Source organism: Grampus griseus, assembly GCF_964374135.1.
Source record: "Grampus griseus genome assembly, chromosome: 10".
Classification (NCBI taxonomy): Eukaryota; Metazoa; Chordata; class Mammalia; order Artiodactyla; family Delphinidae; genus Grampus; species Grampus griseus.
Window position 1 is genome coordinate 31,586,569 of NC_139004.1, and position 261,506 is coordinate 31,848,074.

General features: G+C 51.7%; 15 protein-coding genes and 1 pseudogene across 39 annotated transcripts; 5 read left to right on the forward strand and 11 right to left on the reverse strand.

The window, feature by feature from the left end:
- Positions 1 to 2,235: 2,235 nt before the first annotated feature.
- On the reverse strand, positions 2,236 to 40,410 carry CUL9 (cullin 9). Of its 2 annotated transcripts, XM_082663715.1 has the most exons (41): positions 40,301 to 40,410; positions 37,974 to 38,577; positions 37,266 to 37,420; positions 36,431 to 36,943; positions 35,775 to 35,910; positions 35,428 to 35,621; positions 34,743 to 35,142; positions 34,133 to 34,325; positions 30,604 to 30,811; positions 28,553 to 28,749; positions 27,952 to 28,169; positions 26,869 to 27,118; positions 26,674 to 26,779; positions 25,915 to 26,142; positions 25,566 to 25,656; positions 25,271 to 25,442; positions 23,722 to 23,827; positions 23,334 to 23,429; positions 22,955 to 23,130; positions 22,576 to 22,709; positions 22,015 to 22,194; positions 21,723 to 21,832; positions 21,460 to 21,642; positions 21,174 to 21,334; positions 20,680 to 20,908; positions 20,402 to 20,591; positions 11,816 to 11,961; positions 11,536 to 11,665; positions 11,186 to 11,385; positions 10,480 to 10,730; positions 9,160 to 9,505; positions 5,966 to 6,106; positions 5,664 to 5,828; positions 5,333 to 5,496; positions 4,875 to 4,968; positions 4,274 to 4,348; positions 4,015 to 4,125; positions 3,780 to 3,897; positions 3,317 to 3,450; positions 2,629 to 2,702; positions 2,236 to 2,548 (listed from the first exon to the last, which is right to left on the reverse strand). In XM_082663715.1, the coding sequence occupies exons 2-41, from the start codon at positions 38,566 to 38,568 to the stop codon at positions 2,350 to 2,352; spliced, it is 7,569 nt and encodes a 2,522-aa protein (XP_082519841.1). In that variant the 5' UTR covers positions 38,569 to 38,577; positions 40,301 to 40,410; the 3' UTR covers positions 2,236 to 2,349. The 2 variants fall into 2 exon arrangements, with proteins under 2 accessions (XP_082519841.1, XP_082519842.1); XM_082663716.1 differs by lacking the exons at positions 2,236 to 2,548; positions 2,629 to 2,702; positions 3,317 to 3,450; ... (2 more) ...; positions 4,274 to 4,348; positions 4,875 to 4,968 and having other exon boundaries at positions 5,368 to 5,496; positions 5,664 to 5,732; positions 5,792 to 5,828.
- Positions 40,411 to 41,077: 667 nt separating this feature from the next.
- Positions 41,078 to 50,558, reverse strand: SRF (serum response factor). 2 transcript variants are annotated; one of them, XM_082662588.1, is made up of 8 exons: positions 49,708 to 50,558; positions 48,721 to 48,795; positions 47,816 to 48,082; positions 46,083 to 46,344; positions 45,404 to 45,523; positions 44,161 to 44,352; positions 43,689 to 43,765; positions 41,078 to 43,463 (listed from the first exon to the last, which is right to left on the reverse strand). In XM_082662588.1, exons 1-8 carry the CDS (start codon positions 50,224 to 50,226, stop codon positions 43,368 to 43,370), a joined length of 1,608 nt encoding a protein of 535 aa, XP_082518714.1. In that variant the 5' UTR covers positions 50,227 to 50,558; the 3' UTR covers positions 41,078 to 43,367. The 2 variants fall into 2 exon arrangements, with proteins under 2 accessions (XP_082518714.1, XP_082518713.1); XM_082662587.1 differs by lacking the exon at positions 48,721 to 48,795.
- A 7,236-nt stretch (positions 50,559 to 57,794) lies between these two features.
- On the reverse strand, positions 57,795 to 117,649 carry PTK7 (protein tyrosine kinase 7 (inactive); the record flags this gene model as incomplete). Of its 4 annotated transcripts, XM_082664233.1 has the most annotated exons (20): positions 57,795 to 58,796; positions 59,290 to 59,468; positions 60,277 to 60,428; positions 68,025 to 68,105; positions 68,984 to 69,216; positions 69,842 to 69,997; positions 70,856 to 71,059; positions 72,398 to 72,525; positions 72,623 to 72,773; positions 72,891 to 73,040; positions 74,333 to 74,452; positions 74,564 to 74,699; positions 74,860 to 74,993; positions 78,558 to 78,824; positions 79,074 to 79,222; positions 80,222 to 80,372; positions 80,468 to 80,658; positions 81,026 to 81,128; positions 81,514 to 81,801; positions 117,571 to 117,649. In XM_082664233.1, 20 exons carry the CDS (start codon positions 117,647 to 117,649, stop codon positions 58,636 to 58,638), a joined length of 3,213 nt encoding a protein of 1,070 aa, XP_082520359.1. In that variant the 3' UTR covers positions 57,795 to 58,635. The 4 variants fall into 4 exon arrangements, with proteins under 4 accessions (XP_082520359.1, XP_082520360.1, XP_082520361.1 ...); XM_082664234.1 differs by lacking the exon at positions 74,333 to 74,452; XM_082664235.1 differs by lacking the exon at positions 72,398 to 72,525 and having other exon boundaries at positions 72,654 to 72,773.
- On the reverse strand, positions 94,512 to 95,527 carry LOC309829012 (large ribosomal subunit protein uL10-like; annotated as a pseudogene). The gene has a single exon. The product of its transcript is annotated as a large ribosomal subunit protein uL10-like (transcript).
- Positions 117,650 to 119,065: 1,416 nt separating the features above from the next.
- Positions 119,066 to 131,014, reverse strand: KLC4 (kinesin light chain 4). Of its 4 annotated transcripts, XM_082663881.1 has the most exons (18): positions 130,977 to 131,014; positions 130,497 to 130,644; positions 130,068 to 130,152; positions 129,090 to 129,371; positions 127,857 to 128,087; positions 126,145 to 126,226; positions 125,350 to 125,560; positions 124,811 to 124,898; positions 123,617 to 123,718; positions 123,198 to 123,371; positions 122,784 to 122,883; positions 122,532 to 122,584; positions 122,248 to 122,318; positions 121,958 to 122,066; positions 121,227 to 121,367; positions 120,810 to 120,925; positions 120,392 to 120,455; positions 119,066 to 119,519 (listed from the first exon to the last, which is right to left on the reverse strand). In XM_082663881.1, exons 4-18 carry the CDS (start codon positions 129,345 to 129,347, stop codon positions 119,469 to 119,471), a joined length of 1,851 nt encoding a protein of 616 aa, XP_082520007.1. In that variant the 5' UTR covers positions 129,348 to 129,371; positions 130,068 to 130,152; positions 130,497 to 130,644; positions 130,977 to 131,014; the 3' UTR covers positions 119,066 to 119,468. The 4 variants fall into 4 exon arrangements, with proteins under 4 accessions (XP_082520007.1, XP_082520008.1, XP_082520009.1 ...); XM_082663882.1 differs by lacking the exon at positions 130,977 to 131,014 and having other exon boundaries at positions 130,497 to 130,742; XM_082663883.1 differs by lacking the exons at positions 130,068 to 130,152; positions 130,497 to 130,644 and having other exon boundaries at positions 130,977 to 131,006.
- Positions 131,015 to 131,204: 190 nt separating this feature from the next.
- Positions 131,205 to 134,768, forward strand: MRPL2 (mitochondrial ribosomal protein L2). The gene is made up of 7 exons (XM_082663885.1): positions 131,205 to 131,401; positions 132,528 to 132,696; positions 133,256 to 133,397; positions 133,507 to 133,622; positions 133,699 to 133,809; positions 134,088 to 134,161; positions 134,520 to 134,768. Exons 1-7 carry the CDS (start codon positions 131,306 to 131,308, stop codon positions 134,730 to 134,732), a joined length of 921 nt encoding a protein of 306 aa, XP_082520011.1. The 5' UTR covers positions 131,205 to 131,305; the 3' UTR covers positions 134,733 to 134,768.
- A 592-nt stretch (positions 134,769 to 135,360) lies between these two features.
- Positions 135,361 to 149,635, forward strand: CUL7 (cullin 7). Its single transcript, XM_082663575.1, has 26 exons — positions 135,361 to 135,487; positions 136,330 to 136,917; positions 137,351 to 137,502; positions 137,643 to 138,140; positions 138,676 to 138,814; positions 138,912 to 139,108; positions 139,380 to 139,608; positions 140,384 to 140,621; positions 140,708 to 140,813; positions 141,816 to 142,043; positions 142,320 to 142,410; positions 142,514 to 142,685; positions 142,860 to 142,965; positions 143,262 to 143,357; positions 143,492 to 143,667; positions 143,800 to 143,933; positions 144,273 to 144,455; positions 144,716 to 144,822; positions 144,921 to 145,103; positions 146,709 to 146,869; positions 147,033 to 147,249; positions 147,364 to 147,652; positions 148,329 to 148,474; positions 148,590 to 148,716; positions 148,807 to 149,012; positions 149,238 to 149,635. The coding sequence occupies exons 2-26, from the start codon at positions 136,338 to 136,340 to the stop codon at positions 149,559 to 149,561; spliced, it is 5,085 nt and encodes a 1,694-aa protein (XP_082519701.1). The 5' UTR covers positions 135,361 to 135,487; positions 136,330 to 136,337; the 3' UTR covers positions 149,562 to 149,635.
- Positions 149,636 to 153,758: 4,123 nt separating this feature from the next.
- On the reverse strand, positions 153,759 to 158,182 carry RRP36 (ribosomal RNA processing 36). 2 transcript variants are annotated; one of them, XM_082663831.1, is made up of 8 exons: positions 158,067 to 158,158; positions 156,195 to 156,301; positions 155,701 to 155,848; positions 155,503 to 155,569; positions 155,319 to 155,423; positions 154,959 to 155,033; positions 154,733 to 154,850; positions 153,759 to 154,294 (listed from the first exon to the last, which is right to left on the reverse strand). In XM_082663831.1, the coding sequence occupies exons 3-8, from the start codon at positions 155,835 to 155,837 to the stop codon at positions 154,158 to 154,160; spliced, it is 639 nt and encodes a 212-aa protein (XP_082519957.1). In that variant the 5' UTR covers positions 155,838 to 155,848; positions 156,195 to 156,301; positions 158,067 to 158,158; the 3' UTR covers positions 153,759 to 154,157. The 2 variants fall into 2 exon arrangements, with proteins under 2 accessions (XP_082519957.1, XP_082519956.1); XM_082663830.1 differs by lacking the exon at positions 156,195 to 156,301 and having other exon boundaries at positions 158,067 to 158,182.
- A 370-nt stretch (positions 158,183 to 158,552) lies between these two features.
- Positions 158,553 to 164,966, reverse strand: KLHDC3 (kelch domain containing 3). 8 transcript variants are annotated; one of them, XM_082662916.1, is made up of 13 exons: positions 164,806 to 164,966; positions 163,842 to 163,966; positions 163,489 to 163,605; positions 162,326 to 162,538; positions 161,971 to 162,147; positions 161,703 to 161,818; positions 161,443 to 161,514; positions 161,120 to 161,333; positions 160,955 to 161,041; positions 160,700 to 160,808; positions 160,499 to 160,572; positions 160,297 to 160,375; positions 158,553 to 159,102 (listed from the first exon to the last, which is right to left on the reverse strand). In XM_082662916.1, exons 4-13 carry the CDS (start codon positions 162,477 to 162,479, stop codon positions 158,958 to 158,960), a joined length of 1,227 nt encoding a protein of 408 aa, XP_082519042.1. In that variant the 5' UTR covers positions 162,480 to 162,538; positions 163,489 to 163,605; positions 163,842 to 163,966; positions 164,806 to 164,966; the 3' UTR covers positions 158,553 to 158,957. The 8 variants fall into 8 exon arrangements, with proteins under 8 accessions (XP_082519042.1, XP_082519043.1, XP_082519045.1 ...); XM_082662917.1 differs by having other exon boundaries at positions 163,811 to 163,966; XM_082662919.1 differs by lacking the exon at positions 163,489 to 163,605.
- Positions 163,117 to 167,142, forward strand: MEA1 (male-enhanced antigen 1). 4 transcript variants are annotated; one of them, XM_082662926.1, is made up of 4 exons: positions 163,117 to 163,250; positions 166,000 to 166,279; positions 166,363 to 166,465; positions 166,771 to 167,141. In XM_082662926.1, the coding sequence occupies exons 2-4, from the start codon at positions 166,010 to 166,012 to the stop codon at positions 166,920 to 166,922; spliced, it is 525 nt and encodes a 174-aa protein (XP_082519052.1). In that variant the 5' UTR covers positions 163,117 to 163,250; positions 166,000 to 166,009; the 3' UTR covers positions 166,923 to 167,141. The 4 variants fall into 4 exon arrangements, with proteins under 4 accessions (XP_082519052.1, XP_082519051.1, XP_082519050.1 ...); XM_082662925.1 differs by lacking the exon at positions 163,117 to 163,250 and adding an exon at positions 165,416 to 165,516; XM_082662924.1 differs by lacking the exon at positions 163,117 to 163,250 and adding an exon at positions 165,488 to 165,625 and having other exon boundaries at positions 166,771 to 167,138.
- Positions 167,143 to 168,001: 859 nt separating this feature from the next.
- On the reverse strand, positions 168,002 to 186,696 carry PPP2R5D (protein phosphatase 2 regulatory subunit B'delta). The gene is made up of 16 exons (XM_082662914.1): positions 186,546 to 186,696; positions 181,575 to 181,652; positions 172,400 to 172,610; positions 171,945 to 172,144; positions 171,736 to 171,846; positions 171,522 to 171,614; positions 170,963 to 171,093; positions 170,766 to 170,825; positions 170,551 to 170,659; positions 170,283 to 170,336; positions 169,805 to 169,975; positions 169,571 to 169,698; positions 168,824 to 168,925; positions 168,657 to 168,729; positions 168,398 to 168,514; positions 168,002 to 168,251 (listed from the first exon to the last, which is right to left on the reverse strand). The coding sequence occupies exons 1-16, from the start codon at positions 186,570 to 186,572 to the stop codon at positions 168,114 to 168,116; spliced, it is 1,803 nt and encodes a 600-aa protein (XP_082519040.1). The 5' UTR covers positions 186,573 to 186,696; the 3' UTR covers positions 168,002 to 168,113.
- A 5,718-nt stretch (positions 186,697 to 192,414) lies between these two features.
- PEX6 (peroxisomal biogenesis factor 6) lies at positions 192,415 to 203,995 on the forward strand (the record flags this gene model as incomplete). Its single annotated transcript, XM_082662589.1, has 17 exons — positions 192,415 to 193,296; positions 194,826 to 194,989; positions 195,464 to 195,547; positions 198,607 to 198,709; positions 199,077 to 199,210; positions 199,851 to 199,962; positions 200,328 to 200,536; positions 200,911 to 201,106; positions 201,304 to 201,380; positions 201,530 to 201,662; positions 201,744 to 201,949; positions 202,068 to 202,129; positions 202,353 to 202,461; positions 202,762 to 202,878; positions 203,002 to 203,079; positions 203,232 to 203,371; positions 203,566 to 203,995. The coding sequence occupies 17 exons, from the start codon at positions 192,415 to 192,417 to the stop codon at positions 203,700 to 203,702; spliced, it is 2,943 nt and encodes a 980-aa protein (XP_082518715.1). The 3' UTR covers positions 203,703 to 203,995.
- A 121-nt stretch (positions 203,996 to 204,116) lies between these two features.
- Positions 204,117 to 207,087, reverse strand: LOC309827782 (glycine N-methyltransferase). The gene is made up of 6 exons (XM_082662593.1): positions 206,853 to 207,087; positions 205,664 to 205,791; positions 205,098 to 205,214; positions 204,810 to 204,952; positions 204,584 to 204,705; positions 204,117 to 204,492 (listed from the first exon to the last, which is right to left on the reverse strand). The coding sequence occupies exons 1-6, from the start codon at positions 207,056 to 207,058 to the stop codon at positions 204,321 to 204,323; spliced, it is 888 nt and encodes a 295-aa protein (XP_082518719.1). The 5' UTR covers positions 207,059 to 207,087; the 3' UTR covers positions 204,117 to 204,320.
- Positions 207,088 to 214,039: 6,952 nt separating this feature from the next.
- Positions 214,040 to 222,552, reverse strand: CNPY3 (canopy FGF signaling regulator 3). Of its 5 annotated transcripts, none has more exons than XM_082662590.1 (7): positions 222,322 to 222,552; positions 218,403 to 218,526; positions 217,705 to 217,759; positions 217,505 to 217,627; positions 215,406 to 215,528; positions 215,053 to 215,170; positions 214,040 to 214,728 (listed from the first exon to the last, which is right to left on the reverse strand). In XM_082662590.1, the coding sequence occupies exons 1-7, from the start codon at positions 222,494 to 222,496 to the stop codon at positions 214,505 to 214,507; spliced, it is 942 nt and encodes a 313-aa protein (XP_082518716.1). In that variant the 5' UTR covers positions 222,497 to 222,552; the 3' UTR covers positions 214,040 to 214,504. The 5 variants fall into 5 exon arrangements, 3 of the variants coding, with proteins under 3 accessions (XP_082518716.1, XP_082518717.1, XP_082518718.1); XR_014297246.1 differs by having other exon boundaries at positions 214,589 to 214,728; positions 215,053 to 215,277; XM_082662591.1 differs by lacking the exon at positions 217,705 to 217,759 and having other exon boundaries at positions 217,505 to 217,601.
- Positions 222,553 to 225,852: 3,300 nt separating this feature from the next.
- PTCRA (pre T cell antigen receptor alpha) lies at positions 225,853 to 231,959 on the reverse strand (the record flags this gene model as incomplete). The annotated part of the gene is made up of 5 exons (XM_082663962.1): positions 225,853 to 226,322; positions 226,899 to 226,943; positions 227,795 to 228,115; positions 228,973 to 229,002; positions 231,902 to 231,959. The coding sequence occupies 5 exons, from the start codon at positions 231,957 to 231,959 to the stop codon at positions 225,853 to 225,855; spliced, it is 924 nt and encodes a 307-aa protein (XP_082520088.1).
- Positions 231,960 to 247,354: 15,395 nt separating this feature from the next.
- Positions 247,355 to 248,180, forward strand: PEX39 (peroxisomal biogenesis factor 39). Its single transcript, XM_082664041.1, has one exon. It carries the CDS (start codon positions 247,366 to 247,368, stop codon positions 247,696 to 247,698), a length of 333 nt encoding a protein of 110 aa, XP_082520167.1. The 5' UTR covers positions 247,355 to 247,365; the 3' UTR covers positions 247,699 to 248,180.
- The last annotated feature ends 13,326 nt before the right edge of the window (positions 248,181 to 261,506 follow it).

Here is a 261,506-nt window from a genome sequence, read left to right on the forward strand (position 1 = left end):
TCTCTCAGGCTCTCTGATCAGACTGTTACCAGTATGTGCTGCTCCTGTGGCGTGATTGGCCCGGAATCTGGCTGACTTTCTAGAAATGGTGCCAGAACTCTTGTACTTCTCAGAAAACCTTAAGTGTTTTCCCCTTTCCCCACCAGGGGCAGATCTAGGATCTGAGGGACCCAATGCAATTCTGGGCAACCTCTTTAAAGAGACGAAATGACAAATCACAATTGCTGGGGCTTTTGGAAGGGCCTGTGCAAGCCAGGGACCCTGAAGCTTAAGTCTTTTTGGTTTCAGGGTCTGTGCCCCCCTGCCTGGTGGCTCTCCAACTTTACTGTGCTCAACAATCATCTGCAGGAGCATGGTGAAAATGCAGATTCTGGGATAAAGCCTTAGAGTCTATTTTGAAGAAGTTCTCCAGTTATTCTGCTCTGATCTGGGGGGCTGTGAGCCTCGTGCTCCTGGTGGATTTTAATCAAGCTGGAAAGCTGGGCTCCTTGCCCTGTGATCCCAGCGCCTCTCCTGCCTTGCTTGCCAACACCCCTACTGGTTACACTCTGCATTCCAGCACTGGTTCTCAAACTTACCTGGCTATGAGAATCACCTGGAGATCGGCCTGGGCTCATCGACACCTGGGTCTTTGTAGTTTGGTCAGGTTCTTGGGTGGTTCTCATACCCAGCACAGTTTGAGAGCCTATGAGGCCCTAGTTTCCCTGCACGGGGCCAGCCTCTTGCTACTGCCTGCCTTTCCCCCACCTGGGATGCGATTCCTCCTTCTCTCCACCCCAATCACGGACCCACGGTGAATTAGTCCTTCCTTCCCTTCATCTCATCTGTATCACTCCCCTGGCCCTAATCACACATCCCCCTGCACAGGAGTAAATTTTTCTTTCGGGCTGTTTCATTTCCTCACTCATTTTCATGGAATCTTAGTGTTGGGTGGGCCCTTGGAGCTCATCTCTTCTGTCTCCCCGCTTCCATGAGCAGGGTGTGGCTGGGCAGGGGGTCGACATCAGAGGAGAGGAACTGAGGACCAGGGCGGGCCCTTGACCAGCTTTCCCTCAACCACAGGAGAAGAGGCTGCTGGGGGCGACAGGCTCATCCATGAGCAGGACCCGGCCTGGCTGCAGCAGGCAGAGGGTGAGTGGCGCCCCCCTCTGCCTGCAAACTCCCCTGGGGTCTTAGATCCCCTGGACACGCCTGGCCTCCCCACTACAGCCAGACTCTCATGTCTCCCTTACAAACCCAAGTGAGCCTTGGTCTCCTCTTTCTTCTCAGTGGTTGTGTAGAAGTGGCCCAGCCCTCTCTGGGTATAGGCTACGAGCTGGACCGGGCCGTGGCCCGCAGTAAACCAGTCCTGTGCCTGTTCCGCCCGCAGTCTGACCGAAGTGAGCACCCCCAGCCCTGGGTGGCCGCCCCTGCCTCCCTCCCCAGCTCTCTGAGGACCCCACCCTCCGCTCCTTCCCACCCAAAAAGGGACAGGAAAGGGAGGGGAGGGGGGAGTGTGGGAGGCAGCCACCTTCACCTCCCTCCTCCTTCCCAGTGCTCTCGGACACGATCCGGGGAGTAGCCGAAGGCTCGCAGGTCCAGGTGTGGGGCTACGAGGCGGCAGAGGCGGCGGATCCTCCTGAGCGGTGGCTGCTCCCCTGACCCCACCACTTGACTTCACCCCAGCTTATTAAATTCTCCTGACCCCAGACTTGCTCTAGTACCATTCCTACCCCTTAGCCCCAGTACCAGATTCATGGCACGTTTACAATTCTAACTTTCCGTCTGTGTGAGAGTGGGGTGGGGGCAGGTCCCCCATAATATCCTCTTAACACCCCACTTCACTTCAAGATGTAGAGACCCTTTAAAGATCTACAGACCCCCAAGACGAGGATACTTCCTAACGCCCTCAAGCTCCCCCCAGGAACACTCAGGAGTGTGGAGGAAGCTGATCGATCATGGGAGTGGCCATTCCTCTCTGTCTCTGATGCAGGGCTGGGTCTGGGGCAAGTGGGCCAGCCTGTACCTGGCCCTGTTATCACGTGGACCTTTATTCCCCTTTATCGGTGTAAGTCACACAGGTCCGCCGTGGGCTTTCTCTGAGGATGGAAGTCTGGACGCCTGAAGAAAACAGTAAGGGAGGAGGAGGGCTGGGTGTGTGCGATGGAGGGGGAAGTTGAAGTGGCCCATTGAGGAAGCTGTCTGGTCTGCTTCCAGAGAAGTATATGAAAAAAAGAAGTTTATTCAGTGACCAGAAGACGGTGCCACAGACACTGGTAACCGCCTACCCTCACGACAGGGGGAAGGGTGCACTCCTGAGCCCGTGGCCCCAGGACTCTGGCGGCTCCAGCGCTCCCTGCATCCTACCCCTCAATCGTAGCCCTCGTCGTCTTCCTCCTCGTCGCCAAAGAAGAAAGTCTCTCGGTCCAGGTTCTCAGACTCCTCATCATAGGAGAAGCTGTCATTGTCCAGCTCCTCTTCAAACTCATCCTGCTGCCACTCAGGCACATCGTCCTCGTCGTCGTCCTCCTCCTCCTCCTCCACCTGCAGCCCCGAGGAGCCCTGGGGCCTGGGAGAGCGCCACGCTCAGCCCCAGAGGATGCCTGGCGCCTCCCACGCCCCCTCCGTGGCTCTGCCCCCTCCACTCACTGACTGCCGGGCACGTTGGATCCTTTCGCCTCCCGGGCCTCTGATGATGGGCTCTGGAGACCAACCCGGAAATCCTGGAAAGGAAACGGGAGGATGCGGGGAGCAGGAGAGTAGAGGACACAGGGCCTCTGTGCCCAGGCTCGCTTCACCCAGCATCCTCTGAGGGCCAAGGGGGGCCCGGCCCCTGCCAGGAATGCCCCCCGCTCAGCACCGCCCTCCACAAGCCACTGCCTCTGTGTAATGTGACTCAGAGGTGGTCTCCAGGGACCCAGGATACTGCGGTGAGGCACCACCCCCACTTCCCATGTATGTTCATGCCTTTTCTGCCCAAGTTACTACCAGTCCGCAAGCTCCCTGAGGGTGGGATTCCTAGTTTAGACTCGACAGCAGAGTGTTAGAGCAGAAAGAACCTCAGATCCCCTATTCTAGTGGATGCCAGTCCCTTGCCCCAAGTCCCAGGATTCTAAATCCCCATCTGCGAAGAATCTTCTGAAGAAGCTCCCCAAGTGATTCTGGGGAGCAAGCAACTGGCCAAATACTCTTGATCTGGGATAACCAACTCCATTTTCCAGGAAACGCCTGGTGGCTAAGGGGCAGGCCTGGGAGCTGGGATGAACGCCAGGTCCATTTGCCCTTGACGCCTTTCCTTCAGGATCCCCCAGGGCGGCCGGGCTGGGTGGGCGGCTACCTGGGTGGAGTGCTGCAGGATGGCCAGCAGCCGCTCCTGGATCCGCCGCAGCAGCTCCAGGCCCGTGCTGAGGTGCTCCGCCCGCAGGAGGCGCAGTGAGGAGCCCAGGTCTCTGCAGCGCAGCAGGGTCTCTTCTGCAGAGGGGGCAGGGCACGGGGGCTCCCTCCCTTCTTCCCGTCCTTCCACAGATGCATACTGGACGCCCACTATGTGCCACCCACGTCTACTGGGGCCTAGCGCCTAGAGGTGGGGACAGGTCGTAACCAAAGCAAAGGTCGGGTGAAGGGCTGTGTACTGTGTACCTGAGGACCGGAACTTTGTAACAGTGATAAGGCTATGAAGGACAGGAAGGGGACAGAATAAAGGTGGGCAGCTGGCTCTGGTCACCCACCCGTTTGTGTGTCGGGGATGGGTGCTGGGGGAGAGGGGGCAGGAGAGAGCACTGAGTGGGCAGGGGGCTCACCCAGGAGGATCTGCAGGGCGTTGGTGTGCAGCTCCAGGGCCTCGGTCTGCTGTTCCACCACGTCCATGTGCTCTGTGTCCTGGTTGTAGAAGCTGTACACGCAGGCGTAGGCCAGCACCTGCGGAGCCCAGGCCGCCGATCCCGCTGAGGCCGCCTCCCGCCAGCTTCTTCCTCCCTCTCCCAGCCCACCAGACTCCTGGGCACATCGTCCCCCCCGCCCCGCCCCGCCCCACACCTTTCGAGCTTGCTCGAGACCCCGGCAGGCGTCGCTGAGGAAGGTGAAGGATCTGGGCGGGGGCACCTCGTGGATGGCAGACACGCGGTTCTGCAAGTTCACAGCAAAGTCCTGCGCAGGGAAGGTGGTCAGTGCCAGCACGCGCAGCCCCACCCAGTCAGGAGAGCACTCGTCCCGTTGGGACCTCTAGCCTCTGCCCGGCCGTCTGGCCCAGCCCTCTGACCTCCTCACCGACCCAGCCGTCTCCCCCGCTGCTCACCCGGGCCTGGTGATGGAAAGTACACCTCTCGTTATAGTCCTGGAACCGCTTCTCCTGGCGAGCTGCTTTGCTCACCTGGTAAAGACAGGTCGAGATGGCTGTCGGGTACTTGGCAGGACAGGATGAGGTTAATAATCAGACCAACTGCCATTCATGGAGGCCTTCTGATGCTTTACCCAGGTTTTCTCACTCAATTCTCATAACTGTGACGTAGGTCAGACTACCATCCCCTTTTACAGATAAGGGCGCTGAGGCCTGGACAGGTTAACTGAGTACACAGTGGGGCCAGGCTCTGACAGAGTCCTTGCTCTGCTCTGGGCTGGTGCTTCCTGGGAGCGCCCAGCCCGCCCCAGCCTCCTGTAGCCACCTCGGTGTGAGACGTCTGACTCCGGAGCTGAAGGTCTTCATGCACAGACCTCCCAAGATAGAACTCTCAGCACCCGTAGGCCCAGGTGGCTTCTGTCTTCTCCCCACTGAGCCTTCGCCCCAACAGCTGTTCGGCTGCTTGGGACACAGAGATGTCTGTGCCCAGGCCCTGCAGCAGCATCTCGTCCTCACTGCCCTTGGGCCTCTGCCCCTCCTTCCGGCGCCGGCCCCTTACCATGGCAGAGCAGTTGTAATAGTCTTTGTGATTTGGCTTCCAGGACTTGAGGCAGCGCCAGCAGAATCCATGGTTGCATTTGGCACAAGTCATGCTGTGGAGGAAGCTAGCTGGTCAGAGGGCTCCTGCCTCTGGCCAGGGCCACACCAGGAATGCCCAGGGCCTGGACTCACCACTGAAGATGCCCTGGTCCCCCTCATGCCCTCTTAGTCTCAACCTTACCAATCCTTACTGACCACACCCTGGCTTCTGAATTCCCCTATACAGCGTGGGCTTCAAAGTGGGGGAAGGAACACTCAGATCCAGGGAACACTCTGGAGGGTGCAGCGAAGGTGGCTGAGTAACTGCCCTTGTTTGCTGAGCTTTCGGGTAGGCCCACTGCCCCTTCCTTCCGCCAGGCCTCCCACCCTCTCCCATGCTCCCCGACCCTGCCGGTGCCCACAGTACCCCCTTCTTACTGCAGACACCCCTCGTTCTTCTCGATGGGAGCCTGACAGCTGGGACAGCGCTTGGAGATGAGCTTGGCCAGATGCTTGCTCTGGGCCTCCACGCTCATGCCATCGTAGTAGCCACCATCGTCCACCCACTGAGACATGTGGCCACAGCTGGCAGGGTAGTGTGCCTAGAGCAGGAGGGGCAGTGAGGACGCAGCCCACCCCTTACTGCAGGGAGGGAGGGGGAGGTCAGGTCTGGAGGACGGCAGTGTGGGGAAGACAGGGAAGAGTCCTTGTGGGTGGCAGGGAGAGGTGCGGATCCCGGCTCCAGGGCAGAGCCAGGGTGGGCACCCACCTCAGGGAAGCTACAGTTGAAGCAGGAGGCCCAGCCGCACTTGGAGCAGCTGGTCCCACAGCCCAGGCCCTGGCGGCACAGGATGCGGTCGCAGCCCTGGGGGTTGGTGCACCAGGTCAGGTTGGCACAGCTCTCCACGTAGCCACGCAGGAGGGCCTTCTCGTACTGTGGGGACGCAGGTGCCACGAGGTGAGGGCCTGGCTCTCCGGATGCCACACCTCCGGGCCCCCCCCCACCCGGCACACTGCATGTCAGCCCACTCCCTGGGGCTGTGCACTGGAGCCTCTCCGAGGAGGCGGTACCTTGGAGATGACCTCTGGCGAGGAGATGATGGTGCGGATGAAGGCCCCCGTGGGCTGGGCGGGGCAGTCGGCAATGGGGCAGGTGCAGTTCAGCACAAGGTTCTGCTCAATTCGAGTTGTCAGGTACTCCTTCCAGCAAGACTGGGTGGGACACAGGAGCAGCCGCTCAGGGGCAGCGCGGGAGCAGCACAAGTGTGACTCACCTAGCACCCCTCCCCGACGGCGCACGAGGCCAGAGACAAGCCTGCTTCTACGTCAACCCGGAAACTGACCCTAAGCTTTCCGGCCTCCATGAGTCTTCCTGAGATTGGCCCAAATTACAGTTCACTTTGAGGATGTGCAGGCCATGGTAATGTAATTATAATTATTGTTGGGATGGATGTGAAGGGAATGGGAAAAGAGAATCAGGAAAAAGGAGAAGATTCAAGTTCTAAGAAAGATTTGGAGACAGCAAGAAGGTCAGAGAGAAAGGAGGCCTGGGGGGCTGGCCAGGGTCACTGCGCCGCAGCTGCAGCCTCGCCTCCCGGCTCCACTGCTCACCTCAGTGCCTGTCTCGATGATCCCGCTTCCCCAGACTCAGCCTCCTCCACAAAGCAGCCTTGCCAGCTGCACCCCCAAATCCTAATCAGCCACCCCACCGCTCCCCCAGTCCTCAGTGCTGGAACTGTCACAACTCCTGAAATTTTTTCTTGCTTCCACGTCACTGCCCCCGCCAACCCAGGCCATCATCCCCTCACCCCTCAACTGCCGCGGGAGCCCGTCCCATCAGTGCGCTTCCTTCCCCTATCGCTCCTGAAACCATGAGCACCCGAGCCTCCAGAAGACTCCATTAACGACCCTTTCCCTCACACAGCCAATGGCCGAGCTTCCCCAAATGACGCGTCCAACCCCTGGAGAGTCCCCCGGGTGGTTTCAAAGCTCCAGGATAAGTAAGAAACACTTCACCGGACTATTTTCACTCAAAGTACTAAACAAAACCAACCCCTTCTATAGTGAAACAAGCCCAGATAAACTGGGAAGTTGAATGCAAAATTCTTGCATTTTTGAGATCATACAGGGGAAATTTCTCCAAATTCAGACCCCCACGCTTGCAAGCACACAGGCCATGAGGGCCCCTCACCACCATGGGGTGGGAGCCCTGCCCTGTAGGACGAAGGCCAGCATCTCAGTTCAGAGCCCACTCCACTCCCACAAGGGGTGGACTGGACTCCCCCTCCCGCCCTCTGCCACTCAAGCCTCACCCCGGGGAGCCACCTCCGACTGCTCCAGACCCCAGGATTTCCCGTCTGATCGCTCCTGCACTGCCACTGGCTCCCCTTTGGCTGGGACCTCTGCCATCAGCCTGCTTTTCCTCAGTCCCATTTTCCGGCTCCCCGTCTCTTCACCTCTACAGGGTCGGGGTACAGCTTGGGCCTGCTCTTCTCTCCCTGGGTGTTGCCAGCCAGGCCTCTCCACTTAATTCCAAATCCAAAGATCCACTGTCTGCTTCCCAGTCCCACTCAGGTGTCCAACAAAGCAAAAGCAGCTGACTTCACTTGGCCCAAACAGATGGAATTTCCCCTCAAAAACCTGCCCTTCAGCCCAAACATCTTCCCCAGCTCCGTAGAAGATGACACATCCCCTCCTCCCAGATGCTCAGGTAAAAAACCCAGAACTGCCTTGATTCCCTTGTCCTAAGCCACCAAAACCTGTCAGCTCCATCTCCACATGCGTCCCAATCCGTCCACTCCCCTCTTCACTGTCCATAGGCCCAGCTGCCACCCACTCTTGCCTCTTTGTACAACAGTCTCCAAACCAGTGTCCCTACTTCCACTCTTGTTCCATCCAAGTCTTTTCTCCACAAAAAGTGATCTTTTCAAAAATGGAAATCACATCATATCATCTCCCTGCTTAAAACCCACCAGGGCTTCCCATAAATTAAAGGCCACTGTCCACCAACCCAACCCATCTGGGACCCTGTCCACCTCCCAAATCGCCTCTCCTTCCGCTGTCCCACCAGTTGGCTCACCTACCTCACAGAACTATTTTGGGAATTAAGCAAGATGATGTGTGTAAAACAGCACAATGGCCCAGAGTGAGTCCCCCATAAATATTAGCTGTGGTTAGTATTAGCTCTCGGGTCCTTGCCAGTTGGGGTTTCCCCACTCCCTCACGCAGCACCCAGAGCTGTGCACGTAGTAAGTCCATGACAAGTATTAGTTGAATGAAAAAGTGAAAGTGTGAAGGAAATAATTAAGAACCTGGAAAAAGGGAGCAGAGGCAACTATGTGAGAAGAGTAACCTGAAGCCGAGCAAAAGGGAAGGAGAAAAAAGTACAAGTACACACGCATGCAAACGCACACAGCCCCGGTCACCCACCACTGGGGCAGCGCTGCTGAGAGAGGCGACTAGAATTCAGGGCAACAAGGGAGCTCATCCCGCTAAGTAGATGGGTTTGGACACCGTTCCCACAAGCTGTGAGGCAGGGAAGATGAGGCACTCAGTACCCGGCTTCCTGCCTCAGCCCCTCCCCCTCTGAGGACTACTCCCTCTCCTTCTACAGCCTTCTCTGCCTCAGCTTTCCAGCAGCCTGACTTCTCATGCTGCCCTCTGCTTTTGTGCTATTTTTTGGTTTAAACCATTCCTTCTTATTTTTATATTAAATGAGAGTATATATGGTAAAAATAAGTGATGATGTTCTGGGATAAAGAGCCTTGAATGGTGATAAGGAAACCACAAACTACAGTCATCACCAATTTCATAACACTTTTCATTTAGAAAGTACCTTGATTCTGTATATGTGTGTGTATATCTACCTACCTACCTACCTACCTACCTACCTACCTACAGTTCTCAAATTTGGCTGAACACTGGAATCACCTGAGGACCTCTTAAAACTCCAGATGCCTGGGTTTCACCTTCAGAGATTCTAATTGGTCTGGGCCATAGTTTGAGCATCGGGATTTTTCAAAGCTCCCAGTGATTACAATATGCAGCAAAGAGAGAACCACTGACACGTACCGCCAGATCCTAACAACCTGCAGGGTGTCAAGGCGCCACTTACGATGACAAAACCAGTTTAAGTGAGACTAAGAGACTCGTTCAACATTGCCCAGGATGGGAAATGGCAGTGCTGGGGCCGAAGCCCAGAAGTTCCCAAGGAGTTGTGCTGTCGGGCGAGAGCCGGGGCAGGAGAGCAGCTGGCAGGGCCTTACCTTACAGCAGTAGTGCATGCAGCACAGAGAGGGCAAGTCGTCGTCGGGCTCCAGGGGGCTGACACACACAGGGCAGTGGTCCGGGCGTGCAGGGGCAGCCTGGGCCTGGGGGACGCACAGCCCGGCCGCCAGCAGCAGTGGCTCGGGGTCATCGCTGTAGCGCTGCAGCAGCTGTTCGGCGCCCCAATGGGAATGAGCCAGAAGGTGCTGAGCCACGTCTGGCTCTAGGTTCAGCGTCTCCTGCACCTGCCTCACCGTGTGCTCCATCAACCCTTCCACCTCCTGGGGGCTCATGGTGCGGCCCGCAGGCAGCTGTAGGGATGCCAGGGCAGCCACAACTTCCGGGCTTGAGGGACAGAAGAGTCAGCGGTCAGTCTCGCTGCCCTGCTTATCCAACCTGCTAGCTGAACCCCACCCTGGTCCCCCAGTCCCCGCTTGCACATCTCCATCCACACTTGCTTAACCAACCTGAGGATAACCATCCAACCGTCGGAGCACAGCCTCCACAGGAGCATTTGTAAGGGGGGGGGCTGGCAGTTGCAATGACTGGGGGCACTACAGGAATCTAGTGGGCAGGGGTCACGATGCTAATTGACCTACAGTGGATGGGACAATCCTACTGCAGGTCCCGCCCAAAACACTACCAGGGTGTCTGGTGAGAAACAATCTACAGCTTTATGCCTCCAGGTGCGGTCTGTGGACCAGCAGCCTAAGTGTCGCTGGGAGCTCAACTGAATTTGAACGTGTGTGCATGTGAAAGCTGGAGAAAGATTACTCTAGAGAACTTGTTTGACACACAGTGTGAACAGCAGGCATAAAAATAGAGCCGTAACAACTCCTGGTGAACTGGAGTTGATGTAAAAAGCTTTAGGGGTGCCAGCTACTTAGGGGAATCCTACGGCAAATTCCTCTGTAGAACAGACTTCCTGAAAGCTAGAATTTGTATATTTCACTGAGCAACGTGCATGGTTAGGACTCAATACATATCTGCGTAATATTTCAATTTTGCTTAGAATGAAAGACACCCAGAAAGGAGTTTACATGTCTGGGTCCCTTGCCTAAGGGCTGGCTTTAGGAGGCTGAGGAGAGCAAGGCCCCTGCTTGGGAAGGAGGCAAAGAAGGGGAAGACAGTGCTGGGAGGGGGAATGAAGACTAGCAAAATGGGGGAGATAACAGAGACAGGGAAAATGGGGTTAGACAAAGAAAGAAATGAAATATTTTTCCACTGGGAGCCTGACTTTGGCACTACGACCCCTCCCATGTCACTGCAGTGCCGTCCGTCCTGCGTGGCAGTAAGGGGACAGAGCTAGGGGTGGCTACCTAGGCTTGGAGGTCTCGGAGGTCTGGCTGCCACATAAGGGGACCTCTGCCTGACCTCGGCAGGGCCCCATGGGCTCTGGGCTGGCATACATCAGGATCTGGGGGCGGTCATCCCGCCGTTCCACGTAGCCCTGGCCCAGGAGGTGCAGGATGCAAGAGAGGACATCGGTGCTGGTACAGGCCACGCCCCCGGCAACAGCACGGCCCAGGCTTCCAGGCGGATTTGGACCCTTCTGCCAGGCCTCCAGCACCTGGACGGGAGGAGAGGAAACAGGCGGGACGCTTTTACCCAGAGAAGCCAGCTTGCCTGGGTTCAAGGCCTGGCTCTGCCCTTACCAGCTGGGTGACTATGGATCAGTGCCTAATTCATGCCTCATTTTCCTTATCTGTCAAATGAGAATAGTAATAATAATAGTAATAATAATAATAACTCCACCACCACCTAGCTCATAGTATTTTTGTGTGGATTAAATGACTTAATCACGTAAACTCTTAGAATACAGCCTGGCACATGGTCAGCACTCATGTCTGGTCTCTACCTTCTATCTAACTGCCTGTCGGGAATACAAAACCCAGATGGAAATGTCACCCTACCAGGTCTCGGGCTGAGACAGTTCACCTTCCCTGTGATGACCCCTGCCTTTAACCCCACCCCCAAGCACGACTCCCTCCCTCTCCCACCACCATCATGGTCTCCTCTGCCTACCAGACAAACCAGCTGGTCGATGTGGAGGCCCTTCTCTCCGTGGGCTTTGAGAATACGGACAAGAAGACAGCTCAAGAGGTTCCTCTTCTGCTCCAGGGTTTGGCCCTCATCCTCCTCTACGTTCAGGTACGTCTGGGGAGGTAGCAGCCACAGGGCCTCCCCGTGGGGCCAGAGCCCAGGCTCACGGAGCTGCAGCACACCTGGAACCCGCTCCCAGTCAGTGCCCGAGGAGGGGAAGGGACAGAGAAGTGGGGGCAGAAGGGACCCCATTCTCATTCCCTACACCACCCCCACCCGGAGAGCCCCGCCCCCTCGGAGCAGAGGCTCAGCCCAGCCCCCCTCAGACCTACCCCCACGTGGGAAGTCCTGACCCTCCTGCAGGGTCAAAGGGCCGCTATCAGCGGTGAGGGGCAGGAGTGCCTGGAGCAGCAGCTTGGGGCTGAGGTCAGAATTCTTCAGCAAAGCCTCTACTGACACCTCCTGGTCAGGAGAAACAGGGCTAGTCAGGAGAAGACAGTCAAGGGAAGGGAAAATAAGAGGGAAGACAGAAAGAAGGAGGGAGACACTTGAGAAGAACAGTGACAGACAAAGAAGAGAAGAAGATAGCGAGAGGCCAAGGAGCTGAGGCACCTCCGTCTGATTGAAATTCAGCAGCAGCCACATCTGCACGGTAGACACATGGAGGGTCTGGTCCCCAAACTGCAGCTCAGCCCGGCCCAGCCATGTCCACTGCAGTCGCCGATGTGGTCCCATATCCAGGACTGGATGGTTCTGACCTGGGAAAGTGTTGAGGGAAAATGTGGAGACAGAGTAGGGGAAACAAGGGGTCAGCGTTGAGGTGAGGGTGCACCATTTACCAAACTTTGCTAGTCTCTGTGGGGAGCAGGGCTCAGCATTCACAGACACAGAGATGCCTCGTCCAGCATCCAGGGCTCAGCCTCCTCTGTGTCTGCCACAGGGACCTGGGAGCCCACCCTGAGCCTAGCCCTGCGCCAGGCGAGCTCCACAGCAGAAACACCAGAGAGGAGAGCTGGGTTTTGCTCCCAGGGAGCTGACAGTTTTAAAGACCCGCTGGGCTGGGTCTCTTCCTTCTCCTGTGAGCCTGGGCTGTCTGCTCAGACTAGAAAACAAGGATGCTGTCAAAGGGAGAGGGTATCAAAAGGAGCCAGCCTGAGAGGTGCTCTCTGGCCAAAGATGGGACAATGTGAAGATCAAAAAAAAAATAACACCTGCGATGAACTGAAACACATGAAATGTTTTAAAAGCCATGAGTTCAAAATGATATATTTTTTTAAAAAGACCTCACCAGTCATCTTTGGAGGAAGCTAGAGAACCAACACATTATTTTGAAAACTGGTTAAAAATAAGGGGGAGAAGAGAATCAAGCCTTTCCTGTATAAACAGTACTTCAGGGCAACCAAAAAGCTGATGAGAGGAAGTTTCTCTTTATAGAGGAAGCATTCTGGCTAACACATGGAGAGGGAATGACAAAAGCAGAATGTCACTAGTTCCTAACCCTAATGGCAATGAGAATGAATGAGTGTCTAGCAAACGGCTAATGGGAAATTATATATAAGGTATAAATTGGACAGACAACAGTGAAATCCACTGATCCACTTTAACATCACAGAGAGAGACAGCCTCCAGGAGGAAGTACACGATACTACCCATGAAGTGCCCTTGCCCGAGAAATCAACTCTGAATCTGAATAAGCTCCTACGTCTAAATATCGGTCTTCGGGAAAGCAGACAGAATACGGTGCCTAGAGGACACCGTGTAGACACAATCAGCAAAATTCAGCCAGTGGACAACTACCCAGTTTATTCTACAAACAACTGCAGGGGGAAGAAAACAGAGGCAGGAACCTATACGTTAAGGGCGACAGGAGATAGAACTCATCAAATGTAATGCGTGGGCTTTGCTTGGATCCTCAAGAGGCAAAAAAAAAAAACAACCTAATTTTAAAAGCTCGAGAAAATTTGGGAAATATGAATATTGACTGTATATCTGATAATATTAGGAAATGTTACTAATTTTTGTAAGTTTGATAATTGTAGTGTCCTTGCTTTTAAAAAGAGAGTCCTTACCTTAAATTTGAGGGCTAGGGAAAGCGGGTGGGGTACAAATGAAGCAAAATCAGCCATGAATTGATAGATGTTGGTATACCGAAGTTTATCTATTCTGTCTACTTTTGTGTATGTCTAAAGTTTCTCATAGGGCTTCCCTGGTGGTGCAGTGGTTAAGAATCCACCTGCCGGGCTTCCCTGGTGGCGCAGTGGTTGAGGGTCCGCCTGCCGATGGCAGGGGACGCAGGTTCGTGCCCCGGTCAGGGAGGATCACACATGCCACGGAGCGGCTGGGCCTGTGAGCCATGGCCGCTGGGCCTGCGCGTCCGGAGCCTGTGCTCCGCAACGGGAGGGGCGGCAGCAGTGAGAGGCCCGCGTACCACAAAAAAAAAAGAATCCACCTGCCAAGGCAGGGGTCACGGGTTCAAGCCCTGGTCCAGAAGATCCTACATGCCGCGGAACAACTAAGCCCGTGTACCACTACTGAGCTTGCGCTCTAGAGACCGCGAGCCACAACTACTGAGGCCCTCGTGCCTAGAGCCCGTGCTCCGCAACAAGAGAAGCCACCAGAATGAGAAGCCCACGTACCACCACGAAGAGTAGCCCCCTCTCGCCGCAACTAGAGAAAGTCCACGTGCAGCAACGAAGACCCAATGCAGCCAAAAAGAAATTAATTAAATAAAAGTTCTCACAATAAAATGATTTTTTAAATGACGGTAAAAATAAGCCATTCTGAAATAAAAACTGATAAAAGTCTTCCAACAATATTCCATCAATTAAGAGACTTCTTCATAAACGAAGCGACAAAGGATTAATCTCCAAAATATACAAAAAATGAGCAGAACGATGCTTTGTGACCACCTAGAAGGGTGCGATAGGGAGGGTGGGAGGGGGACGTAAGAGGGAGGGGATATGGGGATATGTGTATATGTATGGCTGATTCATTTTGTTATATGGCAGAAGCTAACGCACCATTGTAGAGCAATTATACTCCAATAAAGATGCTGAAAAAAAAATCATTATGCTGTGACAGCCACCATCATCCACTTAAAAAGTACAAGACAAGCTCTTTAACAATCAGACATTTTACATCATTCCTTTTACTCCTTGAAATTATATTTCCATTTCACTTCCCCCACAGAATTTTATCCTGATGTAATACATTGATATTTTTATGCTTGTCAGTCTTTTACTGATCAGTGTCTCATATATCACAGCAACAAAACATGTATGCAAATTTGTTTAAAATTTGTTTCCTATAACCGTAAATAATAAATAATTATTACATTTTAAAAAATGAGTGGAAGATCTAAATAGACCTTTCTCCAAAGAAGACATACAGATGGCCAAAAAGCACATGAAAAGATGCTCAACATCACTAATTATTACAGAAATGCAAATCAAAACTACAATGAGGTATCACCTCACACCGGTCAGAATGGCCATCATCAAAAAATCTACAAACAGGGCTTCCCTGGTGGCACAGTGTTTTAAGAGTCTGCCTACCAATGCAGGGGTCACAGGTTCAAGACCCGGTTCGGGAAGATCCCACATGCCATGGAGCAACTAAGCCTGTGCACCACAACTACCGAGCCTGTGCTCTAGAGCCCGCAAGCCACAACTACTGAAGCCTGCGTGCCTAGAGCCCGTGCTCTGCAACAAGAAAAGCCACCGCAATTAGAAGCCTGCAAATCGCAACGAAGAGTAGCCCCCGCCTGCTGCAACTAGAGAAAGTCCACACGTGGCAATGAAGACCCAACGCAGCCAAAAATAAAATAAATAAATTTTTTTTAAAATCTACAAACAATAAATGCTGGAGAGGGTGTGGAGAAAAGGGAACCCCTTCTACAGTGTTGGTGGGAATGTAAATTGGTACTGCCACTATGGAGAAGAGCACGGAGGTTCCTTAAAAAACTAAAAACAGAGCTACCATATGATCCAGCAATCCCACTCCTGGGTATATACCCAGAGAAAACCATAATTCGAAAAGATACATGCACCCCAGTGTTCACTGCAGCACTATTTACAATAGCCAGGACCTGGAAGCAACCTAAATGTCCACTGACAGAGGAATGGATAAAGAAGATGTGGTACATATATACAATGGAATATTACTCAGCCATAAACAAGAACGAAATAATGCCATTTGCAGCAACATGAATAGACCTAGCGATTGTCATACTGAGTGAAGTAAGTCAGACAGAGAAGGACAAATACCGTATAATATCACTTATATGCGGAATCTAAAAAACTGGTACAAATGAACTTACTTACAAAACAGAAATAGAGTCACAGATGTAGAAAACAAACTTATGGTTACCAGGAGGGAAGGGGGGTAGGGATAAATTGGGTGATTGGGATTGACATTTACATACTCCTTATATATAAAATAGATAACTAACAAGGACCTACTATACAGCACAGAGAACTCTACTCAATACTCTGTTATGACCTATGTGGGAAAAGAGTCTAAAAAAGAGTGGATATATGTGTATGTATAACTGATTCATGTGCTGTACAGCAGAAAGTAACATGACACTGTAAATCAACTATACTCCAATAAAAATTTAAAAAAAAAGCAAAACTTGGGCTTCCCTGGTGGCGCAGTGGTTGAGAGTCCGCCTGCCAATGCAGGGGACACGGGTTCGTGCCCCGGTCCGGGAAGATCCCACATGCCACGGAGCGGCTGGGCCCGTGAGCCATGGCCGCTGAGCCTGCACATCGGAGCCTGTGCTCTGCAACGGGAGAGGCCACAACAGTGAGAGGCCCGCGTACCACAAAAAAACAAACAAACAAAAAAAAACTTCTAAAGGATGTACTTTAGGAATAAAATTGATCTCAGAAAGAAGGATCAAGATGCAAAAGGAGGGACTTCCCTGGTGGTGCAGTGGTACAGAACCTGCTTTCCAAAACAGGGGACATGGGTTCAATCCCTGGTTGGGGAACTAAGATCCCACACGCCACAGGGCAACTAAGCCAGTGCGCCACAACTACTGAGCTCGCACGCCTCAATGAGAAAGTCCGCGCACCACAACTACAGAGCCCATGTGCCACAACTACGGAGTCCTCACGCCGCAACTACAGAAAAGCCCGTGCACTGCAACGAAGAGCCTGCATGCCACAACAAAAAAATCCTGCATGCCACAACTAAGACCTGACGTAGCCAAAAAAATAAATAAAATAAATATTTTTCAAAAATGCAAGAGGAATGGTGACTAAAGCAATTGTTATGATGGCAAATCCAAACTGAATAAAACAATAATAATGATGACTAGCTGGAAGGTAAAAAAAGATACAAGATGGGAGTTAGAACTGGAATTAAGATTTTCTATGGTCCTTTTATTGTTCAGGAAGATGCAAAGTGATAGTAACAAGTTAAGTTCACATTAAAAATATAAGGGCAATCAACTATAGAAATAGAATGCATAACTTCCAAAAGTGATAGAGACAAAAAAGGAATTTTTAAAATCCAAAATAATAAAATGCATAAAACCTCAGGGCAGAATCACATCAATAAAGGTGTTCCTTTTTTTTTTTTTTTTTTTGCTTTACCTGTACATTTTATATACTCTTTTGTGTATATGAAATAACTAAAATTTAAAATTAATAAGAAGGGTGAACTAAGAGGTTAAAAATAAAAGCCAAATACGTCATTACTCATAATAATTATAAATAGGCAAAAACTGACAATTCAAAAAGAGATTATTAGGTTGATTAAAAAAACAAATTCTAGGTATTTATAAGGCACATTCCTAAAATATAAGAGTATGGTAAAGTTAAAAGTTAAATGAGGGAATTCCCTGGCAGTCCAGTTAGGACTCCATGCTCTCAGTGCGGGGGTCCGGGCTCAATCCCTGGTTGGGGACCTAAGATCTGCAAGCCACAGAGGCAGCCAAAAAAAAAAGTAAAATGCTACTGGGGGAAATTCTGATGAGAGTAGAATATTGGCATGTTTTAAAGTATACTGCCAACAGATTGCTTATTTTTTTTTACCTTTTTATTTTATATTGGAGTAGAGCCGATTAACAATGTTGTGAATAGTTTCAGGTGCACAGCAAAGGGATTCAGCCATACATATACATGTATCCATTCTCCGCCAAACTCCTCTCCCATCCAGGCTGCCACATAACATTGAGTTCCCTGTGCTATATAGCAGGACCTTCAGATTGCTCATTAATAGTAGCAAGGGAAAAAATATTAACTATACAGTGGAGAAATCAAACAACCTCTTGACCAGGTTGTCAAAATTAACATCACAAACAAGGGGCAGATGGTAATCCTGTGCTTCCAGATGTAATACCCTAAGAAGTATATAATATCAGTTAGTACTCTGGCCAGGAATACATAACTTGAATCTAATCATGAGGAAATATACCAACTTAAGATAGGAACTACTTAGAAAATTTTAAAGGACTATATTCTCCCAAAATGTCAACGTCACAAAAGACAAAGAACGGCCAAGGAATTGTTCCAGACTAAAGGAGACTAGAGACATGACAACTAAACATAACGGGTGATCCTAGACTGGATCCTCTCTTGGACTGGGAAAAAAAAAAAAAAAAGATTTTGGAGTAATTGACAAAATTGGAATATGGAAAGTAGATTAAAAGTATTATATGAACGTTAAATATTTGAAAGTAATAAATGTACTGCGATTTTATAAGAGAATATTTTATTCTGAGGAAATGTGTATTATTTAGGGGCAAAGAGCCAGCATATATGCAGCAGTTCATGAGAAAAAAGTATACACACACACATACCACATATACATACATATACACATTTATAGATATGTATATGTACACAAAGAGCAAACGATAAAAGCAAATGAGTGAAAAGTTAACAAAAAGTAAACTTGGATAAAGAATATATGAGTGCTCTTTGTATTATTCTTATAATTTTTCTGTAAATTTGAATTTCCAAATAAAAAAATTTTCAAGTAAAGGAACAACTGAATTTTATACTTAAAATGGTTAAAATGGCAAACTTTGCTATTCATATTTTACCACAATAAAAGACACCTAAAAGAATGATGAATTCAAAAAAAAAAGTAAAAGGATAGAAAAAGATATACTAGAAAGATACTAATCAAAGAAAGCTGGTACAGGGACTTCCCTGGCGGTCCAGGGGTTAAGACTCCGCGTTTCCACTGCAGGGGGCACGGGTTCCATCCCTGGTCGGTGAACTAAGATCCTGCATGCCGTGTGGCGTGCCCAAAAAAATTAAAAAGAAAAAGAAAGCTGGTATACTATTAGTACCAGATAAAAGTAGATCTTAAGAGAAAAAACTTTACTAGAAAGAAAGATGGTCATTTCACAATAATGAGGCTTAACTGACCATGAAGATTCTAAACCTGCATAGTCCATTATGGTAGCCACTAGCCATATGTGGCTCTTTAACTTTAAACTGGTTAAAGTACATAAAATTAAATATCGAGCTCCTCAGTCACACTAGTCCCATTTCAAGTGCTCAACAGACACAATTGGCTGTCATACTGAACAGCACAGAAAAGAACTTTTCCATCATGGCAGAAAGCTCTATTGGACAGCACTGTTAAATGATTTTAAGCTTGTATCTGATAATACAGTCAAAAAATATATAAAGCAAAACTGACATGATTAGAAGTTTAAAAATTCACTATTATAATGGTAGATTTTAGCATACTTCTCTAAGTAACAGAGCAAACAGACAAAAATGAGTAAGGTTACAGATTTGAACAACATAAGGTCAATTTAGTGGAACATACCGAAATCTATATCCAACAGTTGAAGAATACACATTTTTCTTAATCACACATAGAACACTTATAAAATCTGACCATTACTAGGCCATAAAGGAAGTCTCAATAAATTGCAAAGATTCAGAATCATAGAAATCGTGTTCTTTGGCCACAAGGGAATGAAGGTTAAAATCTAAACCAGATAGATAACTAAGCAAAATAAAAGTTTGGAAACTTAAAAATATATTTCCGGGACTTCCTTGGTGGTCCAGTGGTTGAGAATCCACCTTCCAATGCAGGGGACACAGGTTCGATCCCTGGTCGGGGAACTAAGATCCCACATGCCACGGGGCAACTAAACCCACGCACCACAACTAAAGAGCCCACGTGCCGCAACTACGAAGTCCACACACTCTGGAGCCTGCGTGCCACAACTAGAGATGCCACACGCTGCAACTACTGAGCCCGTGCGCCACAACTAAAGCCCACGTGCCTCAAGGAAAGATCCCGCATGCCGCAACTAAGACCCAACACAGCCAAATAAATAAATAAATAAATAAATATTTTAAAATATACTTCAAAGAAACTAATAAATCAAAGAAATAAAAATGGAAATTAGAAAATTCTTAGAACTAAACAATAATAAAGTACTACATGATAAAAACTTATGCAACATCCCAAATGTCCATCATTCATGCAGTGGAATATGACTAAGCAATACAAAAGAACAACGTAATGACATAACTGACAACCTGAATAACTCCCACAGACGTTATGTTGAGTGAAAGATATCAGACACAGCAGAATACATACTCTATGATTCCACTTACCTGATGCTTAAAGGCAAAAATCTATGATGATAAAGGGAAAAAGAATAATTTCTCTTGGAAGAAGATGCTGACTAGAAAGGGGACATGAAGGAGGAAGCCTTTTGGGGTGCTGGAAATGTTCTGTATCTTGATCTGGGGAGTGGTTATGGGAGGGCATATGGACATTAAATTCATTAAGCTATAATTAAGATTTGTGCACTTCACTGAATATTAATTATACATCAAAAAAAAAACTCTAAAAGAAAATAAAACCAAAAAACTTACTGAATGCAGCTAAAGTAATGTTGCGAGGGAAATGAATAGCCTTAAATAGTTTCATTTGAAAATCAGAAGCCTGAAAGGACTAAAAATTAAGTAAGCATGCAACTTGAAGTTAAAAAAAGAAAAATAAAACAAATTCATACAAAGGTGAAGAAAATAAGAGAGAAATTAATGAAGATCTAATCCACGCTTTTCCACCCTTCCTTAGGAGATGGTTCTCTCTAGAGGCTATTTTTCTTCATATCTACACATTCCTGTCCAAAGATCCTCTCCTCTTCCTCTCTGAGATGCCACCCCAAATCTCACCCCAGTCTCCAAATGCCTGCCCCTATCTCCTCACTCTGGTTGTAGAAATTGGAGAAGCGGTCAAGGGCATCACAGAATTCTGTGGGAAGGCACTTTCTGGGATGGTACAGGTAGCAGAGTGGAGAGACCGGCCAGCAGCGTGGTGACAGGACCAGTACAGAAACTGTTGGACTTGGATCTTCGATAAATAGTTCTTTCTCAGCCTTCTCTTCCTCCTCTTCCTCCTGAGAGACAGAAGGATTTCAAGGGCTCTTGGGCCCCCTTCTTTGGTCTAGTCTTCCCCTGCTCTCCCACTCTTTCCCTTGCTCTCACCTCCTCTTCTTCCAGGCCCTGTTCCTCCTCATCTTCCTGCTCCAAGAGCAGCTTGTCCAGCTGTTGGAGCTGGTACACATGGAACTGGCGCTGCAGCTCCTCCGAGGTGCTCAGGCTCCGCAACATCTGCTGGGGGAGGCGGTTGGGGAAGCAGGGGCCGATCTGCTCCAGCACGGCCCCCTCCAGCCAGCTCGAGCCCACGCTCAGGAGACGGTCCGCCATGTAGTGCCTGCAGCACACACAGCCCAGGCTGAGCCTCAGTGTGGGGGCTCGGCATGGCCCCCCCACTCCAGAACGTAGGTACTACCTCTGTTGTAGCCTGCCTGGGTCACAGGCCATCCCTCACCTTGTCCTTCCCACCAGTGCCACGGCCATCTCTGCATCTTAATCTCTCCTCCCTACTGCTCCTCCCTCACCTTCCCTCTAAGACTCAAGTCTCCCCCTTCTCTAGACTCTATGCCTCCCATGCCCTACTTCTCCAGCCCTGCACTCACTGGTAGAAGTGCTCAAAAGTCGTGGCCAGCTCCAGGCCAGAGAGGACCATGATGGGCTCCAGGTGCCACTGGAGCCGTCCCAGCATTTCCACTCCAGGAGTTCCACCCATCAGGCCACCCTGGATCTGCTGGTCGATGTGCCTGGCAAACTGCTCACTCATCTGCGGGCAACAGGAAGGGCAGCAGCAAACCATGAAGAGGGAGTGGAGTAGAAGGGTGGCGGGTGGAAGGAGGTGAAAACGCAGAGCAGAAATGGTCTGGGAAGCCGGCGGTCCCCAGCACTCACGTGGGCAGCGGTGAGGAAGGATTGCTGTAGCAAGGCGCCCGAGAAGCCGCTGCGCAGGGCCAGCATGAAGGCTGCTCGGGGCCCGAAGAGCTCCGAGCCTGCTCTCTGCAAGCGCCCATAGAGTTTACAGTAGCGGGGCACGAAGTCTGGCGCCCTCCAGGCCGCAGCCAGGAACCTGCTGACCTGAGGAGAAAGGGGAAACTGCATCCAAAGGGCAGCCCAGCAGCCTCGGTCCCGCCCAGACCTCAGCTCCCTCTGCCCACCTGCTCCTGCACCACACTCAGCCAGCACTGGGTTATGTTCCTCAGGCTGCTGCTTGGAAGAACTGGTGAAGGCCCAGGGCTCCGGTCCTGACCCTTACTGTTCTTGCTGACTGTGGACACAGAGGTCAAAGAACGGGGTTCATCTCAGTCCCTGGGCGAGTCCCAGCATCCTGGGAACTGACCCCTTGGAAGGCCCATGGCAAAGCAGAAAGGATGAGTAAAACCCAGGAGAGAGGAGTCAGATATCACCGCTGCCCAGATTCTTAGTTCAACTGGCCAGACTGGGACTCACAGGGCCGAGTGGACGGTTCAGGAGAAGGCCCAGGAGGAGGCTCCACGTGCACCAGCAAGTGGCAAAGGCGACGGACTCGAGAGGCAAAGGCTGCTGCTCGACTCAGGGGGTTCCGAGAGCTCTCTCTTTGCTCTAAGTACTGATCCAGCAGCCACCCCAGGGAGCTCACACCTTCCACATCTAAAAGGAGGTGGGTCAGGAACAGGTCTCCATGGGTGATGGGGAAGGGACAGCCCAGGAGAAGGACAGAGAAGGAGTGATTGTACAAAAAGGATTTGGGGGCAGCAGGGCCTTCGTCCTCCCCTCACCAAGGTTTGCTTCAGCTGGAGTCTGGGGACATGGGAACAGGTTGGGGGTGGGGGTGGGGGTGGGGGTGGGGGTGAGAATTCAAATACCAGAGTTTCAGGGAGCAGTCCCTGGGGCAGGAAGGAGAGGAACACTGAGGTGACAAGCCTTCAGGGATAAAGACAGGAACCAAAAGAACCAAGAGCATTAACTCAGGTCAGCCCTGGGAATAATTACAAGGAGCGGGTTAGTTGGGCCAGGGGTGGGGACGGTTACCCGGGGAGGTGATGTTCTGCACCAGGGGGCTGACCAGGGCCTCCCAGCAGGTCTTGCCCAGTGCTTGGGCGGCCTCGTCGTCAGGGAGGAATCGATCGGCAAAATTCTGCTCGTGACGCAAAACCCTGTTCAGTCTGGGAACAAAGAGTGTCTGGTCAAGGATTAAAGACTTCCCTGAGGCCTCCACTCAAGCCCGCTCAACTCCCAATCCCCCCGAGCTGAGCCAGTCCCTTACCCTGCTCCCCGCCTCAGCACACACTTCTCACCTCTGCTCTGTCCCCGATCCCGGCTGCTGCTTTACCCTTCAGACTCCCCTGAAGCACATCTCCTGCTCCCTTAACCATCCCCTCTCCTCCCTGCCTGCCTCCCGCCCACTCACCTGGGGCAGAGCTGGAGGAGGCGCTTGCGGTCCTCTGCAATGTCCCGGCTCCAGGCTTGCGCCCGAATTGTGTAGAAGAGACATGTACGGCGACACAGCTGCTCTCGGAATAGTGGCCAGAAAGTGGGCTTGGGGCCCAGGACCTCCACGCCCCGAACCCGGGTGTCAATGCCGCCCTGCAATGTGCACATGTCTCATACCCTCGGCTCCCTGGAGACATTCCCGCATCTCTGGAACTCAACAGGTTCCTGGGCCATCCACGAGCAGACCAAGGGGGACCCTTGGCCTAAGCCTGGCCTGAATGCTGGAGAATCCAGGCACTGCGGAGACCCTGCGCTTCCTCCTGGTCCCCAGCCCCCAGCCTTTGCCCTCGCCCCACCTGCTGGCAGCGCTTTATGCGGATCTGGATGACAGGCCAGAAGCGGTTCAGGTTCTCCAGGAGGACCACCCGGCTGGCGGAGGGCATCACGTTCACCTGGTGGGGCAGGGGAGAAGAGTAAAGAGAGAGCTGTCACCTGCAGAAGTGGAACGGGAAGGGCTGTTGACAGCAACCACGTCTGTGACAGCGTGTGCCCTCACCTCTCCCGCCCTGCGCCCGTGGACCTACACGCCTCCACAGTCCTAATGCTATTCTCGCTGCTTACGAGGCAGTTGCCTGCCTGGGAGGAAGGGATGTGGGAGCTCCCCACGGACTGGGTCCTTCTGATAAGGCCCCGGGACCAACAGAAGGATGGAGAGTAAGGGGAAGCAGGGCACAGGGTCCCCACCGTGTTGAGCTCCGTGCTGATGCAGCTGACACTGTCACCCCCAAACACCACCACCCTGGCCGGCATGTAACTTGAGTCCTCGCTGGCCACCAGAAGAGTCAGCTGCCTGGCAGGGGAGAAAGGAATCAGTCAGAACCAGGGCCCTGGTCTTGGTTCAGAACTTCAGCCCACCACTTCCTCTTCAGACTCCTGTCCTCTGCTTAAGCGTCAGTTTTCCCCAGACCCCTGCTCTTACATTTATCCTCTCCCAAAGTGGCTTCATTTAAACCCATAGTTTCAGCTGAAAGTTCACACCCTAATGACTCCAAATCCACACCTCTACCCTAGACGGCTCTCCTGAGCTTTCACGCCATGCCTCCAACAGACGTTTCTATGTCGCGCCCACAGGCACCTCCAAGCCTACATGCCCATACAGACCGGTCATTTGTCTGTAGAAACCTGCTCCTCTTCCTATTTCTCTCTCCTGGGAAAGAAAACTGCCATCCACCTAGTTCTCCAACTAGAACACGTGGCTTCTCCCTCGCGGCCGCCCTCATCCAGTCAGTGGCAGGCGCTGCAGATGCCACCTCTCAAGCTCCCCCAGTCCACCGCCCCCTCGCCATCTATTCCCGTCCCCTCTGCCTCACTGAACGTTCATCATTCAGTATGCCTTCCAACTCTCTCCCAGCCTGCCACCCGAACTCGCATAGTTGCCAGAGTTCTCTAAATTAAAAAGCCTACTTTTGTCTCTTTCCCTCTTAAAATCCTTCAGTGGCTCCTCGAGTTTCAGAATAAAGCTCAGAGTTGTTAGATCAGAACTCTGTGGTCCAGCTCTGCCTCCGTTTCTGGCTTCCTCTCCTGCCACTTCACTACACATACCCTTCGTTCCAGCCAGACACAATTACTTAAGGTTCCCCCAAATACATCATTGTTTCTTGCTTCCATTTTGCACATACGTTGTCCCTCGACCTGGAGTATCTGTCGCCCTCTCTTTACTACATCAATTTCTACTGCAAACTTAACCCAGTCAGCCCCTCCTTCCGGCAGCCTCCTCTGAGCTCTCAGCTGGCATCAGGATCCAGTACACACATCAACCGTAACTTTTTTCTTACTCTATTTCTTACTGATTTTCCAGCCTGGCTCCCCAACAAGACTGTAAGTTCCCTGAAGACAGGTCCCTTATCTTACTGTCCGCGCAGCTCCAGACCCTTGCAGGGTGCCTGGCACAGAGTACACAATAAACAAATGCCCATGGGAGGAGTGGATAAGTGAGTCATTGCTCTCCCTCGACCAAAACCACAGGGCAGTGACATGTGACCTGTAAGGGGACTGCGGCACAGGCTTGGGGAGTGAGGGGAGGTCTACACTTAGCTCAGGGAGATGAGGCCAACGTGTCTATGTTCACTGCACAAAATGGGTTTCAGCGTGTCCCTCAGGCATAGGGGTTCAGTCGGGGTTGTGTGTATGTGGGCAATCCGCTGAGGATGTGTACTGCGGCATATCAGAATATTCGTGTGTGTGCACATTCGTGAGGGCACACATGCACACATGGACATGGGCACGCTCACACCTAACAAGAACACCGCGGTGCATGTGTAGGGTGATGTAGTGGGAGCCGGTGCTGCCGTTGGACTCCCAGTAGGTCTTGGGGTTGCGGTCCGTCAGCTTGCTGGCCCGGTGCGGGTTGGAGGACACCTCCACCTTCTCCCAGCACTTGTCCTCCTTCACCTCCACGCTGGAGCCTGCGGGCAGGCGGGAAGCCTGGTTAGTTGAGAGAGAAGAAAGGAAGGGGACTAGGGAGCACGAAGGGAAGGGGGGAACAGATGCTGGGGTGGCAGCAGGAGAAAGTAGATGGGGGCACGAACCCTGGCAGAGATGCCTAAGGAACACGTCAAAGAAGGGGATGTTGATGGGGCGGTAGGTTCGTCTGTGGTCTTCGATCTGGCCCAGCACCATCTGCAGCCCGGACATCAGAGAGAAGGGGTGCGGGGAGGGGGCAGAGACACGGAAACACATGTGGAGGAAGAATCAAGGGGCAACAGAACACTCAAGCCCTTTCTTCCCAAAGTTTGGCAGAACAGAACCATGTGGGGTAAAGGCTGGGGAACAAGTGCCCTAGATTTGCTACTACTTATGCCAAACAGGGACAAGCACTGAACCACCTTCCCCTGCTTCTGGCTTACTTCTCAGCTCCGGACCCACACACCTCCTCACCTGAATGCAGCCAGCCAGGATGCTGGAGGTGAGGTTACTATAGAGCTGGGCGTGTTTCTCACACTCTGTCACCAGGTCCCGCAGCTCACAGGCCAGCAGCAGCTGAGCCGGGTGTTTGACCAGGACTTTGGCCAGGGCCTCTTTGGCTCCCAGGCAGCAGAGCACCACTGCATAGTCTTTGTGCATGGAGGCCAGGCGATACAGGAAGCAGAGCAGCTCCTGAACAATCTGGCCCAGAGCCACAGAGATTAACGTAGGGAAACAAAGGGCAGGCTGTACAGGCTGAGGGGTGGGTTTAGAAATGGGGATGTGGTGGCTGAGATTTTGGAGAACTTGAAAGCAGAGTACCAAAGCCAGGCTGGCACAGAACACTGGGGTGCCAGGACTCCAGAATGAGGTGGCAGGGGCAGAGCTCAGGCGCAGCTCCCCAGGCTTCTTCCTGCCAGGACCAAGCTATCTCAGGAGCCAACCTCGGTGTCTGAGCCTTGTTCCACAAGGCACAAACCCCAAAGGCAGAGCACAAGGACTGCGTGGACTGGTGAACGTGGGCTTCTCCTAAACCCAGAATCTTAAAATTCAGGTGCAGCCAGAAGGCCTCAGTTCTGGAGACGCTCAGATGACGCTGGCCTCCTTCCTACACACCCCTCCCAGTTTTCAGACTCATCCAGGAAGGCTGTGCTGTGCCCTCCAGAGCCTCACTAGGTAGCTGGTGTCCAGAAGCTGCCTTTCCCTCCCCCACCCTTGCCAGGGCTCTGGTACCTCAAAGTCACTGCTAGGGCCACTCAGACAGTTGAGGCAGGGCTCCAAGACCTCGTGCCAGGGAAGGACCATGGCCTCCGGATGATCCAGCAGCCGGGTCATGACCCTGGCGAGGGATGGAAACAAGTGAAGTCCCTGCAGTCTGCCAGCTGCCCTTGCCCCCGACACACAGGTGCCCCCAAGCTGGCCTCTCACCTCAGCGCCGTCAGCAGCAGAGTTTTGTTGGGCCCGGGGGCGTCCAGAGTCCGCAGAAACAGGAGGAAGGGCTGGCTCTCCTGCTGGAGGCGCCTGAGGAGAGGTCTCACGGCACCCCCTGGGCTGCCCTCTCGGCACAGCACACGCTCCAAGTCCAGGAGGAGCTCTGCAGACGGGCGCCCCACCAGGGATCGGATCAGCAGCTCAGGGGACCCATCCTGGCCCTGGGCGCCAGGCGTTTCCAGTGCTGCTGCTCAGACACACAGGAGGCAAAAATGGGAAGGAAGGAGAGTCATACAAATTGGTCAAACTGAGAAACTGGCAGATGCAGAAAATAACCGCCGCCCCCCACTTTTCCTCCCGTTGTGAGGATGTCTGAAGTTTCTACTCAACTGTGGGGGATTTTCTTTTCTGGCACCAAATATATACCTAACTACATCTGTAAAAAAAATTAGTATGGCAAAAACTGTCAAGTTAAACACACAGTTTTAATCTCATACAGTCACACAACTACCTTTTATTATTAACTATCAGCTTTGTTATTACACAAGTTAATAACTATTAGCTACTGCAGTCACATCCCTATACTACCTAGCATGGTGGCTTCAGATGTACAGACTAAAAGACACACAGTGCTTATTCTGATTTGCCCCCATACTTCCAGGTTTCACTTGTTTGTTAAATACAAAAGGTTTCTTCCCTATGGCATCAGTAGGTTCACATTCTAGTCACCAACTTTCTGTACCATAAGCTACAATTCCTCTACAGAAGGCCCCTCTAGAAGTTATTTCAACCAACCTTCCAGTGTCCAATAAGAGCGGACCAAACCCAGCCCAGAGAGATGGAACCCTTTTACGTTTAAAGCCATTTAGAGAAGGCAATTTCCTTGTACCTATCCTACAGTCCCCCTCTCCTCTTGGTCAGGAAGTTCTACTTGAGACCTAACTTGAGCACCAAAACCCTCACTTATTTCCTGAATGTTCATCGTGTCTCTCCAGCACGGTACTAGGATGTAAACCTGAGCCCTCCTGGCCGCGGGCGGGGACCGATTCCTCAGCACAACCACCGCCTCCCCGATGGTACCTGCACGCTCGGGACTGCCCGGTGGCTCCGAGTAGCGATTGAGAAGCATCATGAGGATGGTGCGTGTGGTGGGCATGGCTTCTGTCCCCGGTGCTATCCCTGAGTGTCTAAACAAGGTGTCTCTCAGCTCTCTGGTTATGATCTGGTCTCCCAGAGTGTGGTGGTTACACAAAAGCAGGTTGAGGAGGAGCAGGCCGTTTCTCACCGCGGAGGAGCACCTGGGAGGAGGGAGGTGACCCAGAAAGAAGTTGAAAGAGAGTGAATGCAATGGAAGCAGGAAGCCAGCCTCCTGGAGGGAGGAGCCCTGCAGCTGGGGAAGGAGGGGCTCCCGGGGTCCCCCTGAGGCTAGACATCTGGCCTCTTGACCTCAGGTCACTCCTCCCAACTCCAGGAAGGAAGATCAGGTGTCTCTGATCTCTCTGGAATCTCCCTACCCTCAACCACTGGCCTCTCTTCTAACAACAGCCAGAGAGGGCCATCACATTTCATCCAGAGGCAACGACGTGAGGGGAATTTCTGTGGAATGCATGAGACCTGGGCAGGGGAGCAGCAGGGCTTGGGGCTTAGCAGGAGTTTGGAGTTTGGAAGGGGAGGTCCTGACCCCTCCGTGTTCAGCATCAGGATCACGGCAGCAGGGACGGCGAGGAGCAGGCTCTCAGAGCCCGGGCGTGTGGCCGAGTCAATGCTGGCAAAGATCTCCCTGGTCATCTGGGCATCAAACAAAGGGTGGATGGAATCTCGGCCGGCAACAAGAGTGGGGATCTCCGAGGAGCTGGCAATGGCCAGCATCTTCAGCGCCTGCGAGGGGATGTGAAGGCAGAGTCAGGGGTGGGAAAAGCCATCGTGCAGAGGAGGGGAGAGCCGGGCCATCATTCTAGGCCTCAAACTTTGGGGCAGCTGAGCTGTTTGCAAATAGAAATGAAAGAGGTAGTGATGGGACATCAAAAAGAAAGGAAAGAAAAGAAAGCCAACCAAAACACCTAAGGCTCCACGGTAATGTGAGCCTGTAACTTCTCTCTGCCAGCACCGGGGCTCGCCGAGTGCTGGGGTGGCCACCCCTCCGCAGCTTCCCCTCAGGACGGAGCCCTTTCACAGCCTCTACTTGCCTTCAAGGCTTTCCTTTAAGCTGTCTTCCATCTCGCTTGGCCACTCCTCCCTTTGAAAAACCTCTCTTCCCTTGAGTTCCATAATTTCTTGTCCTCCTGGTCGTCCTACCTCTCTGGAATTTCTCTGCTGCCAGGTCCCAAATACGGAAGTTCCTTGTCCCCCTTCTCCTCGATCCCCGCACCCCCTCCCCACGCAACCTTGGCCATTCCCACAACTGCCGCTAGCACCTGTGTGCCAACACTCCCACCCCTATGTCCCCTGGCCTCCAAAGGCAGTATCCAGCCTGCCTGGACGAGGCTACTTGTGCTGACTCACAGGCAGAGCAACTGGAATTATAGGAAAAAATACTGGTAATATGCCAACTTGTTTGCTGGTACTAAAGAGAATCTTAAATTTGGATGAACACTAAACCATCAGGGTGGAGAATGTCTTGGCTGGTGAAAGGGTTGACTCTTGAGAAGAAACCTTCTAAGGATGAAGTAAATTAGAAATAATTCTCAGGACGATCCCCCTTGTGAGGGCTGGACCCTTCAAGCAAATGCTACCTCATAATGAGGCTTTTTCCCTTTAGCTACCTCCCCCTCCCCCAAGCTGAATTCTGTAGACTTTAAGTTATATACAAAAAGATGCAATTCTGTTATAGGGCAAGAGTTCAAATTTAGAGGCAAATGTCGTATTTTGGTCATGCGGTTTGAAAGGATCAGGGAATTTTTTGAGCAGACGCGGCCTCAACTAGGAATGCTTGGCTGCTCTTGGGAGGAGCAGCACCAGGCTGGCCCCATAAAGGACGAGCCTCCCGGCCTCTCCCTGGGAAGGCTGCCCTAAGAGCACCTGTGTTCCAGTCCATGCTGCTGCCGTTACACTGCTGGAATCCATTCTCAGAACTGCTCTGGACGAGGTCTACCTGTCCCCTGCCCATACCTCCCTACCAGCCAGCCCTTCTGTCTGGAGTACTCAGGAAGCCAATTCTTCCTCCCTGAACGAGGGCCTCCTTTCACCATTCTCTGGGCCCGGGGAGGGGGCGGGGGATGGGGGTGGGGGGGCGGGGCAAGGCAATGGCAATGCTGGCTGGGCTTTACCCACATCTGGTGAGGAGGTAATTTCTGTGTACCGGTACCACTCAGACAAAAGGGTTAAAAAATACTCTGTCACATCTAGAAATTTAGTCTTTAATCAGACACCAAGTTGTAACTAAAAAGCCATGGGAAAGTCAGCATACCTAGAAACTCAACCTGACCTTCTCTCCACACCTCTTCCCCCTCTAACATTCTCCCCCTTGGCAAGTGACCACCTCATCCATCCCTGCTGCTCAATTTTCAACCTGGGAGTCATTCTCAAAAACATCCTTCTCCCTTGCTCCAAATACACACATTCAACCTCCAAGACTGTCCAGCTGGATCTCTTCCATCCACCTGCATCTTTCCATCCCAATGTCTCCTCCTTGTCCGAATCACCAGAGAACCTCCTTGAGATCAGCCACGCCCCCAACCTGCCCACCCGCCCACCCTGCCCATCACTGTCTACCCCCAGGCCCGGTCCACTCACCGCCAGCCCTGCCTGCTGCACCAGGACAGAAGTCTTATATTCTTGCATGCAAACCAGCACAGCGTAGATGCCACCCTCCCTGGCGAAGAGTGGACGCCACTCGTGCTTGGTCATGAGCAGGTAGAGGAGGCGCAGGGCCAGCACCACCACCATCTTCTCTCCCACCTGGTTGGTCAGCAGCTCCACCAGCGTCTTCACTAGCTTCTCTCTGAGAGAGAAGAGACATCGGGGTCCCCCATCCCAAGAGTCATGTCTGACTGCCCGCCCAACCCTGTCCACCAAGATCCAGTCCATCCAGTCCCCCACCCCCCTCCATCCTACTCTCCCTGCCTCAGTCCCAGTCCTGCTGCCCTCTCCTCTGCAGTCTGTCTCAGGCTCTTCACCTCATCAAGTAGCGAGTACTGCAAAAGGGTTATGAACTCTGGTTCATCTTTTCAAATAAATCTATAAATTTAGTATAATGCTAATCAAAATGCCCAAAAGGTTTAAAAAAAAAAAATGACAGGCAGGTTTAGGTATAGGAAGAGAAAATGCAAGAATTGTCAAGAAATGTTTGGAAAGAAATAATTGTAGACTTGCCTACTACTTATCAAAATATAAACTTACAATAATTAAAACTCTGGAAACAATACAGGGTAGCCAAACAGATGAATAGATGAGAAGAGAGATAAGGGTAGCATCTCAGACAGTGAGGACAGGAAGGACCATACAAAACGTGAGACAGAGACATGTGGCTATCTATCTGAAAAAACGAAGGCTGGAGCTCTGCTTCGCTCCATTTGCAAAAATAAACCGCAAACAGATTTTAAAATAAACATGAAAAGTAAAATCATAAATATTTTTAGAAAGTAAAAGGAAATATTTTTATAATCCTAGAATGGAATAGACCCTCTTAAAACCCAGAAGCCATTTTTTTAAAGTTGAAAATATAGCAACATGAAAATCTGAAACTTCAGCATAATGAAAGATACTACCCACAAAATTAAGAGCCCAGCCACATAAGCTAGAGAAAGGGTCCAGTGGAAATGCTGATCTGAAGGGAAGGAAGAAGTGTCTCCAGAGTTCCTAGATCACAGTGAGCATCACAAGAGGAAAAAAGCCGGGACTGACATTTTTCTCCACAGTGACAGAGATGTATATTGAGGAGGTGGCCTGGGAAATAGGAAGGAAAGGAGGACAAAAAGAGAAATTCTGGGAAATAAGGCAAATAAAAGCACTGAGAAAGTTCTGTGTTTATCTCTGTCTTTTTTGTTGTCATTGTACTGGGGTCTCGAGGTCCAGAGGTCCTGGGGTCCATAGAGCCCTAACTCGACCAGGTGCTGATGGGGACCAGCGGCCAGAGTGCTAACAGCCCCTCCCCATGTAGAGATGCTTTCTGTCTTCTCTCATGAGCTTTATGATGACTACAACGTGAATCGAAAAGTGCTTTAGATATATATCCCTCTCTGTAGCCATGATTTACTATAAACAAGTTAACATACATATGAATGCATCTGAACATGAATAAATAAGGACGTTTACTAAAATGTTAACAGTGACTATCTCTGCATAAAGGGTTTTCAGATGATTGTTATCCTCACAATTTTCTATTTTTCTTACAGTGAGCATGTATTTTATATTCAGAAAATTAAGTTAATATGATTTTGAAAGAAAAAGACAAGCAAAATATTTGAAACAGAAGTAATGGATTAATATCCAAAATGTCTGTAAATTAAAAAAAAGGTTAAGGCCAGGGACTTCCCTGGTGTCACAGTGGTTAAGAATCCGCCTGCCGATGCAGGGGACACAGGTTCGTGCCCCGGTCCAGGAAGATCCCACATGCCGCGGAGAGGCTAGGCCTGTGAGCCATGGCCGCTGAGTCTGCGAGTCCAGAGCCTGTGCTCCGCAACGGGAGAGGCCACAACAGTGAGAGGCCCGCGTACCACAAAAAAAAAAAAGAAAAAAAAGAATCCGCCTGCCAGTGCAGGGGACACAGGTTCGATCCCTGGTCCAGGAAGGTCCCAAATACCGAGGAGCAAGCCCGTGCACCACAACTGCTGAGCCTGCGCGCCACAACTACTGAGGCCCGTGCACCTAGAGCCCGTGCTCCGCAACAAGAGAAGCCACGGCAATGAGAAGCCCACGCACTGCAACAAAGACTAGCCCCCGCTTGCCGCAACTAGAGAAAGCCCACAAGCAGCAACAAAGACATAACGCAGCCAAAAATAAATTAACTAATTAAAAAAATACATTAAAAAAAAAAGACTAAGACCCAATAAGAAAGTGGGCAAAAGATAAGAATATTTATAGAAGAAGAAATACAATACATGCAAATATGACTAACTTCTCTAGAACTAAGAAATTAAAACAAGGAGGTACCAATCACTTCAAATTTTCCCAACCTGATAGATTTAAAAAATGATTAATATCCAGTACTGGCAGATGTGAGGAAAAACAGATCGATCAGAACACTATTTGAGAGAACAGACTTGTGGTTGCCAAGTGGAGGAGGAGAATGGGGGGGGAAGGATTGGGAGTTTGGGATTAACAGAGGCAAACTATTATATATAGAATGGATAAACAACAAGGTCCTACTGTATAGCACGGGAACTATATTCAATATCCTATAATAAAACATAATAGAAAAGAGTATGAAAAAGTACATATATATGCATAACTGAATCATTTTGCTGTACAGCAGAAATTAACACAACATTGTAAATCAACTATACTTCAGTAAAATAAAATTTTTAAAAAGAACGCTATATTTGAACTTGGGTACAATCATGCTGCAGAGTCCGAGGCAGTAGTGAAGAATGAGGTAGCACCATGCGGACTGACATACTGAGTGTAGACATACTGAGTGTAGACCTACTGCGTGCAGGGGGAAAGCTGCAGAAACAGGAAGAGTGAGATCACATATACGAAAACACAAACTCAGAAAACACACTAACAAATGTCAATCTCTATAAGGTCTGAAGGATATGTGCTGGGACATGACAACAGTGGTAAAAACGGACCTTGCCTTTTCATTCTGTTCTTTCATATGCTTTAGATCTTTTAAAATAAGAATGCAGTTGTGTATTATGTGTATAACTAAGAAGTATTTAAAATTTTTTAATAGATAGAAAGCAGGGAGGGGGGAAAAAGAGGGGAGAAAAAAGAAAACTCAAGCTCAAAAGCCAAAAGGACCTAGATTTGAATCCTGGCTCTGTTATCTGTGAAACTGGGCAAGTTACTTAAATTCTCTAAGCCTCAGTTCCTGACCCACACAATGGATAAGAACAGCATCAAGTTCTCCTCTGGAGATAGAAGGATTTAATGAGAGAATGCTTATAAAATTTTAAGCACAAGGCCTGGCACTGAACAAATGCTCCAAGAATATTAACCATCGTTAATATTCCACCCTTCTGCTCAGCTACCCCTCAGGCTGACCCTTCTTTCCTCCTAGCCTTTCTAACTCTTGATCTCATAGCTCCTTCCCTCCCCAACCATCCTCCCCCACTGACAGCTTAAACCATAACCCCCTCCACCTCTCCACGGTTCTAACCTTAGGGATCTGTCGGGACTGACCAGAGGGTGGTCCCGTTCAGTGACTTCCTCCACGGCCTGAGAGAGGGCATAGAGTCCCGAAAGCTGCAGATTTGTGTCCAAGCTGGATACCTGCACGGTGGCCACGACCGCTGCCACATGCTGATCCAGGGAACTGCGTGGCCCAGGACCCCGCAAGGCTCTAGCCATTTCTGAAAGCGGTGAGGGAAAGGCAGTGCCTTCAAAAAACTGTGGCACCTTCACGTTGGAAGTCTTTAAAGGTCAAGTCCAGTTATCCTACTGACATTTTAACACACTGTTCACTACTGTAGCTTGCACCTAGAACTTTCCCAATTCTGTGTGAGGGATTTAATAGTCAAGCAATGAAGATGACAGTACTCTGGAATATGGACCCTCCTTTTCCAGGGATACTGAAGAAAGGGAGCAGTGATCAATTACCGATAATCAAGGTCGAAGGAAGGAAAATGGATGCACGCTTCCAAAGCATTTTCCCATACAAAAGTGACCTCCCTCCACGGCTTGCCCTCTGCCCTGACTACCCACTTCTCTGGGGACCACCCGGGACTTGCTCCAACCTCTTTGCGCTCACCTCCCAGCACCTGACTCACCACTGGCTGCCTCCTTCATCTCGGCGGGCAAAGCTATCCCCTCAGTCACCAGAAGCTGGTTAAACAGCTGCGAATCACTCTGTGCCATGGGGGGCTCAGTTTTTCCCCTGGCAGGCTCTGCCTCTAACTTAAGGGGCTTTGCTTTGGGGGACTCAGCCTCTTCCTCTGAGAAGTTGGCCTCTGACTTGGACTCCTCTTCCAGAACTGGAGAACTGGAGTGACTTCGTGAAGACGACGAGCTGCTCAGTGCCTTGGGTGGCAGCCCGTACTTGGTGTAGATCTGAGAGTTGAGCAGGTCGCTGAGGGCGCTGCCCTCAAACCGATTACTGAGAACCTGCAGCAGACCCTCAGCCATCGCTATGGGCACGGAGATTTCACCTAGGGCCTTCTCACCCAGGGTCTGGCAACAGAATGGTATGTATTTTTTAGGAAGGAGCAGACGCAAAGGCCTTGGGGACAGAAACAGAAGGGCGGCCACCTCCCACCGTGCCTTGCACACCTGCTACATACTAGACCCTCCCAGCATTTGCCTCCTCCCCCAGCAGGACCCCCCCCCCCCACCGCGCCGGGCTCTCTAACCTCTCGCTTCAGCCTTCCCCTAGGCAGTCCCATATGGCAAACTACCTTAGAGGATCCCGCCTCCAATGCCATTGCAAACCCCCCAGGTATCGCAGGCCTGTAATACCTCATCCAGGTTCTCCCGAAGATTCTGGAAAATTGGCTGCTGCTCACATACATCCAACTTCTTGATGAAGAAGAGGAGCTCCCACCACTCAGCCTGGGTCAGGTATCCCAGTTCCTCGTTCTTCTGAGGCTCGGGCTGGAGGTAGGGCAAAGAGTAGAGCCCATCCACCGGCTTCCAGTCCCAGGAGGGAAGCGCTGAGGAGACAGGCAGGAGGGGCCTCAGCTCCGCCAGGAACAGACTGAATTTCTGAATCTGTGAGGCAGTTCCTGGTCGGGAAGGGCTTCATTCCAGCCACTCCTCCTCTGTTCAGAGACACGACGTCCATGTCCCCTCCCTCCATGGCTCACCTGTGCCCAACACAGCGGTCCCCGCCCCCTTGGCCACAGCTGCTGAAGCCATATCCTCAGCAGTTTCCTCGGGGCCCAGGATCTCCAGCATGTGCCAGTGCACCCAGTAGGTACGGCCCGTTGACTGCCAAAAGACCTAGCGTGGAGGGAGAAAGAAAGAGAGAAGACAAGAGGGCTCAGCCCTGTGAACCCTGAGCTGTGCAGGCTGGAGAAGACATGGCTGGACCCAGACCTGGGCACACAGTCCTCAGGGGCACACCTGGCTAGGCTTGGGAAACCTCCGTTCAGCAAAAGGCTCCCTTCCCTTACCAGGCAGGCCCTGCCTCTCATCTCTTCCTAATCCGGATGGCCTCCGCGCCCACACTCCCTCCTAGCTAGCTCCACTGGTGGGGGTCAGGGTGTGTGAACATGTCAGCTCTGCTTCCTGGGTGGGAAGGAAGAACTGTTTCCTTGACCTCACAGCCCACCCACTCCTGCCAGATTTTCTCAGTCCTTCAAACAGCCCCCATCTCCATCACTGACCCCCTTTAAACCATTCCAATTTTCTTGGGGTTTTCTCCTTGGGTGTCCTGCAGGAGTCCCCTGTGTGGATGCCCCAGCTATGCCCCACCCAACACAGACCCCCAACGGTGGACCGCCACCGCACTCTTGCTCACCTGCACAGGGGGCACGCCATTGTTGCTCTGCCGGAACTCGCCCTCGTCCCCGGCACTGATCTCCTCGTAATCGTCCAGCATCCGCACTCGCATGCCCGGCTGCAGGGTCTGCTGCACGTACTCGCCGTAGCCACTACGGCTGGAGAATTCAGCGCGCTGGCGGAAGGCCCGCCCTTGCCTCCTGGGGGTGGCGACGTTGGTGGGGAGTAAAAGGCTGGGGCCTGAAATGCCGGGCTGAAAGATGGACCGGGTTGGCCGGGGTGGCGATGCGGCCTGTTCACTGAGGTTCCGGGCCCAGCCCATGTTCCGCATGAGCTCTGAGATGAGGTTGCCCACAGCCATACTGAACTCCAGCTCCCGCTGCCCCCGGCTTTTCTCCCGGCCAAAATCCTCCCTTGAGGGTCGGGAGCCTCGGTCTCCAGTCCCTGGCTCTGGACTGTTATTCAGCTGATCCAGCAGGGAAGTGACACATAGGTATCGTTTCACCAGGGAGAAGAGCAGCTTTCCTGGGATCTAGAGGACACAGTCCATGGTGTAGGCTCCTCTTCTCCCGGCTTTAGCCCCTCTCCTTTCCCCTCAATATCACCCTCTCCAGAAAAAGATAAAGGCCTCATCCCCACACCTGTAGTTCTCAAACTGTGATTTATAGAAGAAATACACAAGGAGTGCCCTAAAACAGAGATTCCTGATTCTCATCTCAGAGATTCTGAGTGGGGAGGGTAGCACGAACCTTCATTTTAATAAGCTCCCCAGGCTGACGCAGTCCTGAACCACATTTTCAGAAATGATGCCATAGGCCTTGTACACAGCATTTCCCCCACAGCTGCCAGGGTACCTGAGGCAGATGAATGCCCTCAAAGGCCATGCAGTGCTCCTCAGAAGACGTGGTCTCTGCAAACAGCTCCAGCAAAGTATAGCGGCTGTCAAAATCCATGTGCTGCTCGATGCCATCTTGCTGGCTCAGTGACAGAAGGACGTGAGCCCGACTCCCTGCAATCCACACCCAATCTGTATCTTCTCCTCAGTCCCCACTACTTACCCACTGCCTTCCCCCAGACTCTATCCCCTACTCCCAGAGGCTTTCAAACTTCTCTCTGACTGAGACTCACAGGAACACACACATTTTACATGGTAACCTAATGCAAGTGTACACATATGAAACTGAAACATATACTTCAGGTTACAAAACCTACACTACCAAGTGCCATGTACTGATATGTTACATTTTAAAAAATGTTGGTTACAACCCACCAAACTGATTTCATAACCAACTAACAAATCTCAAACCAGTTTAAAAATATAAATTTATTCCCTTCTCTTCTCTGCCACTGCACTGAGAATGGACAGATAAACCAGGTGCTATCATTTTATCCTGTTTACGCACCTGTGATAGCTTAGTTTATATTTTTCCCTTTGCAATGAAACTGATGTCCACCAAATACTAGGTATTCTTACAGAGCTGGGAAATCCCTCCTCTTCCTGTTCTTACTCCTGTAGCCTCATTCTCCCCAGTGTTTACCTTCTTCCCCTGGCTGTCTCTTACCAGCATCATGGGCTGCCAGCGCCTGCAGCATCTTGCCCGCACTCCGACGGATCTGAGGCTCAGGGTTGCACAACATGTGCATGAGCAGGTCTAGGGCGCCTGTCTCCCTGAAGACACCAGTGAGGGGCCCGATGCTGGCGTAGGCGCTGAGCACATGGATGGTGTGGAGCACAGCGGCCGTGAGGCTCGAGGTCCCACCTTCTGCCAGCTGCCTGGCAGCCCTGCGCACCAGCGCCCGCACATCAGCCTCCATCTCTCCCATTGCCACATCATCCAGGCCTCCCGGATCTCGGGGAAAGCTTCCGGAACCCCCAGCTGTTTCATGCTGAGGTCCCTTAGGTAATGCCCGCTCACCTAACAACATGGGGCAGTTGGCGTAGACCTCGGGGGCTGACAGCCACATGAGGATGTGCTCTGCCTTGCCCTCTTCCACACCCACTCTTCCCACTTCCTCACACTTCAGGACACTCCATCGGATCAGGTATTCAGGACGCCCATCATGCCCAGGCCGCTGTCGAAGAAGTTCTTCAGGATATGCTTGCAGCCGGGGCCCCAAGGGCACCATGAGGTCCCCAGGGCGCCGTTCCCCCACCATCCTGACTTCCTGGGACACACAAGGAGAAAGACAGAGGCTGTGTTGGAAAGGGAAAAGGCTACATGAAGGGGGTGGAATCTTGAGGCGTAGACAGGGTGGGTGGTGATTGGTAGGTTGCATGGAATTTAGAGGCCAAAGAGAAAAGGCCAAGAATAGGATGGAATGAATCACTTGAACACACTTTGGGATTTATAAGAGAAGGAGAATGGAGTGAAAAACGGCGATAGAAGGAAATGAAAAGATTTAAGAAATACAAGAAATTACAAAAGAGGATGAGAAGGATAAAAGGCAAGGTGACAAGAAGAGGTGACAGTTAATCAGGACAATTTGGGCAGAACAGCAGGGTGGCTGAGGGGTACAGATCAGGACTTAGAAGGATGACACGGGTGAGCAGGTAGGACAGCAGCCTGTGAGACAGTGGGGCCAGAACAAGCCAGGAAAGTCAGGATGGGGAAGTGGCAGGACAAGGAGTATAAATGACAGGGTAAAACTGGACTGTGGATATAAGAGGGTGGGCCACAGCAGACACAGAGAACAGAGATGAAAGGAGGCCCCCAGGTGCAGATGGCTGAATGGGAAAGGGGTATGAGAATATTGTGAAAGGGGGAGGGGACTAGGGGGCCAAGTAAAATCATGGGAGAAAAAAACCAGGTCCCACCCTGCACTTACGCAATAGGTACGGTGAGGCTCTAAGTCAGGTAGTTATAGACAGAGATGGTAATCGTGGAGTTGAAGGCTAGGGAATGAGGTCAGGAGACAGTAGAGATTCTAGAGAGGCAATATATCAACAGTACAGATTCAGAGTCAGATAAATGGGACTCTGAATTCTGGCTCTTTCACTTACTGTGTGCATGCTTTTGGACAAGTTACTTAACTTCTACGCCACAGTTCCCTCCTCTGAAAGATGGTAATAATATTCATACCCAACTCACGAAGTTGTTGTAAAAACTAAAATCGCTACATAAAGCATTTAGAACAGCCTCTAACATACAGTGAGCGCTTAGTAAACAGAATCTAATATTATTATTCTTAGAGAAGGAGAAGGTAGGATCAGTCCCCAGATAAACGGAACGCTGTTAAGCCAGAAAGGATTATAAATACGTGTGGGGTGATGGCTATGCTAGTGGTCAGGGAACACTATGAAGCAGTGGGGGACAACAGGGAATGATGAGGATAAGAACGGAGGATAAACCAAGATGAAGAAATGGTGATCAGGGCAGGGGTCATGTTGGGGTACAGGGATAGAAGATGAGAACAGAAGGCGTGAAGAGGAGGGGAAACATGGGATGTGGACCTCGATGGGGGTAGGGGTCCAGTTAGCATGGGGGGCAGGACAGGGAGGTAACCAGAGATGTGCGATGGACAACTGACGAGCAGGGTGAAGTAACACCATCGGAAAGGCCTAAATGGGGGGAGAGGGAGGGCTTAGAACAGGAGCAATAAACTGAGGTGTGGAGTCGAGGTCTGGATGCGGGGATGAGACAGCAGGTAGGCGTAGGTGGCAAGATCAGGCCCGAGCTTGCAGGCCCAGGGGCCGTAGAGGAGGCCCGTATCGCCACAGGAACGGGCTTGGGGGGCGGGGTGAGGATGGAGAGGCGCGGTCGCAGGAGGCTGTTTGGTCCGAACGAATCTCAGCAAGACTTGGCTCCTGTCGTCAGCCCCACGGAGAGTGGGCAAGGGACCGGGGAGGGAACGAGGCAGGGACCGGGTCGTCGCAGAACTCTCCTCTCACCTCCCACCGCCCGGCTCGGCCCTGCTGGGACACAGCGCTGGTCCTGCCGTCCTGGCCCCGCCGTCCTGGCCCTGCCGTCCCGGTCCCTCCGTCCTGGCCCCGCCGTCCTGGCCCCGCCTCCTCAGCAGCTCCCTTCCGGGTCACGTCGCGAGTGCACGCACTGCCCGGCGGCTACGGGTCCCACCGCGGCCCACAGCCGAGCGCGGCAGCAGCGCAGCGCGCAAGCGGAGCATGCGTAGTACTCGGGGGCTGCTGCGCTGGGGCGAGCGGCCGGGGGAGGGGTGAGTGGGCGGTTGCCCGCGGAGCCCGGGGTAGTGGTCACATTGCTCCTTTCTCAGCAGCCGTAGGCAGCCCTTTCCATCCAATATCAACTTTGAAGCCCTCCCTCCCCTTCACTAGGTCTGCCTTCCTCATCTCCCACTGAAACTCACACTCCCACCCTAGGGCTTTCCTCTTATTTTGCACTAGGTCATGTGGCCCTGAGTTTCCCAAACCCGATACTTTGGATTGGTTGCGTCACTTTTCCTATTAATTAAAATTGCTCCTCTCTGTGTTGACCTAAGCACCTAGCACAGCTGGGGCCAAAGATAAATGCCCGAGCCCCCCCCCCGAAATGTTCCTCAAGTATAATCCTAGAATTTCAACAGCCCAAAGCACCCCTTAGCATTTCATCAAACAGACAGGCTTGCTTCTCAGAGCAGCAACTTTTGGGGTTTGATTCATGTTCACACCTCCCTCCCTCCAATATGGGAAAACAAAGGCAAAGACCCCACAGTCTGTGCACAAAAATGATACATTTATTGAAAGAGTATTTTTTCTTAATACAAAAGAAAGCTCTGTACATAGGACTGTGACCATGTCCACTATTCCTGGGTCAGCATCCCAGGGAAGTAGAAACCACTAACATACACACCCCACATTCACACACACACATTCACTCAGGCACACACACACACCCCAGAGCCACCAAGGAAGGGAAACACCAAGGGTCGCTGCACATATAAATGCCACCTCATCCCTGACGCACACATGTTCTCCCAAGGCCACGCTCACACAACACACATTATAAGCACTTTGCCTGATTCACTCACTGGGTCTGTCTTTTGTGGGAAGGAGAGGAGGAATTCATCAAGGTCTCCTCCCCTGGGTGAGAGGGGGAAGTGAGTGAGTGATGGTGGAGTGAAAACAAGAGCAGAGAAAAGGGGCTGGGCAGTTACAGACCTGAGTCCCAAGCTCCCCCACTCTCTAGCCCCTGATTTGCCATGCCCCAATCTTGTAAGCCACCCATAAGCCCCCAGCTACCTCCAGGAGAAAGCCAGAAAGATGACTTCCATCTTGGCACCCCAAACTGGGGCAAGACAGCAACGGGGGTTAGAGGTTCGGAGGTTCTCAAACATGTCGGCAAATCACCCCCTTGATAACTAGGCTGTGCGTAAAAATTTCCCCCACCCCTTCACCTAATCACAGAAGCAGGCTTGTTCCTACTGAAGGCAGTCCTAAGGGGTTAATAAAACTCCACTCCACCGCTGCCCTGTTCTGAAAAAGCTCCCTCTCTGGATACAGGTGGTAAAGGTAGGCTCTGACACAGGGTAAAAGACCCTCCCCCTATGTTGGCCCACCCTCAAGGTCTACCCCGAAGCAGGTAGAGGGGGTGGGGCACGGCCCCTGTACAAATTACATAAATACTGAGGTTACACTTAGAAAAATAAAGTCATTTTCTTCAAGGCTTTTTGTCTTAATTTTAAAAAGTTACAGTAGCTGCTCACTCCCTGGGAGAGCTGCCATTTCTGGCTCCCCTATCCCCACACTCAGCCCAAGAGCTGCTCCCATTTCTTCTGCCCCCCCATTCCTGCCTTCCGCCCCCTCCCAGACCCCACCCTGCTCACTGCAACTTGGGCCCCAGGCAGCTGCAGGCCTGGGGGCACACAAGGCTGCAATGCCCATGCGTGTGGCACAAATGAAGTCGGTTGCCTCTGACACCCTCCCACCCCCATCCCCACATTTGGTCTCCCTTTTCCCTCTCCCTAGCAACAGCCCTGAAGGACAAAAAGAGGCCCAGAGCTGTGGGTCACCCTCCCCACCCCGTTGGGGCATGGCCTGAGGGCCCCTCCCCCGGTTTTCTCCTGGAAACAACCCAGGACCGGGTGATCCCAGCATCTCCCCCATACACTGGCGGGCCCCAAGCTCATGGGGCAGCTCTGTCCACAGAAGCCCAGCCAGCTCCAGGGAGCCCCAGGGCTCCCCAGGGAAGGGGAGCTTGGGCAGGGAGGGGGACGAGAAAAACGCCATAAAAAAAAGTTAAATATTTTAAAAATATATATTTATAGATTTGTTTTCACTTCGTCTCCTCAAATAAAAAGTTCAAAATCAACTTTAAGTAAAGCAGCTGGGAGGACGAGGGGGAAGACGGGGAGAGGGAACACCGGTGGTTCCCTCCAACCCAGTAGCCCCCGGAGTTCCGAGGGGAGCGGCTGGGCAGGGCAGGTCACCCAAGGAATCTGCTCCGCGCACAGGCCCCGCTACTCAGGAGCTGCAGGGGCCACAGGCACGGGCAAGTCTTGAGGGAAGAAGCCCCATCTCCCCAGCTGGCTCCCTGAGGGGCAGGGTTAGGGCTCTTTTGACCCAGCCTGTGGCAGACGCAGAGCTGACGTGGGGTCAGCAAGGAGGCTGGGGAGAGGACCCCGACCGCTTCCTCAGGGGGACACAGTGCCTCGTCCCACAGAGACCTGTGTGTGGGAGGGGGAGCACGGTCCCATTGGGTAAGCTAATACTCATGGCAAACACGGAGCCAAGCTGGCAAGGGGAGTCTGAGGAGGCAGGACAGCCCCACCATCAACAGAGATGGGAGGTGGAGCTAGAAGGAGGGGAGGGTGAGGGAGGATGGGGTGGAGGGCAGGCTGGCCCATTTCTTTGGCTGGAGTGAGAGGGCTCAGTCCTGTGGCTGCCCACTGCTCCTCCCCGCCTCCCTCCTGCGGCCCGTCAACATGTGTGTAAAGAAAACGTGAAAAGGCAACAATAAATAAGTGGTGCCGTCCCTTGGGCCATCTGTCCAGGGCGGCAGGGCGGATCAGTCACTCTTGGTGCTGTGGGCGGCATCCAGGTTCACCACCTGTAATTCGGTGAGGTTGCTGCTGCTCCCAGCCTGCTGCCCTATCACAGCCATCTGGAGGGAAGGGGATGTGTGAGGAGGACGTAGGGGGCTGGACCTGACCAGCCAGCTCAGGCTGCCCCCTGCTCACCTGCCTGCCTGCCCACCACACAGGCCTGACCAGGCAAATGGAGAGGCCTCTCGGCTAAGGATCTTGGCTTGGACCACCCAGTAATGGAACCCCTGAGGTCAAGATAAAGAAGGGGCTGGCTGACTGGGGTGAAAGGTGCCCCCACCTACCTGGTGAAGCTGAACTGCAGAAACAGGGATCTGCACTGTCCCAGATGGCGCTGTCAGGAACACCTGGGGGACGCCACCTGCATTAAAAAGCCACAGGAGAAACTCAAATCACTTGCTCAAGAGAAACTTCCAGATCTTGGAGGTGTGGTGATAAACGCACAAGTGACTGGGTGAGTCTCAGATGTAAGTGCCCAAAGGTAAGTGTCCAAATGTGTCTAAGTATGTATGTGGGTGTGGGTGTTCAAGTGTGCATGAGTGTCCAAGTGGACAGCCTGGGTGCTGGAGTATGTGTGCAAGCATCTGTGTGTGTAAATGTCTAGGTATATGTGTGAGCACCTGGTTTGGGTTACGTGTGAGTGTGTGCATCTGAGTTGGGGGAGGCATTTGAGTGTCAGTGTGTGTGTGTGTGTGTGTGTGTGTGTAAGGGAGGAAATGGCCCTCCTTTCGGCAGCCCTGCCCCCCCAAAACTCACCTTGCTCCTGGACCTGGCTGTGGGACACCTGCATGGTGGATGGTGCCTGGGAGAAGGCATTGAGCACGGTGAGGCTGCCATCAGCCAGGCCCGAGGTGGGTGCATACATCACTGCATGGGGGCTGGGGTACATCATGTGGCCTCCCACAGTTGTGGGCACAGATGACGTCATGATGGTGGCGGGCAACGTCACTGGCAAACACAAACACCCGTCAGGGAGGTCGGCACTGGTCCATATTAACATCCCCCATCCCACCCCCGGGAACCCCAGGCCTCCGAAGCCCTCTTGCCATTTCCCAGGTCAAAAGCTAGATAAAACTTATTCCTCGGTTCCCTGTCATCAACTAAGAATATCCTTATTTTTTCTTGAACACAACCACACCAACCTTTAAGTGTATCCTATCACATTGTTCTATTCCATTATCTATCTGCTCTGTTCCAAGACCCCAAGGCCCTGGGAAAAGCAAAGATTACAATGACTGACCCAACCCAAGGAAACTCAGATACTCTTCTTTTAGAGAGCTCCCTCATCCCGTTTTTCACTTGTTCTCACTCCTCTTCCCTCTTCTTCAACATGTGGCTAACAGATTCAGCTTTTAAATAAGCACTTCTCCAATGTTAACGTGCATACAGTCACCGGGGGAACTTGTTAAAAGTGTGGATTCTGATTCAGTAGGTTTGGGGTGAGGCTAAAGAGTCTGCATTTCTATCAAGCTCCCAGGTGATGCTGTGATACTGGTCCTCTTTCCACAGACCAAACTTCGTGTAACAAGGTTGCAAATAACTTAAAGTACTTAAAAGTACTTTTATTTTTAAAGTGTCTCGTCATTTCTGAAATGACTAGAGACACAGAGGGGAATTATGGTTACTCAAAACCTAGAACACCCTCCCACAAGGAGATAACTACTCTAGAAGTCCTTCCTGGTAACTGAGCAAACGTGTGTCTTTGGGCAAGTAACTTCTCCTTTCTGGGCCTCAGGCTTCTCACCTAAGTAAGGAGTGTAGCTTCAATGGTCCCTAATTTCTTCCTGAAATCCACAGCCCTACTGCAGGGCAGGAGTCAAAACCCAACCATCCTCACCTGACTTTCTCATAACGATTAGGGTAAGGGTTAACCCCAAAGCCTCAGTCTCCACATGAAGAAATTCTCTGACCTTAGTTATGGGATGGATACTGCTGGGCACCTGCTGCTAGGCCTCATGAAGGAGGCAGAGCAGGGAGGTGACAGAGCTTCGAGCTATACCTGTCCCGCTGGAGGAGGTCTGCGTGAGGTCTGTGCTGCTGTCGCGAGAGGGAGACGCTTGCTGTGGGGCCTGGTGCACCTGAATGGCCTGCACTGGGACCTGCTGGGCCACTGCCCCACCTATGAGACACAGAGACTTACTCGTGCTCTGTCCTACCCAGCCACCACCTGCACCAAGCACCCTCAAACACCCCCAGGCCCAAGGTCTGGCATTCTATCCCCGACTCCCATCACTATCTTTCCTGGGAGCCAAAGAGGCCCTTCATGACCAGAATCTTGTCTCCAGGGGCTTCCACACTCTGCTCTTGCCCTTCCCTCCTCCTCCTGCCCTAGGCCCTGACTCTACCCTCTTCAGTTGACACAGGAGCAGGCACTGACCCATCAAGGACATGACCTGCCTTCCAGTCAAGGTAAGGAAGTGGTAGAATGTCTGCTGTCCTTGTGGCAATGGAGGCACAGGGCTGGCTTGCTAGACAAGGCCAGAGCATATGGCTGAAACTTACTGACAAGGATAGTTCAAGTCCCAGTGGGGAGGGACCCAGTGCCTACCAATGGGACATAAGAGGCTTCTCTCAGGCTCTGGCCCCTGTTTACCCTCCTTCTGAGTGAGGAAAGTCATTCTCCTTGTGCCAGCCCTAAACCCACTCTTAGCATGCTCAGTTTGCCCCTTGTGACTCACCAGGCATCAGGGTGAAGCTGGTAGGCAGCTGCATGAGGCCCCCAGAGGAAACAGGGCCACTGCCTGTACTCTTCAGCACAGTCCCGTTGGCACTGCTGACAGCGCTGGGGCTGACGCTAGCAGACACTGGTGCCAGGTAGTTGGTGATGGGAAAGGAGGGGCCGCTGCTGACTTGCATGGTGGTAGAGGTGCTGGGTGCTGTCTGGATGGTGGAGGTGGTACCCGGCAGGTTGGTGACAGTAAAGGCCGGTTTCAGTGTATCCTACACCCAGAGTAAAGATGGAGTGGTGAGCCTCTACCAGACCCTGCCCCTTCAAGAAACTGTGTGGATTGACAGCCCAGAATGGAACCAGTGTGCTTGCGTTCAAATCCCAAGTCCACCATTTACCTGCAGCCTGACTCTTAGACAAGTTATTGAGCTGCTGAGCTTTTTTCTTTAGTCTTCTGTCTGTAAAAGAAGGATAATACCTACCCCATAGGTGTTGTGAAGATTAAAGAGGTTAACATATGTAAAACACTTAGAATAGTGCCTGGCTGATAAAAAAGCAGTATTTGCTGCTCTTATAATGATGACAATGATAATGTCACCTGAGGTCTGTTCCCAGCTCTGGCAATGATATCCTGTGTGACCCTTGGAAAATCTCTTCTTTCTGAGCCTCAGTTTTCTTCTTCTGTAAACATGAGGGGGCTGGGCTACTATGTCATCCTTAAAAGGGTCCTTCCAGATCTGAATTGCCAGGCTTCTGAGATAGGGACCGACAGTTTTTCAGGGAATTTAGGGTTTGAGAGCGATCTTGGGGGTTCGGCAAGGAAGCACCAAAAGAATTTATTCATTCGGCGAAATTTCATGCGAATAAATTAGCCCTACTGCTAAAAGAGTGGGGAGCCTAGAGCACTGACTCGCCCCTCAGGGAGGCTTTGTTCTTAGAAGAGGGAAGAGGAAGCCACGAGCTGAGAACCAGGCCCAGAGAACTGAGGGGGCTCCGATACTGGAGCTGGGTCAGCGCGGGATGTTTGCTAAGCAGTGGAGCTTGAAGCCCCTGATTGGCGGAGACGTTGCTAAGGCAAACAGTGCTGCTTCCTCCGATTGGCCAGTTAGTGAAGGGCCACACAGAAGGTGGAGCTCCCCAGAGCAGCAAGGGAGGAAGCTCCGCCCCCTCTCCTTACCGGGAAAAGGAAGGGGGAGGCGTAACCACGGCTGGCATCCCTAGCAGCCGGGCGAATACACTCCCTAACGTGCGCAGACCCGGACATCCTGAAGAGGCAGGCGGCTGGCTAGCAAGGTAGTCTCCAGCCTAGTCAGCCAGCCTGCCTGCTGACAGTGCTGGCTTCCCAGGACCCTGGAACCCATGAGCACTCCCTTCCTACTCCCCGGCCACCCAGCCGGCCAGGAGGGCAGGGCTAAGCGACGCCCCCGCCCCCAGCAGGGAGACAGCTGGCGGGAGGAATGCAAGGGCCCTGCCAGGCAGGCGGGCTGCAGGCGGGAGGCCGGCGTGGAGCCGGAGCCGGCCTTATATGGGCACGGAGGCCGCCCGCTTATCTAGGGGGCCAGCCTCCTGTCAGAATAGAGAGGATGGACACCTGTACCCTAAGATGCGGGGCACTAACCCGGCTCCACTCCACATCAGTAGGCACCTATCCACCTGTCCTGGGCGAGGGAGAGAGACCCCTTCCCCTCTCTGCCGGTCAAGTCCCTCCCCTTCCTTCCCCTCAGACAGGGGACCCAAACACACCTTGGTCTCCCCACTGCTGTCGGACTCCGACACCTGGTAGGTGAGATCTGTTTCTTCAAAGCCCGTGGCACTCATTCTCTGGTCTGTGGTGGGGTCTGAGCGGGGTGGAGAGTCTGGCGAGTTGAGGCAGGTCTGAATCAGTGCCTTGCCAGTCTCACTGGTGATCATGGGCTGCAGTTTGCGGGTGGCAAAGGTATACACATGGCCTGTCTCACTGGCCACCAGCAACAGCACCTGTGTCCCTGTCAGCGTGGACAGCTCATAGGCCTGGGGGTAGGGGGGGAGATGGGTAGGTCAGCAAAACTTTTAATCTCTACCTTCCTTGGGTAGTGGGAAAGAGAGGGAAGTACACAGTGATCTCAAGCCCCCACTCCCATAATTACCTTCCTCTCCAGTGACTCTATAGGGGTCTTATCTGAAGGATATCTGAAGGTGAGCTGAAGAGTAGAAAAACCCCATGCTTCTCTTTTGAGGAACAGCCTCACTGACCTGCAGATACCCCAAGCAAATAGCCACAGCTCCCGGTGACAGAACATATAACACCTCAGCAGACATGGAGGGGCCCAGGTAGCTGCTCCTCATTACAGCTTGGTGCCCAGAGCCTCACAAAGAGATGGCTCCCACTACCTCTTCACTGTCACAGGGATCAGGATGAAGTCGCTACTACACTGGAAGTCACATAGATATTAGGGATAAGGGGCCACCTAAGCTCTAAAATGTCCCATGTTTCTTCCCAGAAACTGCACAGGCACTAACCTGTTGCCATTTTGCCCTGCTCTATAATACTCTGCTCCCCCTTTTCTCTTTCTTTGTCTTGATTCAACAGTGTCTGGAATGAGGGGAGATGGCAGCTAGATTAGCAGCTACTACCCTGCCATAAACCCAGGAAGGGGACCTTCACAGACCTTCAAGGATGGCCCCATAGGTAGCATCCTCACTCCCAACAAAGTTCCACAACCCACTGGAAGCAGCCTTGGTTTCTATATGGGATAAATATAAACACCGGCCAATGTTCCCAGAGTTCTAGCTTCTTGTTTCCCAGTTCCTCTGCTTTCATCCCTTCCCATGTCTTCTATACCCCAAGACAACTCCTTTCCTCATCCTTTTCACTGGATAATCAGCCAGAAGAGGAGGCATTTCTAGGTACCTCTGCAAACCTTCTCCCCAAACTCCGTGCACAGATTTTTCCCTAGGGCTGGAAATCCCACTTGTTCCAAGGGCAAATTGTTCTGAAGCCTGTCCTGCAGGGAGTGTGCCAGCTTCCAGTGGATGCACGGAAGACACATGGCCATCTCAGGACTTGGTTTCTGATGCTCAGGGCAGCATCAGGTCTCCTGCCCTGCTCCCTTACCTGGGGCTCTTAAGCCCCATTCGGTCATCAGCCCTGCCCATCCTTCCAGCCTGCACTACTCTAGTGATGCCCACCTTCCTCCCACACATGTTCGCTCATTGTTGTTATGCAGCTCCAACCTCCTCACCCCCATACCTTCTCTTCTCCCTGCTTTTCCGGCGCCTTCCCCCCAACACCAGAGCGCACTGGACCTACTGATCCCCGGGTCTCATTAACCACCTCCCGGGCAGCCCCGCAGCCTCCCATTACCACTCCTCACTCCTCCGCTCTACGAGGGCCCCGTTCCTCTCTGGCGCCCGTCACTCCCACCTCGGCGCCTTTCCTCTCTTTTCCGGACGTTCCCGGCATCTCCCCTCTCCCCACATTTCCCTGGCGGCCCCTCCCCTTTCACCCTCCTGGGGCAACAGCCATCCCCTCCCACACACCTCCTGCGGACTCGCCGCCTCTCACCTCCGCCTCGGCTCTGCCTCCTTCCCGGGCTCCCCTTGCGCGTCCCCACCCTCCCGGTCTCCCGTGGCCAGCCAGCCTCCCGGCCCGGTACCTTCTTCATGATGCCCGTCTTCCTCTTGCTGAAGGTCGTGTAGCGCCGCAGCTTGTTGTCGATGAACTCCATCTTGATCTTCACGCGGCCCCGAGTCTTCTTACCCGGCTTGGCGCCGCTCACTGCGCCGCTCACCGGCCCGTAGCCCCCAGTGGCCGCCGCCGCCGCCTCGGGCCCACCGACCACCACGCCGAGCTCCATCTCGCTCAGGCTCCGCTTCAGGCCGCGCCGCTCCGCGCCCAGCTCCTCCTCCTCGCCCGACTCCGAGTCACCCTCGCTGCCGCTGTAGAGGGCCCCCGCGGTGGGCGCCGGGGTGGTTGTCGCTGCTGCTGCAGCCTCCCGCTCAAGGCGGCCCGGGCCGAGCCCCGCGCCGTTCCCGGGGACCCGGCCCCCGTTAGCCCCGCGAGTCCCGCCGCCGCCTCCACCGCCTGGCCGCCCCGTCGGGGTCCGGTTCAGGCTGCCCCCCAGGGCCGAGCCCCGGCCCAGCGCCGCCGCGGCCCCAGCTTGGCTCGGTAACATGGCGCTCAAAGTAGGAGGGCGGACGGGCAGTCAGCGAGGAATCGGAGCCGCCGCCGCCGCCGCCATCGGCTTCCCGGCTCAACCCGGCGCTCCCGCTGCTGCTTAGTGCCGCTATCGCTGCCGCCGCTGCCGCTGCGAACCCGGGGCCCCTGCACGCCCGGGCCGACCTGGGCCCTCACTTTCGTGCCCCTGTGGCCCGGGTTGCCCCAGGCCGCGCGGAGCGCCCCCTGTCCGTACTCTAGGGCGGCGCGCCCGGCGGCCGTCAGCGTCCCCCGGGGGGCAGGGGCTGCTGGCCGCGGCCGAGACGGCGGGTGGAGGGGGCCGGGACCACGCGCTGGTGGCGAGGGATCCCCCGACCCTTCCCCCCATATAAAGAGATACAATGTTTCCTTTTATGGCGAGGCCGCTCCTTATATGGTGAGCCCCTGCACCCCCGCCCCATTGGTCCGCGGTTCCAGCACCTCCGCTCCCCATTGGCCCACAGGGAGCGCTTATTTGCATAGACATACCGAACTCGCTGCTGTCATCACGCGTCAGACGGCTACTCCGAAAGGGGAGGAGCCGACGCCTCTTAAAGGAACAGGAGAGGAGATACGACTCCGCCCCCCTGACCAGAGAATGGTAGAGAATTGGAAGGAACCTGCGGTAGAGGAAGCCTGGCAGAGCACTGGAATGCAGTCTTGCGGAGGAGAGGGAGCGGTACTGGGAACCCGGAGCTGGAAGGGCTGGAAGCTAACACTGGGATAGTCCCTGAGTGGATTGTGCGGATTGCAGTAAATGATATGCAGCCCAAATTCCCAGGGACTGCAGGGATTAGAGCATTTCCCCACGCCTTCCCGAGGGAGTCAACGTTACTGGCGGAGCAAAGGGGGCTTGTGTCCCCGCTGTCTACACTCTTCGCCCTGCGGCCTCTCTGCTCCACCGCTTCCCCTCCCCCCCACCACTTCCTTTCCCTTTCCCTCTCTTTTCAAGGCGACGACACTTTCCCACCAGGCCAGCTCCCCGGTCCTCATTCATCATTCTCTATACTGGTTTTGGGGGGGGCGGGGATCTTTGGCAGACGTACATCTGGAAAAGACCGGGGGAGACAGTCGGCCTCCCGGTCCCCAATGGGGGCAGGGAGGAGAGATGATGATCTGTAAAGACTTCCAGCTGCGGCCTGGGCTGGGGGAGGGGGTGGTCGCGGGGATAAAGCCCACCCCTCAACCAGTGCAAAGGCCTGGGAAAAAGTGTAGCCGGATAGAAAGTTTAAGCAAGCAAGCAAGTGCATGCGTCACACACACACACACACACACACACACACGCACACACACACGCCCTTCTTTTGAAAGCCAAGCAAAGCCCATAGGAGGAAAAAAAAAAAAGAGTGGAGTGCTGCAAAACCCAGGTTCAGGGTCTGGGTCTGGTTCTTAGCTCCAAGGCAGTGAAAATAGCTTGAGCTTTACTATTACAGAAATTATTAAAATCTGGAAGCTGCCTCTTCCCAGCCCTGTGCCTGGAAACAAGTTTTTGACCTCTCCAAACTCCACATTGCTCATTGTCGGTATGAGGTCCTTAAAAAGATTAGATGAGATATAAAGTGCAGTGGTGGTCTAAGTAAGTGGTTAGGGAGTTAATCACCTTGTCCCTAGGATAAACAGCCTCTTGTGTTTAAGGGGATGGCATAGGGTGATGATTCCCGCCTTAAAAATTGTTATGAAGATTAAATAAAGCAGTCAGTTGTGAATAAAGTGGTAGTGATAGTGAAATCAATTTAGTATACTGCAACCAGCATTTAAATTAATAAAGTAATGGGTCTCACAAAAAAAAGAGACAAGAGTAAATATTGTTGCATAAAACTTTTCTTTGCATTATTTTTAGTTTGAACCATAAAAAATTGCCATTTTATAGGTCAAGAGGGTAGGATACTGTCAGTTTCATATGATTCAATGTGTGTATACGGGATGACAACGTCAAATGCATTTCTTACTGTGAATCGCAATCCAAAGACTGAAAAATACTGAAATAAAGTATGTTCAAGTGATTTGTGAGATATCATGTGTGTATATATACATACATATACACATACATACTAAAAACATGGCTTGTTCATCAAACCCCTAAATACAGGAATTAAGAGCCCTCCTCTCCCCCCCCCCTTTCCCAATGGTTTTCTAAAGAGGTTTTTTTTTTCTCTTTTCCTAATTTACTCTGCACAACAGGTAGTTAAACATATGGAATGTGTTAGCTCAAGAGGAAGAACAGGTCAAATAGATAAATAGGTTCCAGACGGGCTTCAGGGGCCACAAACATTTGCTTGGGATTTGTCTAAGCCGCACAGTCAAAATCACAGCCGTTGGGGTTCATTCTTGCCTGGCTTCTAAAGACTTTTCCATTTGAAAAACCTACTTTAGACACGCAGGGTGGACAGCCCTAAGTGGTGGCACTCCACTCAGCAGAGGTCGACAGCCGTCTGCCACGTCCGCAGGGAAGGGGGTCCAGGATGACAAAAGTACTCAGCTTCCCTTTACAGAGGCTGCCGTCTCTCCCAGTTCACCGAACCCCAGGGCAATTGCACAGCAGCATTAGTGCCACAGCTCCTTCACAGCCCTTTATCACCGGCGGGGGAGGGGGGCACCACTCCACCCACACCACATTACTGCAGGTTCAGGAAACAAAACTGCTGACGTGGATAGTTACAATCAAAAACTGGCTCATAGGTGTGTCTTCTTTGGACCATAGAATATTTTAAAATCAGGAGATTTTACATAGAAATCTGATTATCTGGCCTCTCTCAAAAAATTGGAATTTTTAGCAACCCCGGGCCTATGCGCCTGCAGGAGCCCAATATTATGGAGCAGAGTTGAATGGTGGCCAGAGAAGAGGCATCTGCTCCCAGGTTCACTATAGACTCTGCACAGCCCACTGAACTCAGATAAGTCCCCTGCCTGGCCTCTCTGGAATGTGAGTTTGGTGCTTCTCCGATAAGGCCTCGATCGCAGTAGCCCCCTGTCCATCCAGACCATGAAGGACCTCCAGAAGGGCATCAGAATTTCAGCCAGATCCTCTCATTCTACACCATTCCAACCCTGAACTTTCTTTCTCCTGATTTTTATCACCCAAATAAAATTGGAACAAAAATTTATTACTTTTTTAAAAAATTAATTTATTTTTTGGCTGTGTTGGGTCTTTGTGGCTGCATGTGGGCTTTCTCTAGTTGCAGCGAGCGGGGGCTAATCTTCGTTGCGGTGCGCAGGCCTCTCATTGCGGTGGCTTCTTTTGTTGTGGAGCACAGGCTCTAGGCCGCGGGCTTCAGTAGTTGTGGCACATGGGCTTCAGTAGTTGTGGCTCTCGGGCTCTAGAGTGCAGACTCAGTAGCTGTGGTGCACGGGCTTAGGTGCTCTGTGGCATGTGGGATCTTCCCGGACCAGGGCTCGAACCCTCGTCCCCTGCATTGGCAGGTGCATTCTTAACCACTGCGACACCAGGAAAGTCCAAGATTGCTTTTAAAAAAATTGCTATCACCAAAAAAAAAAAAAAAAATTTGTAACACTCTAAAACTGTTTTCATTGGGAAATAACCAATTAACAACGTTGTGATAGTTTCAGGTGCACAGCAAAACGACTCAGCCGTACATATACACATATCCATTCTCCCCCAGACTCCCCTCCCATCCAGGCTGCCACATAAGATTGAGCAGAATTCTACACAGGAATTCTTAACTTCATATAGAAGAAAAGAGGTCTCAATGGTGATGGCAGCATTAGGGGGAATGGAAAGGTCATGAGTCAGTGTGCCCAGGAAATTTCAGGAAAAGCCACACTGCAAACACTCATCGTGCTTTCCATCAGACAAGAGGAATGTGTTTAATTTTTACTGGCGTATAGTTGCTTTACGATGTCGTGTTAATTTCTGCTGTACAGTAATGTGAATCAGTTATACGTAAAAATATATCCCTTCTTTTTTTTTTTTTGCGGTATGCCGGCCTCTCACTGTTGTGGCCTCTCCCGTTGCAGAGCACAGGCTCCGGACGCGCAGGCCCAGCGGCCATGGCCCACGGGCCCAGCCACTCCGCGGCACGCGGGATGCTCCCAGACCGGGGCACGAACCTGCGTCCCCTGCATCGGCAGGCGGACCCTCAACCACTGCGCCACCAGGGAAGACCTATCCCTTCTTTTTTAAGAGTTCTTTCCCATTTAGGTTACCAGAGAGCATTGAGTAGAATTCCCTGTGCTATACAGTAGGTTCTCATTAGTTATCTATTTTATACATAGTAGTGTATATATGTCAATCCCAATCTCCAAATTCATCCCACCCCCCTCTTCCGCCCTTAGTATCCATGAGTTTGTTCTCTACATCTGTGTCTCTATTTCTGCTTTGCAGATAAGTTCATTTTTTGGATTCCTTTTATTTCTTTTTCTTCTCTGTTTGCCATGGCTAGGACTTCCAGAACTATGTGGAATAATAGTGGCGAGAGTGGACATTCTTGTCTTGTTCCTGATCTTAGAGGAAATGCTTTCAGTTTTTCACCTTTGAGAATGATGTTTGCTGTGGGTTTGTCATATATGGCCTTTATTATGTTGAGGTAGTTTCCCTCTGTGTCCACTATCTGGAGAGTTTTTAATCATAAAACGGTGTTAAATTTTGTCAAAAGCTTTTTCTGCATCTATTGAGATGATCACATGGTTTTTATTCTTCAATTTGTTAATATGGTGTATCACATTGATTGATTTGCGTATATTGAAGAATCCTTGCATCCCTTGGATAAATCCCACTTGATCATGGTGTATGATCCTTTTAATGTGTTGCTGGATTCTGTTTGCTAGTATTTTGTTGAGGATTTTTGTGTCTATGTTCATCAGTGATGTTGGCCTGTAATTTTCTTTTTTTGTGAAATCTTCGTCTGGTTTTGGTATCAGGGTGATAGTGGTCTTGTAGAATGAGCTTGGGTGTGTTCCTTCTAGAGGAATGTATTTTTTGCTTTATGCAAGTCTATACCACTTGACTTCTTCCATGATCAGTATTACTTCTATGCGAAAATTTTTCTCTTAAAATTAAGCAAAGGGCTTCCCTGGTGGCACAGTGGTTGAGAATCTGCCTGCCAATGCAGGGAACACGGGTTCGGGCCCTGGTCTGGGAGGATCCCACATGCTGCAGAGCAACTAGGCCCGTGAGCCACAACTACTGAGCCTGTGCGTCTGGAGCTTGTGCTCCGCAACAAGAGAGGCCACGACAGTGAGAGGCCCGCACACTGCGATGAAGAGTGGCCCCTGCTTGCCACAACTAGAGAAAGCCCTCGCACAGAAACGAAGACCCAACACAGCCAAAAATAATTAATTAATTAATTAACCAAAGATAGAAACAGGGCAGAGGTAGAATAAATGGATCTTGGTGATGGCCTGCATGGGAAGGGGGTGCACAGAGAAGAGGGCTCATGATGGGTTGAGATTCTAAGTAAGGGTAACTATTCTCCACCAATAATGGGAACAGGGAACTTGGCTTAAAGAACAGGTTTGGGAGAGAGGTAAGTTCAGTTTGGGCCCAGGGAAACAGGTAGAGAGAAATGTCCTGTAGAAAAAGGGGAGCGTGAGTCTGAAGCTTGAGGTAGAGGCTGGAACTGGAGCTAATGCTTTGGGAACTGTCCACACTGAAGGGCCAGTTAGAGTCACATGAGGTAAGATGAGATTCCTGAGGGTGAGAATGTCGAGAGAGGAAGGCCAAGGACAGAAGCCAGTGGAACAGCCATCTCTGGGGCAGGCAGAAGAAGGAAGCCACAACCAGGGATGGAGAAGGCCTGGTCAGAGAAGGTGGATACGGCGTACCATCACCAAAGGCAAGAGAGGAGAATTTGAAAAGGCAGATGTGGCCAGCAGTGTTAGCCACTGCAGAGCGGTCAAGGAAGACCAGGCATCTTCCTTGATGCCTCTAAGAAGAGGCTTAGTGATAAATGACCTTCTACAGTACTGCCTTCCCAGTACTTCTGAGTGCATCCCACAGGAGGAAATAATTTTTACATCACAACATCGAGTGAATTCAATTATTGTATCCCATTTTTACACCCTGTGTTGGAATAAGATATCCACATCCTTTGCAGTCACATCCTACTAGTGCTGATGTTGGGTTTTGACATGTGACTTGCTTTGGCTGATAAAATGTTAATAGACTGACGCTTTTAAATGTGCTGGCATGATCTGGCGGGACTTCTTGTGCTCCTGCTACTGCATGGGAGCATGCTCTGGGGGCCAGCAGAGTAGACCCAAACCAGACCTACCACCTGGTGCCAAGCCCGCCTGAACTCAGCTAAGTCCAGCCAAGATCAGCCAAACCTCACCAACTTGCAGATCTGTGAGAAAAATAAATTGTTGTTGTGAGATTTGGGGTTTTTATGCTGCAGCACCACCCCCATAGTTGACATAAGCTAACATACCCAAACACATATCAAATATAATAAACAAAATTTTGTAAAACAATACTTACCCATGAGGTATACAATGTACTCAGATAGTTTTTTATTGTTTCATATTTTTAAAATGATGGTTACAACCCACAATTTGAAAAGCACTGCTCTAGAGATATTGTTCTTATGGGTTTTTCTTGTTTTTGTTTTTGTTTTTTTACACTCCAACACACCTGAGGGATGTACCACACTGTATATCTACAACAGTGGCTCACTTACCATTTAACCTTAGGGAAACTACCTGACCTCCCTGAGCCTTGGTTTCCTAATCTGTGAAATGGGAACAATAATATCTGGCTAACAGAGTGATCACAGAAGTTCAATAAGATAATGCATGCTAAGTGCTTAGCAAAGAGACTGGTACAGAGCAAGTATTTAATAAAAGCTGTTCTTTTCATTACTGAGAAATTTGGTGAGGAAAAGAAGGAACTAGGGCTATTCCAGAGGTCAGGACTTATCTCTTTAGGATGGGGAACCATGCTGAAGTTACGATATGGTAGAGTGTAACTGATGACACAAGGTCTAGGTAATGAAGAGGCAGGAATCAAACCAGCTGAGGGCTGAAAGCCCTGGAGCAGTGAGGCATTAAGCGCATCTCTGCTCAGCCTTATCTCCTCCATCACCTTCCTAGAGTCTTAAAAGGGATTCAGAGACCTGAATCTGTCACTAACTCCTTCTCCAATCCCACTCTAACTAGTTCCCTCCTCACACTTCTACGCTCAATACCTGAGTGTGAGTACCAGGCCAGCCAGCAGAGAATAATTAGTTGGCATCAAAGAGCAACACAGGGTCACATGAACAAGAGGTAGCTTCACCTCCTCTGAGCCCACATTCTCAACTTCCCCAGGAGGAAACTCCCTGTCAGTCCAGTGGTTAGGACTCCGTGTTTTCACTGCTGTGGCCCGGATTCAATCCCTGGTTGGGGAACTAAGACCCCGCAAGCCACGCAGTGTGGCCAAAAAAAAAAAAAAGTATTCAACTGCTCCACAAACCAGAGAGAAGGACCAGTGTCTGCCAGTTATCCCTGCCCAAGCACCCCCCAAGACTCCGGGAAGGCACATGGCTCCTTCCGATAAGCGAGGGAAGAAGGCACATCATTTATGGGCAAAAAGTAGGGAATGAGCATCAGAAGCAGGTTGTAAAAAAGGCTTCTTTATTGAGAGCAGCGAGTGTAAAAAAAAAACCAAAACAAACAAACAAACAACAACAACAACAATAAAGGTGTGAGGCAGGGGTGGCCCACTGTCCCATCTCCTCCAGGACCCACCCCTACGTCCCATGCCCTCCCACCCCACACTGCAATTACATACAAAAGCCGCCCACGGTGCATACAAAAAGGGCGGGTTATATAGTGTCAAAAGCTCCTGAAAACTCCTTCATCTGCCAGGCACTTAGGATGAGAAAAGGAGAGAAGGGTGGGTAGGAGGCGCAGGTCTGGGTCAGCGTGCACATGTCCATGGCGGGGGTGGGGGTGGGGGGGACTCGCTGGCTGGGTCCTCCATGATCCTAGTGCAGACCCCACAGTGGTCCCCAGAGGCCAGAACAATCCAGGACTTGAGTATATTAAGGAAATCCCCTTGAAGCCAGCTCACCTCCAGCCTAGCCCTCCCCCGATGAAGTTGGCAGGTGAGTGGCAGAACTGGACCTGGTGGAGGGGAGGAGACCCAGGCCAGAAATTGGGTTTACCTGAGGCACCCACACTGCCCCTGATGGGGGAAGGGGTGGTAGAGAAAGCTGCCCAGCCCAAAGCCCCAGTCACCCAGTCTGGGTCCAAATCAGCCTCCCCAAGGGCTGAGAGTGAGGAAGAGGAAGAAAGCCCAGGCCCTGCCTGACCTCAGCAGTGCCTGTGGTGCCCGGGCGGGGCCCCTAGGGCCCGAGAGGACCAGGATCTTGCCCATCATGCTGTGGGCACCCCTCAGGAGGTCCTCCCCTGCCCACGCCATCCTGAGGCACAGCCTGCCTGGGCTCCCTCCTCACGGCTTGTTATCCGCGGGGTTGTCTCCCAGGGTGCTGGCGATCTCGCTGAAGGAGGGTCGGTCCTTGGGGCTGAGGGCCCAGCAGCGCTGCATCAGCCGGCAGAGCTTGGAAGGGCAGCCCTCAGGCTGCGGGAGTCTGGCCTTCCCAGCCTGCAAGTCTGCAGAAAGACGGTGGGAAGAGGGTTAGTCAAAATATTTAACCACCTGTCCAATACTCTGTGCAGCCTGCAGTTCCCACAGGCAGCCACGTGAGGGAGACTCTGAGGGACGCTGGCCAGTGTGGATGAGCAAGGATTCAGGGAGTTTATGGAAAGCATCTTGCAAGCAAAGGGGAGGACTCCCCTGATCCCAGCTCTCTCTGGCTGGCGGGGGCAGGGTCCAAGCAGCACAAGAAGCAGCCAATACACAGGGGCTGAAGTGGGGTCAATAGGCAGGCACCAGAGTAGCTGGAGTGAACGCTGGGGACGAGGGCTATTTACCAACCAGTATGAAGGTATTTCGGTAATCTAAAAAGTGGGGTGGCCACATCCATGTACGTGCTGATACCAGCCCTGAGAGAGGAGGGCGGGGGCTGAACTGGCCCCGGGACCCTGAGCAAACTCTCCACCTAGAGAACATCTGGAACCGTCTCTCGGAAACAGAGCTGCCTACCTGCCAGCACTTCGTCGTCTGCCTGCCCTCCGTGGGGCATTTCCCCGTGAGTGAACACTTCCCACATCAGCACGCCGAAGGCCCAGACATCAGACTTGGTGGAGAAGTCGCCCTCCAGGATGGCCTCAGGGGACATCCAGCGCAGCGGCACCCAGGCCTGGCGGAAGTGGTAGTACTCACTGTGGGACAAGAGGACACACAGGCATGGGGGTGGGGGGGTGAGGGGCACAGCCTGGGATCCCCGCCTCATCCCAGGTCTGGGTCTCATACCCAAGCTACAGCCCAGATTTTCTGTATCAAGGCATTCAGGGAAATTGGAAACGTTTTTGCTTAGCAAGGGGTGGGGTGGGGGGGTTGTATACTGGATGAAATCTGGAGGCATCCACATGGGGTCTGACGGTTAAACAATTCCCTTAAGAATCAGACTTCACCTAATGTCAATATTTAAAAGCTAATAATCGTACATACTTTCTATATTAAAAGTGTGAAAAATGAACACGTTAAATGAAAAGAAATCTTAAAGAGCTTTACTAGTGATAACCCAATCATGACTAAAGCAACGGTCAGACAAACCAGGGTGAGTCAAAACTGGGATGACTCGAGGCGAAGCTCCCGGAGGCACCAGGTAATGTACATTCCAGCGCGATCTCTGGCTACGGGTGCTGAGCTTTAAGTCTTAGCCTTAAAAATAACTACTGAGTTCAGGAAGTTACAGAGAGAACCATACAAATAGTTAAATTCTATAGAAAACTATATAAAGTGTGACTAGTTACTTTTGAAAAAGGTTTATAATTTTTTTATGACTAGAGAAAATGTGTAAGATGAGGGAGCTGTGGTCCACTGGCTGGGACGCCTACTGCACCCTTGGGAGAGGGTGGGAAGGTTCTGCCCCTCCAGGGGTCTCCAGCTTTGGACTAAGCCCTTTCTCATCCCCCCACCAGCTGTGTCTGCCCTCTGCCCCTCGCCCACTCCACCTGTGCCCCCTACCTGTTGTACACGTCCTTGCTGAGCCCCAGGGCCGACACCTTCACCTGTCTCTGAGCGCTGACCAGGCAGTTTCGAGCGGCCAGGTCCTTGTGCACAAAGCGGTTGTTGGACAGGTGCTCCATTCCCAGGGCCACTTGGGTACACAGAGCCACCTGGAACGAGAAAGGGGCTGTCAGAGCACATCAGGACTGGGGTACTGGCGGACCGCCCTTGACACAGCTCTTGGTGGGGTCTCAGCACCATTAATGTGATGCTGAAGGAAGCCCCAAAACAAAGGCACAACAGCCTGTTCCCTTCTCTGTAAAATGGGAATAACAGGACCTGCGCCTCCTGGGTTGTTGGAGAACTGAATTGAATGAAATAAAGTTTTCGGCCCCACTCCCATGCACAGCAGGTGCTAGATTAAGTGAGTGGCAGGTGGGGTGGGGAGACCACATAGTGACCACCTGCTGAGTGAAAAATAACTGGGCAGTAAGTATAGCTCACATCTTTATGGGCTGCTCCTCTTTTTTTTTTTTACTTCAAAGTTACATATTTTCTACTAGTTGCATTTCATAAAAAACAAAATAAACAATCATATATATCTATATATAAAATATATGTGTGAGCGAAGGTAGATAGAGACACACACACACACACACACACACACACACAGGTTGCCTCTGAGAAGGGTAGCTGGAGGCCAGAGAGAAAAGGTAGGGAAACTTTTGGTTTATATTTTGGTGTGAACTACATATAGAAAAGTTCATAAAATATGTCTACTTTCACGAATAACTATAACGCCCACACCCAGGTAACAGTCACCAAGTTAAAAAAAGAAACCAATGATAGGCCCCCAGAAGCTCCTCACTGGCTCCTTCCCCATCACAAATTCTCCTCTCTCCTCAAGAGGTAATCACTATCCTGACTTGTATGAAAATAATGTCTTGTCTGTTCTTTACAGTTTTACCGCTGATGCGTATGTTCCTAAACAAACAATACAATTCCATTTTGCCTGTTTTAGAGCCAGATAAGGCTGCAATCATACAAATACGTATATTCCTTTGTGCCTTGATTCTGTCACTTAACATTGCAAGGTTCATCCTTTTTTTTGGGATATCATTGTACTGAGTTCTTTCTCATCATAAACACATTATAATTTATTCCTTCTAATGTCAGTGGAAATTTGTTTCCCCCGCCCCCTGCCAGATTTTCACTATTAAGAACAGTGCTGGGCAACTACTGAGCCCACGTGCCACAACTACGGAAGCGCCTAGAGCCCGTGCTCCACAACAAGAGAACCCACCACAATGAGAAGCCCACGCACCGCAACGAAGAGTAGCCCCTGCTCGCCACAACAAGAGAAAAGCCCGCGTGTGGCAACGAAGACCCAACGCAGCCAAAAATAAAATTTAAAAAAAGAACAGTGCTGGGTACTTCCCTGGTGGCACAGTGGTTAGACTCCAAGCTCCCAATGCAGGGGGCCCGGGTTCGATCCCTGGTCAGGGAACTAGATCCTACATGCATGCCACAACTAAGGAGCCTACGTGCCACAACTAAGGAGCTGGCAAGCCTCAACTAAGGAGCCCACAAGCCACAATTAAGGAGCCCACCGGCCACAACTAAGACCCGGCACAACTAAATAAATAAATAAATAAATAAGAGCATGACCTCTCTCTTCCTCCCTCCCTTCCTCCCTCCCTCTCTCTTTAAAAAAAAAAACAGTGCTGTTATGAATGTTCTTATGAGTGTATATATGCATGAGTTTCTCTAAGATACCTCGTGGGGGGTCATGGACTGTGAGTAGCTCTAGCATTACAAAATAATGCAATACTATTTTCCAAAGTGTTAAGGGAGTTGGGGAGATTTTTCACTGATACCTTTTAAAAGTTTTTGAGCCATGTGAATGTATTACGTATAATACATTATATAACATATTAAGTGTAATTATAATTAAGAAATATTAACATTTAAAAAATATACACCAATACACTGAACGAATATCAACTGAGCATCTACTATACACCACATACAATTGGGTGCTGATGGAATATGACAGGGACGGCAAGACTGGGCTCCTGGTGAGAGGGCAGTCTAGAAGGGAGGTAAGAATTGTACCTGCAGAAGGGTGTCACCAATTGGGGGAAGGTGAGCCATGCCAAACAGAGGTAAAATCGGAGCACTAGGAGAGTGCCTGTAAAGACCAATGGTCCCTATGCCTCTGTCACCTTATCCAATCCTTGGGAGCAACACCAAGGGACACAGGACATGTAGCATTTCCTTGTGTATAAAAACAAGGCAAACAGAAATGCAAAGAGGTCCGCGTGGAAGGTTATTTAACAAGTTACTGGCCAGCTGTGTATTTCTTCCAGCACACAGACTCACTTTCAGGATCCATAAGGGAGAAGCCACCCACCACATACTAAATCACGGAGAGACAAACGTGGCTAAGGACCAGTATCATGGGTGACCAAGAAAATACTAATCAAGACCTGACAAGGTATCATTTGCCACACATCTGATTGCAAAAGGTCAGAAGTCGGCCTCTAACCTACCTCCAATGGTTCAGAAAAATGCATAATAATAATAATATACAGACACAGAGAACAATAAAGCAAATGGGGCAAAATGTAAACAACTGAATCTGGCTAAAGGGTTTGTAGGAGCTCCTTGAACCATTCTTACAGTCTTTTAAGTTTGAAATATCAAAGTGAAACAAACATACACACATACATACACACGTCAATAAAAAGATTAAAAAAATAACAATAAGTAAGTAAAAGCAGCCTGTGTGTGGACCAATGACAGTATGTCACCGATTAACCAAGATTATGGTTTATCTGATTCTATGTCCCTGAAGTTCAAAAAGGAACAAAGGTGAATGTGAGTGGTAGAAGGGCTGCTCCCACATTACCCAGGGCAAGGAGGAGACCAAGCAGTCAGAGAGAAGGGGGTGGGAACACTTGTTGTGCACCTACTGTGTGCCCGGGCCCTGAGCCAAGCTAGCCGCTCCCCTTCTTGCTCTCTGTGAGGTGGGCTCCTCCTCAGCTTTGCCCACAGTCCCAGCCGAATGCCAAAGCCTGGCTGTTTCCTCAACACTGCAGCTGTCTTTCCTGGGTCACCTCACTGTGGATGGGGGCACAGGAAGGGCTGTCTGCCATCAGTGACCCCAGGGGTGGGGTGCTGGCCGTGGACTGGCCCTTCGGCATCCCTGGCTGGCTCCGAGCAGCTTCACCGGCCTGGCTCCCAGGGTCACGGAAAGGCCAGGAGAGGAGCTGAGTCCAAACACTGGGAGAGGGGTCACTCCAGAAACAGATCTTCTCAGTCTGTGTGCTCTGACCAGTGAGATCCCTGCAGGCCCCACTGCCTCCACTGGAGAGTTGCTAATTGTGGTCACAACCTACTAGTATGGCATAAAACCCATTTAGTGAATCTTAACCAGCATTTTTTTTTAAAGGAATAGAAAATATCAGAGTATCACACGTGGTAAGGATAACTATCATTCATGGAACTTTTTTCATTTTTTAAATATACACGTCTGGGACTTCCCTGGTGGCGCAGTGGTTGAGAATCCACCTGCTAATGCAGGGGACAACGGTTCAAGCCCTGATCCGGGAAGACCCCACATGCCGAGGAGCAACTAAGTCCATGTGCCACAACTACTGAGCCTGCGCTCTAGAGCCCGCGAACCACAACTACTGAGCCCACGTGCCACAACTACTGGAGCCCGTGCGCCTAGAGCCTGTGCTCTGCAACTAGAGAAGCCACCGCAATGAGAAGCCCGTGCACCGCAATGAAGAGCAGCCACCACTCGTCACAACTAGAGAAAAGCCCGCACGCAGCAACAAAGACCCAACGCAACCAAAAATAAATTAATTAATTAATTTTTAAAAAGTGATACTTTAGAATATTTTAAATAAATAAATAAATATGCACGTCTGTGTTGCATTGTGATGTAAAATGTGCTCTCTTTTCTTTTTCTTTTTTTTGCTACTGTGGGTCTCAGTCAAAAAAAGTTTAAAAACAATGGTCTACACCTGCGCTGTCCAAAACAGTAGCCCCCTAGACCCGTGTGGCTATTTCAGTTAATTAAAACTTAATAAAATAAAAAATTCAGCTCCTCCGTCTCTCTAGCCACATGCTAAGTACTCAGTAGCCACGTGGGGCTGGTGACCACTGCACTGGACAGCACAGGTATGGAATGTTTCCACCACCTCGGGAAGTTCTATTAGGCAGCACTGATCCCAACCACAACCAGTCTGGACCCATTACATATCCAATATATCGACTGACACTGCATATGCAGACGGGCTGAACGCGGGCCACTACCAAGAGTTAGGGGAAATCTCATCTTTTTGGTGCATTTTCTTTATCAAAAGTGAAGCCACGGGCTTCCCTGGTGGCGCAGTGGTTGGGAGTCCGCCTGCCGATGCAGGGGACGTGGGTTCGTGCCCCGGTCTGGGAAGATCCCACATGCCGCGGAGCGGCTGGGCCCGTGAGCCATGGCCGCTGAGCCTGTGCGTCCGCAACGGGAGAGACCAAAACAGTGAGAGGCCCGCCTACCGCAAAAAAAAAAAAAAAAAAAAACGAAACGCCAGGGCATTGTCCAGCCTTGCCCCGTTGTCCGTAAGGGGCAGACAAAGGCTTTTGTAACAAGCCCTCATCAGACTTGGCTTTCCCCTCAGCCTGCCCTCTCTGCTCTGGCTCACAGGCTAAACCATCTGCTGCTAGTCATGGGAACAGAAGACAGAGGTCTTGGCCCAGTGACTAACTTGCTATCTTTCCAGAGAAGCAGTGCTTCTGGAAATACTGGCTAAGCGAGGACAGTAAAAGGGAATTCTGTTAACCCAAGCCAGTTAAGTGTTTCCTTACTGCTGGGCAAGCCGCCATCAGATGGCCACGGGATTAATTTTCAAATGCTGTTATAAACACCTGCACTTTGGTAAAGACCAGATCCACCCCTCCTTTCCAACTTTAACACCCTGGGGGCTCGCCCGCGTTCTGGCTAAGCCACCGTGACGCTTCCTTGCTCTTCCCAAACAGGCTGCTGCTTCCTGTCCGGCATCTGACTGCTTAAAGCAAAGCGTTGTCCACCAGGTGTGCTAAGCGGCCCCTGCTCCTGGTCCCGTCATTAGCTTGCAGGTGATCCACGGAGAAATCACAGGTTACAGTGCTCCAACTTCAACATCTCCATTATCTTATCAGCTACTCTAACAAGCATCACCTACAATTATGCCACCACCCAGGGCCTGTGTCTTTGATTGCTATCACGATCCCACAGATATCCTGGAATCCTCCTGAGGCTCCTCCCCATCCAGGCACAGCACCCTCATTCCGGCTCTAGCTGGCCAGGGAGCACCCTGCTTACCACTCCACCTCCCTTTAAAAACTGAACGTTGGGCTTCCCTGGTGGCGCAGTGGTTGAGAGACCGCCTGCCAATACAGGGGACAAGGGTTCGTGCCCCAGTCCGGGAAGATCCCACATGCCGCGAAGTGGCTGGGCCCATGAGCCATGGCCGCTGAGCCTGCGCGTCCGGAGCCTGTGCTCCGCAACGGGAGAGGCCACGCCAGTGAGAGGCCCGCGTACCGCAAAAAAAAAAAACAAAAAACCTGAACGTTTTCTCCTTCTATTCCCCCAGAACCCTAGGAATATAAAGTGGCACAGCAGCTCACTAAATTATTAGCACCAGAAAGCATCTACAAATTTTAATATAGCTTTCCTAAGAATTTTCATTTTCATGGAATCCCCCAAAAGAAGTGTTTTTCAAACTACTGATCGAGACCCATATGGGTATCAAAACCAATTTAGTGGGTTAAAAAAAAAAAAAGGGTAGGATAGGAAATATTAAGTGCATCAAATACAGGGTTGTGAAAGATTAATTTTAGTTGCGTGTGTGTGTATGTGTGTGTTTGCTGGGCCATGATGTAAAATGCATTTTTTAAAATAAATTTATTTATTATTTTTGGCTGCGTTGGAGTCTTCGTTGCTGCGTGCGGGCTTTCTCTAGTTGCGGCGAGCAGGGGCCACTCTTTGTTGCGGTGTGCGGGCTTCTCATTGTGGTGGCTTCTCTGGTTGCGGAGCACAGGCTCTAGGCACAAGGGCTTCAGTAGTTGTGGCTCACGGGCTCTAGAGCGCAGGCTCAGTAGTTGTGGTATACGGGCTTAGTTGCTCTGTGGCATGTGGGATCTTCCTGGACCAGGGCACAAACCCATGTCCCCTGCATTGGCAGGAGGATTCTTAACCACTGCGACACCAGGGAAGCCCTAAAATGCATTTCTTATAGGAGACTTTAACCAAAACCATTACAAAGCCACTATCCTACTCCTGGGCTCCTTGAACCTTAATGAGCTTAAGAATCAGCTGGAGAGCTTGTTTAAAAAAGGCGGATCCGGGCTTCCCTGGCGGCGCAGTGGTTGAGAGTCTGCCTGCCGATGCAGGGGATACGGGTTCGTGCCCCGGTCCGGGAAGAGCCCACATGCCGCGGAGCGGCTGGGCCCGTGAGCCATGGCCGCTGAGCCTGCGCATCCGGAGCCTGTGCTCCCCAACGGGAGAGGCCACAACAGTGAGAGGCCCGCATACTGCAAAAAAAAAAAAAAAAAAAAAAAAAAATGCAGATCCTCAGACCCCACTCTCACAGATTCCGCAAGTCTGAGGTACGGTCCATAAATCTCCAATTTTTTTTTTTAAAGCAATGCCCTTCCCCCACCATCCAATGCAGAATATTGTCCTTGGAGAGTATGAAACCCAACTTACTGAATTTTCCCCATCAAGTTCAAGACACTTGGGCAAAAAAGTGTGGAGAGATCTTCAGCAACAGTGGTGACAACTCTCAACCAAAGAGAGTCCCTCGGATCACGTGATGGAAATAACTTCCCGTCACCTGCCTACGCCCCTGTCCCAGCCAAAGCAACATACCTAAACTCCTCTTCTTCCCACCATTCACCTACTTCTTGTCCTTGAGACTTGAACTCGAATGCCTTTCTCTACCAGGAGACCTTTGTTAACCACACTGTCCACCTAAAGGACGTGGACGTCTTCAACGTCTCTTATTTTATGTCTCTCACTTGCTTTCTGTGTCTTACCTGAAGTCTGTAAGGCACGCGCCATACTCACTTACCCAAGCTCTCCCACTAGATCCTAAGTGCCCCAAGGACAGGCACAGTCTCAATTTTGCATCCCCAAGGGCCCATCATGCCAGATTCACTGGCTCCACGCGTGCCCTGATTTGTGAGCTCTGGGGTCCTGACATCCCACCCAGCTGGAGAAGCACGTCCTGTCCTGTGGCTTTCCATATACAGCCATAGCAGACAATCCTGTGGATTCTCGGAGATGGAGGCAGGGGCACCATGTCAGGAGGCCAGTTCACACGCGGAGGAGGAAGAAACACGCTCAGGGCCACGCCCAGCCCCGAAGGCCCCTAGACACCCAGGCTGCCTGCTGCTCCTCCAGCTCAGCGTCCAAGGCAGGCGACAGAAGTCCTGCTCCAGCGGCCAAGGTGAAGGGCAGCTCTTCTCTCCAAAAGCAACGTGGCCACACAAAGGCACTCACAGGCTCCATGACTGGGACAAGTCACCTAATCTCTCTAAACCTTGGCGTCTTCACCCACAACTCGGACAGCGACATGTATTGCAGAGGATCACCGTGATCGCTGAGGTAAGTACTTACACGGGGCCTGGCCCACAGGATGCCTTCAACCAGTGCACTGCTGTTAGGTAACTGCCCCGGGTCCTGGCCCACCTTGGGGGCCTCGACCCGCCCCCGTCCTCACCTTCTGCTTCGTGCTGAGGGGCTGCGACTTCAACTTTTCATCCTTGCTCTTGGAAATCCTCAGGAACTGTTTGAGGTCTCCCTGAGGAAAAGCCAGGCGTCTCTGTCAAGTCAGAGTCCAGCCGGTATCTCCAAAGCATCCAACCCAGCAGGTGCTCACAAGGTACCCGCCCCGGGGGGATGGTGGGTGGGGGGGTTGAGGAGCTCTGACCTGAACGCCCAATCCCCAGCCCAGACCCCCTCCCATGGGGAGTGTCCAGTGGGAATTAAAAACTATAGGAAGTGCCTCCTAGAAGCTCTCACGTCGGAAAGGGAGGAGGACGGTCATTGCCAGATGGGCAGGTGAGGAAGCCCCTGCCCTGAGGGAGCCAGGAGAGGAAAACCCCACAGCCCCCAACCCTCCGTCTTCACGGGGTCTTCACGGACCCCAGACAGGAAGGCTGTGTCCTCCAGACATAACGAAGAGGGGACACCAGCGGCAAAAACATGCACAAAGTGCTCACGAGCACTCGCTAACGGAAAGTCGAGGGTCACTCCACCCCCTTCCTGCCCCGAGCTGGGGAGTTTGACAAGCAGCAGCTCGAAGACCAAGGGGATTAGGCCTAGATGGGCGAGGGAATGAAGGGTGAGGGGTGGAGCTGGGCGTGCCAAGCAGGGTGGAAAGAGAAGGCTAGTGGCTGGGTTAACACTGTCCCTCAAGTGGTGCAGGCTGCAGGGAAAGAAGGAAAGCCAGTTTCTGAGCAGCGGGCAGAGGGAGAAGCCGGAAGAACCTGGGCCCCACCCCCAGACATGGGGCTGGCAGACGGGGTGCGGGTCAACGAAAGGTGGGTGTCGGAGAGCTGGGGGGACAGGAGGCTGAGCATCTCAAGGTGATGACAGCAGGTTCTCACGGTGCCCCCCACCCCCCAGGTCAGAGCACTGCCCAGCCCGAGACAAGCAGGGCCCCGGCCAGCAGCATACCAGGTCCACATACTCCAGCACCATGTAGTGGGGCTCAGCCTCCCGGCACAGTCCCAGCAGCCTCACCACGTTGGCGTGGTTCAGCTTCCCAAACATCTCGAACTCCCTCCGGAAGTCCAGCTGCTGCTGCTCGTCCCGGCTCTGCAGGCTCTTCACAAGCACCAGGGTCTCTGGCACCCCCTCCTCCAAGCCCTGCGCCTTTGCCAGGAACACCTCCCCAAACTCGCTCTTCCCTGCGGACACATGTCTGAGTCGGCCAGCAGCCTTCCCCCGAGCAGAGAAAGCCCCTGACTTGGGAGGCACCTGGCCTGTGTCACACAGCAGGGAGTCTCTCTGCTCCACCCACCTGGACCAGGCGGTGGCCCCAGCTGTGTGGGTGACCCTGAGCAAACCACTTCCCCTTCTGCCCTGGGCCTGGCAGTTGCTAACAGTGAAATAAAGGGGTCAGATTAATAGTACTTTCTAGAGGGTGGTCTGTATGAGAATTTTAGGTCATTCACCATAAATAGATCTTAGTTCTACATTCTAACCTATGCTCAGAAAACATTTAACTAGCACAGATCCGTAACTTTCAGAGTTATTCCTAAAACAAAGCTAACTTTAGTTGATTTCTTTTTAAAGGTGAGGGAGAGTCAATCTAAATAAAACATCAAGTGAATAATACACAGGAATGACAAAATCTGTGGAGGTGGGGTGTGGACAACAGGTGGGGGACACACTGGACCGGGCCTCTCCAAAGCTCCCTCCATTTCTGATGTTCTGGGCCTCAGGGACTCCAGAGCCACCAGCCCTAGCGCAGCCCCAAGACAGATCAGAGTCTGTAGTTAAGCAGGGGTGATGATGGCCAAGGCAACACACCCAGTGTGGTGATGGGCTGCAGGCTGGCCCGAGGGAAGTGCATCTTGTCACTTGTGCTGTGGCGTTTGTTGGTGGCCGCGGAGCTGGAGCCCAAGCTGGTCAAGGCCACTTCCTCTTGGATCTCTGCTGAGGGCTGTCCGTTCTGCAGAGGGCCGCCTGGGAAGAAGGGGCAGGGAGGGTGTCAGGATAAGACCTGACACTCTGGCCACCATGGCGGGGACTGCAGTTCTTTTCCACAATCTCCCACTTCCACCAAAGGGGTCCAATTCTGGGGTCCCACACAAAATCCACACACAATCCAACCGATGAACTGATGGGGCTGGGGTGAGGGAGACAGGCATCCCTTAGGGTATGACCACTTATTGACACAGCCGATTACAACTTTTGAAATGGAAAAAACTGCACAAGTCTTATCTGAGTCAATGGTCCCTGGACAGCATGGTGACATAAGGGTTTTTGCTTTCATAGGGTCTCCTGCAGGCACAAAGGGAAAATCACAACAAGGGAAACCCAGGCCCTGCTCCTGAACTCCTAAACTGAGAGGGGAGACCCAGCAATGTCCCCAGGGGGCTCCCAGTCGGAGGAGAGAATGGCAGGAGGAGGGAAACAGGCAGACAGATCGCCCCTGGGGAATCTCAAAGACTAATGGGGGGAGACAAGGTGTGCAAAGAAACATGAACACATATACTTAAATTATGTCTGTGGTTTCGAACTGCAGGGAGAAGGCAGGGAAACGTAGGAGGCTGGCCCAAGAGGCTCCAACGAGCAAGATGTAAGCCAGGTTGCGCAGAAGCCAAGGCCCAGGGAATCGGCCAACTCCAGGCTTCCAGCTGGGATTGGGGCAGGGGGGCGGCGGGGGAAGGGGAGGGGGGCGGTAAGGAGCGGCTCTGCTCTGGCTTCAGCAGTTCCCTCCAGCGCCACAGCGCTGTCCTCCGTGGCCACGGGAGGGCGCTCAGCACCTGCGCACAGCACCGCCTCCCTCTTCCTGGGCCTCCCTCCTCCAGGGCCCCTCACCGTTGAGGCACTCCATCTCTGGCTCCTCGCCCTCCGGCTGCTTCTGAAGCCGCTTGGCCTTGCAGCGCTTCTTGCAGTAGAACATGAGGCCCAGCACGGCAATGATGTAGGCCACGGCGGCGCCCACCGACAGCCCAATAGTCTGGATCATCTTGTAAGGCGGAGGGCTGCCCAGGCCCTCCGACTCCTCCAGCACCGGCTTGTCTGAGAGACATACAGATAGGTGTGAGCAGGGGACGCTGAAGCAAGCCCAGCCCTACTTCTCTACTGGCTGCTCCCTACTGCACACATAAGACAACCTCCCAGACACTTGGCCTGACCAAGCCAGAGCGACCCAGGGAGGGTCACCACCAGCAATGGCATCAACAAGGGCCAGGTCCTCAGGGCCCCACCAAGGCCAGAGGGAGCTCTGCAGGAGTTGAGGCCAGTGATTCCCAAGCTGGCTCTGCATCTGGACACGAGGCCGGGGACACACCTAAGAGGCACATCTGTCGGCCCCACCACAAACCCACACTGTTTGCTAACAAGCTTCCTTAATGACTTAACATCATGAGTCAGGCTCTGAAGAGCTGCATCTGGGAACTTTTGGTTTAGAATCCCAGCCATCGCCCAGCACAGAGTGGTTCTTCAAGAAAAGTATTGGTAGGGACTTCCCTGGCGGTCCAGTGGTTAGGGCTCTGCACTTCCACTGCAGGGGGCATGGGTTCAATCCCTGGTCAGGGAACTAAGATCTTTCATGTGCGGCATGGCCAAAAAATAAATAAATAAATAAAAAAAGAGAAACGTATTTGCAGAAGGGATCTTCTAGTCTAGGGGCTTTCAGTGGCCTCGGGTCCCATGGAGAAAGAGGTGCCTGGAGGGAGAGAGGCCCAAGGGGGAGGCCATGCAGGATTCCCCAACTCTCACACACACCCAGTGGCTTCAACCAAGGAGGCTGTCACTTCACCTTACTCATTTAAAGTTCCACATAAAACTTTGTCTAGAAAACCAGTTCTGCTGCTAAACCAAAAAAAGTTTGAAACCTCTCATTTAAACCACGCCCACCTTACAGACAGAGAAAAAAGCCCCTGGGGAGGAAATAACACCTGCAAGGGTACAGAGGTGGTTAACAAGAGAGGCCAGACCCAAACTCCAAGTCCCTGACCCTAGTCAGGGTGTTTCACCTGACACACCATCCTCTCTGGGCCTCCAGGGTAAAGGAAACTTGTGCTGCTGCTTCCTGGCCTGATCCCCTCCCTGCCCACCCAGGGACCTGTAGGGAGACCTGGGAGGAAGCATTTTAGGACAAGGGCACCATCCCCTGACTTCCCCGGAACAGGCACACACCCACTAGCCGTGGAATGTTTAAGGGAGAGCCCAGGTCCAGGCAAGGAACCTGAGACTGACGGTGAGGTGGCCTGGTGGAGGGGACACAGCTGAATGCCCGCGCCCACCGCAAAAATGGTTTCGTGCCTTCTGTGTACAGGGGCCGATGAGCACAAGGATGAGAAAGAAGTGAGGTGCCCCCACTTCCGGTGCAGGACACCCCTCCGGGTCCCATACCCACGACATAAAGGGGGGCCTCCGTGTGCTTGATGTTGCAGCTGTTGCCCGCGATGCAGGTGTAGCGGCCCGAGTCCTCGGGGGCAACATCGTGGATCACCAGGGAGCCGTTCTGGAAGATGTGCATCCTGCCAGGAGAGAAGTCACAGCGTTGCCCACCAGGCCAGCTCCAGGGAGACTGGGCTGCAGGAGAGGCAGGGTGGGTGTGGGAAGGAGACAGCCTACCTGGGTCCCAGCTTGGTGGGGTCCAGGATACGGTCTTTGCCCTTCCACTGAATGAGTGGCTTGGGGTCCCCCTGGGCCTCGCACCGCAGCAGGGCCGTGTGGCCCTGGTACACGGTCGTGCGCTCCGGCTCCACCTTGAAGGTGATGAACACTGGATGGGAAGAGCCCGGTGAGGGGCAGGGAGCACTGAGCAAAGGGGCTGGCGGGGTGCAGGCAGCTGCCCCACAGGGCCCGCCAGCCCCAGCCCCAGCCCCCTGCACGGTCGCACCTGCCACGGTGAGCTGGACGTGGGCACGGATCTGGCCCTGCAGCCCATTGGAGGCGATGCAAGTGTAGTTGCCGGCATCATTGCGGGTCACCCTGGCGAAGTGCAAGGTCCCAGCGTTGTCCGTCACCCACTCTGGAAGGCTGCTCCCATCTACAGGGGCAACATTGGGGAATGATGGGATGGACCAGAGTCCCATGAGTGGCCAGCAAAGCCCTCAGTCACTCGCCTCTACTGAAAAACACAGCATCGCTCCTGGCTATTCGCAGACAAGATCCAAACGCCTGAGCCAGGCATTGGGAGTCCCTATTACTTACTCCTTTTCCAATTTTTCAGTCTCACGTCCTTCTACTGCCCTGTATAACGTTCCACTTCCACCAAACCGGACTTCTGGTTGGGCTTGGAATGTGCCTTGCTCTCACCCTCACTGCCTGTCACTCTCCACTCCTAGAACCCATTCCTGCTCTTTGCCATCGTCCCACCCATTCTGAGTCCCACCCCCCACAGACAGCTCCCCCAGACACCTGAGCAGAGACAGCCCACTTGCTGCTCAGAATCTACAACCCCCCTCTCTCTCACTGTTAATGGGAATGTAAAAACCTTTTAAAAAACAATTTGGCCATTCGCATCAAGGGTTGTAAAAACGTGCATACCCTTTTATACATAATTATTCCATTTCTGGGAATCTTTCCCAAACGAAATAAACCCAAGTCCAGAAAAAACTCTGCCTCAAGATGTTTATTGCAGCAATAAAAAGACAGAGAGAGAGAGAGAGACAGAAAGAGGCAGAGAAAGGGAGGGAGGAAGGGAGGGTGGTTAACAACCCAAATGTCCAACATTTAGGGGATATTTAAGTAAATTACAGTGAATCCAATCATTGGAATATTATTGCAATCATCAAAACCAATGTTTATGTACAAAACCACGGGGAAATGCTTGATAATGTTAAGTAAAAAAAGATAAAATTACATACAGTTATCTGCATCTTCCATTTCTATAGTAAGCATGACTCAACTCATGGAAGTATAATAAGTGAAAATTATATGTACAGTAAAACTGCTATGTAAAAACAAAAAGATGTACACACAAAAAGGTACACACCCAGAGATGACTGATGGTGGGATTATGCATTATTTTCTGCCAAAATTTTCTAAAGGATTACTTTTACATTGGAAAGGATGACTATTTTGAAAAGAGGGAAAGGACTTTACGGCCCTGTCTGGACCAATCCAATCATTTGTTGCCTTGAGTCGTCTTATATGTTGTTTAATGCTGTAACCTGACCTCTTTTGTGTCTGGCTTTTTTTTTTCTAACTGGACCATAAATCGGCCCCTACATTTCTTGTCTATCCCAAAGTTTTGGGCACTCAGCTCATCCTCAGACAGGCATACATCTGACCAGTGGACTGCCTGCTGCCCCCACCCCATGCTCACACAGTACCCACCTGCCCGGACCCACTTAATAGTGGGCTTCTCTCGGCCTGTGGCTGAGCAGGGAACCGTGGCCTCCTTGTCAAACTCCATGCACTGCTGCGGCCGGGGCGGTGGTGTGAACTTGAGCTTTTCTGTTTCAGTAGCAGAAAAGGGGAGGAATTGAGGCGGCAGGCCTGAAGATTCTGGACGCTGCTGCTCCCTCCCTGGTCCTCTCCTGCCCAGGAGGCCAGGCGCCAGCTCACCCAGCACTTGGACGCGGGCCTGGGCCTCGATGCTGCCAGCGGGGGTGCTGCTCACGCAGCGGTACCACGTCCCGTCGTACACCTCCACGCTGTTGATGCGCAAGGTCCCGTTCTTGAAGACCTCGAACCGCGAGTCCTGCAGCACAGAAGATGTGCCTGAGAGTAGGTCTCGGCCTACCCCCCACCATCATCTCCCTGGGGGACAGCTTCGGGGTGGGGGGAAGCGAGCCTTGGAGGTGAGCACAGAGGACTCCGTGTCCCCGCCCCACCCCCCCAGCAGTAATCCCCGTTCTCACCTCCGAGATGAGCATCTGGTTTCTGTACCAGGAGACTGTGGGTTTGGGTGTGGCCTGGGTCAGGCAATGCAAGTAGCCTGGCTTGCCCTCCTCCAGCTGGCTGTCTTGGGGCTTCTCCAGCCACGTGGGCACAGCTTAGAGGGACAGGGAGGAAACAGAAGGTTGACCAACCCATCTACAAAACCAACAGATCCAATCCCAAGAAATTCTAATAGCCTCCCCCCCAACCCCAGCCCTGAGATTAGAAACCCTTGTCTGCTCCGGCGATAACTGCAGCCATGACCCCTTAGTGAAGGCCCATGTGCCGGTACCTTTTGAACATTATCCTAGCTAATGATCACAATATACCCCCAAGGTATTTATTTTTATACCCATTTTATAGATAAGACAACAGAGGTTCAAAGAAGTAATGGTGATTTATTAATCCATGATAGAGAGAGGATTGAAAACTGGTCTGCATGACTCCAAAATCCTTGCTTTCTTTATTACACCATAACGTTCCGAGGCTCGGTCCCTGAATCTCTGTTCCGTTTTAGCCATGCTCATCCCCTGAATGATCTCATCCAGTCCACGGCCTTCAGTACCATCCAAGTGGATGAGTCCCAAATACACAGCCTGGCTCCTGGCCTCCCCCCAATGAACTTCAGACCTGCAAATCCTACCGGCATTTCCAACTGGATATCTAATAGGCACTTCAGGCTTTATACGTGCAAAAGAGAACGCTCAATTTCTCCCCAAACCTGCTCATCACAGTTTTCTCTATCTCAGTAAATAGCACCACTATCCAGCCAACTGTATAAGCCAAAAACTTAGTTGACTTCTCTCTCTACGGCTCCCCCTGCCATCACATTCATTCTATACAAACCTCATCTACCTCAGCTCTAAAATGTATCCTAACTTTCACCACCTCCCACCTCCACCGCTACCACCTCTGTTCAAGCCCCTTAAACACCTCCCCTAGAGGATTACAGTCATCTATTAACTGGTTTCCTGTTTAGACTCTTGCCCCTAACAGTCTAGTCTTCTCAGAATAGCCAGAGTCACCTTTTGAAAATGTCACTCTCACACTCAGTCCCTGCAAGGATTTCTCATCCTCTGACTTGGTGGAGCAGACTTTGCAAAGATGGCTTTAAACAGTCCTCCCATCTCTTGCTTCTCTTTGTAATGTGGCGTTGCCACTTTCCCATCAAGAGGCAGGGTCTATTTCTCTACTGCCTGGAATCTGGGTGGCCTGTGACTTGCCCTGTCCAATAGAATATAGTGGACAATGTCTAAGCTAATGCCTTGAGAAGGCTTGCAGGATCCACTTTTGCACTCTTGGAACCCAGCCTCCACGTGAGAAGCCTGAGCTAGTCTGTTGGAGTGGCTGTGTGGAAGGGAACCAAGGCACCCTGGTCGATATCCTCCCTCAACTGCCAGACTGAGCGAGGCACCTGAGGGAGGACATCAGGGAACAGCCAGCCACCAGCTGACGTACCAGCTGCCGCCAACAGCACATGGAGCTGAACCATACCCACAGAATCAATCATGAGCAAATCGGTGGCTATTGTTTCATGTTTTGGACTGGTTTGTTACACAGCAGTAGCTAACTGGTACACTTGTATTACAAACCAAAGTCCTTACCATGTTCTTACAAAGCTTCATATGATCTAATCTCTGCCTCTCAGACAACCTCAACCACACTCACCATCACTTATTCAACACAAGCCACACAGGCTACTGCTGTCCCTTCAATTTACAAGCCCATTTCTTGCTCAGGGCCCGTCCACGTGGTTCCCTCTTTAATTTAAGCATCAGCTCAAATACCACCTTCTAAAGAAGCCTTCTCTAAACTCCCCCTGGCCCTCATGCCATCTCTCTGTCACTTACCCTATTTGATTTTTCTTCATGGCTCTGCTGCCACCTAAAATCATATATTTGTTCATTCAATTGTTTTCCTTGCTTGCTTTGTTGCTATTAGACTACGAGCTCCACAAGGGGAAGGATTTTTGTCTGCTTTGTTCATTGCTGCATTCCCAGTACTGGGAGCAGTGCCCAGCACAAAGAAGGCACTCGATAAAGCTGTTGATGGAATGCAGGGATGGAGTCCTTCCTCCTCCGAACTGTACCCACTACCCCTTCGCACCAGTCCAGCCCTGCGTGCGTCACGCACTCTCTCTAATTCCACAGGTCTTCTCAGGGAGCAGTGCAGGCACAGGGCACTGTTGGTGCCTGTCAAAAGACTGATCAAAGCCAGCACTCCCACCTCCAGCACGCATATGCCTCACTTGGAGCATATGCTGAACACTCTTTGTCTGGGCCCACCCCCAGAGAGGCCGGGGGCAGGAGATGTGGAGTGTGGTCCCAGATTCTGTATTTTTAAAAGCATCCCCGGGACTTCCCTGGTAGCGCAGTGCTTAAGAATCCGCCTGCCAATGCAGGGGACATGGGTTCGATCCTGGTCCAGGAAGATGCCACATGCCGCGGAACAACTAAGCCCATGAGCCACAACTACTGAGCCCACGTGCCACACTACTGAAGCCCGCATGCCTAGAGCCCGTGCTCTGCAACAAGAGAAGTCACCACAATGAGAAGCCTGCACACCACAATGAAGAGTAGCCCCTGCTCACTGCAACTAGAGAAAGCCCGCAAACAGTAACGAAGTAACAAAGATCCAACGCAGCCAAAAATAATTAAAAATAAATAAATAAATAAAATGCAAAATTAAAAAATAATAATAAAAAAATAAAAGCGTCCCCAATGAAACAGGTGAACAACAGACCCCGACTGGAGAAAGGCTGATCATGGCTGCTTGCATTTGTCTGCACGTCGCTGTGGAAGTGTCCTGAGCGCATGTTACCTGGATGCTGCAGCTTCCCACCCGAACCAGGTACCTGAGCACGAAAGTGCATGTCTCCTAGGTTTTAGTATCTTAATGGGAATAATACCACCACAACTTCCAAGTGTACAAAGCTCTTTTCATGTTTGAAATCTTTTTGAATTTTTGCAATTTACCTACTTGGAAAGATGTAGAGGTAAATGGAAGAAGCAGGTTGCAAAATGGTATGTGTGTGTGTATGAATTTGTCTCGGATATCCTTTTAAATTATCATAAACGTTTGACACAGGCATGGTGTAAATAAATAAATCTCTATGCCTGTAGCAAGGGTATATAGGTCTTTATCATTTATTTCACAAGTCATATGTTCACTGTAGAAATTTGGAAAGTATAACAACAAATAAAATAATTACTACCTATAACTCTGACACATCACCTTCCCCAAAAAGAAAAGGAAAGATCTTTTTTATCTACTTCACTGATCTTTCTGGCCATCTAGTAGGGAAGGTAGTGAGTTATTAAGCCCTATTTTATGGATGAGGAAACTGACGCCTGGCAAGGCAGGTGACTTTCTACCCGTGGTCATTCCATGCACTGGGGACGGAGTGGGACCTGGGTCTCAAGACTCCCACTCTGTTACTTTGTCCTCTGCAGCCAGAGGACCACTTTTCTGGCACCACAACCTCTGTGCCTGACTCGCCACTGTCCACTCCAATATCACCTCCCAACGGCTGACTGGTTCCCAAGCCGGCAGGGCTCAGAGCTGAGGCAGGGCCTCAGGTGAGCACCAGAGAAGCCTCTATCCATCACACCCAGAGCCCAAGACCTCCTGGGACCTGGGCTCCCCTCCTCGCCTCGCCCTTCAGGGCAAAGGTGCTCACTGGCCACGGTGATGTTGACATCCTGTCTCCGCCAACCAGCCAGGTTGGCTGCATGGCAGGTATAGACACCAGCATCGCTCTCGGCAGTGCTGGCAAATACCAGCTCATGGCCCTGCTGGTAGACTCTGCCGTGGGCAGGCAGACGGGCTCCCGCGTGCTCCCACCACACACTGGGCTCCGGCAGACCCTGGGGGGGCGGGCAGGCCACACGCTCCTCGCTGCCAGCCGTGAACACCCGTGGCTCAAATGGTGGCATATCTTCAATCTCTGCAGGGATGGGAGCAGACAGCCTGGTTACTGTGGGGCCCAGGGTACCTGACGTTCTCCCGCAGCAAGCCTTGCCCTTTCCAGCACGAGCCCTCCCCGTGACCTTCAGCATTTCCTCTTCCAAGCCCAGCATCCTCTTCCTCCCTCTGCCCTCCAAGCTGCTCTGAGTGGAAACAGGAGCCTAAATCTCTACGTGCCCACAACGTTGAAGGCGGCTCCCACCTCGGCACCCCAGACCCAGGGACCCACCTGCCAGGCGGAGAGTGGCCTCCAGGATGACAGGAGGGCCCCTCTGGCCCTGGCCTACGCAGCGGTAGACCCCTGCATTGCGCGGCCGGACCTGGGTCAGCAGCAGGGACCCGTTGGCAAACACCGTGGCTCTGCGGACGTGCGGGGGGCTGTGGAGGGGAGAGAGTGCTCTTTGAAAGGAGTGGCCCACAGGCCTTCTTCTGGAGGGCGGCCAGTGGAACCCCATCCTGCACAGGTCAGATATGCAGGAAGGAATCAACCAGGAACAGGGCAGAGAGAAGGAAGCCAACACGCCACTCTGGTGTGTGCGTGTGTGCCTGTGTGTGCACGTGTGTGCCTGTGTGTGCACGTGTGTGCGTGCGCTTGTCCGCGTGTATGTGGAGGTGTGTATTCTAATTACAAGAGACGCAGCTTTGGGGCAGCCAGGCGAGCAGCAGTGCAAGTGGGAGGCAGCAAGCAATCAGTGTGGAGACAGAGTCAAGATACGCCTGCTGGTAAAGCAGCAACTCCAGCACCAGAAGTCCCTCAGACGCACCAGACGGACTACTGATGATGTCCTCAGGGCTGCAGCCAGGCGGGATCCCAGCCCACAGCCTAGGGAGCCACACCTCCAAAGGACCATGGCCACACCTGACACCACACAGGTGGTGTGGTCTCTGCTCTCATAGGGCCTGGATGAGGACAGAAGTCCCTATAGAGGCCTGACACCTCCCGGCACCTTCTAGTAATGTCTGCTTCTTCCAAAAAATGTGCGTGTGCGTGCATGTGTGTGAGTAAGGTATCCTTGCCCTCCAGGACCTTCCTGTGCAGACTGTGATCCCCCAGGTCCCCTGTGTCCCTCCATCCTTGGGTCTCTACCCCCCCATCCCAGAGGACCCATGTGGGCAGAAAGGGAGGAGAGAAAGTAGCAGAGCCATCGCTGGCTCACACAGTGTGTCTGTGGGAACTGGAAAAAGATGCCCTTCCGGGAGACCCTTCCCTTTGTTGGAATCATTTTGTAACAGGAAGACATTCTACTGCCATCTGCTGGAAAGTCGAAGTAATACACGTATAGATCTATGATGTCTGCGATAAGAACTTCGTTCCCTTTTAGAGAACCATACACAACTTCTATCACCATACTGGAAAGCTGCTGCCAGATGCCTTACCGGCTGCGGTTAGTGATGGGAGTCTCATCCTCAAAGACCCACTGCAGGCTCGGGGGCGGGTGGGCTGAGAACTGACAGTGGAACATGGCCTCCTCATTCCTTGCCACTACCACGTCCTGGGGGGCCAGTACCACCCTGGCAAAGCTCTCATCTGGGGTGAGGGAGGCACAGACACATGAGCAGGCAAGGTGGGGAGGCCCCTCCCCCATCCCCAACTCACCTTCTCCATCCCTGCCCCAGGCTCACCAGCAATGCTCAAGGTGAAGTTCTGACTGCTGCAGGCCTGGCCAAAGGCATTGTGGGCACAGCAGGAGTAGATGCCACTGTGCTCAGGGCCGGCTGGCCGGAGGGTCAGGTTCTTCTCCTTACTGCTGACCGTGTGGTTGCTCTGACCATCAGACAGGGCGCTCCCATCTTGGAACCACTGGTAGGTGGGCCTGAGGGGCCGAGGGGGTCAGTAGCAGGGGGGCAGGGGGGTCTCAGGTGGCCGGCAGGGAGGGCCAGAATCAGAGGGTCAGGGCTAGACCCCTCAGTTTACAAATGGGGAAACTGAGGCCTGGAGAGGGACCGTGACTTGCACAGAGGCACACAATTCAGGGGCAGAATCTGGCTGAGATTCTAGATTTCTCAGCTCCCAGAATCCAGGATCACTCCACAGCACAAGGCTGCCCCTTCTCTGGTGACCAGGGCCCAGTGTGGAGCAGCATGGGGCAGGGGCGGTGGCAGAGTCCACAGTTTGGGGAGACAGCTCTTGACATCAGTCCAGAATAACCCTTTCCCTCCCCACCCTCAGTGTCTCCTTACCGAGGGTGCCCGTCAATGTGACAACGCAACATGACCTGGGTCTGTGGCTGGATCTCGGCTTCCGAGGCTGGATGCTTCAGGACCACGGGACCGGACTCAATCCCTGGAGCAGAGGCCATGGTTGCAGAGTGAGGGGCGGGGCAGAGCAAGGGTGAGAGAGCAGAGGAGGAGGACAAGCAGGAAACGATGGAACCTGGAGGCTCTGGAGCCAAGGGACACTGGGGCACACTGCCTCACTGCTCCTGCCATTTGCAAAAGTATCTGGCAGATCAATGGGTTCAAGACTTGAAGGGGAAAAAAAATAAGTTCTGGAAAAATTAAAACGTTTTAACTTCCTCTTATCCACACAAGCAGAGAGCTGACCCCAACTGCATTCTCCCTGCCCCATTCAACTGGAAATGGGAGAAGCTGAGGCAAAGGAGGAGTCCCGCAGGGCTCGGGAGTTGAGGGTCTAGAGGGAGGGGGCGGGCACAGCTCCCGGCTCTCACATTTGATGTTGAAGGAGGCGTTGGCACTGCGGGCCTCCTCTCCGGTGGCATCATCCCGCGCCACGCACTGGAAGGCTCCCGAGTCCTGCAGCCGGTCCACAGCTGCGAAGCTCAGGCTGCTGCCCTGGGCGAAGCGCCGTTCGGTGTCCTGGACTGGGGCCCCATCCAGCAGCCAGTACACGTGCACTGGGCCTGGGGCCTCGACCTCACAGCGGAGCAGCGCCCGGCGCCCCTGCAGTGCATCCTGGGAGGATGGCTCCTTGATGAAGACAATGGTTGCCTGGGCACCTGCAGATGGGGAACACGGGAGAGGCAGGGTCAGGGGGAGCTGCAGCCACTGTTCTAACACAGGTCACCCACTGTCCTGTGCACAGGAGACGTCCAGTAAGTGCAAGTGAGAAGGATCATTAGACCACAATTGCCAAGTGTCCACTGAGGAACGTTTACACTGTGCTGGGCGCTCCGCAGGATACAAAGATGCGGTACCCTCCGGGACGCTAGTCTGGAGGCGGACCCAGGATAAGGCAAAGCTCGTGCCAAATGAATGATGTGGGCAGTCGGTGCCTCTAGAACACCGAAGAGGGAGGGAGCCCCAAGGGCTAGGGGAAGGAGGGGATTAATGCCACATGGGACACTCCCTAGAGGAAGAGGGCCTTGGAGCTATGGGACCAGATCATAGGAAATGCCAGACCAGGGAGCGGGGAACATCAGCAAGCAACCCTCCCACCATCTTCAGAATGCAGGACACTGAGCAAAGTTAAATCATGATCCAAAGAGCTTCTTGGAAGGATTACTGGCACTCACATACCCGCTGAGGGTCCAGCATCAGAGCTGGCCACAGGTCAGGGAGGCGGTTCTGAATCCCATCCACAGACCACTCTGCAGCCCAGCATTCCCCAGGGGCGTCTTTGGGAGAACCCATCCCATCACAGGAGAAGCCAATATTCTCTTGAACTGGCATTATTCCCAAAGACATGCCAGGGCCACCCCCACGTCCTTCTCTCCATCCTTAAGGATCCATCTGTGGCCAAGGCTAGCTCTTCTGTGCTAGGTGAGAGGTGAGCTAAGTGGTCCCAGGTTTTCACCTGAATCCACTCCTCCTCCTGCATGGCTACAGTTCAGCTCTGGCAGGGGTCAGGGGGGTACCCTCGGGGGAAGGGGCCCTGCAATCAAAGGTGGAACTGTAGCCAAACAAAGGGGAGAGTGAAGAGCCTGTGCAGAGTGGCAGATGGGCTGGGGAGGCGGAGGGCAGGGCCACGCAGGTGGCATAGTTACCAAGCCAGGAATAATACACCGGGCTTTGTTCCTGGTCCGTGTGGGCGCCCTGCAGAGGCCCAGAGCTGCAGAGCCCGGGACACCAGCCGCCTGGGGAGTTTGGCAGGTGGCGGGGGGGGGCGGTGATGGCACAGAGGAGGATGTGTTACCCCTCCAGGAAGAAGGAACAGGCCACCTGGGGCTGCTACGTGAAGAAGCAGGCTCTGCCTCTGGCCAAACTGGGCCCAGTAAGGGCAGGAAGGAAGAGGCTAATGGGGTTCTGCCCATCCCATCCCAAACCACTGGAGACTGATCTTGGCCCAAAGAGCACCCTTCCCAGTCCCTGGGCGGAGCCGGGGGAGGGGGGGGTTGGTTCTTTAGGGCACAAGAACCTGTCTCCTCATAAAGTCAGTTTCAAGACAAGTTCAGGATCCCCCAGGGCTGGGGCCAGAGGAGGGGCTGACCCGATGTTGGTCTGCTTCCCAGCGTTCCAAAGGGGCTGGCCCGCAAGACACACAGAGCTGAAAGGGGCTGGGAGCTCCCGCATTACTTCTCATTGGGTTCCTGCTGGCTCTCTGGATGGGACAATTCTCCACCACGCTGGGCTACCCCACCCACTGTGCAAGTTAGCAAATCTGCACCCAGTCACCCTAACAGCCCAAACAACCCCGCTCAGTTCCAATATCTGCACAGGAGTGCGGTCCTGCCCCCGCTGAGCAACATGGTACAACCCTGTGTAGTACGGATGGGTGGGTCAACTGAGGTCCAGAGAGATCAAACAGCTAATTGGTGGCAGAGCCAGGACCATGATCCAAGGAGGCCAACTCCATACCCCACGCTCTTCCCAGCCCCGTCCAGGAACTCAAAACCAATCCTGGAAGTATCTGATCTCAGAACGGGTCTCACTCCCCGCAGCCAGGTAGAAAGCTAGACACACCTCCTGCAGACAACGCCAGGCTCACAGAGGCACTCAGCGAACACTAGCTGAACTGGGGTGACCTCAGAGGAAGCGTGGGGCAAGAGCTGGCGGACACAGGGGCATCCGAAACACTTCCCGACCCCCACTCCTGACACAGATGGGCAGCCTCGCACCGAGGCCTCAGCAGGCCTCTGCAAACGTGACTCATCCAAATCTTGGGGCCCTCGACCCAGAACTAAAGATGCTCATCAAAGACCAGAGAGAGATCATCTGCCTCAAAGTGTAGGTGACTCCCCACTTCCCAGCTCAGCTTCTCCAGACACAGTGGGGGCCAGGAGTCTCGTCCATACACAGGAGCGTTAGTTAAGCGTTTGCAGTCAGGTCCGACTCGATCCTGACCATCACACTCGGTCTGCCTGACCTTGGGTAAGGAACACAGACCGTGCCCCAGCTTCCTCTGCCTCTCCCATGAGGCCGTCGTGACTCAAAAACGCAGTAACACGTGTGAAGTGTCTTGGATGAGCTCGCTCGGCGGGCGGCTACCGTGATCCTTACCACTGTCACCCATCCTGCCCAAGGACTCGAGTTTTAGGGATATTAGGAAGCTCCCCCCAGGCAAGGCCCAGCACCATCTCAGACCCCAGATGGGAAAGGGATAATCAGGTGGGGGGTAGGATGGAGGGAAAGGGGCTGTGGGGTTGCAGGAACCACAGACCACTTGCCACAGAAACCTGAGCTGGGAGAAGAGATGGCATGACTCAGAGGGACCCCAGCTCAGCCTCCAGCATCCCGTCCTGTCCCGGGGCTGGAGCTGCAGGAGCTGTGGTGAGACGCTGCATTCCCAGACTGCCACTCAGAGCCCCCGCCGCACCCCCAAGACAGGGCCTGGGAAACATCAAAGCCGGCCCCGCGGGGCCCTCTGTCCTGACGTCAGCTCACAGCAGGTCCTGGTTAGTGCTTGGCTGGGGCAGACTTTAGATGTAACAAAAGGCAGGGAGGGCAGCCACCAGGCCTCCTCTAAGACCCCGGCCCCTGCTCTGAGCGCACACCCCTGGCCACCAGGCTTCTCACGCAGGAGCCTGGCCCAGTGCTGTGGCACCCACGTTTACTGCGCCCAGTCTGGCCATCTGCATGGTCTGCAGGAGAGGGGGGTCTGTTGTTTTGTTTGAGGAGAAACGGGCAGGCCGAGGAGCCCCTGGCAGATATGCCAGACTCCAGACAGGGAGGGGCTGGGAAGTGAGGGACTCTTCAGAAGCTTCGGCTGAATGACAGAGAAGGAGGAAGGCTCTGGGGATCGAGGTGGTACCTGCCTCGAGGTGGCACAGTCCCCAGCACATCCCTGTCCCTGCACCACCTGACTTGAGGATGCCCCCAGGGCTGTGGTCCAGGGAAGGCCCGCTCTGGAAGCACACCGGTCCTGGGCTTCCCAAAGCCTCCCCCCTTTCAGAGTCCGGTCCTCCGTGCATGACACCTTCTGTACCCTCACGGAACACCTGGCCCACGTGCTCCTCAAGGAAGCCGCTCAGCATAGCAGCAGCCAGTGGCCCTGCCGCTCCCTAGCAATGCCACCTCCGCTGGCCTCTCCCTTGACATGAAATGAGGACCCCAAGCCTACCACTCAGGGGCTATGTGAGGCTAAGTGGGTTCATAAATGCAAAGCCCGAAGCACAGAGAGGGCATGGTGGGCTCAGGAAGCACTGGCACCGTGACCGGCAGGCAGAGTCATCTGCCCACATCAGGCACGACCCCAGCAGAGCTGGCGCTGCAAATACCCAATAAGGACATTTTCCAAGCCATTTCCTTGGCTCCTCGACAGCCATCTACATGCAGACACTCACTCTGCCTGCGCCCTGGCCCCAGCCCCCTGAGAAAGGCCTGTGTGGGCAGCAGCCCAACTCCCGCCCCCCACTCACCAGCAAGCGGCTGGTCTGGTGCCCACCTTCCTTGATGCTCTCTGGGCTCCAGGCCCAGTCGACCCACGTGTATATACGTGTGCATCTGCGCACACACATGTGTAAACATGATTTTGTGGAGAGCAGAGAGCAGCAGGAAGTTTTTCTGCTCTGATAATTTCAGCTACTTCGGTCCAAGTAACCATCTGGGCCACTCAACTACCTGTCTCCCAGAGACCAGTCCTCTTGGTCTTGGAAAGACAACCCCTGAATCTGTACAGGTCCCAGAACCTGCCAAACCTGACCAGTTGATTCCATCTACCTTCTCTCCCTCCTACTAAAGAAATTCCATCCTTCGGACAGCTGCCTTGGCACCAGGCAGAGGTACCAAGATGACCCTGGGTGGCCCGGGCATGGGCATTCTGCACGGATATGTGTAATCACGAGTGACTGTGACCTTTCTCATGCACGAGGCCAACGAGCCACAGGCAGGAAGCCGACTCCTCCATCCCCGAGACTCAGTCCTTGGTTCCAGGGCCCACGTCCCTGTGGGGACATCCTGCCTCCCGGATGACCTCGAGAGCACAGGCCAAGACAGCTCCTATTGGGCATATGGTCCCCTGAGGGAGAGGTTTGCCAACTTCCTGTGTCCCATGTGGGGTGACAGCATCAGGACACAGGCCAGGAGAGACAGCCCTCAACTCAAGAGGCACAAATGCTCTGTTCCAGGAAAGAGAACAGCCCCAGGCCTCCTCACCCACACGAGGATGGCCCTGCTCACAGGTCCCCTCCATGTGGAAACTCTAAGGACACCAAATGAGAGGCCCGAGGGGTACCAGGGTCCCTGCCCCACCTCTCCTCCCCAAGGGGCCAATGCACCACTGGACTTTGGCCTTCAGGGTCTAACTGGTGCACTTTCAGCTGCTCTGGGACACTCCAAGGGTCCACGGCTCATAGGCGTGCATCATTTTTTTGAGGGACAAATCTCAGTCTCTGTAAGAACAAGTCGTTTGCATGAACAGCAAGCCCTCCCCAGTGCACCTGGGCCGGCAGGAACACAAAATGCTGCAGTGGGGTTTGTGAATCTGGGGATCTGGAATGTCCCCCTCCGCCGCCACCAGTCCACCACCAATATACCACAGGTGGGTTTAGCACCAACAACCCTGTATGATGATAAGCCCCAGAAAATCAGGGTTCAGAGGGTCGCTGAAAATCCACCACCGCTGACTCAGAGACCCAGAGGCAGAACACAAAGTTCTAGCTGCCCCCCCACCTCGGCCCCATCTCCCGAGTGTCTACAGAAGGCCGCAGGTTCGCTGACAGCAGCCCCGCAGCCCTCCACAAGCCATCACAGCCCTCGCTTGGAGACATGCGGGAGGGAGCAGAGCCAGGGACCGGGCTGAGTTTTCCTGTCCTGGGATTTAACTGTAAATATATGGAGAGGCTCCCACGTCCGGATTAGAGAAACAGAACAAAATCACCAGGGATTAGCACAGAAACAACCTAGCGGGCCAGCTCTTCTACCTTAGATGAAAACCACAGCTCAGCCTTGCCCTGCCCACTCCTGGGAGGCCCTGGAGGGGGAAGATCAACCTCTGACGGCAGAAGCGGTCCTCGTGTCCAGTATCAGGCGGCATCCGAGCCCAGAGGGGCAGATACACCGGCTGGGAGATGTGCTTTAAGAAGCTCCTCAGCCAGCAGCCACACCACCTGATCCTCGAACCAGCCTGTCTTCTGCTGGGGCTCAGAGGGCCACACCTAGGACACATCTCTCGCCCTTAGTAACCCTCAGATGGCTGCGATGTCTCCAAGGAAGCGGCAATAAATTAAAAGCTCAGCCAGAGTGACGTGGTGTGATCAGGCAGAAGGAACATGGGGTAGAGAGACCTGGGTTCTAGTCTCGATACAATCCCTCACATGTAGGGTGACCCTGACCTACCACCACCCGCCACCAGGTAGTTTTATTATATGTAACATTAGAGAACTGAAAGGATGTGACTGGACAGTCACCAAGACCTAGTCCTGGATTCGCTGGCACTGAGCCTGAGAGGCAGTTACAGAAACAAAGGGCTCACTCCCCAGAGTCCCCTTCCTGCCCCCCAGCCTCCAGCTGCACAGCCGGCCCCTAAAGCCCACACACCACATGTAGGGCCAGCCCCGGGAGGGATTAAAAGTGATGCTATAAATGGCAGGTGTGCAGTTAGAGGCAGCTGGGAGTCGCAAACCGGGACCCAGCATCACTGCTGATGAGCTACTCCCATTCCTGCGGCTCAGCTTGCATCCCGTCTCCCCAGGAGATCCTGCCTCTGCCTCGGGCACACACTTACACTGCCAGCTCACTGCCCGTGACACCCCTGATACGCCCGCCTGTGCTGTGACCAAGAGCCGTATCTTCCAAGCTAGACTGCAAGCTCAAGGTGAGCTTGAATGGGCACCTTCTATGCCCATTCTCAGCTCCAAGGAGAGAGACAGAGACAGCAACCAGCTGTCTCCTGAAGACGCCAGTGAGCGGCCTGCAGAAATAATCTACATTGCGGGAAGGCAATGGGGCTGCTGGACCACGAGACTGGGAAATGATCCAGGAGCTCAGGCCCAGGAAGACTTTTGGGATGCTCAGATGGTGTGCTCAAAGAGTCCTCCCTCATCATCCAAAGATGGAAAGGGACTCGCTGCAGGTTCCACAGCCATTCATTAGGTGGGCCCAGACCCAGGCCCCAACCAGGTCTTCCTCCCAGGTGCAGTGGGGAGGGGCCCAGGGACACCACAGCAAGAACAGTGCCAGGGTGAGCTTCCCACGGTCCTTCTTGTGCAAGCAGAGGGCAAACTAAATGACAGTCTGGGGACTGGTTGGACCTGACTTCATCTATTCATTTTCAAGACAGTCTCAGAAAACTCTGGGAGACTCTGTTTTCTGCGCTCTTTTTACTCATCTCTGAGGCACACACCCTAAACTCCCTATGCAGGGAGAACATGATTCCCTGCCCTTTAGGTGGAGTGGCCTCAACTGCACTCAATGAGGGAAAATCCTCCCTGGCTCCTAAAGACAGTAAAACATCCCTTCGGCCTGTTCTGTCCAATATGGCAGCCACTAGCCACAAGGAGCTATTCAAATGTAACTTAATCAAAATGAAACAAAACTGAAAACTCATTGCCTCTGTTCCACTAGCCATATTTTTAGTGCTCGGGAGCCGCACGTGGCTAGCGGCCACCGTACTGAACAGCGCCGATGCAGAACAGTTCTGTCCCCACAAAAAGTCCCATCAGTCAGCGCTGCCTTAGCTACTCTGACCGTCTGCTTCTTGCCGGCTCTTATTACATGGACGCATTACTTCTCATCCAAAGAACCCTCCACACGGACCAGCCTCATTTCACAGAGGAGGGAACTGGGGTCAAGGCTATCCCAGTAATGGCAGGGTCGGGAACTGCCCCTGGATCTGTCTGGCTCCCACGTCTGTGTTCTTTCCACGCTGCCACGTGGAAATGCTCTTCATTTCTTTCACTTTACTCCCTTTTATCCAGGTCCCCCCAACAACCATTCTGTCCTGTTTCAGGTAGGTCCTCTCTTTGTATGTGCTCTGGTCAAATGTGATGTTGTTTCGTGCGCAGCTATTTTTCACCCATATAAATGATCTTGCATTATCTCTCATTCTGTCTCTCACTTTATTCCATTCGGCACTATGTTTTGAAGCGCCTTCCCTGGGGCCATCACCTACATCCTGCTGCTTTTCCCAGTAGAAGAACATACTGTTGGGTCTGGGGAAGCAAGAAGCAAATGAAATTTTTGAAAACAAGTTAAGTGGCTGAACATAGCTGCCCAAAGTTTGAAAATCAGTCTTTGAGCCTACACCCTCCTCTCTGCCCGGGCCTCCAGCACTGCAGCTAGCCTCACGCCGTGCCCCGGCATGCATACGGGTATCAGCAGAGCCTGGGGAAACACGCATGCAGGCGCACCCCCCCCCAGCTTCTCCCGTGCCCCTTCCTCCTCCCACCAAACCCCAAAAGTGACTAAAGAGGTTGGTCCTCAGCTGGCTCCAAAGGGATAAGAGAAAGAGGCAGTCTCATACTTTTATATTTAGAAGTGCTCTGCAAACCACTTCCTGGAGCAGACAAGAGTGGGGAATGTGAGGACATCGCTTTGCTATGTGTGATGTGGAAAGCACGAGCCACCCAGGGCCTGCAGCAATGGGCTGCGTGTACCACACACCCGATGACATGCGGCGACGCCGAACACATGTGCAGGAGATGAACGTGGCCCTCGGCAGCCTGGCCATCCCCTCGGGGCCAGGGCACAAGGCAGGGCCCAGGAGTCGGAGCCGGACACAGTCCTCCAAGTGCCCCTCTCCCAGCTTTCCTTTCTTTCCTTCTCCACCTGTCTGACCAACAGCTGCTTCTGGAAACCAACCCTTCTCTCTAGGGAAAGGGTTGCTCCAGGCTTTAAGCCTCAATCTGAAACACAAAGAGAAGAATCCCGACTGAAGGAGGCAGTATGGAAGAGCCAGTGTCTTCAAGAGGCAAGGGTGCCCTCCTCGCCTCTAGGCTGCTGGGGGGGGGGGGGCAGGATTTTGCACAGTGTCCACTGCCTTCTTCTGAAGGTAGACCTGCTGCTGCCATCAAAGGCCCTCCCCTCAGCCACCTCTGCTACCACGTGTGGCTGGAAAAATGTCGGAGGGGGGAGCTATCTGGAGGTGGGGATCGACTACTGTGGCCATGGTCACTGCTCCGACATCACTCAGATGTAACTGATGCTTGCCCAGTTGGGGGAGGGCGTGGTCAGGGGACAGAGACGGGGAGGGGAAGGCAGGCCAGCTGCTTAATTAGAGTCAAAGCATCAGACTCCTTATAAACTTCACTTTACAGCTTAAAATATAAACTCTCTAGTAAGACAAAACCAATTTTATTCTTTTATTTCTTAACTGCATCACTGATGATTTGCTCCTTTATTGTTTAAAAGAACATAACCAAAAAAGAGTCGTTTTTGAAAAATCAGCTGTTCTGAAAAAGCATTCTGGCTAAAGATGGCAAAATATGTATTTCAATCTCCAAATCAGTAACAACAGGTGAAAAAAATACAATCTGATGAATAACAGACAGAAACAATTCCTTGTAAGTTATTTTTAAAAGCACCAAAAACTTGCAACACATTACCAGATGCTTAAAGCCTAGGGATAACTGACTTTTGGGGGCCGGGGGGCGGGGTGATGTTATAAAACATAAAGCACACACAAATAGCTAAAGAAAAAAACAGCCCCTAGGAGTGGCTGATGCAATAACTGAACAGCCAAAAAAATGACAAAGACCTAAAGTTTATTTTATGCCTACTCTGTCGATCTTGAAGTCAGGGTCTGGAAGGTACCAAGATCTGGCTTCACTTAAGTCTGGAACCGGCTGCCCCTCCATCCCAGGAGGTGCCTCTTACAGGCCTCTAAAGTCACGCAGAGAGAGAGAGAGAGAAAGAGAGAGAGAGAGAGAGAGAGAAGCAGACACTGATGGAGAAAGACAGAGGGAGACAGGAAGATGAGAAAAAGGGGGTTGGAGGGAGATTGATGGTGTGGGCGGGGGAAGGGAGGGAGGAGCAGAGGAAGGGAGGGAGGGGGGAGGGACGGGGACAGAGAGACACAGAGAGACCCAGATCAACAGAGAGACACGGACAAACTGAGAGACAGAGAGTAACATACAGTCCTAGAGAGACCCAGAGAAAGGGACAAAAAAAACAAAAACCCAGAGCACACACATGTGCACACACACACGCAAGCACACAAAAGGCTCCCCATGCCTGTAGAGCAGCCCCCAGCCCCACATTGACCCCAGCTTCCCCCCCACCCCCGGCCAAGTAAACCCCCCACAGGGCTTTCCCTGCATCTCTAGTAGAGAGGGTCCTCCCCACTCCCTCCTGCCACCCAACCCAGTGGCCACAGGGACTCCAAACTCAAGAGAGTTTGGCAGCCACGGGGCTGCCCAGTGTAACACTAGACACGGAAGGTTACAGCAAACCTGTAGCTGGGAGACCGGGGGAGTGAGAGGAGTCAGGAGGGACTCTAGATACACCCGATTCAGACCACTCATAGTGGAGAGCCTCAAATTAGAGGCTCCTGGTAAATAATTCACCAGGAAAAATACAGTACCTTCCCTGCGCTCATCCATTATTCACCAAGATAAATGTACCATATTGTTACACTTCCTGACATCTAAAAATGGTCTGAGCCATTAGGCCAGGAGCAAGAAGACAGCAGGGCACTTTCTACCCAACTCTTCCTGAACCCCTGACCCAGCAGTCCTGGCGCTCTTGGAACACACTCCGTTGCTCCTCACACAAGGGCAAAGACGTCAACTTCCAGAAACGGCCACAGCCTGGGCTCAGACCATGAGATCCCGAGAGCAGGCCCGCCTCCACAGCCCTCAGGAGCCCAGCAAAGTCCTAAGTAAGACGCCCCCTGTTCACCAGACCCCGGAGGGGTCAGCCCTCTCAAAGGGAAAAGGTAACCACTGCCTGTACCTGTCTAAGAGCAATTCTGTTCCTAGGAGGTTCAAAGAGTTTGACTTTGATGCCAAACGAGTGTCACCTACAGAAAGACCTGCATCTGACTTGCACAGACGGCTCTGAGCAAATCACTCTGTCCTTCAGGCCTCAGTTTCCCCATCTGTAAAGCCAGCTGCTCCTTATCCTGCAGGGACGAAATGCCCCCTGGGAAGTCTGAAGAGCTGCACCACTTTAAGGCCCTGGCTCACAGTGTACAGGCAGGACCGAGGTGCGACAAGAGCTCAGAGTCTGGAGTCAGACTGTCTGCACTTCAATTCTCCTCTCCCACTTACCGAGCATATGACCTTGGGCAAGCTGTTTATCCTCTCGGTGTCTCCGTTTCTGTAGCTATAAAATGGTGCTAATAACAGTATCTACCTCCTAGGCTTGCGAAAAGTAAATTCACATGTTAACCAATGTAGCGTGTTTGGAACAGTGCCTGGCACGTATTAAGTATCATATGAGTTTGGGCTCTTAGCCATTCTTGCTCGTCATTATTATGTTCAAGATTTTTTTTTTTTAATCTTTTAAGGGCCTCCGTCCCATGACAACCACCTCTCACCCAGTGTAGGCCTTGGTCGGCACCCCTCTCACGCAGACCGTCTGCAGCTGCCGGCTGCCCTGTTTGACTCGCCACCCACTCAATCTCTGCCATGTGGGTGTATAGGTTCTGAACAGACCCTGGGGTCCAAAACTTTGTCCCGCAGCTGCCCCATGGAGCCTTGGAGCTGGCGGGTCACGTAAGCGGGTCTCCACAGGGAAACAGCTGACTGCTGGGACCTCTGCGCTCTCTGGCCCACTGCCCCGGGAACCTCCAGGCAGTGCCCGGATTAGCAGTTGCTCATCGTTTCAGTCACTCCCCCACCTTCACTATGAAGAAGAGTCAGAGCGAGTCTGGGTGAAAATATGGATCCAGACCATGTTGGAAGGAGGCAGGACTCTGGCCTCAAGGGACCCAACGGTAGTTAGGTGAGGACAGCACAGTGAATGTTTGGGTGCCAACTAATGCCTGGAGATAACTCTTAGGGTTCAGCTTTCTGATCCCGGAAGTCCCCAATGAGAGAGGACTGGAAAATGCTTTATAAAGGATAATATCTGACTACATAAAATAGAAGTTGTCATCAACTCTCAATGGCAAACGACCGACTAGGAAAATGGTTTCTAGCAATCGACAGAAAAGGGGCTGCTGGCCTTGATACACAGTTACAAATCAATCATAATAACTACTAAAATTCTAACAGTAACATGGTCAAAACAGCATGTCTTCTCAAAACAAATATAAATGATTAATAAAGAAAACATTCCAATGCACCAGTAACCTAATGAATGCAAATTGGAACATAAATGCAAATAAGAAATGCAAATCATTCTGCCCTATCAAATGAATGCCAAGTTTTTAAAATAACACTCAACACTGGTTGAGTATATGGAGAAAATGGTCCTCATGCCTTGAAGATGGGAGTGTAAATGATAATAATGTCCTTCTGGAAAGTGGTTTGGTAATATTGTACCAGTATCCCAAAAAATTCATGCCCTTCTTCCTTGGAGAAGTACCTGATTCCAGGTCTGGGCAGGAAATGTGCCAAATGAACCTGGAACATCTTATCATACGAGGAAATGAGCAAAGACAAGCAGGGCCACATCAAAAGGGTCAGGGCCAGCTTGAAGAGGCTCCCGCGAGGCCAAGAAGGGACCTTTTAAGCTTCATAAGGGTAAGAACTACATGGCCTTAACACACTGGTAAGTTTAAAATCTGTGAGTTCATAATGATGTTTAAAAAAAAAGAGCCCAGGGCTTCCCTGGTGGCGCAGTGGTTGAGAGTCCGCCTGCCGATGCAGGGGACATGGGTTCGTGCCCCGGTCCGGGAAGATCCCACATGCCGCACAGCGGCTGGGCCCGTGAGCCATGGCCGCTGAGCCTGCGCGTCCGGAGCCTGTGCCCCACAATGGGAGAGGCCACAATGGTGAGAGGCCCGCGTACCACCAAAAAAAAAGAGCCCAGAGGGTAGGGATAAATTGGGAGATTGGTATTGACATATACACACTACTATATATAAAATAGATAACTAATGAGAACCTACTGTATAGCACAGAGAAGTCTACTCAGTAATGTGTAATAGCCTACATGGGCAAAGAATCTCAAAAAAGAGTGGATATATGTACATGTATAACTGATTCACTTTGCTGTACTCCTAAAACTAACACAACATTGTAAATCAACTATACTCCAATAAAAATTTTTTAAAAAGACACCGTTAATGCCAAATCATAAGATTTAAAAAATTAAAAAAATGTTTTTAAAATTTAAAAAAAAAAGAGCCCAAAGTCCTCCATTGGTCACCTTTGAAGGATGCTAGAAAACCAACTCATTATCTTATTTTATTTTATTTTTTGGTAAGAGACGTAAGCGTTTATTTCCTTGTTTCACAAATAAAGCCGGCTGAGTCGGCTGCTTTTTGGCGATTAGTCAGAGAGACCAAATCCCATATACTCGTCCGACTCCTCCGACTCTTCCTTTGCTTCAACCTTGGCTGGGGCTGCAGCAGCAGCAGCAGGAGCAACAGTGGTGGCGGCAGCCACAAATGCAGACGGATCAGCCAAGAAGGCCTTGACCTTTTCAGCAAGTGGGAAGGTGTTATCAGTCTCCACAGACAAAGCCAGGACCCACCTGTCCCCACTGATGATAGAAGGGGGTACAGATGCAACAGCTGGGTAACCAATCTGCAGACATATGCTGGCAACATTGCGGACACCCTCCAGGAAGCGAGAATGCAGAGTTTCCTCTGTGATGTCGAGCCCTTCAAGGTTACAGATGCTGCCATTGTCAAACACCTGCTGGATGACCGGCCCAAAGGAGAAGGGGGAGATGTTCAGCAACGGGGCTTCACTGGCTCCCAATGTGTCTCCAATCTTAATCAGCTGCACATCACTCAGGATTTCGATGGTGCCCCTGGAGATTTTAGTGTATTGCCTAAAGCCTGGAAGAAGGAGGTCTTCTCAGGGCCCAGACCAGTGTTCTGGACCAGCACAGTGACTTTGCAGGGCGGCAGGCGGCATGTCATTGGCCAGCAGCATGTCCCTGATCTCAGTGAGGTCCTCCTTGGTGAACACAAAGCCCACGTTCCCCTGGATGTGAGGCAACGGTTTCTCCAAAGCTGGGTTGTTTCCCAGATGCCCTCGGATCACCTTGTCCATCATCGTGTTCTTGCCCATCAGCACCACAGCCTTCCTGCGGAGGGACACGCGGATCTGCTGCGTCTGCCTGGAGCCCACATTGTCTGCTCCCACAGTGAAGCATTTCGGATAATCATTCAGAAGTTGGATGATCTTAAGGATGTAGTTGGACTTCCAGGTTGCCCTGTCTTCCCTGGGCATCACGGCGGTGCCTCAGGGATTGCCACGCAGGGTTTAAAGACGATGTCACTCACTCGAGGACACCTGGCAAGAGGCTCATTATTTTAAAAACTGGTCAAGAAGCATTTACTCTCCCTTTCGTGAACAGCTATACCTCAGGGTAACCAAACAGTTAATAAGGGGCGGTTTATCTTTATAGAAGTCTCCAGCTGATACACAGAATATCACCATTTTATAGTCCCTAATAAAATACTGGATCTAGCAATGATTATTGACGGCTGCTAATTCCAGAGGACAACCAGATGTTATGTGCCTACTGAGAAAGTATACCTGGAAAAAAAAAAATCAAATCTGACCCTGACGAAGCCTCCAGATCTATGTTTCATTATTAAAAAGAAGCTCTCTATGGGACTTCCCTGGTGGCGCAGTGGTTAAGAATCTGCCTGCTAATGCAGGGGACAAGGGTTCAAGCCCTGCTCCGGGAAGATCCCACATGTCACGGAGCAACTAAGCCCGTGCACCACAACTACCAAGCCTGCGCTCTAGAGTCCGTGAGCCACAACTACTGAGCCCGTGTGTCACAACTACTGAAGCCCGCGCGGCTAGAGCCCACGCTCCGCAACAAGGGACGCCACCGCAATGAGAAGCCCACGCACCACGACGAAGAGTAGCCCCCGCTCGCCCCAACTGGAGAAAGCCCACACACAGCAACGAAGACCCAAAGTAGCCAAAAATAAATAAATAAATTCATTTTAAAAAAAGAAGCTCTCTAGAAAGAATTTGGAAAACAAGGGCTGAAATAGTTAACTGTGAATGCACATTCTTCTGTTGCTCCCACAAACGGTTAAGACCTAATATTGTTGTTGTTAATGTTTCGTGCGCTTCCACCATCTTCTCCACCAGATTCTCAGCTCCCTGAGGTCAGGGGCTGGACGTCCACTCTTCCATCCCCTCCACTGTGGACGCCTTGCCCATTGGAGGAGTTTGGGAAATACCAGCTGATCTGTGGTGGGTTCACTGGCCCCTGCATGATGTGAATCCAAACAGAGTTGAGCCCAGTATGGGATCCTGGTCGGCAATTACATTAATTATCATTATTAATTCAACAAACATTTATTTAATGCCTACCATGTGCCAAGTACTCTGCAAGACACTGGGGATGGAGAGAGAAAAATACAATTACTGCCTTTAAGTATCTCTGTTTAGTGGGGGAGTCAGACAAGTAAACATATAATTACAATAGCGAAGGCTTACTGACCGCTTATTACGTGCCAGCCACTATTGCGAGAGCTTTAACCCCATTGTTAATGCTTAAAACCACCCAGTGAGGTAGGTACTACGACCCCCGTTATGCAGATGAGGAAACTGAGGCACAGAAAGGTGAAGCCACTTGCTCAAGGTAACATAGCTGGTAAGTGACAAATGCAGGATTCAAATCTCCGGTCATCTGGCTCCAAAGGAAAACCTATCATAATCACTAGGCTTTACCACATTATCACACAGCATGATGGGTGGGTGCACGATGGGTGGGTGCACAAGGCAGGCTTTCAACTCAGAGTGAGGGTATAAGGGGGCAGAGAAGCATCCTGGAAGAAGGCTCTTCAAAACAAGATTTTAAGAAGGAACGGGGCTTGGGGACTTCCCTGGCGGTCCAGTGGTTAAGATTCTGCAATTACAATGCAGGGGGCATGGGTTCAATCCCTGGTCAAGGAACTAATATCCCACATGCCGCACAGAGTGGCCAAAAAATAAAAAAATTAAAAACACAAAAAAAGAAGGAACAGGGCTTGGCAAATAGAAAAAGAAGCACAGAAACAAAACACGAACTCAGGGTAATTCCGGATGCTCAGAGTTTAAGGGATGATGAGGGGGAACACAGCAAAAGGCCACTAGGACACTGGTTTGTGAGGGGTGGAGAAGGCAAAGGAGGTGAAATCCAAGTTTACCCTGCTTAGGCTGTCCCCGGACCAAAAAAAATCACCAATACAGTGAGTCCCCGTTTCCAAGGAGGTGGCTGTTAGGTTAGAAGATGGACTGAAGAAGCTCTTTGTCACGGTACATTCACAGAAGGCATGATCATGGGATAACGTCATACCTGGTCTATTAGTTTCCTAGGGCTGCTGTAACAAATGACCACAGCTGGGTGGCTTAAAACAACAGAAGCTTATTCTCTCACAGTTCTGGAGGCCAGAGGTGCCAAATCAAGGTGTCGGCAGGGCTGGTTCCTTCTGGAGGCTCTAGGAAGAGTCTGTTCCATGCCTCTCTCCCAGCTTCTGGTGGTTGCAGGCAATCCCTGGCACTCCTTGGCTTGTGGCTGCCTCACTCCAAGCTCTGCCTCCGTCATCACGTGACCTTCCTCCCTCTGTGCCCATCTGTCTCTTCTCTTCTTGTAAGGACATCACCAGTCACATAGGATTAGAGCCCACCTTAATGACATCTCTTTACTTGGTTACATCTACAAAGGCCCTATTTCCAAATAAAGTCATGGTCACAGGTCACAGGGCTTAGGACTTGAACATACCCTTTTAGGAGACACCATTCAACCTATGAACACCTGCTATTCTGCAAACTGCTTTTTTTGCCCTACAGCTAGCCACAGGTATTTTTCCGTGTCTGTTCACATGGTTCTGGCCCATTCATTTCAACCACCGTATGTTATTTCACTGTATCGGTGACCCAAAATCTATTTGTCTAACACCCTAATCATGGACATTCAGATGGTTTTCAATTTTTTGCCATTACAAACAATGCCCCAACTGAATCTCTCTGTACAGGCACCTATGCACATTGGTAATGGGAATGTTTCTTGTAGTATGACTTCCTAGAAACAGGACTCCCCCTGGACCAAAGAGAACACAATTTCAGGGCTTTGATAAATGACAAATTGCTCTTTAAAAAGGCTGTACCAATTTATGCTTCCTTACCAACACTGATACTTATTAATCTTTGCCAATTTGAGAGACGTAAAATAATACTTTGTTTTATTCTGCAACTCATTTAAGACATTTAGTCTGTTCTTGACAACATAAAGCCATCTTTTGTATGTTCACTGGTTAGCTGAATTTTCTATTCAACTTCCTTGTCTACTTTTTTCCTTGTTTATTTTTACTGTTATCTTTTTCTTATTAATTTGTAATCAATAAGATCACTAATATAAGGCCTTTTCTGCATTTCATGTTACACTTTTCCCCCCGAGAATGGTCATTAAGTTACTGAATGCCTACTAAGTGCCAGGCATTGTTCTAAGTGTTGGGAATACGGCAGTGAACAGGGCAGTGAGGCTTCCTGTTCTCAAATGTTACTTAACTACTCAGAAGAAAATGGGTTTGCACATAATTTGGGCTTGGAAATAGATAGGAAGTGAATTTTCACCCTTGGGTGCAAAGCTGTCTTGGAATTCATTTAAATACTGTCCTGTTTTGCTTCGAGAGCCTTTTAGGGGGAAATCTAGTCTGTTCTCCAGGTGTTCTGGAAGCACCCACAAAGGAGCAGTGCGGTTAGTGAAGGTGGAAGCAGGAACAGCTGACAGCTGTGCCCTTTCCTTGAAAGGAAGAGCCACACCCCAGGCACCCACACCTCCTAGAAGTCCAGGGGCTTCAACAATTAAGCCCTGGTGAGCTCAGAGAGCAAAGGAAGTTTTAAGGAGGAATAACTCTTCCCCATTTCAGTGGAGAAGGTACCACTGGAGTCTCACTCCACCTCCTCCCAGAAGTTCCAGGGAGGCGTGATGTCTCCCCGAGTATGTTTGGCTCTGATCCTTCCTCTCCTGCCCACTTGGGGGAGGGGGAATATACCCCCTGCAGACACACACACACACACACCCTAATTCAGGGATGAATCAGACAAGCTTATCCTGTTCAGATTACAGCCTTGTTCCTCAACCTAGCCTTTATCTGTAATAAAGGTGATACATTAATTTCCATCTGTCTAATTCCTGTCTGTCTTTCTTTCCTCCCTACATCCACTGGTTTAAAATTCAGAGGAAAGAAGTGTGTTATTTACTGACTCCTTCAACATACAGTTTCCATTCTATTGCTGTACGCCTGCGTATTTTATGGGTTTTCTTATTGTTGTTGATTTTGTGAATGGGATAAACGTTTCCATTGTATTTTCGAAAAGGTTACTTGCTGATAACTAGTGAAACTTCTGGGTTTTGTGTAGTTTTGTATTTGGCCAAGTGACTCAACTCTCTTACTGATTCTAATGGTTTTCAGTGGATACTTGGGTTTCACATGTAAAAATAATGGCACCACCTGCAAAGAGCATTAACTTTGACTTTCGTTTTCTTACAGAATTATCTCAGCTACAATTTCCAGAATAATGTTAAATAGTAGAGACTTTATTATTTTAATGTAGTGACTTCTTTAAAGAGAATAGCATTAAAATTTCATTTTTTAAAATTTATTTATTATTTTTTGGCTGCGTTGGGTCTTTGTTGCTGCACGTGGGCTTTCCCTAGTTGGGGAGAGCGGGGGCTACTCTTCGTTTCGGTGCGCGGGCTTCTCATCGCCGTGACTTCTCTTGTTTCGGAGTACAGGCTCTAGGCGCATGGGCTTCAGTAGTTGCGGCACGCGGGCTCAGTAGTTGTGGCTTGCGGGCTCTTGAGCGCAGGCTCAACAGCTGTGGCACACGGGCTTAGTCGCTCCGCCGCATGTGGGATCTTCCCGGACCAGGGCTCGAACCCGTGTCCCCTGCATTGGCAGGCGGATTCTTAACCACTGTGCCATCAGGGAAGTCCCTATAATTTCATTTTAAAATACGTTAGCTGTTGTTTAAGATTAAAAAAAAACAGGAATGGATGTTAATTTGTATCTAATGTCATTTTCACATCTACTAAGATAACTGTGTGACTCCTCTGACTTCTTATTTTGATGAATTACATTAAAATAAACCATCCATGCCATTTTTGGAGTAAACCCTAATTATTTATGGTACATTATCTTTAACGTTGTATTTGCCAATATTTTCTTTAGACTTTCATACCAATATTTCTAAGTAGTGTATTTTCCTCTTCCACACTGTCAGTCAGCATTTGGGATCAAGGTCATATCAACTTTGTGACATGCACGGGGTGGCCATCCATCTGTTCCTTGGCTCTGTGATGGCCTATAGAGCACTACAAGGCTCAATTTTCTACATTTTTCAAAATTTCCCCTCAAGGCCCTCTGATACAACAGTTTGGTGGGGGGTGTTTTGTTTATTTTCTCACTATCTTTCAATTGCTTTTAATAGTTACTGGTCTAGTTAGTCATCCTAATGGCTCATTACATTTCAATAATTTATACTCTCCTAGCATCGACTTCTCAGCACAGCATTGAACATGGTAACCCTTTGTAACTTAAAAAATCTTTTCCATGGCAATTACCACAACTGTAATTATTAGTACACATTTTCATAAGCCCTCCCCACTAAATGGTAAGTTCTATCTCATTCCCTGCTCTAAGTCCCCAGAATCTACCAGGTACCTAGTATGTTGAAATTGGTCTCAAGAAATTGTTGTGAGGCCAGGATGAGGTTAAAGCTTCTTTTTCCTTTCTTGCTTTGCTTATTGACCATGTCTCTCCTTTTCTTGACTGCATTGGCCAAAGTTTTGTTTCTTTTGTTTTTTCTGAAGCAATGGAACTTACCAATTCTATATTTTTTCATTTCAAATTTATCAATTTCCAAGCTGTACTCAGAAGAAAATTAACAACCTTAAAATTCTTTCCTAAATAATAAGTGAAATAAATTAAGCTATTGGTCTAAAGTTAAAAAAAAGAATAAAATGAACTCTGTCTGTATTTTAGGTTTGTCTCATGTAAAGAACATGAAACTTTTCTAACTCAACCTTAATTTTGTCTTACCTCTGTGGGAGACATATTCCACTGAAGTTTATCATACTAACTGCTATATTTACCTCTGCTTTTATCTGGTTTATGTTTTAATACTACAATTCTTCCTTTGTTATATGTATTGTGTTTTATTTGCCTCTTAGGATTTGCTTTTTAATTCTACTTGTATATCCTTTGTTTATTCCTTTTTAAAATCTTGAATCTATTTCTCTAATTATCACATTTTTTCATCGTTTTCATCTCACTGTACATTTTCCTCTGGAATCTGAGAGCTCCTCAACTGCATGACATTGATTAGATTAACTGCAGTGCTGATTCAGCTCCTTAAAGTGAATACTGGAAACTGAATTCTGCTATTGCATTTTTTGTCTCCTCATACTCCTTCATTATCTCGGCCAGTTCTCTTATTACTTCTTCATCCTTCTCGGTCAGCTTCCTTTTTATCTCAGTCTGTTGAGACTCACCGGATGTTTTTATCTTAGGTTTCATGAAGTGCATGACTTCTTGACATTTTTGAGAGGGAAAAAAAGATGCTGCCTTCAAAAACTCACTTCTTTTTTCCAGCAGTATTCCAAGGGAGAAATGGCAAAGCCACAGACAATAGGATAAAAGGGGAGGGAATAGATACGAGAGCAATTAAAGGGATGGTAATAACTGGAGAAGTGGAAAACACAAATCTACAGCCAGCAATGCTCAAGGGCTCCCAAGTCTATGTCAATAAGGAGTGACAACACATGTCAATATGTGTGTCCCTGAAGCCTGCCTCCCACAAACAAAGGCCACGCTGCAACACCCCTGCACAAACGTTCCTTCATTAGACCCTCACCATAGCTCTATGAGGTGGATATTATCATTGTCATCCTGCAGATTAAGAAATGGAATTCAGGGACTTCCCTGGTGGCACAGGGGCTAAGACTCCACGCTCCCAATGCAGGTGCCCTGGGTTCGATCCCTGGTCAGGGAACTAGATCCCACATGCATGCCACAACTAAGGAGCCTGCCTGCTGCAACTAAGACCCGGTGCAACCAAATAAATAAATAAATATTTTTTAAAAAAAGAAAAGAAGAGAAATGGAATTCAGAAGTTACAGTGCTTCCAGGACTCAAATTCTGGCCTTGGGAATCCAAGAACAACTTGAACAACCACGGAGCATCTGGGAAAACAAAGGTCAGGAACTGGACCCACCCTACTAAGCTCATCATCAAGTTGGGAGCAACAAAAAGACCACAGCTGCTAGAATGGAAAAGAAAATGGAGCAGGTAATTCAGAGCTCCATGGTGTAGAAGAGAGAACATACATGGTCCCAGAGATCAGGGGAAGAGATCTTGGTGGGCACTGGGCTACCATCCTCCCAAGTTACCTGGAACAACCCTGGCTTATGCAGGTTGTCTTCGCATAATTATTAACAATGCCCCAGGTTGGATGATAAATTCTCCAGTCACCCCAGCAATGTCTCACATCTGAACCATGCTTACTAGTTTTCACACTTTAACCCGTGCAATTTTCACAGGCCCACTGTACAGCAGGGATTCAGAAATTTGATGAAAGCTATAAACACCCTCCCCAGAAAAATAACATAAATACAGAATGCTGTACCCAGTTGTGATATATTCCTATTCTTTGACAGAGCAGCTCCACTTCTGGGAATTTACCCTTCAGGTACACAAGCACAAGGGTACAGATAGATACAAGGATATTTGTGGTGGCACTGTTTACAAGAGCAAACCCTCAGAGACAGCCTGAAGTCCATCAGTAGGGAACAGGGGGTGGGTGGGGTGAATAGAGACAGCACTTGCTTTCGGCTAAGCTTCCCCTTAAAATACGTAGGAGCCTTCCTGCCCCCGCCTGTGCCCCCAACTCAGCAAGGTCCCAGGGGAGGAAGAGACACGAGCAAACTCGCAGGAGGAGGCTAAATAATGAATTGTAAGTGTATGTTTTCTTTGGCCAGGGCAGTCTGGCCAAGCTCTGGGGGCTTCTGGGCAGACATTTTTCATATTTTAGCAGCTGGCCTATGCCCAAGGCAGTCAGAAGTTAAGTAAGCTCTGAATGAGCTACGCCCATCCACTCCCCGGCCCCAAGAATTCTTAATGAGGCTCTAAGGCAGCAGCCTCCACTATCACTCACCCTTCGCTACTTTTTTTTTTTTTTTTTTTTTGTGGTACGCGGGCCTCTCACTGTTGTGGCCTCTCCCGTTGTGGAGCACAGGCTCCGGACGCGCAGGCTCAGCGGCCATGGCTCACGGGCCCAGCCGCTCCGCAGCATGTGGGATCTTCCCGGACCGGGGCACGAACCTGCGTCCCCTGCATCGGCAGGCAGACTCTCAACCACTGCGCCACCAGGAAAGCCCACCCTTCGCTACTTTTAATGAATGCAAATGATTCAGCAACAAAACACTTAGCCTGCAGTGAAATCCATCTCTGTGCGCCTGGTTTCTCCAGCTTATAGCCCAGCTCAGGTGGGGCCCTACCGGGAGGGCAGCCCAGCACAGCCCGGGGTGCCCAGGCTAGCCCAGGCAGACCCCTGCACACCAGGACAGTGGGAGCAGGATGCAGGAAGCGCACAGCGGGAGGGAAGACACCCCCCCCACCGCCCCGCCTCCACCTACCACCCCAACTACCAGATGCAGACCCTCACAACTCCACCTCTTTACGACTCTGGCTCCAGGGCAGAGGAAAGTGTGAGCAGAAAAACAAAAGGTATTTCTTTGATCTAATGAAAGAGGCTGGTCCCAGGCACCTCAAAGGCCTGTCCAGTCACCACACTTCCTGCATTCAAGGGCACTTCACCCCACATGCCCACCCCCTCCTCCTCTTCACCTGATGTCAGGTACCAGAGGAACCTGAAAAGCTCCCTTGGACTGGCGCCCTCCTCCACCAACCTCATGGAAGCAACAAAAACAGAGACAGTGTCAATAACCCATACACCGCGTTTTCAGAGTTCTCTTTTGGCAGCAAAAACTGAAAACAATTTGTCAGGAGTCTGAGAGCAACGTTTAACTAATGTACTTCCAACCTGGGGCTCAGGGGGATTTGTTGCCCCATCAGCCTCATCAACACCTCTTCCCAAGGCTGAGGCAGCGGCCTGGCCCAGAACAGACGGCTGTTAACGCAGCTGCCACAGCCGTCACCCTCAAGGCCAGCAGCTGGCAGGAGCCCCAGAGAGGTCCAGACAAGTCCTCTCAAGGCTTCTCAAACTGGACAACTAGTTACACTTAGGACAATGGAGGGCCCCCCGGGTAGTGCTCTGGGTGCTTGAGATACAAAAAGGGCTTCAAAGAATTTGTTGACCTGGTTTAAAAAGAACCCCTGCCTCCCAGGACAGACGCTGGGAAGATCAGCTTCCCCAGAAGTTTCAGAGTTTTGTCAAAATACATTTTTATATCATCAAAAATGCCCTGAAAAGAGCACTGGAATTTTCTTAACCTCAATGCCCTTCTTCCTGATTGTTCAAGGCACATCATCTGCAACACTTTATTCTCCTTCAAAACATTCCCAAAGGAAGTAAAGAAGAGCACTGACTCCATGGAGGGGCTGAGTCTCTAGACCCTGGGACTTCTGCGTTCTTGCCCTCCAGGCGAGCCCTTAATCAGCCCCTTTCCTAGCTGGGCACACCTACCAAGGGTTAAAGTTTTGGGCAACCACACAGAAAGAATGCATTCTGAAACTCCTGTAAGGTGAGGTGCCTAAAACACATATCTACACAGCAATCTACTAAAAAAGAAAAGCAGCTTTGCTCTCGATATCCAAACCCCAACCTGACAGCCAATCCATCCCACCATCAGATGAACCAAAACTCAAGCAAAGGAAGAACTCCCCAGCCTTTGGGCCACTTGTGTCCTGAGGGGGAACGGCACCACCCAGCCAATGCTCGGGTAGCACCAAGCAGAATGATTAGCACCAGCTGTCTCCACAAAGCTTCTATCAACCCCATGCAACTGTGCGTCTGTGAGCGGAAGCCCATGCTACCACCCCCTGTGGGTCTCCCGCATGCCCCCCTCAGGTCTTCATCCTCTGAGCACCTGGCATTTACTGTATCCCCCCCTCTTTGGTGCTTCTCTGTGTCCTTGCCTTGTTCATTACCCTCTTCTGGTTCTGTCTCAGTTTGCCTACCAGACAATCCATTCCTGGAGTGAGTCTCCAGTCTCCCCCACGGAATAGCTCAGCCTTTTTATGTCCTTTTTTTTTTTTTTTTTTGGCCGCATGGCTTGTGGGATCTTAGTTCCCTGACCAGGGATCAAACCCTGGCGCCAGCAGTAAAAGCGGCAAGTCCTAATCACTGGACCGCCAGGGAATTCCCCGCTCAGCCTTTTTAATTTTTTTTAATATTTTATTTATTTGGCTGTGCTGGGTCTTAGCTGCAGCATGCGGGATTTTTTTTCTTTTTTTTTAGTTGCAGCATGCATGCGGGATCTATTCCTCGACCAGGGATGGAACCCGGGCCCCCTGCACTGGGAGCATGGAGTCTTACCCACTGGACCACCAGGGAAGTCCCTCAACTTAGCCTTTTTAAATGGAGACTCTAGGGGAATTCCCCGCCCAGGCCCAGGTTCAATCCCTGGTTGGGGAAACGGGATCTCGTATGCCAGGTGGTGTGGCTAAATAAATAAATAAATAACTAGAGACTCTACCATAAGAGAGGTATTTTCTTTCCACAAGAGACTGTTTGCCCTCTTAGGGACAGCTACCTCATCTTCTGGGTATAGCTTGCTTTTTAAGGATTTAGAAGTTCCCCGACCTCCCCTCCCACATTACCTAGCATGAGGCCTTCTGTCTTAAACATCCTTTGTTATTTATGTGCCAGACTAAAAGGAAGACAGCTTCAATTGGAAGTTACTAATAGACAGGAAGCAAAAACAGGTCTAACGAAATCACATTCTAACTACCTTTTATCAAGTATTCACAATAGGACAGATAAGTCCTTTGCATACACTGAATTTCAAAGATGTCACTGATTTTAAGATGCACCATTATTTACGTTCCAGCAAAAGGAAATGGTACCAGTTAAACTAAGACACATTACATAATTATCTCACAACCAAAGAAGTGAAACTGGGGAGGGGGAGAGAGAGCATCTTAGAGTTCGTGAAATACAGTACTAGCTCATTTAATTCTCACAAGACCTCTAAAGGGATGGGTATTACCACCACCATCTTACAAAAGAAGAAACTGAGGCTCAGAGAGGCGAAGTGAACTAAGGTCTCTCGGGGAGCAAGCTGCAAAGCCAGAACTCAGTTCCTGAACAGATTTCTGAATTTCCGGGGTCGGGGCGGGGGGCATGGGGGTTGGCGCGGGGCAGCCAGGCCTCAGACAGACCAGCCTTGGTTAAGCTGCCCCGCCCCTTCAAGGGCAAACAACACTTGCTTGCCGATTCCTGAAATTAGGGTCTTTTTGCAATTGCACCTTCACAGATCCTACCTCCAAAAACAACAAAAGGAAAACAGGTTTTCCTAGCTCCTTCCTCACAAAACTGGCTGGAAATGAAGGGGGGAAGCTCTCAGCCAACTTGTTATACATAAAGCACATTTAATGAGCCTTTCAAGCTCTGGGAGTGGGAGAAGGAAGGGTTCATTGGAAATCTGATACTTTGGCAGCCAAGTGAGAGGGGCAAGGCCCTGAGCATCAACCCTGGGGATTAAACACCATCCCAAACCCCTTTGTCTGCCAGAAGGAGATACTTCCTGGGGGGCAGGAGGCAGCAATGCTTTTTATGGCAAAGCCCACCTAACAACAACCCTCCACCGGAGACCTGGCTGGGGCCTTTGTACAACCCACCTAACCATAAACCCTCTGTCCTCTCCCAAACTTGCTGGGGTTCCTCTTCCCACAAATACCTGTGACCGTCATAAACGCCCTTAAACAGCCCCCGTTTACTGCCCAGCCTGCCTGCTGCTAAATGAGGGCATTTGTTTCAAATTTGCAAATACCAAGAGCGCTGGAAACCTAAGTCCACTCCTAAAATGAAATGTTCTGCATTCCTCTGGGCCGAAGCTCCGCGCTTCAAAAGCTGCAAGAGGCCCTGGCTGTTTACTCACTGGTGGGGCTATTGGGAGAGGCATTTCCCTGCTCCCTGAGGAGGCTGCTTTGATCCCAGCCGGGTGGGAAGGGGACCGAGGGAGGTGCCACCCAAGCCCAGGCCCGGCTGGGCCCAGGCTCTCCTGCCCCCTTTCTGGGTCGCCAGTGGCAACTTTGGGGGGCCTGGGGAAGTGAGTCTCATGGGGAGGCTCGAGTGGAGACTCACCGGAGACAGAGCAGGCCAGCTCAGCGGACCTCTCGGACCATCTTCAAAAGGCCCTCGAAACAAAGGCAAAGAGAGTAAGGGAAGGCACGGAGGCTGAGAAGCAGCTGACGCCACCCCAACCTCTTACACAGAAATAAAGAGGCAAACTCCCCACCCATCCCCCTTGCAGCACCAAGCAACTCAGGACACTGCATTGGGCTGGGTGCCAAGGGGGTGTTTACTAAATAAAAGCCTTTTGTTTTAAGGAGGGTTTTTTTTTGGTGGGGGGGGTAAAGAAAAGACAGAGATCCTCCTCCAGGCCCCCAGGGCTGTTCCAAGGCACAGCATTCCCCCCTCCCCTCCAAGCTCCTCCTGCAGGAGGCCCGAACCCCTACGGTAGAGGAGGAGCCCAGATCACAGGCTACAAAACTGCTGGCAAGTTGGGCATTTTTTAAATTGGTCAGTTTAACCATTGGTTTAATCTGCTAAATTAACCAAACAGAATGATTTGCTCTTTGTAGCTGCAGCTCCAAGACCAACAGCATTTCCTTTCCCCGCCCCCCCCCTGCCCCCCGCAAGACTGTAAGACAACCGTTTTCTTTGTCTGTGATTTGTTTTGTTATTCAGGTGGCTGGAAGTGAACTTGGGATCACAAATGCCATCCTAGCACACCACCTCTCAATGGAACTGCCAGCCTGAAGGAGCCTACTCTTTCTTCTCCCAGCTGGGAAACAGCTCATCTTTGTGGGTTTTTTTAATAGATAAGCTACAAAAGAATCAGAACACTGAAGTGTCGCTTTGCACCCTCCATGATAGAGCGTAAGTTCCCGTGTTGCAACCTGAGAACTTCAGAAGCGGAAGAACAAACAGCGGGATTGCCAAGCACGGTCAACGGCTGAGCCAAAGGGAGATACACCTGGCACCAAAGAACCTACGTCTCTCAGGATGTCGAGGTCATTGTTCAACCTCTTCCGAAACCTCTTGAGAATTAAGACTTGCCTCCAAAGTCAGAAATGGAAGGAAACCTACATCCATCAAGCCCCTACTATGTGCCAGGGCACGGGCACATCTCTCTATACAAAAGACGTTAGAGGCAGTAAACTGAGAGCAGAGATGATTCTGTTACCACCTACGTAGTCTCCACCGCAGCATAACCCAGTATGCAACTCTCAGCAGGCACATCAGTCTGGAATGTGGCAGCACACCTGCAAGCCCGGGCCTGTAACTGCCCATGACCTTCCAGAGGCACCAGGCGGAAGAGACTCAGGACTTGTGGGTTCATGAGAAAAGCTCAAATCTTGGGGATGCAGGCATAGAGTTCTGGACTTCTAGATTACATATAGTCTGATCCTAACACTAAAAACTTTAAGACGTATACACACCTCTGAATGGGCCATCGAAAACTTTAACCTGACTGTTGTAACCAAAAAGGCGGGGGTGGGGGGGGAGAAAGATGAGCAATCCTGAATGCTGTGTCCCAAAAGATCTCTCCAGGTTTAAGTTATGGACACACTCCCTCTGACTCTAGCAGGGTTGCCTCTAAGCCCACCCAGAGAGTTATCTCGGCTGCAAAATCCACTCCCCGATATTTACCTGGTTCCAAGGCGTATGTGCAACATTTCATAGCCTCTAGTGATGACATACATACAAGGACATATGAGAGCACGGAAACAGCTCTATTACTTACCATCTCTGCAGTCCTGAGCGGATCGTATTTTGTGCCTCAGCTTCTTTACCTCTCAAATGCCTCCCACCCCCACTCCTCCGGAAACAAACAAACAAACAAAACCCAACCACCCTCATCCTGCCTCTGGGGCTTGATAGGATGGAAAGTCAGTGCGAGTGAAAGCATTCTGTAAACTGCAAAGCTGAGTACAGCTGTCGGTTATCACGGACGAGGCTCTCCCAAAGCACACCCAACCCCTCTTCCCAACTCCAAGCCTCCCTCCAGTTGTCCTCCCTTCTGTGCAAAAGAAGAAAAGGGGTTCCCCACCCGGACACTGGTTCCTCAAATACTGAGACTGAAACGAACCAGGTAAAGATTGCTGCTTTCCCATACTCAGATAAAAACTCTCGTGTTTTTTTTTCTCGTAAGAACTCCCTCCCCAAACTCTCCAAACCTTTCATTCCCTTTGGCACCCAGGGAATGACACCCTAATTCCAGCTGATCGAGTCCAGACGCATCTGTGCCCATGCACTAGACACTCCAGGATAAAACGCAGTCCTCAGACGCAAATGCTCTCCCAGCACTGAGGGCGAGGAGGACAACCTTACAAGGTGTGGCAGAAGCACAGCTGGGGGTTGTGGATGGTAAGGCTGCGCTTGGCCTCAACGGTCACCACAGGCAAGGTCCTCCAAGGGCTTCTCAAGTTGAGGCCCGAGAGGTAGGTGGGATTTGCCCAAGGTCACACAAGCAGTCTGGGGCAAATGTGGAAGCAGGGTCCACATCTCCCAAGTCCCAACCCGGTGCTCCTCACAATGTCTCCTCAGGCTAAGAGGGAGGAACACCCGTAGGGTACCCAGAACTAAAGTCCAGCAAGACCTAGGACCCATCCTTTCCACTGAAGTGACACCACTTCTACTGCAGGAATTCCTCTGAATCAGGAATGCCCACACACTTTACCTGGGGCTGTGGGAGGCCCCGGGGTCCCAAGAGAGAGAGGACACAGGAGAGAGGTAAGCATGAAGCTCCTTAATGAAATGGGAAATAAACTGTGAGCAGCATTTCTTCCCTGAAGACAGCCAGTCTTCTACATCAGTGATCACATCAGGCTAGATGCCTGAATCTGCAAGGCAGTAAATCCTCTGGCGGGGAAAGGAGCCCAGAAACAGGCCAAGACCTCAGCAGCCACAGACATATACTATGGAATGGGTACAGCACTGGGGGCCCAGCCTCCCAGGCTTCTCCTAGTGTATGTTATGAGCAGTAGTGCCCCACGCCCCCACCACAGGAGACAGGAGAACAGTAGTGAAAAGGGCTCCTATGAAACATATTATTAGAATAGAGGTCGCCAAAATCATCTTGGCCTACCAACTGGGAAGCAAAGAGCAACTAGTTGCAAGGCTCTCATTCCAATGGCACAGCCATGTATGACCGTACAGGTTGTGCACTGCTCAAATGCCCGGCCAAGGGAGTAATACTGAAATACTGCCTGTGCTCCACTAGCCAAAGCCCTGTGTCCTGGTGCAGGGCTGCAGTCACTTGGAGGAAGGGTGCCTATTTCTAATTTGCACAAAGGCACCTTATGAGCTAGCTGCTAGGACATCCCAGAAGTCCCAAGAGCAGACAAGCATTCTCCTCGTTGCCCCACCACCACCACCACCACCAATCCAAGAAGGGGACAAAAGAGTCAGTGTCTCCTGGAGGAGAAGCGGTGCATGCCAGCGCCCACTCTGGCCACCTTAACCCCCTCATAGGGAGACCACACCGCACCTCGGGAACCTCCCCATGGTTCTCATAGGAGGAGTTCCTGCAAGTTATACACAGTAACTGACGGGGGAGACCCCACAGCCATCCTGTGATGATAAACACCCTCCCTTGGGTATTATAAAAGTCCGCCTCGGCTGCAAGAAGCACACTTTCCTACTCACTCCCTGGAAGAACCTCAGCAGGCCGAGGGAGGTGGCCCTGAACCAGCATTCATCACCCTGGGGAGAATCTGCCACCGGGATAGAGGGAGGAAGAGTTCCTACCAGGAAACGCAAAGTGGCTGTGCCCACACTTCCAAGCTGCTGTTGGAATACTGAGACCCGTTTAGAAAATCTGTGCTTTAGAATGAGAAAAGCTTTTCTAAAGCTATCGGTCAAGAGTGACCACGTTGAGCCCTCGCAAACCATTCTAGACAGACGGGAGTGGAACGAAAGGCTGACACCTTAAAGGGAGACAGAAGGTCAGGACCGTCTCTGGGAAGAGACAGCAGGGCTGGCCAGAGGGGCTGCTTCCCCGGGTCAACCACCTTCACAGCTGTGACTGCTACACCCTAACTTCCCGGAGGCGGGCAAGGCAGGGGTCAGCATCATTTGCATTTTGCAGAGGAGAAAACTGAGGCTCGGAAAGGTTAATTAAACAGTTCAGGGTCGTGTGACCAGCAGCAGTGAGCCAATAGGTGTCACTTCTCTTCCTTTATCGTGTGTGGTATCAGCAGAGAGCCACCCAACTTTTCAGAGTCTTGATCCAATGCCTTTCCATCATTCTGATCAGTCACCACAGACTACAGCTACTAGCAAAGTGAATCCTTTCTCCTCTCTGAAGCCCTCCCACCGCCCCCAGTTGCTCCTGCATCATGGACTCACCTTCCTACACATTCTGGAATGTTATTCCATCTATTTAGCACTTTACCAAGTGTTGCCTCCCATTATATTTCATCTGATTCTCATCATCTTGTCTCCTTCCTGCCTCCTGCGCCACCTGAAACAGCTTCACCCAAAGAAGACACCCAAAAGCTTTGAATTGAGCCCATCCTCAACCCCTCTCAGCATCAATACCTCTTTCTCATCACCACACCGCCACTTTAGACAAATTCTCCTTATGGCTACACAGTGGTTCTCAAACTTGAGAGTAGATAGGAATCTGCTGGGAAGCTCTTTTAAAATGCAGTTTCCTTTTGAGACTTGAACTATGTGAGAGGACTGGCTATTCAAACAATACAATGTAATCTAACAAATGGGAAAATAAACTACACGTTCTGGCTCCTCCCCCAACGACTCTGATGGGCAGACCTGCAGTTAAGGTTCAGGCGACTCAAATTTTAACCAGTACCTCTGGCTACCTGCCCTCCCACTATATTCCCCAATGGTCTCTGGACCACGTATCTGAGAAACACAAACCCGCGTCTTCTTAATGTGTGACTCACAAACCCTACCCCAAAGACTCAGGACCCAGTTATCAAAAGTTACATACACACCAGAGCCAGCCAGTTCATGTCCTGCACATCAGGGTCTAAGTTTCTGGCAGGGAATGTAGGATCTGCAGGACAGCCGGTAGATTGCATTCCACTCACCTGTGCGTTCGCTCAGTTAATGCACCCAGGGACACAAGAGCTCCGGGACCCCAAACCAAGCTGCGAGAGGGGGAAGGCGCCCGCATAGGTCAGCCCTTCCAGCACAGCTTCCTCCCTGCCCCACTGCCGCTGTGTAGCATTACTGGGAGGGAAGTGGCCTGAACTCAGAGAAGAAAAGAGGATGGAAAAAGTGACAGACTACGGAGGGCTTCCTCAAACCACTGATTAGCTGTAGCAGCTCCTGCGCCAGCTCCACCAAAGCGCCAGGGGGCTCGGCGGGGCTGAACGTGCACTGAGCAGTGAACGCCGAGAACCCCAAGGCGGGACTCTACCTCAGCCACACGGCAGGACCCCCATACCCTCGGGACAAAGGACCAGACAGCTGGGGGGTGGGGGGCAGCGCAGGACTCAAGGAGAGAGGCAGGCTGGCAGCCCGAGGGCAAGGCCAGAGCCCGCGCCAGCAACCGTGGTCCCACCACGTGGCTCTGCCGGGCAACAGAGCAGAGAGGCATGTACTGAGGTTAGGGAGAGCCGAGGGAGGCTAAGGGATGCAGGCCAAGGATACCCAGCCGGGTTTAATGACCCTTTCCTCCATCAGGAACACACCAAAGACTGAATCCCTGGTCCCACACTGCTCTTGGCTCAAATATTAGAGTCTGAACTGGCCACCCTCCCTCCCAGATGAGTCTCACAGAAGCTCTACTGGCTTAAAAACACACAACTCACCCAAACCCGCCCCACTCCAAAATATGAAATCCTCCAAAACTTTAACAACTACAACTGTTGCAGCCCAGTGGAGACATTGCCTCCCTTTATGAACCAAACGTATTCCTGAAAAGTCGTCCACAGACCAAACTTCTTCCTAACAAATCCAATTTCTCCACTGGCTCTCTTTATAAATTGAGACACAAGCTCCTCTAGGAAAAGCTCCCAGAGGAACAGAGCTCCACCCTTAGTGTTGCAAATCCTCTGGGGTCACACCTTTAATGGACAAGTTTCCTGACAAAATCTAATTCAAATTCAACCCAAAGTGAGGTCATTTTTAAGTGTATAATATCACACCGGAGAGTTCACATGAACTAAAGGTTATTTAAGCTAAGTCTTCAAATACTGTGCAAGAGCTAGGGCTCCTGATTCGTACTGTTGCAACGGGAAAGCTCTGTACCTCGAGTTTCTATATAAGGAAGGATGCTTAGAGCAGGACTTCTGGAACCTTGGGTGCAGTCACCTGGGGAGCTTGTTAAAATGCAGTCTGGAACTCCGATTCATGCTCTCAGGGAATGCTGATGATGCTGGTCTTTGGCCCTTGGTTTTTTTTTTAATAATTTTATTTATTTATTTTATATTTATTTTTGGCTGCGTTGGGTCTTCATTGCTGCGCGGGCTTTTCTCTCGTTGCAGTGAGCGGGGGCTACTCTTCGTTGCGGTGCACGGGCTTCTCATTGCAGTGGCTTCTCTTGTTGCCGAGCACGGGCTCTAAGCACGCGGGTTCAGTAGTTGTGGCTGCGGGCTCTAGAGCACAGGCTCAGTAGTTGTGGCGCACGGGCTTAGTTGCTCCGCGGCATGTGGGATCTTCCCGGAGCAGGGCTCAAACTTGTGTCCCCTGCATTGGCAGGCGGATTCTTAACCACTGCGCCACCAGGGAAGTCCCTGGCCCTCGTGCTGAGTGGCAAAGTTGTAGATAATCTAGGCCCCTATATAGCTCATGGTGGTTAAGCTGTGGCCTTTCCAGGCAGGTCAGCTCCATATGCAGAGGTGGATGCCCATGCCTAGCACTCTTAGAGAAAGCCAGAAGCCCTGCCACATCAAAACTCAGAAAACCGCCGCAGAGGACAGACAGCCCAGAGACAGGGAAGGAAGATCTGGTCCCTTGACTGGGTCACAGTAGAACAGGCACAAGGAGAGGGGACAAGCAACCCCAACCCAGAGAAGTGGGAAAGGGCACAAAAGACCCCCCCACTGCCTAGCAGGCAAAGGGGCTGTTTACCTTTGCCATTGGTCACTCTGCCCTGTACCCAAATGCTTCATTCACTTTTTAATAAACCTAGATAAGGATCTACTATAAATAAGATACCACCATAATAAATTCTACAGTAAGTTAAATCCCTTCAGCAAGTTAAAATCCAAGTGGGGCAAAAATATGGAAGATGGCCTAAGAGTCCAGAGGTTCTCCAGGCATCCACCTTCTGGTAGGAGAGATGGGACAGCTTCAGGAAGGAAGTGGAGGTGGGGCTGGGCAAAAGAGATGGGGAAGGCGGCATATACCAGGAGACCGGCCAGAGAGAAAAGAAAGGTCTGCGAAACCCCGTATGTTTTAGGGGATGGGAAAGAGACTAGTTGGGCTGGAATGGAGGGTTCCAGTGAGTGGAACATGTTTATTGTTGGGGGTGACTGTCAAGCTGGGAAGGTATGCTGGCAGCACACCACCAGAGAGGGAAGAACAAGAAAGGGGCCCTTTATATATACTTCATTACATTTGATCCTGAGCACAACTCCAGGAAGTAAGTCCCTTTACAGAGGAGGCAAACTGTGAGGTGAAGAAATCTGCCAGGGCCTGTCAAAGAACCTCGAGTTGCTGTTTTGGCAAACACTTCGTCCCGATGGCCTGGGCTCTCTCCACCACTCAGCCCTGCTCTGAACGCCAGGAGTCTGACTAGATCCTTTGGCAAGGGATGAGCAGAAATTACTGTAGCCCTCCCGCCATACTTCCCAACATCTGAGAAAGCCCATCACTGATAAAAGGGCTGAATTACAGGCTGCGGAAGCCATCTCAGGACGTGACAATTCCATTTCCCCAAAGAAACAAGATCCTGGAGGAAAGAACCCAGTGTCGGGGGTGGGAAGAGGGATGGATGGTGACCCCAACCAACCACTCCAGCGGCGAGGCGAAGAATCCCAGGTTTCAAACGTCAAGCCCTCTCCGCCTCCTCCACCATGTTTATCACAACGGGGACCTCAAAGTTCGGAAAGTTCCTCAGCCGTTTACAGCATAATTACCCAAACTTCAAAATGGCCTAACCCACAAACCTAGCCGGCCTAGGTCCCCTACTCCTGCCTTATTAGCAGCGGGGTCTCACTACAAATCCTGCTAATTACACAATGAGATGGAAAAATCTACCGTTTTCTATTGAAAAATCATAGCCCGCTGAAGTCATGCCATCCAGGGGCGGGTTGAGCCCCCGGATTTCACCAGAAGACAGACAGCAAGCGCCTCAGCCTCGACTGAAACTGTTTACAGCGCATGGGCAGGTTCCACACTAAGACACATCTGATGGGACTGATTTAAGGCTCTCATTAAAATGTTCCTTTGTTGAGCACAAGACATCTCCCCACCCCCAGAGGAGATTCCAGACCTCCAGTCCCCAGCCCTCAGCCTGCCCTAACTCCCCCCACCAGAACCCACCCCTTCGCTAAACGCCAGTCACCGGATTAACATCGCTTAACATCAGAGTCGTCTTCTCACGGAAGGAATTTAGGAATTTAGCATTTGTTGAACAAGAGCCCCGTCTCCACCAGAATCTTCCCCAGAACTCTAAACATCAGCAGCGAGGGCAGCCATATCTGGCACCCCACACACCAAAACCCAAACAGCCTGCAGACCTAGGAAGCCTGTGAGCTGGCCCATATGGCTGGGCCCCCTATGCTGGCTGTGCAAAAAACTTCCATACTTCCTCCCGGAGCAGATGTGGGTTCTGCCGTGAGCATTACCACCCCACACATCAGAAGGAACACGGGGCAGCTCCAGAAACACCTCCTCCGAATCCCAGGAACTTGTTCTTACCTCTGGGTCCTGGGTTACAATTACCTCCCCTTTTACAACTAGGGGTGTGGGAGATGTTCCATTCCATCAGCACCAAACCCCTCAACAGCTGGCAGGCCAGGGAGATGTCAGAAAAGGCAATTCTCTACCCCCACCCTCCCCATGGCCACTCTTCAAAAGAGGAGGAAAGTGATAAGCTTGGACCAGGTCTCTTGGGCAGAGTTGCCCCAGAGAGGGCTGCTGCCAGGATCATCACCAAAGATCGTGGGTTTTGGAAGGGGACACGGGGTGCGAGGGGCATACTTCCAGTCCAGAGTGTTTGGGGTGTGCGGGTAGCTTGGGGCTTTCCTCTAAAGCACTTCAACACCTCGGTGGTGACTCTCAGGTGTGATCAAGCCAGGAAATAAAGCGAGGGGAGGGTTCGGGTCCAGTCTGCCCTAGAGATAGGGGCCACACCCTCATCAAAATGCTGAGGCCCTCCAAGAAGACGGAATGAACTCTTTTTGCTTTTCTGCCCGTAGAAAGAGAGATTTTCTTTCCTTGCTGGGGAGAGAGAGGATGGAAATCCAGGAAGGAGCAGAACCAACCCCGTCCGCACCTTTGCAGGCCGGCCATGCCCGATTTTGGCAGCGGCCTTCACACATGAGTCACCGAGACAGCCTGGGACTCTCAGCTCCCAGATCCGACCCTGGGAGGGAGTGGGCTCAGGGCTGGGGCCGGGAGCTGGAGGAGATGGGACGGACCCTCACTCTTCTTTCCCTTCTTCCGCCCTCACCAGCAGGGCCGTCTGGGTCCCAGCCTGGCCCAGGAACTTGGAGGAGGGAAGCCGGGAGCGTCGGGCCGGCATAGGTAACAAAGCTCCGCGCTCAGCGCGCCGGTCGGTCCCGCATCCGGCCATAGGCCGGCCTCCCTCACCTAGGCTGAGCCTGCCGGGGGGACTCCATCTCCCCCACCCTCAGCCACCGCGCTGCACCCCCTAAGTGGGGGGGCGGCGCCGTTTCTCCCCCGCAAAGAAACGCCCCACTGGAGCCCGGGAGCCGGCAACTCCCGGCAGTTCCCGAGCAAACTCCCGGCTCGGGCAGGGAAAACTCCGGGGAGGCTGGAAACGCGTCCTCGCGGGCGCGGGGACGAGAGGGGCCCGGCCGAGTAAGCGGGGGCTTCGCCATCTCCCGGCCGCCGGGACCTCGTCCCCCGCCCAGCGAGCCCCTGCCCTACGCCCGTGTGTCTCCCCTGCTCCAGTTGTCCAAGCCCACCTCCACGGCGCCCCCTTTGGCCCTAGGGGCTCCCGCGCTCCCCCAGCTCGCCGGGACTCACCGCCCAGCAGCGGCAGCAGCAGGACACTGAGCAGAGGCAGCCGGCGAGGGCTGCTCGGGGTTCCGCGCGCGGCTCCCATCCCGGCGGGCCCGGGAAAGGGGGCGGGCGGGCGCACGGCGGGCTAGCGGTCAGCGCTCCCCGGCGGGCCCAGGAGGCCGAGCGCACCGGAGCGCGGGTACCGCTGCAGCAGCCGCAACCAGAGTCAGAGCCCGAGGCGTCCCGAGCTGGAGCCGCGCGCGCCCGGTACCTCCGTCCGAGCCGTCGCGCGCCGCCGCCGCCGCCGCCAAGCCCCGCCCCGCGACGCCCCCTCGACGCCCCCCTCCCCGCCGTTGTGGGGAGGAGCTCCTACTTGGGGGAGGGGTCTGGAGACGGATGGGGGACAGAGAGAAGGAGGCCCCGGGGGAGTGTGGGGACCTGAGAGAGATAGGGGAGCGGATGCTGTGCCTACCACCTAGTGTGCAGGGACTCAGGGGACCTAAAGTGACTTTTGTGATTCCGTGGCTCCTGGAGAAGATCGTGGTTTCTGGGCTTTCCTGAGGGCTGTGACCAACAGTTCCCCCAAATTCTCCGGGTGGGAGGTGAAAGGGTGAGTTCTGGCTCACTTCTCAGCAACCTGAAATCCGGAGGGAGATCCAGAACAGAAGGGTGTCCTTGGTGTCCCCAAGCAAGGTAAACTGGAGATACTGTGGCGCCCCAGGAGAGAAGTAGCCTGGAGAAGAGGAGGACCAGTGCATGGCTAGGGTCTGGTTTGGCTCTGGACCAATCTGAACCCAAAGGTAGAGAGAGACTGGGCTCTCTGAACACCAGGCTGAAGGCTGTTAAACTGACAGATTCATCCCAAGTCCATCTCCAGGCAGTCTGGGCTGTGTCAGGGCATGGCCAAGTCTCCAGCTGTGGGGAGGCCCAGTACAGCCCTTGTTCCAGGCGCCCCCCACCCCCAGCGCCACCACCCCCACATTCTTTCTTTGTTGTGAAAGCAGCAAGGGGTGTAGGAGGCGGGTCAGGAGGAGTCAAGCTTTGGAAGATGGGCCCCAGCTGCTGCTGGGCCTCCAGGATATGCCGAGAGGGTATGGATAGTAAGTGCCTCATCCCCCTCTGGCTCCAGAGGGCCCCCCAGGCCTGCTTAGACCTCCCTTCCCCCAAGCAGCTGGGAGGAGGAGGGGCCACCACAGAGGGCCTCACAGGCCAGGAGCAGTGGCGCCAGGACTCCAGGGTCCTGCCACATGGCCGCCACATGTCCCTGACAACGCAGTCCACAGCACCTTCTCCTTGGGTTGTGGGCCTCCCCCCATCCCCCAGACGCCTGCCTGCAGGCCCTGCTGGAGAGGATACAAACAGGGGAAGGAAGAGAGGAGAGATCCAAGAAGCAACATTCCTCCTATTGCCCCATCCATCACTGCCCCTCACCCTTCTGTGAGGGGCCCCAACACCACCCTTGCTTCCTACTCTCTTCAGTTAGGACTCAAGTGGCTGAATGGTTACCTGATTCTTTTATTTAGGTAAAGTGAAATACACGGACCTGAAGTGAGGCAGCAGAGGGAACAAGAGAGGCCAGGGCAAGGCAGGTTGGCTGGCCAGCCCCAAACCCTCTGACAGAAAAGCCAGCTGCAGGCTGCATCTCTGAGGTGCAGACCCGCTCCTTACCCACTCTGGGGCCCCTAGTAGCAGAGCTAGCTACTCTAGAGTACCACAGGGTGGGGAGAGGATGTCCTGAGGGTCCTTCCTGAGGGGGATTCCTGAGGAGGGAGCTGAGACCCTAAGGAGGGAGCAGCAGCAATCTTCTGGTTAACTGCTCCCCCTTCACTGTCCCACCTTGGGGCTGGAAGAGCCAGGAGCAATAGGGAATGCTGTGAGGACTGTGTGGGGGACCCAGCAGACCTGGGGGGGTGGGATGAATGTCAGCTGCTTGAAGAGAGGTCCATACTGCTGGCACTGAGGCCTCGGGAGACCTGAAATAGACAATAGCATGCCATCAGCCCAGGGACCTCAGCCTCCCAAAGACTGTCCCCTGGAGTCTTATCCATCTCACGGCTGCAGTCTCTCTCTGGACCTAGGATGGAGCCCGTAACCTCAACCCCAAGCTCTGGGCTTTGTTTAGTCTTTGCTACGATTTCCCAGAAGGCCACAATCTGGTGGAGAAAATACCTGGAAGAACCACATGAATATTGGCATATACTTTGAATGTGTTGATACAGGTGGTCGTTTCCCATTAAAATGTCATTGCTACTTCTTTAACAGAGACTCATTTCTTTTTATATAACTTGTACAGTCTTTATACGATCTCTACAATATCATGATGTAAAAGTGCTTCGGGGTAACCTTATAGAGACTAATTCTCATCAATACATCCTTTGCATAATTTCTCACTGACGTCGCTAATGAAATAAAGCAGAGAACTCTTCTCCAAAAAAAAAAAAAAAAAAAAAGTCATTGCTGTTTTCTCAAATGGAGATGAGTTAATGCTTTTTTTTTCTTTTTCCCTTCTCATCTACTGCTGAGTCCCCAAGGTGAGGAGTATGGTGGCTATAGGAGGAGACCAATTAGTATCCCCAAATCATTCCTGAATTATTCATAATTCCAAAGTACCCATTTAGAGAACATTCATTCCTGTTCCCCTCCTGATTAATTTATCTGCTACTATCTCTGGCCCGAAACTGTCCCTTGGCGGTCACCACCCCCAACAAGCTGCTTGATTCCTGTCTGCCCACCTCCAATTCCTTGGCAAAGCCTTCATCCCAGATGATTCTCGACTCTCCCCTCTCCCCACTGGGCTTATCCTTTCTTTCTCAGCCACCAACACACTCAGGCGCACTGCTCTCACCTGGAGGGGTGCTGCACTTGGTTGGTTCAGATAGTTCAAGGAGGCTGCCCGCTTCATGTTGCCGCTACAATGGAAAAGAAAGAATCGAGGCCTCTTCTCTTCCCATGGGTGGCCCTAACGCTTGGGACTCTTGGGCACCACCATACACACTCAGATCATTGCCTCCCCACCATCTGACCCCCCGCCCCCGCACACATACACGCACTCTCTTGTCTTCATCAGTCACCAGCATCTTCTCAGGTACTGTTGTCCCCGCACTGGGGCACCCATTTTTCCCACACTCTCTCTCCACAGCCACCCCAGTGACCTCCTCCATGTTTCTCTCCAAGATTCTTCTCCTCCAGAGGTGAGGGGCCAAGCGGAGTTGGAGGCCAGGGCTCACCTGCCCACTCTGCCATATCTCAGTCTCAGTGTGTACCTGGAGGGCCGGGGCTCGGTCCCCTGGAGCTTCCTCACCAGGAGTTCGCTGCTTCTACGAAGCACATCTCGGATCTTGCCCAGAGAGCCGCTCCTCTGCAGGGCCCCACTGCCATCCTGCCAGAGAGGGATGGGGAACAGAAGCTAAAGGGATCCCAGGCAGACTGGCCTCTGAGTCCACTCCTGCCATTTATTTTGCACACCTCCCCCTCCCCCCAAAAGCCCAGCGACTGAAAACAAGAGCCTGGTCAACAGCTGGCTTGCAGAGAGACCCCTGAGAGGGATGGGCTAACTGAACTGGGACGGGGACAACATCCCCTCCGACACGCACATCCTACATGCATCCTACAGGCTCAGAGCCTCTCACCACCACCAGCAGGAGAGGCAGGAGAGATCAAGGGGCGACGATCAGACTTACCCCTGACCACTCCACAGCCACTGAGGCATCTTCACCTCCCTCAAATTTCACACTGCCACCAAGGCCCTCCTGGGAGGTCCTTCCACTGTCACCCTCCCCAAGCAGCTCAGCCACCTTGGTCTGGCTGATAGGGTCAGTGCCCTGGAAGGAAAAGGAAGGAGCTGGGACTTCCCACTTCTGAACTCCTCAGGATGGGGCTTCCAAACTTTTTCTCACCATCAGCCGCAACAAAGAATACATTTTTCTTTGAGACTTCCCAGTACACACATACTGGAAAGGAGACACTCACCTTTTCTATTTGCAATGCGTTCCTACATAAAGATACACATCCATCTTTAGCCGAGGCCCACACTGAACTGATTTCAGGACCCACTGAGTCAAGACCCTCAACTTGAGAAACTCCGATTCAGGGCTCCCCTCAACCACAACCCTCTCACCCACACTGCCCGTGCCCCGCCTCAGAAGATTCTTCACATTATCAAAAGGCAGGGCTTCCCATAATAGTCCCATTTAGTGAAATGAACCTTGGAGTCCTGACCACAAAGGGCAGGTAGGGGGTAAGAACACACTTAAAAAACAACCACGGTCACAAAAGAGTCTCACCTGCCTGTCCTGTCTTCCTCCTCAGCCTCTCCTCTTACCCTTCAGAGAGTCACAAGCAGCCTCAGTGGTCCTCCATCCTGTCCCCAGGGCCCTACCTTGCAGACCTCCTTCCCCTCTTGGTCTCTGACCTGTTTCCGGGAACGCAGGGCACATTCCTCCAGGGTCTCAGCTGCCTCCAGCTTTCCCTGGCGCCTGTACAGAGCTCCGAGGTTTCTCAGGGTCGTGTTTACTGTGGGGCTGTGACAGGGGAGACCAGGGAAGGAAAAGAAGATGGACTCAGAAAACAAGCAGGAGAGAGAGGGAGCAGAGCTAAGGCCGAGGGAAGGTCCAAGGGAAGAAGGGGAAGGTCCAGGAAGCCGGAAGCCAGGCTTGGATGGAGGGCATCGGAGGCCAAGCCGGCTGCTCACCCGCAGCTCACCTGCTCACTTTGCAGGCCTTGTACCAGCCTCCATACTCGGCGTAGGGCGTACTGCCCTCACGGTGCCGGCTCTGCAGGAGGACAGAGGGGGAGGTGAAGCCAGAGATGAGAGTACCGAGACGCTTGGGTACAAGCTGGCACAGGGCCGGGGTGCAAGCTGGGCTGGGGAAGGCACCATGCACCTGGGGCTGGTGCTTGGATGGGAAATGAGGAGCTGGGCTGGGTCAGGAGTAAGTCAGAGGCCCTGGTAGCCTCAGGCTCCCCAGGCTGGGCCCCCCACTCACTTTGCTCATTTCCTCCCGCTCCTCTGCATGCATCCAGATGGGCTTGTGGTCGTCTGGGGGTGATACATGGGATGGGATGGCACGGTTAGAGAACGGAGCTGGACAGTACGGGGGAGCCAGGACCCAGAGGCCGACAGGGCTGGACTAAAGGGGTCTGGTTCCCCCTTGGGAACCACTGTGGTCAACCCCCCAACCTTTGGTCTGCATTTCCTTTCCTCCCTGCAGCTCCCTGCCCAGGCCCTCACCACTCACCATCGACAGACCCAAACTCCTGCACATGGGCACGGGTCAGGATCTCTTTGTAGAGTGTCTCAGCCTCAGCATACTTCCCTTGTTTCAGGTAACAGGAAGCCTGGGGGCAGGAAGGCAAAAACACAGGAGCAAGAGGTAGAGATAAGGTCTCGGCCAGGCCTGGGATTTCCACTTCTTGGTCTCTTTATGACTTTCCCCAGAGATCCACCTCACACCTCTTTGTCTAGCTGCAGGGTCCAGGGTGTTCCCACTCCACTCCACTCCCAAGAGGCTACGGAACTTCTGCCTTCCCATGGGAAGGAAGCAGACCCCTCAGCCCCAAAGGCAGCCCCAGAGCTGGGCACAAAGGCGATGAGGTCAGTGTACCAGACTGTGATGCTCCCCCTTCCCTCCTCCCACCACCTTTGCCCTCACCAGGTTGTTCTTGGTCCGGGCCACATTAGGGTTGTCCGGCCCCAGCTGCCCCTCGTAGATGGCCAGTGCCCGCCGGTAATAGCGCTCCACAGCCTCATACTTGCCCTGGTTTTGGCACAACAGGGCCAGGTTGTTCAGCTGCTTTGCCACATCTGGGTGGTTGGTGCCCAGGACCTGGAGGAGTACAAAGGACAGACAGCTGGCTGTGACTATGTGTGTGCTTGTGTGTGTGTGCGTGTGCATGTGTGTGTGTGTGCATGTGCCCATGCAGGGAGCAGGGGGAAAGGAATGATGGAACAGGGAATAAGGCAGAGATGGGGGGTGAGACGAAAAGAAGTGAGGGGCAAGGGTAGATCAGAAGAGAGATGGTGGACGAGGGGTCACCGCAACAGGGAAGAACAGGCAGAGGGCACAGGCACCTTTTCTCGAATCTCCAGGGCCCGCTGGCACAGCGGCTCCGCCTCCTTGTATTTGCCCCTCTTGCCATAGAGCACAGCCAGATTGTTGAGTGTGGCAGCCACCTAGGAAGACAGGCCTGCCCCCATCAGAAACTGGATGCAAAGGACCTTGAACAGCAGGGCCCCACACTGCACAACGCCCAGACAAGTGGACTCTGCCACCCGAACCAGAGGCGGCGGAGGGGAAAGTACTGACCCCCGTGGCTCTGAGGTTCTCCATGGGGGTGGTATCACCCTCTAAATAGACTTTTAGACATTTCTGGAGGCAGGGTATTTTTGGTTGCCATAAATATTGGGGGCCTTTGGGGAGGCAAGGATGCTACAGATGTACTGCCTGTGTGGGACAGCTCAGGCAACTTTTGAATGTCCTGCCAGGCTTTCAAACACTGAATATAAGCTTTGAAGCTTGGTGGGATATCAAGACAGGAGTTATGTTTTCTGAGCTACATCATCCCTGCCTATCGTGCGTCATAACACAGGGAATTCTTTTTCCACAGTCAGCTCATTTTCAAAAATATCTTATTTCTCATTGTCTCCACTTTGACAAATCTAGCATTTGTCTTGGCATGCTATCCCTACTTAAGGTTATTTCTCTCTCTCTCTTATCACAGACAAATAAATCTGGTCCATTATTACTTATTCTAACACTGGATTTTAATCTTGCATGCGCCAATTCTTCTGCTCTGTCATTTTTCTAATATGTATTTTTATGTAGAATGACTTACTGGTTTTACTTCTTCTAAATCTAAAGTTATTCAGTCATTATATATCAGACTACTATATTATGTCTTCTAGCATTGTTGTACTCAACACAACTGTTATTGTTTTGCATTTTCATCTTACTGTAATGTATTATACATATTATTTTATTATAAACTACCTTCCTTGTTTCTTTTTTATATTAATAGGGTATCATTCAACTTTTGAGGAAATTATACGGGTAGGTTGGTTACATTATCTACGAGTTAAGTTTTAGGAAAATATTCATTATAAGGAGTCATTGGGTCTCAGAGTTGAGACCACTGGGATCAGCAGACAGTGCCTAGGAGAAATGAGTCTTCATGCCTCCCTCCTGAGAAGCCCCAGGGAGTGGGCTGAGGGAAGCAGATGAACAAGCTGAGAGAGCACAGGGGAAGGAGGGCAAGGAATACTGACAGCAGGGTGGTCCCGGCCCAAGGTGCTCTCCCGGATGCTGAGGGCATCATTCAGCAGGAGGGCAGCTTCCTTATACTTATTCTGGTCCCTGTAAGAGGACAAAAGTGGCAAGGGGTTAGCCCGAACTGTGGCCCTAAGCCATCTCCTTACTTCCTTCCCTTTGGGACAATTGAGGTACATTTAGGGATTGGGCCCCCCCCCATGAGGAGACAGGAAGCCTGGTGGGAGCAGTGAGAGGGGTTCACTGACGCACACTGAGAGTTGCCATGCCCAGAGAAGGCCATAAGGCATAAGATGCAAGAGACAGAAACAGAGAAGGAGACCCTCCCCAGAGGAGAGATGAGAGAAGCAAAAAACCTGAGGGATGAGTATTCTCTGAGGTCAAGGGCTCAGGTATGAAAGAATAAGAGTCTGGTATAGAAGAAAGCCCCCAGGTGGGAGGGAGAAGAGGTTCCCTGTGGAGAGGAGGAATGAGAGCCAAAGGCAGATCAAGGCGGGAACGTGGAGGCAGGTTCGTGCGAGGAGGACCTCGTACTCACCGATACACCAGAGCCAGGATGTTGAGCATAGTGGCCACGTCGGGGTGGCCGCGGCCGGACGTGCGCTCCAGGTCCTCCAGTGCCTGCTTGCAGAGTGGCACAGCTACCTCATAGCGACCCTGGGCTGCATACTGGATCACCAAGTTGTGCAGTGTCCGCAACCTTGCCGGGATCTCATAGCCACTGTGCTGGGCACCCGGGCCACGGGCCACTACACCGTCGCAGAAAAAGACAGGAGACTTCCTCAGATGACGCTGCCTCTCCCTTTGCTGTCTGCCCTCCCCACCCCACTCCAAGACTTGTTCCGTGCCTGTGCCTACCCCCCACCAGGCTCCCTGCATAGACCTGCCTCAGCTGCTACTCTTTTGACCATTCCCTTGCCCCGTGCCCATCACAATCCCATTTGTTCACCCATTCATTCAACAAACTACTCAATAAGCATGAGGCATGGGCTGCCAGGGATACAAAGTTAAGAAAGACCTGGTCATTTCCCTTGAGGAGCTCATACTCTTCCCCTCCAGGGTCACTCTTCCACTTGACTGTGAGCTCCTTACTGGCAAGACCTGTGTCATGCTCATCTTCGTCTCCCTGGTGCCCAGCACAGTGCCTGACACAGCCTACGTGCTTAATACATGTTGATGAATAAGGGGGAAGCTGAGGAAATCAAAGTACTGGTCCCTGGCCCATCTCCAGAGGAAGTGGAAAGCCTATTCCTGGATGGTGAGCATCCTGTGTTCAGGGTAGGCCACAGCTGCGACCAGCCTCCTGACGCCCCTCCTTCAGCCTCCAACTCACAGCCATTGCTGGGGTCCTCTTCCTCCTCATTGGGGAAGAGGTCATCCAGGGAATCCTTGGAGGCATCACCTTCCTTCTCCTCCTGGAAGGGAAGAAGCAGCATGTCTGGGCCAAGATAGCCTCAGCAGCCTCTTCACGCCCCCTCTAAACCATGAAATCATTGACAGGTGGGGCCTAGTCCCTTGTTCATGTCCCTGCCCCTGGGAAGGCCAGCATCTGTCCCGCCAAGCTTAGGCCTCTCTTGTTCATAAAAAATGAGAGATGGGGACTTCCCTGGCGGTCCAGTGTTTAAGACGCCGTGCTTCCACTGCAGGGGGCACGGGTACGATCCCTGGTCCAGGAACTAAGATGCCGCATGCCGCACGGCACAGCCCAAAAAACAAAAAATAACAACGAAACAAAAACAAGAGATGCTTCGGCCAAAATGTCATGACTTTCCCTTCCTTCACATCCAGAGAGCTTCCTTCCTTCCTAAGCACCCTCACCCTCCACTCTCTCCCCCTCAACTCTTGTAATTATAGTCCCGTGTTGATCCCTGTGTGTTTACACTGATTACATGTCTGTCCTGTCTCTCCTGAGGGCAGGAGTGTGTCCTATCTTATTGACACGTACCCAAAGTGTCTAGCTCAGCCTGACACCCTTATCTGCCACCACTAACTCTGTATGTAGTGCCCAATCCTCACTGAATAACCTTTCACACCAGGCAAAAATGCTTTACCCCACCAGGCACTGCAGCCTTGTACAAACACTTGCAACTCTCCTGCCCAGATTCACCAGTGTGTCCCATACAAATCATCCCACTTTCCCTGGGTCAGACCACCTTTCCAGCCCTGGCGCCTTATCTATGAATCTATCTCACACACACACACAGACACACAGACACACACATACACAGACACACACACACAGGTCTAGAAAACTCCTCCCTCTCCCTCATAGACGACCAACATCCATCCCAATTCCTAAACCAAGTAAATAAATAAATAAAATAAAATTTAAAAAATCCAACCTAAATCTTGCCCATCCCTGTTCCCCGCCTCTTCTGTGAATCTTTCAGACCATTCCAGCCCCCAGGAACCTACCTCCTTGGGACCCTCCCACACTGACTGAACCACTCCTCCAGCACTGGGCACTTCCTGTTTGTGTTGTCACATACGTGTTCTCACACGTAAGCCTTGTTCCTACAGCTACACTATAAGCTCAAGAAGGCAGAAACTCTCTTTTGTAGTTCCTTACATCTACCTGCCACACATCTTCTTGCATTGCCTAAGGCACAGAGATATACAAATGCCTGTTGAGTGAGGGTTAAATTCCACACATTTTGAGAGCAAATTTTAGGACTTGCTCAACTGGGCTGTGCTTTCCCTAATTGCAGAGCTCAGGATTCTGAACTGGAATTGTCCAAATGCCTATCTGTCCCCCTCAAAAAAACCTATTACTGTCAGAGCAGGAACCCTGCCTTGTTTACTTTGCATCCCCAACAGAGTGCACTGCGCCTGACATATAGTAGTCATTTGATCAAATGTTGACTGAATGAGTGACTCTTGTTTCTCCCTTGCTGTCATCTGGAGTTGGTGTCAGGACCTGAATTCTGCCAGGTGGGGGCAGGCTGGGCAGGGCTGCTGGCCCTTATGGATGATGGAGCAATTGCCCACGTTTGTGGTGACTCCCAGCTGTCCGCCCCCCAGCCAGCCTCGCCTGCATGTGCTCACCGCGGTGTGCCCATCCTCGTCATACTGACGCAGCTGTCCCAGGAACTCTAGGTGCTTCTTTTCCTCCTCCAGCTGAGCCACGGCCTGTTCGCTGCGCTGCAGCCGCTGCTGGGTGCCCGCCAGCTCGTCCCGGAGCCACTGGTTCTCCTGGCACAGCCGCCGGACCTGAGCCCGCAGCTTCTGTTTCTCCGACTCCACTGTGCTCAGGTGGTTGGCCAAAGCCAGCATCACCTAGGTGGGCAATCCTGTGAGCGCCGGGCTCTGGATAGGAGTGTTGAGGGATAGGCGGGAGAGAAGCCGGCAAGACTGGCAGGGGCCAGGAGGAAGGGGTGGGTAGTGATGACTCTACCTTCAAAACATACCCTGAATCCAATTTCTCACCACCTCCAGAGCTACCGCCCTGGGCCAAGCCACCATCAAGTCCCACCTGGATTATGAGAATTGCCTCCTCACTGGCCTCCCTGTTTCTGCCCTTGTTCCCCTAGAGTCTGGTCTCAACCCTGCAGCCAAATGATCCTTTTAAAATGTTAAACCACATCACTTCTCCACTCAAAACATTCCAATAGCTTCCGTCTCACTCAAAGTGGAAGCCAAGTCCTTACAATGGCCTACAGTTCTACAGGATCTGTCCCCTGCCTCCACCACCTCTCCAACTTCATTTTCTATTTTGCTTGCCCTCGTTCACTGTCCTGCAGCCACATTGGCCTCTCAGTGAACTCATCGGGAAGGCTCCAGGTCGGGGCCTTTGCACTTGCTGTCCACTCTGTTTAGGATGCTCTTCCCCCATTTACTGTATGACTCATTCTCTCATCTTCAAATCTTTGCTCAAATGGTGCCTTTTCAATGAGACTTTTATTGACCACCCTATCTCAAACTGTATCCTCTCCCCATACGCCCTAGTCCCCTTCCTTGCTTTATTTTTATCCTTTTACTCTTAACAGTTATCATTGTGGCATACTGAATCACTTATTTATTCATGTATTGTCTGCCTCCCCCAGCTACAATGTAAGCTCCAAGATGGCAAAGGTTTATGGCTGTTCTTGTTCAGTGATGTGTCTCTAGTGTCCAGGAGAGTAGTGCCTAGCACATGGTAGAAGCTTAATACATATTTACTGGGTGAATGAACGCAAGCAATTACTAGGACAAGGGGATCCCGAGTGACCTCAAAGCCCTAATCAGACAACTGCTCCTCCATCTACCCTGGGCCACGTGGCACCACCTCCACCCCCTCACCTGGGCCTCACTCAGCCCCAGCTCGATGTTTTCCATGGAACGGCGCAGCTGCCGGGCCTTCTCATGCACCAGCCCTTCTTCATGGCCACCCTGCTGCAGACACTCGATGGTTTGGGAGAGGCTTTGCAGCACAGCCTGGTGTTCACTGTGGAGGGCCTCCAGCCCTTGGCTCACCAGACGAGTGCTCCCCAGGATCTCCTCCTGGCTGAGCCGGTGCCCTGCAGGCTCATCCCGCTGTCCCAATACCAGGCCCGACATCCTGGCTGGGGGACCTTGCCTGGGCTACAGAGAAACAACAGAGCTCAGGCGGGGTAAAGATTGGAAAGAGTGGCTGAGCGCCTTGGGTGGGAAGGATCCAAATGAAGGGATGAGAACCAGTAGGGGGGGACCCTGTGGTTTAATTGGAGAGGGAGAGTGACCAGTGGGGAGGCAGCCTGTGATGACACTAGACACAAACTAAGGTCGTGGGAAAGAGAGAGGGAGACAAATTGACTTGAACGAAAAACTGTAGAAAGAACAAAGGTGCTGAGAAGTAGCAGAGGGATTTAGAACTAAGGAACACAATAGAAGAGGAGCTGGAGAGAGAGCTTGGGTTAGGAAAAGGAATCAAGAGAGGAGAGACAGCACTATAGGGAACACAGAGGGTGTCTGAGAGAGCTGCAAAGGGAATGGAGTTAAAGCAGACCAGAGGTATGCAGAAAATAGTGCAGAGTTTTCAAAAAAGGGAAAGGAATAGTTTTCAAAGTTAAACCAAGAAAGAGAGGGAGAAGAAAAGGAGAGGAGCCTTCATCACAAGACCCAGATGAGAGGGGCCTAGAGGCTCAAAGTCTTCAGGTTGCATCACCCACGGGGCTAAGCCCAGCATCTCCAAACCTGGTCAGCTCTGCCTCTTTCCCCACTAGCCTGAAACCCCAGGTCTCAGGCAGTCTTCCTACTTCCTCAAAAGGGCCTTGTTTCTCATCTTTGAAGTTTTCTTACCTGTATATAGCCCTTGGTTGTGGTGTTCAGGCAGGAGCTCAGAGGAAACTCTGTTCAAACAGCCAGGAACTCAGAAGGATCTGCCCTGCCCAAAGTCCAGAAGCCCAGAGTTCCCACCCCTTCTCTCACCACTTCACAGCCACCCAGAGGACCTGGCATGGAGCCCCACCCAGGACAAACGCCCTCCCTCCCCTGCCTACAGGTCTTCAAAGACTACCAATGTCCCTCCTCCTTCCCCAAGCCAACCTCCCACCCCAAGCCTGGGGGGCTATTTTCTCCCAAGAAGGGAGTGAGATTTGATCTGAGACCTGCGGCAAGGGGCGTGTCTGGGAAAGGGTGAGGAGGAAGACCTGGTCACTCCTAGCCCAGTCATTTCTATGGTTTTGTGTCTATCATGATCACATACTAACAGGCTCTGAGAGGAGTCACCTTAGGGTACCTCCCAGACGCCCGATGATGCAGGGAAGAACGGCAAGTCTGCTGAGCGGCTGCGGGATCACAGGGAAACGCGGCGCTGGGAGCTGGTCTCCCGGGCCTGGGAATGCGGTGGAGAAGTGTCCCAGGCTGTCGACCTGCCCTGAGGCCCAGGGTGGGGATAGAGTGAGATGGACAGAGGTGACGGGAGGTGGTGCGGATGGACGGCCGAGGTCCGCGTCACGGACGAGGACACGGGACTGTCAATCCGGAGGTCACTGAGTCAGTCTGTAGCGCAGGGGGCGGGGCAGGCCGTCTGTCCCTCTGTCTAGACGCCGAGGGGCGGGAAGAATCGCGGGGGGGGCGGAGTTTTTAAGGCTGACTGGAGTTGTGTAAGTTCGGTCGGAGGGGCTTATTTGTTCATTTGTCTGGGAGTGCAGGAAAGAGGTAGCGGGACTTCAACTCTCAGCCCCAGAGGTACCCTCAAAGACTCACCCGCAGTCCGTCGGTCTGGCTGCCGCTCTTGCCGGTACTGCGCCTTTAAATCCATCATGGCTGCCGCTCGAGGCAATTGTTTTGACGGCTCCAAGGGGCGGGGCCTGTTCCACAGTCACGCGACCTAAGATCCACCCGGGGATTGGCTCTACCGCGAGCAGGGAGCGTAAGAGGTGTGTGTCCAGCTTTGTCTCGGGTTCTCTGACTGCCTCTTTTTACGTCATTAAGGAGCGACAGAACGGGGACCTGTTAGAGTCATCCAGTAGCACCAGACGGCCTGGCTACAGGTAATGGTGGCGTGCTGAGCCCAGCCGAGCCTGGCCCAACTCATGGCCCTGCGGGCACTGACCCGCGCTCTTGGCTCTCTGAGCCTGACGCCCCGGATTGCCGCCGTCCCCGGCCCAAGCCTGCTCCTGGCCACCCAGGTAATCCACCTTACCCGGGAATGTGGCTGTTTCCGTTCGGGCAGCCGGAGAGGGGGCTCCAGGAGAAGCGAGGTGGGGGATGCGAGTCTGGTTAGGAGTCACGCCGGCCTGTGACCTTGGATAAGTCACTCTCAACCTCAGCTTTCTCCTCTGTAAGTGTTGCTATCTCACAGGGTCCCTGGATTCCTCAGACAAGATACTGGAGGTGAAAGTGCTTTACAGACAAATGTACAGGTTTCAATAATAATTAACATTTATTGTCTCTCATAAGCCAAGCATAAGTAATAGACGTTTTAAATAAATGAATTCCTTTCAATCACTTTACAAATTAGTTATTGTATTCCCATTTTACATATGAGAAAACATAAGTAGTCGAAGGTCATACACCAACCATTGGAGCTAGGTAATCTGGCTTCAAAGCCTAGGCTCCTTAACCATTATTATAACCATTAAGGATGAGTTACTACTGAGATTAGAGAATGCAGGGCAAGATACCAAGAATAGGAGCCTAACATGAAGATATCTCAAGGTTCCTAGCGGGCGACTGGTGAGTTACAGAAAAGAGAAGTTAAGTCTTACCTCCCCGGACCTTTCAGACTTATGGTAGAGTTTGGCAGATGCATACTTAAAATTCAAAACCAAACCAGCCTGGGAATTCAGCAGGGAACAAGACATAAATGATCTCTCCCCTCCATTCATATCTGAAAAACTCTCAGAAATATGCAGCAAAATGGGCAGAAGGGATTGATGCCAATGGTGGTACATGGGTGTATGGAAGTTACCAGCCCTGGAGAAGGGAGTTGTTTAGGGAAGGAAAAGTTTCTTAGAGAAGAAGAGTTTTGAGCCAAATTTGGAAGAAGATGCACCAAGGGGAGAACATTCCATTGAAGAAATACTTGAGAGGTGAGAGGATCAGATGAGGAGAGGTAATCAACACACATACACCTAGATGAACATTCCGAACTGGTATTTGTGCAAGCTGTGATGGGTGGAGTTTTTGGATAGCTGGTCTGGGACTTCCAGGAGGAAGGAGGCTACAAGCTAAACTTTGTGCCCTCTCCCTTGGTTCTCTGAAGCTTTTCCTTCAATTAGCTTTCAAGTGAAAGAGATTTCTGTTTATCTCTAGGTGACAAACAATGTCCTCCTTCCGCTGCCCTCTCCCTCGATGTTGCTTCCCTGCCGCCCAGTCCTTACCTCTGTGGCCCTTAGTGCTAAGTTTGTGTCCTGGAAGAGTCGTACCAAGTATACCGTTATGCCAGTGAAGATGAGGAAGTCTGGGGGCCGAAACCACACAGGTGGGAGCAAGGACACGAAGATTTCAGCAGTAAAGGGCAAAAACATGGCAGGATCCTAGGGCTGTATTTTGATACAGGCAGAGGAATGTAATTAAAAAGCATTTATTGGACTCCTTCTGCATGTAGTATGTGTGTAAGAGTGAGAGAGTAGAATACAAAGCAATAAACAAGTGGTCTGTGCTTCTAAAGATAATGTAGGTAGTTGAAGAAAACTGGACATACTCAGGAAGTTATATGACATTTCTCTTCACACCCTTCAAAAATTGACAATAGTTGAAATTGAACACGAGTTACATGGCTCTCAGTAAACTTACTGAATTCAGTAATTTGTAGAGATTTTATCTGGATGTTTTATACAATTTCAATATCATAATTATGTTTTTACCAAGCTCCATGTAGGTGTTCACCCTGACCCCATTGTGCTGTGCAAATTTTTATCATTTTCTGCTTGTGTCATAATGTTGGGGAGCGCTGCTCTCTGCCTAGGATGGGTCTGTTCCCAATGCTGGGAACTGACTCGTCTGACTGGGGTCATGTCCCTGCACTGTCCTGACCACAGGCCGAATCCAAGTGCACGGTATTGGTGGGGGCCACAAGCAACGTTATCGAATGATTGACTTTCTGCGGTTCCGGCCTGAGCAGCAATCCAAGCCAGGACCCTTTGAGGAGAAGGTCATCACTGTCCGCTATGATCCCTGTAGGCAAGTTTGGGATGTGAGGTGGTGGTATGGCTGAATGACTGCTCTGTGGCTTTTCAGGAGATGTGAGGCTGCCTAGATGGTCTGCTTACCTGTGCCTCACTCTGAACAGGTCATCAGACATAGCTCTGGTTGCTGGGGGCAACCGGAAACGCTGGATCATTGCCACAGAAAACATGCAAGCTGGAGATACAATCCTGAACTCTGACCACATAGGCCGAATGGCAGGTGAGAGATGGCTGCCAGATGTGTGTGGCCTGGGAGGCTGCAAGGGTTCTGGTGCTGATGAAATTCTGTCTTTTAGTTGCTGCTCGGGAAGGGGATGCACACCCTCTTGGGGCCTTGCCAGTGGGGACCCTCATCAACAATGTGGAGAGTGAGCCAGGCCGGGGGGCCCAGTATATCCGAGCCGCAGGTATGAAGAAAGGAGCTGCTTGGGATCTTACAGTTTGGAAGGCCAAGGGGTACCTGCGGTTGCAACTCTCTGAACCCATGGGCCCACATCTGGTCCAATGGCAGAGAAAAAGAAGGAAAAACAAGGCTGAAGAGGTGCTTGTGTTTTGACCTAAAACCTTACATGCATCCTGCTTCAGTGTTTCTCCTCCTCAGAGTGTGTGGGGTGTGGCCCCTTGGAAATCTGCCCCCCACCTCCTGCTCTGTGGAGGGTTGCAAAGCTGTTTCTCCCTTTCCCAGGGACCTGTGGTGTGCTGCTACGGAAGGTGAATGGGACAGCCATCATCCAGCTGCCCTCTAAGAGGCAGATGCAGGTGTGTGTGGGGTGCAGGTGGGAGGGATCAGCGAGGGAGGAATTTTTGGAATGTACCTAACCTGTCCAGGATAGCTCCCAGGTGTTTTATGTTGAGAACTGCCTCGAGCTGGGTCTGTCCTTTTCTGCCATGTGACTAGGCGTGCCTTGTCAGGCTGGCACCATGATGGAGTAGGGAACAGTGCCTTCTGTTTTCAACTACTGTAGGACTTGCACTCAGGTTCAATTATGTTGTGCTTTCCCCCTCTCCTCTCCTTTCTCTCCTTAAGTGTAAGAAGTCTCCCAAGAGTCCATGCCCTCAACAATGTCAGGCTCTTTCCCCCCACGGTGCATTCCCCTCCATCTGCTTTCTCTGTCAGGTGCTGGAAACGTGCATAGCAACAGTGGGCCGAGTATCCAACGTTGATCATAACAAACGGGTCATCGGCAAAGCTGGGCGGAACCGCTGGCTGGGAAAGAGGCCCAACAGTGGGCGATGGCACCGCAAGGGGGGCTGGGCTGGCCGAAAGATCCGGCCACTGCCCCCCATGAAGAGTTACGTGAAGCTGCCCTCAGCTGCTGCCCAAAGCTGATATCCCTGGACTCTAATAAAATGGCCCCCATTTTTATCTGTTTCTGGTTTTTGTGGGAGGGAGGAGGTACATACTGGATGGGGGGGGGCCGCGGGGACAGAAGCAAACAACCGTTGGCGGTAGGAGAAAGGAAAGCAAAGTATGGGGCAAAAACGGGCCGTTCCTCTCTCATTTCCAGTGCCCCCGGCCCACCTTGCTCCGTGCCTTTATATGTAATGGAGGAGGGGGGAATAAATCACCTCCAAAGTCTTTCCCAATTCTGACTTTGGGAAGCGGGGAAGGCGCTTCCGGTGCCAGGAGGAGGGAGACGGAAAGGGCGGAGGAGGAGGTGCCGCGCGTCGCCGAGGTGGCACCGGCGGCTCCGCCCCAGCGCTCTCCCAGGGCCCCTAGCTTTCCGCTGGGCCTGGCGGAAATGAGCGGCGGCTCCGGGCGGGCGGGCGACGGGCCCCCAGAGCTAGGCGGGCGGCGCCGCTGGTTGGGGACAGGCCCCGCCCTGCCAGGCCCCGGAGGCCGCAGACCTGCGCGGAGGCCGGGAGCTGACGGCGCCACGCCCCCAGGGCGTTCGATCCCGCGCGCCACGCCCCCTGCGGCCGCCTGGCCTGCGGAAACACGCCCCCTCCCGCCTCTACGCCTCGACCCCTTCGGGGGGCCCAGGCGGGGCCCAAATCTCCGCCAGCGCTGCCGCCATAGTCTGCGCCGCGTCCTTAGCTCGGCGAAGGACAGGCCTCACGCCGGGACCCCCATCGACTTCTGAGGTGGCCACAGCCCCGCCGCGGCCCCCCGCCCCGAGTCCGGGTTTTCCTCCGCCCACTCGCCCACCGGGCCTCGCGCCCCCGATTCCGCCGCGCCTCGGGATTCTTGTTTATCTGGCCTAGCCCCCTCCCCCGCACCTTGCCGCGCGCCCCTGGCTTCTCCTGTCTTCGACCCGGTCCTACAAGCCTCGCGCCCCTCACCCATCGGGTCTCCTGTGCACCCTGTTCGGGGCCTCACGTCGCCCCCACTGGCCTTGCTGCTTAAGCGCCTCCAATCTTGGGCGCCTCCAGCCTACCAGCAGCCCCTTCTCCCAGCCCGTCGCGCCCTGCACCCTCACTCCACCACCAGGTCTCTGGGTCTTTTGCCCCTGCAGACTCACTCTCCGATGCTTCAGTCATTGGAGCTAGCACCCCTTCCCATAGTCACTCGGGGTCTCGATCCCCAACTCCCCAAAACACACCCACCCCTCTGGGCTTCGCATACCCCCTTCTCAGGTCTGCTAGCGCCTGTCCCAGGGCCCTGGGATTCACTTTAATTCTAAGGCTGCCCTGCCTCCACTGTCCCCTTTCCTCTGCTCCAAACCAACTCGCTCCATGCTGCATGCAGGGCCTTGGAGCCTCCTTTTAGCCCCCAAATTTTGAGTTCTTTCAGAACAAACACCCCAGTGTTCCTCTGCGTAGGCCTGGCCCCACCCAGCATGCAGCAGGCAACTCCTGGGCCCTACTTTACCCCACCCAGCCCGACAGCTGTTGCCACATTTGCTGTCCCAACTTCTGGGTGTCCTTGATTTTCTGACCTCCTCTCTCACTCTAGCTTGCCTATTCTCTTTTCCTTGTGTTGCCAGGTGCCAGGATGGTGGGGGAACTCCGCTACAGGGAATTCAGGGTGCCCTTGGGGCCCGGCTTGCATGCCTATCCTGATGAGCTGATACGCCAGCGAGTGGGCCATGATGGGCACCCTGAGTACCAGATCCGCTGGCTCATCCTCCGGCGTGGGGATGACGGGGAAGGGGGTTCTAACCAAGTGGACTGCAAGGCTGAGCACATCCTGCTATGGATGTCCAATGACGAGATCTATGCCAACTGCCACAAGATGCTGGGCGAAGATGGCCAGGTCATCGGGCCCTCCCAGGAGACAGCAGGGGAGGCTGGAGCCCTGGACAAATCTGTGCTGGGGGAGATGGAAACCGATGTGAAGTCTCTGATTCAGAGGGCCCTTCGGCAGCTGGAGGAATGTGAGGGCACCATTCCTCCCGCCCCTCTGCTTCACACTGTCCATGTGCTCAGCGCCTACGCCAGCATTGAGCCCCTCACGGGCGTCTTCAAAGACCCAAGGGTCCTGGACTTGCTCATGCACATGCTCAGTAGTCCCGATTATCAAATTCGCTGGAGCGCAGGCCGGATGATACAAGCCCTGGCTTCCCATGATGCTGGTGAGGGGCAGTGTGGGGAGGAAAGGGGAGCAGGACAGGGACTGGGTCAGCTTAGCGTCTCACAGGTCCCTGTGACAGAAGCCTCTGATCTCATCCGTACGTAAATGATTCTGTTGCCCTTGTCTTAGGATTGGAAGAAAAGGAGGTGGGATGGTGAGTGTGGGCATCTCGGCAGAAAGGGGAGACTGAATCCTCAAGAACTTCCTATTAACTGTCTTTCTATGCAGAGGAAGAGTTTGGACTATTAGATTATTGCATATGAGACAGTAATAGGATAGGATAAGATAGTAAGTTTTGGCTTTTGAAGCAAATCAGCAAATCATGTCATTCTTAGTGTGTGGCAGCAGAAGGAGTGAGAGAGTAGAGCGTCTAAGAGAGATGCCTGGGAAGGGCAAGGTTAGGGAGCTGTTACTGATTGGGTTGTGGGTTACAGGGACCCGGACCCAGATCCTTCTGTCACTGAGCCAGCAGGAGGCCATTGAGAAACACCTGGATTTTGACAGCCGCTGTGCTCTGCTGGCACTGTTTGCACAGGCCACGCTCTCTGAACATCCCATGTCTTTCGAGGGCATTCAGCTGCCACAGGTATTCTGTGTGGAGTGTTGGGAGGTGGCTGTGGACAAAATCTAGGGATCAGGCCTTTGCACCTGTCCACAGAGGACAGTGTGGAAAGAGGCACTAAAGCTGGAGCAAGGGGGACATAGGCCAAAGATTGTGTCCTACAGGTCCCAGGAAGGCTGCTCTTCTCCCTGGTGAAGCGCTATTTGCACGTCACCTCCCTCCTGGATCAGTTGAATGACAGTGCTGTGGAACCAGGAGCCCAGAGCTCCACTCCCGAGGAGTTGAGTGGGGAGAGGGGTCGGCTGGAGCTGGAGTTCAGCATGGCCATGGGCACCCTGATCTCGGAGCTGGTACAGGCCATGCGCTGGGACTGGGCCTCGAGCAGACAGGGGCCCTCGGCACGGCCCTCCTGTTCCATCTTCCAGCCCCAGCTGGCAGATGCAGGCCCGGGGCACCCACCTGCCCAGGCCCTGCCCTCCCTTAGGAGGTCAAGGCGGTTTCGCCCTCGCTCTGAGTTCGCAAGTGGCAATACCTATGCCTTGTACGTGCGGGACGCGCTGCAGCCGGGCATGCGAGTGCGGATGCTGGACGATTACGAGGAGATCAGTGCTGGGGACGAGGGCGAGTTCCGGCAGAGCAACAGTGGCGTGCCCCCTGTGCAGGTGAGCAGAGCGCGGTGGCGGGCCACCGTTGGGGGTCTGTCTTGGGTGGGGCATAGCTGGGGCTTCAAGCTGGGGCCTCTGGCGGGCCACTCAAAGCGAAAACCCTCAGTAAGCTGGGTATGGTAAAAGGGGGTCAGCAGTTGAGAGGGGAGCCGTTTGGAGGGCTGAGAAAATCTGCCTTTAGGAGACTCTGAGGTCAGGAGGACTCACTCCCAGGAAGAAGACTGATACAGCAAGACCATCCCAAAGGTCAAGTTCAGGAAGACAGTGTGGTTAAGGCCAGGAGGAAGTGTGGGGCATAAGCCACCAAGGATAGGTGAGGGGAGAGAGCCTGTTCCCGTTTGGGGAAGGCATCCTTTGCGTGCGTGTACGTGTTCTCCATATACCACAGGTTTTGCTCTTTAGAGGTTTTTCCACACCTGGCCAGGTGGTCACCCTGAGGGCTGTGAGGGCTGTGTGTCCCCATCATCGGGCCACAGCCAGTCATTAGGTGAGCTCTCTTCCCCTTCCCTCTCTTTTTTCCCATATCCCCCAGGTGTTGTGGGAGTCAACAGGCCGCACCTATTGGGTACACTGGCACATGCTGGAGATTCTGGGCTTTGAAGAAGACATCGAAGACGTGGTTGAGGCTGATGAGTACCAGGGGGCAGCGGTCAGTGGAGCTGTGGGTGTAGGTGAGCCCAGAGGGGAAGCAGGGATCAACTCTATGCAGAGGAGCGGCGGTCTGGCTGGGCGGGCAGTGACGTCCCTGTGCCCCTCTCATTTCCACAGCCCTGCCCTCCTGGCGGTGGAAGCCCATGGCAGAGCTCTACGCCGTGCCCTGCGTGCTGCCTGAGGATGAGGACGCTGAGGAGAGTGAACACCTGAGCCAGGCCGAGTGGTGGGAGCTCCTCTTCTTCATCAAGAAGCTGGATGGACCCGACCATCAGGAGGTTCTCCAGATCCTCCAGGAGAACCTTGATGGGGAGGTAGAGCTGCCCAGAGACACACAGAGGTTGGAGGGCTGGACTGTGACAGAGCATTTGGAAGACTCGGGATGGGAAGTGGAGGGTGATAGCATAAGGGCTGCAGGGGAGGGGTCTAGGATGTTCGGAGATGTTGGCGAGCTGTTCGGGAGGCGCCCCCATGAGAGACTGGGGATGGAGAAGGTGTATGCAGAACTCCTTTCCCCTGGCAAGTGCCTCTGGAGCCTCTGCACCGGCAGAGCCGCCTGCAGTGAGAGCTTCTCCCCGATGACAGATTCTGGATGACGAGATCCTGGCCGAGCTGGCCGTGCCCATGGAGTTGGCCCAGGACCTGCTGCTGGCTCTGCCACAGCGACTCGATGACAGCGCTCTCAGGGACCTACTCAACTGCCATGTCTACAGGAAATACGGGCTCGAGGCCCTGGCAGGGCAGCTGGCCTACCCATCCCTGCTGGAAGCCCAGGCCCAGCCTCAGGAATCAGCAGATGCAGCCAGAGTGGAAGGTGGGGTGCCAAACAGACAGCAGCTCTGCACACTGGCCTCTGGGAGGGCATTAGCCTGGGAGAGACGTCTGTGCTGGTTTTTGTGCAAATCCTGTCTGGAAGAGATGGCACTTTAGGAAGAATCTGAAATTTCGAGATAAGCAGTGCATGGAGAAGCAGACATTGTCCTCCCTCCAAAGTATGAAGGAGAGTGTCAAGTTAGAACATTGCAAGAAATTTGAAGCCTTGAAAGCCCTCACATTGAATTTTTTCTATTGTAGAGAAAAACAGATTATTGCATGCTTCCAGATATAGGGAAATGTTCTGCTATTTGCAGATAGGAAGCTCCTTTGCTATTTTGAGAATACAAAATCAAAAGTTTGTCATGAAGCTGTCTTAAAAGTACATTAAGAGGGCTTCCCTGGTGGCGCACTGGTTGAGAGTCCACCTGCTGATGCAGGGGACACGGGTTCGTGCCCCGGTCCGGGAAGATCCCACATGCCGTGAAGTGGCTAGGCCCGTGAGCCATGGCCACTGAGCCTGCGCATCCGGAGCCTGTGCTCCGCGACGGGAGAGGCCACAACAGTGAGAGGCCTGCGTACTGCAAAAAAAAAAAAAAAAAAGTACATTAAGAGATGCTATGAGATCCCCAAAACCTGGCGTTTAGGGGGAAGAAATGTAAAATATTTTTGGGAGAAATGAGGAAACAAGAGTTGAGAGTTATGAATGTCTCTCCTTTTATGATCTTTCACGTCACTAACAATGGCCAACTCTTGTGACTTCTCCTTTCCTGTAGCAAAAGAAGCCCCGACTCAGTGCCCCAACACTCCCCTGCAGCATCTGGTGGAGGGTTACGGTCTGGCTGGGAAAATCTTCCTGGATCTGGAGCAAGCTCTCAGCTCAGAGGGGCCCCGGGAGAGCGAGGTCAAGCCACTCCTGCTGCAACTGCAGCGGCAGCCCCAGCCCTTCCTCGCGCTGATGCGGAGCCTTGACACTCCCGTGGCCAACAAGGCCCTGCACCTGGCCGTTCTGAGGTGAGGGGGTGGTGAGGGGTGCTGCTGGGCAGAGGGTTCTCTGAGGCAGGCTGCACATCTCTCTCCTACTGCCCCCTGCTCCCCAGAATCCTGATGCGGCTGGTGGACTTTCCCGAGGCATTGCTGCTCCCCTGGCATGAGGCCATGGACGCCTGCATGGCCTGCCTGCGGTCCCCAGACACTGACCGAGAGGTACCCCTGCCCTGCCCTGAGGAGATGCTGAGAGGGGGAGGATACCAGGCAGCTTCTGGCAAGGCAGACCCCGGGCAGGGCTCGAGAGGGCACCATGGAGCCTTTGTGCTCTTGGTTTGGGTTTCATTTTTAAAATTGAATTGTAGTTTTAAAAATAGGTCGTACGTTCACACAGTTCACAAATCAAAACAATATAACAAGGTAGAAACAAAATTCTCACTCCCACCTGAGTCCCTGTCCTCCCAATGCCACCCACATGCCCCTTACAAATGGTAACCATTTGTGTTAATTTATGTATCTTTCCTGTATTTTATTTTGCAGATATAACCCAAATGGGGGATCTTATTTGCCATAGCCTTTGTTACATAAAGGATGATATCTATATTACATTAAGAGCCTCAGTGGCTCCTGTTTGGCTGGGCCTGTGAAGGAAAGGGGGGTGAAGGAGGCAGAGGGGACCATCACATCCCAGAGTCCCCTGCCACAGAGCGCTCCTGAGCACAGAAGGCTTGGGAAGCGGTCAGAGAACTAGGGTCATGGAGGCAGCGGGTGTCTGCAGCACACACCTTTGGCGGCTACCCAGATTTTAGCTCTGTGGTGGGCTTACTGAGTGTCCACACATACATCTGGTCCCTCTCGGCCCCCTCTTTGCTGTCACGTGTCTGTGCTTGGGGGCTGAGCATCTCATAACACAGCCCCACAGCTGGTTCTTGTGACAGCTGGGCCTGAAAAGAAACAACCGGGGATGCCCCCTGCACCTATTGCCAGCGTAATCAGTAGTCAAGACCCCCAGGATCCAGGGCACCTCTTGGCTTTTCCATTGCAGTTTGTTTGGTTCTCTAATTCCACTGAGCCCTCATGTCTCCTCATCCTTGTCTTTACTTCCTCACTCTGTGAACTGCAGTAGCCCTGGCACCCAGCACACAGTAGGTGTGTAGTCAGTACTACTGAAGACGCTTGTGGTCTGTCGCCTTTATCCACCTCCCCCTGCCTCCTTCCCAGGTGCTTCAGGAGCTGATCCTCTTCCTGCACCACCTGGCCTCGGTGAGCAGGGACTATGCCGTGGTGCTGAATCAGCTGGGAGCCCGAGATGCCATCTCCAAAGCCCTGGAAAAGCACCTGGGAAAGCTGGAGCTGGCTCAGGAGCTGCGAGACATGGTGTTCAAGTGTGAGAAGCATGCGCACCTGTACCGGAAACTCACCACCAACATCCTGGGAGGCTGTATCCAGGTCAGGAGGGAGGGCAGGGGGAAGCCTTTGGGTTCACAGCTGGGTAAGAGTATGACACCCAAGCAGTGGCAGGGGAAGGGGCTGTGTTCCTGAAGTTGGAAGGCAGGTGAATCTAGTGAACCTGGGGGCGTTTGTTCCTGGCCCCGCTTTCCCAGCTGCTCCTGCTCTGCCAGTGTTACGGAGTTAGTCCCGCTGCTGCTGGGGTTTTTCCTCCACGTGCGTTTCCATGTTCCTGCCCCCTCCCCGCACCCCTTCTCTCCGATGTCCGGGCTGCAGATGGTGCTGGGCCAGATCGAAGACCACAGACGAACGCACCGCCCCATCAACATCCCCTTCTTTGACGTGTTCCTCAGATACCTGTGCCAGGGTTCGTGCCTGTCCCCCCGTCACCCCGCGTCCCCACACCTCCGTGTGTTTTCCCTCCACACCTGCCAGGGCTGTGACCGCCACCCCTTCCCGCCTGCCCGCAGGCTCCAGCGTGGAGGTGAAGGAGGACAAGTGCTGGGAGAAGGTGGAGGTGTCCTCCAACCCGCACCGGGCCAGCAAGCTGACGGACCGCAACCCCAAGACCTACTGGGAGTCCAGCGGCAGCACCGGCTCCCACTACATCACCCTACACATGCAACAGGGCGTCCTCGTCAGGTAACGTGCTCCACGCCTGTGCCTAGACACACACCCACGCTGTCCTGTGACTTCCCTGCCGTTTGTCTTGGGGAAGCACCCACACCCCCCTGAAGGTGACCAGAGTCCCCTCGGCTCTGTCTGTGAGAACACGACTGGATCCGGTTCCGATTGGTCCCTCTGCCCTGCTCCCAGGCAGCTGGCTCTGCTGGTGGCTGGCGAAGACTCAAGCTACATGCCGGCCAGGGTGGTGGTGTTCGGGGGCGACAGTGCCACCTCCCTTAACACGGAACTCAACTCGGTAGGGACCCCTGTGCCATTAGGCCACCCCTCAAGGGATCCACCCTCCTGCCCAGACCCCAAAATGCCTATATTCCTCCCTGCTTTGAGCCCCATAGTAGATGAAGTCCATCCCTGTGCCCGTGTGGCAGCATCAGGCCCTGAGCAGTGAGGGTGGCATTAGGACCCCTCGGTCAGGACCCCCCAGGGCTGGGGGAGGGAGGGACACAGCAGGCAACAGGAGCAGACTAGGGTTCTTTCAGCACTCCCATCCACACGCGTGACGGCGCTCTCTGCCTGCCACCCCCTTGCCACCAGGTGAACGTGATGCCCTCCGCCAGCCGGGTGGTCCTCCTGGAGAACCTGAACCGCTTCTGGCCTGTCATCCAAATCCGCATAAAGCGCTGCCAGCAGGTGGGGCCGGGGGAGGGGGGCAGCCGTGGGCAGGAGGCTCTGCGGCCTGTAACCGTTGCAGATCTTGGGCCACCTCTCCAGCCCCTCCTGAGGAGAGTATGGGGCCGGCGGAAATGGGCCTTTGCACATTGCAGGGCGGCATCGACACGCGCATTCGGGGATTAGAGGTCCTGGGCCCCAAGCCCACGTTCTGGCCGGTGTTCCGGGAGCAGCTGTGTCGCCACACACGCCTCTTCTACATGGTCAGGGCGCAGGCTTGGAGCCAGGACATCGCGGAGGACCGCAGGAGCCTCCTGCACCTGAGCTCTAGGTGTGTGTGCGTGCGTGTGTACCTGTGTGTGTGAGAGGGGTAGCTGGCGATCTTAGGCTGGTGGACTCTTAGGCCTAAGGAGTCACTTAGGCTTCCAGCCCCCAACACCTTCCTCCCCACTCTTCTCCCCAGACTCAACGGGGCTCTACGTCAGGAGCAGAATTTTGCCGATCGCTTCCTCCCAGACAGTGAAGCTGCCCGAGCACTGGGCAAGACCTGCTGGGAGGCCCTGGTCAGCCCCCTGGTGCAGAACATCACCTCCCCCGGTAACTGTCCCTGCCCCCGGCCCCTTTACTATCCCGTTGCTCGGCCCTGCTCATCAGCCCCTTCTTGCTCTGGCCTAGAGCCACCTGGGTTATGCTCTTGGCCCTATGGATACCTGCGTTCATTCAGTACCCCCAAGCCCCCTCTTCACAGCCCAGGGGCCGCCTCCTTTCCCGTGTCTCCCGGCTGCCAGCTGACACCACATGGTCAGGAGGGACCTCGCTACCTCCCTTGCCATATCGCTCTGTCCTGCTGCTCTTTCTTGGCACTGCTGTCCAGCCCAGCTTCCCCACTGCCCTGGAGACATGCCCTGCCTTGGCTTGTTTTTCCCCCGCCTCCAGATGAGGATGGTGTCAGCCCCCTGGGCTGGTTGCTGGACCAGTACCTGGAGTGTCGGGAGGCTGCCCACAACCCGCAGAGCCGCGCAGCAGCTTTCTCCTCACGAGTGCGCCGCCTCACCCACCTGCTGGTGCATGTGGAGCCCTGCGAGGCAGCCCCTCCAGTGGTGGCCGCTCCTCGGCCCAGTGAGTGCTGGGGGCTCAGGCGGGAGCTCGGTTGGGGGCCTTCCCTCCCCCAACTCACATACTACAGGTGTCTGTCCCTCCTCACCCCCCGCTCCCTGCATGCTCAAGCTGTTCATCTTCTGGTTTGTGTCACCCCCACCTGGGAGCATCATTTTGGGTGGCAGAATGTCAGGAAAGAACCCTAGGCTCACCCTCGAATAGGGACCCGGGGGCTGAGGGCTGCCACCGCCTTGCCTCTGCCCCTTCCCCTGTCTCCACAGAGGGCAGAAACAGAAGCCATGACTGGAGCTCCCTGGCCACCCGGGGGCTTCCTGGCAGCATCATGAGAAACCTGACCCGCTGCTGGCGGGCAGTGGTGGAGGAGCAGGTGGGCAGGAACGGTGGAGGGGGGGCGGGGAGGGAGGGTGGAACCGTGCCGTTGGTTTGTTGGGTTGCCCTACACTGCCGCCCCTTCCCACCCTCCAGGTCAGCAGTTTTCTGACCTCACACTGGCGGGATGATGACTTTGTGCCCCGCTACTGCGAACACTTCAGTAATCTGCAGAAGTCAAGCTCCGAGCTGTTTGGGCCACGGGCAGCCTTCTTGCTGGCGCTGCAGAATGGCTGTGCTGGTGCCCTGCTGAAGCTCCCTTTCCTCAGAGCTGCCCACGTAAGCCTCCCATCCGCCCCTCCCCTGGGGCCTCTCCCCCAAAACTCTCCCTTCCCCTTCTCAGAATGGCCCACCCTTCCATTCCCACGCAACAAGGAGCATGTACAATACTAATGTAGAACCATGTTATCAAAAATTCAAAAAAACAGGAATACCCTGGTGGTCCAGTGGTTAGGACTCTGCACTTTCACTGCTGTGGGCCTAGGTTCCATCCCTGGTCGGGGAACTAAGTTCCCATAAGCCATGCCCACAGCGCCCCCCTCCACCCCGCAAAAAAAAAAGGAAGGTAAAAGAAAGAAATGACCCGCTTTGTACCATCCTAATACATCTCGGCATACTTTCTTCTACTTGTGTGCTTGATTTCACATAGTTTATTCACAAGTAGCTAAAATGCTTTATCCTGTTTTCTTTTGACCCTTACATGAAAAGCCATTTTCAGTGTTGCTGTTTGTCTTCAAATTTTGGTATAAATTCCATCCAATAGATGTATCAATACTATAATTTACTCCACCATTCCTGTCATTCCACAAATATTTAATAGGCACTTACAATGTGTCAGGCACTGAGATAAGAGCTGAAGATAGATGAAATCCCTTCCCTCAAAGTTTACAGTCTCCTACAGAAGATGCACAGTTAAGCAGAGTGCCTTGGTAAGCAGAGAACAGCGAAGTGGGAGCCAGAAGCATGGCTGTAACAACGTGGTGTGACCATCTTTGTGCACATAACTTACAGGAATACCTCCTTTTATTGCTCTTCGCTTTATTGTGCTTTGCAAATAATGCATTTTTTGGCAAATTGAAGGTTTGTGGCAACCCTGTGTTGTCAGGTGATGGTCAGCATTTCTTAGCAATAAAGTATTGTTTAAGGTATGTACGCTGTTTTTTAGGCATAATGCTATTGCACACTTAATACACTATGGTATAATGTAAACATCCTTTTGTATGCGCTGGGAAACCAGAAAATTTGCGTGACTTGCTTTATTGCGGTGGCAAACCCGCCATATCTCTGAGGTGTGCTTGTGTCTCCTTGCATTGAGTTACTATTGTTAGTTTGATTTTAGACATGCTAAATGTGAAAAAAACAGTTTTCAGGGCTTCCCTGGTGGCACAGTGGTTGAGAATCTGCCTGCTAATGCAGGGGACACGGGTTCGAGCCCTGGTCTGGGAGGATCCCACATGCCGCAGAGCAACTAGGCCCGTGAGCCACAACTATTGAGCCTGCGTGTCTGGAGCCTGTGCTCCGCAACAAGAGAGGCCACGATAGTGAGAGGCCTGCGCACCGCGATGAAGAGTGGCCCCCACTTGCCACAACTAGAGAAAGCCCTCGCACAGAAACGAAGACCCAACACAGGAAAAATAAATTAATTAATTAATAAACTCCTACCCCCAACATCTTCTTTAAAAAACAAACAAAAAACAGTTTTCATCATTTTAGTATTGTTAATGTACGCAGTTGTTAATGATTTTATAAGAGTTTTATAAAATCGCTGACCAGTTGATGAACCTGCTGGCCATTCATATCTCCTTCCTCAGACCCTCCCCCTGTTCCCACTCACCTCCTCCGTTCTCTCCTTCATAGTTTTCCTGTGCTCTACCCACTGCCCAGGTAAGCGAGCAGTTTGCGCGGCACATCGACCAGCGGATCCAGGGCAGCCGGATCGGTGGGGCCCGGGGGATGGAGATGCTGGCCCAACTGCAGCGATGCCTGGAAACGGTCCTGATCTTCTCTGGCCTGGAGATAGCCACCACTTTCGAGCATTACTACCAGTGAGTGTGGACCAAGGGAGTGGGAGGTGGGGGGACGCAGGATGACGGGCAGGGCCAGCCCTTGGGGCTGGGAGGCCGGGTTCCCGGCAGGCTGGAGTCCCGGAGCCGGGGGGCCATGCCGAGCCCCCACACTGAGGCTCGGCCTGGGCTGTGCGCGCTGCAGGCACTACATGGCGGACCGTCTCCTGAGCGTGGGCTCGAGCTGGCTGGAGGGGGCCGTGCTGGAGCAGATCGGCCCCTGCTTCCCCAACCGCCTCCCCCAGCAGATGTTGCGGAGCCTGAGCACCTCGGAGGAGCTGCAGCGCCAGTTCCACGTGTACCAGCTCCAGCGGCTTGATCAGGAATTCCTGAAGCTGGAGGACACAGAGAAGAAAATACAGGTGGGCGCTGGGGAAGGGAATTAGCAAGTGGGAGGGTGGGAGGCACAGAGAGAGGCATGGGGCAGACCAGAGGAGCCGCTGGCTTTGGGGCGCCCTGTGTTCCGTCGTCTTCAGGTGAGCCACGAGGCCAGCGGCAGGGGGCACGAGAGAGGGACCGGAGAGGAAGCTGAGCTGGAAGCTGGGGCAGCATCGGCGGCCGGCGGGGCGGGAGAGGAGGCGGCGGAGGAGGAGGATGAGAACGAGGACCTTTACTATGAAGGGGCGATGCCAGAAGTGTCTGTGCTCGTCCTGTCACCACGCTGCTGGCCCACTGCCTCCATCTGCCACACGCTCAACCCCAGAACCTGCCTGCCTGCCTACCTGAGGGGCACCTTGAACCGATACTCCAACTTCTACAACAAGAGTGAGCAGTGGGCCAAGAGAACTGGGGGCTGGGACACCGGGAAAGAACCTGGGCTTGGGGGTGACCCCTGGGGCTGGCAGCCTTCACGGGGTAGATTTGAGGAAAAGGGCAGGAGCTTAGGTTCGGGGTGGGGCTACAGGCAGCAGATCCCCAGCCTGTTGTCTTTTCTGTCTTTAAAATGAGAGCCAGGACTCCCTTTGTGGGTGGTGGGGAGGATGGAGGCAGGAGGCACCTGAGACCACCAGAGAGTGGTGGGTGTCTCGTTCCTGGTCAGTCATCGTAACCTAAGCTCCCCAGTGGGGGCTGATCCTGGGCTGGGCAGCGACAAAGGAAAGGGGGTTAGACTTAGACCCTGCCCTCAGGGAGCTCCTACACTCCTGGGGGAGACGTTTCCAGTTTGATGAGAGCCCCAGTCCTTCCTCACTTCATGGTTTTGTCTCCCTTAAAAATTGGGGAACTCCTCGAAGGCACTGATCACAGCCTGCCTGGCACAGGGTGGGCTCCCCTTACTCAGGAGGCAGACACAGAGAGGGCTGAGCTCTGGAAGCTCAGACCAGGAACCACAGTGTCCAGAAACACTGGGCCCCAGACTCTGCAGAGATTAACGGGGACAAAGCTCCACCGATGGTGCGTCCTCACCAGCCCCCCTGACTCCCTCCTCCTCCCTGACACTCAGGTCAGAGCTACCCTGCCCTAGAGCAGGCCCCGCAGAGGCGACTGCAGTGGACATGGCTGGGCCGGGCTGAACTGCAGTTTGGGGACCAGACGCTGCATGTGTCCACCGTGCAGATGTGGCTGCTGCTGCATCTCAATGAGCTGAAGGTGGCCCAGCCCCTCACGCCTCCCTGCTCTCTCCCACCTGTCCTTCCTTTCTTTCCCTCCACCCTCTCTGCTCCACCTCCTGGGGAGGCCCTGACGCTTCCCTTCTCTTCCTAAGGCCGTCTCCGTGGAGAGTCTGCTGGCGCTCTCGGGGCTGTCTCCAGACATGCTGAATCAGGCAGTTGGGCCTCTTACCTCTTCAAGGGGCCCCCTGGACCTTCACGAGACAAAAGATGCCCCAGGAGGTCTGTACTTAGGGCCCTGGGGCCTCTGCCCTGAGCTGGGGCCAGCGTCCTCGAGGCCCCCCCCCACCAAGTGACCAGCGCTTATTTCAGGGGTGCTCAAGATTCGAGATGGTAGCGAGGAACCCAGGCCTTGGAGGGGCAACGTGTGGCTCATCCCAGCTCAGACATACCTGAAAGCTGAGGACGAAGAGGGCCGGAACTTGGAGAAGAGACGGAACCTTCTCAACTGCCTCATTGTCCGAATCCTCAAGGCCCACGGGGACGAGGGCCTGCACGTTGACCAGCTTGTCTGCCGGGTAGGCGGGGGTGGGTGTTGGGTGAGGAGGCTTTGCTGGGGGCAGGGGGCAGTCCACAGGAGGAGATGGATCCACATTTGAAGTCCCTGGCTCACTGTAGAGCCTCTAGTGGGTGAGGAGTGGGGTTGGGGTGTCCCTCATGGCCTCGCTGTCCCGGGGCTGGGAGCTAGAGGTACGGTAAGCTGGGCGTCTGACGTATCGCTTCTCCTCCCCGCTCCATACCAGGTGCTGGAAGCTTGGCAGAAGGGCCCGTGTCCTCCCAGGGGCTTGGTTAGCAGCCTTGGCAGGGGGGCCACCTGCAGCAGTGCTGATGTCCTCTCCTGTGTCTTGCACCTCCTGGGCAAGGGCACAGTGAGACGCCAGGATGACCGGCCCCAGATGCTGTCCTACGCAGTCCCCGTGACTGTGATGGAGCCTCACACCGAGTCCCTGAACCCCCGCTCCTCGGGCCCAAACCCACCCCTCACCTTCCACACCCTGCAGATTCGCTCCCGGGGCGTGCCCTATGCCTCCTGCACAAGCACCCAGAGCTTCTCCACCTTCCGGTAGCCCTGGAGACGGGCTCAGGGTTATGTAGGGCGGTGCTTTCTACAGAATAAAATGCAGCAGTTTGATTACTTGGCCTGTATGGTGACTGCGAGGGAGCTGACAGGGACAGGGGCTTTCCTGGCTGGAAGGGGAGAAGAGCCCTCCGCTCTGAGGCAGTCTCATGAGGAGAGACTCATGAGGAGTCTCTCTTCGGGTGAGGATGGCAGGCTGGGGAGGAGGGTAGAGGGAGCCGGGTGTGACTGAGCATCCCCCTCCTGGCCGGGGGATAAAGTGGACTCCGGGGATGGGTCTTCTCGGAGGGTATGTGGTCAGTAGTGCTTTCACCTTGGCAGGGTGGAGATTCAAGCCCACCTTGCCACGCGCTGGATGGCTTGCAACTTCGGCAGATCATCCAGCAGGGCTCCATTTCACTTGTTTGTGGAATTGGACAGTCACTATGGGACTCACGTGTGGGAGCCTTTGACATGGTGAAGGCTTTGCCACCAAGTCCCTCTTCTGGCCACCACGCTCAGCAGTGTGGTGCACGGCGCCGTCCCGAGGTAAGGCTGACAAGGGGACGGTGAGGTAAAGGACCCTTGTGGCCACTACAAGCACCCAGGACCCTAACGTGTTCCCCACGGACGCTCTAGGGTCTGGGTTAGAAGCTGACCTAGAAGGATCTGCAGCTCCCACGGGCTCCTCCTCTTTGCCCCTCTCTACTCCCCTGCCTCTGCCCCCCTCTGGCTGTGCAGAGCTGCACCCCAGCTAGCTCCAGAGGCAGGCCTGTTGCTCTGTGCTGCCGATTGGCCCCCCAGCCCCACCCACACTGAGGCAGGGTAGGTCGGGCTAGGGGACCCACTGCCAGGGGTGGAGCTCTGTGTCTGGGCAGGGCCCTTAGCGCAGGAGGGAAGGAGTGACCCAGGCGTCTTGAATCCATGACTAGGTGACTAGGAGAAAGCTACAGAAGAGTCAGGTGGTGGGAGAGGGCACATCGGCCGGAGGGAACTGGGTGCCACCCAGGACTGACATTTGGAATAAAATCTGTAAGGGAAAAAACAGCCAGGGCTTGGGAGTCAGGATGCCCAGGATGAGGCAACAAAGCAAAGTGTGAACACAAAGGGCCCCTGCTTGCTTTGCAGTGTGGTGGCCCTGTGGTGCCACTGGTGGTTCTCACATCGGTGGTGGTTCTCACAGCAGAGCCGTCCTGTTGGTCCGTGCTATTCTGAGGCAGCAGACAGGCAGCAGCAGGCTGGGGCAGCAGTGGGCACACTGGAGTTGCTGCACTTTGTCACTTGGTTGCTCCTCCACCTTTGTGCCAGAGATCATGGCCTGTCTCTCTTTCACTGGCCCAGGCCATGTCCTCCTTTTTGAGCCAGCTCTGTGGGGCCAGCGCCTTTTGCTTCTCTGGGTTCTCATGCTCTTTATGAGCCTATCCTTTCCCCCAGAAACCCAGAGAGCCCCCGGGCTCTAGTAGCCAGGCCAGCATGCGGCACATGCGGGGACCAGGTGGGACTTTCTCCCACTGCCACCTCCTGTACTGCTGCTGTCCCACGGGCTCTGGTGTGGGCTGAGCTCCAGGCCACTAGTCTCATCCACGGCGTTTGCTCAACCCCTTGTTCGTCCCACTCAGTCACAAAGTCTCCCACAGGGTACCCACCTGCTCATCTGCAATGGACAAACCTCCAACAGTCCTTAAAGGAAGAGCCCACCAGCCATAATGCCAAAACCCTGCACATTCCTGTCCTCAGTCCTGCTCCTACATTGCCCACTGTCCTCCACACAGTCTAACCCCACTTTGACTCTGATCTGCCTGATCTGGTACCCAAATCCAGCCACCCAGGTGAGCAGTCCTGATTGCCCTTTTCTCACCTGCACCAGTAAAGATCTGAGCCTCCTTCCCTGCCCTCAGGGCTTTCCATCTCTACAGGGCAAACACTTCCTGGCTGACTCGGGATGAAAGTTTGCTTCCCTGATCCCCTTGTGAGACCATCCTCACAGCCTCAATTCCTTATATCCCTTTAGCTGGTTTGCACACCAAGGACCACATAATGATCCCATTTATGTGAAATGTCCCCAAATCGGCAAATCTAGAGACGGAATGTGGTTTAGTGGTTGCCTAGAGTTGGGGGGATTGGGAAGAACTGAGGAGTGACTGCTAGAAGGTACGGGGTTTCTTTTTGGGGTGTCACAAATGTTACCAAATTGTGGTGATGGTCACACAATTCTGTGAATATACTAAAAACCACTGAATTGTACACTTTAAATGGATACACTGTATGGTATGTGAATGATATCTCAACAAAGCTGTTAACAATAAAAACCAGAACCAACCAGACCAACCCACAGCTGCAGCTCAGGGCTCTCCATCTCCTCTGGCTCCTCGTTGAAGGGGAAAAGTAGCAGTTTGGAGGCTTGGGGACCAATACAGCCGTGTGGTGGACATACATTACGGTTTCTTGACTGCCCTTCACCTGAACCCCCTTCTTGTGCTTAGAAACTCCCTACCGCAAACCTAGGGAGAAGATAGAGCCCACCTCCCACCATATGAAAGACCAGACACTTGGCTTTCCCAGCATCGCCTTTGCAGCCAGGTGACTCGATGCCTCTGCCAGGAATGCCTCAGTCTAGCGCAGAGCAGGGGGAAGTGGGGCACCTCTGGTGTCGGCACTGACATCTTCACGTCGCACTGGTTCCCGCACCGGTAGGGCTTACAGTGCTTTTAACTGCTCTGACTTTATCCCCCACTCCTTTTTTGGAGCTTCTCTCCAGCCTTCTTAGTGTTTCTGTGAGCCCAGTAGTTCAATAGTCTATTTCTGCTTTTATCAGCCAGAATCGGTCTTTTGGCTTTAAACTAGGATTGACACATGTGACACTGGGGACCCTGTAGCACTGGCTCCTCACTCCCTCTGGGACAGGCGAACTATCCTGGTAGCCAGAGCCCTCATCTAACAATCACTGGGAGAAGCGCACTTTATGCATTTCTGTCATCCGAACTACATCTTTTCCCCCATCCCAGAAGCATCAAGCAGTAACAGATGTCTTAGCTTCTAATTCTACCTCTTCCTTTCCCTTACAGCTGCTTTTTATTTTTTAAATTATTATTTTTTTGGCTGCGCCACACAGCACACAGAATTTTAGTTCCCTGACCAGGGGGCCCCCTGCAGTGGAAGCTGGGTCCTAAACATTGGACTGGCAGGGAATTCCCTATAGCTGCTTTTTAGATGTTAATCTTTCTAATGTTCTGTAGTTTTTGTGATTTATCTAGGTCCCCAACCCCACCGTCTGTGATAAACTGGTGTTCCTGATTCTTAGGGTTTATAAATTATCAATTATAATTCTCATCCCCTTTAACATACTCTCTGCTTCTGGAACTCTGATTTGTCTCACATCTCCTCACTCTATCCTCCGTGTTGTTTAACCTCTTTTCCTCAGTTTCCATTTCTCTCTATCCCTGGGCTCCATCTGTGTAACTTCACATCTACTTCCAGTTCATTCTCCTTCTAGGTGTGTCTAATCTGCAGCTTAACCATAAAGTTTCTAACTTCAAATAATATATTTTTCATTAAAAAAATTTTTTTTATCAATCTGGTCCTTTTTGATATTTTTTTCATCAGTCATAGCTTTTCTTTAAATGTAAGTAAAATATTTTGTATTTTATACTTCTAACATCTCAGTCTTTGCTGGTCTGATTCTCTTGCCTGTTGTTCCTAATGACTCTTGCTTATGGGGTTTTTTTTTCCTTGTTTGCTTTGTTTTCACTGTAAGCTTAGATTCCTTGAAATTTTATCTGAAGGAATTCCTTGAGGCCTGGGTTTAAAGTACAATCCTCAAGAGAGGAATGCATTTGCTTCTGCCAGGTGCCTGAAGGCACTATCAACCTGAGATCACTTTAAACTGAATTGTCAGCTCCAGGATTTTCCAGTCCACACAGGCCATATGTATTCTCCACCCAAACAGTACTGAGAGCCAGCTGTGCTTACATATTATCATATTTTTGTCCCCACCTTCTACCTCCCCTGCATCCAAGACCAAAGCTAAGTAGATGAGTTGTGGGATTGGTTCCGTCTTTGAATGATCGTGTCATCTGTTCAGTTTAAATAGGAAGGGTCTCTGATCTGACTTCCCACTTTGTAGGAGCATTAGATTTATTGCCCACCCAACACGTGGCCCCTGAAATGGTAATTCTAGGTCACCCACAAAAGAAGCAGAATAAAAAGATGAGTGACACGAGTGTTTATGAACTGGCTCCTACATATAAAGTCCCAGTCCCGGGAGCCACTCACAGACTCTATGGCCTTCAACTGGCCTCAATGTCACTCACCAGTCCTTTTCCTTCTATACCAGAATCATTATTTTAAGGCAAGAATGGGAGGACTTGAGGACATGATGACCCAGATCCAAGCAGAAGAAGTGTGGAATGGCAGAAGGCTGAGCTGCTCTTCTTGTCCAGCCCTCAGGCAGTCCAAGAGCCTTTTAGTCATCTCTGAGCCAGTTGGGCTCCCAGGCAGCTGTCACCCTTGCCCTTGAATGGGAAAGAGTAGAACGGGCCAAGCCCAAATGTGTCCCCACAGATGCATTTCTCACTGGGACAGTGGCAGAGCTGAGGACAGCTCCTTACTACTCTTTGCTCAAAGGGAGATGTCTTCTGTCCTTGCCTGCATTTCGGCGCCTCTTTCGACTCAAGAAGCTCTCTAGCTTCTTGCTTCGTTTCAGCTCCTTGAACTTCTCAGCTAGGACCAACTGGCGCTGCTCAGCTAGAGGACAAGGAGAAAGAAAGCCGGTAAGCAAAGGAGGAAGTTCGCTTCTTTCCCTTTCCCCAGGTCAGTAATTCTCAACCACTATGCAGTGATATGTGACTCATCTGGAGTTCACCGGTGTGTGTAAGCAAGCTGACTTCTATGAATCTGCTCCTTCTCAATTCAACCAACTATGAGCTCCTTCTCTGCGCCCTACCCACATATGTGGGGGTGGGACAGAGATAAAAACAATACTCCCTGCCCATGGTCATTAGGGATACAAGAATGGTTACAAACAACAACTCCCTACTATTTTTACTTTCCTCCAACTTACCATGGGATCCAGCCTTCATGCCTCCCTTAGGGAGCTCATGGACCCCTAACGCAGTATCCTGCCTCTATGGCCACCCAACCCCTGTTCCTGTAACTAGCCTGTCATAGCTGTGTACCACTCACATTTCTTCAGGAAGTATGGCCGATGGCCCTGCTGGGCCTGAGCCCGCCGCTCCTGCTTCAGAGCCAGGTGCAGCTCCTGCTGCCGCTTCCGTTCCTGCTGTGCCATTTCTTGCTGCTCCTGAGGAGCAAAGATGAGATCGGTGAGACAGGTGAATAGCGGGGACTGTGAATCACCTCCTGCCTTGACCTGCTCTCACCTTCCTCCCCCGTATTCTGACTTACTCACCATTTGCTGAAGCAGCTGCTGCAGTTTCTCACGCTCCTCCCCTGAACGGCGCTTCTTCAGCTGCTTTTTCACAAGCTCCACGTTGGAAAATGAGTATGACAGTTAGCATTCTGTAAATGTTAGGTGAAACTCTGTGCCAAGCATTATTCTAAGAGGTTCGCATATGTTGTTAACTCACATAAACACTATGAGATAGGAATTATCTGTGATAAGGAAACTGAAGCTAAAAGAGGTTAACTAACTTGTCAATGATCACACAGCTAGTAAATTGACGCGCCCTGCTCCCCTCTGCCCGACTCTCTGACCTATGCTCTAGTCTCACCACTTGGAATCCCCACAGACCAATCTCACGTTACTCACATCTTTCTCTCTGGCTCGGATGTCATTTAGGAATTGATACGTTTTATCAAACACCTCAGGATTATATTCCCCTGACAGATCGTCAAAGCGGGGGTCCCGGGCTACCTTTGGAGCGAACAGAGAGAATATAAAAGAACTGTTCAGTCTCCTTTCACTGAGAAAGAGCTTACTGGCTCCTCCTCACCTTCTTACTGACGGGAACAACTTGACGCAAAAATGGCACCCGGACCTTGGCTGACATTTCCAGAGGCCTATGGAGAAATTAAACAGGTCAAGGGAACTCCAGTCTTGTCAAAGGCCTCCCACCTGCCACCCAAGAAAGCAGACACCTACTCAAGGTCCCAGCTATCCTCCAACTCCTGGGGCAGGCCTTGCTCCTCACCTGTGTTTATCTGCAACACATGCTTTTTGGACAGGTGGTCTGGAACTTTGCTTCTTAGTGCTGTTTCCAGTTACCAATTGTTTGTACGTCTTAGTGCCCACTTGGCTCTGCAATTCTAACAGCTCCTCAAATGACATGTGAGATGTGCCTGTGAAAGGTAGGTGGGGGTGGGAGGGAACCGCAACTCAGCTCAGCATCTGCCACTGCTGCAAAGGTGCCACCCCATCTTCATTCTTCATAGGTAACTGATGCTTTCCAACATCCCCTTCAGACCAACCACTGCAGGTCCTGGGCAGCACAGCTTATAACGGCGCTACACTGACACCTAACTCCCATCGGTTCCAGGTACCTGGGGCTTCACGTTGCTAAAGAAGGTGTATATGTAAGGCTCTTTTAAATCACTCCTTCACAGGTTTCCCCATAAGGACCTCTGTCTCCCTTGCTCAGCTACCATCGCCATTATTCTGGTTCAGGATACGCTCAGCACCTCTCACCTCAATCAGTACTCTAGCCTCCTCACTGCTCTCCCAACCTCCAGTCTCACTCCTCTCAAAGCTATGCTCCCCGCTTCAGCCTGGGAGAGGCATCTGAAAAGCAAAACCTGGGGAGGGGGTAAATTGGGAGATTGGGATTGACATATACACACTACTATTGATATATATAAAACAGACAACTAATAAGGACCTACTGTAGCACAGGGAACTCTACTCAATACTCTATAATGACCTATATGGGAAAAGAATCTAAAAAAGTGGATAGGACTTCCCTGGTGGCACAGTGGTTAAGAATCCGCCTGCCAATGCAGGGAACACGGGTTTGATCCTGGTCTGGGAAGATCCCACATGCTGCGGAGCAACTAAGTCCGTGTGCCATAACTACTGAAGCCCGCGCCTGGAGCCCGTGCTCCGCGACAACAGAAGCCACCGCAATGAGAAGCCCGCGCACCACAACGAAGAGTAGCCCCCACTCACCGTAACTAGAGAAAAGCCCACGTACAGCAACGAAGACCCAACACAGCCAAAAATAATATAAAATAAAAAAATAAGAGTGGATATATGTATAACTGATTCACTTTGCTGTACACCTGAAACACATTGTAAATCAACCATACTCCAATAAAAATTTTTTTAAAAAAGGAAACTGGGCTTCCCTGGTGGCACAGTGGTTGAGAGTCCGCCTGCCAATGCAGGGGACACGGGTTCGTGCCCCGGTCCGGGAGGATCCCACATGCCGCGGAGCGGCTGGGCCCGTGAGCCATGGCCGCTGAGCCTGCGCGTCCGGAGCCTGTGCTCTGCAATGGGAGAGGCCGCAGCAGTGAGAGGCCCGCGTACCGCAAAAAAAAAAAAAAGGGAAACTACTTCAGACCTGAAGTTTTCACTTTAAGTTCTTTAATAAAATAACTTTCTCTTTCCAAAAAAAAAAAGAAAAAGGCAAATCTGATCTTATCACTCCCACCTCATTTCCACATACATATCCTACACGTTATGTCACTCCAGAACTCAAAACTCCCCAATGGCTTCCATCTTGCTCAGAAGAAAAGCTCTAGGCTTTGTAATAGCCTGAAGACCCCATGTGACCTAGCCCGGGTTTTGGCTCTAATCTCATCTCCTACCATCTCCTCCTTCCTACTCCTCTCCAGTCAACTGGCCTCCAAGCAGTTCCTAAGCAGGAAGGTATGCTCCCACCTCAGTTCCTTTGCACCGGACTTTGCTTGGAACACTTCCTCCAGTTGTACTGCTTGCTCCCTCACCTCCTTCAAACGGTTTCTCAAATGTCACCTACCCAGTGAGGCCTTCTGTGATTACATAAAACTGTAACCCCTCCCCTGCGTTCTCTTCAAAGCTCTTATCACCTTTTTCAAAAAATTTACCCTTTAAAAATCTGCAATTCCGTGTTTTATTGTCTTTTATTAATTTGCTTGGTTTTTTTAACCCCTAAAAGGTAACCTTCATGAGGACAGTGTTCTGCTGCTTTATCTACTACTGTATCTCCAGCATCTAGAACTGTGCCTGCACACAACAGATGCTCAACAATGTTGGCAAAATTTGTTGAATCCTCACCTACTAAGCCTTCTCCAACAATCCATCCCCCTTCCTGACTCTGCTTTTGAACATAACGTTTCCTCCCCTGCGAAAAACCCTCTTCGCCCTTTAAAAAACTGCTCAGGATGTTCTAATCCAGGAAGCATTCTCTCTCACTCCCCACTTTCCAGTGCGTTGGGGGGGAGCTCCCGGTGTTCGCATCTTTCAGAGAACTTAGTCTCACGGTCACGGCGTCTCCAGGCTCCGAGCCCGCACCACACGCGGTGCCACTGGCCCCTCACCCCGCCTCCGCGGCTGCCCCTCGGCCCGGCGCCGTCCCCTCACCCTTCTGCAGGTCCCCGGGCCCCAGGCCCCCGCCGTCCCGAGACCCGCGAGGAGACCCGGAGGCCGCCCATTCCCGGGAGTTTGCAGTCAGCATCCGCTCGCGCACCGCGCCGAAGACTAATGGCGCTACTTCCGCTCCGGCGGCGGCCGCTCCGCCCCACTCCTTCCGGCATCTCCGGCAGGCCGAGTCCGCGAGGTTTGGTGACAATAGAGCAGATCCCGTCCAGCGCCGGGCGGGCCGCTGGTGGGCGGCCGGGGAGCCCTCTCTGGGCGGAAAAGGGCGCCCACCGTAAATAACGTTGCCCCCTCCCTTTTGTCGCTTGGCGCTGCACTCCGCGCCGAAAAGAAACTCCGGCCAGTCCGTGGCGGTATTTGGTTTCCTAATGCTCTTGGCTGAGAAGCCAGAACCTCAGCACCCTGGCCCCACTGCAAACTCCTGCCGTCCCTTGCCTATTCCACACAAAAGAGAGCACACGTTTGGAGACTTTCAATTCATTTTTATAAAATGTGAGCTGGCTGAGAGCGTCAGGGTACAGCAACAGCTCAAGGAACGGTAGGATTATCTGCTGGTCCTCCCCTCCCCAGGTCAGGGAGAAGGAGATTTCATGCCAACAGCTGCAACTCCTCTCAGCTCCCAATCGATGCTCAGGGCTCAAGCAGCGGGAAGAGGTGGAAAGAGGGGTGGGGAGGGGAAGCTCCTGAGGCTGACACTGCTTGCTTTTCCCTCCTCCCCATTCCCTTCGCTTCCCAGCAGAGCATGGCTGACCTGGGGCAGAGCAGAGGCCCAGGAGCAGTTGGAGGGAGGTGAATGGGACAGAGCACCAAGGGGAAGGGGCCCTCGGCCCAAGGAGGAAGGGACCTAGCCCTCCCCCCTGCAGCTCCCCACTAAGTTCACAGCACAGAAAACACCTCTAGTCCAACAACTCCATGTGGAGGTATACCAAGTCCAGGGTCCAAAGGGGCAGGCGGGGGAGAGATGGGCAAGGGCAGTGAAGACACCAGCAGGCTCAGGAAGGGAGGCGGCAGAAACTTCCTCCTACCCATGGGAGGAGACAATGGGGCGACTGATATTGCTGTTGGTGGTCATGGCATTCAGCTCCCACCTGGAAGGCCAAAAATGACAGGCAGAAAGGACAGAAGGGGAAGCCTCCACCCCCAAGTCCAGAATTGCTCAAACAAAGCAATGAACACACCAGTGCCTTCAACTTCCTAAAGCTCAACCACCCACGGCCACCTCTTCCTTACAGCCCTATGAGGGTTAACAATCAGGTCTCCACCCACCACCAAATCCACTACCACCCACTAGTCCCCCTGCAAGCTCATGTGGACTTCCTGTTTATGTTTACATATTGATATTCTTGTGCCCAACACCTGGAGAAAAACGTTTGTGTATACATCTCAATAAACTTCCCAACCTACCTTTCCTCCTCTGCTGAGATCCAACCAGGATGCCCCTCCCCCCCACCAGGAATGTCGGTTTTTGCTCTCAACTCCCATCCTTTTAAGGCCCTGATTCAGCTCTCCTATCCTCCCTGAGGCCTTCCCCAGCCATCCCACCATATTAAAATTAAATTCCTCTCTTTTTGACAACTGTCATTCTACGAAGTACCTCCTTATGCCAAGGCTCTACTCTACTTGGTACTAGGCACTTGCACATGTGTTCATCTTGGGCCAGCCTGGGATCCATCTGTTCAGCCTTGTATACTCTATCACCAAATACTGAACACACAGACCCTCAGCAAGTAAGAATTAAGCTGAACTGAATCAAGGAGAGGAAAGTGTCGCAGAATGACCCAGAAGGGCACAATTATACACAAGATAACTTTCAGTGCTTGATTTAGACCTAAGAATGGAATTCATAAGGGAAGGAGCTAGGAAGGACCTCCCTTAATTCTGGAATTAATGTGATCCAGAGGCTCCTAAACTTGTTTTTTTCTCCACAGCTAGGTTCTAAGATTTAATCAAACTTTCTCAGCATATTAACAAAAATAACTGTATAAGCTCAGGAATTAGGAAGTGATGCCTGAGAGCTTGGTTTGAAAACTGGACATTTTTTCCATAAAACTTACCCAGCTGACAGTTTTATATTTCCTTCTAGCTCCCTCTCCACAAGTACACTACAGAACAAAATCTTCTCTCTCCTGCACACTGAGACCAAGCCAATCAGGTCACGCGCCTGTGCTGCCCACTCACCCTCAACCAGTCCCTCCTTTCCAACCATTCACTGTACCTGATGTCATGGGGCAAACAGGACTGGTCCAGGTTATACTGAATCACAGCCAGTTTGCACAGGGTCTTCAGACTAGGGCCTTTAAAGGAGGAGTGGGGGAGAGGGAGATGGTCAAAGCCGAGGAAAGGGTCCAGTCCTGGATATCACCACCCAAAGACAGGGACCCTGAGGGCAAATGCATTTAGGGAATAAGTGTACTTACTAAAGTCCAAAATGTGTAAGTCAGAATGATCTATGAGGTCAAATTCATCTCCCAGGCCTTCCTCAGGAGACGGACTGTAGGGATCAAAAGAGAGACGAAGGAAGGAGCGAAGACTACCCACGAGACCCTCTTGCTCAAATGTCTCCCATGTTAGTCACAGGCTTAGGCCCTTCCTGGAGCCCTCCCCTCTCTCCTCCTAACCTGGTACCCCCAAAGAGGACAATCTTGTCACCAACAATACAGCAGCACTGGCGCCGGCGGGGACATGGCCCCTTCCCCTTCGGTTCAATCTTTTTCCAGGTAAACGACACTAAAGAGAAGTTTAAATGGAGGTTCAACACCTGCTAGCCCAGATATCCTCTCCACTCCCGCCCCTCACCCACTCAGGATTATTCTTTTCTTTTCCACGCCCCCTCAATTGCTCCCTGTTCCTCCCTTAAAGGCAGTGCTCTTTACCAGGGTTAAACTTCCAGAGGTCATGGAAGTGCCGGTTCAGCCTTGCATTATAGCCACCAAAAATGTACAGCTCCCCATTGTAGCCAACTGGAAGGAGAGAGGAATGTCAAGAATGTAGGGGCGATGGGGGGACGGGGACTCGGCAGGGACCTAACAGACACTCACAGGCTGAGTGGCTCCGGCGCCCCTCAGGCAGCACTGGGGTGGGTGGACAGTCCAGCCAGGCCTCAGTCCTCGTGTCAAAGACACGGATGCGGTTGCAGTAAATCTCATTGTTGGAATGGAATGGCCCAAAACGGTCTGCACGGCCCCCAAAGACATACATGTGACTGCCCAGCATTGTGGCCGAGTGGAAGTCCCTCCAGCGTGCAGGGTTGCCCTGGGCAGGAGCAGAGATGGGAGGGGGAGGGGTCAGCTTTCACTGTTTGAGCTCCCTATGGTTCCTTAAATTGAGGGTGGGGATCTGGGAGAGAGCAAGAAGGGCCAACCTTTGTACAGATCAGGGTCCATGTCATGGTGCTGGTATCCAGCTTGTGAATGTCATTGGAAAAGCAGTCCGCCTGACAAGGAAGAGAAAGGAAGTGAAGGAAGGAATAAAAGAGAGGAGCAGGGGTCACTCTCCGACCCTCCGTCCCTCCCACCTCAGAACCTGCAAGCAAACCAAAGCCTCCCATTCCACTACTTTCAATTCCCCTTCCTCCTTCTCATTCCCACCCTAGGGAAACTTCTAGTTTCTTCCCAGACCTACCAGCTGCTCGTAGCCCCCGAAAATGTACATGGTCTTGCCCAGGACACAAGCCGAATGTCCATCCCGGGCCCCAGGAACTGTTCCTGCCACTCGGGGTGTGGACCATTTGTGAGTATCTGAAGGAGGGGAGAGGGTGGGCCCAGTAAGCAAGCTGGTGCTCCCTCCTCGACTCTGGGGCGCCTTATTCCCAGCCCCCCTCAGCCCACACCTCCCCCAGCCCCGCGAGGCACCATTTGGCAGAACACAGCCTCCAGAGACTCATACTCACTGACGTCAAAGGCATAGAGCACATTGCAGGCCCCTTCGGTGTCATTCCGCCCACCCCAAAGGAAGACTGTGTCGTCGATGAGGACGGTGGAGTGTCCATACCGCATGTAGGGTACCACGGGAGCCTGCCCGCGGGTGGCGGGCCTCACTGGGGGCAGCTTTGTCCAACGCAAGGACACTGTGGGCACAGCTCTGCTCAGCCCTGGGAACCTCTCTTCAGGTCGTCCACATTTTCCCAAACCACATGTTAGTTTCCCCCACCCCCTCTGGCCGTGGGGGCCACCATCAAACCTCACTCAGCCACCCACTGTCCTCCCCGATGTGAGCACCCAGGGATGATCCCTGAGTTAGCTTACCTGCATTGAAAATGTGCACATCAATCTGACGCAGCGTCTCATAGTCTTCACCAGAGCAGTAACCCCCGAAGGAGTACACCCGGTGTCCGACAGCCACTGCAGCATGGTTCACCCTGCGGGGCCCGCCCTCCAGGTGCACCGTCCACCGTAACATCCCCTGGGCCACTGGTTACAGCAACATGCCCCCCCGGCACGGCCTGCTGCCTCTGCTACCTGCACACAAGTTAGGTCCAGGGGCTCCTCAGGCAAAGCCTTTGCCTGGTTCACCGAGACTCTGCCCAGGACTAGCCTTGCCTCTAAGTGTCACCCTGGTGGCCCTCCCACACCACCCCTCCACAGCTCAGGTGGCTGGCTCTGCTCCAGGGGAGCTGCTGAGGTCAGGAAGCTAGCCCTGGCCCTGTGTTCTCCAACAGCAAAGGGTGGGGCCACTCTGACCTGACTGCCAGCTCAGACTGCTGATCAAGGGCTCAACGTGGTCGTCCCCTACTCATGGCGGCTGCACCCTGTCACTGGCTTGGCCCAAGCTCCAAGCCCCCTTCAAAGGTCAGTGAGTTCTCTTGTCTTTCTGACTCTGCTCTGCTTACTGCCACCTCTCTAAGAATCTCTGTGCTCTTTGAGGTGGGGAGAGGGATCTCAAAATACTCAGAGCTATTAATAGCCCAGCCAACCCCAGACAGTCCACTGAAAGCTGGCATGAGTGCCTCCAAGCAGAAAAGCTTTTAGGCTTTTAGAGTGGAACAGTTCCTCTATCCAGGATGGGGTGGGACTGATCCCTGACAGGGACCTTCATGGATGATTAGCCCCTCATAGGGGGCTCTTGTCAAACAGAGCTGTTGTCATCGGGGTCACCCAGGGCCCCTCACAGGCAGGAGGAGTTCCTTTGACAGCTGTGCCTGGCATGCTGCCAAGAACTTAAGCCAGAAAGGTATGTGTGTGCTGGGGATTGAGGGGGTAGGGTTTTCTCCTCTTGCCACTTGCCCAACCTAGCCATTGTGGTAGAGAACGAGCTATTTCCAGCAGCTCTTCTCCCACTTGGGTCTCTGAAAGGGGACAGGGGTGGGGGTGTGCACTGGAAAGGGAAAGGAAAGCAAAATGCCCTTGGGCAGGACAAGAAAAAGACCCAGGGATGAGAGATCATGGTCTCTTAAAGACAACCCGCTAACCTAGTGATAATGGGTACATCTGAAGGCTCTGTCGGGCAAATCCTGCAGCTGGCACTGCCTGCTCTGGCAGGCACCTGCTGGGTTTGGGTAGATCATCTGCTCCCTGTTCAAGAAGCCCTGGCAGAAGGGAAAAAAAAAAAAAAAAAGAAGCCCTGGCAGAAGGAAGAGCCAGGCAGAATCTCAGGCAAAGAAAAAGCTCAAGTAAGGGAGGCCCCTCGCAAGAAAGACACACTGGTTTCAGCTGGCTTTTGCCAGCCCTCCTGCCCCTGCCCAGCCTCCCTCAACCCCCAACCCCATGCTTTAAATAGCCACTCTGCCAAACCTGAAATAGCCCCTCAGGAAACCACTCTCACTTCATTACTCCTGTCCTCAATCCAAAAGCTCTTGGATCTGGGCTTGTAAGGACAGATAGGAAGGAGGTTGAAGAGCTTAAGAACCGGAGTCCATCTTCCCTCATAGCTTCCACTCCCCACTTCAGCTATATCAAGGTAAAGCAAAGAATTCAGAGGACAAGAGAGAAGCAATTCCATCCAAAGGTGGAGAAAAAAACCTTAGCTTCTCCTCCAAAAAAAAAAAACAACAACTCAAGCTCGTGAAGAACAAGCCCCCAGGGTCTCAGGGGCTCCTCTTATCCCTGGGTCTCTCCCATCCTCCATCACTGCCGCATCCTCAAGCTTCTTCAATTCCCTTCATGTACCTATCCCCCTTGTACCTATGTACCTATCCCCCTTGCTTCATGTACCTATCCCCCTTCATGTACCTATCCCCCTTGCTATTCTCTTGCAATTTTCATTCCCCGTTTCTGGCCCTTCTTGATCTCCTGAGAGCTTTGCCGTTTTCTCCTTCTTCCTTCTCCCACAACTCCAAGCTCCACCCCGACAGCCCTCCATTTTCCCTCTTCCACTAAGGGGAAAAAAGCTAATATCCATTGACCCCTTTCCGCCAGAGATATTCCTCCCTGTATATGACGCTATCCCTTTCGTCTCTCAGTCATCCCAACCTCCCCTCCCGCACAACTCCAGACACCCCCGCCCTTTTCTTCCATTATCCTCAGCTTCCCTGTTCTCCTCATAACCCGATCTTCTTTCCAGTTTCCTTTAGTGCCTCCTCCGGCTACCAGGCCTCTCCCACTGGTTTCCTCACCATCCTCCCGGAGCCCTTCTTTCCCCATTAACACTTTCCTTTCCCATCATCCCCCTAGCTCCCTCCCCACCCCCACCTCTTCACTCTCAGGCCCGTCCCCCACGACTCCAGCGCTAACCATGGGCATCCCCAGCCCCTATAGTTCTCCTTGTCCCTCAACCCACCCCGGACTACCTGCCAGGCCGGGCCGGGGCGGGGCCGCGGGTCCTCGCGCTGCTTGCAGCCTAGAACCCGTTGCACGCCAACCGACGACTCGCTCCCCAACGAGATAAACACAACCAGGCTCTATCCTTCCGGCGGGCAGCTGTCTGCGAACATGCAGTCAGAGCTAAGTGCCCGAAGCCTACCGGGACTTGTAGTTCATGGGGTTCCGGAGGGACGTCAGGGGCTGAAGAGTGGGCAGGAGCCTGAGGAGATTCTGGGCATGTGCAGATACGTGTCAAAAATCGCGGGGTTGGGCTTCCCTGGTGGCGCAGTGGTTGAGAGTCCGCCTGCCGATGCGGGGCACACGGGTTCGTGCCCCGGTCTGGGAAGATCCCACATGCCGCGGAGCGGCTGGGCCCGTGAGCCATGGCTGCTGGGCCTGCGCGTCCGGAACCTGTGCTCCGCAACGGGAGAGGCCACGACAGTGAGAGGCCCGCGTACCGCAAAAAAAATAAAAAAAAAAAAATAAAAATTAAAAAATTTTTAAAAATCGCGGGGTTTACTGGGTAATGTAGTCCTTGGTTGTCCGGGAAGAAGACGGTGGAGGCGGGGCAAGGGGCGGACTCTTCGTCCTCGCTCGCGTCAATCATGAGCGCGCGGCAGGGTTGGAGGACTAGGCACCCCGGCACGTCCTGCCGCGCCGGAAGTGAAGGTGCGAGTTTGGCAGCGGGCTCTGAGCGGGTAAGGCGCGCGGAAACGCCAGCGCCGAGAATCGGTGGGGCGGCTGGGGCCGCCGCAGCTGCGGCCGTTTGAAGGAAGCCTCTGGGACCCGAAGGGCGTTCGTCAGGCGGTACAGAGGGGAACCCCTTGGAGAGGAGAGAAGGGGGCGGGTACGCCTTGTCTAGGGGAGCTTATTTGGCGACCCGGAGTTCCTAAGTGGACTGGGGGGGAGGGGCGTCCTCGAAGGGATGTCTTTTGGGAGGTGGCATGGCCTCTGGCTGGGCTGTTAAGAATTGGCGGAGTAAGGCGGGTGGGCCTCCGTTGAAGATAAGTCGGCTTAAGAGGTGAAGGGCCCAGGAGAGGCTTGGATGGTGGGGAGGGGGGCAGGAAACTTGGGGCGTTTAAATGTTTCGTGACGTAGGAGACCACAAGGAGCTGGATGAGAGGCTGAAGGTGGACTTAATTTCATCTGATCACTATTCTCCTGCCGCCCTGTTCTTGCAGCCCCTGCCCGATGGCAGCAGTAGTTCTAGGGGGAGACACCATGGGTCCTGAACGTATCTTCCCCAATCAGACTGAGGAACTCGGGCCACACCAGGGCCCTACAGAAGGCACTGGGGATTGGAGCAGTGAGGAACCAGAGGAAGAGCAAGAGGAAACGGGGGCAGGACCAGCTGGCTACTCCTACCAGCCCCTGAATCAAGATCCTGAACAAGAGGAGGTGGAGCTGGCACCAGTGGGGGATGGAGAAGATGTAGTTGCTGATATCCAGGATCGGATCCAGGTATGGTGGAGGAGGCATTGTTCCTGAGCAGGTGAAGCTGGAGTCCTTGGACTGGCCCTGAACTGTCGTCTCTGGCTCTGCAGGCCCTGGGGCTTCATTTGCCAGACCCACCATTAGAAAGCGAGGATGAAGATGAGGAGGGAGCTATAGCATCGAGCAACCACAGCTCTATTCCTATGGACCCAGGTAAAAGAGCTCATTCTTTTATTCTGGAATAATAATGGAGGAAGGGAACTGGTTAGTGCCAGTAGAGGGAAGTCACAGGAACACCCTGTTCCTAAAACAAGTTTGTAATCTAAGGTTTTGCAGACTTCAGAATCCAGGTGAAATGCTATTCTTCTAGGCTGGGGGAGGATGGGCAGCCTTGCCTAGGAATAACAGGACAGATTCAGTGACCTCACTAGCCCAAAAGCTCTGGGTTAATTCAACGAATGGGGAGAGGAGCTGGTCTTACTGTTTCTACCCCCTAACTGGTCTGCCTGTGATTTCAGAACACGTGGAGCTGGTGAAAAGGACGATGGCTGGTGTAAGCCTACCTGCGCCAGGGGTTCCTGCCTGGGCTCGGGAGATATCAGATGCCCAGTGGGAAGATGTGGTACAGAAGGCCCTCCAAGCCCGGCAGGCTGCCCCTTCCTGGAAGTGATCACCCTGAGAGGTGCCTTATCTCCCTGCATTCCAGGCCAGAACCAGCACAGGACTGAACACATCCTGGTTGTAATGTCCATCTCCATCCTCCCCATCTCCCTTCCACGTCAAGGCAAATCAGACTTCTTCTCAGAGACCCACTTTATTCAGTTCTGTACATATGGGGACAACGGTCCAAGCCCAACCCACCTTAGCATGTATCACTCTGTGGGGAATAAAGCACCCTATGTACACAGCCAAAAGCTGCACTGCCTGTGCCCCTGGAACCCGGGTCCGGCCCCCCCGCCAGCCCCTCGCCCCTCCAAGGTTCCTGAAAGGGACAAGTGAGAGCCTGCCCAGCATCAGCACAAACAGGGAAATAAATAGGTGTTGGGGGGAGCCATGCTTAGGGCACTGCCCCCTGCTTCCTTCTTCCTAGCTTTGGGGACCAACAGCACAGGAAAGCAGTCAGCCCCAGGATGGTCCCTTCCATGTCAGTGATCCCAGGGCTGCTGCTCACCAAAGAGGGGGTACAGGGTAGGGTGTTTGTTCATCCCCTTCTCTTGGTCCATCTGGGCCCTATATTCATCACCTACTGTCCAAAGCCTATGCTTTTCTCCTTTTGCTCTCCTATGTTGTCTTGATCAGGCAGGGGTAAGAGGAAATAATGCAGCCCCATCAGCCTGCACACTGCTGGGGCTGGGGGCCTATTTGTGCTGTTGGGGGTTGGCTCCCCTCCAGCTAATTCACTTCAGGGGCCAATGGGGTTTGATATAACTTTGGTGAGAATCATCTCCTGCTGCTCCCTATATGCCTGCAGGGGAGGGAGACAAGGAGGAGACACCTGGAGTTCAACTGGGGCTGCAGGGGAGAGGAGAGGAGCACGTTATTCCCGTGTGTATTTCTCAGAGCAGCTGCAGGCAGCTGTGGGATAAGGAGCAGGAGGGGGCCAGGCATCCCCAAGTTGTGTGAGCGCTGAGCATTGCCGCGCTCAGCCTGTCTGTACTAGCCGCGGGGAGGCATGAACACGTTTCAGGGGAGAAGAGGGACCACTCTGCGGGTGTCCCCGCTTCAAGTGCCTCATCCCCCTCCCTAGAGCAGAGAGGCCCTGCCTTGCCCCAAGTCAGCCAGTGGGGAGCAGAAGGTGGAGGGCTGGGGCAGTGTCCCAGGGCTGAGTGGGCTGTGGCCCTGTGGTGGGAGGGTGAGGAGGTCAGAGCGCCTCCTGGCTGGCAGTTAGAAACTCTTCCGCCCGCTTGTGCGCCTCCAGTGCCTTGATGGTGTACACGTCCTGAGGCAGCTCTGACTTCCGCCGAAGCAGCACTTTCTCCTTCTTGATGTCCTTTAGCATCTGTGTGGGGATGTGCAGGAGGTGAGGAATGGTGACCAAGTCCCGAGAAATCCCACTGTTCCCTGCCCTGATTCCTTGGCTCTGCGGCTCTTGTCTCCTCTCCCTCCCCGGGCTGTCTTGTCTTTCTGCTCCCCGTGCCCTCCCACCTGCACGGCCTCTGTCTCCACCGTTCTCTTCAGAAGCTGGATGTCCTCTGCCGTGGGGGTCTCCGTCTCCATCGAGTACACAGGAGGCAGTGGTGGAGGCGCTCGGAACATGGGATACTGAGAGGAAAGGAGGCAGACAAGTGGCGAGAGCCACTTGGGAAGTATGGGGACCCTGTTTGCTTCCTGCCCCTCCTCAGACAAACCCTCCCCCAACCCAGGCTGGACCCCTCAGTTCAGGGCAAGGGCAGAAGCACCTCACCTGGGGGTTAAGGCGAGCCAGCTCCTCAATCCTTTGCCACATCTCTTCTCTCTCTTTCATTCGGAACCGGCCCCTGAGGGAACAAAGACAGGATTGGGGTGGGCTTGAGAGAGAAGCACAGGGGGCTGGTGTGGAAGAGGAACACCCCCAAGGAGAGAGAGACTCACTTCTGCTTCTCTGCCTTGTACTGTTGTGTACAGTCATCAAACAGCTTCTGATTCATCTCCATAAACAGCTTCAGGGCATTGTAGATCAGGCCATGGATTGTCCTGCCGCCAGGAAGAAAGACGACGTATAAGAGGCCAGAGCCTGCCCTCAGTGCCGGGACCTCAGTTTGCTCTCTCCCACAAGGTGTCTGTGCTAAGAGCTTTCTCATGTACTACTCCCATCCCACCAGCCTCTGTACAGTGTAAGCTCATCGCTCTGGCCAAATCATGTGACTTGAGATTGGCAGTTCAGGCCCTTTAAAATATGAGTCTGCCTGCCCATCCTTCCTGCACCCCGTGCTCCAAGAGCTCCCTTTTCCCCACTACCTCCTACTCTTCTAGCCCACACGAATGGCCTCCCAGCGCACAGCTTTAAACAGGAAAGCCTTTTAACAATGCTGGGATTTAATACATACTAAGAGGATCACATCAGCTTCTCACAACATGGAATTACATCTCCAAAGCTGCAGAATATCTGACCTCAAGAAGAGATGCGACAGAGGCCACTGCTCTGCTGCTGGGTAGCACAGATCTCTCACGTGGGTATCTTTTCTCCCCGGTCAGTCCCTCAAGGCCCTATTAATATGCAGTGGGCACCAGCCCCGCTTGCTGAGGGACCAGATGAGACCACTGGCTCTTGAGTCCATCCACACCCTCCCATATTCCAAAACCAGATCCTCAGTGCCCAGTGCCACCCCAGTTCCCTACTTGTTCCAGTGGCTCTTGGAGTTCCTGTAGAGTGCAGGGAACATGATGGGAAGGACTCGGGCAGCATTGTCACTTATCAGGCTCATGATGTACTCATTGTTCCAGTAATAGAGGGCACGCTCTGCCACCTGGTGGGGACAGGCGAGACTCAGTGGGGACATGGCTCGCTATGCTGAAGACCCTCCTCAGTTTTCTGGGAGGCAGGGGCTGGGATGTTCTGGGTCTGGGTCTCACCTGGAAATGGGGGCTGGAGACACACTTGGCAAGCTGGCGGAAGAGTGGTTCCATCACTTTGCTGAACTCTGAAGGTTCAATGACATCCAGAATCTCCTCTAGCTCATTCAGGAACATCACCTCCTTGGGGCTGTGGGTCTTGGGCCAGAACTTGAGAAGGCCCACGATCACCTGCGAGAAGAGGAGGACACGGGAATAAAATTCTCACTCAACACCTGTCTGGGTCTCCAGGAAGCCACCCTGCCCTCTCCCCCCAACCCCGGTGGGCACAGCTTGGGTGGCCTCAGCTAAGTGCTCCTGTTTCTCCGGCTTGGATGCTTCCTAGGTGCACAAAGGTTTTACTTCTCCTTTAGAGAGGAAACCATGCCACCTGTCGGGTTACATCGCCCGTGAGTGCTTGCAGCACCGCTCAATAGCTGCTGCTGGCAAGTGCTGCTGACAGGGAGAGGTGGACCCTGGGGCCCAGCAGGGGAGTTACCGGCTCAGTGAGGCTGCTTTCCTTCTCCAGGAACTGTACCACGCAGTACGCCAGCTGCAGAAGGTTGAGACAGAAAGGAGGTGAGGTGCAGGGCTCAGAAGGTCACAGAGAGGTCGGTGACAGAAACCAGACCCCGGAACAGAAGGGGAGGCGTGGAGAGGAATTCTGCCCCCTGCTCCCTCTGCCGCCCCATCACGGCTGGAATGCTTCCCCTTCCCTCTTTTCTCTGCAGCCAGGGCCGGGGATCAGCAGGAGGAAGGCCGCTCACCTGAGGGTGGTAGACACTCAGAGACTTGACCTTGTGAAGGGGAAGCAGGACACGGATGAGGAACATCTTGTGCTCTTCTTTCAGGGGCAAGGCAAAGCCATTGATGATGCTGGGAGTTAAGGGAGGGTTGTCAGGACCAAAGGGCCAGGTCCAAGCTCAATGCATCAATCCTCCCGACCTCTTCTAGGCATGTGTGCCCCCGCCCCACCTCTCACCTGCCCAGGATCTCCAGGAGCTCGGCAATCCCATTGTGATGCTCCGTCTCATAGATGAACCTGAGGGAAGAACAAAGACTCTCTTGATAACCCCTGGTGCCCCTCCAGCATTCTGTGGAGTCCCACCTACCACCCTTCTCCCACCCCATCTTAGTGAGGGGCTTGCTTTGCTCCTGAGCCCAGGCTCCTGGCCTCACCTGTAGAAGATGTGGTTGATCTGCCTACGGATATAAGCCCGGAGCCCCAAAAACTTGCCATAGATGCGATGCAAGATGGTCTTGAGGAAGTCCCGCTCTCGAGGGTCCTCACTGTCAAACAGGTCCAGGAGCTGGGAGCAAGCGGGAGGAGAGGCGGCAGTGAGGCAGGAGCCGGGGAAAGCCAGGGCTGGGGTGACTTGGGTCCTGGCCAGAGGAAGCCCTCTGAAGAGGGTGCATGGAGACAAGTCTCTGGGAAGAGCGATTCTATTGCACTGCTCTACCCCAGGTGATGTCTGGGAATACGTGCTGCATTCCCCATTGGGTGGGGCGGGGGGTAACAGTGTTGCTTTTTTGTTTCCTTCCATTATGCTGGAAGCTTCTTATGGACAGAGTAGGTTTGTTTAACCCCCATGGTCAATTTGCACCAGACACAGCTGAAACCCAATAGAGTACCTATATTCAGCAGAAGCAAAAAGAGCAGCTTGGACTGGAGGCAGGGGACGTGGGGCTAGAGTTCATGGACTGGAAGGAGGGGAAGGCAGGAACTTCAGGGACTCACAGCAAGGACAAACTTCTGGTCAATGTACTTCTTGGCTATATTTGGCTGGAAATCGGGAGACTCAAGGAAACGTAAGAAAAACTCGTACACGAGCTGCGGGGGGAAAGGAGCATCACTTAGGGGCATTCCCCAAGCACTGGGAGAGCCCCCTTGCTGCAGGGCTCAGAGTGCCCCACTGCCCACAGCCAGGCCCCTGCCCTCTTTGCTCTGGTACCTGGAGATGCGGCCAGGCGGCCTCCAGGGTGGGCTCATCTTCCTCAGGGTCAAACTCGGCCCCGGTGGGATTTGAGGAAGGTGGCAGCGTCCGGAAGAGGTTCACTGAAAACTGAGGGGTAGGGAGGGCCCAGGTGAGAGCTCTCTGGGCAGGTCTGGGCTTTTCCGGGGCCCCCGTCCCTGCCCGCTTTCCCCTTTCCCTGTGCCTACCATAGTGACGGCCTCAGGGTAAATGGCCTCGGTGACAACATCGCGGCTGTGGGTGATGTACTCCACCATTTCGTTGAGCCCCGCCCGCTTCACCTCCTTGAATTTGAGGTCACTGAGTGGGTCTGACACAAAGTCAAAGAGGACGCAGCACTGGCGTAGCTTCTGGATAAACAGCTCCTCCCGCTCCTGGGTTGGTGAGTCTAGGGGCGGATGGGCCATGGTCAGGTCTCCTCTGTGGTCCTTCACTGCTATGCCCTGCTCACCTCGCAGGGCGTTCCCCGATCCCTTCCTGCCACCATCCTGCTCCCCTGACGCCCACCCCCAGCCCCAGCGCAACTCCCTCTCACATTCTCTAGAGCTTCCACCCTCCCCCAAACACCCCCAAACCTCCATTCTGCCAACACCCACTGTCCCCTAGGTCTGATGCCACAGCCCTCTTGACCTTTCCCAAGTACCTTTCAGGGCAGGAAGCTTCTGCAGCTCCCGGTTCTTGCTGAGGTTGAAGCGGGAGGAGCTTTGCCGTCGCTCCTTCTTGACAATCTGGGGCCCCCCTGAGTACTTGATTTTGCTGAGCTGTGTGGGGGGCGGCGTGCTGTTGCTAGGACGCTTGTTGGATGATGGCGGCTGCGGTGGTGGCTGCGGTGGCGGCTGCGGCTGGGGCTGGGCCTGGTCAAACGAGCGAGTCACTGGAGTGCACTCGCCAAGCTGCGCTATCCACCCCAGGCCTGGCCCACCGCCCAGCCCCGGGTCAGTTTATGCCTCTATGGGCCTGGGCAGCAAGCAGCTGCCTCCCGCCCCGAAGGAGCCAAGACCAGGGTCAGACATAACTGCGGGACGTGGCCGTGGAAGGGGGCGGTCTAGAAGGCGTGTCTCCCAAAGTGACGCCCGCTGCCTGTGCATCAAGAGCCTTCAAAACGCTCACTCCCGTTCCTGAACAGGCAAAGCTGATTGATGGACTGACAGTGACAGAAGTCAGACAAGTGGCTCTCCTGCCGGGGAGGGGGTGGCAGCGGTGTGGGTTGGGGAGATGCGGGTGGTGACCGAGAAGGGGCACGAGGACCTTTCTGACTAATGGAAACATTCCGTATCTTGACTGAGTCTGGGAGGTGGTTCATAGCATAAACATATGTAAAAATGCATCGAGCAGTACAGCGAAGATTACTCTATTTTATCATTTACTGAACGTGTGATAGTCTTCAGTTAAAGAAACTCCTCCCCATATCTCAGCAGTTTAACTACTAGAAATATAGATTAAGCAAAATCCTAAATATAAAAAAGGCTTTGTGCAAAAACACTTTTTATGGTCTTATTTATAATGGCCAGTATATAAATACATGGAAATCATGGAGTTAAAATTATGTTTATGAAAACTATGTACTAAATGTAATGATACGTGATTCAGCTGTGAAAAATGTTTACACAGTCAGAGTAATTTACCCAAAACGGGTGATAAGTATTCTGAGAAGAGGGGAAAAGTCTGCATGGAGGTATAAGACACTCGGACCTTAATTTTCCACGTTAGGAAGTCAAGAGATATCTAAAGCTCACAAAATAAAGGGAAAAAAAAAATCAGTAAAAGGATCTTGTTTGGAGGTACAAAAGTCAACCTGCAAGGAAAGAGTTAGGAGGTGAATGTGGTTGCCACGAAACAACAGGAGAAGAGGGGCCGGCGACAGGGGCTGCCCTGCTCATTACAAGCCTGAGAGTATTATCTGACCTTCTGAACAATGCACCTATCACCACGCTGATAAAAATTAAAAACAAAACAAAAAGAGTAAAACTATGGAATGAGAGAAAATTGCTTCCTATATGCTAAGTTAAATAAGGATAATACAAACCTGTATATCAAAATGAGCTCACCCATATTAAAACATGCACAGAACCCAAAATCCAGTTAAGAAAAAGAAAGAACAAGTGCCTGTGTTCATGACTATCTCCTGTAATGACAGAATGAGACATGACTTTTTCCTATTTCCCTAAATTTTTTACAAGCTGACACTGCTTTTATAATGGAGAAATAGGGAATGCCCTGGCAGTCCAGTGGTTAGGACTCTATGCTTCCACTGCACGGGGCCTGGGTTCGATCCCTGGTCAGGGAACTAAGATCCTGCAAGCCACACAGCACGGCCAAAAAAAAAAAAAAAAAAAGGCAATATAATGGGAGAAATACAGCTAATTTCCAAAAGTTACTTCTTTACTTCCTCCCAGACACGGGTGTCAGAGCCCCACGAAGCCCATTTTCAGAAGCATACAAACAGGTGTTTGCAGGGCTGTCCACTCATAGGTACTGTCCAGGTAACCCCCTGCTGGGAGAGGGGAGAGGGTGAGCCACAGGACAGCCCTTCCCCCCAACCAGAGAAGAGACTGCAACAGGACCAGAGGAGTGAGGTCACGTCCAGCCGGGTCCCTACACCACAGGAAAACTGCCCTCCTGTGCTCACACCTGCCATCCCCGCCTCCTCTCCAGCCCGCTCCGTAAACTCTTACTTCATAAAATAAGAATGGGAGAATATGAAACTCTCTGGGATAAGGGGCAAGGAGGAAGACAAATGTTATGCTTTGTACGCTCTTGAATTTTTTATAGAAACAATTACGTCAAGCTTGTGACCTATCTGGGGGTCAGAGGCAGGAGAGGAGCGCTGGATCCAGCCCAGGGCAGGCCTTGGGTCCAGTGTAGCTCATTACCGCTTTGGCCATCTGGCCCTCTCCTCCTCCTGAAATGAGCCCCAGACACCAATTTGACTAGGGGAATGCAAAGAAGTGGGACAAGAGCAGTCATCACACACCTCCCTTGCTATGACTACACTCAACCAGTGTGATTTTTCTGGTTAGACAGTGCAAGGCACCCTGAAGTCTGGGGTCTCTCTTCCTGTATACGGAGGATGGATCACACCTTGGTAGAGGACGAAGGAGAGGGGCAAAAGGACAGGGGGCCAGAGCCTGGTGTGCATCAGACTCTCCCCATTTCCCTGTCGCAGGAACAACCCAATCCTTATCAGTGGAGCTCAACAGTCAAGGGCACAGACTTGAGCCTGACTGCCTGGGTTTGACTACTGGCTCTGCCATTTATTAGCTGAGTAACCTCCAGGAGGTCATATAGCCTCTCTGTGCCTCATCTGTAAAGTGGGGATGGCAATAGTACTACCTCACAGGGTTGTAATAAGGATTTAAATGAACAGTATATGGCACACAGAAGTGTCTTATAAGCAGTATCTTCTACTATTGTTGTTGTTATTATTATTATTTCCCATCCCTGGATTTTAGAAATACAGCCTGGAAATTCCTGAAAGTAGCACACCTCAAATGTTCCTTAGAGTTCATTATCCTTCTTGTTTTAAAATGGGGGAACCCAGGGAATTCCCTGGCAGTCCAGTGGTTAGGACTCCGTGCTTTCACTGCTGTGGGCCTGGGTTCAATCCCTGGGTGGGGAACTAAGATCTCACAAGCCACATAGCGTGGCCAAAAACATAATAAAATAAAATGGGAGAACCCAAGAAGGCATTGCATCTTTCAAGACCCACCTTCTTCCAAAAAGCCTTCTCCAATCACTCCAGGACTTGCATGTCCACCCTCCACCCTCAACCTTCTGACACTGCTTATCTGTTCCATTGGCTCTGGGATCATCCCCAGTGACACCTCTTGATCACTTTGCTCATGTGTCATCTCCCCACTAGAAAGCAAGTCCCTTTAAAGCCAGGACCCTGGTTTGTGCCCCTCTGGGTCTCCTCAGCACTGGCACTGACACCTAACAGGCATTCAGTGAATGACTGGTTATTTGATTGATGGGAGGACAGGGCGGGCGGGGGACACCAAGCCCAGGCCCATCTCCATAGGTCCCTCCTGTCCTGACCGGGGACCTTCAGAACAAAGCCCTGCACAGTGGTGGGAGCAGAGTGGGAAGGAGAAACATCAGAGATACTAGGCTGAGGGGCTCAGTGGCAACTGAGGAACAAGACTCGGGAAAAATATGTCTCTCTCCATCCTCCCAGATAAGATGCAGAAACCCTGCATCTCCATGAATCTCGCACTTAGGGGACATCCAGAGAAAGGAGGCCTTCTTCCCAAAAAGGGAAAAGCAAGACCTCAATTTTCTCTGCTAACGAGCAGAGGGTTGGACTAGATCAGTAGTCCAAACACTCTCCAAGTAAGGTGTTTTTGTTTTTGTTTTTGTTTTTGTTTTTTGCAGTACGCGGGCTTCTCACCGTTGTGGCCTCTCCCGTTGTGGAGCACAGGCTCCGGACGCGCAGCGGCCATGGCTCACGGGCCCAGCCGCTCTGTGGCATGTGGGATCTTCCCGGACCGAGGCACGAACCCGTGTCCCCTGCACCGGCAGGCGGACTCTCAACCACTGCGCCACCAGGGAAGCCCCCAAGTAAGGTTTTAAGAAAACAGAGATTGCATGGCTGAAAATCATAGTTTAAAAAGCCACCCAATGAGTTGATGCCTAAGGTCCCTTCCCCTTCAGGATGGCATTATTGAAGGCTGGGGTGGCCGGAGAGCAGCTGAGCCGGCTTAGTCTGCCCCGCCCCCAGCCCACTGGGCCACCCTGGTTTTATAAGGACCATTGGCTCCCAGGCCCCAGATACACGGAGCAGCTGAGAGACAGCTGGGCCGGCCAGCAAAGCCCTGGAAACATACTTGTCAGAAGGGAGTATAGGTGTGTGCCAGCAACTCACTTCACATTCAACCCTTTCTCCTAAAAGCTCTAGCTTCCAACTTCTCCTTTGTTGACCTGGGCTGGAGATGAGAGGCAGCTGCATCCCCAGGAGAACCTTCTGCAGCCATCAGAGCATGGGTGGACACGGCCCAAAGGCAAGCTGGTGACCTGCCTGCTCCCACTTCTGAGACTCCACAGTGGCTGTCTCCTCTGCCTGAACAACCGTCTCCTCCCACTTCTAAACTTGCAACAGGATCCAAACGCCAAGAAGCCTTCCTAGATTCAGGCCTCCTGCAATCCAGTGGGGCTTTTTTTAAAAATATAAATTTATTTATTTATTTTTGGCTGCATTGGGTCTTAGCTGCTGCACGCAGGCTTTTCTCTAGTTGCGGTGAGTGGGGGCTGCTCTTCGTTGTGGCTCGTGGGCTCTAGAGCGCAAGCTCTGTAATTGTGGCGCACGGGCTTAGTTGCTCCGCCACATGTGGGATCTTCCCGGACCAGGGCTCGAACCCGTGTCCCCTGCACTGGCGGGCGGATTCTCAACCACTGCGCCACCAGGGAAGCCCCTCCAGTGGGGCTTTGAATTTATACACCACCCTCACACTCAGGAGACTGCAACTATACTTGCCCACTCTGAACCAATTCCATTCCAATCTGACCCTAACACAGACACCTGTAATCATTAAACCCATATATTTAAACATAAAGTAGGACATAGAAATATAAGTTAAGCACTATAGAAGGTACTGTAGTAGAAAGACGAAAGATAAAATTATCAGTGAAAAACGCAAAGATTAATGTTATAGCTTTTGCATAATGAATTAACTAGCTGAGTGAAGATCATTTTAGTTTCAAACCCTGAAAATCAGAGAGGCATTCTCTCCTATATTGACACCTAGAGCACTGTTGGGTTGGCCAAAGAGTTCGTTTGGGTTTTTCGTAACAGCTTACAAAAAAACCAAATGAACTTTTTGGCCAACCCCATACCCATTCTTTTTTTGTTGTTTGTTTGTTTGTTTTGTTTTTTTTCAGTACACGGGCCTCTCACTGTTGTGGCCTCTCCCGTTGTGGAGCACAGGCTCCGGACGCGCTGGCTCAGCGGCCATGGCTCACGGGCCCAGCCGCTCTGCGGCATGTGGGATCTTCCCGGACCGGGGCACGAACCCATGTCCCCTGCATCAGCAGGCGGACTCTCAACCACTGCGCCACCAGGGAAGCCCCCCCATACCCATTCTTAATTCATTTATTCAATAAACATCATGCTACGCATTAGAGATTAAAAAGGGAATAAGACATGGCCCTTGCCCTCGAAGAGCTCAAAGTCCAGTGGGCAAGACACGAAAGCAGCCATTAGTACAGGGCAATGCAAAACCAGAGCGCCGCAAGAGATTCAGGAACTCAGAGGGCTGAGTGACAAACTCTGCCTGAAGAATCAGGGAAGCCCTCCCTGAAGAGGTGACTTTTGATTTGTCTCTTAAAGGATAAACACGGGTTTAGGCAAAGAATGAAAAGAGAGAGATAAAGCAGTCCAGGCCAATGGGATGACACCAATAAGAGCCCTGAGCCACAAAAGGCTTGTCGGGTTGGAAGATGGAAAGTCCAGAGGGGCTGGAAGAACAGGGCAGGGCCAGCCCAGGAGGCCTGAGGCTGCATATTTGAATTTGTGAGCAATGAGATGCCAAGAGGGGCTTTTAAGTAAAGGACTGATAGGACCAAAAATGTTTTTAGGGTAACAACTCTGGCTACAGTGATGTCAGGCTGAAGTGGGGGAGACCAGGATCGTTTCTTCCTCCCTCTGTCCCTGTTCCCAGAACTCAGGACAGGGCACAGCACACAGAAAAGTCCACAGCACTGAAATGCTTTTTCCAAAGACAGGCCAGGAAAGACCCTTGCCTTGTAGCAGAGTCTGACCTAATCTCTCAAGGCTCCTTTCCATTCTAAGACTCTTCTAGAATCTTAGAACCAGTCTATTAGGTCATTAAGAACACGGGAGGACTGGCCACAGACCTGCGCTGAATTCCAGCTCTGCTGTTTTACTGCTGAGTAAAAGCTACTTAACATCACTAAGCCTCAGTTTCCTCTGTAAAATGGGGCTGATGATGATAACAGATGACCTCAGGGACTGCTGTAGAGATTAAATGAGAAGATTATAAGATTAAATGCATGCGTACTTAGCACAGTGCCTGGGACAGACTGTACTGGGTTGAACAGTGTCCCCCCAAAACTCACATCAACCCAACATCTATGAATGTGATCGTATTTGGAAACAGGGTCTTTGCAGATGTAATCAAGTTAAAATGAGGTCATACTGGATTAGGGTGGGCCCTAAATCCAACATGACTGGTGTTCTTATAAGAAGAGGGAAATTTGGACACAGAGACAGAGGCACAGGGGAGAACGCTGAGCGAAGATGGAGGCAGAGATTGGAACGATGGTTCTACAAGCCAAGGAGCAGATCGCAGAAAGCCACCGAAGCTGGGAGAGAGGCGTGGAAGAGATTCTTCCCTAGAACCTCAGAGGAACATGGCCTGCTGACACCTTGATTTCAGACTTCTGACCTCCACAGCTATGAGAGAATAAATTTCTGGTATTTTAAGCCACCCAATTCATGGTAATTGCTTATGGCTGTCCTAGGAAACTAATACACAAGTAACTGCTCAATAAAATAAATGTTGGCTGCTATAAATTATTAAGATCAGTTGGAAAGACTGGCAAATGCTTGACACGGGGTAAGTTTGGCTGTAAGAACCCAAAATTCTTGACTAGAAAAAGGGCAAGGGAGGGATTTCCTTGGCGGTCCAGTGGTTAAGACTTTGCCTTCCAATGCAGGGGGTGCAAGTTCGATCCCTGGTCGGGAGCTAAGATCCCACATGCTTCGCAGCCAAAAAAAAAACAAAACATAAAACAGAAGCAATATTGTAACAAATTCAATAAAGACTTTAAAAATGGTCCACATCAAAAAAAAAAAAGGAAAAGAAAGAAAAAGGGCAAGAGAAGGACTGTGACAAACAGCTTTTGATGACCTGGGCCTCACAGCCTGGCCCCCAACTATTCCATGTCCCACTGCCTGGGGCCACCTGGGTGCATTTCTGCAAAATCATGGAGAATTCCTGCAGCTGCCTCAGACAGGTGAGCCCTGAGCGGCATTTCATAAAACAGAGCCCAAGGTGAACACGACACTCTCCTCTTCCAGAGGGCGGTGGAGAAATCACAGCAGCTGGTCTCAGCTTATTTCTTAAGCTGCTTGAGCCTTCGTTTTCCTACCTATGAAAAGAGAGGTTCCTTGCAGGTCTAATTTGAAGTTGGTTTGTTTGCTCATCCATTCACTAATGCATTCAAATGCAGGTGCTTCCGGTGGGCCAGGCCCTTCGGTGTGAGCGAGAGCCTCTCAGGAGCTAAGTGTTAACACAGGAGACAACTGACACACAATGAATTCCCACGGAATTGTTTCATTACAGCTGTGGTTAAGCACTGCCATGGAGTGATGCTGGGTACCAGGGGCCCTGACCGCGTCCTGGGCATGGGGATGGGGGCAGGTGGTCAAGGAGGGCTACTTCCAGGAAATGACAGCCAATCTGTCTAGTAACTGAATGAGCAGGAGGGAGTCAGGCAGAAGGCAGGAGTGGCCCCCCAAGCTATTCCTTTCTGTGCCTTTAAATCCTGTTTCCAAGTCTCTTGCTTTGAGTATCAGTTGCCGGCTCCCGCCACCTTCCCTGTGGGTCCCACACATGTCATGGCTCCTGAAGGGGAGACTGAGCCCAGAGGGTGTGCCCTCCAGAAGCATCTCCTGGTGATCTCCTGTGAACCAAGGGCGTCAGCACACAGGTGTGGGGAAGAAGCAAGCGCCTTCCCTCAGAGTTCACAGCCTGGGGGAGAGAAACACATCCGGGAACCAACAGTGCCAGAACTGAGTGACAAGGACTGGCCTAGAGACATGTTCAGATGCCAGTGTATGTGCAGAGGAAGGAGGAATTTCTCTTCTGTGGTCCTCAACTCTCACGTCTGTAAGATGGAGAAAACCTACCCTGCTTCCTCCCATCACTCAAGTGAGGGTAAAATGATGGTCGCAGGTGTGAAAAGTGCTTGGCTCTCTTTGGAGGTGACAGGGACCAGAAGTATCCAGAAAAATCCAAATCCAGAGTTAACCCCAACCAAACACTTTTCAATCGATCTCCTCTCCATGACCTGCCCCCAATCCACAAGACCTGCTCAGAATTAGACAGCTCCATTTCCTGTTCACCTCCATCCCTCTGAACAGTTTAGCACAGGAGGGAGGAAGCGCAGAAAGCAAGGATCACCAGCTTCCGGGTAACACAGGCGCTCGCTCAGTGTGCTCCCAGGACCCTTCAGCATCCAAGCATACCACTGAGCACACGCCCAAGCTTCCATGGACACACTCTGGACTTCCTTAAGTCCCTCCACCCCCGTGTGCTCTCTGCTTGCCATTTATTGCTTTACAGCCCTAGATTGCCAAGCTGCGCTGACCTCTGCTCATGCCTGTCCTTCAGCAGCTCCCGTCTGATCGGGACCAAGAGAGGTGCGCCCAGCCCTGCCCGACTCAAGGGCATCAGCCACTCCCCACCCCTGCCCCACCCAGAGCTACACTGAAGTCACCCCACTGAGCACCCATGTGCACCCGTGTACTTTTCCCTCCTCCCCAGGACTCAATGCCCCTAGCTTCTTGCCCTAAGAGAAAAGGAATTCTCAACACTTTGGTAGACAGAGAATTGACTTTCACAGGAATCCCTGCGGAATCGGAAAAACTGGAGGGCTTATTTGGTTCATAGCCGCCAAAGGGAAAGCCTGCCTGAGGGCAGCCTGGATGGGCTGTCCAGGCCCCTCCCTGGCTATGAAAGTATCCTTCCCTTCTGTCCCAATAATCTCCGGGCCCCTGAGATCCCCCACCCCACTGGCCATCAAGCAGGTGGAACTGGCGCCTGCACCGTAACTAGGGCTATGCCCACGTTCATTACCTCCTCAGCGCTCTCGCCGCCACCATCCTTGCTCGAGCTGCTGGGCTTCGCCGCGCCTTTGGCAAGCTTGGGGGGCTCCTGAAGGGAGAAGACGGAGGTAGAGTTAACAGATGCCAAGGAAGGGAGAGGCCTCATCCTCATCCCTCAGGTCTCTGTTGTAATTCTCCTCCGTCCAATTGAATCAATCAGTCAATCAGCACCACTGAGCACCTACCTTAAACCTGGGGCGGTGGGGTGGCAGGTTGGGGTACACAAAGGGAGATTCAGTCCCTCAAAGGCACCAACGAGTTCAGAATCTGGTTAGGAAGACAACTCTAACACACAATAATCCAGCATGACCATGCTCCTTCACCTCACAAGGCTGTTGTATGCGTTAGGGCCTCGGTCAAGTAAGAACCAGGGTGACGAGGCTCAAGGGAGAAGCAGCATGGAAGAAGCTGCTCAGACTGGCTTCTGGCTAAAGCGGGCAGAGGGGGCCTGAGGCTCTCATGCTGGAGGGAAGGGAGTCACCACTCTACCCTCGAGGCCATCTGGAAAGACCTGGAAGCCTTTTTAGGATATCACAAACAGCACCCAGACTAGAAACTGCTTCTGGCATAATCAGTGGGGCCCAGGGATGCTAACAGGTATAGGAATCGTCCCAAGAACGCCTCGGTAGACAAGCACAAGGACAGGGATGGCGACAAGGCCCAGAATTGCTATAAAGAATGAGCACAAGTCCAAAGTCTCCCTTGGGAACCTAGCTGCTGGCTCAGAGCCCTGGCCTGCCCAGCATCTCTTCCTATGCTTTGGGCCAAAAAAAAGCAACTGCCCAGGGACAGGATGAGGAAAATGTGAAAAAGACTTGGGGATTTAGGTCTGACTGCAAGCTCAACACAAATCATCCATGTGCTGTGGCTGCCACGGCAGCTCATGTGACCTGCCATCCAGTTAACAGACCTGTGCAGAGTGCCTGGCACCAGGGGACGTGGAAGCGCCCCGTCCTTGGCACTGATGGGGCCATTCTGGAGGATCTGGTTCAGTCGAGAGCATCACACTTTGGGAGGGACAAAGACAAATGCTAGGTTTTCTTCGGGGAATATATAACCCATAGAGGGAGTAGATTCAAAAGCAGGTCCTGAGAGCCACAGCTGCAGGAACTGGGATAGTTAACAATGGAAGGGAGGAGTCATGGCGGGTGGGGGAGCAAGAGGGATCTTTACGAATAAATGAAGGGCTGCCATGTGGACTAAAGACGCAACTTGTTCTATGTGGATCCAGAGGCCCAAGAGCCACGGGCAGAAGTGGCAGGAAGACAGGCTGAGGCTCCAAAGAAGGAAGACTTTTCTCCTGGAGCAGCTGCACAGAAACCAGCTGCCTAGTGAGGCTGTAAGCTCCCCAACCCAAGAGCATTCAAGCAGAGGTGCATTCATGCCTCCTCCAAGGCATGATGCAAAAGGGTCCCGAGCCTTAAATGCAGATCGGATCGGAGGACCTTGGAAATCACTTCTAGCTCTGAGATTCTGCCACTTGATAGCACCTGAGCCCCTTCAGTGAGAAGTGTTAAATCCAGTGATTATACCCATGGGGGCAAAAGGATTTCAGGGAGAAGAGAGCTCTGCTCTGCGTAGGCTGGAGCAGGGGGAAGGCTTCGTGGGGGTGGGGAGGCAGGAAGCCGTTCCCAGGTGTGGAGCAGCTCCAGGCAGTCATAGCAGTGGGAAGGAGCCCTGTGCTCTGGGTGGCTAGGCACTCTCCCAGGGCCCACTGACCAGGCGGGGCACACTCACCCCTTGCCGAGGGGCCAGCGAGTGGTGCAGAGTGTGGGGTGGAGAGGAAAAGGATGAGGGGGGGTGCAGGCAGGACGCAACACTGAGGTGACCGTCTGCACACACCCCAGACATGGGCCTCTCGGACAAAGCTGGCCCATCTGCACCCACGTCTCACCTCTCTCCTTGATCGTGAGCTCCTTGTTCCTTTTTGTACCCCTCCACCCACCCTGCAGCACTCAGACATATCTCCCAGGCAATGTGCAGAAGAAAGATCCCGGCTGCCTGGGGGGTGGTGTTGGGGGGTGGGCATGGGAACCAGGCCACCACCCTTGCTCCCTGGCTCCCGCAGAGCAGGTGAAATGCACACACTTCAGCCCAGCCCAGCTGTCCAGTGTTGCATGGCAATGTGGTTTAGAGTCAGCCCTGTGTTCCTGGCCCAGCTCTTACTGGCTATACAATCATGGGCAAGTTAACTAGCCTCGCTGAGCCTGTTTCCTCACCTATTAAGTGCTGACAATCAAAGTACCTAATTCCCTTTATTTTTTTTTTAATTTTTAAATTTTAAATTTTTTTCTTTTTTGTCTGTGCCGCACAGCATGCAGGATCTTAGTTCCCCGACCAGGGATCGAACCTGTGCCCCCTGCAGTGGAAGCACGGGACGACTGGACCGCCAGGGAAGTACCCCTAATTCCCTTTAGCACAGTGTCTGGCACATGAAAAAATGAAATGTTAGTCAATGTTATTAACTATTATTATGAACAAGAAGAGTGTGGGAGGGAGCAGAGGCATGCCACCACCCAGGAACCTAAAAGAGAGAAGTCTTAGATCAGAACATGAGGGAACAGGAAGGATGAAAATCTCCCCAAGGATTGACTCAGCACTCATCCATTGAGCACCTACTGTGTACAAGGAGATGCCAAACCAAAATGGAACTTAGTTATTATCTCAAGGGGGAAGAAAAGACTTGTCTACAATTAATTCCAGTCCAAGGGAACACAAAAGGGCCATAAGTGACCTACCGAGTACTCAGCAAATCCAGGGGAGGAGGGAGAGCTCACCCCCAACTAAGGGTTCAGGATGGGCTTCAGGGAGGAGGCCATGAGGTTAGGCCAGGCATGGGACCAGCAGAGATGAAGGAGAAAGGGGAGAGGTGACGGATGAGCAATACAGACCCTCCATCCCCACCTCCTCTCTGCCCCCACCCCTTTTAGGCAAACCCCAGTGACATCGTCAGGACTTGTCAACCACCGAAGGAGGCCAAATGCAACTAGAAATCAAAAGTGGAAAGTTAAACCTTAAAGGGGATCAAAGATGCCTGGCCCCATGCAAACCAATCCTTCCCGTACTCTTTCCCAACCAAACACTTAACACCTGTGGTCCTAGCAAGTCTTAAGAATTTTTCTTCTTCTTCTCAGTCCTCTAGTAGATTAAGGCTTTCTGTGGATGGGACAGTATCTGTTCCATCAGACTAACAACTACAGATGAGTGAGGACCTCACCAGCTTCCCCTGAATTGCCTTGCTCTCCACACTCTTTGTAGGAGCCCTTCAGCCCCTGGTGTGGCTGACTTTTGTGTGCATCACCTACCGCTAAGCTGCCCAAACCACCTCAGCATGACTGCTCCCCAAAGACACAGGGCCTGGGTGGGGCACCCAAACCTGCCCAGCTCAGCACCCAAGGAGGTTCAGTGCCTGCTATACCACCACCAACTCAACACTCAGAATCTCAGGCCCTGAGAGGTTATGGGGACAATCCAGAATCAGAGCTGCCTGGCAAATCTCCAACAGCCCCAGGATAGGGAGTTTAACTGATAAGGTCAGAGATGGCAGCCCAGCAATCCAGCCAATCAGAGGGCAAATGAAAGCAAGACACCTCTGGGGTCATAAAGTGGGTGAGCAGAACACCAGGCCAGAGCTAGCGCCCATCGTGAAGGACCAGCCCCAGGAAAGAAGAAGCTGGGGGAGGCTGGAACTGGTATCCTAGCATCCTCTGTGTGAGTCTGTACCTCAAAGGAACCACACCTCTGAGTCAGACATCAGCAACAGCAGGAAACAGAGGGTAGGGAAAGACAGGGATGAAGAAGAGGAGAAGGCAGTTCGGAGGTAGAAGAGGAAGGCGAAAGAAGGCAGCATGAAGAAACAGTCTGTGTCAAGACAACAAGACAAAGGCAAGGGTGTCCAGGGGTGGCTGCCCTGTGGAGTAAGAAGGATAGCTAATCTGATAGTGAGGGCAGATTCCCAATTTGAGGACAGTGTGGCCCAGGAAAGGCAGAAACCCAGCACTCGTACAAAAAAGGAAAAATGCAAAGGTTATCTTCAATTAGGAATAAGGGGAGTAACCTGTCCAGATTAGGAAAGGTGACTGGTTGAGGATGAACCTGGGAGTGGGTTGGTGCCTGTTAGAGGGGCTTTGGAACAGAGGAGGCCTTTAAGTCAGGAGACCTGATATTACAGCTGGGCCTCCAGCAGGCTGTGTGACCTTGGCCAAGTCCCTTCCCCTGTCCCCCTGTCGGGGCTTCAGTCTCCTCATCTGTATCACTAGGGATTGCACTGAATGCGCTCAGACACCCTGACGTTCCGAGGTTCCATCGGCAGAAGGAAGGGCTCAGTCCTGGTTTACAAGTTTGTGTGTGAAGGAAGAACTAGAGGGAGGGGCCTAGGCCAGATTCGGTGGAGGAGAGAGAAAGCAGAGCCGTTCTAGGTCAAGGAGCCTGGCAAGGAGGGAGAAGGGGCTGTAGGGGACGGTGGAGAAGGCAGGCCCAGGCCCAGGCCCAGGCGGGTGGGAAGAGGAGGGAAGAGAAGGGGCTGCGCGAGGTTGGAGAAGGGGCTTAGTTCTGGAGGGAGGTGCAATCTCAGATAAGCGGCTGTCCCAAACGGCAAACGGGTGGGGGATGGGGAGGTGATGGGGAGGGGATGGGGGCAGAAAAGGCAAGGGAGTAACCTGGGAGTGGGGCAGGATCTGGAGGGAGGAGGTTACCCTGGGCCGGGGGTCGGTGGAGGGAGGTGCATGTCGGGGGACTCTACCCCGGACAAGGGAGGGAGCTTTCTCAGCTGCGGCACAGGCTGGGGGTGCGACCGGCAGCCGGGGCGGAGGGCCGGCCCCGGGAGTCCTGCGGGGGCCGGACGGGAGGGTCAGTCCGGGGCTGTCCCGGGCCTGGCTCGGGCCCCTCCCAGAGCTCCGCACAGGCCCCGAGGCGGAGGCGCGGGGAAAAGGGCCACGCTTACCTTCTCCTTCTTCAGTTTATAGGGCATCTCGGCCCGTCCGGACCCGGTCCGGCTCTTGCGGCCCCGCTCCGGCTCCGGCTTTGCTCGGCCGCGCTCGGCCCGCTCGGCTTCTCTTCGCCACCGCCTGCGCGCTGCGCCCCGGGTCGAGCGGTGTCTGTGTCTCCAATTGGCCCGAACTCTTACAAACCTGCCTGACAACCAGGCGCCGCCTTCTCCGATTGGTCATTGGAACCAAGCGGCTTCCTTTTTTTCTCATTGGAAAGGAAGAGTACAAACCGCCAGGGTTCGGCTCCCAGAATTGGCTGAAGTGGGAGGTCCCGCCCTAAAGGGGGTCGAGCTTAGCGTGAGAGGCGCGGGTCAGGGGATGCCCGGGCTTTGCACCCAGTGCTGCACTTCGGCATCTGGTGTGCCTCAGCCTCGGCCGTTCTTCGCGGCCCGTTCAATTCTAAAGTGGTTCTCACTCTTTCCCCACTGCGATTCCGCCCAGTCCGAATTGAAGGAAAGAAGCCCTAAAATGAAGGGTGCCTTTCTTCGTCAGGGTAACGTAACACTAATTGCCTACGCAAAATCGGTGGAGAGAGCTACCAGGAGCCCTCGAGGGCATCCTTTCCAAGACAAGGCTTGAGGAGGATCAAAGGGGAAGCCTGGCAGCCCGGGACCGGGGTGAAATGAGATGAGAATCTAGGGTTTGTTGCAACTTTGGGAAGAGGATCCCCGTTCCTACTGCATATGCTCTAGGGTTGGGGAACTGGCTAGACCTGAGCACTTGGGAACTCAGTGGAAATGCTACCTCATTGTTGAGTGTCTCGGAAATACATCCCTTACTCCCCACCCTGCCAAAGCCAGTGTCCTAATGCATAAGATCAGTTCCTGCCCTCAAGGAGTTAAGAGTCTGGTGAAGTTAACAGCCATGTATAAATAGATGATTAAGAAACAATGTAGTAGGGCTTCCCTGGTGGCGCAGTGGTTAAGAATCCACCTGCCAATGCAGGGGACACGTGTTAGAGCTCTGGTCCAGGAAGATTTCACGTGCTGTGGAGCAGCTAAGTCCATGGGCCACAACTACTGAGGCTGCGCTCTAGAGCCCATGCTCTGCAGCAAGAGAAGCCACGGCAATGAGAAGCCCGCGCACTGCAACGAAGAGTAGCCCCCCTTCTCCGAAAGCCCGCCAGCAGCAACAAAGACTCAACGCAAACAAAAATAAATAAAATAAATTTATTTTTAAAAAGATACAATGTACTAAATTACACAAACCTAGAGGTGGCTGGAGGAATATGTTTCAGAAAGTCAACTCCAGTAGCAGGTTGACTACTGGAGAAGGCTTAAGAGTAAGCCTGTGGTTGCTCAGGATTTGTTGATTCACAGGATTGTGGGGAGGATGGTAAGGGAAAGGGAGGAGTTGAGGATGAATTCTGGAAGCCATCAGAGATGTAGGAGGTAAACTGGTGTCATAATGGCAAAGGAAGTATAAGAGGATTGGTCAATAGTGTCAGATCCCAGAGAAAGGTTGAGTAAGATCAAGATCAAACAGCATCTCAAGAGCCTGAAATTCTCAAGGGTCCTGAGGGAGAAGTTTCCACTAAGAGTGGATACAGAAGAGGTTCTCCGAGGAGTCTAAGATGTTTCAAATGGAAACAGGCCAACAGTCCCACTTCCCAAGAAGTGCGTCAGGAAGAAGCCACATCTTTGGACAAAGGAGAATTCTCAGGACAACTTGGGTCCCATTCTGTTGGTACACCTAGCACAGTGGGACCAACCAGTCTTCCTGAGGGAAAAGAAGCCTGGGGATGGGCACCCTATGAATATGGTATGCAAGAAGAGATTTCCTTATCCATCTCAGCTTACCCTTCACCAGAGGACACACATGGGAGAGACACCCTTTAAATGAAATATCTGTTCCAAAGGGTTTATGCAGCCTTCGGACCTGCAGGTTCACCAGCGAATCCACACAGGAGAGAAGCCATACTGCTGTGATCTCTGCCCCAAGAAGTTCACCCACAACTCCACGCTGCACGCTCACAAGAGGATCCACACCAAGGAGAAGCCTTTCCGATGTGAGCACTGTGACAAAGTCTTTAGCCACAGCGAGAACCGCAACATTCACTGACACACTCACTCTGTGCTCAAACCCTACTTGTGTCCCGAGTGTCACAGTGCCTTCCGTCAGCTGGGGACTTTCAAATGCCACCAGAAAACACATTCCAAATGACTTTCCCAGGACCCCGCACGCAGGTCCAAGTCCCTTCTGCTCCAAGAAGGGAATTCAGGATGATTTGTCACCTCCGTGATACAAAGGATGGATGACATGTGAAGAACTTAGGAGGATACTGGAACCCAATGGGGTTCCATCCACGTGTATTAAAAGGATCTTTGAGGGCTTCCCTGGTGGCGCAGTGGTTGAGAGTCCACCTGCCGTTGCAGGGGACACGGGTTCGTGCCCTGGTCTGGGAAGATCCCACGTGCCGCGGAGCGGCTAGGCCCGTGAGCCATGGCCACTGAGCCTGTGCGTCTGGAGCCTGTGCTCCGCAATGGGAGAGGCCACAACAGTGAGAGGCCCGCGTACTGCAAGAAAAAAAAAAAAAGGATCTTTGAGTGATGACTTATCTTTCCCTTTGGATTTTGTTTTCTACTTTAGTATAGCCTATGTTTTTTAAAATAAGTTTTTGTTTGTGTTCTTCTTTCAACAATGCATGTCGTAGTGGTTTTAAATACTTCATCATGAAACCTAGGCTGCTGCTGATTGTCTTCCTTTTAGGCATGATTTCATTGTAAAATAGGATGCTCCTGGCATGGCAGCCAGATAAAATATAGGAAAACCAGTGAAATTTAAATTTCAAATAAACAAATGCATTTTTTGTCAAAAAAAAACAAAAGATCAAACAACCTCACCTATATTCTGCAGTTAAGAGGTTACAGATGGTCTTTGCAGGAAAGTTTCAGAAGAATGGAAGGAACGTTATAGCAGGTTGAAGAGCAAGAGGTATGGAAGTAAAGGCAACAAAATCTAGGCTCCTGGCTATCTTACAGAAGTAATATTTGGCATTCAATGACAAACGACGATTTCAAGGTAATGCAGAGTGGAAGGCATGCCAACCATTATTTGCTGGGGGAAAAGCCTAGAAGGAAAGCACGTTTATTTGTGGATGGATATTTGTGTCTGTATGGATGCTGACCCAGGCAGGATACCAGATGTATTTACCCATTCCCAAGACCTCAAGGAGCACGATAGCCATGAGGCCTGGAGCTTGCCTGCTACTGTGTAAAGGAGGCATATCCTGTTTGGACTCACCCCACCATCCTCCCAGTCCTTGGTTCCTCTGAGAGGCAGGGGACAGAGCCACATAATAATTTAGAACTATCAAATGGGAACTTCCATCCTTGTGAATTCAGGTACCTAGTACATTCTTTTTTTTTTTTTTTTTTTTTGGTTGTGTTGGGTCTTCACTGCTGTGCGCAGGCGTTCTCTAGTTGCAGCGAGTGGGGAACTACCTTCATTGCGGTGCTCGGACTTCTCATTGCAGTGGCTTCTCTTGCTGCAGAGCAGGGGTTCTAGAGCGCAGTCTCAGGAGTTATGGTGCACGGGCTTAGTTGCTCTGCGGCATGTGGGAACTTCCTGGACCAGGGCTCAAACCTGTGTCCCCTGTATTGGCAGGTGGATTCTTAACCACTGCACCACCAGGGAAGTCCGTCTTTTTTTTTTTTTTAATATTTATTTATTTGGCTGTGCCAGGTCTTAGCTGCGGCACACGGGATCTTCATTGCTGTGTGCAGGATCTCTAGTTGTGGCATGCGAACTAGCATGTGAACTCTTAGTTGCAGCATGTGGGATATATTTCCCCAGCCAGGGATCGAACCTGGGCCCCCTGCATTGGCAGCGTGGAGTCTTAGCCACTGGACCACCAGGGAAGTTCCCCTAGTACACTCTTGCAAGCTGTTTTAAAGATGTAGAACTGGGCAATTTCAGGTTTAGGACTAGGAAATATAATCAAACATTTAAAAAATATTTTCTTGTCTCTCTAGGGAATAGAAATACCTTATAGGGACTTCCTTGGCGGTCCAGTGGTTAAGACTTCACTTTCCAGTGCAGGGGTGTGGGTTCGATCCCTGATCGGGGAGCTAGGATCCCACATGCCTCACGGCCAAAAAACCGAAGCATAAAACAGGAGCAATATTGTAACAAATTCAATAAAGACTTTAAAAATGGTCCACATCAGACTTCCCTAGTGGCTCACTGGTTAAGAATGCGCCTGCCAATGCAGGGGACATGGGTTCGAGCCCTGGTCCAGGAAGATCCCACATGCCGCGGAGCAACTAAGCCCGTGCACCACAACTACTGAGCCCGCGCTCTAGAGCCTGTGAGCCACAACAAGTGAGCCCACGTGCCACAACTACTGAAGCCCGCATGCCTAGAGCCCGTTCTCTGAAACAAGAGAAGCCACCACAATGAGAAGCCCGCACACCGCAATGAGAGTAGCCTCTGCTCGCCACAGCTAAAGAAAGCCTGTGCACAGCAACGAAGACCCAACGCAGCCAAACATAAATAAATTAATTAATTAATTTAAAAACAATGGTCCACATCAAAAAAATACCTTATAACATGTAAATCTAATATTCACCTCTCAGATTTTCAGGAAAGTAGAATGTACAAAGTAGAAGACTGCCTCAAGATGAAGGAAAGGAGAAAGTTAGGCAGGGAATGCAAGGAAGAGAATGCAAGGTCCGGAAAGAGGAGATTGCCACCAACCAATTCACTGATTCTTTTCTTTTTTCTTTTTTTTTGGCCACACCACACGGCATGTGGGATCTTAGTTCCCCAACCAGGGATCAAACCTGTGCCCCCTCCAGTGGAAGCACGGAGTCCTAACCACTGGACCACCAGCGAATTCCCCAATCCATTGATTCTAAATGCAAGAATATTGTTAATAACTGAAAGTGCGGCAAGCCAGTGTCCGAGTGTTTTATACAGGGCAGGGGAGGTGGAGACAAGGATGAACTCTAAGTAACAGCACAGATGGGAAGCAAGCAAGCTGTTGGTTTGGTACTCGTGACTGAAACCTTGAACCTCTCTCTTCTGTCTGCTCTGCTGCCCACTCCTCTGTAGGGTGAAAGTTAGGAATGGATCTCCAGTCTTCAAGAATTGGTGGGGGGAGAGCATCTGGTTTTGGAGAGATGAAAAAGTGAGGCTACTTTGTCGTTGCTTCAAGCTTGGTGGGAGTAGAACAAACAGGACAAAAAACACTGGAACGTCGGTTTTGTGTAGGATGTGTTGGAACAGGTGTGGCAGCACCAAACACTCCAGGGCTACATGAATCACATGTAGTAATTCAGCCAGCAGCCACTACATATCCCCATAAGCCCGTCTGAGCCAGTTTTATAATCCTATCACTCCCTCCTGCAACCTTCCCCACAACCCTCAAACCTCAGTGCCTACAGTTCCACAGAGTGGACTCCTTCCTAAACACTCCACCCACAGCTCCCAGCAGTGGGCCTAGTTTAGTGCAGAACATAATGACCGTTCATTGATCATTCAGTAAACTGTTAAGTACATGTTATGGGGACGGTAGTTGACAGGACGTTACTCCCCAAGCAGGCGCGGAAGGTAAATCCCTGTAAACACTTCTCAAAGGGTGCTTGCGTAGACTACCCGACCACAGTGACTGCGTTACTGCCGCCATGGCACCACCCGGATCGATCCAAAGCTCAGCTCACCTTCCTGGAGCAACCTCTTGCACCCGACGCCCCGCCCACTTCCCTCGTACCTCCCCTGACGGAAGCGGAAGCGGCGTGTGAGCCGCTTGGACGTCTGGCTCCCCGGCTCCCGAAGGCGCCTTCTTTCGCTGTGCTCTGTGCTTGTTGGTTTCCTGTCACCATGGCGCTGGCAGTCTTGCGGGTCCTGGAGCCCTTCCCGACGGAGACACCCCCGTTGGCGGTGCTGCTGCCACCTGGGGGCCCGTGGCCTGCGGCGGGGCTGGGCCTGGTGCTGGCGCTGCGGCCTGCCGGGGAGAGCCCGGCAGGACCGGCGCTGCTAGTGGCCGCCCTGGAGGGACCGGGCGCGGGCACCGAAGAGCAGGGGCCGGGGCCTCCGCAGCTGCTGGTGAGCCGCGCGCTGTTGCGGCTCCTGGCCCTGGGCTCCGGGGCATGGGTGCGGGCGCGGCCGGTGCGGCGGCCCCCGGCGCTGGGCTGGGCGCTGCTCGGCACCTCGTCTGGGCCCGGGCTCGGACCGAGAGTCGGGCCGTTGCTGGTGAGGCGCGGAGAGACCCTGCCAGTACCCGGACCGCGGGTGCTGGAGACGCGGCCGGCGTTACAAGGGCTACTGGGCCCAGGGACGCGACTAGCTGTGACTGAGCTCCGTGGGCGGGCCAAACTGGGTCCGGAGACTGAGGACAGCAGCCGGCCCCCACCCCCGCCGGTGGTGTCCTCCTTCGCGGCCTCTGGCACAGTCCGGCGACTCCGGGGAGTTCTGGGAGGGACTGGAGATGCATTGGGGGTGAGCCGGAGCTGTCTCCGTAGCCTCAGCCTCTTCCAGGGCGAATGGGTGTGGGTGACCCGGGCTGGAGAGTCATCGAACACTTCCCAGCCACACTTGGCCACGGTGCAGGTCCTAGAGCCTCGCTGGGACCTCTGTGAAAGGCTGGGACCCGGCTCTGGGCAGCTGGGAGAGCCCCTCGCTGACGGACTGGCCCTCGTGCCTGCTACTCTGGCTTTTAATCTCGGCTGTGATCCCCTGGAGGTGGGAGAGCTTAAAATTCAGGTAGGATACCAGACTGAGGTCAGGAATGCTTCCTCGTCTTTATCCCCTCTTCTTTGTCTTAACCGAATTAGAAGATCAGAGCTGTAGAATTTAGGTCCCTTACTCCTTTAGATCTTGGACTTTTCACTTAATGCCTCTTAGCCTTGTTTACCCATTCTCTACAATTAAAAACATGTTGGTGGTGCATGGGAAGGGCTTTCACGATTTGGGTGAAAGGTGAAAATTACGGTCAAATTACCACTTGTATATATTAATCTACTAAATCTAATCAGTTGTTTGCTGAATTGCTGCAGTGTATCCAGTATTGTACTGGGTAGTATGGAGGATGATACGTCCAGCTTTTGCTCATGCTATCCTTGACTTCAAGTTCCTTCCTATTCTTTTAGCCTCCTCGGTTAAAATCCTACCATGCTTTCCTTGAAGGCCCATCTAAAGGTGGCACTGTCTTCTCAAAGCCTTATATAGTCTCACCACCACAAATTTAACATTACTTCTTCTTACTGTAGCATTTTGTATTGTACCTTTCAGAGAGCATTTATTTTATTGTGTTGTTATGCTCATGTCATCTGTCTAATGCTCAACTGTACATTGTAAATTCCTTGAAGGGAAGGGCTCTTGATTATCTTTAGTGCTTGGTGTTTAAGTTTAATATTTTATTAACTATATCCAGGAGGAGTTTTTGGTTTCTGCCTTTAAGAAGCTTACTTCAAGAAGGTAATTATTTTGGGGGTACAAATATAGTCTACTGTTTAATTAAGCACCTGGATGTGTGGTTTAGGCCTGCGCTGTCCAGTGTGGAAGCCACTAGCCCCTTGGTGGCGCTTTAAATCAACTGAAAGTAATGCAGTAAAAAATTCAGTTCGTTAATTGCTTTAGGCATATGTTGAGTGTTCAACATCCGCATGTTAATATAGTACATCTCTATCACTGTAGAAAGTTATATTAGGTAATGCTGGCATAGCCAGTTAGTGCTATGGGTTGTCAAAAAGAGATATAAGATACGCACGAATGGGAGTTAGGTGTGGATTTCCTTCTGAATGGAGGGAAAATACTGGATTACTCAGACTGGAGCTCATTCAGCTAACGCAGCCCTTTCAGCTTCATTGTGATCATATCCTTTAACTACAGCCTGAATTCAGAGTGTCCCCACTAATGTCCAATTAATATTCCCAGTGGCTGCCTGGTGTCACTCAAATGACTTGTGGGCATTAAATGTCTTTACTGTTTCACTGGCTCTGGGCCAGTATAAAGGTATTACGGAATGGTTATCTTTCCTGGTGAACTTTTTGGAGGGAGAGTCAGAAAAGTCAGAGTCAGAAATCTCTTCCTGGTGCCCATTAGAAGGAGAGGTTTCTGTTTTCTCAGGAAGATATAGGTATTCAGCTCTGCTACCTTAGGTCTCTTCTCCCACAAGCCTTATGGTTATGGAAAGGATAAAGGATGGAAGCAGAAATATTGATTGCTAAGGGATTGGGTAGAGCCTGACTCCTTGGGAGAAGGTTATAAGGTGGTGGTTATTTCTCTAATAGAGATACTTGGAGGGCTCCAGCACCCCTGAAGACAAAGGAAGCTGCTCAGTGCTGCCTGGGCCTCCGTTTGCCAAAGAGTTACACATCGAAATTGTGTCCTCTCCTCACTACAGCACTAATGGAACTTATGACCATGTTCTTTACCGGCACTTTCAGACACCCAGGTTAGCTGCGTCCCCCTTTCAGGAGGATAGCATCTTACCCTCATTGCTCTGCTCCCATCCCATGCCTTAGATTCAGGTACCACAGAGCATCTGATTTTAAAAAGCCACAGTTTAAGGCAATATTGTGGCTAGAAGCCTCTTGCTGTGTCAGGCGGACAATAGAAGAGTAATCTGGACCAGGAGGTGAATCCAGCCATCCTAAACTGAGAAACCACTTTGATTTGGGAAGACCCCAAAGCAGCCGGGATCCTGCTTTGCCTCCCTCTGGTCTCTGATCCCCTCTCTAGCCTCTCTGCCATTTCCTGCAGCTCTTTCTAGGTCAGACTTGTTCTCTGTACAACTGCTTGGGATCTCTGGGTGGGCAGGAGGCCCCTAAGAAATAGTCTGCATGTTGGGGTTGGCTGTGTGGGCACGTGTCAGGCCCATGCTCTTGACTCCCATCGTGAGCTGACCAGGGCCACTGCTGTGTTACAGGGCAGTCCAGGAAGGGGATGTTCTGTGTGTGCCAACAGTTGGACAAGTAGAGATCCTGGAAGGAAGCCCAGAGAAACTGCCCAGGTACGCAGCTGCCTCCTTTCCCACAGCTGGGATTCTTAACGTGGGTGCAGGAGTCCTCAAGTTGAATGGAATAGTTTTGTGCATAAGAACATTTTGTTGTTGTCACACATATTTCTGGACAGAAGGTACATACCTTCTTCAGGTTCTCAAATAGGCGTGTGACTGAAAAAAGAATTAAGAACCACAGCCTGCTAGCTTTTGGGGGTGTTTATCCTCAAATCGATTGGTGGTCCCAGACAAAGTAAAGCATTTAGAACAGTTTAATGGCCTAGACCAAGGTGAGATTCCTTGCTTTCCATTCTTAACCAGTGTTGTTTAGGCCACACCTCCCATACACTCAGCAGGAGGAGACCCAGGCCCTGATTTCTACCCTAATGGATGGAATGTGCACATGCTGCTTTCAATCCTGTCTCCCAAGGCAGGGGAGGGAGGGATTTCTGCTGTCCTTGGGATGCCTCCCCTCTTTCCTTATCCTCAAAAGAATGAGAAATAGAGCATAACTGAGCTAGGGACCCAAAACAAGGAGTCCAACCTTTCTCCTCCTCCTGTTGACTCTGACTACAGAAGTTGCATGTAAAATGGTGAGGCGAAGAATTCAGAGACCACTTGGCCTTATGTGAAGGGGGAAGAATGTGTAGCTCCACACCCCAGGACTGATTTCCTGTAGGGATTTACTAGAAGGAGAGGACAGCTGGTAGGTACACTAACCCAACCTTCCAGGAAATCTCGTTGAGGTGGTGGGACCCGCCTGCAGGAACTTGGGCATAAGAGCCATAGTGCCCAAGGTTCCGGGCCGAGCCAGCCTGGGCCCTCTGCCAAGAGAGGGACGCCTTGTCTGGAGCGCCTGATTCGTCCTTGGTCGGTATTCAGAGCTGGGTTCTGGCCAGCACTCTGTCTCCCCAGTCTCAGGGCTATGGTACCCAGAGGAAGGGGCTGGTAGTGCCCCATGTAATCCCATTTGGCGCTGCAGGTTCAAATCTACAACTGGGGATTTGAGCTTTCCCAGTTCAAATCTACAACTGGGGCCTGGTGGAGAATGCCAGGCTGCTATCCGTCACTTCCTACTCTGTATCCCATCTTAAATATAGCAAATGTCTATGAGCTAGCTTTCTGTAGGAAAACTGCAGAATGCCCACCCTTTGTACTTTGAAAGGAAAACAGGCACTAGGCCCTCCTGAGGCAGACTGGGAAGCCCATCCTTTTCCTGGACCTCTGCCATTCCAGCCCCCTGGAGACCTGTCTCCCTCCTCTGGGTGCTGAGCACATGGTTCTTCCCCCCTGAGCAGGTCCTGGAAAGCAGGGTTGGGGTGGACAGGTGGGTCCAAGGACAGAGATGAGTGCTTTAGCCCCACTTCTTGGACTTGGTAAGGGAAGCCCTGCAGGGAGGCTTCTGTGATCCCTGGCAAGGAAGTCCACTAAAGCCCCTTCAGACTCCCCAGCGTTCCGCTTTCCCACGCCAGGCCTATGGGTTCCAGCTCCACTGTTTCCCGTCTGGCTCTCGGGAACGCAACCCGGTGTTCCTCAGCAGTGTCCAGATATGTTCCAGAGGTCTGGCCCGTGTGCTCACTGAGGTGGTCCCTCCACTCTCCGTGGAAGGGGGTGGGCATGTCTCCCTCCCCCTCCCCGCCCCAGTGCTGTTCCTCCTTGGATTCCACTGCCTGCCATATGCACTCTGACTCAGGATGTTCAGCCTGACTGACTGTCTAGGTTATGGACCCACCCATCATTTATTTATTTATTTATTTCCATCATTTATTTATAATGAATAACAGTAGGACAGTTTTCCTTATGTTCTAGTTTTTACCACAATCACTGCCTATGGTTACGTGAGTTTCATAATACTAACCTGGTGTGCTTCCCCCTCCACCTGAAAGCATTCCCACCCCCACCCTCCTGTGCTGCCAGAGGGAGCAGTTCTGTGACTGTGAGACACTGAGCAAAGGAATTTGCACCCTGATTGGACCTTAAAGAGGCCCAGGTTCTGTCATTGCTGTTCTGCCTGAGGATTAAAGATGGGAGTAGTTCATTTCTTTATCTGGAAAATTGGACTAGCGACTGCTATCTGCTACCCACCCCCTTAGTAGGCTGAGTAACCCTAACTCACTCTGACACTAGCCAGTGACTGCACAGTCCTGGTTACGGCCGGGAGCTTTCGAAAAATACAAATGTGTGAGTCCCACCCCAGACCTATTAGAGCAGCAGGGTGAGGCTGGGACCTGTGCAGTCTTTATTTTTTTTCCAAAGGAAGGAAAATGTTAATTTTTAAATTGAGATATAATTCACATACCATAAAATTCATGCTTTTAAAGTGTACACTTCGGTGGCTTTTAGTATATTCTCAAGGTTGTGCCATCAACGTCACTAATTCCAGAACATGTTCATCACCCCAGAAGGAGACCCCTCCCCATTAGCAGTCACTCCCTGTTCCCTCCTCCCCTCAGCTCCTGGCAGCCACTAATCTACTGCATGGAATCATACAGTATTTGAGAGATGTTGATTTTTTTTTTTAAGTTTCACAGATAATTCTAATGTGCAGCCAAAATAGAGAATCATTAATCATTAAATGTCATTATGAAGGAATCTGCCTGCAATTAGATTTTGTGGATGCTTGAATAAGAGCCAAGGGACTCTTTCCTCTGAGGTTTTGGGTGGCCTTGGTGGGTACGTATTTGAGGGAGAGACTGTTCTGAAGCCAGTAAAAACAGTCAGATGGTCACTGCTTGGTGCAGGGGTGGCTTCTCCCATTGGAGTGGGTGGGCAGGCCATTTACCTGAAGAAACACACCCTCAGGTGATGTTGTCATGAGGGATGCGGAGGACAGGCACAGTTCCTGCGTTCAAAATGCATGTGATCCAGTCAGGGAGATAAGAAAGACCATCTGCTTTCCTTTTCCTCCACGTCCCCCACTTCCTCCCCACCTCCGCCATGTCTAGGGACATGTATTTATGCTGCTCTTGAGTTTGTCCCTGCAGTGGACCTCTGACTGAGACAGCCACCTTGCCCTTGGGGAGGGGTGTGTGTGCTCTGGATCTGGGGTTCATTGGGCCTCTTTCCTGCAGGTGGCGGGAGATGTTTTTTAAAGTGAAGAAAACAGTTGGGGAAGCTCCGGATGGGCCAACCAGGGCCTACGTAGCTGACACCACCCACACCTCCTTGTACTTGGTGAGGCCCCAGCGGTGGGGGTAGACTTGGGGAAAGGAGCAGAAAGAACTTCTAGAGAACAGACTTGTGGTTGCCAAGGGGGAAGGAGGGTGGGGGAGGGATGGACTGGGAGTTTGGGATTAGCAGATGCAAACTATTATATATAGAATGAATAAACAACAAAGTCCTACTGTATAGCATAGGGAACTATATTCAGTGTCCTGGGATAAACCATAATGGAAAAGAATATGAAAAATAATGTGTATGTTTATATAACTGAATCACTTTGCTGTACAGTAGAAATTAACACAACATTGTAAATTAACCATAAAATAAATTAAAAAAAAAAAAACTTCTAGAAACTAAAGCTTCCTCCCACCTTTCACAGGTGGGTTCTACCCTGAGCCTTGTCCCAAGGCTCCCTTCAGGTGAATCCACTCCCTGGAGCAGTTTGTCTCCTCCAGGCCTGGAGGGCTTGGTGACTGAGCTCTGTGCTGCCCTGAAGCCTCGCCTCCAGCCAGGGTGAGTGAGGCCCCTGTGTGAGAAAAACCTGCTGAGAACGTCCCTGGAGGAGCGGCAGGCCAGACAAGTAGTTCCTAATGCCCTGTTCAGAGTGGAAGAATTAGGTGGACCTCCCTCCAACTGTTAGGCCTACGCCACTAGCCCGTGTCCTTTCTGTAAGCAAATTCCCAGGCTCCTTTCCTGGGATAACCACAGTCCTCCAGGGTCAGCTATGGAGGAAGAATCTCCACTGGGGACAACTGTCTCTGAGACTGCCATTCCCCTTGGGGAGCCCACTAGCCATCCTGACCTTCACCATCCTGTACCTGAAAGACACAGGTCCTCATACCACTGGCCTAAGTGTAGCCACACACGCCTCCCTAATTCCGCCCAGTACAATCCAAACCAGACAGAATAGCCAAGACTTTCTTGATGACAAAAGAGAATTAGTCTCAGCTGCTGGATATGCTCCATGCCCCTGCCAGAGTACCAAGGTGGTGTGGGAAATATGGCCTCACCGTGTGGCGACAGCCCCGAGGGTTGGGGAGGGGGTTTGCTTCAAGGATGGTGTCTGCTTTCTGGATCCAAGGGGCCCTGTGTCACTGGGGACTCTCACATTTGGGCAGAATGGAGGAAACAAACGTCTCTTCTCTGGTTGCAGGGGTGCCCTGCTGACAGGAACAGGCAGTGTCCTTCTACGGGGCCCCCCGGGCAGTGGGAAGACCACTGCAGTCGCTGCCGCCTGCAGCTGCCTCGGGCTCCACTTACTGAAGGTGAGGGTCCCTGGAGAGTAGATCCCAACCATGTCTCCTCCCCAGCCCAGATTCTCCCTCTCCCCCTGGCTACAAGCCTGACCCTGCCACCTCAGCCTAGTGGGCAGTGGGTCAGGCATAGTCCCATGATGCTGAGCTACTGAGAGATGCTTTCAAGAGGGAGGATGCTCCAAGGTTTTGGTGGACAGTCCAGGAAGTGAGGTTAGGGTAAAGAAGAGTTAGGGCTCGGCCAGTGTTACCTTCCTCCCCCATCCCTGCCCTCCAAAAAGAGATGGCCTGTACCTTCTAGTGACTCCTCCCTCCATTCTCCTGCCCCAGTCACCCCTGCCCCCTTGCTCACAGGCCCATCGGGACCCCCTCCCCAGGTGCCCTGCTCCAGCCTCTGTGCAGACAGTAGCGGGGCTGTGGAGACAAAACTGCAGGCCACTTTCTCCCGGGCTGGGCGCTGCCGGCCTGTGGTTCTGTTGCTGACAGCTGTGGACCTGCTGGGCCGGGACCGTGATGGGCTAGGCGAGGATGCCCGTGTGGTGGCCACACTGCGTCGCCTTCTCCTGGATGAAGACCCCCTCACCAGGTATCATCCAGCGCTGGGTCTGGAAGGGGGTAGGGTCCAGCCCTCTCTTCACCACCCCCTCAGTGGCTTCTTAGACGTCTGCTGCCCATCTGGCTGCTCTCCAGGCAGCCCTGAGCTGAGGGGCATGGGGGTACCCAGAGGGAGGAGGACGCAGTCCCTGGTATTTCTTGGGGGACACTAAAGCACAGCCTCTGCCCTCACTGAGCGCCCTATGTAGGGGGGATGCACCATCCAGGAAGCTTTGGGGCGCCCATCTCCCTGTCCCATCCCAGCCCTACCCTCCTCCCTGCCCTCCACCAGCCTCAGGACGAGGCAGTGCTCAGGGGCTGCCGGCCACCTTCTTGCCCTGAGTGCTGCCCACTCCCTGTCTGCAGCTGCCCTCCCCTGATTGTCGTGGCCACCACAAGCCGGGCCCAGGACCTGCCTGTGGATGTGCAGACAGCGTTTCCTCACGAGCTGGAGGTGCCTGTGCTGTCAGAGGGGCAGCGGCTCAGCATCCTGCAGGCCCTCACTGCCCACCTCCCACTGGGCCAAGAGGTGAACCTGGCGCAGCTGGCACGGCGGTGTGCAGTGAGTACCCAGGAAGGATACGGGCCGCCCTGCACTCTTTGCCGGGGGTACTCAGTCCTGCTGCCATGCAAGTGTACAAGTGAGGGTAGAAAACCCGAGGCATCAGTGATGGGCCTCTGCTGCAGCCAGGGGTCCAGCCCCGCATGGGTTCCTGCCTACTGTGACCTGCTCACGTGTCCTCTCCTGTGGTTCCCCAGGGCTTTGTGGTAGGGGATCTCTATGCCCTTTTGACCCACAGCAGCCGGGCAGCCTGCACCAGGATCAAGAACTCGGGGTAAAGAAATTGGGCACAGGAGGGACAAGGCGGCAAGAGGCGGTATGGGTGGGTAGGGGCTGGTGAGGAAGGGAGGAGGGTGAGGGCCTTTATGGGGAGGAGACCTCAGGTTAGGTCCTCCAGAGGCCTCCCTGGATTTTCCTTTGCAGCTGGGCAGGTGGCTTGAGTGCGGAGGATGAGGGGGAGCTGTGTGCTGCTGGCTTTCCTCTCCTGGCTGAGGACTTTGGGCAGGCGCTGGAGCAGCTGCAGTCAGCTCACTCCCAGGCCGTCGGAGCCCCCAAGGTAGACACTCCAGGTCCTTGGAGGTGGGACCGGAGCTCCCTCCACCAGCAGGTGTCCAACTGTGCCCTCTCCATCTCCTAGATCCCCCTGGTGTCCTGGCACGATGTGGGTGGGCTGCAGGAGGTGAAGAAGGAGATTCTGGAGACTATTCAGCTCCCTCTAGAGCACCCTGAGCTGCTGAGCCTGGGCCTGAGGCGCTCCGGCCTTCTGCTCCACGGGCCCCCTGGCACGGGCAAGACCCTCCTGGCCAAGGCAGTAGCCACTGAGTGCAGCCTTACCTTCCTCAGGTGGCGAGGGGGCCTGGCAAGGAGGGTGGGTGGATTGGGGGCAGCGGCAGGGGGCAGGAGGTGTGTTGTGTGTTTTCTGCGTCTGAGGAGTCTCACCCTCTCCCATCCCCTCCCTCAGCGTGAAGGGGCCCGAGCTGATCAACATGTACGTGGGCCAAAGCGAGGAGAATGTACGGCATGGTGAGTGGGGGGTGGGGGCAGGGCTTCTGGCCCCCGAGCCGCCCCTACCCTCAGGCTGCTCTCGGTCACTGCTAGTCTTCCTCTCCCCAGGTCAGGTTCCTGCTGGGTGGGGCCTCTTACCTGAAGTGCTAGTGCTGAGTTGTCAACATGGGTTTCCCTCCCCATCTCCTGACTTCAAACCCCCCTGGGCTTCCCTGTCCTGTGGGCCCTTCTCTCTCCTAAGTGTTTGCCAGGGCCAGGGCCGCAGCTCCATGCATCATCTTCTTTGATGAACTGGACTCCTTGGCCCCAAGCCGGGGACGAAGTGGAGACTCTGGAGGTGTGATGGACAGGTGGGGGTCTGAGCCAGAATGGAATCTGGGGTCCAGGACAGAGGGATGTGAGACAGGTTGTACTAGTCTTAGGAGCCCAAAGAGTTCCTGCCCTACTGGTTCTGCGATAGTATAACAGAAGCTAAAAGGGGCCGTGGAATTGGGTGTGGGGCATTGAGGAGATGGGGGCCTGTGTGGAGGGGTACACAGGGCACAACCGGGCAGGGGGCCCTGTGGAGACAGCCTGCAAGGCACACCGCAAGCAGGGCAGAGGCTGGGGATGCACCAGGCACTCTCTCACCTTCACTTCCTCCCCCACAGGGTGGTGTCTCAGCTCCTGGCCGAGCTGGACGGGCTTCACAGCACTCAGGATGTGTTTGTGATTGGAGCCACCAACAGACCAGACCTCCTGGACCCTGCCCTTCTGAGGCCCGGCAGGTGTGCACCCCGTACCTTTCACCTCCGCCAGGCCCATTTGGGCCTGTCCCTTGACCCCCATCCGGTGCCTCTCCACCCTCATGCCAGGCACCCTGGCACTCACGCCCAGCTGTCTCCCTAAAGGTTTGACAAGTTGGTGTTTGTGGGAGTGAGCGAGGACCGCGCCTCCCAGCTGCGTGTTCTGAGCGCCATCACGCGCAAGTATGCCCTGTTAGAGGGAGACCCCCACAGGGCTTGGGCCTTGGGATGGTTAGGGGATAAGTGCAGAGTGCACAGTAAGCTGGTCAGGGATGCCTTCTGACAGAGTAGGGGGTGCCAGGTAAGTCTCTTTGTTTCCTGTATCCCCCCAACAGATTCAGGCTCGAGCCCTCTGTGAGCCTGGTAGACGTGCTGGACCAGTGCCCACCCCAGCTGACGGGCGCAGACCTCTACTCTCTGTGCTCCGATGCCATGACAGCTGCCCTCAAACGCAGGGTTCGGGACCTGGAGGAAGGTGAGCCACTCACCAGCCCCAGAGGTCAGCCAAGGACCTAATGGGCACCAGGCCTGGTTCTGGATTTCAGAGGAGGGACTGTTGACCCCTGGGGGACTCTGGGCAAGAAGGTGCCTACCAGGGTGCTCTCCTGCTTGGGCAGAGACCACAGCCTCCGTGCCCCAGCTGGCCTCACCTCCCCTTGTCACCCCCAGGCCTGGAGCCCGGGAGCTCGGCACTGCTGCTCACCATGGAGGACCTGCTGCAGGCTGCAGCCCGGCTACAGCCCTCGGTCAGCGAGCACGAGCTGCTCCGGTACAAGAACATCCAGCGCAAGTTTGCTGCCTGCTAGGAGCCTCCTGCAGCCCGGGACCTTGCCCGCAGGGGCTAAAGGTATCTCCGCAGAGACCTGAGAGAGCAAAGGCTCTTTCTCAGGCCAGTGCCACCGGCCCACCCGAACGCTGCCTACCTCCAGGCACTCCCTTGAGTGCCGAGTGGCATCAGGAGCCCCGAGAGAGCTCAGGAGGCATCCTCTTCCCACCTGTCCGCCCTCCAGGCCAGCTCCAAGACTAAGGCCCCTCTGCTCAGGAGGAAGGATCAGGTCCTGAGGGAGCCCCATCTGTGGCTGAAAATAAAGCATATGCCGCCCCCTGCTGGTGTCGTGGTCTAAAAGGTTGGCGTGGAGAAGCCGGTGGCGGAGTAAACTCAGGGGAGGGCAGGGTGGGCACCGCAGGAGCCTGATCCTTCTGATACAAACACAAGGTATACAGGACCTGAAAAAGGCATAAACTATATTGTTCAGCCTTCCATCTGCCTGAACCCAAATCCCTGTCCCCCAGCTGCAGTCTGCCCCTCCCCACACCCCCAAGATCTGCACTGGAGGGGGCTGGGCTTGGTGTGGGACTACTGGTCCCTCCTCCCCAGAGCCTGGCAGCGCCTGGGCAGAGGGCTGTGGGAGCTGAGGGCTTGTTCAGTCTGTCTTCTTGAGCACGTGGATGAAGTAGCAGGGGATGTAGGCCTGGCCCGTCTTGTAAGGCTTGAAGTCACCCAGGACGCTGTGCTGGCACTTGCCCCCGAAGGCTGTTTGAAGCAGCTCCGTAAAGGATGCCAAACAGTGAGGGTAGTAGGAGAGCCGGAACTTACTGCAACAGAGCCCCCGACCAACCATGAGGACTGGTGGTCTCAGCACCCTCACCCCGCCCCCCCCACCCCCCTGCCTTGCCAGGTGGGTACCTCAGGTCAGGAGAACCGCTCTGGCCAGTCCCTGGCACCTGCACCGTGTAATCCAGGGTCACCATGTGGGCCTTGTTGTTCACCGTCAGTACTGATGTTGTGATGTCCTTGGTCAGGTCACTCTGCAGGTGGTGGTTAGCTGCGTTAGCCTCTGCAACTACCAATGGGACCTGGACCCCAGTACCACACCTCCCTCTCTGGGCGGCTCCTCCCCCAGGGGCCCCACCTTATAGTAGATGTTCTTTCCTGGCGGTGCACAGCCTGTGCTGAGGATGTGGTCATAGTTGCGATGATCGATGACCAGCACACCCCCTGACCTCACCATGCTCGCGATGTTCTTCAGAGCCAGCCGGTGCTCACTCTGGTCCCCTGAAGTCCGCCGGCCAGGGACAGAGAGGCTGCGTCTGCTCAGGGCCCCCAGCACCAGTCTCCCTCCCATCTTTCTCCTCCCCAGGGGCATGGAAAGGATATAGTTCAAAGCAGTGTCCATGCCCAAGGCCACATCCTCTCTCACCTTTGCAGTCTGGCAAGTGGGCAAAACTGTTTCCAAGGCAGATGACAGCATCGAAGCCACCCCGTGGTGGGTGGGGCACATCTTTGTCCAGAGTCATCCAGTTGGCTTCTTCAATGACTGAGGGCCGGGAAGGGGAAGAGGGATCAGGGTGGCACCATGGTACCAGCAGTACCCACCTCCACCAAGTGGAGTCCTGCCTCAGTTTCCCCTTTAAGGCACACACAGGGACTCCCCATCCAGTCAGGGGGAGGGGATCATTATGGACATGGAGGGTGAAGGGGAAGAGGGGCCCAGGGAGGAGGAAGCCATGGTTGGGAAGGAAGGCTCTGTGCTTACGGGTTTTTATTTGGGGGAAAGACAAGACACTATAAACATAATTAAAACTAGCCCCTCGTACTCAATACCTCATTCTGGTGCCTAAGCCTCCCTTTTCAGGGAAATGACAGTGGTTTTACTGTCTCCCTTGAGGAAAACAAAACACCCACCACAGGAGCTAAAGGAGCCCAGGGCAGAGAGAACCGTGTCCTTGGTGGCTGGGCTGAGGGCGCCTGGCTGGACCCACGTACCCCACTTGTCAAAGGCAGGCTCGTGCCGCCGGTTCCAGCGCTCTTTAAGCGCATACTTCAGCATCTTGTCACTGGCATCCACGCTTGTCACACTGAAGCCCTCTTCCACCAGCATGATGGAGTCCACCCTGGGCAGGACCAGGGATGACAGGCAGAGAGGGGCAGTCAGGGGGGCCTGGGAACGCAAGGAGGAGACCCTGTGCTGGACACTTCCGTCTCCTCTATATCCTGTCCCCAGCCTCTCTCCACTGACCTCAATTGACCTGGCAAATCTGTTACTGAGAACCCGGTAGCAACTTTTCTTTTTTGTTTTAGCACCGAGTCAGGTATTCTACAAATGTGCATTAATCCTTATGGCAATCCAGTAAGGTAGATGGTGTTATCCCCATTTGAGAGATGGGGCAAACTGAGGCTCCTGGAAGTTAGGTAACTTGAGCACAGGAGGTAGTATAGCATGATTTTTTTTGTTTTTGCTTTTGACTGCGCCACAAGGCTCGTGAGATCTCAGTTCCCCCAACAGGGGTTGAACCCCGGGCCCTCGGCAGTGAAAATGCGAAATCCTAACCACTAGGCCACCAGGGAACTCCCAGCATGGTGGTTCAGAGCACAGGTCAGACCCTAAACAACCTGGGTCCGCATCTTCTCTCCACCTTTACCTCTCTGAGGCCAAATTTCTACAGCTGTAAATGGATATCACTTCTTACCTCATGGGGTTTTGTGAGGATTTTAAAAACTGATGTATCAAAAGCACCTGGCACAGTCCTTTGGCCGAGGCACATGTCGAACAAGTGTGAACGCTGCAGCGCTGGAGCCCGAACAGAGCTTCCGTCGGTGTGGCCCCAAAGCCTGGCCTTTGCGCCGCCCTCCTGAACCCGCCTTCCCCACCCGACGTGCTCACACCCTCGCTCTCACCCTGGGTCTCCTGGGCCCCGTCCTGCCATCGTCGGCCTCACCCTGCCTGTTCTGCCAGGGCAAACACTCATTCCTGGCCCTGGCGTCGCGCCCCCGCCCGGCTCAGGGTCGGTGGAGGAGGCTGCCCTGACGTGCCCGGCCATGGTCCTGCGATCAAGCTGCCTGGGCCGAGCTAACTCCGTCGCCCCAATGCCCCGGGTCCCCACTCACCCCGGTCCCCCACCACCCGCTCCCCGCTCCCGCTCACTCCGGTCCCCTGGCCCCTGCCCGGGCTCACCCAGTGCCACAGGCCACGTCGAGCACCCGCTGGCAGCCGTGCTGGCGCAGCAGCCCGAGCAGCCAGGCCTTGTACTCGTCGGTGCGGCTGCGGGTGTCCCCGATGTAGAGCTGCCACACGCGCGCCGCCTCTCCGTCCGCGTACTGGTCCGGGAGCCCTTCAGCCGCCACCCCTAGGGAGCGGGTCCGGTACACGCTGTCCACCATTCTGCGACGTCCCTTGCTCCGCTGCCACCGGCTCCGCATTTATAATACGGCCCCTGCCAAAGCTCCGGCTGCCCCACCTGCCCAATGGCAGGTGAGCACGGGGACACGCCCCTGCTGGGCTCCGGGCCCGGGGCCGCGGCTGCTCGGGCCGCGGGGAGGGCGCTGCCTGGCAATCCTGGACAAGCCCTTCTCGCCCGCCTGAAGATCCGGCCCTCTGGCCGATCCCTCGGCGGGAAGGGACCCTCCCAGACCCCTGCCCACTTAACCCAGGTCGCAGGAGGGCCCAGGAAGGGCCAGGAGAAAGGGGAGAAGTGAGAGTGCCCGCTCCACCCCCGCCCCAAGCTGGAAAGAAACTTTGAGTCCACAGAGATGGGCGCCCAGGGCTGGACCCTCCCTAGCAGGGAAAAAAAGGTATTCGAGTATCTAAAGAAGGACTGTCCAGGGACTTCCCTGGTGGCCCAGTGGTACAGAATCCCCCTTACAATTCAGGGGACGCGGGTTCGATCCCTGGTCAGGGAAATAAGATCCCACATGCTGCAGGGCAACTAAGCCCACCACTACTGAGCTCGCGGGCCTACTAGAGACCGCTTGCTGCAAACTACAGAGCCCACACGTTCTGGAACCCGCACGCCACAACTAGAGAAGAGAAAACCCGCACGCCACAACCAGAGAGAAGCCTGCACGCCACAATGAAAGACCCCGCATGCCTCAACAAAGATCCTGCGTGCTGCAACTAAGACCAGAAGCAGACAAAAAAATAAATTAAATAAATAAATCTTAAAAAAAACCTGTCCAGATGAAGGAGGGCCTGGTCAGCCAGGGAAGGAAGGAATGGGGAATATCTGGGTAAATGCTGGCTTGGCCATTCAAGTCCAGGAGCAGTCCTGGCCCAAGGAATCATTCCACCCACCTGGGGGCAGGTGTTCCTCTGTCCTGTAGGTGAGGCATCAAGCTTTTTTTTGAGCTGCCTAAGGTGAAGTCTGGTTCCAATTCCTCTCCAACCAAGCGCCCTTCTAAAGACCAACTGCTTTTCATGGAAGTGCCCACAGAGTGTGAAGTCCAGGGTCAGGGCTGGGAGTGTTTGGTGCTCTTGCTATCATATTGCTCACTGTCACTTCATAAATTGGTCGTTTTGTTTGGTTACTGTACATCTATCCTTCCTCCCCAAAGCAGAAGGTCTCTTCCTGGGACAAGACCCTGGACTGAGGTGGATTCAGGAAAATGATGCCACCCAGGGAAGCCGAAGACAGCAAGAACAGCCTTCCCCACCTGTCTTTGTTCTTCTGGCTTCAGAAAAAGCGGAGGTATGGAATTTAGAACAAAGGAGCCTCCCCATCCCCTCCCCCTTTTACCATCTATAGGATCCGGGAGCTGGAGGAACCCCAAAGATATGTAATCATTCTTACCTTTCTATTTTTAGCACACAGACGACCTCAAACGGGCCTGCCCATGCCCAAGCAGTGGAGTCTGTGCTCACACTGACCCTACAGACAGGTCTTTGGCTACAGGCTTAGAAAGACACTGTACTAGGGAGTCTATAATATGATTTTTTTAAATAATATGAATGCTAATGGTAAACTTGGCTTTTAAAAAATATATATAGGTTGTGAATAGCTTCTAAACGTGCTTTTCATTTCAAAGACAAGATTTTTGTCCTGAAGTTAGTAATTATTTGATTTCTTTCTCATCCAGAGGCATTTAAATAAAAAGTTGAGATCACAGTTCACATGGAATTGCATGGGCCTTTTTTCTTTTTCTTTTTTTTTTTTTTTGCTTTTAACTATCAAAAGCATATTTTCTTCTCTTGACCATAAATTACTTGGCCTTAAGCATTTCTTGGCTACACTGAGAGGATGTGCCGCAACTTGTTTACTCACTCCCCAAGCTCTGAACATTTAAAATGCTCCCACAGTTTCTCAAGAGTGAACATGTGGATGGTTATGATGAAATTATTTTCCAAATGAAATTTTTCTATTAATTGATGCTGTCACCCAAAACAAATGTTTGTTTCAACCTTCTCTACATGAAGATATTATTCATTGGTATTTCATTGGGTAGAAAATTGTATTTAATTGTTGTAATCGTCTTTAATTACCACCAAAATGTACCAAGTAATGGCAGTCCTTCATTGCTAAATTGTTTGTCCATGTCTTCTACCCACTGAAATATATCAAAACCGCCTTTTGTTTTACTTGGTTACTCTATGTGAATTTTAGATAACCCAAACCCAAATTTAGATAACCCTGGGCCATGGAAGAGAAGGTCACAGAATATAAATCAATTTACAGTTTGACTTAGCTGAAAATAAGGTGCTATTTTTAATATGCAATGCTTATTATTTGCAACTGGCTGAAAAGACTAAATTCTTCATCCCCAAATGTATAATATGTTTGCAAAGAGATTTTAGGTTGGGAACATGGCTGCAACTGGACAAACTCCAAGGCTATACCTATTTGAGGACACATGAAAATCTTAGAATTGTGGATTATGTATATAACAGTAACTACAAATGGAAGACATTCTGGCTGGTTTTGTTTTGATTCAGAACAGGTAGAAATACATTGCTCAGAAGAGGGATGCCAATTTCCAAACTTTAGTCCAAGCCGCTGGAAAAAACTCTTCTCTGCTGACTATCTGTCCAGATTGACCATTGGGATGCCACCCACCCACATGAACTCTGCTAGCAGATTTATTACAATGGATCCTTTTTTAGCCTTTTCAATATATGATATGACTCACTCTGCTTTAATAAAGCCCCGTCAAATGAGTATAAAATTGGTCCCTACATTGGTGGGTTATAACACTAATTAATGGTGGCTACATTACTTTCTTTCTTTTTTTTTTTTTTTACATTTTTGGCCACGTGGCATGTGGGATCTTAGTTCCTGGACCAGGGATGGAACCCGTGCCCCCTGTGGTGGAAGCGCAGAGTCTTAACCACTGGACCGCCAGGGAATTCCCACACCTGGCTTTTTGAGTGCCCTGTTTTGTTTTGTTTTTTGGACAGAGAACCTTTTCTATTTTAGAAAAGTAATGATGGTAGGAGATGTCGCCACCCCTGGAGCTGGTGATGGGGTTGGCCCACTTCTCCCGTCTCAATGTGCAGCTACGTCTCCTGTAGAGAATCACACCCATTTTAGCGGAAGTTTAAGCTCTGTTGGCCTGGATAAACTTGATAGATGGAGAGTACACTTTTAAAGAAAGAATGAGTAAAATTGGATTCCTCTTAAAGACACTGTAGAGAAGCCAGGTCTTGAGGGCAGCGTTAAAGGTCAAGCTTCCTTTAAGCTATACAAAACTGTAAACTTTGAAAAGGGAGAAAAACTTGGTTAATTCACTCCTAACTGCATGTCCAACCTTAAACTCTGAAGACATAAATAGACTAGTAGACAGCAGTTGGTCTGCTTTCTAGAAGAGAGAGCCATGTCTAAGGGGAGGATGGTGGACGAGCCAACCAGCTATGGCTGCAAGATTCTATGGCATGGAGGCTATGCCCTGGGGCACTGAAGCCATTCCATCTGGGTTCAAAACCTGGCTGGGCCACTTCCTAAATGTGTGGCCTGGGCAAGTTATGTAAACTTTCTGTGCTCCGTTCATTCAACAGATATTTATTAAGCGGCTACTCTTGGAATTCCCTGGCAGCCCAGGGGTTAGGACTCTGAGCTTTCACTGCCGAGGGCCCGGGTTCAATCCCTGGTCTGGGAACTAAGATCCCACAAGCCCTGTGGTACGGCCGGCGGTGGGGGGGAAAGCAGCTACTCTGTGCCGGGCACCGCTCTACTAAGCACTGGGAATATAGCAGTGAACAAAGTAGACAAAAATCCCTGTTCTTTTTGTAGGGTGTGTGTGGGATGTTTCTGGAGTGATGGTAATAATGTTTCACAATCTGCATGCTGGTGACTTTGGTGTTCAGTTTGTAAAAATTCATTGAGCTTACACTTATGTGTACTTTTCTGTAGGTGTATTTTACTTCCATAACGTGTTTAAAAATCCATGGCCTTGTGTGGATCACAGCTGTATTAAATGAGTTAATTAAAGCATGTAGAGCTGTGCTTGCCACATAGTAACATGCACTCAAAAAACAGTGGCTACTATTATTATTCCAGTGAAATTTCTTAATAGTGCAAACCAGGCCATCAGTGGATGTTCAAGAGGGATTCAGCTGGCTCTGCTGCTAGGATTAGTACACAGAGTCCTTCCACAAACCAGTTAGGCATGGACCATGCATCTGTCACGAAAAAAATGTGTTTTTCTTTCAAGATCAAAGATATGAAGAATTTTGTTCATACTTGTGAACTAAAGTGATTTAGGGCTGCTGTGCACATGTGGACAAGTTGTGAACTGCACAAGGTGTCCTTATTTAAAGGGCTTCCATTCAAACTGCAAACCTCATGGGCTTGTATATTTATTATCATTTTCTGGCAGGAATTCTGGCAGTCAAATGTCTTATTCTAACAAAACTTTTATTAAAACAACTTTCTGACAGATGGGGAGTCAAAGGTGTGAAAAGCACCACTTTCTAACTTGCGAAAAGATGTTGCATGAAAATACCACCCAGGAACTTGGAAATAAAGAGAGGAGCCTGCCTCCTAGGAGCTGTTCCTTAAAACGAATACACAGAGGCCCCGATGCAGCCACTTCTGAGACTACAGAACCCCAACCCCTGAGACTTGACTGTCATTGAACTGGAACAAACTGGCCTTGTGCTTTGTCCATCAGCCTTTGTGGTTCTGGATGACAAAAGTCTCCAACAGAGAGACAGATCCTCTCTGGGGTTCTGATAATTCCTGTTTCTGAGGACAAGACTTCCTTCCAGTGTGGCTTCATTGAGGTCTTGGCCCCTCTTAGCACAACACCCGAATTTCTCCTGGTGGAGTGGGTTGCAGCTGGCCTCATCTTAGGACCCACACAGACTCCTCAACCCAGCAAGTATGAGGGGGGGCCCATCTGTATGTTTAACAAGCATCCAAGTGACTCTCATGTCCAGGTGAGGGTAGGAGACCCCGTTCTAATTGGGTTTCTAACAAAGGGACTGAAATCAGGTTCACTCGAGCTCAGCCAGACCCCTCACCTTATGGGAAAGTGGGAGGCAGTATCCAGTTCAGAAAGGCTTGTGTGTGTGGTGGGGAGAGGAAAAGAAAAACCTGGGAAGCCAGATCCTGCCTTCTTTCTTTTCTAGGCTGGGCCAGGGAGAAGCTGCCTGCTGGGGTGGGTGCGTGGAGAGCCAGTGAGTGTGCAACACGCCTGGCCTTGTGGGGAATGGGGGGCAAGTGAGGGCACTCATCCTGCAGCAGCCACAGGTCAAAGAGCAAAGCAGTCGCAGCGCTGCCCTCCCTCTGGTCTGGGCCTAGGCCTGGGATTGGGCCCCTGGGCCAACACCCCAGTAAGGGGATAGGTCTTTGTCTCATCCTATTCTAAGGACAATGAAGCTCTGGGGACAGACCTAAGCCAAGTACTGAAGTGCTGTGGGTTAGTGACAGGATGGGGGTGGTCAGAGACTGTCCACCAAATCCTAGACAGTCCAGGGGCCTGCAAATGGTTCCCCAGCCCTGGGTTCCAATCCCAGACCCCCGCAGTCACCTCCTATGCTCAGACCAGAGTCCAGGATGGGACCACAGTCTAGGCTGGAATCCCTGCCCACAGCCCCTTCAACAGGCACCAGTATCAGCGCTGGAGATGGGGAGGGGGGTGCTAGACCAAAAAGTATCATCCTCCAAGGGCCTGTTCTAAGCCTCATGGGCCAGAGAAGCAGCTTCCAATTTGCTCCACTCTCTATGGCCTTGGTGTTCCCAGCCCTGGGGAGCGAGGAGGGGCTGAGCCCGAGTTGGGGGGACCCCAGAGCCTTTTTGCCAGAAGCTGGGAAAATCCTCCTGGGGCACCTCAGCAGTGACCCCTCCTACCTGCTGGGCCCAGCCTGGAGCGTGAGGGAGCCTGGGTGCGGGTGCTCAGGGGATGTGGTGTGGGCGCAGTGCTGGCGGGACCTTCCACTCTTCTCTCCTTTCTAGAAGCAGGGGCTGCGTCCTATTTTCCTTCTAAAAGAGACTTGTTGGTGGGCATGGGTTACGGGCAAGAAACCAAACCAGTTCAATGCGAATCACATGGCCAGTGCCAGGTGTTGGGAGAGGGGCCCTGGGGCTGCGGGAATACAGTGGGCCGGGGTCTCAAAGCCAGGGTCCGCGTGCAGCTGTGCCACTGCCAACAGGACTTTGGGCGCGTCCTGTGACTTGAGCCTCAGTTCCCTCTTCTACAAAATGGAGCTAACAGCGCCCACCCGAGTGCACTGCAGGGTTATAGCACTGACTACTCGCAGCTGTCACCACTATTGCTTCTGACCCACCACAGATCTCTGCCTTCAGGACAGACAAAGAGGTGCCGGAGCCTCCCATCCCTTCTCCCCAGAGGCCAGCCTTCCTGTTTCTCCCTTACTCCCAGAGAACATGGTGCAACCAGCTGTTTTGGGGGGACTGGGGTGTCCTCCCTCCCCTGCGGGCTCCGGGCACAACAGCTAGGAGGCATGGAGTGGTCAGGTGTGGTCATCAGGGAACAAGGTTCAAGACCAACAGGCAGGGCCAGGCAGAGGTGGAGACGAGGGGCGGGAGCTGGTGGGGTCACTGGCGTACACTTTACACAACCAACGGGAAGGCCTTGGTGGCGGGGAGAGGAGAGGCGGGAGGGAGGGAAGGAATGAGGGCAGCCAGGTACCAGGGCACAAGTGAGGCCCCTCCCAGCCTGGGGGGCTCGGGGAGACCAAGAGCAGCTGAGGGGCCCCACCGCATACCCAAGGCCCACCCCTCGCCCCAGCGCCCCCGGGCCCTCCCTGCACTTGCTTTCCCCACAGTCAGCAGGTTCGGCCTCAGGGATGGGAGGATGGGAACAGCCTCCCATCCTCAGCCCCCAAGGCTGGAAGGTGAGGGACAGGAAAGAGCCACAGGGGGCTCCAGGCCCCTCTGAGGGGCTGAAAAGGACTCAGGAATCCAAACGAAAAAGGCCGAAAGGTTTTTACTCTGTGAGCCCTGGGGAGGGCTGGGCAGAGTGCAAGGTGTCCACAGGAGGGGTGGGTGCAGAGAGGAGGAGCTGGGGCCTCAGTCTTGCTTCCCGGTGTCAGTGCCGGAGAAGCGAGGGGGTGCGGGGCTCTGGAGCCCCAGTCCTGGGGCCCAGCTCGACACCTGCCTGTCCGAGTTCACACTGGAGTCCTGGGCAGTCCTCAGAGCGCAGAGCCCGCCTGAAGTCTGGGTCAGGAGAGGAACGCTGGGCAGAGGGAAAAGGCCGGCCTGGGCTGCCCGCAGCTGATCTGAGTTCTTCCAGGGCTGGAGTCTGTCTGCGGCAGAAGAGGCGCAGCCCAGGCAGGCACAGCTGAAGCCCGGTGCCGCTGTCTGCCAGAGCCGGGGCCCAGATCCTCCAGCTCCCAGGTCAGGGCTCTGGGTCAGCAGGAGAGCGGAGTTAGGCTCAGAGCTCCTCGGGGGCGCCGCGGGTGAGGGGGGAAGCCTTCTGGATGCCCTCGTCCTCCTCGGGGCTGGGGTCTCCCTCGAGGCCACCCAGCTCCTTCCTCTGTTTGCTGCCACCGCTGCTGCCACCCGAGGCCTTGGTCCTGCCACTCTTCTTCTTGGATTTCTTTCCCCCCAGGGCGGCTGTGTCCCCCTTCTTGCCAGACCACCGCTCTGCCAGGCAGCCTGGGGCAAGGAGGAGAGACACCGTCAACAGACTGCTTTGCTGGGTGAGGAGCACTGGCTGCGGAGCCACTGGGGGCGGCGACTGGAACACGTCCCAGCTCTGCCTCGTTGTGGCCCCAGGCCCGTTTTGGGGCATCTGAGGCATCCACACGTTACTCTGCACCGGGCGCGTCAGGCCTTGACCCCACCCTGTCCCATCCAGCTCCCTGAGGACAGATGCTACGATGCCCCCATTTCTTATTTCTTTTCTGTCCTCCCCCTACCCACCTCCCCTGAGGGGGAGGCAAACAACACAATCGAGGGCTGACGTGCCCTCAGACTCACTGGTATCCTTGCCCTTCAGCACGTGATTGGCACAGAGGAACTGAGTCAGGTCCTCTTCCTGGTGGTTCCTGTACCAGTCCTCGATCACCTCCTCAAACTCCTCCACCAGCACGTCGCACTGTTAACCACAACGCCTCGCGTTGGCAAAGCCCGGCGCCGACTTCTCCCAGAGGAGCCCAGCTGAGCCCCGCCGCCCACCAGGCTGGTGGCTGATTCCCGAGGAGGCTGCAGCCAGAGGGGTGAAACGACTTGACCACGGTCCCCCGGCTCCTGGTGGCCTTCCTCAGCTGAGGACCCCCCACTACCCAGCTCTGTGGGGCACAGCTGGCCTCTGAGGGCCGAGGGGTCCGTACCTGCTTCTTGAGGTCAGCCACCTCTGCAGAGGTCTCGTTCCACAGCTCGTAGGGGATGTCCATCACTACCTTGACCCCTTTGTGCACCAGGTTGTGTAGCGTCTCAAAGGTCTCCGACATGCCCTGGAAGAGGCGACCAGACATGAGAGGCAGAGACCCTTCCTCTCCCTGCCTCCTCCTCTCCCAGTGGAGCTGGAGGCCCAAGGACCCAGCTGGAAGTCAAGACCCCCTAGAGCTTCTCACACTTGTCCTGACCTTCCCCTCCCCTCTTTGAGACCTGCATCCCACAACCCCTCCACACACACGCCCTGTCCTGCCTCCCCTCACTCCTTCTTTCCAAAGGGTCCGCTGGGGCTTCCCTGGTGGCGCAGTGGTTGGGAATCTGCCTACCAATGCAGGGGACACGGGTTCGAGCCCTGGTCTGGGAAGATCCCACATGCCATGGAGCAACTAAGCCCATGTGCCACAACTACTGAGCCTGCGCTCTAGAGCCCGTGCTCCCCAACAAGAGAAGCCACTGCAATGAGAAGCCGGCGCACTGCAATGAAGAGGAGCCCCTGCTCGCTGCAACTAGAGAAAGGCTGTGCGCATCAATGAAGACCCAACACAGACAAAAATAAATAAATTTATTCAAAAACCCCAAAACCAAAAAAGCCTGCTGTTGCCCTCAGGCCCTTTGGACAAATACTCCTTTTCCAGGAAATAAGTTGGTCTTGGCTCTTTCCCCTCACTGTGACCTCCCCCATATCCAGGCCCACTCCCTGCTTCGGGTTCTTCCTATGGCTTGTGTCTTTCCTTGAGGGGAAGAGGCACAGGCGAAGCAGGGAGGACTCTTGGTTGCATAAAAAATATTCTTCTCCACGGAGACAACACACTATTTCTCCTCTATCTTTCCAGAGATCATGCACGCGACTAGAAGCAAATATACACACAAATATGTCCTCTCTTCCACCCCCACATTTTACACAAGCAGCAGTATGTATCATACACACCATTCGGCACCTTGCCTTTTTCACTTAATAATATACTTTGGGGCTTCCCTGGTGGCGCAGTGGTTGAGAGTTCGCCTGCCGATGCAGGGGACACGGGTTCGTGCCCCGGTCCGGGAAGATCCCACATGCCATGGAGCGGCTGGGCCCGTGAGCCATGGCCGCTGAGCCTGCGCGTCCGGAGCCTGTGCTCCGCAGCGGGAGAGGCCACAACAGTGAGAGGCCCGCGTACCGCAATAATATACTTTGGAGATGATCTTAGTTCAGTTCATAAAAAGCTATCTCATTCTTCGTTTTACACTTTGCAAAATGGTCTACTGAATGGCCACACTGATTTATTTAACCACTCCCCTACTGGTGAATGGTTAGGTTGGTTCTAATTTTTTTGCTATGGAAAATAATGTTAAACATTTTTAAATTAAACATGGATTTATTACCAAGTACAACATTAACACCCATTATAAAGATAAAACCTAAGACTTCTGGGGTTTGATACTATTCACCTAGGTTTCCCAGGGGTTTCTGATGGATCTCCTTTGCTATAAGGGTACTTAGGTGGAGAAATGTGGGAGACAACTCTCCTACCAAACAGGGAAGATGCAGAGACAAAGAAACATGGGCCTTGTTGCAAGAAAGCTCATTCTCCAGGGAGAGAAGCATTCGTGTACACAGTAAGCACAATAAATGTCACAAAGGCACCATGATGGAGGTCCAGGTAGGGGCCCTGTGGGCCCAGAGGAGGGACGTGGCAGTCACCGCCCCCCAAGAGTCTTCTGACATCTCCTCTAAACCCTCACAATTCGGCACAGCCTGAGTTCTCCCTGCACGAGTGCTTAGGCCTCCGAGGGGGCTGCCACCCGGGAGCATTTCTATCTGGGGCTGAGGCAGGACCCCAGTGGGCAGGCCCAGACCATCAGGGATGTGCCCACTGCCACTGAAAAGTCAGGCCGCTCAGGAGGGGAGGGGTGCCAACAGCAATGGATGAAGAACGGGGAGAGACCGAGGAGGGATGCTCCCAGGGCACGATCTTCCAGTGGCACCCAGACCAGCAGACACACTTAAACATGCAGCCTGGCCCCAGTGGGGATGAAGGGCCAGCACAAACCCAACCTTGGCAAATCGGTTGCTGCCGGTCCTCTCCTTGTGTAGGCTGTAGTCCAGGAGCCGCTTGCAAATGGTCTCAGTGACTTCGATTAACCGTAAGTCCCTGCCGAGACAGCAGCACGAGAGGGCCTGAGTTCCCCTCCTCACCCCCGTGGATTAGTGGTCCGTCCCTCCAGCCCTGCTACCCCAACACCTGCACATCTCACCAACGGGAAGGCAGAGCTGGAAGGAAGATAGGTCATCTGGGGGGGCTCTGAAATGCTGGAACACAGACCAGAGAGACACAATTTTAACAGCTCTACGGGAAGGAAGTTTTGTTTTTGTTTTTTTTAATAAAGCTAAATGATTCAGTAGATTTTTTAAAAATAAAGTAAAATGTATTAAAGTTTGATGTTAAGATATCACTTCATTTTGAAAGGATGATCGTAGTTGATGGAAGTGTTTTTTGGTTTGTTTTTAATATTTGTACCTGGCAAAGTTAGAAGTTGGTAATCTTTTCTTTTTTTCTTAGGCCACGCTGCGAGGCTTGCGGGATCTTAGTTCCCTGACCAGGGATTGAACCCGGGCCACGGCAGTCCTAACTACTGGACCACCAGGGAATTCCCCAGTAATTCTATATTTAAAAAAATTAATCCATAAAATCCAAGAGCCTGGGAATCACTGATAAGGTCCAACAGTCTTGCTTTTACAGATGAGGAATGTGAAGCCCAGAGGCATTCAGGGATTTATGAAGGCCACACAATTAGCTGGGGATAGAACCAGTGGGCAAACTTAGGTCTCAGTTAGAGCTGCCTCCCTTTGGTGGGTCTGCCTAGCCAGAAGGGAGAAGGGAACTTCGAGCTGCTGATGCCTCGAGGGACAAAGCAGACCAGGCCAGTGCCCCCCTCCCTACCACTTCACTTACGACTTGGTGTATTTGACTCCTGAGGTCTTCCGGTCCAGGATGCCATAGCCCATGTCAATCACTTCCTTGGTCTTGCCAGTTTCCTCAAAGGCTGACTTCAGCTCCACTGCGACGTATTTACACACTGGGGGAAGGAGACACAGCACAGCCTACTGAGTGCATCTTGAGCCTTTGACGGGAGCTGACTCCCAGCAAAACAGACCCGAGTGGACGCCTCTCCGGGACTGGGTTGAGTCAATGCTTGGGGCAGAGAAAGGAGTTAGCACCAGACCACCAAATGGAGCTCAGTAGGTGAAAGCGGGCTCCAAGATCCCACTGCCCCCTGTCCACTCCTGGCCCTTATTCCTACTGGCTTCATTCCTCCCAGCTCCTTCCTGCTCCCCACCCCCACAATCATTTATTTTACTTAAAAATTTTTCAAACATATAGAAATGCTGAAAGAGTACAACGAATAACTATATACCTTCCACTCACAGTCAACAGTTGTTAGTAAAAACAAACAAACAAAAAAACAGTCGTTAGTGATTTATCACACTCTCTCCCCAATATATAACATAAAGCAATGTGATAATAATAGATGTCAACAATATACACATTGTTTTTGCTAAACCATTTTGAAAGTAAGTAGACTTACATCACTCCTAAACAAGTCATCACGCATCTCTTGAGAACAAGGACCTTCTCCTACCTAACCATAAAAATCACCATACTGGAAGATTAACAATTCCAATGTCATCTAATACTCAGTCCATATTCAAATTTCCCCAGTTGTTCCCCAAATGTCTTTTTTAAATTTTTTATTTATTTAAAAAAATTTTAAGTTAATTAATTTATTTTTGGCTGTGTTGGGTCTTCTTTGCTTCGCGCCGGCTTTCTCTAGTTGCGGTGAGCGGGGGCTACTCTTCGTTGTGGTGCGCAGGCTTCTCATTGCCGCGGCTTCTCTTGTTGCAGAGCACGGGCTCTAGGCTCACAGGCTTCAGTAGTTGTGGCATGCGGGCTCAGTAGTTGTGGCTTGCAGGCTCTAGAGCACAGGCTCAGTAGTTGCGATGCACAGGTTTAGTTGCTCCATGGCATGTGGGATCTTCCTGGGCCAGGGCTCGAACCCGTGTCCCCTGCATTGGCAGGAGGATTCTTAACCACTGCACCACCAGGGAAGCCCCCCAAAATGTCTTTCATGGCTGTTTTATTTCTTGATTTCATATGTTGTTCCAACACCAGCTCTCTGTTCCTACCAAATTAATTTGCTGCATTCCCCCCACAGGCCTGTTTCTACTGTTTTTGTTCATTTATTTTCTCATTTCCTCTTACGCTTCCTTGAACAGTTATTAAGCAACTCCTGTGTCAGGCACTGCCTGGGGATACGCAGACAGAAAGAAGGTCCCTCCCTTGTAGATACTCAATCTAATGGAGCAGAGAGAAGTGTAAACAAATAATTACCATTGCATAAGGAGTGCTACCACTGAAAGTGGGCAGTGCCTGGGGCTTCAGGAAAGTGCATGATGTCCCCCTTCAGGGGGTGTCTGTCCATTCTCCTAACCTCACCTTAAAAACCCTCTCCCCCAGGAAGCCCTTCTGGATGACTCCCACCTGCTCTTGATTTCATTCTGAGACTCCGCAGGATCCATGCTCTCACTAAGGGCCTCCGTCACCTCATGTGTCTCTCTGATTCGACTACAAGGGCACTCAAAATGAGGATCACGTACTGGATTTTTTTCTTTATTCCTCTAGTCTTGGACTTTATCAGTTGGATCCTTGATAAATATTGCTCAGAGAGACTGTGCTGGTGCTCGAGCAGCTTCTGACGTCTCCGAGTGGAACGTGGTCTGCAGGCTAAATGCCATCAGCGTTGTTATAACACCAACAGCAGAGTTGGGTAGAAAACCAACTTACTACTGAAACAAATAAATCCCCTGCAGGCTTGTTTGGTGAAATTTTATAACATAGGCATTAATAGATGGCTTGGAGAACTTGGAACACATGAAAATTCCAAAATGTAAGCCAGTGACCTCAGAGTCTGCAATGAATTGTGGGTGTCTCACCTCCCTGGCTCTCCATCCAGGACCATCTGGGCTCCCTCCCCTCTTCTGTCCTGTACTGTGTACAAGCTCATCATTTTTCTGGCTCCTGTGCCCCCCGCCTTCCACACCCTCAACATGCAGTATGCCAGGCCCCGGAGGTTGGAACCCATCAACTCATCTCTCTTATACCCATCAACCAGAACCTTGCTGCCCAACTCTTCCAAACCTTACCTCTTCAAGACCCCCTCTGGGGGTCCCACCCAGAGCCAGACTTGGAGGAGACTCATGGCACAGACCCCAGATCCTCATGCACATCCACCCACTTTTTTCTGGGCAGGTTCTCCTTCCTCTGTGCCAAGGCCGCTTCCACTCAGGCTACTGAGCCAGGAGGCAGGATTTGTTGGCCAGATAGTCAGCATTTAATACCAAAGATGTCACAGTGATAAGTAAAAGTAAATATACATGATTAAGAGGAGCCTAAGGGTTGGAGTTTGCCAAGCCTTCCTATGACTGAAAATCCCTTTAAAATTATTTTTATTAATTACCTACAAAATCAGGTTGGACTAGAATGATCTAAAGATCTTTGCCAGCTCTGTGCTATTATGAGTCTAAGGAAGAGAAATGTGAACTTCTTAGGCTATGAGAATAATAAGAGAAACAGTAAGGGCTCTTTGGTATTAGAATAAGATAGGAAATGAGAAGGGGAACTGAAACCCCCAAAAGATGTTGGCTATGACTAAAAGAAGAGTGAAAGAAAGGAAGGCATCATAACCCTCTGACTGTCTATTCAAGACAGTGAGGGAGAAAGTAGAGGCTAGAATCCACATTGGGAGGCCGACCAGTGAGGTCAGCTCAGCTCTGAAGCATCTCACCTTTAATCTCTCAAACAAAAAGATTATGCTTTCCAAACTACCCCCACTTCCCAGTGCTTGGGGAACCTCTGGCCGACTGTACGCTTTGTGTTAGGATGCAACAAATTTATAGCCAACTTTCGTGGGGGGCTGGGGTTAGGGAGGGGAGAAGGAAGGAGTGGGTGTAAAGGCCTGAGGAGGAAACTGAGAAATGGAGGGGAGGAAATAAAAGGTAGGCCCTTCCCAGTCCTGAATCGCTGGTTTGCGTGCTGGCGCTCTTTTCTCTTTCCCACTCCCTCTCCTTCTCTCTCTCTCCAGTGCCACACCTTGGGAGGCCTTTGGGATTCACTCTTTTCCCATATTCCTAAAATCTTCCTCCCTCAGGAAGTTCCCCCAGGCTCTCTTCTCCTAAAGTGACCCCTTCGGCCTCAGACTCTCCTCCCCCCTCCACACACACCCACAGCGCCCCCACCCCCTTCACTCATACTTATTCCAAATACAACTACTGGCTGCTTACTAGGCACTGTGTGAATCGCTATCTGAGTCAAGGTCGCTGCCCGCAGCTCACAGCTAGTGGGGGAGACTTCCAATGACACAAAGTAGGTTGCCGTGAGGGCACAAACGGAGCGTCTCAAGCTCTTCTTCCCCCAAGACCAGTCATGTGGATCTTTTCAGTTCCTCAAACTTGTCCTTTGCTTGTAGGCCTCTCCATCTGTGGCTTCACTTCTCTTCACCCGGCTAACTCCTAATCGCTCAGGGCTTCCTGGACGAAGCCTTTCCCCCCATCTCTGGGCTAGATTTAGATGCTCCTCACCCAGCCCCCAAAGTTCTGTGCCTCCCCTACCACGGCATCTACTACCCCGATTATAAGTGCTTGTTTTCACCGATTTCTGAGCTCCAAGTGCACTGAGACCTGAACTCTCGCCCGCCCCTGTGTCCCCAACATCCAGCACAGGGCCAGGCACATAGCAGGTTCAGGGAGTGGAGACCCGCTGGAGAGCCCAGGGCCTTCGATCCCCCGACGCTTCTCCTCAAGCCCCGCCCCCTCACCTTCGCATTTGCTGGGCAGTCGAACCCAGTCGGTCTCCTCTGCTCGGGCCTGCCTCGGGCCCAGTTCCGGGGCCGCCAGAAGTAGCAGCAGCAGCAATAGCAAGGGGAGAAGCAGAAGACAGCGGGCCCTGGGCCCGGGCCGGGGCCGGGACGCGGGCTCAGGTAACGGCTCCATGGCCCAGCCGGACCCGACCCGAGCGGACCCGGCTGCGCTTCCTCCGGCTGCGCGAGCTAGGCAGCTTCCCGGAGCCGCTTCCGGGACTGCACACGTGCCTCAGCGTAACCAGGGCAACGAGGAGCCCCTCCTGCCTACTCCCGCTTTAGGCCGCCTCGTCCGGCCCCCAGAGCCGACGAAGGCCCGCGGACTAGGCAGCCAATGGGCTTTTCGGGGTTTGCCTTCTAGCGAAACGGAGAACGATCTTTTTTCGGCCTCGGCCAATGAGAGAGCGGATGGTGCCCTCAGTGACCTATGGCAACATCTTTGCCCATGCCATAACGGAGGCTCTGGGAGGGGCTGGAGGACCAGGGCTAGGGAAGAGGAAGCAGCGCCCTGGTCCTGAAAGGTATGGGAAAGAGAGTCTTCACTGCCTTCTCCGCCTCCTTGCACGTCGCTTCTCCCCTGGGGTCATTATGAAGCTAGTACTAACTGAGCACCAGTTTTTAAATTTTATTATTATTATTGCTGCTGTTGTTATTGTTCTAATTGCCGGTCACTCTAGTAGGCGCTGTGGATGAGACCTGGACGATTCCAAGAGTCCCCAGCCTTCAAGCAGCTTTCTTAGGGCCCAGTAACCCTAGATTTGTCCCAGTGAGAACTAGAACAAATCATTTCCTCTCTGAGCCTCAGTTTTAATCTGTATGATGACAAAGTGATCCTCCGAGCTGCTGTTCAAGACTTGCCTGTTCCTGCGACGCTCAAACGGGTTAATAGAATTAAGGCTTACTGAGCAGATTGTAAAAAGTTCATGCAATAATTTTCTTTTTAGTGTGTAATCTGGCTCCCTTTTCTGGCCTATTGTTTTTTTCTTTGGATTCTGAGCTCCCACAAGGCAGGGACTTGGCTAGTGAATGATTGATTTCTCTTCCGCTTCCCCAGCAACAGGGTGCCTAGCACAAGGAGTTGCTCAGTGAAACCCCCTTGTGCTGTGTCATCAAGAGGAGGACTCTCTGGGTCTTTGGGGCTGCTTCAGGCTGGCCCTGAGCTCAGTGTTCTATGGACACGCACAGACCAAGGCTGCTTCTCTGGGAGGTTGTCTGCAAATTCCATTTTTGTCCATAAATCCGTGTTTTCCAGTGTCTCTTGTTTCCTTTCTAGAGGTTGGATATTTATGCTATTTTATAAAGACTTTCAAGGACTGATGCTCAGGCCATTGACTTGTCATTTCCTGATCTTAGTTTTTTTTTTTTTAATTAATTAATTCATTTATTTATTTTTGGTTGCGTGTGGGCTTTCTCTAGTTGCGGCGAGTGGGGGCTACTCTTTTTTGTGGTGCACGGGCTTCTCATTGCAGTGGCTTCTCTTGTTGCAGAGCACAGGCTCTCGGCGAGCGGGCTCTAGAGCACAGGCTCAGTAGTTGTGGCACACGGGCTTAGTTGCTTCCAGGCATGTGGGATCTTCCCGGACCAGGGCTCGAACCCCTGTGCCCTGCATTGGCAGGCGGATTCTTAACCACTGTGCCACCAGGGAAGCCCCTGATCTTAGTTTCTTAGCTTAAAAGAGTTGTGTGGGTGACAAGGCACTTTGGATAGGCAGGAGCTGTGGTATGTAGAATTCCACAGTGTAGAGGGTCAGGACATTGTCCTGAGGTCCTCCATGCTCTCTAGGCTTTAAACGACTTGAGGAGGCTCAAGAGTCTGGCCAGGAACCCTCTTGGGAAATAACATTAATGCAGCCACAGTGGGGATTCAGAGTCTGGGGCAGGGCAGGATTGGGGGGAAGGGGGGCAAGATGGGTAGGAGGGCTGAAGCTAAGGGAAGCCTGCTTCCAGGATAAACAAAAGGGCCTCTGAGAGGACATTTACGGAGACACAGATTAGTTTGGCAGGAGCCCTGGGCTCAACATCTGGGCTGAGAGCTGGGAAGGGACAGTGGCTGGAGAAATTCTGAGATTATGGCTGGATACGCCCCCACCCCCACCCAGCCTACCCCTCCCTCATTCTGTGTGTTAGGGAAGGAGCCGGCTCTGTGGGGATGGTGGACAGGTTGATTCCCCAGAAGTTGTGCCCTGTCCCTCCTTGAAGGATCCAGGAAAGAGCTGGGAGAGTCTCCTTACAGGCTGGTGAGAGATGAACAGTGGAGGAGAGGTGAGGGTTTTCGTGGAAGAGTAGCTAAAAGGGCAAAGGGGCTCTGGCAAGCTGGGAGTCACTGATGCCATGTGTGTGGGGAGTGTTAAGAGTACAGTTCCTCACCGCCACGTTGGGGGAAGGAAGACTGAAGTAGGGCCATTGATCCAGGGAACTGTCCTGCACTGCCCCAGGGGACATCTGGATTCACATGAATGCACCCAGAGATTCTTGGGGTGATTACTGGAGAGGAAACTCTGGAAAAGGCAGGGTTTCCTGCAAGAGCTGGACTAACGGAGGACACACAGGTTACACCCCACTGTGGGAGCCTCATATTCTATCAGTGCAAGAACCCTCTTTACGAAACAAAACAAAACGAAACTAAAACCTCTTTAGTGCCTGGCTCAGAGTCGAAGCTCAGTGAATATTTGTCAAATGAATAATGACCCTTAATTGATTAATAATGTATAAGTTTGGAATTACTATCTGTGCTCTTGGCAGTGGTTATGATCCTATTACTCTGGAATCCTGGCCCTATTGTTTTTTTTTTTTTTTTTTGCGGTACGCGGGCCTCTCACTGTTGTGGCCTCTCCCGTTGCGGCTCCGGACGCGCAGGCTCAGCAGCCATGGCCCACGGGCCCAGCCGCTCCGCGGCATGTGGGATCTTCACGGACCGGAGCATGAACCCGTGTCCCCTGCATTGGCAGGCGGACTCTCAACCACTGCGCCACCAGGGAAGCCCCTGGCCCTATTCTTTTCTGTCAAGTCTGTACAAGACTTCACATCAGGCCCAGTGCCCCATCTTCCTGGGTTCATGGGCTCCTCACCCTGACCTCTCAGAGAGGTCAGGGCGAGGGTGAGGAGACAGAGAGGGGGAGGGGGCCTTGCCCCATGCCTGGTGATGAGGAAAGGAGACAGAGTTGGGACCACATCCACCCCAACCCCCAGCCCCACTCTGCAGTTTCCAGGCTCTCACCCTCAGGAAGCCTTCCCAGATTTCTGCCTCCTGTAAATCTGCCAAATTCCCTCCTCCCAGAGCAGACAGGAGTTAAAATATTTTTCATTTGCTTGTGTCATATAAGTTCTCCTTTAATTGTTCTCAGTTATCAGCACCTCAAATGTCCCAGTGTCTAGGTCAATCACCACCCTCAAGGGACTTCCAATCTGATGGGAGAGACAAAGCCTTTTCCCTCAGAAAGCCGTCAGTCTGAGGCGGGGAGACGGAGCCTAGCCCCCGGGGAAGCTCGGGTCAGCTGGAGGAGGCAGATCGCAGAGAAATGCTCCAAGGCTGGAGGCAGGAATACTGAGGGCGGGTCCCGATCGCCACGCCCTGAGCACCGGCGGCCCCCTCCTCCCAGATAGGGTTCCTGGGATCCCGACCCGGAGGGCGCGTGTGAACCCAGCGGCCGTCCCGGGGCTGCAGCGCCGGCGGGGTGGACAGGCTGAGCCCTCGGCCTGTGGTCCACCCATCATTGCGGCGAATCCAGTCGGTGGGGTCTGCGGACGATCCTCCCGGTGGCGGAGGCTGCGGGAGGAGAAGGTGGTCCGCCCGCGGGGCCGCGGGGAGCCCGGGGTCCCCAGGGCGAGGCGCCCGGGCCGGGTACCCCCGCGCGGCGGGCGGGGCGCGGAAGCGGCTGCAGGTCAGAAGCACATCCAACAGCAGCAGCTTGAAGAGCAGCAGCCGCAGCGCCTCGAGCCGCAGCGCCCGGCCCCGGGTCCCTGCGGGAGAAGAGGAGCCGGTGAGCGGCCTAGAGGCTGGCGCTCAGCCCCACGCACGCGAGAAGGTTCACCAGAGGAGAGGGAACCCAGGGGACGTCCTTCCTGGTGTCTAACCTCAGCTCTGACTGGTGATAATAACACACACCTTCCTAGCCTTCATTTAATTTGATTCCCCAGCAACCAAGGCGATGCAAGCCAGGCAGGAATTAGCATTGGGTTGCAGAGGAAGGGAAGTAGAACCTGGCTCATGACTGCATCCAGCGGGGGGTGGGACTTTCCTCCGCTCTGTCTTCCGGGGCGCCCTAGACTCCTAAGAGTCTCCCAAGGCTCGGATGCTGAGGCCATCCCTCTGAGCTGCCCAAGGAGAGCTTCAAGGACCCTTCTGCTAGCTCTCACCTGTGCTTCTCAACTGGCGTCCAGGAATTATGCTGGGGTCAGAGGATCTATCCCCACCTGACCCAGGGGTAGACAGAGGCCCAGGCTAGCCAGTGCCCCAACCCGGCAAGGCAGCCTCTTGAGGGGACCCATCAGGTCCAGAGCCCAACAGGGCCTGAGGTCCTGGTTCCTGGTACTCACCCCTGAGAGGCTCCCAGAGGCAGGTCCTGGCTGAGGAAGCCTCTCCTGCGAGTCAAGGAGAAAGGAGTAAGTCATTGGGATGGGCTGTGCCCTCCACCCCAGTGCTATGCCCTGGCCCTGCTCAGGGCAGCTCTTCTTGGAGCACTGGATAAATGGACAAATGAACCCGTAGTGGGAATCCTGAGCCCATCTGCAGCAAGTCCTCTGAGGGGCCCAGATCTCCCTCTCTCCTGGCTGTCCTCCTGCCCCTAGAGATGCCTCAGCACTTTTAGACAAGGAATCAATTTTCTTAGCAGCCTTCTTTGGAAGGCAGTACATTTACTCAACAAACATTCCTATTTGGAGGTTGAGAAAACAAACATAATTCAAAAAGAGAAAGTAAGTCATCTGGTCAATAATAATAATAGCTGGCTTTGGACATGTTACTTAACCTTTCTTTGCCTATAAAATGAGAATAATATGACCTACTTCATAAGTGTAAAGTGTTTACAACAGTGCCTGGCACAGAATAAACAATAAGTAAGTGATAGCAACTTAATATTTAATTATTGTTTGATTCTAATAGGGTGTCATATTTAGGGTGATATAGATATAGATATTAACCCTGGGTATACATAGAAAGATATTAACCTAGGAGGGAGGAGACATTATTACCTCTTGGAAGTCAGTCATCAGAGCCTGGATTTGAATGAGATATCACTGTTTCAAATCCCAGAACTCAGGACCCTGAAGCCACCCTCCTTTGACCCCAGACATCACATCACCTAGATGGTTGGCACTTAGATGCCCTTCATGCCCCCATGGCCTGGATTCTGCCCTCCCTGCCACCATATCCTGGTTTCAGGGTGTGTGAAAGGGGCAGGGAGCAACCACAGGGGCCCAGGCTCTGTCCCCACCTGACAACTGTAGAGGCTGTGTGCTCTGGCTGTGGTCCCCAGTCCCAGGTCCAGTGTGGCAGACCAAGGTCTCCCAGGCTGCCAGGTCCTCAGAGGGCAGGGAAAGCTGAGCCAAGCTAGTCCAGGTGCCATCAGCTGCTGGGGAAGGGCCGTAGGTGAAGGCATCTAGTGAGCTGCCATTCCCAGCTGAGAACCAGATGGGACTCTCAAGGCCAGGGGGTGCAACGTCGAAGACCAGGCAAACCACCAGAGTCTGCTGCTTCCCATCCACCAGCAGTGTGATTGGTGGGGCCAGAGAGGGGAAGGGTGTGCTGCCCACACCTGCAAGAGAGCACGCACTTGTAGGGGGCTAGGTCTGTCCTTGCCCTCCCAGGTCAGGATCTCACATCCTTCCCTCTGGATTTCTCTCCTTCCATCTATCCTTCCACCAACCATTAATCTATCCTTCTACCCACTCATCCATCCCTCTCTTCTTGCATTTACCTATCTAACCACCTTCCTTCCCTCTATCCTTTCATTCTCCCATCTATTCATCCATCCTTTCTTTTTTTTAAAAAAAAATTTATTTATTTATTTTTGTCTGTGTTGGGTCTTCGTTGCTGTGCGCGGGCTTTCTCTAGTTGCGGCGAACAGGGGCTGCTCTTTGTTGCAGTGTGCGGGCTTCTCATTGCAGTGGCTTCTCTTTGTTGTGGAGCACAGGCTCTAGGCATGTGGGCTGCAGTAGTTGTGGCACGCAGGCTCAGTAGCTGTGGCTCGCGGGCTCTAGAGCACATGATCAGTAGCTGTGGCACACGGACTTAGTAGTTCCGCGGCATGTGGGATCTTCCTGGACCAGGGCTCGAACCTGTGTCCCCTGCATTGGCAGGTGGATTCTTAACCACTGCGCCACCAGGGAAGTCCCTCATCCATCCTTTCTTCCATCATCCATCTCCTCTACATCTCTTCTTTCTACTTTCCATCTATATGTTTTTCCATCCATCCATCCATCCATCCATTTATCCATCTTTCCTTCCTTCCATTCATCCATCCATCCTTCCATCCTTCTGTCACCTATCTATCATACGTGAATCTCTCTGTGCCAGGCACTGGGGATACACATTAATTAAAATATTGTCCCTGCTCTCAATGATCTCAGTCCCATGAGAAAGACAGCAGATGCAAACAAATACTTATAGTACCTTGTGCCAGCCTCAAGAGAGTGGTTACCTCTGAGGAGGAAGGGAAGGAAATAGAATCTGGAATGAGATCAAAAGGGGCCTCAAATGTATCTGTAACTTTTTGTTTCTTTTAAATAATATTTGATTCAAATATGGCAACATTTTAACTATTTGCTAATCTGAGTGGAGTATGCATGGTTGTTTCTTGTATTATTCCCCGTTCTTTTCTGTAAGTTTGTAGTATTTTTTTGTTTGTTTGTTTCATTTATTTATTTTTGGCTGCATTGGGTCTTCATTGTGGTACACGGGCTTCTCATTGCGGTGGCTTCTCTTGTCGCGGAGCACGGGCTCTAGGCACGTGGGCTTCAGTAGTTGTGGCTCACGGGCTCAGTAGTTGTGGCTCACGGGCTCTAGAGCACAGGCTCAGTAGCACGAGCTTAGTTGCTCTGCAGCATGTGGGATCCTCCCGGACCAGGGCTCGAACCTGTGTCCCCTGCCTTGGCAGGCAGATTCTCAACCACTGCGCCACCAGGGAAGTCCCTGTAGTATTTTTTAACAGCTTTGTTTAGATATAATTCAAGTACCATACAATTCACCCATTTAAAGTGTATGTCCGGGGACTTCCCTGGTGGTCCAGTGGCTAAGAGTCTGCGCTCCCAATGCAGGGGGCCCAGATTGGATCCCTGGTCAGGGAACTAGATCCCACATGCTGCAACTAAGAGTTCACATGCGGCAACTAAAGATCCCGCATGCCACAATGGAGATCCCAAGTGCCGCAACTAAGACCCAACACAGCCAAATAAATAAATAAATAAAATAAAGTGTACATCTGTATTATTTTATAATTAAAAAAACAAAAATAAGTCATGTGGTACTGCAAACATTTGTCCTATATCTTTCAGAATAGTCCTGATTTTCCAAAAACTTATTCTTTTTGGTAAAGATGACTCATTTAATATATGACAAAATCTTAGTTTTGAATAGTTGGACATCAGGAATTCCCTGGCGGGCTAGTGGTTAGGACTCAGTGCTTTCACTGACATGGCTTGGGTTCACTTCCTGGTAGGGGAACTAAGATACCACAAGCCACTTGGTGCAGCCAAAAAAAAAAAGAACAGTTGGATACCTTTTCATATAAATAAAATCTCAAAGGTTAAAACCTACAAACAAGGGACTTCCCTGGTGGCACAGTGGTTAAGAATCCACCTGCCAATGCAGGGGACACAGGTTCGAGCCCTGGTCTGGGAAGATCCCACATGCCGCGGAGCAACTAAGTCCGTGCACCACAACTACTGAGCCTGTGCTCTAGAGCCCTCGAGCCACAACTACTGAGCCCACGTGCCACAACTACTGAAGCCTGCGTGCCTAGAGCCCGTGCTCTGCAACAAGAGAAGCCACCCTAATGAAAAACCCGCGTGCCACAACGAAGACCCAACACAGCCAAAAATAAATAAAATAAATCAAACAAACAAACAAACAAAAAAACCTACAAACAAATTCACACCATGAGTTAGGTGCAGCCAGGCTAAAGAAATGCCCCAGGGTGCCGGGAAGGGAGGCCATAGAATCTCGTGGGGACTTAGAGGTGGGGGGGGTGCTCACAAAATATTTCTTTTTTTTGGCTGCATCACGTGGCATGTGGGATCTTAGTTCCCCGACCAGGGATCAAAACTGTGCCCCCTGCAGAGGAATCCTAACCACTGGACTGCCAGGGAATTCCCTCACAAAAGATTTCTTGAAGGTCAAATAACTGACCTAGAAGCAGGAGTATGGTAAGTAGCCCGCTCAGGATTTGAATTCAGACCTCGGTGACTCCAAATCCCACAGACTACCCCACTTGGAAGGATGACTAAGATTTGCTACATGACACAGTGGACCAAGCCTGGGACATGTCCTCAGACAGAGTTGATTTGACTCTTGACTTGTCCACTTAATTTAGAGTCTTAATTGTCCCATTGATATAATGGGGTTAATAACACCAGCCCAGTAAAATTGCTGTGAAGAATAAAAATCAGGAATATAAAACACCTTGGCAGATAAGTATCAATACTAATATTGATAAGGCATCACAAACAAAGGGAGGAGAGAAGGCTGGCAATGAGCTCCAGGACCCTCAACCTCCTGAGCCTTCTCAGCTGTACAGAGACACACTCCCCTAGCTGAGTTCAGCATCTCCCTCCTCCTTGAAACCTCCCAGGATTGCTCCTCCTCACCCTAGCTGCTTCTTTCCCAGAGCTCAGGCCTCCCGACACGGGCTCTCCCCGATCCACATGGGTGTGGTTTATCTCCCTAGCGAGGGCGAGGTGGTGACATACTGGGGGCCAGCTTTAGAACAAGGAGATGCCCCAACTCAAAGTCAAGGACCTATCCCCACCACACACATGCAAACATGCACAAGCTTCTAGATGAAGCTGGAATTCTCAGAATTTGACTCCTTTGTCTCCAGCCTTGATCTTTGGAGGACCGGGATCGGGGTCGGGGGTCAATACACTGGGAAGTCACTGAGGCCTTGAGACTTCTGAGAGCCCATTTTTAGGGGGAGCTGGGAGTGAACGTGAGACACCCTGAGCCCTGAGGGTAGGAGACTGGACAGTAAGGAGGGTGGGACCTCACCATGTTGCCCGTGCCCCATCACCCCATATAACACAACACAGCCAGGCTACCCCCCCCATCATACACACCTGTCCAGCTTGCTCCGAGAGGTGAGTACCCTTCTTCCCAACACTGTGGGCTCCAGGGGAGCAGGACTTGGGGGCCCCAGAGCAAGATAGCTGGGAGGTATAATACAATGGGGAAGGGGATGATGGGCTTCTGGTGAGACCCTCCCCAGAGGACCCAGGTACCTCTGTCCTGCCTGCCTGCATCCCTCCCACACCTAGGGACGCCCAGAGTGAGGGAGTAGGCTTGGGCAGACTAACGGGGCAAAGAGGGATGCAGGGAGGGCGCTCACCTGTGGGCAGGGCTGGACACCCGAGGGCCAGGAGAAGCAACAGCCAAGTCCCAGGCATGGCCCACCTGAGAGGAGGCAGGACCCAGCTGCAGACCTGGGCTGTGGGCTGGGGGAGGAGGCGGCCACAGGACTGCCTCGCAGGCCACAGGCCCAGCTGCATCTCAGCTGCTCCACCACGGAGCCGTTTCCCCAGGTGAAGGGCCCCTCCCACCTTCACCCTGGCCCCCAAACCCAGCATTCTCTCACTCTCTCACGGGTCCAGGGAACTCAGAGTGCCACTACCACACCAGGAGTCAGATGCCACACCCCCTCCCATCTGAAGAGCACTTCACAGTGTGCAAAGCCTTTTCCCAGTCACTGCCCCTGCCATCTACAGGATCCAGAGCACTTGACGGTAGGTCAGGGGCTTAACATACAGCACTTCATTCCATCCAGCCAACAACTGTGAGTTCCATTTCACAGGTGAGGCAACTGAGGCTCAGAGAGATTGAGTGACCTTCCCAAGGCCACACAGCTGGCAGGTGGCAGAGCCAGGGCTTGAACTGTTTTCTGATGGCTGGCCTTACTATAGCCAAAAAGCCCAATAAACTTACTTCCATGTAGTTACAACCCTTTTAAATAGAATTTATTTTTTAGCGCCATTTCAGGTTTATAGCAAAAGTGACCAGAAATTTCAGAGATTTCCCACATACTCCCTGCCCTGTCATATCAAACCTCTTCTTAAAAATAAACGTTTTAGGGAATTCCCTGGTGGTCCAGTGGTTAGGACTTGGCGCTTTCACTGCCATGGGCCTGGGTTTAGTCCCTGGTTGGGGAACTAAGTTCCCGCAGGGTATGGCCCCCTCCCCGCAAAAAACTTTATAAATTCTATTTTCAGTGACTCCACTAAACTTTATCTGTAGCTGTTATTTTGACCCTGAAACTTTACATCTAAGTATATACCCTAAGGGAATAATAAGAGATTCAGTCATTATAAGACAAAGATTTATGCACAAAAATATTCTTTGAAGTATTATATTAAAAAACCAAGAGAAATTGGAAACAATCTAATTGTTCAATGCTAGGAGACGGTTCAATGATGTTTGGTGTATTTATATTAGTGAATATTATGCAGCAGCTTTTTTTTTAATTAATTAATTTATTTATTTTGGGCTGTGTTGGTCCACTTTGTTGCGGTGAGTGGGGCCTACTCTTTGTTGCGGTGCGAATGCTTCTCATTGCAGTGGCTTCTCTTGTTGCAGAGCACTGGCTCTAGGTGCGTGGGCTTCAGTAGTTGTGGCACACAGGCTTAGTTGCTCCACGGCATGTGCGATCTTTTCGGACCAGGGCTCGAACCTGTGTCCCCTGCATTGGCAGGCGGATTCTTAACCCCTGCGCCACCAGGGAAGTCCCCATGCAGCAGCTTTTTAAAAAAATATTTATTTGGCTGCGTGGGCTCTTAGTTGCGGCATGCGGGATCTAGCTCCTTGCCCAGGGATCAAACCTGGGCCCCCTGTATTGGGAGCACAGTCTTAACCACTGGATCACCAGGGAAGTCCCTATGCAGCAGCTTTTAAAGACATGTTTTCAAAAGAATGTTTAATGACTTGGGATATAGAATAGAGTTTGGTTCAGAGTGTGGGCTGTGAAGCCAGAATACCTGGCTTTCAATCCTGACTATATCATTCAGCAGTTGTGTGACTTTCACCAAATTACTTACTTCCCTAATCCTCCATTTCCTCATCTGTACAATGGGAATGATAATACCTCAAAGGGGTTCTGTGATATTTAACAAGATCATCCTGAAGCAGCTCTAGCACTATTCTCTATACATAGTAAGAAGTCAATAAATGTTCTCCCTTTCTTTATATATGTGTATACATAATTACATACACAGAAAGTCTAAACAAACAGGATGCAAATTTAAATGGACAATATATACCCAATTTTGTATAAGAAATATATAACTGTTCCTAGAAGGATGCAGACCAGATGTTAACAATGGTTATCTCTGCATGTTAGGCTTTTGGATAGTTTTTATTTTCATCTTTATAATTGTTCATTTATTAAATTTTCTATGATGAATTTTCTATGATGAATCTGTATTATTTTTAAAATCAGGAAAATAAACATTATTAAAACATAGAACTACAGATGTACTATAGTTTATTTAGCTATTCCTTTACTTTCAGACATTTGGGTTTTCCAGTTTGGGGCAATAAATATCTTTGGTCATAAAGTATTTTCCAAATTCATACTTATTTCCTTAAAATTAGCTTAAAGGCCTCTGTGATTTGCAGGGGGGATTTGTTTAACTTAAAAAATTTTAAATTGTAGTAAAGCACATATAACAAAATTTACCATCTTAACCATTTCAAGTTCAGTGGCATTAAGTACATCCACATTCTTGTGCAACCACCACCACCATCCATCTCCAGAATTCTTGCAAAACTAAACACTCCATTTCTCCTCCCTTCAGCCCCAGGCAACCACAATTCTACTTTCTGTTTCCGTAATTTTGATTACATCATTAAAGTGGAATCATACAGTATTTGTCTTTTGCGCTTGGCTTATTTCATTTAGCACTATATCCTCAAAGTTCATCATCCATGTTGTAACTTGTGAGAACCTCCCTCCTTTTTAAAGGCTGAATAGGGACCTCCCTGATGGCAAAGTGGTTAAGAATTCCTCTGCCAATGCACGGCACACGGGTTTGAGCTCTGGTCCGGGAAGATCTCACATGCTGCGGAGCAATTAAGCCCATGCACCACAACTACTGCGCCCTGTCACCTAGAGCCGGTGCTCTACAACAAGAAAAGCCACCACAATGAGAAGCCTGCGCACCGCAGCGAAGACCCAACGCAGCCAAAAATAAAATAAAATAAAAATACATGAAAATAAAAAGGCTGGGGTTTGCCTGGTGGCACAGTGGTTAAGAATCCGCCTGCCAATGCAGGGGACACGGGTTTGAGCCCTGGTCCGAGAAGATCGCACGTGCCGCGGAGCAACTAAGGCCGTGCACCACAACTACTGAGCCTGTGCTCTAGAGCCCGTGCTCCACAAGAGAAGCCACCGCAATGAGAAGCCCGCGCACTGCAACGAAGGGTAGCCCCAGCTCACGGCAACTAAAGTCCGCGCACATCAACGAAGACCTAATGCAGCCAAAAATAAATAAATAAAATAAATTAAAAATTTTTAAAAAATTGTTTTTTTAAAGGCTGAATAATAGTCCACTGTATGTACATTGTACATTTTGCTTCTTATCCATTCATCTCTCAGTGGACATCCCTCAACGTTTGTTTCCGTTTTAACTGTTGTGAACATGGGCATACAAAACTCTCTTCAAGATCCTACTTTCAGGGCTTCCCTGGCGGCGCAGTGGTTGAGAGTCCGCCTGCCGATGCAGGGGACACGGGTTCGTGCCCTGGTCGGGGAAGATCCCTCATGCCGCGGAGCGGCTAGGTCCGTGAGCCATGGCTGCTGAGCCTGCGCGTCCGGAGCCTGTGCTCCGCAACGGGAGAGGCCACAACAGTGAGAGACCCGCCTACCGCAAAAAAGATCCTACTTTCAGGGAATTCACTGGCAGTGCAGTGGTTAGGACTCCGTGCTTTCACTCACTGGACCCAGGTTCAATCCCTGGTCAGGAAACTACGATCCCAGCAAGCCACGTGGCATGGACAAAAACAAAGAAATAAACAAAAAGATCGTACTTTCAGTTCTTTTGTGTGTATACCCAAAAGTGGAATTGCTGGATCATATGGTAATTTAATTTTAATTTTGATAGTGGCCATCATAATTGATAGTGTGAAGTGTTATCTCATGGTGGTTTCAATTTGTATTTCCCTAATGATTGAGGATCAGAGGCCTCTGTGTTTTAAGTCTCCCCGATACACCTGTTGTACTAATTTATGTTAGTATAAAACCACCACAGTGTATGAAAGGTCCACTTCATCCCCATCAGCATTTAACATATCTTTAAAACATAAAATTAAAAATTAAAAATCTTAATTTCTTCAGTTAAGATGGTATTCATTTCTCTGATAACATTATTTTCCCATCTTACTTGTTTCCTTCACTGTATTGTCTGTTGTCTGCTTGTAGTCTTAGTGTCTTACTAGTTTTTTTTTAAAATTTATTTATTTACTTATTTTTGGCTGTGTTGGGTCTTCGTTGCTGCGCATTGGCTTTCTCTAGTTGCAGCAAGGTGGGGAGGAGGGGGCTACTCTTCCTTGCGGTGCGCGGGCTTCTCATTGCGGTGGCTTCTCTTGTTGTGGAGCACGGCCTCTAGGTGCACGGGCTTCAGTAGTTGTGACACGCGGGCTCAGTAGTTGTGGCTCGCGGGCTCTAGAGCACAGGCTCAGTAGTTGTGGTGCACGGGCTTAGTTGCTCCACAGCATGTGGGATCTTCCCGGACCAGGGCTCGAATCCGTGTCCCCTGCATTGGCAGGCAGATTCTTAACCACTGCGCCACCAGGGAAGCCCCAGCCTTTTTTTTTTTTAATGTATTTTTAAAAATTTAATTTGATTTTTGGCTGTGCTGGGTATTCGCTGTGGTGCCAGGCTTCTCATTGCGGTGGCTTCTCTTGTTGTGGAGCACCGGCTCTAGGCGACAGGGCTCAGTAGTTGTGGTGCATGGGCTTAGTTGCTCCGCAGCATGTTCAGGTCTTCCTGGACCAGGGCTTGAACCCGTCCCCTGCTTTGGCAGGCGGATTCTTAACCACTGCGCCACCAGGGAAGCTCCTCACTGACTACTTCTAATTTCACTTTTTTTTTAAGCCTACAGTTTTTTTGTTTTTGTTTTGTTTTGTATGAACCAACATGTCCATCTTCCCTATCGGGATTTATCTCATTCCTTCAAGCCTAGAAAGTCCTCTCTCCTCCAAAGGATGGATACATTCCTACTTCTATTGTCTTTTTGTGCACTTGTAGTTTAATCTCCCGCCCCCAATTTAACTCCATCAGGAATTGAATTAATTTTCGTGTATTATAGAAGATGTGCATCTAAATTTCTTTTTTTTCCCCAAAGAGCTAATCAGTTATCCCAGGATTATTCATAAATAATCATTTCTGTCCCCACTATTTGCAAAACATTCTCTATTACGTGTATTTAATGTCTTTTACATTGGCGGATTTACTTCTTCCTGGCTCCCGGATTTCTTTATTTTGGTGCCAGCCTCACTCCGTTTCCTTCTGGATGGTTATTTTAATAATCATGTCAATAGCACTCTCCGGTGTCCTAAGGGACTCCCTGCAGCCAGGGCTGCGCTCCCGCCCCTTTTCACGCGGGGTAGCCTGGCGGCCTCCGGCGCCAAGTGTTCCCAGGCGCAGCGGGTGCCCAGGTGCGCGCAGTCTCGGTGGGTTCCCGCCGGGCGGGGGAGGGAGAGAGGCAGGTGTCCCTAACGACTCTCCCGCCTTCCAGCCTGGGGAGGTGCTAGCTCGGGCTCAGTTACCACAATACAGATGGGGAAGAGCCCTCCGGCTTGCTTCGTTTTTTTGAGTTTCAAGATCTTCCCAGGACGAGAAAGCCGAAGACCCCCACCCCGCGCAGCCAGCCGCCTGCCTCGCCGGCTGCCCGCTTGGGCCCCCTCGCGCTGAGACAGCTACCCTTCCCCTGGCCCACTCCCAGCTCCCTAGACACAGGTCGGCCTGGAAGCTTTCTTTGCCCTCTCTTACAACGATTCCCTCCTTCCAGGAGCCCCAGGAATCTCCCCCTACCCCACAGTCTTGCTGGTCCTAAAGATGCCCTCCCCCAGGGCGGTGAGGATGCCCCGACATGCTGGCTTTAGATCCCCGAGCTGAAACCCTGCTCTGAGCTCCTCACTCGGGACGGAACCTGTCATTTGCAGACCCTCTACCTAGAGCCAGGCCATGTTCACAGACATCTCATTTAATCCTCACAACCACACATCAGGTATTTTCATCCCGGTTTTGCAGTCGAGGAAACGGAGGCTCTGCAAAACGAAGTTACTTCGAGGAAGATTCTCTAGCAGGCAAGTGGTGGAACTGTGCGTTCATTACAGGGTTGTGTTTACAGGTCTGTCTCTCCAAAACTCTTTTCACAAGCTTTTGGGGAGAATTCAATTAAATATGAGGGCACACCTGAGTACCCGGTACACAGCAGATTATCCCTCTTCTCTCTTTTTTCACATGCACAGGTAGAAAACGAGGGCTGTGGTTAAACTGAGATGAGCCACATAGAATGTGAAAGAGAAAATTAAGGAAAAGTAGCAGGGCTTCTTAGAGAAGATTGCTGATATTACCAGATAATTACTGAGTGTAAATCTGACCTATCTGATTAGACTGTAGCCAGAGGGGCAAACGGGGTCAGCATGCCTGTGTCTGATGAAATAGCAAGTATAAGTCTCTTCCAGGGGCACCTATTCCATTGATCAAATGAAAATCCTACAATAATATTTAAAATGAAAAACTAAAATCACCTAAATGTTCAATGTTAAAGTAATAAAGGAACAATCTAGGGTGAGTCTACATGATGAAATATTTTGTAGGCCTTAAAATGTCCTTTCATTCAGACCCATTTATTGGTCTCTGTTTTATGCCACAGATTGGGGTTGGAGATAATAAGACAAAAAGAGAAGCTCCCTTCAGTCAAAGAAGGAGACAGACTCATAAACAGATAAGGGACTCTAGTGTGACAGATGCCGTGACTGAAGCGCGTGCGTGCGTGCGTGCGTGCGTGCGTGTGTGTGTGTGTGTGTGTGTGTGTTTAGGGGTAGAAACTGGGGTTCTGAGAGAGGGAGATTATTCTTCTAGAGCTGGAATGAGCATCAGGACAAGTGCTTTAGAAGATGGTACTTGAGCCAAGTCTTGATTCTTTCTAAAGAGTTTGTAATGCTATTGGAAAGCTTTTGTTATGATGTTAATTTTTAAAGGATACAAAAAATAGTATGATCTGATCTTCATGGAGCTACCATACCAGCTTTGGGTTGCTTAACACCAAGTTTAATTTATATAAGAAAGACAAACTTATCTTGCGTACACTATTGTTATTTTAGGTTTTCTGTTGCTCATTGCCAAAACTAATCCTAATTAAAATACATGCTCTATGTGCCAGGGTCCTAGCAGGAACACTGATGGGTAATTTTGAAGAGAGTTTAATAAAGTGATTGTTTATAAAGGTGTGGGTGGGGTATGGAGAAATCGCTGGGGCTGCTGCAGTATCTCATGGTTAGTAATAGTGGGGTGTCAGCACCTGAGGTCTGAAGAGGGGAGGGAGCAGATGACAGGAACCCCGAGCCAGAGAGAGCTGTGTGGAGAAGGTGCCTGACAATAGCTGTGACCTTCAATCATCGTAGGTAGTGTTGATTCTGCAGGGAAGGAAGCCTCGAATAAATTCCCTGTCTTCACTATCCTCCCATCTTCAGACCCCCGACTGGTCCCTCACTGGCTGAATCCAAGTGGCGGGGTGTGGGAGTCCTCTGATGCCGCTCAGCTTTCCGGGGCACAGGGCTGTGGGGGAGGGGGGAGGGGGAATCTGGAGCATCCGCAGGAAGCTCCTCTTAGCCTTTTCCAGAAGAAAAACCCATGTCCCCAGCACAGAGGACACATTGGGTCACATTGGCTACTATATCATCGGGAGGTGATGTCATATGTCCACTGAAACCTAAAATATTAGCTCCCATAAGTTAGCAGGGGACAATGGGGGTTATGAGGCCTAAGTTCATATTCAGAGCTGCCTACTTTTTCCTCCAATGATGTAGTCTTCTTATCCTTTACCAGCACCTTGGCTGGGCAGTTTTTTTTTTTTAATCGATCAATTAATTAATTAATTAAAGTTTTGGCTGCGTTGGGTCTTTGTTGCTGCATGTGAGCTTTCTCTAGTTGCAGTGAGTGGGTGCGAGGGCTTCTCACTGTGGTGGCTTCTCTTGTTGCAGGGCACGGGCTCTAGGCGTGCGGGCTTCAGTAGTTGTGGCTCGCGCACTCTAGAGCGCAGGCTCAGTAGTTGTGGCCCACGGGCTTAGTTGCTCCGCAGCACGTGGGATCTTCCCAGAAGAGGGCTCGAACCTGTGTCCCCTGCATTGGTGAGTGGATTCTCAACCATTGCACCACCAGGGACTGGGTTCTTTACCTGGTGGTGACTCAAACCTTTATTCCTGTGGGGTCTGAGTCCTTGGTAGTCTTGACACTGTGGGTTGCTGAAGTTTTCTGCTAACCAGGACAACCAAGCAGAGGATTATTAAGAGGGACTTTGTGAATCCCCTGGGTTCCAGTTCTAGTGCCTACCTCTGTTACGTGGTAGCGAGCTTATTTTCTCTGGTAATTGGGATTAGTCAACCCAGGCATTACAGTAACCCCTTTCTCTGCCTGTTGGTTCAGTAGCATGAGAAACCAAAATGGCCAGGGCCATCTCAGCTTCCAAGTCATCAATACTGTGATCATTCCACAGTGCAAATGTTTCTCCCTCGAATGCTAAGGATCGCCAGACTCCCTGAGGACAAGGTTCTGGGGATGGGTAGCAAAAGTTCTTCCAGTAGTTTACAGACTTTAGCTATAATAGCGAAAAGGCTGCTGCTACCCCCACCTCTCAGTTACATATAATACGATTCTGGTTTTGGTTTAAAGAATACACCGCATCCTGTAGGATAGCGCTTCCACCTTGTAGGGTGTAGTTTCTTAGCTCTGCTCTAACTGTGCCTTCAGCTGGCCAATCCTCCATTCTGTCAAGCCAGCTGCTCCTGGGTCATGGGGCACATGGTAAGACCAGTGGATGCCTTGGGTGTGAGCTCATTTGTACATTTCCTTGGCTATAAAATATGTGCCCACATTGGAGGCCATGTTATGTGGCATGCCATGGTGATGGATAAGGTATTCTGTACGTCCATAAATGGTGGCACTGACAGAAGTACTGTAGGCAGCAGTGAATTCATACCTAGAATATGTGTCTGTTCTCTCTTTTCTTATATACATTATTTTATATATGTATGTATGTATGTATTTATTTATTTATTGGCTGCACCTAGCGGCATGTGGGATCTTAGTTCCCTGACCAGGAACCAGTCCCATGCCCTGTGCATTGGAAGCGTGGAGTCTTAACCACTCAACCACCAGGGAAGTCCCCTGTGTCTGTTCTCTTGAGGATAAAGCACAGTCCATCAACCCCGGGGGTGGGGGGCAGTCAAATCAGTCTACACCAGGTGAGAATGGTACCCAATCAGGCTGTAAGTAGGATGGTCAATCAGCACTGGCTACAGCCAGATTAGCCTCAGAGAGGGGAAGATCATGTTATTAAGCCAAAGCATAGCTTCCATCCCTGCCATCATGGGTCCACTGAACAAGCCCTGGAATGCCTGGGGGAAACGGCTGACTGCGGTCCAGCGCCTGTCACTTTGTCCACCTGATGAGCATTCTTTCCCACGCTTTATTCTGGGTCATTGTAGTTACCTTGCCTTTGGCTGTTAAGTACTACCATCTGCTCTTTACCGCACCAGGATACCCTTATTCTCATCAAGATCAAGGAATTAAGTTTCAGTATCCAGTCCCCCATTAGCATCTCCAGCCTACAGAGGACAGCCGTCAGAGCTAGCCAAGGATTCTGGTGGCCCTTACCAATGCATTTCTTAATGCGTTGGTGAAGGGAGTGTTTTCCAGACTCCCTTAAAATACATGGCTAGGGGTGGCTAAGCAGATTGCATATAATAAATCCAATCCAGCATTCCCATCTCTCTGAGATTTTGGATCCCTTCCTCTATAGTATGCCAGGGAAATTCTGGCATTTCAAGTTTATGAACTCTAGGTTACCATTAAGTCCAGGCTTTAGTTAAGCAAGCTAGCAGACTATGAATTCCTCTCCCAGGTGCTCAAGCCAACACACGAAGTCCCAAATCCTGGATGAGCATCCATGGCCATGAGTTTGGCCAAACTGGATCTTACATTCCACGCTCCTGGGTGTGTTTCCCTTCGAACCCTCTTCCACACATGCTCCTGGGGCTCCTGCCAAGGCAGTTTGCTAGGGCCTGTGACTCTTTCCGTCTGGGGGCATTCTCCTCTTAGCGTGGGTCTTGTGCTTCTCCACCCAGGCTGTACTGGGATCTAACTCATGAAGGGCCTGGGGCCAGGAGGGATGGAGGCAGGAAGGGTTCTGAGGCTGATGTCCCAGGAGACAGGATCACGACAAGAGGAGATTGTCTCTACAGACAAGACACTTCAAAATAATTTAGGAGTTCAGAATTAGCCTTATCCATGTCTGTACAAATGTCCCCATCTCAGGGTCCCACCCCTTCCCCATCAATGCCTTCGCCTTAACATAGGAGACCTAGAGGGCTGAGGTTTTTTTGTTTTACTTTGTTCTGTTTGGCCAGGCTCTGTGGCTTGTGGGGTCTTAGTTCCCTGATTGACAGAGAAGGCTCGGAGTCCCAACCACTGGACCACCAGGAATTCCCTAGAGGGCTGAGTATTGAGTCAGCCATATGAACCCTCTCTGTAGGAGGTGAGGGACTCCTTCAGGGTCCCATCAAGGAGTCCTAATTGCTCACTCACGTTCCTCATCAGGCACTGGTAACTCCCAGTTCTCCATTCCCCTGCACATGTTCCCGGAGGCCTCAGAAGTCAAATGACTCCCCACCGTAGTGAAGAAGGGCCACAGCCATTCCATCTCCCATCTCCCCACCCCAGCAATGCAGTACCCTACACTTCATCCCATGCCACCCCCAATGATAATTTTTGTTTTTCTTTTTTTTTCCAATGAAAATTTAAGTAATAGTGATACCTCTGCATGCAGTGCATCACCTGGGTGCATTTCCCCCACTGCAAGGAGGTTTCCTTTACTCCCTGAATTTTTTTAAAAAATTTACTTATTTATTATTTTTGGCTGCATTGGGTCTTCGTTGCTGTGTACAGGCTTTCTTTAGTTGTGGCGAGCGGGGGCTACTCTTCGTTGCAGTGCACAGGCTTCTCATTGCAGTAGCTTCTCTTGTTGCGGAGCACAGGCTCTAGGCGTGCGGGCTTCAGTAGTTCTGGCTCGTGGACTCCAGAGCGCAGGCTCAGTAGTTATGGCGCACGGGCTTAGTTGTTCCGCAGCATGTGGGATCTTCCCAGACCAGGGCTCGAACCCGTGTCCCCTGCAATGGTAGGCGGATTCTTAACCATTGCGCCACCAGGGAAGTCCTGGACTGCTTATTTCAGTTGGCACATGACATTGTTACCACACCAGGCACCATACTGCATTACTTATGTAATAAATTCTGTGATACATGTATATCATAATTATCATAATAATTTACTTCTGTGACTTTTCAGTAGGCTGTGAGCCCCTTGATGACAGGGGTCTGTATACTAAGCACTTGGCACTGTGCACAGCACATGGCAGGCTCTCAGCCAATGCTTGCATTGAGTTGAATTCAGTCTTTTCTCCTTGAGTTTATAATAATAGATTCAGTCAGGCAGGCATTTAGTTAACATTTTCTTTCTTTTTTTTTTCCAGCCCCATCCCAGTAATACTAATATAAAACTTTAACATACTATTGTACATTAATTTATAATTGTAACAGTGTACATTCCTTGAGGGTAGTCAAATTTTTTAAAAAATAAATTTATTTATTTGTTTATTTATTTTTGGAGGTTTTGGGTCTTCGTTGCTGCGCTTGGGCTTTCTCTAGTTGCAGCAAGAGGGGGCTACTCTTCGTTGCGGTGCGCAGGCTTCTCTTGTTGCAGAGCACTGGCTCTAGGCACGTGGGCTTCGGTAGTTGTGGCTCGTGGGCTCTAGAGTGCAGGCTCAGTAGTTGTGGCGCACGGGTCTAGTTGCTCCACGGCACGTGGGATCTTCCCGGACCCGTGTCCCCTGAGTTGGCAGGCAGACTCTTAACCACTGCGCCACCAGGGAAGTCCCTAGTTAACATTTTCTGAGCACTAGGTCTCTGCAGGTGCTGGTCTGGGCACATAGGGATACTAGATGTGTAGGACTCATGGCCTAAGAGTCTGTGGATGAGCAAGGGACTGTGGGAGCGTAGAATAAGGATCGGTTCATTCTGATGGCAACGATGGGAGGGGTGGGCCCACTGAGAAGCCTTTGAAGGATGAATTGGGCTCCAATAAATGAGGGGGGTGTGTTTCCTATTGAGATGCAATGTTGAAAATCATGGGTGAAAGATGTCTAATGGGTTATAAGTGAGCTCAGGGGTGTTTGGGGTCTGTCTCTACACCTAGAGGTTGACATCTGGCCTTGCCACCCCCTGCCGACGTGACCTCTTGTCTTCTGAGGTCCTCGCTGATGAAGGCTGTGGACGGGCCTGGATGGGAAGTGTCTTCCCCGGCCTGTGGGCTTACTCGATTTTCCTTCTTTTGCCTCCCTGCCTTCTGCATGCACATCTGTGGCAGGGCACAGACTCAGAATGGCTGCCCACAGGGGCAGGGGCCTCTGTACCCCATCAAGGGGAGGCAGCCTGGGTTACGAGTCAGCGGGCTCAGGTTCCCACCCCAGCCCTGTTACTCCTTTTCACAGGCTCGGTTTACCTCTCTGTATATAAGAGGGTTATGCTCAGTGATGTGTGAGGTCCCTCCTGACAGCCCCTGCTTCCTAGACTTGTCCTGTCCATACGACAGACTTGTGCTCAGGAGATGAAAGAATGCGGGGAAGAAAAACGATGACACTGAGACAACTCCCCACTTCCCAAACACATACATATTTTTTTGTTGTTGTTTGGTTTTTTTTTTGCGGTACGTGGGCCTCTCACTGCTGTGGCCTCTCCCGTTGCGGAGCACAGGCTCCGGACGCGCAGGCTCAGCGGCCGTGGCTCACGGGCCCAGCCGCTCCGTGGCATGTGGGATCTTCCCGGACCGGGGCACGAACCCGTGTCCCCTGCATCGGCAGGCGGACTCTCAACCACTGCATCACCAGGGAAGCCCTCCCAAACACATACATATTACTGTCCCTAATTCTGAGGAAATTTGGTCCTTACTGAGCCTGGGAGGACACCCAAGGTTGGTCTTAATCTCATAAAGATGTCTTCATCTTGCCCTTGGCTGGTCGGAATGGTGGAGCAGAAAGCCAGAGTCCCCCAGGTAGGATGTTGGGAGTGGAACTGGGGCCAAGGACATCTGAGAATGGGAACCTGGTGATTAAGGAGGGAGTCCAGAAACTGATGCAGGCTACAGAGAGAAAGGTGAGTTCTTCCTTCATTCAGCGTTTGGTTAAAAACCCCAAATGGAGTGCTGCCATTCAGCTCTAGTGCTAAGCACCCGTAGTTAGCGCAGATCCCACAAGTTCAAGAGCACAATCCCCAACAAGACTGCTCTTAGTTCAGGTGCCAGCTGCAAGTTCAGAGGGGTCCCAGGCCACAGGCACTTCTGATTCACTGGGTACAGTTTGGGGGATCCCACAACCCCCTTCAGTTTCAAGAATTCACTAGAACTACTCACAGAACACACAGCTCAGGAAAGTGCTATTCTTAGGATTACAGTTTTATAGAGAAGATACAAATCCGCAGGACCAGACAAATGAAGAGGCACATAGGGCAAGGTCTGAGAAGGTCCGGCATGCAGGGCTTCTGTGTTATCTCCTCGTGGAACCATGGTAAATCACCCTACTGACACATTGATGAGTTCACCAACCGGGAAGCTCCATTGAGCTTTGTGTCCAGAGTTGTTATAGGGGTTTCATTATGTCGGCATGGGTGATTAAATCATTGGCTGGAGGCTGAACTCAATCTCCAGGCCCCCTTCCTGGACCTCCCTCCCCATGGCTCAAAGCCCCAACCCTCTTCCCATAACTGGCCAGCCCCAGTCCTGAAACCATTTAGGGGCCACCATGAGTCACCTCCTTGGCATAAATTATCAAGGCCCACCATGAATATCACTTCTAATACTTGGGAAATTCCAAGGATTTAGTCTCCCCATAAGGAACCAGGGACAAAGGCCAGTCAAATTCTTTGTTATGTACAACACTTAGTTTGGTCAGTTTCCTCCAGACTGGCTTCTCAAGCTCACCCCTTCCAACTTTTCATCTTGACAAATTTTTTTAAGTTATTTTTTATTTTTCTTTTATATTGGAGTATAGTTGATTTACAATGTTGTGTTAGTTTCAGGTGTACAGCTAAGTGATTCAGTTATACATATATCCATTCTTTTTCAGGTTCTTTTCCCATATAGGTTATTACAGAATATTGACTATAGTTCCCTGTGCTATACAGTAGGTCCTGTTGATTATTTTATATATAGTAGTGTGTATATGTTAATCCCAAACTCCTAATTTATCTCTCCCCCCCCACCCTTTGGTAACCATACGTTTGTTTTTGAAGTATCTTGAGAAATTTCAAACCATTTAGATTCACCAGCTCTTAGCAATTTTGCCACATTTGCTTGCTCGCTCTCTCTTCCTCTCTCTCTCATGACATTTCACCCATAAATACTTCAGCATGTCTCTCCTATGAACAAGGTCATTCTCCCACATAACCAAAGCACAGTTACTGCACCTAATTTAACATTGATGTAACACTGTCGTCTAATATACAGAGTATATGCAAAATTTCCCAAGGGTAAAATGTCCTTTGTAACTGATTTTCCCCTCATTTTGCTCCAATACAGGATCACAGTTTGGATTTTTCACATCTCCTTTAGTCTGACATAGTTCCTCAATCTTGTCTTTTTCTTTCTGTCTTTGTCTTTTATGGTATCAACATCTATAAAGCATCCAGGCCAGTCATTTTGCAGAATGTCTCTAAGTTTGGTTTGTCTGCTCATTTCCTCCAGTTTAGATTCCGAGTGAACACTTTTGGCAGGAACACTACAGAGGAGACGCAGTGTCCCTGCACCTGTAGTGTCCCTGCAGTGCATCACTTCAGGAGGCAGATGCTGCCAGTTTGTCCGATTAGTCGTAATTAAGCTTTGCTTACTTGATTAAGGCGGCCTGTGCCAGATCAGGCTAGCTTTCGATAAACTTAGAAACCTGGGTTTTATTGGCATTGGCTTCCCAAGCAGCTGGAGGGAATGTAGCACTCCTGGCCCGCCTTCATCTTCTCTTCTCCCCTCTGGGAAAGTCTGGAATAGTCCTGACGGCAGGAAATGGGGAGAGAGTGGCGAGGCTCTGCAGTGGTGTCCTTTGTTCCAGTTTTCCTGAGACCACTGGAGACATTTCCTCCATTATTTTCTGTCTGGTGCTCTGGAGCCTGGGATGGAGGTTATCTCCCCCACCCTCCCCCCACCACGTGGCTATGCAGTAGTCTCAGCGCATGCATGAACGCAGGTGTGTGCGCGGTGCCCGGGAGAGTGTGCAAACTCAGGTCTTTTTGCCTGCATCGGCGTGTCGGCAGGCACGTTCCATTCTGTGCAAACCTTCCCGTGTTCTAAAGCATTCCATGTTGGAGGCTCTGGGGCGGGTTAAGTGGTGTACGTGTAGGTGAAGCGTTTCCGCGCAGAGCGTGTTTTCCAGTGCTCCCCGCTCTCTGGGCCGCTTGGTACGGTCTACGCCCCCCTTCACTTCCTCCGACGGTGGTTGCACCCATCCCTCCCGGAAGCGCTCAGGCTCCACGTCAGCCATGGAGCCGTCCGGCAGTCAGAGCGGGAGTGGCGCGGCTCCTGAACCCGCGGACTCAGCCTCAGCTTCGGTGACCCTGGCGCAGCTCCTGCAGCTGGTCCAGCAGGGCCGGGGACTCCCCGGCCTGGAGAGACGCCACGTCGTGGCGACCCTCGGCGAACCCACGGCGTCCCGGCTCCCGCGGAGGCCCAAGCCCTGGGAGGCCTCGGGCTCCGCCGACGCCCTCGCGCCGCCCTTCCAGACCCGGGGCCACAGGCCCGACGACCCTCCCTATGGGCAGAGGACCCTCCTGGAAGAGCCTGGCTCCGGGGAGACTGCGACAGCGCCTTCCTAGATGGCACATAGTGGGTTCCTGAGGCTCGAGGTCCTTTGCAGCTGTGAATGAAAAATGTTGCTGCCCTATCCGCAAAGGACGCTGCAGCCATCTAGCCGTCAGCCAGTGCTGCGGCCCCGTCGGCGAGCCCTAGGGAACCGAGGATGGAGACAGATGGGCCGCCGGCTGCCAAGCCCTCAGCCACTGCAGACACTACCAACGGCGCACCCTGAGGGGGCTCAAGATGGGAAAGAACAGGATACTGGCCTTGGATAGCTAAGGCGCATATCAAAGGCAAGGTGTCAGTGAGCCCAGACTCTTGCATCTACCTGTTCACAGAAAAAAGCTCAATTCACTAACGTGAGATGTCGGGTTTTCTTTAATTAACAGTAATCTTTTGATGTTCTGACTACCTGATTTTGTCGCAGAACTCCTATCTATCCTTCAGAGCAGTCTCTCAGAGCTATCTGAGAGGCTGCCTCCTGGGCTTGCGTCCTCAGAAAGTCTGCCAAATAAAATAATTCTCAACTTTGAGGTTTTGCTTTTTCTTTTTCTTTTTCAGTCTACAGTTTTGGTGACCATGGAGGGAACCAGAGCAGACTTCTCTTCGCCTGAACTCTACGAGGAACCGGACCCTTGGTACTGGCAGAGGCTCTTGTGCCCATCCGCCTCCTTGGAGAGTTCATACGAACTTGGGTGAGTCTCTCCTGGTTCTTGGATCTCCTGATTATTGGTTGATTATCCTGAGTTTTATTTGGCAGTGTCTAGCAGATGCCTGGCTCCCCAGTTGAAAGACATTAGGGAGTGACCTCCCTAGTTGAAAGATACTAGGGGAGCCCAGTTGTGAAAGACACTGGAAGAAAATGCCCCCCAGCTGAAAGATACTGGGGGGAACCTGGTTGAAAGACACTTGGATTTGCTCAGTTGAAAAGATATTTGGGGACTTCCCTGGTGGTCTGGTGGTTAAGCCTCTGCGTTTCCGCTGCGGGGGGCACGGGTTCCATCCCTGGTCAGGGAACTAAGATGCCACACCGCGCGGACAAATAAAAAAAAAGTACTGAGCAGTCTGGGCTGAATGTTTAGATAAGAGGGTGACCCGATGTTTTCATCAAATTGGCTACCTTAATAAGACTTTGTCAGGATAAAAGTGCAATAGTAAATTTTATCCCCGACGAATTCAGCTTTAAAACGGGAAATAGATTCTCTCAAACAAAAACGAAGGGCATCAGAAAACCAACCTCCGATTAACACTCCAGCCAGAGTCATGAATGTACTGAGCTCATACTTGCAAGTACCTACTTAATTGGGAGTCAGAGGAAATCTCACCCTGAAAATGACTCAGATTGGGCTCATTTATTGAATACGCAGTTAAGTTAGAAAAAGCCGGCTTGATAAAAACATCTTTTCAAAATTCTGACCTTAAAAAAACAAAAACAAATAAAAGCCCTTCCGGGGGAAGTTTCATTTCTCTTCCTGTGTCTTTGAGATGTAAATGTTCTACTTGATCTTCTTCCAGCCTTTTGCGTGTGTGGCTTTTGAGAACTTGGTCTCTGCCATCCAAAAGGTGCACATATGGTGTACATTTGGCAGCCAGTCAAATAGACTGGGATTCTGAGCAGTCTTTTGTCTAGCTGTACCAACTCTCGGGGATTTTTTGCCATCTTAACCTTCATTGCGTCAGCCTGTACAACAAAGGCCTTTACTTTCTTAGACTATTTTTGGGAATAAACTTTCTGGATCTTGTTTAGGCAGCAGCCTTCACACACTCTTGTGGGGAATGCCTCTTGCATCTTATTGGTTTGAGTCACTATTAAGATACATCTTATTAATGGCCAGATGATGGAGCCTTTAAATTGGGAAAACTCTGAATTGGTAAAGTTTTAGGGAGCTCTCATTATAACTAGCTGTTTTATTAATACCTATGAGGAAAAAAAAAAGGTGGGAAAAATATATGTAATGGTTAACCTAAGAACTCCCTTAGTTTAAAACAACCCCCCACCCCCAAAAAAGTGGTTTGGGAAGCCTTATTGTGGTCTCTCCTTCCCCTCAATGGGTCTTACGGATAACAATAAAAACAGAATAATTAATTTAAATTAGGTTGATTAACAGGAAAACAAGAAAAAGGTGAAGGGAAAGTCTAGGGACTTTTCCCCAACAAGTTGGAAATTTTCAGGTGGTTACTTAAAAATGGAATAAATAAAACAGATGTTAATGGAATTAAATTAAAGGTTTGATACAAAACTACCTAAGGTTGGATGGGCCAAAGGGACGCACTATTGGTTCCCAACATTAAAGGGCCCCAAACAAGTCTGCTCTACTTACCCCAGTTTAAAAATATATATTTAAAGGGCTGGAAAGAATTACACTGAGATACTTGACCAACAATTACTTGGGGCAACAGGCCAATTAATCAGCTTAAAAGATTGACAAAAACGCCTGAATTCCTTGGAGCCCACTGGACCACCAGGGGAGTCCCTGTCTTGCAAATCTTGACAACAGAAATGTAAATACAGCCCACAGAAACCTGAGACTGAGCCTAATTAACTCTATCAGAAAGAACCTGAAACTAAGGAAGAAAAAAAGGAAAAAGTGGCCTTTTTAAACTCAAACAGGTGGAAAGTCTCCCTCAGCCAAAATCTAATTCATAGCCTCCTTAAAGGTTTATCAAGGACAAATACAAATCTTAAGTCTTTTCCATAAATAGTAAAGGCTTAGTAATCTGAGCAAGCAAATTTAATTCATTCCAAGTGTTATTTATAAACCAGTAAGTTTATATTGTAATAACTGATTCATAACTAAGGTTTTTTTTTTTGGCTGTCGCACACAGCATATGGGAGCTTAATTACGCAACCAGGGATCAAACCCGCGTCCCTTGCAGTGGAAGCTTGGAGTCTTAAACCACTGGACCAACAGGGAACTCCCAATAACTAAATTTTTTTTTTAACAAATACTATTTTATTCTTTACAAAATACATAGTGGTCTTAAGGGTACAGGTCACAAATTACAAACGGGAAAAGCACAGGGAAAAGTTGAGAAAAATGCGTTAAATGACAACAAGGTTGTGTTCACCTAGAGGGGTGGGATAGGGAGAGTGGGAGGGAGATGCAAGAGGGAGGAGATATGGGGATGTATGTGTATGTATAGCTGATTCACTTTGTTATACAGCAGAAACTAACACACCATTGTAAAGCAAATATACTCCAATAAAGATGTTTAAAAAATGACAACAAGGTACCCATTAATACGGAATCCATTTAGAATAAAACAGTTCTTTGTTAGACAAGGCCAAGAGGAGGTACCTTGCTGAGTAGAAAATGCCAGTTACCTAGAAATATACTTCTATCAAAAAGTAGAAAAGTGTTAGTAGTGTACCTATATTAAATCATAGCATATACAGGTCCAGTGTTCCACAGTACAACCATTGGTTTTAGGCAGGAATCTGTGAGAAACTTGACTGCATATCTTGCTGGAAGAGGAAAGCCCCAGGACTGATTAACTTCCCTACCTTCCATAAAGCTTTGTTCAGGTGACTTTGGAATGTGGTGTCAAACACCCTATTCATTTCTGCCGCAAGTTCCCGCAGAACAGACACTGTGGACTCATCCCTGGCATTCAGAATCTGCACAAAGAATTTATTCCACAGTTCACCACCTTTTAGCTCAGAAATATTTTGGCTAAGTTTCCAGAGGGACCCATCCCAGAAGACCTGCAGGTGTTCCTTGAACAATAGTAAATGTGCTAAGTCTGCTACACCAAACAGACAGGGAGAAGAACAGAGAACAGTTAGCCGGGATCTTTTGTCCTTCCAGGGTCTGTACAGTCTGAAAGCCGCTGAGGTTAAAAACGTCTAGCTGTGCCCTAAGGTCAACACTGTAGGAAAAGTCCACTGTCTTCAGAGCTTGATTGTTCTTATGACAATCATCGGGATCGTGGATTCTGTTTCTAAGAATCAGACTCCTTGGACTCAAGTCACCATGGACTATTTCTGCTTTGTGTAGTTTCTCCACCATTGTCAAGAGGTTATAAATAATCAACACTGTCATTTCATGGGTCATAAAGTCACTGTATTGAAGAAGATCCTGAAGGGTGAAGCAGCTTATATATTGGTGCCAAACGATACAGCCATCTTGGTATTGATACCAGCGACACAAATTATCACACTCCTTATTTAAACGTTCCTTTAACTTGAAGTTGATATAAAAGTCCCATGGGACAGGTTGAGAAGATACCTTTATTATGGTTAACTCTGCAGAGTTTCGTGGCGTCACCCAGAATAATTTATGGTCTTCGCATAACGGGTATTCTTGTTTAATGCAGTAATCCTCATTGTCTAATTCAATTTCCTTCTCTCTTTCCAAATTAGGCATTGGTCTATCTTCTACGAAAAACTCTGCAGAGGTACTCAGCTCTGGTTGGGATTTTAGCAGTTGTCTGTGGTACTGTGAACACCAGGGTGACTGAGTAGGGCTGTCTGTAGTCTCGCTAGTGAGCTCCAGTTTCTCAGGAATTTGAAGACATTTGATGGAGGAGGTGCTTGCAACTGAGGCAGAAGATCCGGAGAACCCAGAGGAGTGTGTGGCTTCACAGCTGTCTTCAATAATTGGGCCCCAAACTGCTGAACTCCACACTCCAGAGGCCCTCCTTTCCACATGCTGCCTCTCCCCTTCTGCGCAGTTCCTCCCAATAACTAAGTTTTAAAGTGAAGCTATGAGATCTCTAGTTTTGTCTGTTTATGTGTCTGTGTGTACATTATTATGAGATATTATTATGAGAAGTATGTACTTCTAGAAATATCAAAATTGAAATTTAAAAAGCTCTATATAATTAACATAAAAGTAAGGTGTTACAAACTAAATATTTCTAAACATAGAAGACAGTGGTCAGAATGAATTTCAGGTTTATGTGATCTAAGAAATATTCAATATTAAATTAACATTTCATTTTTAAAAATATGTTTTTATTGATGTATAGTTGATTTACAATGTATTAGTGTCAGGTGTATAGCAAAGTGGTTCAGTTTTATATATATACTTTTTTTCTTTTTCAGATTTTTTTCCTGTAAAGGAAAAGAAAGTATTGAGTATAGTTCTCTGTGCCATACGTAGGTCCTTGTTGGTTAACTGTTTTATATATAGTATAACATCTGGTATTAAAGCTAGCTTAAGCTCACTGACTTAATTTAATATAGACATGTCTTACTGTATTGTACCTAGGTTTACTAAAGGTTAATACATTCATGTCTTTTTTTTTTTTTTTTTTTTGGCTGTGTTGGGTCTTCGTTGCTGTGTGCGGGCCTTCTCTAGTTGCGGTGAGTGGGGGCTACTCTTCTTGGTGGTGTGCGGGCTTCTCATTGTGGTGGCTTCTCTTGTTGTGGAGCACGGGCTCTAGGCGCACGGTGTTTGGTAGTTGTGGCTCGTGGGCTCTAGAGTACAGGCTTAGTTGTGGCTCGTGGGCTCTAGAGTGCAGGCTCAGTAGTTGTGGCTCACGGGCTTAGTTGCTCCACGGCATGTGGGATCTTCCCGGACCAGGACTTGAACCCGTGTCCTCTGCATTGGCAGGTGGATTCTTAACCACTGTGCCACCAGGGAAGCCCAGCATTCATGTTATTTCTGTTACAGACTTTGTCAACAGCAACAACAGCAACAAATTAATGTGGTAGGATAATATTTTCATAAGTTATAAAATGAAGGTAAATGAGATAGGAGTTTTCAGGTGAACTCTTTTAGAAATAATTATATCTTGGGTATGTCTGTCTAAAATAGTTTCTCTAGATTTTTGGTAACTTGAGTTTTGCTAAGTTAAGTTAAATGATGGGAATTTATTGAATGTCCAGGTCGTTTCAAATGAGATAAAATGCTGAAACATTAATTGCTAAACAGGTCTAAAGTTAATCACTTTATTCGTCTTAGGAAAGGAAAAACTAAAGATGTCTGGGTTTATTACAAACATACCTTGTACCACATTGAGGAAAGAAATTATTTTATATGTTTCTAGAGGTTATGGGATACTCCAATCAGGGAATGCTGGTATGACAAACAGCTTATAATTACTTGCTGCTTGTTGGTTTGTGCTAGAGATTAAGTTTTTTTATGTTTCTTTTTTTTGCGGTACGCGGGCCTCTCACTGTTGTGGCCTCTCCCGTTGCGGAGCACAGGCTCCGGACGCTCAGGCTCAGCGGCCATGGCTTACAGGCCCAGCCACTCTGTGGCATGTGGGATCTTCCTGGACTGGGGCACGAACCCGTGTCCCCTGCATCGGCAGGCGGACTCTCAACCACTGTGCCACCAGGGAAGCCCAGAGATTAAGGTTTTTAACAGTTAAAATTGTAGTATGTAATTAGAACTACTAAAGATAATAAGGGAAATATTTCAGTATGCAAGGAAAGTAGGATGTGTGTTTTCAGCAAAAGAAGGTATGAGGAATGGAAGTACGTTTTGTTAAGGGGAAAGAATGATTTTGTCCTAGAGCTGGTTATTTCTGTATTAAAAAAAATAAGGGACAAATTAATATGAATACAGAAACTTGTAGAAGATTTGTAAAAAGGGAGCCCTGAAAAAGGAGTTTTATACATGGTCAGGCTCATATTAGATTAAATTTAATTTCGTAAATGGATTTTGTTATTAAAAGTAGACTGGGGCTTCCATGGTGGCGCAGCGGTTGAGAGTCCGCCTGCCGATGCAGGGGACACGGGTTCGTGCCCCGGTCCGGGAGGATCCCACATGCCGTGGAGCGGCTGGACCCCCCCTGAGCCATGGCCGCTGAGCCTGCGCGTCCGGAGCCTGTGCTCCGCAACAGGAGAGGTCACAACAGTGAGAGGCCTGCGCACTGCAAAAAAAAAAAAAAAGAAAGAAAAAAAAAAAAAGTAGACTGGTGCAAGACTGGATTTGGTTCTCTCTTTTAAGAGAATAAAGTTTTCTTGAAATACTGCTTTTGGTAACAGATTTTGTGAGCTTTTTTACCTTTAAGTGATCTTTTTTTTTTTTTTGAAATTTTTTGTCACTTTGGTTAAGTGAGTGTTGTTTCACAGTGACCTGTGATCCTATTTGACCAAGTGTTAATATTTCTGACAAATATCCCAAATATCAAATTCTAACAAAAGTTCTTTTGACCTCTGGTTACCTCTGGGATGCTTCAAAGGGACCCTAAGACATCTCAGAGAGGATTATTAAACTAATTAGGCCTATTTGGTATGTTAAATTACTTGAGAAACATTGTCAAATGATTGGAGATGAGCCTTAGTTATATGGCATGGATAAATGTTATAGATATTCCAAAATTTATGTGAAATTCCTAAAATTCTGATATGCTCTGGTATAGTGTTATCAGTCATAATTCTAGTTATTATCTTAAAATGTTACATGTCATAGAAATATCCAAGTTTCTTGCCAGTTGCCTTGTAATCAGATCTTTAACCATGCCATTTAAGTCTTGTCATTTATAGACAATCATTGTTTTACTCTGAAGCTTTTATAAAATGGAAATCTTCAAGAAAATTCATAAAAAGGATTTCTGACAAATATAAGTTTCTGATAACTTTTGGATCATACCACTGAACTAGGTAACAAATTGCAAAACTAATGGAAAACCTGAACACTTCATCCAGATCATCAGAAATTAATTACATGGGACTGAATGAACTGATAAACGTGATTTATAATTTTATGACTTTTTCTGTAATATCCTGGCTTTTAATCTTTGTTTTCTAGAAAAACCTTTCCTCTTATGCTATGACCTACAAAAAGTTGATAAAGTATACCTTTATAAACAAAGATGAATCATTTATCTTCCTCACTCTACCTAGTCCTTACAGAATTTGGCTTCTCCAGCTGGGTCTCCTGTGGACTTGATGGTTTATTACAACCAAATTACAGCTAGTTATACTAATCATTGTTTTAATTTGTTCTCTTTGTTTCCAGATTGTTTATGCTTTGTGTTTCTCTCTGCTGTACTATGACCTTATTAATGTTACTAGCTTTATTACGTATCCCATCTAGTTTATAAGATTGTCTCTTGCATTACCCAATGTGTAACCAGGTCTCCAACAAAGTTAATGATGGCTAAACATCTTGAGGAAATAGATCAATAATTGTAACAGTGTGATTCTAGATATGAGAAGAAGCAACAAGGGAAAACATTTCCTGGATCATAATAGACTAGTAAGACAGGTGATCCAGAGGATTTTACATTATCGACAGGGCCTAATCCAAAAAGAGTTAACACATCGAGTAGGCTATCAACAGAATCTTTGCCTGATCTAGGAATGAGCCTTCCTAGCACCATGGGACAAAATTGGTCATGAAATGTCTCCCAAATGTTGGTCAAATTTTATTACTAAGGGGAAGCACTGTGGGTGAAAAATGTTGCCTGCCATATCAACAAAGGATGCTGCAACCATCACGCCATCAGCCACTACAAGCGCCCCTGACGGTGAGCCCTGAGGGAACTTGAGGAGAGACAAGCGGGCTGCCACTGCCAAGCCCTCAGCCACTGCAGCCACCCGAAGGGCGCACCCTGAGGGGACTCAGGAAGGGAAAGAGCAGGATACTGGCCCTGGACAGCTAAGGTACATAGCAAAGAAATGATTTCAATAAGCTCAGACTCTTGCATCTTCTCATACATAGAAAAGTGTTAAATTCGTTAACTTGATATGTTTGGTTTTCTTTAGTTAACAGTCATCTTTTGATGTTCTGACTACCTGGTTTTTGCTGCAGAACTCCTGTATATCCTGTAAAGGCTGCTCCCTTACTTCTTTGGAGTGGCCTCTCAGAACTGTCTTGAGAAGCTGCCTCCCAGGCTTGAGTGCTCAGAAAGTCCACCAAATAAAACATAATTCTCAGCTTTTAGGTTGTGCATCTTTCAGTCGATGTAACTCTGAGATCTGGAGGGTGTGACTGTGTCCTGCTTAGACTAGGACCCTGGATACTGGCCACTGCTGTTTCTCTTTTGTGCATTCACCACCACCTGTCAGCTGGACTTAAGCCTCCTTGGAGCATCACTGTGGTGGTGGTGGTGGTTTTTTAATTTATTTATTTATTATTTTTGGCTGCATTGCGTCTTCATTGCTGCGCGTGGGCTTTCTCTAGTTGCGGTGAGCGGGGGCTACTCTTTGTTGCCGTGCGCGGGCTTCTCATTGCAGTGGCTTCTTGTTGTAGAGCACAGGCTCTAGGCACGAGGGCTTCAGTAGGTGTGGCTCGCGGGCTCTAGAGCACAGGCTCAGTAGTCGTGGCACACGGGCTTAGTTGCTCCGCGGTATGTGGGATCTTCCCAGGCAAGGGCTCGAACCTGTTTCCTCTGCATTGGCAGGTGGATTCTTAGCCACTGCGCCATCAGGGAAGCCCCGCTGTGGTTGTTTTGTATTTGTATCTCTAGACAGTGAGCCTCAATTAAAAAAAAGAAAAAAAAATGTAATCCTGTTTCAGTCCTTATATGTAATTGAAACAAATCTCATACTTTACTACTTGCAGTGCATAGATGTGTTTTTATTTTTAAAATGCTACTTAGGACACACTAAACGGTTCTGACCAACTGGGAACGATTTCTTAGGAGTGTAGAAATTAGTGTTTATCTCCCGATTCAGCTTATTCTGGTGTTTGTGGAAGTGAATTTGGGATCCAAGTGGCATTTTTATTTCAGACAGCCATTCTCCAGATAGGCAGTGAAAAACAAGGCTTGATGAAAAAACTTGGCCCCAGAATGACAACGAATGAAATCTCAAAGCATAAAAAAGAGCCAGTCAACAACAACCCCTAGAACCTCAGGCTCTAAGAACCAGCTGGGTCAGGCAAGGGGCTAGAGGCTCTAGAGCCAAGGAAAAGCTTTAACTACCTTGTAAAGTCAGTCTCTTTAAATCAGCCGCATGACTCACTGCACCTACTATTGTTTCCTGAAACTAGGTCTTTTGTTCTCCCTACACCTAGAACATATCAGGTATTTATGCTGACTGTCGTGATCCCACATTAGCACACACTAATAAGACTAATTTTCCCCAGAAAAAAGGATAGTCCCATAACTTGTTCAGGGAATGGTATATAACATGGTACACAATACAGAAGAGCATAATTTTTAAAACTTCCTTTACATAGATTTCTAAGTTAAAAACTGTTGTTTTGCTTAATACTCTTAACCATGGGAGGCAGACAGGCTAGGCTATATTAGCCTCATTTTATAGGCAAGAGTGGAAACATTTCCATATTTAGTATACAACAGATCTGGGATATAAACCCTGGGGCTTCCACACTCAACTGCTCTTTTCCCGTGACTTTTTTTTTTTTTTGCGGTTCGCGGGCCTCTCACTGCTGTGGCCTCTCCCATTGTGGAGCACAGGCTCCGGACGCGCAGGCTCAGCGGCCATGGCTCACGGGCCCAGCCGCTCCGCGGCATGTGGGATCTTCCCGGACCGGGGCACAAACCAGTGTCCCCTGCATCGGCAGGCGGACTCTCAACCACTGCACCACCAGGGAAGCCCTCCCGTGACTTTTTGATACATCATTTTAAAGTAATCTGACTTCACAGTGCTTTACAGTATAAGAGTAACATCTATAACATCTCATCCTGGCAGGTTCACTCTTGAGCCAGTTAACTGTGAAATAAAATTCATATTTTATGGAAAGAGAAGAAAAATTTAAACAAAAAATCTTCTCTGCCTTTTGGCCTCCTCTCTCCCACCACTGTGCATTGTGTATCTTGTATTATGCATTGACCAAACCTTTACCATCGGCGGAAATTTCTACTCAACCATAAAGAGCAACATTCTCCTAAGACAGTTCCTTAAAGGTAACATTCCTTCTTGATAAGGGGTCACATGGTGCTCAGATGTGGATTATGTAAATTGTCAATAATATGTCATTTGATGTACAGCCCTCCTCTGTCTCAAAAAGCATATATAACTGTATCTTGACTTCTAATGGGCGGAACAATTCTCAGGGCTTTGTGAGATGCTCTTCCTGGGTTATAATCCTCAAATTTGGCTCGAATAAAATTTTCCATTTCTTTTTTAGATCGACTGATTAAAATTTTTCATCAACATATGCTTGGTGTAGTCAGCAGGATATCAGAGACTCCTGCCAGAGGCCACCGGGAGTCTATGCAGAACAAGTGCTTGGTGCCAGCGTGGGCCCATTGAGCCCCACCTGCTTCTCAGCACTCCCCAGGTGTTTTTGGTGGGTTCTCCTGATATTTGGATCTCATTGTTTGGGTGTTGATCCTAAAAGTTTTATTTGAGCTGGTTTTCACTTAAGACTTAGAGTCTTAAGGGGCACTGGTGCATTTCCTAGGCACCTAGGGCGTCTGGGCAAGAGGGCCAGGGAAACATGTGGCTGGGGTTTTGTTAAATTTGGCTTAAAAAAAAAAAGTTGATATATGGTCTGAACAAAACTTTTGCTAGTGAAATCAGAGACTGAATTATTCAGCGCCAAAGAATAAAGGGACATTTTGCTCCTTCCAGCCACAAGCCATCCTCAGATGACTGAGGATCTCTGGGAAGTGTCTGAGGATCAATTTTCATGATGTGTAGCGGTCCCATAGGGAAACCCCATTACAGTCATTAAGTAAGTACTGCTCATCCAGGCGGCGTGACAGAGGCTGATCACCTAGTGTTCCGAGCACCCAAGATGGTTTTAGGCCGTCATTGGGAGAAACTGAGCCACCTAAAAGAAGTCGAACCAGGGAATTCCCTGGTGGTCCAGTGGTTAGGACTCTGTGCTCTCACTGCCAGAGGCCCAGGTTCAATCCCTGCTCAGGGAACTAAGATCCAGCAAGCCACATGGTGCAGCCAGAAAAAAAAGGTTAGTATCTGCAGATTTTGGTAACTTGAAACTAAACCAAGGTAAATTATGAGAATTCATTCACTATCTGGGTCATTTCAAGCAGGATAAAATTCTGGAACATTAATTGCTGGGGAGGTCTACGTTCTTAGAAGAGGAAAACTAAACCATAAGCATAAGTTTGTCAATCAGGAAATGCTGATATGACAAACACCATTTTTATTTATTTATTTTGGCTGCGCCATGTGCGGCATGCAGGATCTAGTTCCCTGACCAGGATTGAACTCGTGCCCCCTGCAGTGGAAGCTTGGAGTCCTAACCACTGGACCACCAGGGAATTCCAGAGAAAAATTAAGGTTTTAAGGTTAAGAATTATAAGGGAAACATTTCAGTATGCAAGGAAGTAGGATGTGTGTTTTCAGCAAAGAAGGTATGAGGATTGAAAATGCATTTTGTTAAAGGAAAAAAGGTTTAAAAAAAAAAAAAGGTGTTGGCTGGTTGTTTCTGAATAGATACAGAAAGTTGTGGAAAGTTTGTGGAAAAGGAACACTGAGAGTTTTGTGCATGGTCAAAATTGGCTGAGATAAGATTGAACTTAATGAAGGAAATTTTTTTTTTTTTGCGGTACGCGGGCCTCTCACTGTTGTGGCCTCTCCCGTTGCGGAGCACAGGCTCAGCGGCCATGGCTCAGCGGCCATGGCTCACGGGCCTAGCCGCTCCGCGGCACGTGGGATCTTCCCGGACCGGGGCACGAACCTGTGTCCCCTGCATCGGCAGGCGGACTCTCAACCACTGCGCCACCAGGGAAGCCCAAGGAAATGTTTTAAAGGTAAAGTAGTATAAAACCTGAATTTGGTCCTCTAAGAGGACAAAGTTTTCTTAAAATATTGAACTGCTTTTGGTAATACATTGTGAGTTTCTTTGTGTTTAAGTGATCTGTATTTGCCATTGAGATATTTTAAGTTTTTTATTTTTTTGGCCATGCTTTTGGCTCATGGGATTTTAGTTCCCCGACCAGGGATCGAACCTGGGGCCCTGGCAGTGTGCGCACTGAGTCTTGATCACTGAACCACCAGGAAATTCCCTGCTATTGAGAACTTTTATCGTCACGCTGGTTAAGTGAATTGGTATTGTTTCACAGTGACCTGTGATTCTATTTGACCAAGTGTTTTAAAACTTTTTTTTTTTCGGTACGCGGGCCTCTCACTGTTGTGGCCTCTCCCGTTGCGGAGCACAGGCTCTGGACGCGCAGGCTCAGCAGCCATGGCTCACGGGCCCAGCGGCTCCGCGGCATGTGGGATCCTCCCAGACCGGGGCACGAACCCGTGTCCCCAGCATCGGCAGGCGGACTCTCAACCACTGCGCCACCAGGGAAGCCCATAACTTTTTGATATTTTTGACAAACTTTCCTAAGATCAAATACTAAATGAAGGTCATTTGACCTCTAACTTTGAGGTTTTCCAAAGGGTCCCTGGAGCACCTCAAAATATTTGTTTTCTCTCCATCTCAGAGAGAGGAATATTTGGTATGTTAAATGGGGAGCAGTTAAATAGGTGGTGATAGAACTTTAGTTTATGTCATATGTGTAAACATTATTAATATATACATTCTAGAAATTAAGTGGAACTCCCAAAATTCTGGTATGTCCTGGTAAGTGATATCAGTCATAATTTTAGTGTATGTCACAGCAGTAACCAAGTTTCTTTTCAATTGCATTGTAATCAAGTTCTTTAACCTTGACTCTTAAAGTCTTTTGTCATTTATAGCTAGCTATATGGTCAGTTAACCAGATATTTGGTAGAAATGAGGTTAACTTTAGAAAGAAAAAGATTATGTTTCAGTGAATATTCTAGTTTTGTTAATTCAGGTATTTACTGGCTAAGACTCACTTCTCAGATAGCTCCTTGCAAAGTTTAATTAAAAGGACACTGTTTCTGAAGGCTATCACAGTACAACTTTGGATGAAGATCAGATCCACCGTGACCTGCAACCAGGACATTATTCATATTGGAAAAGACATCAGGTAAAGGACTCCTTGGGCTTCCCTGGTGACGCAGTGGTTGAGA

Coding starts and splice junctions, on each gene's coding strand:
- CUL9 (XM_082663715.1), bottom strand. CDS start 38,568: ATGGTGGGGGAACGGCGCCCTGGGGACCTCATGGTGCCCTTGGGGCCC. Junction 5,829..5,965: donor CGCCAGAGGTCATCTCCAAG/GTACCGCCTCCT, acceptor GCGTCCCCACAG/TACGAGAAGGCCCTCCTGCG. Junction 4,349..4,874: donor ATTACAACTGCTCTGCCATG/GTAAGGGGCCGG, acceptor TGTCTTTACCAG/GTGAGCAAAGCAGCTCGCCA.
- KLC4 (XM_082663881.1), bottom strand. CDS start 129,347: ATGTCGGGCCTGGTATTGGGACAGCGGGATGAGCCTGCAGGGCACCGG. Junction 126,227..127,856: donor ACGAGGATGGGCACACCGCG/GTGAGCACATGC, acceptor CTTCCCTTCCAG/GAGGAGAAGGAAGGTGATGC. Junction 119,520..120,391: donor CAAGTGCAGCACCCCTCCAG/GTGAGAGCAGTG, acceptor TGTCTATTTCAG/GTCTCCCGAGGCCTCAGTGC.
- PPP2R5D (XM_082662914.1), bottom strand. CDS start 186,572: ATGCCCTATAAACTGAAGAAGGAGAAG. Junction 171,094..171,521: donor ACCAGAAGTTTGTCCTTGCT/GTGAGTCCCTGA, acceptor GCTTGCTCCCAG/CTCCTGGACCTGTTTGACAG. Junction 168,926..169,570: donor TCCAAGAGCCACTGGAACAA/GTAGGGAACTGG, acceptor TCCTGGCGGCAG/GACAATCCATGGCCTGATCT.
- MRPL2 (XM_082663885.1), top strand. CDS start 131,306: ATGGCCCTGCGGGCACTGACCCGCGCTCTTGGCTCTCTGAGCCTGACG. Junction 131,402..132,527: donor GCCTGCTCCTGGCCACCCAG/GTAATCCACCTT, acceptor GTTTATCTCTAG/GTGACAAACAATGTCCTCCT. Junction 133,810..134,087: donor CCAGTATATCCGAGCCGCAG/GTATGAAGAAAG, acceptor TCCCTTTCCCAG/GGACCTGTGGTGTGCTGCTA.
- RRP36 (XM_082663830.1), bottom strand. CDS start 158,160: ATGCTGACTGCAAACTCCCGGGAATGGGCGGCCTCCGGGTCTCCTCGC. Junction 155,570..155,700: donor TGTGTTGCAGATAAACACAG/GTGAGGAGCAAG, acceptor ATTTCTCCATAG/GCCTCTGGAAATGTCAGCCA. Junction 154,851..154,958: donor AGCAGCTGCTTCAGCAAATG/GTGAGTAAGTCA, acceptor TTTGCTCCTCAG/GAGCAGCAAGAAATGGCACA.
- CUL7 (XM_082663575.1), top strand. CDS start 136,338: ATGGTGGGGGAACTCCGCTACAGGGAATTCAGGGTGCCCTTGGGGCCC. Junction 140,622..140,707: donor CTGCACCTGGCCGTTCTGAG/GTGAGGGGGTGG, acceptor CCTGCTCCCCAG/AATCCTGATGCGGCTGGTGG. Junction 143,668..143,799: donor CTCCTGCACCTGAGCTCTAG/GTGTGTGTGCGT, acceptor TCTTCTCCCCAG/ACTCAACGGGGCTCTACGTC.
- SRF (XM_082662588.1), bottom strand. CDS start 50,226: ATGTTACCGAGCCAAGCTGGGGCCGCGGCGGCGCTGGGCCGGGGCTCG. Junction 48,796..49,707: donor AGACGGGCATCATGAAGAAG/GTACCGGGCCGG, acceptor TATCCCATATAG/AAACCAAGGCTGCTTCCAGT. Junction 45,524..46,082: donor CAGCTTCACCCTGATGCCTG/GTGAGTCACAAG, acceptor TGTGTCTCATAG/GTGGGGCAGTGGCCCAGCAG.
- CNPY3 (XM_082662590.1), bottom strand. CDS start 222,496: ATGGAGCCGTTACCTGAGCCCGCGTCCCGGCCCCGGCCCGGGCCCAGG. Junction 217,628..217,704: donor CCAGCTCTGCCTTCCCGTTG/GTGAGATGTGCA, acceptor AGGGGAACTCAG/GCCCTCTCGTGCTGCTGTCT. Junction 215,171..215,405: donor TGGCTGACCTCAAGAAGCAG/GTACGGACCCCT, acceptor TGTGGTTAACAG/TGCGACGTGCTGGTGGAGGA.
- KLHDC3 (XM_082662915.1), bottom strand. CDS start 162,479: ATGTTACGGTGGACGGTGCACCTGGAGGGCGGGCCCCGCAGGGTGAAC. Junction 162,148..162,325: donor TGTGCACATTTTCAATGCAG/GTAAGCTAACTC, acceptor CTGTGCCCACAG/TGTCCTTGCGTTGGACAAAG. Junction 159,103..160,296: donor TGTTTGCCCCATGACATCAG/GTACAGTGAATG, acceptor TCCCATGGGTAG/GAGGAAGTTTCTGCCGCCTC.
- LOC309827782 (XM_082662593.1), bottom strand. CDS start 207,058: ATGGTGGACAGCGTGTACCGGACCCGCTCCCTAGGGGTGGCGGCTGAA. Junction 205,215..205,663: donor GCCTGCCTTTGACAAGTGGG/GTACGTGGGTCC, acceptor CCCGGCCCTCAG/TCATTGAAGAAGCCAACTGG. Junction 204,493..204,583: donor AGCGGTTCTCCTGACCTGAG/GTACCCACCTGG, acceptor GCTCTGTTGCAG/TAAGTTCCGGCTCTCCTACT.
- PEX39 (XM_082664041.1), top strand. CDS start 247,366: ATGGAGCCGTCCGGCAGTCAGAGCGGGAGTGGCGCGGCTCCTGAACCC.
- MEA1 (XM_082662926.1), top strand. CDS start 166,010: ATGGCAGCAGTAGTTCTAGGGGGAGACACCATGGGTCCTGAACGTATC. Junction 166,280..166,362: donor ATATCCAGGATCGGATCCAG/GTATGGTGGAGG, acceptor CTGGCTCTGCAG/GCCCTGGGGCTTCATTTGCC. Junction 166,466..166,770: donor CTCTATTCCTATGGACCCAG/GTAAAAGAGCTC, acceptor CTGTGATTTCAG/AACACGTGGAGCTGGTGAAA.